The 288,358-nt window shown below is 37.4% G+C and overlaps 7 protein-coding genes across 10 annotated transcripts; 4 read left to right on the forward strand and 3 right to left on the reverse strand.

The window, feature by feature from the left end:
- Window positions 1-14,330: 14,330 nt before the first annotated feature.
- LOC149833202 (proline-rich receptor-like kinase) lies at window positions 14,331-14,867 on the forward strand. The gene has a single exon (XM_090013384.1). It carries the CDS (start codon window positions 14,331-14,333, stop codon window positions 14,865-14,867), a length of 537 nt encoding a protein of 178 aa, XP_089869510.1.
- A 14,365-nt stretch (window positions 14,868-29,232) lies between these two features.
- LOC149833203 (serine/threonine-protein kinase AFC2-like) lies at window positions 29,233-34,586 on the reverse strand. Of its 2 annotated transcripts, XM_090014980.1 has the most exons (12): window positions 34,265-34,586; window positions 32,508-32,700; window positions 31,633-31,659; window positions 31,364-31,517; window positions 31,197-31,245; window positions 30,986-31,100; window positions 30,622-30,713; window positions 30,360-30,519; window positions 30,215-30,279; window positions 30,024-30,121; window positions 29,822-29,927; window positions 29,233-29,716 (listed from the first exon to the last, which is right to left on the reverse strand). In XM_090014980.1, exons 1-12 carry the CDS (start codon window positions 34,361-34,363, stop codon window positions 29,570-29,572), a joined length of 1,305 nt encoding a protein of 434 aa, XP_089871106.1. In that variant the 5' UTR covers window positions 34,364-34,586; the 3' UTR covers window positions 29,233-29,569. The 2 variants fall into 2 exon arrangements, with proteins under 2 accessions (XP_089871106.1, XP_089871107.1); XM_090014981.1 differs by lacking the exon at window positions 32,508-32,700 and having other exon boundaries at window positions 34,265-34,370.
- Window positions 34,587-39,596: 5,010 nt separating this feature from the next.
- LOC149833204 (coatomer subunit epsilon-1-like) lies at window positions 39,597-66,331 on the reverse strand. The gene is made up of 7 exons (XM_090012743.1): window positions 66,044-66,331; window positions 65,850-65,939; window positions 50,002-50,153; window positions 41,970-42,105; window positions 40,461-40,616; window positions 40,268-40,347; window positions 39,597-39,921 (listed from the first exon to the last, which is right to left on the reverse strand). The coding sequence occupies exons 1-7, from the start codon at window positions 66,203-66,205 to the stop codon at window positions 39,828-39,830; spliced, it is 870 nt and encodes a 289-aa protein (XP_089868869.1). The 5' UTR covers window positions 66,206-66,331; the 3' UTR covers window positions 39,597-39,827.
- A 26,375-nt stretch (window positions 66,332-92,706) lies between these two features.
- Window positions 92,707-161,972, forward strand: LOC149833205 (sphere organelles protein-like protein). 2 transcript variants are annotated; one of them, XM_090014982.1, is made up of 15 exons: window positions 92,707-93,009; window positions 96,440-96,504; window positions 98,642-98,911; window positions 114,116-114,263; window positions 114,383-114,432; window positions 118,547-118,607; window positions 120,705-120,782; window positions 120,993-121,143; window positions 149,465-149,505; window positions 150,856-151,044; window positions 154,968-155,039; window positions 155,126-155,278; window positions 155,344-155,497; window positions 161,233-161,457; window positions 161,543-161,972. In XM_090014982.1, exons 1-14 carry the CDS (start codon window positions 92,812-92,814, stop codon window positions 161,424-161,426), a joined length of 1,824 nt encoding a protein of 607 aa, XP_089871108.1. In that variant the 5' UTR covers window positions 92,707-92,811; the 3' UTR covers window positions 161,427-161,457; window positions 161,543-161,972. The 2 variants fall into 2 exon arrangements, with proteins under 2 accessions (XP_089871108.1, XP_089871109.1); XM_090014983.1 differs by having other exon boundaries at window positions 150,859-151,044; window positions 161,233-161,660.
- Window positions 161,973-163,407: 1,435 nt separating this feature from the next.
- On the reverse strand, window positions 163,408-175,345 carry LOC149833206 (protein-tyrosine-phosphatase MKP1-like). Its single transcript, XM_090014984.1, has 2 exons — window positions 172,363-175,345; window positions 163,408-163,881 (listed from the first exon to the last, which is right to left on the reverse strand). The coding sequence occupies exons 1-2, from the start codon at window positions 174,931-174,933 to the stop codon at window positions 163,765-163,767; spliced, it is 2,688 nt and encodes an 895-aa protein (XP_089871110.1). The 5' UTR covers window positions 174,934-175,345; the 3' UTR covers window positions 163,408-163,764.
- A 28,396-nt stretch (window positions 175,346-203,741) lies between these two features.
- On the forward strand, window positions 203,742-209,868 carry LOC149833207 (putative methyltransferase PMT9). Of its 2 annotated transcripts, XM_090012744.1 has the most exons (7): window positions 203,742-204,132; window positions 204,329-204,493; window positions 204,861-205,043; window positions 205,222-205,816; window positions 207,660-207,772; window positions 207,885-208,105; window positions 209,180-209,868. In XM_090012744.1, exons 1-7 carry the CDS (start codon window positions 203,860-203,862, stop codon window positions 209,481-209,483), a joined length of 1,854 nt encoding a protein of 617 aa, XP_089868870.1. In that variant the 5' UTR covers window positions 203,742-203,859; the 3' UTR covers window positions 209,484-209,868. The 2 variants fall into 2 exon arrangements, with proteins under 2 accessions (XP_089868870.1, XP_089868871.1); XM_090012745.1 differs by lacking the exon at window positions 204,329-204,493.
- Window positions 209,869-211,540: 1,672 nt separating this feature from the next.
- LOC149833208 (GDP-L-fucose synthase 1-like) lies at window positions 211,541-213,370 on the forward strand. The gene is made up of 2 exons (XM_090012746.1): window positions 211,541-211,719; window positions 212,199-213,370. The coding sequence occupies exons 1-2, from the start codon at window positions 211,692-211,694 to the stop codon at window positions 213,140-213,142; spliced, it is 972 nt and encodes a 323-aa protein (XP_089868872.1). The 5' UTR covers window positions 211,541-211,691; the 3' UTR covers window positions 213,143-213,370.
- The last annotated feature ends 74,988 nt before the right edge of the window (window positions 213,371-288,358 follow it).

Here is a 288,358-nt window from a genome sequence, read left to right on the forward strand (position 1 = left end):
TAAGTCAGATCTAGAATTGATCTGAATCAAAATTTGTCCTTGATTGCTTTTTTTTACATGTACTACATGTATTTCAAATCTGGTTCAACCTTAACTCATCAAATCTAATTCATATCCACTATTTACATTTTATATTCAAATTCAGATCTATCAAGATCCATTTAAATCCAATCCGTTTGCAACCTAGCTAGCTCTTGGATTGAAATCCTCATCCAGGGCTACCCCTCAACTTGGTTGTCATATAGACTTCCTATATCAAAGGGCCCTAGGCAGTCTTATTTTCACAAACCATGCATGGCTTCATATATTAATCGGACCCTTCGGCCCGACCCAAATTCTAATAGGACTTTTTTTTTCACCAAACCCTAACCCTATAGGGTTTGGTATGGGTTGGGTCCAGGTCAAACCAGACCCATTAACACCCCTAGTCAAATCCCATTGAGTGGGTCCCTTGCTTGGACAGTAAACCTCGGATGAGGACCTTGGCCCACAAAGGACCCCTACTAGGGTTTGTCACAGGTGAGATGCCAACAAGAAGAGACCAGTCCGGGGGATGAACCGGAAGAGCTCGGACAATCACGTCCCATTCTAGCCATGTGAGTGGACAGTGATGGGCTAGACCCAAGGCGCGCACTTATCATGAACAGTGACACAATTTTGGACACATTGAGAAAGCACAATTACATGGACAACGGATCAGGTGATATGCCAAATCACCGATCCACAATATTTTGGCATCATCACCGTTCAATACATTTGACACCGCCGCCCAGGCTCTCCATAATGCAAAAGAGCTAATGGGTTGGATCAGGTGATATTGAAAATTACCATTGATAGTGATTTTCAAGAATTCTGCACCGGATGCCAAATCTCTCAAAATTCTTTATGACCCAATTAGCATCAACATTAGGGATGGCAATGGGTGGGGTTGGTGGGTTGGCGGGTCAGCATACATCAACACGAACCCGACCCGTTTATTAAACAGGTCGGTTGTGGCAAACACAAACCCGACCCGTTTATTAAACGGGTAACCCGACACAACCCGGTTAACCCGTTTAATAAACGGGTTGGGTCGGGTTGGGGGGTTAGCGGGTGGGTCGGGGTTGGGTAAACGGGTTGACGAGCGGGTTGGCCGGTCTAGTTCGGGTAAACGGGTTGACCCACCCGCCTAACCCGTTTATTAAACGGGTCAGCCGGGTTGGCGGGTTGGCATACCCCTAACACGAACCCGACCCGTTTAATAAACGGGTTAGGCAGGTCGACCCGTTTATGACACGAACCCGTTTAAGCCAAACCCGACCCGTTTATTAAACGGGTAACCCGACACAACCCGGTTAACCCGTTTAATAAACGGGTTGGGTCGGGTTGGGGTGTTAGCGGGTGGGTCGGGGTTGGGTAAACGGGTTGACGAGCGGGTTGGCCGGTCTGGTTTGGGTAAACGGGTTGACCCACCCGCCTAACCCGTTTATTAAACGGGTCAGCCGGGTTGGCAGGTTGGCGGGTTGGCATACCCCTAACACGAACCCGACCCGTTTAATAAACGGGTTAGGCAGGTCGACCCGTTTATGACACGAACCCGTTTAAGCCAAACCCGACCCCGCCTAAGAGGCAGGTTGGCGGGTCGTGTCAGGTTTTGCCACCCCTAATCAACATATACCGTTGATCATTTGAATGGATGGTGAGGATGTCAAAACATGGATGCACCTGTTCCGCACATTGGCTGGCCTCTAGTTTATTAAACCCTTGAAGTCTCTCTCTCTCTCTGCAAGCGGGATATCATCGGTGGATTTCAAACTTGTGATGTCTGGTTAATTTGGTGACACCCACAAGTTGGGTTGTAAATAGTGGTAACCATATAATGAAGTAAAAATGGCTTTCATGATGAAAATGCAATGCAAACCGTTCATGTCAAAGTTGTTGTAGTGTGGATACTTTTTTTTACTTGAATATAAATTCTTAATTTTTGCAGATCCAATTTCACGGTAAGTTTTAACGGGTCAGCTTCTTTCTTATAAGGTGGGATTCAGGAGCTATATAGCTCACAAATTTTTAAAAGGTAATTTTATAATTTTACCCTAGACTCTTTGCTATATCCATAAAGACTAATCTGACTCAATCTAAAATTTGTAGACTCCTATGTCACAGGGATTCAGCTAGCAGGGTGCCGCACCCGCATCGATGCAACTCGACGCGGGTGCGGCACCGGGTGCGGTCAACTCGACCCTGAGTGCGTTGACCACACCAGGGTCATTTTTGTTCATTTTTTTTATTTTTTTTTAAATTTTTTTGCCCTATGAAATGGGCTGCATAATTTAAAAAAAAATCTTTAGGGGGGCGCTGCCCCCGACCCCCGCCCACTGACCGCGTAGCGAGACCCGCGCCGGGGGAGTCCCAGGACCCCCTTTCTGCAAGGGCAAAAACAATGAATCATGCTCAACAACTCATGACTTTCATCTTGAACAACCATATAAGATAAAAAAATAGTAAAAAGTAAGTTGGGCATAAATGTCATGGACATTAACAGCTACCATACATTCTTATATATAAACTATATATGATATATATTTATATTTTTGCCCTTGCCGCACCCCCGCACCCAGGTTTTTTGGAAGTGTTGAATCCCCGCACCCGCACCCATGTGACATAGGTAGACTCCTGTTTAAGAAGGCAAACTTGTAGACAATTCTTGTTGAACCACAAAAAATCTTTGTTCTGTGTGACTGTTTTTCTCTTTTTACTTTTTTATACTTGTTTTTTCAATCCATTGGTAGGTCAAAGCATCGTTCCAGCAAAACTGACAAAGGTAACTCTTGAAAAATCTACTTTTAAATTCTATGATCCAAAACACAAACAAAGGCTCCAAACACCTGGCTAGGTGAGTTGGCTTAACGCGTTCAAGTTGAAGGTAACATTGCCACAGTCAATGTAGACATCCAAACCAATGTCAGTATCGGCATCAACCTGAAGCTGTTTGGCCGACAATTCATTCTGAATCGGCTAAAAAAAGAAAATTTTAAATTGATGTCAATCAAAACGTGACACGTGTTAAAACCATTATAATAATATAAAATTTTATTTTTAAGCATTTTTTACATTTATTTAAAAATAGATCGTATCTGTTTTCTGCCAATATGATAAAGTATCGGTCAATACAGGCCGATATGCACCGATACTGACAACATTGATACAAACCATAATGACGGTTTTTCTCCGTTATAAAAAAAAAGTCAAAATTTTCCTAGTTATTCTGGTGACGACAAAGCTTCAAATCTATACATTGATCCATTACTAAACAACCCTTTTCTTGATTGTGGAAGAAATTATTTGCTTTTCATAAACCAAAAAAAAAAAAAAAACATACCATAATACATAGCCCATTGGATACAATTTATTTCACCCAACAATAGGAAATTTCAACACTTTATAGGCATCTTCCTTTCGAAAGCCTGATCAAACCAGACGTATATATGAAAACCATGCAAAAACATAAATCTACGCACTATAAACAGAAGACTCTTCTAAGGAATAAACTCGTCTTGCTCCTCTTGGTTGCCCTGCTTGTAGTAGTTGTTGGACTGATAATAGCCATTCTCATTGCCGTATCTGTTCTCACCACCATAGCCGCCGTATCTGTTCTGACCACCATAGCCTCCATACCTGTTCTGACCACCATATCCTTCATATCTGTTCTGAACACCCTTGAAGTTGTAGGAGGGGTACTCAAATCCAGAACCAGAAGTTCCTTTCTGATAAGGGAAACCATTCTGCAAGCCTTCCTTCTTCGGGTCATAGAAGTACTTGCCATTCTCTAGGACCCTGGTGTCACTCATACCATAGCCAGAGAAGCCAGAAGTGGGCTCCTTGTTGGCATACTCATTGGTGACTGTCTTGAAGGAACTGTAATCAATGGGAGTTGCTTGGTTTTCAGGATCATTGGTGGGTATGGTGGTGGTGGTGGTGGTTGTGGGAGGTAATTGGTTGGGTTCATGGCTGTAGAGACCATGACCATTCTGGTTTTCTGAAAGGGAGGGGGTTTCCCTGAAGGTAGAAGGTGGGTTGTTCTCCTTGAAGGCAGACAATGGGATGAAGTCGGGGGTGTTCTCCTTGAAGGCAGACAATGGGGTGAATTCCTGTTGTTGTTCTTCTTCTTCACCACCAACTTGGTTTGGTTGCTCGTAGGGTGTTGTCTTGCTGAAGAACCGGCTCTCTCTTGCATGAACTTGAAAGGAAGAGGCAATGAGGAGGACGCATAGGAGGAAGAAGTGGCTGTGAGAGGAGGCCATGGCTGAGACTTTGAGAACTCTAAATTGTGAGAACTGAGCAGGCTTCTTGGGTGTTGTTTGGCAAAGCTCACTAGTGTTGCATATATAGGGTTGGGGAGCCTTGGGTATCTCTCTCTCTCTCTAAAAACCGGACACTGCAAAGATGTTGCATTTGTGACCCTCTTGACGTCAGGAAGTAATCAAAAGCGAATTGAGTTTTTGCCTAAAATATGTGGAGGGTAGTTGCCAAATTATATTTAAGAAACCAAGGGAGAATAATAACACCAACTAATTCAAAACAAAATTTACATTACACCATGTTTTTATTTTTTACACTAAAATTGGAATATCCCAACTTATCCCACTTCTCATTACAAGTAATGGTGCAACCTAAGCCCACAAGGGCTCGTTTCATCTGGTTGGGGCGACTTGTCAATGTCACCAAGTTGACAGAATGTCACAAGTTCGAAACCCACGGATGACATTCCTCCTTTTCCATAAGTTCGAAGTTGGGTATACACACCTGTGGGCAGGGGGACTTCAAGGGTTTTAACAACCGGAAGCCAGCCAATTGTGTGGATTGGTGATGGGCTTTTTTCTCAGATTAAAAAAAAAAAAGAGGTGCAACCTAAAAAACACCCTCAACGGTAAAAGTTTTTTTTTCACAGTTTACATTTGTAGTAAACCTATCAAGTAAGAAAGGATTGGTGATTATAGTAGTTATCAGTGAAAAAAGGAAAACCATTATCATGCATGGGATCATAGTGAAAGAGGAATGTCCTGCTAATGATGCGTGGATTGCGGTGGTGGGGTTGCTTGGAATCTTGACAATTATGGCAGTGTGAAAAGAAACATGGGGAATTGAGTAAATGAAGAAAATTAAACACCATAAAGAATGGAGTTCGGTAAAACACTAAGACCAACAATACCGAACACAGACTGATCCAACGACTTTTGTACCCATTTGGTAACTAAGGCGTGATAAGCGGCTAGAGTCATGGTGACCCACTGGTCTGATTGCGTGTACTGGAAGAGATTTCAATGTTATCATTATGGTGTGTATCAGCCGATACTTACAGTATCTGCATAAAATCTCTACACTCTTGAATCGGTTATTTTTAATAAATATAAAGAAATATTAAAATTACCAACTGGGGGCTCGGCATGGTTGGTAGGAGCTGTCAGTGCACGCCTCCTTGTGGTGAGACATTGCAGGTTCAAACCCCAGTGGTATATTGAATAATAATTAATTGGTTGGGGTTTGCCTAATCACAGCTTGTCTTTAAAAACAATACTAAAAAATAATTTTTAATATTATTTTAATAGTTTTAACACATGCTACGTTATGATTAATATATAATAATTTATTATTATTTTTGAGCTGATACAAAACCGTTCATTGGGTGTCTCATATCGGCTCGATACAGCTGAATCGGTGGTCAAACGATTCAGGGCCGGATCCGATACTGACAACATTGGAAGAGATGACCTAATTAATATGGCATTGCACGGCACCTGTCTGCAGAGACCCATGGATGACTCTTACCCGCATTTGTGGTTAGATTTGTATCGGTTAATTTGGATCTAGTGCACATAAGCTAGTCCTAGTATGATAACTAGTGGACATGTTTGCAGTACATGTAATAATGTTTGGCATTCTTGTAACCAACAGCTTCACCAACCCCACCATGTGTAGAAACAATGCAACCGTTATCATACATGGCCCGTTTGTTTCACGGGTGAACACTGGTTTCCCACGTGAAACCGACCATTTTCCCACGGGTTGTGAAACAAATAAGCCCCTCAACCGTCTGGTGGGCCCTGCCTTTTCTTTCCCGCAGGTAGTGCTGGGAAATAGGGATGGCAGTGGACCGGGGGAAAGTGGAGCCCTGCCCCGCCTCGCCCCGTTTGGACTGGACCGGGGATGAAGGGTATGAAACGGGGATGGAGGCGAGGACGAAGGTTAAAATCCATCCCCGTCCGGGGGTGGAGGCGGGGATGGGCGTGCACTTTTCCCTGCCCCGCCTCATCCCCGCCCTGACCACTTTTCCCTGCCCCGCCCTGCCTCATCCCCGTTTGAACCGGGGATGGAGGACATGAAACGGGGATGAAGGCGGGGATGGAGGATAAGATCCATTCCCCGTCGGGGATGGAGGCGGGGGTGGAGGATAAAATCTTGAGGCGGGTCGGGGGTGGAGACCTTGTCCCCCGCCCCGCCCCACTGCCATCCTTATTGGGAAACAAGCCGAGCCAGGCTTGGGTCATGTTGGGCTCGTAAAGAGCTGGTTTAAACTCGTAGAACAGGCTCGGCAAACTTAATATGAACAATAGGTACTGAAGCTTGTTTGGTAGTAATAAATATATTTTACATTATTCTTTTTGTAATCCTATTTCTTCCAACTCTAAAACAAACTTTTTTTTCTATAAACAAGCCAGAGCTCCAACTCGGCTCATTTAACTCGGACTCATTATGAGCTAGAACTAGGCTTGGCTTACCACAAGAATGAGCTTACCGGTTCCCCCAGGTGCGATTCTGGTTTCAGGCCCTTAAGCCAGTGCCCGTGGAGACAACGAGAAGCTTCAACACTTCAAGCTCGTTTACCAGCCCTACCGGCAGGACAATCGGGGATCAAAACCTGACTCTTTGCTATGGATGTAGTTGCCCAATTGACACGCCTGAAGGAATCCATGTTGAATTTATTGGGTTCCAAGCTAACATGTTAGGGTCCTAGTAGCATTCTGGATGCACTAGTATGGCCATAAATGAATGTTAAGGCATTTGAATCTAAGACTGGAGCATCTCAAATCCTCTCTTTTTTGATAGGCAAGCTGGGGTTGGGCAGATCCCACCAGTTATATATCATACCATTGGGATTTGAACTTGCAGCGTCCCAACACATGCTGACGGTGCACTAACAGCTCCTACCAAACAAGAAGAGACCCCGGTTGGTATCTCAAACCCTCTTATCTATAAAACAACCTCCCCCTCCACAAATCCCAACTCTTCTCACCCCCAATCACCAATTATATCTAATGGGCAATGGGATTGCACACTTTTAGTATGCTGCTGTACCGGATCACTCATCATCTTTGAGAAATGGGTCCCAACAGTAGATGGTAGTGGGTGATAAGTACAGTAGCACACTTAAAGTGTGCAATCACATTGCACCTGATCTCAATTCCCCAAACAAATGGATTCCCACATCCTCAACGCTCACCCTTTCTCCCTTCAAATCAGGAATCTCATATCCTCAAAAAAGAGAACTAAGATAGACTGTTTGGGAGAGCTTGAATTTTGGCGTGGGACCCATACTACACCGTTGTTGCCCATGGCATTAATGGCAGTGGACCGGCAGAAAACCAGACCTTCCCCCACCTCGTCCTATTCGAACAGGAGATGAATGACATGAAACGAGGATGGCGGCGAGGGATGGAGGTCAATATCAAAACCCGTGCGGGGATGGAGGCGAGGATGAACTTACGCTTTACCTCGCCCCATCCCAGATCCTTCTTTAGCGATGGCAGTGGATCGAGGGGAAACGAGGCCCCGCACTACCTCGCCCGGTTTAGACCGGAGATGGAGGACATGAAACAAGTCAGTTTGGGAAGGCAATTGGGCATTGGGTCAGTCGATGCATTGTTTGCAATCGAGAAATTTCTTTTTGATGAACAATCATTCTCCATGATCAACATTAAAAAAAAAGTTGTTACAAGTGAAAGTGGTGGTGAACTGATGATTGAAAGTGAAGATTGTTGATGGGTATGAATATATAATTCATAGAGCTGGTAAACTATCAAGCCTAAAATAGGGTGTTCAAGCTGGGTTTGTTCTTGTGGAGGCAAGCCCGAGCTAAATCAGTCTAGCTTAAGCTGGCTCATTTACAAAGAAATACATTTTTCAATGCTGAAACTAATAGAATTGGACTCTAAACCCATTGAGCTCAAGCTGGCTTATTTAGAAACTAAATGCATTAATTCAGAGTTGTAAGTAGTAGACTTTGAACTCTAGGCTTATTACTTCAAGCTAAACACTTCTAAATCTACAATCTATGATGTAAAATATATGGACGATATTATTAGTTAATGAGCCTATAAAAATCTGAACCTAACCAAAAACTCATTGTTCATGTTCAGCTAAAGTATTAATGAGCTCTTTATGAGCCGAGCCACACGGGGTTCATATCATTTTGTAGCGCCATATATGATATGAATTGAGTGAACTTTTATGCCAGCCCATCTCTTTTGCTTTTCTTTTATATTGAGTGAACTATTTCAATTTTGCTTAGATCTTTTCCTGTTTGCCATGCTCAAATCCTAAGCACCCCGTAGTACTATTCCAAGTTTGCTTTGCTTTGCTGCTGTCATGGTCTGTTTACTCAAACCATAATCACCCAGCAGGTTTTCAAGATTCATGCATGATGACAACTTGGAAGCGTTTGCTTTAGTTCTTTCACTAAATCAGTTTAGTTTTCTTTATCATATTTATAAATGGTTGCCTACAAGGTTATGGTATGTATCACAAGCTTTACACATAGCTTTTAACCTGCCAATCTATGTGTCAGAACCATTTTCACCTCTTTGATATCAAACTAACATGTTTTTCCATAAAATCATGGCATAATCCCTGTTGAAAACGAATCTGAAATGATCTAGGACATCTAGGTTTTGTAGCTCTAGGCATCACGCTAGCTAATCAATTCTCACAAGTTCTCCTACTTCATTTCTAGTTTTTCCTAAATCTAGGTGTTTGGTTTAGTTTATATATTGTATTGCATATGATTTTAAAAGGATTACAGAATAGCATCATATATTGTTAACACCAATTCATTGAAAGTTGTGTCACAAAGACACGCCATTTTGGTATTGTATCGCTGGTCACACCATTGGACAAGCTATGACACCCTGATATGGACATGGATTTGTACAGCTATTACTTTAATAATTTCAATCAGTTTTCATACTTTTTAATAATATTTCAATAAATATGTATTTAAATATGAAACTATCAAAAATAGTTTTTGTTGATTAATAAATAAATAAAAATCCATGTCCTTATGTCCAAATTTTTGAAAGAAATTTTGAACTTGTGAGTTGAACCTCCATCGTATGTTAGGACATACCAGTATTTTTGTGACATGGCTTGAGAGTTGTGGCAACTGTTGATTTTAGGCTTGTACACTTCCTTTCTCACGCTCCAAGTTTTCTTTTACAGCTTTGTACTTTGAGCCTTTGAGGCATGGTTTTGCACTAATGTCATTTATCAGAAAAAATTGTTTAAGTAACAGTGTGTTGTATATATGCCATTTATCAAGTTTGACAGTAAAATATTTGTTCTCAAATGAATGCTTACCTGGTTATGTGATTAGGTTTTGAAATATATTTTTATAAATGTACCTATGTTTTTTAAATGAATGCTTATGTATCTATATGATTAGATTTTTTGTGATTTGTTATCCTATAATTAATTTGGTATTAAATTTGATATGTCGGTCTTAGTAGGTTACATGTGTTATTTTAAGATTCATAAACACTACAAAATATCTTCATCACAATTAAAGAAGGAAGATTGTGTGTTGCCAGAAAGTCCTAATTGATTGGAGGACCCAGGGCTAGACCCAAAAATTAATATAAGTGTAATTGAACATCTACCTATTGAAGAGTTGACAAAGCATCTATAGTCACAAATGAAGTATAACGTAAGTTCATGTATTATTGCTTTGTTTTCTGCTTTTGTATTTTTCTCTCTCTTCAAAACGAGTTCAAAAATGTATATGGCCCTTGTTTATATTTCATAACTGTGTATTATCTTAACTTCATGATCTTGTTGTTGTCGTTCATTTGATATATATTCAGTTTATGAATCGGTTCTTCATAATATATGTTAAATTTAATATTATTTTTGTATGATTCAATTTTGTACAGTGTAGTCTAATCTAATATTGTTTGCATGAAATTAACAAATATCGACATATTCACGACGAAGACGTTAATTCCCTAAGATTCGGTTCACCACCCTCCATCCAAATCATCCAACTCTGATCAGGTCTGAATTTCATAGCTATCTTCATAGAGGTTCAACAATTAAGAGAAAAAAATAGAACAACAACAATAAACAATTAGACAAAAAAATGAGCAAAAGAGAGAAGCAAATAGACAAAAAATGGAGCGAGTGAGAGAGAGAATCAACTAGGAAGCTTAGAGAAGAGATGCAGTCCTTCATTGATATGCAAAGACGCAATTTTTGAACTCTTTGCTTATATGAGAAGTGTATATGTTTTTATTTCTAAACTCTTTACTACAATTGCTATAATTAATTTTTTTTATATGAATATTAAAAGTGTATATGTTTATTGTAGGCTTGGAGATGATGAAATGGAGTGTAGTGGGTTTGTATTTAAAATGTGTTTGTTGCAGGCTTGAAGAGGATGTAGGAGATTGTATTTTTGAAGTGTATGTTTATTTTTAAAGTATATTTGAAGTTTTTGTTTAATGTATGTTTGAAGTGTATATCAATAGTTTGAAATGTTCAATGTTTGAGGATGTATGTTTGAAATGAATGTTTGAGGATATATATTTGATGTTGAATGTTTGAGGATGTAGTGAGTTTGTATTTGAAGTGTATTTATTGTAAGCTTAGAGAGGATGTAAGGGGGTTTATATTTTTAAAGTGTATTTAAGGTTTTTGTTTAATTTTTGTTGAATGAATGTATGAGTGTAGCTGAGATGCGGATGCTTAGATGGATGTGTGGAAATACAATAAAAGATAAGATTCGGAACGAAGAGATACGTAAGAAGGTAGGTGTTGCACCCATTGAAAATAAGATGAGAGAGAATCGTTTACGGTGGTTTGGACATATTCGGCGAAGGCCTAATGATGCTCCAGTTAGAAGGTTGGAGAAATGGGAAAATATATTAGTTAAAAGAGGTCGGGGTAGGCCTAGGAAGACTTGGATGGAGATGATAGGAAAGGATATGAATGCTTTGAACCTCACCGAGGACATGGCGTTGGATAGAAATGATTGGAGGAAAAGGATTCATGTGGAAGACCCAAAATGAATTTCTTTTTTGGTTCATATCGCTGACCCCAATTGTTTTGGGATGAAGGCGTAGTTGTTGTTGTTGTTGTATGTTTCAGTTCTTAATTTTAATATATTTGAAGTGTATGTATTTGAATGTAAAAAAATTTTAAATTAAATTTTAGTTTTCAATTTGCAGGTTTATAGCTTATAACGGTGACATTTCTATCTTGCCATTATAGGTGAGATCCCTCTCTTACTGTTGTAGGCAAGATTCCTGTCTTGTCGCTATAGTTAGCCAATAACGATGAGTTAATTCTCCTTGTTATAGTCTATAATAATAAGTTAATGCTCATCATTATAGGCTATAATGTGAGACATGAATGTTATAACATATAGGTAGCCTACAACGATTAGACCTCTTGCTAGCTGTTATAGGGTATCTCACTGTTAAAACAACCTCATTGTTATAGGATGTCTCGCTACTATTAGTTTTTTTATTCTAATGAGATTCTTCATTGGTATCGGTTCATCCTTTAACAACGATCTATAAATGTCATAGTTATTGGTCAATAAAGGCCATTTTTTTACCATGACTTATTCTCGCCGTTATAAGCTAATAGCAGCATCAAATAGAAAAATAGTGGTGAGAGAAATGGCTGCTATTAACCCTCAATTGTAGTGATTGTTTTTTGTTTTTCCTCAAGGCAACTTTTCTCAAACTTTCTAGAGGGAATTAATCATCCAAAATCTAGATTAACCAAATTTCCATATGAACCTTCTATTGTTTTGAAAGCGCATGAAGGAAGCAGGCACTTAAATTCCTATTTCTTGATCTTCTTATCTTTTTCAGCTCGATCGAGGGAAAACCACCCATTACCGACCGCAAATTGGCAGTCCTTGATTGATAAAACTCTTGAGGTTACCCCTGCATATTAAACAGTACATCCAGCCTCAATCTCAAGGTTGAACTTGTGATATCCCCTCGACTTTGTGATTTTCACAAATTGCCTTGCCAGATGAGCGACTAGGGCTACTTCTTGAGCTCTTTGTATCCACAAAAGTACTCAAGATTACATGGATTCCCACGATTTGTTTGCCCTTGGTTGCTAACATTCTACTTCTCTTTTTCAAGTAATGTCTTTCTTAAAACTTTTTCTTGGTCATGTTCTCTTAATTTCTCATCCTCTTCTTCTTCTTCTTTATTATTATTATTATTATTATTATTATTATTATTATTATTATTATTATTATATGTATTGTTGTTCCAAATGATTCCATCCTCAAAAGCCACATGCAACAGTGTAATGCTGATGTGGCATCACACCTTAGTCATACATTAGTGCTGGGCCTTCTTGGTGACAATCTGGATGTTGGAAAATAATTTTTTTTTTTAACCATAGAAAAACCTGCTCTTTAATGCACTTAATCTCATTGTTGTAAAACCCAAGATCCCCCTCATCCACCACGCCCAACTTCCATCAATTTTCTAGAACTGACACTCTTTAAGTTGGGAGTCATGTTCCAGAATCGGGCTCGAATACTTTTTAAAGTACTCGGGTCACACAAAACAGAAAATCGATGTGCTTGCAGCAATTTTTCACGCAGCGTGTGGCCCAAGTACTTTGCAAAGTGTCTTTCATGATATGAAACACCATACCTTAATATCATAGATCTGAGAGGCACGGTTGTGTGTTCGGGGCAGAACACTTATATAAGAACGAGGGCAGTAGACTGGGCCCCCACTTTAATATGGGGCTCCCCATATTTATAGGTAGGGGCAGCCACAACGTGGGCCCCCTTAGTTGGGCAGAATGCTTTTATAAGTGTCACTTATATAAGCGTTCAATCTCCAACACTGGATCTGCTCACTAGATCTGATCACCAAATGCAAAACTAACACTTGGATCATGTTTGGCATATCATATTAATTATGTTCTCACGTTAATGTTTTGGGCTGACACCACCTTAAGATTGATTCTTATGGTACGACTAAACATGTGAATTTAGCAAATAAACTATGTGAAACACATCTATATGGTTAGAACTTAGATCTAACATTTGATGGCTAAAAAACCAGGAGTAGGGTCCGGGTATGGTGATAAATAATATGACCCAATTAACACCTGGATCCGGACCCAAAAGGCTTGATTAATACATAGACCCGAGTATAGTTTGTGAAATTTTATACCAGACCCGGACCCGAGTTCCGATTAAGACGTCATTTTTCAATGTAAAAATGATAAAAATATGGTTTTATCAGGTATGGTCCGGATCTCGTTCATGTAGTTCTTATCGGGTGCGGGTATGATTTTTCTTATAGTAGACCTTATTACACCCAGGTCCGGCCCAGATACTATACCCGAAAAATCTGGTCCAAACCTGGTTCTACCTGGGTCCAAACTGAACCCGACCCGCTGACACCCCAAACCAGGAGTAAACCACCATATGGTGTCATGGTCCAAAACCATAATAAATTTTGTTTTATATGTGTGTTTGCGCGCGCCAGAGAGAGAGAGAGCATCCAATTGCAATGACCCAAATCATTTTTTTGGGTTTCATTCCTTATACGTGCAAATGGTGGAACCACAGATGATGGAGCTGTAATGTCTTAACCTAGGGGTTTCAGACTCCAATCCCACCAAGGGCTATCCTTTGAAACGTTGTTTTCTCCATCCATTATTTCAAATTCTTTCATTTTGTTGTTATCCCCTTTGTATCAATGGTTTTTTGCCTTTATTGAAGACATCTTATTCATATGCATCCTTACCAAGAAAGCGATTGGAACAAATACTTTGCTCTCAGTGAAATCAATTGAAACTTAACGTAAACAAAACCCCAAGTTTGATTCCTTCTGCTTCTCACTCTTTCATCATACTCTTTCATCATGCAATACCTCAAGAATGAATAAGGGAAAAAAGAGAAGAAAAAGAACCACAAGACAATGGAAAAAGAGAAAGAAAAAAAGACAGAGCCTGAGACTCTCCCTCTTGAAATGAGAAGAGACCCCTTACTCCCTCACCCAGGCCGGACCGGTTTCTTCATTTGGCTAATGGCCATAATCTGTGCGATCATCGGGCTAATTATCATCCTAATCGGAATTGCAGTGCTGGTCATCTACCTCGCATACCGCCCAACCGTTCCACGACTTGACCTCCCTTCAGCGACTCTCAATGCCCTCTACATCGACACAGGCTCCCTCCTCAATGCCGATCTCACCTTCCTGATAAACTTCACCAACCATAACTCAAAGGTGCATGTCACGTTCCAATTCCTGTCGTTCGACCTCTACTTCGGGTCAACACTCATCGCGACACGAGCGGCCGATCCGTTCACCATGGAAAGTGGCGAGTCGGTCCTACAGAACATAGAGTTTGTCACAAGTGAAGTCCACCTTAAACCAGATGATGCGAAGGAGCTACAAAAGCAGGTAGTTGACAACAAGGTCAAGTTGGAGATTGATGGTTCTTTCAAGACTGGGTTTAAGTTGGGAAGGCTAAAGCGTATTTACCGTTGGACATACTCAAAATGTAAGTTGGTGTTTTCAGACCCTCCCAGTGGTGTGCTTGTTTCTCACAGCTGTGGCTAGTGAAGGTTGAGAGTGTATATGGCTAATTTGCAGTGAATAGGTTTACTTCTACGAGATAGGGAGGCCAGAATGATGTACTCTAGTCCCCCACATAAGATTGATCATATTTTTTTTTCTTTTTTCCTTTTTGTTACTGACAAAATTGAGTTAGTTTCCATGCCCACCAACGCTTATTGATAGTGAATAAGAATAAATATGAGGAAATTATGCATGCACACAAAAGCAATCTACCAAGAATATTAATCCCATTGTGGTCATGCATTGTTGTGCCATGTTCTTCTATTATTTTGATAGTCTAAAGAAAAATAAGAGGAAAGAAAAAACCATCACCAACCACACATTGGCTCGCCTCTGGTTGGTAAAACCCTTGAGGTCCCCCATGCCCACTAGGGAGTATACCTAGCTTCAACCATGCATAAGGGATGCCACAAGTGGGTTTTGAACATGTGACATCCGATCAACTTGGTGACATTCATAATTTTTTTGTTCATATTTAACCTGCCTATTGAAAATTTTGCTTAATTTAGTAGGTCAGGCAACTCAGATTGAACGACTGAGCTCGGAGCCATGCGCAAACGCGCTCTGTAATAGTTGCTTAACTTAGGATCAAGTCCTCGATGCAATGAGAAATCATGCAACTATGCTCCTAGAAAACAATTGAGCTTTCGCCTACTCGTGAAAATTTGGTCTACTATCTACACTATGTGAGAACGATCACTTGGACACGAACTACCTTGAACAACCTCTTGACTTGGAACGAATGATCTAGGTTTAAAATGGTTATGGATCTTGGGTTTATATATAGATATAGATCTAAACTGTAAGTGGGTATGGATCAGAACAGTAACTGAATCAGAATAGGAATTAGATCGAGATCTTAGTAATGGATGAAAAAATCAACTAGATTTGGATAGCAGATGGATGTAGATCCGAATAGCAACCCAATTTGGATATGAACTACAACTGGATTTGAATATCAAGATTAGATCCAAATTAAAACCGAATCTAGATCCAAATTGCAACTCTGAAACCAAAGAGAAGTGAGAGAGAGAAAGAGAGCAAAGCAGAGCTCATAGGAGAGGGAGCACTTAAAAAAAGGAGGGGAGGAGACATATGAGGATGAGAGAAATGGAGTTTATATAGGCCCCAACCTAAGGCCACCCATAACAGTCATAAAGAGTCATTAAAAGGTCAAAATGACCAACTATAAATGGGTCATCGCTGGCCAAAACGGCCACCCATAAAAGCCCAAATGGTTGGCTAAAGTGGGTGCCCAAATAAGGTTCAAAATGATCCTGAAAAGGTCAAGTTTGACCTTGATCGAGTCAAAAAATTCAACAGCCAACAAGTCAAGGTTAGGAGACAACTACTAGACCGTTTTGGACTATAAATGTTTATAAAAGTGTTGAACTTGGTCCAAACAAATCTGAATAAGAACCAGAAAGATTCAAAGAGAATTAATGTTGGGTTAAAGTCAATTGGTCAATGGTTGATTTTAGACTTAGATATTAGGCTCAAGGTCTAAATCCAAGGTCAAAGGTTAAAAGTCAAGAAGAATAAGTGGTGCACAAGCTCAAGATCTAATGCCCTTCAGGGCCTTGCACTTTTAAGGCACCACCCCTCTATATAAGGACAAGAGTTTTCCCAAAAACCTTCATTGTGTGACTAAAATTTTATAGATAATGCATTACCCACAAACTTAAGAAAATTTGAAAAATAGAAGAAATACATAAAAATAGTTTTCAGCTAAAATTCAACAGTACTTTACGTTGATCAAAACTATAGAAAATGACTCAAGAAGTTATTCATGAAGATTCAATGCATAAGTTAAGGTATTTTTTGGGTTTGAACCTCCCCATTAATGTTACTTAATCTAAGTCAGTATGGGATCTCAATAGCGTTAACTTTGAATTGAGAATCCTAATTAACTTTTCAGACACCGTAACACACATTTTTACTTCAAGTGATCATAGTGTGTCTACCAATGCATAGAAGTCGTACATTAAGGGTCATATGTTGTATCTCAAATTTAAGATTCAATGCATAGAAGTGTTTTAGAGACAAAGTCTCAGTCCCATAGAAGGCGACCCCTACCTTCACACTTACATCGGTAAGTCTATCAAGGGTGTAAACTTGTTTAAAAAAAAATCATCCATAAGGCTTATGTATCTTATTAAGAGTTCAATTCAAACTCAACTTCCGTATAAAGGTTTCGAGCACTTGCCATCAAGAATGAAAAAATTATAAAGTATTCAATCTGATCACTCATAGACTTGTTATTCATATTGAATCACTCATCATGGTTTAACCCTTATCATGTGATTGAGTTTTCATATAATTGCTTTTATAGACTTTAACTACATTCTCTTTGATGTCTTAAATACAATATCTTGAGAAAGTCTATTTGTCAACGAATTCACTAAGTTTTGACAAGATTTCACATATTCAATTGAGATTACTTCTTTCTTAAGTAAACTATTCACATAATTATGCTTTAAACTGATATGTCTAAATTTTTTACCATAAATATTACTTTTTACTTTGTATGTAGTTGTTTAACTATCGCAACGCATAGCAATCGAAAGTACTGGCTTATCTCCTAATGATATCTCTATTAAGAGATTCATTAGCTATTTAGCTTTCATACTAGATGATGTTAGTGCTATCAACTCTCTTTTTATTGTAGAATAGGTTATCACAGTTTATTTCTTAGATCCTCAAGCAATTGCTTCAAATCGAAAGATAAATATCCAGCCACTTGTGAATAACAACTCATTGGAATCAAAATTTCAGTTTGCATTATTATACCCTTCAAGTACAACAGTTCCCTTTCATATAATATTTTATATTCTAGAGTTTCTCTCAAGTACTTTAGGACTTGGTATATTGCATCTCAATACTCTTCTCCTGAGTTACTAGTATATCAGCTCAACTTGCTTATGTTTAAAGCTATGTCTGGTCTAGTTTTATTTATAGCATACATGAGACTGTCAATAATACTTGCATACTCCAATTGGGATATGCATCTTTCAGTGTTAGTCGATAGCTTAATACTAGGATCAATCGAAATAATAGCAGGCTTAGAATCACAATAATTATATTTTCTTAATATAGTGAGATTGAGTCAATGCATAACAATTGTCTAATCAGTTTAATATCAAGTATGACATCAGCTAAACTCGTTTTTTCATGTCAAATTTAGATGAAAGAAAATTTTTAATATTATTTATACATTCTATATTATTACTCATGATTAGCATATCATCGACGTAGAGACAAATAATTTCAACATGACTATTTTTTGCTTTGCTATATATGTATTTATCAAAGTCATGAATTCTAAAACCATATAAAATGATTACTTTTTCAAATTTCCCATGACACTGTTTAGGTGATTATTTTAGACTATACAATGACCTTAACAGTTTGCAAACTTTCTTTTCTTGATCGGGTGTTATGTAACCTTCTAGTTCCATATAAATTTCTTCTTCTAAAATGCCATTAAAAAAATAGTTTTGACATCTATTTGATGAATTTCAAAATTATAAATTAATGTCATAACCATAGTTCTAATAAATGCAATCCTACTTATAGGAACCTAGGTGTCAAAATAATCAAATGTGGGTTTTATTTGAAACCTTTAGCTACAAGTCTAGCTTTAAATTTTTTAATAGAGCCATCATTTCAAAGTTTTCTTTTGAAAATCTATTTGCATCTCAAAGGTTTAAAACCAGTGAGTAAATCAATCAAAATCAAAGCTTATTTTTTTATGATAGAATCTAATTCACTTTCTATGGCCTTTTTCTAAGAATGAGCAGTAGGAGAGGTCGTAGCTTTCGAAAAAGAAACAGGGTCTCTATCTATCATATAAAGATGAAAATTATGACCAGAATCTTTTGATTTTCTTGATCTTTTACTTCTTGGAATTTCAATATTTTCGAGCTCACAAATCTTTTTCCTTGGATTATTTTGATTAACTTTTGGAGCTTCAAGTGATTTTAAAGTTAAATCTTCTCTAAATTCGGCTTTGATAAATTCTAAAATCATTTTGGTTTCAATATCCATAAACTTATATATCTTACTATTTTGAGAATATCTAATAAAAACACATGTTCGGATTTTTTAACCTTGTTTGGTTAATTTTGGTTCAGTAAGCTTTACATAAGCAATACAACCATAAACTTTTAAATGACTTAAATTTATTTTTCTACATTTTCAAAGTTCATATAGTGTAGTGTTTGACCTAAAATATGAAACTCTATTTAGAATATAACATGAATTAAGCAATGCATCACACCACATATTATAATCTATACCAGAACTAATAAACATTGAATTAATCATGTCAATTAGAGTCATATTTTTACATTCAGCTATATCATTATGTTAAGTAGTATATGGATATTTTGAATATATATTTTATAAATTTTACAAAAATCAATAAACTCATTTAAAAGATATCCATCACCTTTATCATATCTAAAAGACTTTATTTTGCAATGATGAAAGTTTTCAACATCTGCTATAAAAATCTTAAATTTTTCAAATGATTCATCTTTTGTTTTCACGAGATAGACATCAACATATTTTGTGAAATCATCAATAAAGGTTATAAAATAATTATTATCCCCATAAGTTACTATTTTTTGAATCACATACAGCACTGTGTATTGAATCTAATAATTTATAAGTTCTTTAAACACTTTGAAATGACTTTTTCGCAAACTTTGCTTTAATACAAACATCATATTTTTAAAGATGTTCTGTTTTGCATTTAAGAATAAGTCATAAGTTACCCATGCTTCTCAAATATTTATAATTTGCATGTCCTAATCTAGCATACCAAAAATCATGAGTCAAGCATATAAACAAAAGCGGAATCACTTTGTTCATCAAATTGAGCTTGAACAACCCATTGGTGGCATAGTCCTTGCTCACAAACTTATGGTTCTTCGACAGTATAATACTGTCAGATTCTATTACAACTTTGAAACCATAAGTTGTAAGCAGATAGGTAGATACAAGATTTTTCGTGCTGATGAGTACATAATACACATTTTGAAGGGTTAAACATTTTTTATAAGTGAAGTGAAGTTTCACACTCTCTTTTTCTTAAACTTTAGTTTCATGTTTATCTCTCATATAAATCATATTGTATTATCCCATGATTTCATATGTTTTGAACATACTTTTATCATTACACGAATGGACCGTCAATCCAGAATCCACATACCACCATTTATCTGAATTAATCATAAATATCTCACTGACTACAGTTACTAAGTCATCATCAGGTTTATTAGATTTATTGTCATGAAATTCTTTCCTATGTCAGCATTCTCTCGCATAGTAACCCAGTTTTCCACAAGTATAGCAAGAAACGATTTCTCTTTTTAGCATCGTATATGGATTTTTTGCTCTTGTTCTTAAGTCTGTGTTTGAACTTTGGTTTTCGTTCAACCATGTTTACCTTATCACAAACTTCTTTTACTTCATATTTCTTATCTCAAGATTGAGCTTCTTCCTCGATTCTAAAATGTTGAAGAAGTTTTTCTAAGGTAAACTCTCTGTTTTTATGTTTCAATTTATTTTTATAATCTTTTCAAGATGAGAAAAATCTACCAATGATTGTAGCCACCAGAAATGATTCATCAAGATTCACACACTCATACTTGATCTGATTAGCTAAGATCTATATCACATGGGCTTGAGGTAGCAGTAGCTTATTATCGAAGAATTTGAAATTCATATACTTATTAACTAAAAACTTATGATTTTCTACACCCTTCATTTTTTTTGCTTGCTTTTAAGGGCTTCACACAACTTTTTTTGCAGTGTTGACTTCTAAGTAGATGTCGAACAGGGTGTCAAAGAGTGCATTAAATATGTGTCTGTGATACACAAAGTCATCTTGCTTCCACTTTAGTCTCTTGCGGTTTTCCGCAATGGTTTCATCCTCCCATCTCTTGCAATCATAAGGAAGATAAGAACCTTGTATTGTCATCATTTAAAATTGGTGTTAGCAAACTAGGACAACTTGGGCAGCTCCTAGTTTTCAACCTTCACAGTTGTCATTTTGCATAACTATCACTTGAAAATTATTAAAAATGTTGCTTAATTTAGTGGGTCAAGCATCTGAGATTGAACCAGAGAGCTTGAAGGCACGCATAAATGTTTGTCTTTCAAGCAATAGTTGCCCTACTTAGGATCAAGTCCTCAATGCAATGGGTACTTGCACACCTATGCTCACAGGATACAATCGAGCTTTCACCTACTCGCAAAAATTCAGTTCATGCCCTGCACTGGGTGAGACCGATCCCCTCGACACGAACTACCTTGAACATCCTCTTAACTTGGAAGGAACGATTTAGGTTCAAAATGGTTAGGGATTCTGAGTTCATATAAGAGTATAGATCCAAACTGCAAGTGGGTATGAATTCGAACAATACCCAAATCTAGATAGCAATTGAATTAGGGTCATAGTAATGCATCATAACATCAACTGGATTTAGATAGCAGATGGATCTAGTTTTGAATAGCAACTAGATATGTATCTAAACTACAATTGAATTTAGATCTCAAGATTGGATCTGAATTGGTACCAAATCTGGATTCGAACTGCAACTCTGAAACCAAAGATGAGAGAGAGAGAGCTCGGGAGAGAGGAAGAGAGGGCACTTGAGAGAGAGGGGAGATGAGAGAATTGAGTATAAGAGAAATGGGAGAGGGTTGGGGTTTATATAGGCTCCATCCCAAAGCTACCCATAAAAGTCATAAAGGACCTTTAAGAGGCCAAAAACAATGGGTCATCACATGCCAAAACGATCAGCCATAAAAGCTTAAATGGTGGGCTAAGTTAGGCGCCCAAAAAATATCGAAAATGATCTTGAAAGGGTTAAATTCAACCTTGACAGAGTCAAAAAAGTCAATGATCAACAAGTCAAGGATAAAGGGGCAGCTACTAGACTATTTTGAATCATAAATGCCTATGGAAAACCATTGGGCTTGATCCAAACGGATCTAGATAAGAACCAGAAAGATCTAAGGAGGATTAATGTTGGGTTAAAGTCAATTAATGTGTTGGTTAACGATCGATTTTAGACTTGGGGATTAGATCAATCCAAAATAATAAAAAGATAAGTCAATGACCAAACTCAAAACCCAAGTCCCAAGTTTTAAATCCAAAGTCAAAGGTCAAAAGTCAAGGGTCAAGGTGAAGATCAAGATTCAAGATCCAAGGTCCAAGAATACATGATGAACAAACCCAAGATCTAACGTTCTTTAGGGCCTTGCCCTTTAAGGCACCACTCCTCTATATAAGCACAAGAGTTTTCTAAAAAACCTTCAATGTGGGACTAAACTTTTGTAGATAACCCATTACCTACAAACTTTGAGAAATTTGAAAAAAACTACATTTAAATGACAGTAACCTTGTTTTAGGCCATTGCAAGTTCGAATCCCAATGTTATGGTTGTATACCTGGTAGGAGTTTGACTAACACCAGCTTTCTTTGCCAAAAAAATTTTATGGATTTGACGATCATCCAATATCTAGTGCATAAACTATTTGTAAGTGACCCTCGATCTATTTAGACACAAGTTTGAGAAGACGAAACAACTAGAGAGATTCATTTTTGGTTAATAGCCATGGGTCTCTACACCTCAGACAACTTGAATGGCCCAAAGAAATTTAAACCTAAACCTTAGGTAGGGACCTTTGCACTTATTCAAATTCTTGACTTTGAAAGAATGATCTAGGTTTGAAATGGTTATGGATCCAAGGTTTAGATATGGGTATAGATCCAAAATGCAATTGGGTATGAATCCAAACAATACCCGAAACTGGATAGCAATTGAATCAGGATCTTAGTAATGGATCAAAAGATCTAATAGATTTAAAGAGCAAATGGATCTAGATCTGAATAGCAACTGAATCTAAATCCGAAATATAACTTAATTTGGATATCAAAATTTGATCCCAACTAAAATTAGACCTGAATCCAAACTGCAACTCCAAAACCAAAGACGAGAGTGAGGGAGAGAGAGAAGAACAAAGCTCATGAAAGAGGGAAAGAACACTTAAGAGAGAGAGGAAAGCTACGAAAGTTGAAGATGAGATAAATGGAAGAGGGTTGGGGTTTATATAGACCCCAACCCGATGCCACTCATAAAGGTTATAAAAAGGTCATAAAGGGCCTTTAAGAGGCCAAAATCGTCAACTATAAATGAGTCATGACGGGCCAAAATGACCAGTCATAAAAGCCCAAACAGCTGGCTAAGGTGAGCACTCAAACAAGGTCGAATACGATCCTAAAAGGGTCAAGTTTGACCTTGATCAAGTTAAAAAGGTCATACAAATATTAGATCTATCCCAAATATTAAAAAGATAAGTCAAAACCCAAAGCCCAATGTCCAAATCTAAATTCAAAGTCAAAGGTTAAGGGTCAAGATCAAGAATCAAGGTCTAAGAACAAATGATGCATAAACCCAAGATCCAATGCCTTTGAAAGCCTTACCTTTAAAACACAACCCCTACAAGAGTTTTCCCAAAAACCTTCAAGGACTAAACTTTTGTAGAGAACAACCCATTACCCACAAACTAAAGAAAAATTGAAAAATAAAGAGAATACATAGGGACAATCCCCAAGCCTCGCCTAGGAGACACGGTTGCCTTATCAGTGTAGGAAAACATTAGGGCCCTATGCTTGCTTCTGATTACGCAATGGGTTACCGTTGCAGGAGTCAAACCTGCACTAACAGCCAAAGTATGCTCTAACTACACTAACCCCTTGACCTTACCATATGAGCAGAGCCCTGATGGGCATGTCCAAGAATGTCATGGAAGCCCCAATTTGTGTTTCCATTGTCTTACTAAATCCAATTTTAAATTGAAGTAACCTTGTTTTAGGCCATTGCAAGTTTGAATCCCAATGTTATGGCTGTATAAATGGTAAGAGTCTAACTACATCAGCTTTCTTTGTAAAAAAAAACTGTGGATCCGACGATCACCCAATATCAAGTGCATAAACTATTTGTAATTGCATCGATCTATTTAGACACAAGTTTGAGTAGATGAGACAGCTAGAGAGATTCGTTTTTGGTTAATAGTCCTGTGTCTCTACAACTTGGACAACTTGAATCTCCCAAAGAAATTTAAATGTAAACCACAGATAAGGACATTTGCTTTTATTCGGACTCTCGACATAAAGAAGCTAAAACGCTTTACCATTAGACTACATAGCCTTTACTTTTCCTTTCTAAGGCCCCATATTTGGCGCCCCATATTGTGGATGAACATATGTAGAAGTTAGTTCTGGGGATGACAGTTTAGAAATTCATCTCCAGATAAAGAAGTTAGAAAATTGTAACTTGAAAGAACTTTTAAACATTAATGGCGTGTTTGGAGCATTAGTTAAGGCCTTCTGAAGCATTATTTTTGTAGTAAAGGACCAACTTATCCTCGGCCTTCTAAATTGGGTCGGGTATAGGTTAAACACACCCAGCCCAACCTGAACCCAATTGAAGGTGGGTCCAGCCAACATGAACCCAACTGGAGGTGGGTAGGATCTTGGTCTGGTATACATTAAACCCACCCAGCCAAACCTGAACCCAACTGACGGTGGGTCGGGTCGGGTCGGGTCATAGGTCGGGCCAACCTGAACCCAACTTGAGGTGGGTCTGATCATGAGTCGAGCCAACCTGAACAACCTTTGGATTTTGTGTTTTCGACATAAAAACATTATTTTTTGAGATGTCAAAAACAAACACATTCTACCTGGGTTGGAACACAAAAAACAACCATTATGATATATAGGTAATGGATCAGGTCATATTTGAAACTGGGTTGACCTGTACCCATGAAAAACCAAAACCAGTACCAGCGTCAACACAGGTACAGCAGCCCTAAAAGAGTACCCATGTTACATAGTTGCAGGTAATAGTCTCGTTTCAAGAGTTCCTTCTCTAAACACAGTGGTAACTGAACAAATTATATAAGATCAAACGTTGGATTTTCAACTGTTAGAAGCCTTCGAAATCATGAATCATTCTGTAAAATCATATTTCAGTTTAGAAGCACTTCAAATTCATGAATCATTCTGCATAACCATATCTCAATGAAGAAGCAAAAAATAAACTAAGCAATCAGCAAATTCCAACACAGAATCATCGAACACGTTGCAAATGCAGAAAATTCCAAAATAACAACCATGAGCTCATTCTGAAAACAGAACTTTTTAAAGAAGACAAACATTGAGCAATAATGCAACAGGTAGAATGTGTGTTTTTTCCACATAAAAACAGGTAGAATGACAAAAAATTGCAGACAAAATGTGTTCGATGAAATAGTACAGCAAACTCACATTAAAAGGATGCATTGCCATATCATTTGTTGCTAGTTAAGGCATTGTCATTATGCAGCACTCACATTAAGACAATTGTGAGCTTCTACTTATCAAAGCTTATAAAAAATCAACAATACTTCAGCTATATTTTAACGATTTTGAAATACAACAAAATATGCCATGAGAAGAGTGTTGAGAATGACGATACCTTGTACAAGGGCCTATATTTTAATATCTAAATCATCATATTATTTTTAATTAAAAAATATCAGAAAAAAAGTGACTGCCAAAAAACTCATGTTACATAGCTCAGCAGTGAATTACAGAGATGGAAAGCAAATAACTGAGGATAGCCCACATTCAACAATCAATTACAAAGCTCAGCAGTGAATTACAGATATGGAAAGCAAATAACAGAGGATAGCCCACATTCAACAGTCAAATAAACTAAGCTCTCAGCATCCAAGCCTTCATTTTCTACAATCTCAGAAAGTACCGAATGCTTACACAGCCAGTGATCACTTTAGCATTCACAAAGAAGCTATATAAACAAATCAGCACATAATAGAGAAGAGATATTCACAATTCAAGCAACGAAATTTGCACACAGAATGTGTTTGATGAAATAGTACAGCAGACTGACATTAAAAGGATGCATTGCCATATCATTTGTTGCTAGTTAAGGCAATGTCATTATGCAGCACTCACATTAAGACAATCATATTGTTTTAAATTAAAAAATATCAGAAAAAAAGTATGCCAAAACACTCGTGTTACATAGCTCAGCAATGAATTACAGAGATGAAAAGCAAATAACAGAGGATAGCCCACATTCAACAGTCATTTTAATAAACCAGTACATTAGCAAAGGAAGCAAGGGATGAATGTGGTATCCATGGATGTGCAAGAGAGAGAGAGGTTATAAGTCCAAACATTTCCAAGAATCAAAGAATTTAACATTTACATCAATCAAAGACCATGGTAGGCGACTCAAAAGTGAAAATTACTGGCAGCATTAGACTCTATCATCCGAAGTCCAGCAATGATTTCAAATAAGAAGCTTCAAAGATGTTATAATGACCCATACCTTATTACATTTAATAATGGGGGAAAAGTATATGATGATAGAGTGGACAGGTAAGGCATGCATAATCATATGGTCAATAGTTTTTCCTCCTTTTTACAGGCTGAGGACTGGCATTGGTCGACATACCAAGGAATTAAAAACTTTTTATAGCAATTCATAATAAGATATTATATGACAAGTGATCAACTAATACAAAGGTGATCCTACAAATACACAAACAGGTCAAATTGAGCTAAAATCAGTCTGGATCCAAGCACTGATGGCATTGATGATCACTTGTCATATATGATGATAGAGTGGACAGGTAAGGCATGCATAATCATATGGTCAATAGTTTTTCCTCCTTTTTCCAGGCTGAGGACTGGCATTGGTCGACATACCAAGGAGTTAAAAACTTTTTATAGAAATTCATAATAAGATATTATATGACAAGTGATCAACTAATACAAATGTGATCGTACAAATACACAAACAGGTCAAATTGGGCATCAATCAGTCTGGATCCAAGCACTGATGGCATTGATGGTGTGGAGCCTTGTCAAGAGATGTTCAAGTTTAGCCATTTCTTGAGTTGAACATATAACTCCAGTTTGTTCAGAAATACACATTGCAAATGTTCATGCTTTTCTCTTTCAGAGATACTGAAAAGTCTCTCAAAACTGCAGACAGAGCAGGGAAAAGGTTGGGTCATGGCAATACAATTTTCTGGACATTTGAAGCCTATCAAGCAATAAACAAGAAAAAAAGAAAAGGTGTTGCCTATCCAGCTCATTTAAAGCGACACAATTGGCACAATGGATATAGCTTGTTCACTTACTGACAATGGACATTTCTTCTGAAAATTAATGGCAAAAGAATAGCATTTTGGCAATTCATTACCCATATAAACAGGTTGATTTCTTCCATGTCATGCTATTTAGCAGCTTGTAGAGTTAGCTGCTTTTAAATTTCAAAGAAATGTAGGATTCACGTTGTATGTTGTAACCATTTCTAAAATTTGAAAACTATTAAATTAGTAAAAACATGAACCATATCAGGTGGCTATTTTTGAAGGATAACATATAAACAAGGAAAATGACATCATGCTACTTCAGCAGATAGAAGAATGAAACATATATACAAGATGAACAAAACCATCCAAAAAGAATAATAAATAACTGTAGTAGTCACTTAACTGAGAGGAAAAAAAAGCATAATCAATAACCCTCACTGATCTGATCGCCCATGTTAAGACCAACAACCTTGATGACACCATCTGTTGAAGACATTCATCTGATGGAAATTCTTGCTACTGTTCACTCTGTCTAGCGTCAATGCAATGGTTGCTGGACGGAACCCTTTGGGGAGGTGGCCTCTGTCCGAGTGGCTCTACATTCTGTTGGTCGTTGCTGATGGGGAAGGTTAAAACCAACAGCTATCTGAAGAGTTGTGGGTACCAGCTCACTAGCAAGTGCAGGATGTGTAAACTAGAAGAGGAAACCCAGACCACCTCTTTCGTGATTGTGCTTTCATGAGATTCGTGAATTTCAAGACATGGGGGGGCCTGGGACTAGTTGGGCGTGATCATACCCCATTGAAAGATTAGTTGATCATATCCCATTGTTGGCTCGAGACCATTTAGCCAAAAGAATGCCACCAAACCCTAATCCACACCATGATGCATCCACCTCTGAAACCCTAACACTAGAAAGCGAAGCATGACGCATTCACCTCTGACACCTAACCCTAAAAAGTGAAACACGACGCATCCACCCCTGAAACTCTAAAAAAATACAAATAATCCCAAATACATGGAAACCCCTCAAATAACTCCATTCTCACCCAATTTTCTTAAGAAAAACATAAACCAAAATGGTGAATCGCAGTCAACCAAACCAGCAGTCAAAATAGAGAGTACCTGAGCGTCTTGCACCACAGTCAACGATGAATCGCAGTCGAGCGACTTGCAAGAAAAGCGGATGGTGAATCACAATCAAGAGTCACGAAGGCAACCTAATACGTTTTGGTATTTATGTAGATGCCAAAACGTAATTTTGTGGCTTTTGCAGGGCTATTCTCTCTCCCTGCTCTTTCCGAAGAGCTTTTCCCCATGACCAGATCATGAAAGGGGCATTTTTTATGCCCCTTTGATGATATATGGTCATGGGGCAATAAAAATAATCTATAGTATGAAATATAAGGGGATAGAATTTTGTATGTGTCATGTTTAAAATATTTGGGTAAAAAATAGAGTTATCTAGGGTATATTTATAATCTGGGTTTAAAGTGAAATTTTTTACCCAAATATTTTTAGACATGACACGTAAAAAATTCTATCCCCCTTGTATTACATACTATAGTTTATTTTTATTGCCCCATGACCAGATCATCAAAGGGGCATTCCGCAAACAGGCCTTAAGAAGGGGCGCCAAACACGTCCTTACTCAAAGTTGGATACCACCTCTTTGATTGTTGAATGTAATTTACTTTGATGATCACATTCTACAGGTTGCTCACCCTTCATCTATACTCCTTACTAGTCCTTCATGGATTAGATTAGAAAAGAGTTATCAGGTGAAAGGCACATCTAACGATAAGATGCCGGTCATCCATGAAACGAACAGCAACCCAAACACCAACATTTTTCCTTGTTTTTCAGCCGTTTATTTTTGGTGCTTTAGATGTCCATCAAGAAGATGAACGGCTACGAAATTTTTTGATAACCACCTGAGACATGAACAATCTAACCATGGCCGTCTGGGCGTTCAACGCGTGGATTAACGGCATCCAAAGCCAGAGGGGACTCTGACCTAACCCAAGACAAAACAATCCAAACCATGGTGTTCTGACCTGAACCTCTCACATAAGAAACATACAGTCACAGTTTTTGCCAACCACAATATAATAAAAAAAACCCACCACAAACATGACACATTGCAAAACTGGAACCCAAGGGAGAAAAGAAAACCGATTCGCAAAATCTGTATAATTCGATAACACAAGGACCTGCATTGGCGACACGCCCACAAGGACAAATCAATAACACAAAGTAGCAGGCAACCGGGGTATCGGATTCACATGGCGGTAGTAAGTATACTGTATTACATTTTCCAAGTAGAAACAAGTCACCCAACGCAGTCCAGGAAAGAGCTCGACACGGCTCTGCTATACAGTTAATGCGAAGTCCGAGGCAAGGACCAGAGCCTCCAAGCATCGATTACGGACTTCAGGCCCGCCCAATGCCCCTTTCTTGCATCAATCACGACCACCAGTTAGTTAGCTTCACTTGGATTTTTATAACCTTCTTTGCTCCCTGCTGAAGAAGGGATGCCTTAGGGCTTCAGGAGCTGTGAGCCGATCCGCAGGGTCGTATTTAAGAAGGCCCTGCAAGAGGTCGATCAAGTCCCCAGCTGAATGGTCCACGTGAAGCATTATAAGGTTCTGCAGTTGAACACATAAATAAACATAAATAAATGATGCAGTAAAACAACCACCACATCACTGACGACCTTGAATTTACAAGTAGAGGAAGAAAAGAATGAATACCTGTAGCCGAGGTAGCTTTGAGACCGCTTTGATGCTTTCTCTTGAGGTTGCACCTTCCGGCCAGTCCAACCTCGTGCCTCGCCTCACATACTTCTCAGCATGACGGCTGCAACACAACCACCAACCAAAGCCTCAACAAACGAAAGGGGAGGAACCAAAGAGAAAGAAACATGTAAACCCACGAAATGGAAAAGATCTTAACTCTACTTTCTTCAAAATATGCTGCGGAAATGGACCCAGCACCCTCTCCATCATTGCCAAATGCTCCAAATTCTCATGGGTCTGAAACAAAGCTTCGCCCTGCACAGCAACAACCAACAAGATTAATTTGGCCTATGCGGTACCAAACCGCCCAAAATCAGAGTTGAAATTTCAAGGGGAGCAGCAGCTTACAGAGCAGAGCTCCACAAGAATACACCCAACGCTCCAGATATCACAAGGGTAGCTCCATCCCGTCCCTAGAAAACATTGAACATAATTGAGTGACAGTAGATGAATAGGAAACAGCATTGGCGTCAGATAAAAATCCATTGCATACCCAGAATAACCTCTGGCGCACGGTAATGTCGTGTAGATACAACATAGTTATGGTCTTGATGATCATAGGTGGTGCTACCAAAATCAATCACCTTTATTGCACTTGACTTCGGCAACCGCTTGAAGTATGACCCATCCTTGGGAGATCGAGATGATGATCCCTGCAAAGCATTTTTACAATAACTAGGTCGACCTTGCACAAACAACCAAAGGGAAATAACATAAGAAACAATCACTGGCCAGCAACAAGTGTCAAAGGGCACCTTATAGTCTGGAACTTTGACGTAATCGGAAGAAACAAATAGTATGTTTTCAGGCTTCAGATCGGTATGTATAAGGCACAAATCATGCATAACTGCAGAGAGAAAAAACACAACAAAACGATCAATCCCGAACCAAATCAATACACACACCCTTACCACTAGCCAATTGAGCATAACCATTTTCAATGAACATAAACCACACACAATTGATCAAGATCGTTGATTTTAAGTCACAAATACCATGTTTGTGTACCCAAATAAAACAGAACCTCAAACCCTCGCTAATGATGAAAGGCATGCATGCAGAGTAGTTAAGCCTTCAATGCTAAATATAAAAGAAGATGGTGGAAGCAAGGCTACACACATGCTACACATTCCAACAGTTGTCTGCCAAGCTCGCGAACTAGGTCAATGGGAAATGAGCGATAATTGTTTTTCCGTAGAAAATCATATAAGCTTGGCCCAAGCTTCTCAAATACCTGTTAAAACCATTTAAATCCACCCACAAATCTTAACACCCAAAATTTTGGGATATTGGGTAATCAACAATCAGACAAATACCATCAAATACTTACAATACAGATATGATTACGATAGTCAAACCAGTTCCGTATTTGCACACAACTGCAAAGAATAAACCAGCTTATACAAACTTTACCTTAAATTATTTTGAGGCAAGAATGAATATAAAAGGCAGGATTGAGAGTTTCTACAAAAGTAGACAAAAAGCAAAGGCACTTACAGGCCACCATTCCTATCCTGCTTTGCAAGCTTTTGTAGCACATCGATTTCAATCATAGCAGCCTCCCTGTACTTCTTGATTCCACGGACAATCTTAACAGCAACCATTTCTTTTGTTTCTCGGTCCCAACATTCCAAAACTTGGCCAAATGTGCCTGAAAATAGTGTCAAAGAAAGAGCATAAAATTGATACACAAATACACCCAAAGAATCAATACGATCCAAAAAGATTAGAAGGTGCAAAGTAAAAATATCATATGCATTACTAACCTTCACCCATCTTGCTGTGGATCCTATCTGCAGAACATTAAAAACATAAATGTTAGATAACATCAACAAACCAAAGACAGCACAGACAATTATAGATCAGCTAATGTGAAGCTCGCATTACAACAATATGGCAAGACAATCAACAGAACATGAAATATCAAATGCCCTTTGACTTTGGAATTTTTGGTGCAAAATAGAAACCACAAAAATTCAATTGGGTAACAGCTAAAACAGTTTCCAATGTTGTAAGAAAGTAAAAATGACGCCATGCAAGAAAAGACCACATGGAGTCATGTATGACTGTGACACTGACTCCTCCAGGACCATGGACAAACCAACTATATCAGAAACCACATTTGCCCTAAAGTGTGCATAAGTTTACATTCTCGAAGGGAAAATGGTTCACCTTGACGGACCTTGAAAATGGTTTATAAAAGAATATGTACTAAAATTATGAATATAGAAGAAAAAATGTTGAAAAAAAAAGTATTGTATATTTCTTGATAGAATCTTTTCACCTTGACCAACCTTAAAATAACAAAGAGAATGGCTCACCAAAAAAAGTTTAGAATGATATAGAACAAAGGAAAAAATTTGAAAAGAAAATATAGCATTAGGGTTGCACACATGTAATAGTTAAGGCCACCCAACCAACAAGCAAAAAGAAACTTTAGAAATCAAATAGAAGACCAACCAGGGGGAAACTGTCACAAAGACAAACCAAATATCAAGCTATGGCCTCATAAAAGCTAATTAATAAAAACCAAATCAGGCATTGACAAGGCCTTGTAACCAATCAACCAAGAGAACATACAAAAATGGCTAACAATCGTGCAAATGAAAGGGATACAGCAATGGTGATTAGGTGTATTTACAGCGAGAAGTTAAATTTTCCCCAAGCGCAAACATGTAATGCCCATCCTTGTCATCATCTCGCCAAGGGGGGGAACCATTTCGAGCTACGCCCTTGAGATACATAGATGAATAAGTATGGTCTGAGGGTGCCCTTGACGATGAAAAGCTCGTTCCATGCCCAACTTCTTGCCCACAAAATATTCCAGGCTGAGCCTACACACAGCCATCCATTCATTTTTTCGCTCAACAAATAAAAGCATAATCCTTTCCCCTTCACCCACTTTCATCAGTTTCATACTAACTACAGCATTTCATTATGGTAAACATTAAAAACAGCCCGAACAGAAAAAAAAAGAAACTTACAGCCAAAAGAGAACTTACTTCCACCTTCCAAAAAAAACTAGATGAACAGATTAAACAGACAGATTTCAATAAAAAATTTAACTAGAACAAGGTATATCAGTAGCATAAATCTCAATGTAAACAGTAACAGCAAGCCTGCAGTAAGCGCTGCTACCATACGTGCACATCACTAGAACCTATTCATCCTGTAGGGAACTGTACCACAGCACACGACACATTCTGCCATGAAAACATGTTCCCCAGTCCTCAGACTCCCACTGAAACCACATATACATAATTCGTGCAAGTTGATCTGGGATCGACTGGGAGTCACCGACGACCACATTCAAGGACCAATCCAAGAATAGGGTTTCTGCAAACCTGACTAATATTGTTTGTTTTATTATTTTCCTATTTCATCTATAAGAATTACCGCCAGACCTTAAAACAAATACCATCGACTGAGTAAAAAATCCAAATCTACCTAACCAAAGCAAACCCATCATGCTCTAAGGTTCTTCTTGGAATTGCAAAACAGAAAAAAGAAGATATAAACGGACACATATCCCTAGAACATAACATATCAAAAACCACGAACATGTTCATCCAACAAATAGACATATGGCGGTTTTATCTACGAGAAGGTAAGAGAGATCCGGCAAGAAATTTCACAAAGTTAGAACAAAAGACAACCCTGGACCAAAAAGGAATATCAAGCTGTAGATCCGCACAATCGACGAGCAAGAGGAGAGGAAAATAGGCATAAACAAACGCAAATAAACACCAAAACAACACAAACGAAGGATACGGCTAGAGATCTAAAAATACAAAGCAAGATCCGGTAAAAAAATGAGTCACTAGAACATGAGGACTAGAAATATGAGAACTACCATGTGAATCGCGATTTTCATGGATTTTTTAATCATTTCTCTTAAATCTAACTGTACCGGTTCCATCTACATGATTGATTTTACAAGGACCAGCACTTGAATCACCCGATTATGATGCATAAACATGTTATTTAAGGCTTACAAATCAACGGTCCATAGTCTTCATATAAAATTCGTATTTTTTCATCAAAAAATACACGATCCAACAGCTGATTCCAATCAAATTTACCATGACGAACACACCTGCATGGTTGGATTTGCAAATAAGGTAGTTCTCATATATATAATCATATTCAAGTGACTCAAAGAAAGGACTCACTGTTTCGGTAATAGATTTTAACAAATTTCATCCAACGCAAAGAAACCATAGAATAATGAAAACCGAGGTTGCAGCCACGGATCCGAAAACCCAACACAGACTGGATGAAGAAGTAACAAGAATAACCCCAAATATTGATAAAGACCTTAAAAAAACCCTATCAAATCCCTTATAATCAACGGGAAAAGGAAAAGAGATAGAGAGAGAGATCAGATAAGAAGGGCACCTTAGGAACCTGAGTAACGTCCCATCCTAACCTTGGCCTCTTCCTGGGGCGCCTATCCATGTGCGTGTGAGGAAACTCCGTAATGCATTCCATCTCCATCCTGACTTCCGTTTGCTTTATCTCTTCCTTTCTGTTGTTTCCTGGAGAAGGAAAAAGAACGAGAGAAGAAGACGAAGAGACCCTAGATCAAGATCCAGAGAGAAGAAGACGAAGAGAAAACCCTAGATCAGGTACGAAGGAGAACAGGGAGAAAAAACGATCGAAGAAGAAGACGATGATGAAACCCTAGATCGGACGAAGGAGAAGGAGCGAGAGAACGATGGGGAGGAAAAAGAAGACGACGAAACCCTAAAAAGGAATCGTGAGGCGGTAGTTGGCTGCTTATCTGTACCTGAGTAAATTACCAAAACACACCTGTACTTTTCATCTTGGCCGAAAATATTCATACCCTTTTCTAAAACGAGAGAATCGCCGGGTTGCGTGGGTCGAGGGCATCTCTGTCTTTGACTTTAAAGAAACGTATTTTCGAGTCTTTTTCCGAGGACATTGCGGAAACCCTAGCTTTGACGAAACTCCTAACCAAGGGTTGCGTAATTAACCTGTGTTTTAACTATGGTTGGGTTTGCGTGGGTTAACAGCAACAAACGCCACCGCCCACTATAGTTAGGGGCAAAATTGGATTTTAAGTTATTTTATTTATTTTGAATTGAGGACATAATTCTGAAGAAAGTAAGCTTTAGAGTTTTAAGCAACTTTAAGGAAACAAAATATTTGAAGAAATTTGCACGTTTTGAGACATACAATGACCAAAATATCCTTCAAAGGGTTTAAACCAAAGAATATTCCTCTACGTTTGGACTAGGAAGAGTTTTTATGACATGGGCACGCGCCCATATACGCTTGAGTGGGCTTAGATCATGCTTACCGTCCACCTGTCTTTTGAACGATGTGATGTACGGTCAAACCCTACCGAAAGTGGCGGATCATGACGTGGAATCAACTTTTCCGTGGAATCAGGAATCTATATCACAGGAATACGGTTAAAAGAACACGAGATAAGCATTTTGAGGACACGGCACGATTCGTATGTTCGTGAGTAGGGATGGCAATGGACCGGGTGAAACGAGCCCCGCCATGCCTCACCCCGTTTGGACAGAGGATGAAGGACATGAAACCCCGATCCTGACCTTGCCCGACCCTGCCCCGTCCCCAATCCTTCTAAGAGATGGCAATGGACCGAGTGGAAACGGGCCCCGCCCTGCTTCGCCTTCGTTGGGATTAGAGATGGAGGACATGAAACGAGGATGGAGGCGAGAGTGGAGGTTAAAATCCAAACCCGAGCGAGAATGGAGGTTCATATTTTGAGACGGGGTGGGGTAGAGACCTTGTCCCCCGCCCCTATTCACTGCCATCCCTATTCCTAAGGTGTCAATGGGTCGTGTTTGGTTCGGACCCAGGTGGAATTAGGGAGCCAATTTTTTACCCTGATTCCATACCTGGGCCGATAAAAACTACATGAACCAGACCCATCCAGAGTGGTAAAAGAATTTTGTTTTTATCATTTTTACATTGGAAAATCACGGGTCTTAATCAAAACTCAAGTCGGGCCTGAGTCTGGTATAAAAATTTACAAACTATACCTTAATCTATGTGTTAATCAGACCTTCAGATCCGAACACTAATCTTAATCAGGTCTCCTTATTTATCACTATGCCCGGACCCTATAAGGTTTGGTCCTAGTGGGGTCCAGGTAAACCAGACCCTTTGACACCCCTATATTCCCATGGCATAAATAAGAATCTAGATCTCAAAATACATAGGAGATGACTTAAACGATTGCAATAAATGCTCTAGGGCTCCGTTTGAAAACTGGTAGTGGATGGAGATTAGCCATTTGAAAATGTGGAGAGAACCTCAGCCCCATCCCAAATCCATAAACACCAATCCCAGCTACTAGTTACCAAATGTCCACCACCAAGGTACTTTGACCAAGTTTTTACCAATTATATTAAGGGCCTGTTTGGAATCTCGGCGTTGGGATGGGCGTTTATGCATTTGGTGTTCGGGCGGCAAAATCTTGGTCAAAGGCCTATGGTGGTCCCATTTGGAATCTCGACGGGTATATGCATTTGGGATGGGAAGTAAAGCCCTTTCTCCTTTGTATTTACACTAAAGGATGGATTTGGCAGCTACCAAAGCATCTTCCACTTCCTAAAATGCATAAACTCAATCAAGTTGTTCCAGTTGAGTTGGTAGCTTGACAGGCTGAATAAGCCAAAGGCCATGCTATCATCAAGCTCAAGATCCACAAGAGTTTGATTTATTCTTGCACAATTTTTGCGAATAGTTCCTTGTGTGATCTCCTCCTTCAGCTAATCATGTTTCATATCAAGAAATCCACCACCATCGTAAAGGGATTTGTATTATAGACGAGTGGCACATGTCCACTAAGACTTGCTGCACCAAGTTGGTAACTTGTTGAAGGTTGGCTTTTAGACTGGTGGATGCAGACTCTATTAAAATTTTAGGGTCTAACTAGTTCTGATTTATGAGAAATGAAATCGAGATCAAGGGAGTTAGAATAAGGGACAAGACTGGACTGGACTGGGTTTCAGGTCTGGCCAAGTTTAGTAGGAAATTTATATCTTGCCACTACTGTGAGTTAAAATCCTGATTTCTGGCAAGATGGCTTAGGATACGTAGGGGGAGCTTTGGTTAAAATCTTAGGGGCAGATGAGTCTGAGTTAGGAGATATGAAGTTTACAAGATGGTTATGATTCTATAATTATCAGCAGGGTAAAAATCTAGGCCAAGTGCTAGGTTCAATGGTTTGGGGAGTGGGCTAAAGGTGGTTTAGGCATAAGACAGGGTTAACTTACCTAGGTTGTTCAGGTCCAAACCACAGCTTGGTCAAGGTCTGGAGGTCCGCAGAGCAGCAAATTCGCCAAGGTGAGTGCAATACCACACGTTCTTGGGACTTGGCTACAACCTAGTTCAATAAGTTGATTGACCTATTGGAGGTCTGAAATCTAATGATTTAGAGTCATAAAGCATAAAAGATATGAGGGCTTAAAGGCCAAAGGGGAAGAAGTGAGGGTCTAAGGGCCAAGAGAGAAGAGAAAGAGAGAGAGGGAGACTACAACTTTGATAAGATTTCTAGACGTCCCTTGAGAGAGAGAAGCATTCAACTTTGATAAGATTTCTATTATTTTCTTAAAAGGGCTACAAGGGCTTTTTTTATAAGCACATGAGACGCTATTGACACCTCTCACAAGTTACATGACCCGAAATGCTAAAAACAAGTAAACCTAAGCTAGAAAATAGATAACACGTACTTAGAAGCCAAGCCTATTCTAAGGAAAGCCTCACTAAGGATAGATAACACCTAGTAAACCCTTGCTATCACCTTCATTAGTATAACCCATCTTTAGGTAACACCTTTAGGGTTAGCCCAAGGCATCTTCATGTTCATCTAGGTCTTCTTGAATATGGGAGGCCGACCTCCCATAGGTGAGCCCTACATATTTTTCATAACCCCAAAGTGGACAAGTCGCCCCTTCAATTGGACCCCACCCAAGTCATTTGAATCTTGGGGCAGCTTGGGTGGATCGGTCCAATTGGGTCTCCCTTAGTGGGTTCAGATACGGGTCAGAATTGATACATATCATATTCAAACTTAGGGGTTGCAAAATCTGATCCGACCCGCCAACCCGCTTCTTAGTCGGGTTAGGGTTTGGCTTAAACGGGTTCGTGTCGTAAACGGGTCGACCCGCCTAACCCGTTTATTAAATAGGTTGTGTTCGTGTTAGGGGTATGCCAACCCGCCAACCCATTTAATAAACGGGTTAGGCGGGCAGATCAACCCGTTTACACAAACCCGTCAACCCGCAACCTGTTTATATATATATATATATATATATATATATATATATATATATATATATATATTAACTTATCTAACCCTAACTCCTAACTTTACACTTTAGTCACCCACCTAACTCCTTCCTACCCAGCCGCAGCCGAGAGCCCGAGACCTCTTCTCTCCACCTCATTGCCATCACAGCACAGGTGCACACCACCACCCTCTTCTCTCCTCCCTCTTGTTCCTCCTCTTGGTTTGGCACCCAAGTAAAGCAATCCCAACGTTTTGTCTCTCCCGTTGAAGGCACCTCATTTTTTGATAAATGGGTCATGTTTCGGGTTACCCGTTTAATAAATGGGTCATGTTCATGTTTGCCACATCCGACCTGTTTAATAAACGGGTCGTGTTCGTGTTGAAGTATTCTGACCCACCAACCCGCCCGATTGCCACCCCTATTCAAACTTATTAAAATAACCTAAAATAACCTTAAAGCGAATGGTACTTTTAGAATTGCATGGCTTCTTTTTGAGCATTACAAGTCTTTTGAACTTCAAGTAAATTACATAGTCACACCTTTTTCACAAGAAAAAAAAAACAACTTTTTGAATTCTTCAAATTTTACTTTTGACCTTAAAAAATAACCATATGTTTTAAAAAACATCACTTTTTAAGAGTATTTTAATTGTTTTAATATTGTTAAATTAATGTAATGTTAAACTAACCCATATATATATATATATATATATATATATATATATATATATTACTTAAGATGGAAGAGGGGCAATGGTGTGCCAAAATAGTTGGCTTTAAAAACATTTTAAAAATAAAATGAAAGTTTTATTTGGTCGTGTCATTTGTAAATTCTAAATTTATTGTCCTAATGCCCCCATCACGCGCGCGCGCGCGCGAGAGAGAGAGAGATTCTGTTATGCCAAGAATAAAGTGGTCACGTAGTTGGTTTCTTTTTATGCATGCTATTGGGAGGCTTCTTTGGATTTATTTTTCACCATTGAACATGATAAAAAATCTATTACAAATAAGCCATCTTAACCCTAGCTTGTCTAGCTTAGTCTCTCGTTTACCAGCCCTGACTCGCACGCATTTTAATCATCGATTGCAGAAGACGGGAAACATTAGAATCCCATCGTTCGTGCAGGAAGATAAGTTGCGATAAATTTCACAGGAAAGCTTTTTCACCTGTGAATGTATGGGCCCTCCCAGGCCATTTTCCCATGATAGAACGTCACATATTTAGAATTGTGAGTAAGGTTTTCACCAAAGCAAAATCACTAACTTTCTCACTACTTATCAGGGCGTGGCTTGGCTGCAAAAGTGCCCTTATTCACCAGTTGACCAGAGAACATCAATGACTATAGTAACTTCATATGCCAGAGCAAGCCCCATATAGAATAGAAAAATGAATTAAGAAACAGGTCTATTATCATAAAATACCACAAAAAAACAGCATAAAAAGAAGCTTTTCTCATTCTAAGATACAAGGCCTTCATACTCATGCTACATTACTCAGCTCAAATTTTTCATGAGAGACCTAGTCATAAACAAACCAGAACAAAACGATCATTTACCGAGAAATAGAAAATGGGCTACTGACACAATGACCAATTTTTTTCTGATGATGCGGTGCTGCTCCAACCACAATTAGTGGAGTATTTCAGACAAGGCAACACAGAAACTTCATCATACTGCAGCCTGAAGAGCTCTGTCAAAATTCTCCTCGGCAGCAGAGGCCCGTTTGATGAGCATATGATCAGGGTGCGACACCCTCAGCTGGCTGTCGAAACAGAAAAAGAATAATAGTAAATGAAATTAGAACTAGGCTATTTCCAGTTGCAAATACTTCCAAGAAATTACAGTCACTAGCTGCACCGAGCTACATGTTAAGCATCAATGGCGCATGCTGTGCATGAGGTTTTCTTGAAGCTTCTTGGTTCATCAAATTACATAAATTCTTCTTCTTTTGTTTGATGCGGTTTTCACTTCTATGTTTGCATTTGTCATCCAACAGGAATGCCGCATACCAGGCTAGCCGATTATTTGCACCATGTGAAGTTGGCCTAAAATCTGTCAAGCTTTTACGGAAACAATGAGAACAAAAATTGCAGAATTTTTTGGCTCACCTAAGATATCGTGATGAGGGTTTCCCAAGATGAAGACAGCACACAACAAGGTTAGCTAGAGTTTCTGCATCATTGGCATCCTGAACCAACCACAAAAAACTTTCAAGATGAAGCTGACACAGAGATCTAATGAATTGTACCAGAAATGCTATGCAAATAATGGGAAGCCGTGCACATAAAATCTTAAACAAACCTTGTTCAGAGCTTCAAGTAAAAGTTGTTCAGCTTCACTAAAACGTCCCATGTGCACAAGACAGACAGCTTTTCCATTCAAGATTAAGCTGGTCAGTTGATTCTTCTCCGAAAAATCCTCATAAATCAGATATGCTTCCTGTATCTTAGAACCCCCCTGAAGCCACACAACATTGATAAGAAGTTAAAAGGCCCCAGCTCAAGGATTTGAAGTGGAACCCTCCCATTCAAAGTCAATGAGTAGGCAATAATAAGAACAAAAAACCAAATTCAACTCGAATCAGTTAAAGCAGAGTAAGACAAGCCACCTTAGTTGGACTTCTCAAATCCAAGATCTAATTTGTTTCAGATTTTTGGATCAAGGGTACAATTCAGTCCACCTTTCAAGTAAAAAACACACAATCAAGAACGCATTGGTAACCCCATTAGTCAGGGGCTCTTTTGGGGAGAGTTAAAAAGAAATTAGTGGATTTTACAAGGATTTTTAATTAAAAATCAAGAAATTAGGAATTGAACGGATTTTTTTTAGGAAAAGGAATTTTTTTATTAAAAACAAAAATAAGAGCAGTGACAAGGAGTCACCCCTCAGAAAGAATAGTGATACAAAATTTGGAATTAAACTTTCAAGAAAATAGCATGCAATTATCATGATGTTGAAATTGAGTTTTTTGTTTTTATCATGATATGTTGGAGTTCTTTTCATTGCTAAAAACTCTAAAAAAGCAACAATTAAAAAAGAAAAAGTCCGAGAGTCTGTCACATGGATACGGCTGCGGATATGGGTAGATGCACATGAGCCAAGCTCGAGCCGAACCGAGCGTAGACCATAATTCATAAAAAAAAAAGTTGTTTACATAAAGGGGTCAAGATTGATCCCTTCAACCTTTGCAAAACTGGCAAAAGGACTCACCACTAGGGTAGGGCCCTTTTCTGTTAAAACGCCTCCAGAAAACATATTCATCATCAATCACTGGATTGTCAACAATAAAAGCTTTGGTTGGCGAAGGGATTCGAACCAGCCACCTTCTGACAAAAGGACTGCTACCCTAACCATTAAAGCAATGACAACTACTGTGCTATATTGGAAATAAAAAATCTACATATGACTTATATGAGCCTGATCGAGCTTTTCAAGCTGAAACGAGTTCAGTTATTTGATCAAGCTCAGCTCATTTATCTAGGCCAAACCTGGTCTTGTGTTCAAGCTCGGCTCATTTATATTAGAGGACAAACTCGACTGGAGCTAAAACGAGCTGAGCTCGGGCTAGATCAGCTCATTGTGCACCCCTAGATATGGGAATACGGCCAATTTTATGAAACTTCTAATATGCCTTGTATATAAAGGGATATGAAATGGCAGTCAAAATGGAGTATCCGTGTGACATCGAGAGTTGACACCAAAGACCAAGTCAGTGAGAACCTTATTCAACACCACCACCTTCTGCCAATAAAAACTTGACAGAGCAGAAAGATAAAACATTTAAGTTTTGAAAGAATCTAAAGATTTTACCACAGCTAAATTTAACCATGCACTAGCAAGCTGTGTGAGCGTATGATCTTCATCAATCTGTTGCATGATCTTCAATTGTTTCTCAGCATAGTCAGACCTGTGCATCTTAAGGTACAACTGAACATTCAAAGCATGCCTGTAAAACAACAGCCTGGTTCAAATTGATGGACCACAAATACCTTAAAAACAGGACTTTGAAGAGCACAACATTAGGAAAATCTTCCATAACAATTATTCTTGCGACAATTAAAACAACAAAATTTCAAAAGAATGTTAGAAATGGACATCAAAGAGACTTGGATGAAATAACTGCACTTGCTTAGTAATGATGCTTATGCAATAGTAATGGACATATAAATGCCATTTTAACATATTTAACCTCCTAAATTTTGGAGTGATAACATAAACCTGGTTGATTTAGTCAATTTTGCAAACAAACAGACTCATCATCAACATATTTAGCCTCCTAATTTTGGAATGATAACATAAACATGGTTGATTTAGTCAAATTTACAGATGAAACATACTATATCATCAGATTCTCAGGTCATAAGGGGAATTATAAAAAGAGCTCAAACTTCAAATGAACATAAAGGACAGAATACTTTGGAAAAGAGAAATTCAAAAAAATCATCAATAACCAGGTCAAATATGGTCTAGATAGAAATATAGTGAAAAATTCAAGGCCATATATCCATCAAGCCCAAGAGCGGAACCATTATCGCTCTCTAGAGTTGAAGCCTTATTATCAACGACCACATGTCAATGCAGATTTCTGGAATTCATTCAATATGTAATTAAGCAGTGGTACAGCGATCAGAATAGAGCATTAGAGCCAGACTCAGTATCAAGCTGACATCAAACAGAGCTTTTTTGGAATTCTTGGGATCGATAAAAGAGCAAAAGCGACCTCCCAAGAACATGCCAGAACTTTACACGTTGTAGCAGAGGCAGCTTCTGTTTTTTTTTTACGCACAACAGCTCAAACAGGAAATCATTTTCCATTGGTGATTTTCAGCAATAACATATGCAGAAGAACCAAGATTTGAAGTCCTTTTTTTTCAAAAAAATGTCATTAAGAGTCTAAGACTGCAATAATGAAAGAAAAAGAAACCCTTTTCTCCTCTTTTGGAAAGTAAATGAGTTTTTCTTCTAGTTGTCAAGCTGCTATAAATTTATACTACCATTAAGAAAACCCTTGCCTAAGATAGAGCAAATCTACCAATACCTCCATCACATTCCACCAGGAACCTTGTATGATTGTAAACATAGCAAACACATTCAACCTGTTGTTAGTCAGATGCTAAGTTTCTCATCTTGTAAATCAAAGGTACCATCGTAAAAGGCATAAATGAACTGAATTAGACTTAGAAACAATAAAAATTAATGACGGTCTAGTATGCCAAATAAATCAAAGGTTGTGATCAAGAGCCATTACAATTTTTTTCCTTTTAGGATATATATAGGGAAGGGGGAAAACCACTGAAGGTAAATAGGTTGACCCATGCCCTTCTCCCAGTGTCCATCAGCATAAAACCCCAGGTCCCCCTTTCCCATGAAGGAGTACACCCAGCTTCTGCCTTGTGGCAAAAGATGCACATCTAAGGTTTCAAACAATTGTGATGGGCTTTAGCTGCTCTCTAGCCAAATGAGCAAAGACCACGTGGGCAAGTTGTAATGAAATATGCGGATATACAAGACGAGGGCCTCTAAGGGCTTACAAGATTATAAACACAAAATGCACATGCACAAGTTCAACTAAGAGACAATACAAGACCACAAAGGCACAACACAAACACTAAGTGCATTCAAGACACCAAAAAACTGAAGAGAGGAACACAAGAATGTAAAAAATATTCATCTTATTGAGCATAAATGCCTAAGTGAAGCATTAGTTACAAGAAGGGGGATTACCCCCTTTATATAGGCAAAGGAGAGCATTTAGAGCCTTTGGGACCAAACAGACTTCGAGACTGCCCCGGCAGGCCCAACGGCTATAAATATAATTGTTGGGGAGGTCCCAACAACTATAAGAGCTAAGGACAATAATGCCCTTAGCTCAAATAAATAAAAAAGAAAGACTAAAGTGCCACAAATGGGCATAACCTATTACAATCCTGTGAAATAACAAAAATACCCCTAATGGCTATTTACCTATATATATATATATATATATATATATATATATATATATATATATATATATATATATATATATATAGTTGAAACCATAAAAAACTGAAAATTGTGGTAGCAAGTTCCTTTTACGACCCATGATCAAAACATCTGTCTCTTATAGAATGAAATAAAATATGATGGTCAGAAATAGGAGCTATGACACATAGGTACGTAAAACACAGTTGTGGACTAGCCACAGAGATATTATTGTAATGAAGTGGATCGAATCCGATGAATATGCAAGAACACACACCTCAATCAAGTGGGAACACTTGATTGAATAATCACACCACCCACACAAGGGTCAAATGAGAAAGTATATTGCACAGAAAACTCTCTTGAAAAAGAGATGAAATAATACAAAGGCCATGAGGCCTATTTATAATACAAGAGGCTAAAGGGGACAGCCAATATGGTTGTTGGGCTGCTCCCAACGGTCATATTTATGACGGTTGGGAGCAGCTCCAACAGCTATATTGGAGTTGGCCCAACAGTAAAAAAGCTGAAAAAGGTTGTCAGTCCCTAATGGGCTGACGCCTATTATAGAGAAAAGACCAAAATACCCTTGTTGGGTATTTCGGTTACAATATATATATATATATATATATATATATATATATATATATATATATATATATATATATATATATATATTAACACCCCCCCTCAAACTCATGGTGGAACAACCGAGAGTTTGTCAAGTAAGAAGTGAAATCTTGGAGACGGAAGCGCTTTGGAGAAGAAGTTTGTTAATTGATATTCAGACGGAACATAGGGCAATGTAATGGTCTTTCTCAGGAATTCTTCACGAACGTAGTGGCAATCCATCTCAATGTGTTTTGTTTTCTCATGAAATGTATGATTGTTTGCAATGTATACAGCGCTCTTGTTGTCATAACATAATCTTGAAGGTCCTGCAATATGAACCCCCAAGTCTTCAAGAAGTTGTCTTAGCCACACTAACTCAGACGTAGTTGTTGCCATGACACGATACTCAGTTTCATTGGAGGGCAGTGACACATTCTGATGTTTTTTGCATCGCTATGAAATTAGGGAGTCACCTACAAATACATATAAACCAGTGGTTGAGCGTCTATCATTGGCATCCCCTCCCCAATCAGAATCAGAATATGCAATGACTTCTAGTGAGGAGGATAAAAACAAGCCAAGATTAATATATTTTTTAATATATCTAACAATTCTCATTACAACGCTCATATGCACTGTAGTGGGAGCATGCTGAAATTGACTAGTAGAATGAATAGCATGAAATATATCAAGACGGGTAACAGAAAGATAAGACAAAGCTTCAATCATTTGTCTGTAGGGCGTTGGATCTTGCAAGGGCTATCCATCATCTTTCTTCATTTTGGCATTTATGACTTCCGAAGTATCGACCAATTTTTCATCTGAGAGTCATGATCTTTCAATGATCTCTGTTGCGTATTTAGTTTGTGACAAGAAATAACCACGATGTGAGTAAACAACTTCTATTCCAAGAAAGTATCGTAAAAAACCAAGATCTGTCATATCAAAGTTGGCTTTAACCACATCTTTGATATAGTTAACTCCTTGCTTATCATCTCCTGTGATTATCATATCATCTACGTAAAGAAGTAGGATCACCATTCCTGCATTAGAAGACTTAACAAACAATGAAGTGTCAGTAAAGTAATATTTAAAATGAAGTTGTGTCATCACATTATTAAACCTATCATACCAAGCTTTGAGGACTTGTTTTAATCCATATAAGGCCTTACGTAACCGAAGAGTTTTCTCATGTGCTAAAGCCAAGCCTGGTGGAGGATCCATGTACACCTCTTCATCCATATTACCATTTAAAAATGCATTTTTAACATTCATTTGAAATATAGGTCATTTCCTAATCAATGTTACAGCAACGAGAGTTCTAACAGTAGTCATTCGAGCAACTGGGGCAAATGTCTCATCATAGTCTATCACATATTCTTGATTGTATCCTTTGGCCACTAACCTAGCTTTATATTTTTCTAATGTTTCATCGTACTTGGTTTTTACCTTGTATACCCATCTGCATCCTATAGTTTTTCTTCCTTTAGGTAATGTTTGGATTTCTCAAATTTTTGTTCTTTCTAATGCTTCTAACTCATTGTTCATGGCCTTAACCCATTCTTGATGATGTTTAGCCTCATTGTATGATTGAAGTTCAAAATACGAGTGAATGACCATTAGACATGATCTATACCTTGGTTCAAAGAAATCATATGATACAAATCACTAGGAGCTTTTGAAATTCTTATAGATTTTCTAAGGCTAGAAGAATCTTCTTCTTGATTCTGAGAGTATCTTTTTAAGGCACATGGTGCGTGACTTTCGGTACGTCGAGTATAGGTTTGTAAATTATTGTGAGATAGGTCTGTATCATCAAGATTTCTTCTTACATTCTCATTTGCCTCATGCATATCTTCACTTTCATGAATATTTTCACACTTATCATTGACTAGATCAAAGATGAACGAATAATCACAACTCTCTTGGATTTTTTCTTTGCTAAAACCATTTTCATTTTCAAGGAATATAACATTTCGAGAAGCATACAATTTGTTTCTTTCAATGTCATAACACCTATATCATTTTTTATTTTCGGCATAGCCTAAAAACACACAAGGAATTGCTTTAGGAGAGAGTTTATCATTCTTGTTAGTAAGAACAAAACACTTGCACCCGAAACCCTCAACCTTTTATAATCAGGATACATTTTACAAAGTTTTTCAATAGGGAAGACATTTTCAATAATTTTTTAAGGCATTTTATTTATCAAATAGACCGCCGTAAGGGCGGCTTCTTCCCAAAAATCTTTTGGAACATTTGTAGATATTAGAAGTGTTCTAGTGGTCTAAATAATGTGTTTGCGCTTCCTTTCGGGAAGTTCATTTTGTTGAGGAATGTATGAACATGATTTTTGATGAACAATCTCATTTAGGTCAAGATAATTTTCAAACTCTTTTGACACAAATTCTCCCCCGGAATCAGTTCTAAAGATTTGAATATTGGTTTTAAATTGATTCTTTATATCACTATGAAATCTTTTAAAACAATCAAATACTTTCGATTTGTGTTTTAGAAAGAATATCCAAGATTGTCTACTATAATCGTCTACAAACACAACATAATAGGAAACACCTCCTTTGGACACAACCGGAGTCGGTCCCCATACATCTGAATGCACTAATTCAAATGGATTCTTAGTTATAAGGTGTCTTGGTTCAAAAGGTAAAGAATTCATTTTACCAAGAATGCAATCTTCACATACAAATTTTTTTTCTTTACAATTTGAAAGAAATGGAAACAATTGTAATTTGGTCACACTAAGGTGTCCTAGTCTTTTGTGCCAAATTTTTATATCTTTCTTTTTCACAAAATTACAAAAAAGTTATTTTGGTAATTCAAGAATGTACATGACATAGAGATCTCCTCTTCTATGGCCTCGCCCAATCGGCTTCCCGAACTGGAGATCTTGTATTAAACAATCATTAGATGAAAAAATTGTTTTGTAACCATAATCTGCAATTTGATAAATCGATAAAAGATTTAAATTTATTTTTGGTACTACTCTAATGTTTGGTATGTGAAAGATAGGTGTTTTTTGATAAATACCAAAACTTTTAATTTTCAAAAATGTGTCATCGGCAGTTGAAACACAAGAATTATTTGGATTAAACTTGAATTCGGTCAATATGTACTCATTAGGAGTCATATGAAATAAAGCACCGGAGTCTAGGATCCAAGAGGTCTTACCATGGTTGTCACTTGTAGATATGGCCGCTCCCGAATAAGAAGTAGCTTGAGCTTTAAGCATAGGTTATAGTGCCTCCATTAGTTGAGCTAAAGAGAGCGAGCCGATGCATTTAGAGTCGTCCATTTCACTCCTTTCAACCGAAGTCACTCTTTTGTCTTCTTTATAATCCTCCTTTTTTTTGGAACAAAAAGATTTGATGTGTTCCGGTTCATAACAATGATAACAAATAATTTTTTCACCTTTTTTAAAATCATGATAACCCCTTTTTTCAAAGTTGTTGGGATTTCTACCATTCTCATTTCTTAAAAAATGAAGTGGTTTATAGCTCTTGGTATGATTTTCAGGCTTTGACATAGCAAGCACGGATTCTTCATCTTTAGAAGTGGATGACTTTTTCAATCTATTTTCTTTCATCGTTAATTCTTCAAGAGTTTCAACTATGGAAGAGACTCTTCCTCTATAAAGAAGAGCGGATTTAGTTCCTTCAAATTCGAGCCTAAGCCCATTTATGAATTGATAAAAATGCTCCGCTTTGATTTGATTTTCGCGGAGTTCAATATCTTGTGGGCAATGCCACTTTGGTTCAAGAAGAGTCAATTCATCCCAAAGGAGAGAAAGTGCATTATAGTATTCTCTTGTGCTCATCTCTTCTTTAGTCATGGTCCTTACTTTGTTTTGGATGTTACATATATGTGTGATATCCTTAAGACTATACATGTCTTTAAGGTATTTTCATACATCAATAGCGAAGTCAAACTTCGTCAAACTTCATCAAACTAGAACACTTGTGGATGTCCACACTATTGATGAGTCATCCAATAATTTTGGAAAGACCCATCCTTCATTCCTTCTATCTTTTCTCATAGTCGAAAACGGCTTTAGCCATTTTCTCTCCTTGAAGCGCAACTTCTTTTTCATTCTCAATTTTTGTAAGAATGAGTTTAGGCACTTTTTCGGTGCCGTCAACCAATCCCCAAAGTCCCTTTTCCCATATTTTATGGTTTACTATGGATGCCCACATCACATAGTTTGTGTCATTTAGGCGTATGAGAATGGGGACTATTACCTCCCTCTCATTCTCCATTTACAACAAGTGGATAGAGAGAGAAAGAAAAAGAATGAGAGAACGAGGAAGAAAATACAAGACTTTTTTTTCGAAGTGATTAGCTTCCCGATGCAACAATTCGTGATTTGTTGTATTTTGCCAAGCTCACGATCCTCCTCTTGATATTGTCATGATCTTCTCTAAAACGGCTTTTGGAACACCCAAGCTCTGATACCATGTAATGAAGTAGATCGAATCCGATGAATATGCAAGAACACACACCTCAATAAGTGGGAACACTTGATTGAATAATCACACCACCTACACATGGGTCAAATGAGAAAGTATATTGCATAGAAAACTCTCTTGAAAAAAAGATGAAATAATACAAAGGCCATGAGGCCCATTTATAATACAAGAGGCTAAAGGGGCCAGCCAATATGGTTGTTGGGCTGCTCCCAACGGTCATATTTATGACGGTTGGGAGCAGCTCCAACAGCTATATTGGAGCTGGCCCAACAGTAAAAAACAAAAAGTAAAAAAGGTGAAAAAGGTTGTCAGCCCCTAATGGGCTGATGCCTATTACAAAAAAAAGACCGAAATACCCTTGCTGGGTATTTCGGTTACAATATATATATATATTTTAACAATTATAACACTCATAATTTCATAGGTGAATGTGCCACCCATTATTAGAGGCGAAAGGCAACTCCAATGAAAAATAGGCAAACACCATCCAATTTTCATTTGTCTAATGTCTACAATCTGAGCACATTTGGCTTTGCTTAACGCAGCTCTGCATTGAATGTGATTATGTAGCTGCCAAAAGCAAGGGTCAACAGCGAAATAAATTGACTGACATTCCACACAGCACTAAGGGTAAGGGACACATGCATTCAACACCATTGAGACAGAAGACCTCTAGCTAGAATAATTCAATTTTGAAATATAATAATTTGTTGGAATATCAAAAACAGTTAAATAATTGGTGGTTCTGCAGAGGAAGTAAAAAAAAAATAAGGGTGACTAACAGATCCATAGTGCCTCCGGAGTTGGTATGCTTCAAGGCCTCATTGTAGTCTTGCTCATGCATGTATATAATTCCAGCAATTAATCGTAGAACAGGGTTGTTTCCTATGGCAGAATCATTTAACCACTCTCGGAGGTTTGAAATTGCACTTTCCTGCAGATATTAAAACAGTAATTAGTATTAAAAAATGAAATCCAGAAAAAGGAGAAAAAGAAATCTGAATCTAAAATAGGGAATTACATGGAAGTGACAAAGGCACACCCCAACAATCACTAAGGCTCTGTTTGGGAGCCAGCAGCTGAGGATGCATCTGTGAAATCCATAACTACTCCAGGAATTATGGATTTAACATTTTCTCACTTGCATGTTTGGGAGTACAAGGGATTTACCACATTGTTTCGGATATCTAAAGAACAATCGTGGATTTGGTATTTGCATCCAAAACTGTCATCTCCAAAACAATGCCACATATTTTGACTTTAGAAAACTCTTAGCATTCTTACGGTGTAATGTTTCTGTTGAACCCCAAACTTTATACTTATACATTGCATAAGTATTAATTAACTGAAATAAATAAGCATGATTTTCAAGCAATAAGACAAGTGCCGTCTGCAATCATAAGATGTGAATAAGAAACAACAAACCAGAGAGCAAAATAAAATTCTGTTTCGTATTCAAAAAGGAAAACAGAAAACAAAAACAGTAGATCTGCAGTGTATCCATTTCCCATTAAGAAACACTGTAATACACAAATATGCAAACGTAAGTAATCAACAAATATTTGTCTAAAAAAAATACATATCTGAAAAAAAAAATGTAAGTGTATGAGTTCCTCTTACCCCTCAAAACAGAACACGTGATGTTTGCCACAAAAAATTGGATTTTCATAGAAAAATGCCCCAAAAATACAAAATAAAATATTAAAAAAGGATTTTTACAAGATAGCCAAATACAGATAATACAACAAAATAACCCCAAGAAAGAAGAATGATGCAATAGATGTGATGCAGCAGATGTGCATCGAGATTTTACCTGCAATCTATTGCCTTATTTTGTCTCAAAGGCAGGGTAAGAGAGGCACAGACCAGACGCTCCTTCTCAAGCCACCGCCTGAGAGAGAGAGAGAGATGCGTTAGGGTTTTCCTGGAAGAGTCAAAGTCGGTAAGTGAGGAATTAATCTGGGTAGTTAAGAGGTTCATTGGAAAATCGACTGAAGCACTGGAATACCATCGGAGATGGGCATGAGGGTGGATGTTGATAATCACCACCTCTCATAGGAGCCAGCCAGTTTGAGGATTTGGAGTCGTCAGTCAGCTCCTACCTCAATGCCCTTTATTCCTGTTTTTTCATGCTCCCAAACAACTATTGAGGTTGTGGATTCGGATTCCGCATCTCCGCTCTGGTTACCTCTGACGGTGGGGTCCCAAACAGAGCCTAAATACAGCCATATGATCCTCCCTCAATCCTCATGATTTGATGATTCTCAAGGGATCTAAGTGCTGTAAGTTTACGGTCATGTTTTCACATATGTAAATTAAAGTCCTCATTTTCTCATAATTTACCTAGCAAGGCAATGAGTCTCCATACAGTAAAGCAAAGAACACTGCACTCTGTTTTTTTATTCATATAATTACTAAGATTTTTTTCCATGTCCTCTTTTTCCTTACCTAACCCAGCAGAGGGGAAGGTCCCACTTGGAAACTGTTTTCTACTGGGAAGCCTTCCTCCTATGGTTTACCAGTGACCACTACTTATTTTGTTCCCAGCCACCATCACAAACTTATTATTACTTTTCTGTCAATCATATATGTTTTTCCTTTACTTAAAACTAAAGAAAGAAATATGATAATTGAAGCAGGGAAAAAATATATGAATAAATTACCATTCAGAAAAGGAAAGGATAGCCAAAAAAGGGAAGCACCCATTCAGTCCAACCCCAATGTTGATAGCTGATATCATTACAAGTACACAGAGAAAGAAGTTAAGCTCGAATAAGGCATAATGAGGACTCTCTCTCTCTCAATTACTCCAGAAGATATTTTCCACCTTCCTACTGCTTCATCGACAGTTAATTTTTCCTGAGAATATAATTAAAGCCAAGAGGATGGGCAGGAGTGGCAACAGGAGCATCATTACTATGGAATGTAGATGGTTCCCATAAAAAATACATAGGACATGTTTAGGAAGCTAAGTTCACTTTCATAAGTGAAACTCAAAGCATTCATGTGGATCACCTTCCATATTTCTTTTGCAACAAGGATAACAGGAATCGTCCACTTTATCATGTTTCTTTTTTGAAATAATGGATGGCTTAAAAAACAGTGGTTTTGATTGGATTCAGAAATTATCATAAGTTCATTTTTTAATATTTTGTATTCCCAAGGTAATACACTTCTGGATTTGATGTGGAACTGTCTCAACCCCAGTTGAAGCCAACCCAAGGCTAAATTCAAGAAAAAATTTGACAAACTGAAAAAAAAATTACAAAACAATTTTCATGCATGCAGAAACAAGGGGAAGGGCTTGCTCTCCTTCCACTAGCCCTCCGTCAAACAAGAACTTATTCCCTTCCACATTTTTGTGAAGAACTAACTTGACCTGATAAAGACATGACCAAAATATTAAGAACAAGATGATCTTTAGGAGTAGGATGCCCAGCCCTAGTTTCCTTAACCAAGACCAGTCGGGTGAAAAAACAACAAAGGCAGGTAGGCAGAGCAATGAAGGATCAGGGGGAAGGAAGGTGCCCAGTTGTTAACTTTCACAAGGAAAGAGATTCAGAAAAATCAAATTACGAAGGTTTTTATGTCTTTTTAACTCCCATAGTTTTCTGGTGACAAGGATCTAGTTATGCCATTGACTTGGGGAAAGGGGACCAAAAGTTTTGAATAGGTTTAATAAAATATTCACTCTCCTAGAATGGTGAGTTTAGATTAATGCAATTGGGTGGAATTGGAATCTGATTCCATGAAAATGCTTCCAATAAAAACAGGGGAAAGCATAATTTTGACAGAAATCGTTCCCCGCTCTACCCAATGTCACGAATCCAAACACACCTGGAAGTGAATTATCTTGCTTCTTACAAACATGCCCATAAGGAGCAATAAAGTGGTACACAAATAAGAGTGAAAATTACCATTTGACTGCATTATATGAACATTGTTTTTTGTTATTTCATTCAGCTCATACCATCCAGATTTAAACTTCCAATTCATATTCCTGATCTCATTAACATGTGTATGCATCTTTGCATGTTTAAACAATGCTCTATATTACTTTTTTAGGTTCCTCTTGTTGGAGAATCTGCAGTTGGGAAATTCCAAGATGGATGCTATTGAGTGAAATTCAAGATCAACAAAGAATGCTTGGAAGCATACATCCACATGCTATCTTTAAAGTGACAATTGCACAGCTAGGATAGAATCCTTGCTGAAAAAGAGGCAACTGGAACTTCGCTCCCAAGACACAACTATGTCATGCCTACTTGTGCAATAATGAATATTGTTACACTAAGAAGGGCACTTAATGCAACACACAAACTTTGAGCAACCTTACATACAAACTAAAAAGGATAGAAAATGTAAGATCCGTGTTTTTCAAAAAAAAAAAAAAAAAATTGGATCCAACCGGATCCGGGTCACACACACACACACACATGTATTTCTATTTAAACCCCCAGGGGGGTGTTCCTTTTCAAAAACAGCGAGGACCGACCATGAGCTCCCCCTCTCGCCTGAGTTTCTCTCTCCCCGACCCCGATACCCTCTCCTCCCTCTCGGTCTCCCTCTCTCCCCGATTGTTCCCCCTCTCTTCCCGACGCTGGTGACACCCAGCCGGCATCCTCCCACATGCTCAAACCCCTGAATCCCATCGCCTCCCTCCTCGACTCGTCGGAACCCCCTACCCATGTGCCTCGTCTTTTTCCCACAGACTCTCGTCTGTCTCTCTCGCTCGTCGGTGCGACACCGGCCCTTTCGTCGGAGCAGGTACGCTCCTGCATTTTCCCCTTTCTCCTTGCTTCTCGGTTGACAGGCCCCTCCCTGTTCATCGTTTCAGCAAGGGAGAGGCGCCTGCTCCCTTGAGCAGGGGAAGGACACCCCCTCCCTACTCTCTCTCGCTCTCTATCTTTCAGCAGTGGGAGGGATGCCCCCTTGTGAACACCCCAAATTTTTCAAAGTTTTGTAAAAATAACCCTTTTGCCCCTAACCCCGTTTTCTGAGAAAATCAAACCAGTTTCAAAGCTCATTCTTCAGATTGTCTGAATTAAATTCCATATTGGTATATTTAAGGTTAATTTCGGATCCGAATCCACGACTTTGAATCCATAATTCCTCAAAAAAAACCAGATCTAAACCCATTTCTGAAGAAATTTTCTCAAGATAGCTTTTAAAATTCTCAGAAAAAATTCCTTTTGTAAATATTTTTACAAAAACACAAAAAAAATAGTTTTAAAATCTTTAACTTCTCGTAAAGCTTTAGGATTATTCTAAAAATACAAAAAATTGAAAAATAACATGAAAAAAAAATGGAAAAATTGCAAGAAAAGCAAATGACTCTCAAGGTTTTAGGAAGCCTCTTGCTGAAAACCTCAATTTTGAACTATTTTCCAAAAATTTCTTTTAAGAGGAACCTCTTTTAGGAAATAGCACAAAAAGCTAACGGAATCCTCCCGCACGTCTTCATCTCCCCTCTCCACCGTCCGATCTGCAACAAACCCCCATTCTCCCCCTTTCATCTTCAACAAACAGCTTCTCGAATTTTCCTTCTTCTTTTTAAAGAGGGCATCTCTCTTCTTCCTGGGACAGCCATCATCCGGCATCGACTTCCATCCATTGCAAACAACATCCCTTAGTGTTTTCCATTCCCCATTTTCTTTGTGGTGGCGCATATCATACATCTTTCGGCGATCGCCCTCTTCCCCGAACCATCTCCTTTACTTCAGGAGCAGAAGACCTCCGTAATAGAAGAGGAGAGCGTGACTCCCTCCTTCGGAACCTCTACAGAATTAAGAATTTCGCCCCTTTCTTCAAGGCATCTCCTCAATAGTAGTCAAAAGGGGGTTAAACCACAATAATCAGAGGTAAGTGCACCCCCCCTTTTCTTATCTCTTTGCATCGTTTATTTCCACTACCTCTTATTAATCACTTTTTTTTTTCTTCAAATCTTTTGACGCATCCCTGAGAGAGTTGGGTCGCCTATAGCGATGCCAACCCCTCTCTTATGCAACAATAATGGAGCGGTCATGCTCAAACATTTTTTTTTCTTTTCTCATGTTCTTCTTATGTCTTTCCTTTCTTGTTTACTCATGCTGGGAATTTTTGGACTCAGATTGTAAGATCTGACAGGGTTCGTCCGAATCCCGGTCCGAATTTCCCACTGAGTTGCTCTCTTGTTTTAATTTCCTGTTGAAATTTAGATCCTCTGCGTGATCTCTGCTATGATGTCCAATTCCTTACATCCGTTAGTCAGGGTAGTTTGATTTTTAGGGATGTTGCTAGATATTGCTTAAAACCGATATTCCTCATGATCGGTGCTCGTAATTTTTGCTTTATAACTTTTATTTTTTTTCTTCTTTCTGTTCTTCTGTAACTATCACTATCCGTCATTAGTTCTGGTTTCTGAATTTTATTCCATGTGATATTTCCAGCATCCCCTTTAATTCACACCTGGTTATCCTATCATCGGTATAAGCTTGCATTTCATTAAATGGGTTTATGTATCCGTTAAGTCATGGTAGTCACAATTGAAAGTTCAGCAGGATCTTTGATTCTGGAGGTTGAGGGTGTTTGCTTGATTTTTGATATTGATCCCCAATTTCGTTGGATTATTGCATAATATCAAGCTCCCTTTGTTTCCATCCCTTGATCATTTTGAGCATTTTTAGTATAGCAGTATCATTTCCACTATTCTGTAATTTAAAGGCATATTCTCCTGGTTTTATCCTAATTGCTTGTCTGATGATATGTTTTTGAAGATATCTTAATCGTATTATGCCACATTGTATGTTATAACCCTTGCTTCAACTCATCGAGTATCCATCGCATGTTTCCTGCATGCTCCTTACATTATATTTTCTTCAGCCTATTTCACTACATCTGCTAATGTACTATGCTTCCCGGCGTTTGGCTTCAGGCAGGGTATACTGTTATGGGTATTAGTCCTAAAAAAAAAATACAAACAAACATCCTGGCTAATATTAGAGATCATTTTAGGAGTTTCATCGTTTAATTTTAGAGAATCTCAAAATGTTCGGTCCAGATAGAAAATAGATGGAAAATAAAATAATGTAGAGATCATTCCGAGATGTAGCTTTAAATTCAGGAACGGAGGTGAAAAGGCCATCGTATCCACCTTCTGGCCTAAAGCATTGCTATCCAGGTTTGCGTAAGATTCATTAAATTTAAGAAATACAGAGGGAGATTTATCGATGCTAATGTATTTTCTGGTTGTTAGTTCCATCACCCTTCAGTTGATACTTTGGTTGCTATAGGTAAGGTGACATGTCATATTTACATCTCAACAGTCGGTGACATATCCAAAAGTTTACAGACTTTATAAATGATACTGGCTGCTTGGTGGTCTTTCCATTAGCATTTTCAGAACCGTGTGGCTCTTGCTTTATTTGTCATTTTCAGAACCGTGTGGTTTCTCTTGTTACTCTTGTTTTGGGTTATTGTGATTGAGCAGAAGATCGGAAGGAATTCAAACTGGATATTAATTACAACAACCTGGAGTTTGAAGATGTCGTGAAGTTGTAACAGATACTTCTCAATTATATTACAGCTTTCAGCAATTCAGTGCAGTGATCGGAATGCATACCCCTGTTAGTTCAAGAGGAGCGTGAATTATGGGGATAAGCTGAACCCTCTTTCATCCCAGCAAATCCTTATTAGGGATTCAAGGTTTTCTAAAATCCAATATGTCTATGGTGCCTAAATACTCAAGGTTATACATGAGCACTGCTTTTCTGCATCTACAGCAACTCCCTGAGTTGTTGTAGCCTTGTATCCACTACACATAGCCCACATCATATAACATTTCCCATCTCAGTCATATGCTTTCATTTTGGTGTCTGCACCTCAGGCTGTCAAAATTGCTCCAACTTCACATATAGATGCTGTCCATCTCAGAGTGGTCTTCCCTTAGTGCATATTTTGTCAGACCGAATATCGGTATGAATAATACTCTGAATATCCTGCAAAAGGGCGCTATGTAATTCTAGTCCTGTCACCATGTCATTAGTCAGTTCACCCATAGATCCACACATACTCTGCACCATCTATTTTACTTGGTACACTCGGCTATGTGTAAACCCAGCATATACCACATTCATTCTACTGCTCCAGGGCATTGCTTTTTCCACTACCTTCGCACTTCATCATCTATGCTTACAACATTACCACCACTATCTCCATGTTTTTACACCTCTTTCATAAATATCTCACAGCATAGCACTTACCATCTGTTCATCATATAGCATTGCCTGTCTGCAGTTTATTCCTCACACTGTTGAACCATCAGCTGTGTTTCTCCACTCAACATCCACCTGCTGAAGGTGTATCTTCTGTAAATATTCCATCATGAGGTAGACACCCCTTTCATAGTGCGCCATCCCAGTAACATCCATGTTGTTATTTCAGCACCCCCATATCATTCACTATATTAATCCTTCACATTCACTATCCCAGTTATGTACCTATATATGCATATATATTCACATATATACCTATATGTATATAGATATACATACATGGGCATGTATATATGAATATCTTGACATGTGAGTATTCTTTTACCATTAAATGTGCAATTTTCCCTCTCTTCTCACGCTAACCAAGCTGTTTTGCAGGAAACTTGTAAAAGATATCATTATTTGGGGTTGTACATTTGATTTTATCCATTGTAATAGTTAGGTTGGAATAAGAATTTACATTTCTTGCTTTAGGTAGAATGAATGGGCATTATAGAATACCATGAATTGTTTATTCCATGCATTTTTCCTTTATTTCTCAAAATCCCCACAATGGTGAAACACGAATGGCACGTGCACCACTTCGTAAGAGGTAAGTTAATTCTAAGTTGACGATTTACATCAACGGCCATAGTCGGGGTGTGAACAAAACTTAGAATTCTTATCTTTTACGAAATAACATCGGATCCACACTGGATCCACTTTCAAAATCCATCATATTTTCTCAAAATATTTTTTTTTTCTTCTTTTATCAGAATTTAACCTAGGATTAACTCAAAATATATACCAATGGCCATAGTCAGGGTATATTGAGGGTTAATTTCATTTTAAATTCTATAAAAGCACCAAAAAGATATTTTATCCTTCATTTGAATTTAGATATGACTATTATATAATACACTCAATGACCATAGTCAGGGGTGTATTATATCATTAGTCTTATTTAAATTCATTTAAAGAATGAAATATGATTTTTCAAACCCAATTTCAACTTATTCAAATTCATTCATCATATAGGATAGAATTACATCATATTTTCAAAATTTCCTTTTCAAAATTCCAAGTGATTCTTCTTATCCAAATTCTATATCATTTCAAGATTCAAAATTTCAATTTCAAAGTCCAATTTGACTTTGAAATTCCAAAATCATTTTATATTCAAACTTCAAATTTCCAAAATCAATTCAAAAATTCAATTTCAAAGTTCAATTCAACTTTGAAGTTACCTTCTGATGTCAAAATCGAAATTCATCCCCTTATCTTCAATCAAGGTTTGGATTCAAATCTCAAGTTTAAATTTGGGTTTCTAAAACCCATATCCGTCTTTAAAGGTCCTATTTGGACTTTTCATAAACCAAATCCAAAATCAAATCCTAATCTCAACTTGGATCCAGATTTCCAAGTATAAATTCCATTCCACTTTGGGTTTCCCATCACCATTTAGGATCCAAATCCTTATCCCATTTTGGATTTCCCATCACAAATCCAAATTCTATCCAAATTCTTATTACACTTTTTTTGGATCTCCAATTATAGATCCAGATTTCTTTTAGGATCCAGATCCTCATTCTATCATTGGATCTCAGATTCAGATCCAAATTCCAATTCTTAGGATCCAGAAACCAATTCTGCATTGGATCTCAGACTTCAGATCCAAATCCATTCTAGGATCCAGAATCCAATTCTACTTTGGGTCTCAGACTTCAGATCCAATTCCATCTTGGGATCAAGAGTCCAACCCTATCTTGGATCTCAGATTTCGGATCAAAATACCATCTTGGATTCCAAACCTTGGATCCAATTCCATTCAAAATTCTGAAATCCAAATTTCACTTTAATTCCAACTCTTAAAATCAATTCCATTTTCATTCCAGATTTCAAACCAAGTTCTCATTTCAGATCCTAAATTCAAAACTCGAACTTTGAGCTCTATTCAGAATCCAGATCTTGGATTCGGATTACATCTTGAAATTCCAAATCAATTCCATTTCCCAAATTTTATTCGGATTTCCCAATTCTATCTTTTCCTTCTAATTCAGTTCCATTTTTCATTTCTATTCTGATTCAAAGTCCATTTATAAACTTTGAAAATTTCCTTTCTTCTCTTTTTATCTCAAAACTTCAAAAATCACTTTCCAAAATCCAGATTTATTTTCCCGAGCTCTTGATTATTCTAAAAACTTAGAACTTTAATCTTAAGTTCTAAGTTAGAAAAACATTTCTTCACTTTATCAGATTCACTTGGAAATTCTTCAAAACATTTTCAAAAAGAGCATACATCTTTGCATATTGCACAAGCATGATTCATTGTGCATTTAGACTTAGGACAAATTCTTAGCAAAGCAAAAGGCATAAAATTCGACACTTGGTTCGATTACCCCTGGTAAAGGCGCCAGGAACGGTCGAACCTCGTACCGACGAGCGGATCCCGTCTCCTAGTTTTCCCGCAAATATTTCAAAAACGGAGGCGAGTTATTTCAAAAAAATTCAAAATTAAGGTCAAGTGAAAACCCGCAAAAAAAATTCCTCTTTTCTCTTTTCTTTCTTTTCTCTTCTCTCTTTCTTTTCTTTCTTTATTTTACTCCCTTCAAAAAGGAGGAAAATAAAGGTTAGAAAAGGGAAGGAGAAGGAAGAGAAAGAAACCACGAGAGGAAAAATTTTGCGATGATCACACCCCTCCCTGCTCTTTCTCTCTCTCTGCTCTCGTTTTTGCAAAGGAGGGGCATCGCCCCCTCCCTGCCTTCTTTTCCCAGCAAGAGGGCAACACCCTCCTACCCTCCCTCTTCTGTCGAGCCCAGCTCAGCAGGAGGCAGCCCTGATGGAGCCACCCCCGACTCCTTCTCTCTCTCTCGTCTGCTGAAGACGAGAGCAACCAGCTCCCACCTCCACCCAGACGCAGCGGCACCACAAGGTGTCTCCCCTTGCATGAGGGGGAGCAGCTCCCTGATGCCCCCTTTCATGAAGGGAGGCACCTCCCCATTGTGTCACCTTACACCAGTCGGCGACCACCAAGGGCCCCACATCCCTTCTACCTTCTTCTTCCCCTCTTGCCCAGGAACTGAGACAGCTTGGCTCGGCTCCTTTCCATCTTGGGCAGCAGAACCGAGCCAAGCTCGGTTGTGGCCTGCTTAGTTGTGGGCTGGCCAGTTTCGATTCAAGCATGCTAGAGTCGGGGCACCCAGGGTCTCATTTTGGGCCAGGGCTTGGCTTGTTTTCAGAGAGATTGAGTCCAGCTCGGTCTGATATCCGAGTCGGCTCGGCCCTCTAGCTCTGTTAGACCCTTAGATCTTTTTTAGCCTAGCTCAGTTCGGTCGGCTCGAACTAAGTTCCGATTCGACCTCTGCGACGCAAACGTTGCTTTCTTCGTTAAATTTAATGGTTGCATTGTTTCTTTCGCAGTACGACAAAATACTTTTAGTGCACCCCGTCGGCGCAAGAGACATGGCACGGGCAACAAGACATAAGCCTTTAAAGACCTACGCTCGGAATTGTCAGCAAATCGCCGATCTCCAAGGTAGGGAAAAGTTGCACAAAGGACAATGGATGAACAAATCTTAAAACATGTGAATTAAATATATATATATATATGCGCATTTAATTCAAGGACACAGTTTTGTGATCCCTGTCATTTTTCTTTTATGTCATTTACTTTGTCGTCGTGCTTTTACATGCAAGCTACTGCTTACGCATTTAATTCAAGGACACAGTTTTGCGATTCTTGTCATCTTTCTTTTATTTCACTTACTTTGCCTCCGCAATATCACGTGCACAAACTATTGGTTACGCGTTTAATTCAAGGACGCAGTTTTACGATCTTTGTCCTCTTTCCTTTATGTTATTTACTTTGTCATCACGCTTTAGTGCATAGGCTACTGCTTACGCATTTATTTAGCTAAGGTACGGTTTCGTAGCTCGTGCACTGCTTACGCATTTATTTAGCCAATGTGTGGTTTCGTACCTCGTGCACTGCTTACGCACTTATTTAGCTCGATGTGTTGTTTCATACATCGAGACTTGCTTTATACATTGTCGTCGCGCTGCAATGTGCACAGGCTTGCATTGTAATATATGTATCATTTTTACATAAATACAACCTGGTAGGACAATAAAGAGTGTATCCTATCCTACCTTATCCATACTCACTCTTTTTCAAAGGACATGGGTTTGCGCATGGACGTTAGAGTTTTTAAGAAAAATGATTCCTTTCAAAAATCCAGCTTTCCAAATGCGTAGTTTTGCAAAGCAAAGCCTCCACGCTTATAGGTTGCGAAATTGCAACTAAGCTTTCTCAAGTGGGTGCATTTGGGAGAAATGTTTTACAACTTCGGTTTGAGATTCCGATATGACCCGGATATCCCCGGTTGGGGCATGGGAATGTTTTTGGACAGAGTTTCTACTGAGCAATCCATACCCCCCTTTTTTTGTAAGCAGTATCGCGAGACATATGCAACATGTTGATACTACGATAACTGAATGAGAGATTTGTGGCAATCTCGTATCGTGCAAATTGCACAACGTTATAAAAATAGTTGAAAAGACCAAATCATGTCAAACCAGAGTTACCGAAAGCTTCTTAGGTAGGTGGGAAGCTCACTTCCCAGAAACTCGCTTCGAAAGCACAATACTCCTTGCTTTCAAAACTTCATGGGAAGCTCGATTCCTCCACGCTTTTTCTATGCTTCTCATAGACATGATCTATGCATACTATATACTTCTCACGTTTCTTTTCATCTTTTCATGTATTTTCTCTCACACTTTCACTCACTTTCCATGTACTTTCTTTAAATTGGTAACCATCATTGTTAGATTTTAACAAAAATTAAACTCTTTTACTGAAAAACCATGAAATATAAGAATGATCAATTTTATTGTAGTTTTTATTTGTTTCTTATTTGATTCCATATTGCTTTATTTTTTATTCATATTTCGCTTTTAAATTGAAACTTCGCTTCCTGCTTCGTATAAATTTTAAAATGCCTCGCTTCCGCTTTCCGTATCGTTTCTCGCTTATGTTTCCTAGTTTGGCAACCTTGTATCAAACTAAACTAAATAGTTGCATCGTTTCTTTTACGAAACATTTTGTTGGGGTTTCTTTTAAGAAATTGTTACCCCTCTCATCGTAGTTGTACTTTTTGACATGCACGGCATGTTTGAACTACGATGATTAGATGAGAGGTTAGTGTAACCTCAAAGCGTACGAATGGCACATTGTGGAAATCACATAATGGTGATGATTCGCCTTCACTAGTAAGATGCTCGAGTTGGTTTGAAAGACTAGAGCATGTCAAGTTAAACTAAATTGGTTACATCGTTTCTTTTACGAAAACGATGGAGTTGGGGTTTCTTTTGATAAATCAATACCCCTCTTATCGTAGCCGTACTTTTAGACAAACACGGCATGTTACTACTACGATCATTGGATGAGAGGTTTGGGGCAACCTCAAAGCGTGCAAATGGCACATTGTTGAAATCACATAATGGTGATGGTCTCCGCCACAGGCAAGATGCTCGAGCTAGTTTGAAAGACCAGAGCATGTATAATGGGTCTTTAGTTAAATAAAACATGACGCACTCATTCGCCCCGCTATTTTTCCATCAAGAGGATGGATAATATAAAAACTCTGATGGACAAGTTGCTAACAACCACCCCTCGGACAAATGACTTGGTGTCCTTAGTCATCGGAGTTAGGGGATGGGACTATAAAAAATTATCCTAGGTGATAGATCTCATTGACTTCTGCAGAAGTTGGATGCATCCCTTGCTACGTATGTCTTTGGGAAATTCTCTCTTAGTCACTGGCCGTCCCCTTAGGAGCGGACTCAGCTAGCTACCCGGGGTATCGAAAATACATGACATAATAAACCCCTGGATTAATCTCAGTTGTTTCTACGTTTCACGTCTATGCATACCCGCAGGACAGCTAATATCAAAACAAAGTTATCATGTTTACTTTACTTATTTTGACTTGCATACCGTGAAAAGAACAACGTATATATTAGTTTGAGTTATGAATTATGCTAATTATGCTCATTTTACTCACTCTTCGGAGACATCTAATAATATAGGAACGATACAAAAACAATATTTGTATGCTCATTTCTGCATATTCTGAATTACATATCATATATGAAATAAAGCATGTGTTAGTTTTATTCTAAATTGTTATACTTGTGCACCTAACAATTTTTCATGAAACTAACTCGTCTTATGGGTACAGGTGGTGATTAGGTCGGTACGACAAGCGATGGCAGGATGACGTGATGGTATCAAGATGAGAGACTATTTCCCTGACGTTTTGCTCCTGGGGACATTTCTATAATTTTGCATAAAGGGTTTTCTTGAAAATTCCTCTTTTATATAAACTTTAAATTATTTAAAACTATATTTTTTAATCTATTTGGTTTTGAATGTACGGAGTTTCAAATCCGTTGTGTAAGAAAAAGGTTTCAAAAGTAATGTGCCCAAGGTATGTTGACTTGTTATTTCAAAAATACCATTTTCCGCTGAATTGCTATTTAAAACTCTGATAAATGAATGTTTACAAGGTTTTCAAAATTTTCCTAAAAAGTTACAAGTCCAGGATTTTGGGAGTGTTACAAAAAAGCTAGAGAAAAAAAAGAAGATAATAATAGCCTCAGAAGTTCTCCAAGGGGTACATGACTCAGGTATATATAGACCTTGGTCAAATGGTCCAAAATAAATGCCCAACAATTATGTTGATGGCTAACCAAAAAAAGGTCAACAGTCAAAGATAAATATTGAACTGCTATAAAAGTAGCCTTCAACAGCTATAAGGACGTTGGGCTAGCTGTTTAACCAGTTGGTGCGGTCAACATAACACCATTTGATTGGTCATTAAACCACAAAACATTTAGGTTTTAATAGTAGTATAAAGAAGGTCAAAGCACTCGCGAAGTTCCTTTGCATAAATTATGGTACCTAATCAGCCATCATGTGTTCATTCTAAAATCTAAACTGTTCAATGAGGATATATATATATACTATAATTGTGTAGCACTTGAAAAAACTTTTGAGTCTACTGTTATCTCATTTCATCTTTTTGTTTTCTATCCTTTCTTTGCATCTTGATTTGTGAGGTTACTTAAGGTGGTCATGTTGGTGTAGGCGATATATATATATATATATATATATATATATATATATATATATATATATATATATATATATATATATATAGTGTGTGTGTGTGTGTGTAGCACTTGAAAAAACATTCAAGATTACTATTATCTCATTTCATCTTTTTATTTTCTAGTCTTTCTTTGCATTTTTATTTGTGAGGTTACTTAAAGTGGTCATGTTGGTGTAGACGCCCTCCTTAGTGAAAAAAGGAGTCGATTATTGCATCAATAGATGTAGCTTAGTTGAATCCTGAAAGAAAAGTTGCAATCAACCTTTTTCATCAAGGATTTTGTCCTAGCGAGGCAACTGCTGCTTTAAAAATGGCATAAGCATGTGTACCGCCAAGTATTCCTGGTTGTAATTGTGAATGCCACTCATTGTTGTCCATCTTGTAAATTTCCCGCTACATATTTTTGGACATATTAGTCTTATCGTGCATCTTAACAAAACTTCCCCTTAATCTAGCATTGTTGTGCCTCATAAAAGTCCTTGAACTTATGTCATAAACACATGCATCTTTCCCTCAGTGGGAGTTTCCACACAAATTCGTCTCTGGTATCCGTTGACTGTTCACAACCACAGCATCTCGATGAAATTCCCACCAACTCATATTAAGCATACATGCAATATCTAAACCTTTATCGTAACCATTTAACACTGCTTGTAGAGATTACCGTAAACGGATATCAGTATGTAGAGTCCTCTACATTGCAAACAGAAACCTGACTTAACATAACAATGAATTGCATGTCTTTGAATTATAACCTATAGTTACACGTAACCTATCTACAATAAACGGAAATATAATAAATTTCTCCTCAGACAATTAAATTCATGCTCTACTGCATCAAGAAACAGACAGAACCTCTCTAAAAGAAATTGACAGCTTGAAACTAGAATGCCACTTGCAAGTTACAACATAACAGGTCAAATTCTGTTTCAGATCCATAAACCTCATCAAAACATCTCGCTGTGCGTTGATTTCACACGGCATTTCAAGCAGATCTTAAAAACAAGCCATCCGATTCAAATTTCCCGAAGAGAACATCTCATCCAGCATGAAAAATAACCGATCTAGACCAGCATCACCTCAATTTCCTAGCGAACGTAATAGAATGGGAACAGAAAGAAACATTTCCCAGCAATTCAGATCTTCGTGGATCAAAACGAAAACAGCAGATACTAAACGCATCAAATACCAAAATCTCCCCAAGAGAACCGTACATCCAATGAATACCTTGTGTTGCGGCCCGGACAGATAGATCGCCAAGAGCTTCACCGCCTGGAGCGCTGTCGGCGCAGAATCATCGATCTCGTCGATCACCAACTGTACACCGAAAAAGTTCAACCAAAAAAGAAAAGGAGAATCAATTCGAGAACGACATGAGCAGATCTCAACGGCGGAAGAGAGCGCGAAACAAATCAACGAACCCTGAGTTTGCCTTGGGCAATGTAGGATCTGTAAACGATGCAATCCCTCTCGACGGCCTCCTCCTGAGAGAGGCCAGGCAGATCGCAACTGTTGATGGCCGCCTGGTACGCTCCGAAGTAGAAGCTGTTCCTCGGGGAGAAGAGATGGTCCGGAGTCGACATCTCCGCTGGAACGACGAAGACGACGGCGGCTCTTCTGAAAATTTAGGGCGAAATTAGGGCAAGAAACGCCGGATCAGTTTGCTTCGATCGGAAAGTCGTCGGAAGCAGCGAGATGAACAATGAACAAAATGGGAAGGCCAATGGGGGCAGCATAAATCTCTGCTCGTCGTTCTCTTGATAATTACCAACATACCCTTTGTCCGCGTCAGTCAGTCTCCGTAATATGAACCAAAGGAACCGGACAAAATGTTTTCTGCGCGTTTTTTTGTATCCAACGGTCCAACCCACCCAAGCACACGAGCCTCAGTTACTGTCAAAGACAGTAAGTACGGTAGGCAGAGCCAGCGCGAGTAAGCTGATGATCAATGTTGTCAGACTCGGAATAAGACCTGTGTCGTTTGGCCAACAATTCTCAAGTGAATAGGCCAATACCGATTCTCAAGTGAATCGTTCTGATTCGGGAAAAAATAATTTAAAAATATTACGTGTCAAGCAGACAGCAGACGTGACACATGTTAAAGCTATTGAAATAATATTAAAAATAATTTTAAGATATTTTATATTTATTAAAAATAGCTGATTCAGGTTAGTGTCGTATCAGGTCCGTAAGCACCACTACCGACGACACTGCTTATGATTCTAAGGTGGTTTCTTAGACTAAAATAAAATTAAAAAAAACTCTAAAAACTCCATCACCAGTCCCACATCCGTTGGCCTATGATTGGTAAAAAACTTTGAGGCATATCCGAAAGTACACTTAGCTTCAACCTTGCATCAAGGAATGTCATTTCTGAGCAGGGTGGTTTGTGTTCTCCCCCGATCATTAGCCACAATGCATGTTCGGGGGTCTCAATGAGCGCCACATATATAAGCACATGGGGCTCATATTTTTGTGTGTGTTTGCATCACTTAGCATCGAAGTCTGATGCAGTTGCAAAGACTTAAGTACCCTTTCTTGCTATTCTCGCCAAGAAATGACGGTTCGAAAAATAACAAAAATGTCCTCTATTAAAAAAAAAGAAAATGATGATTCAAGAAAAGAACAAAAAAGTCCTTCATTAAGAAAGTCGAGGATGATGTTAACTCTTCAAAGTCCAAACGTTTTGTTTTTGCCCTAAGCAGTAAACTTTTGCACCATCCGCTGTAACAGGAGCTCTCTTTGACGACGCAAACTTTGCCACCGGAGTAGCAACCTTTGCCGACGTCTTGAGTTGAGGTTCTCGACTTGGTTTTTAGCTTGTGTTACAACACATTGTCGTATTCTCGTTCCTGCCTTGTGTTACAAAACATTATCGGGTTCACGATCGACCGGTTCAGTCATTGGTGGGCGTCATAAGAGCATTTGTCGGACATCTCTTTTTACATTCTTCTCTTCTTTTTTGTTGTCGTTAGGCATTATGGAAGAAAGCAATGACACGCAAACATTCCAACAAGTGTCATTAAGGCGTCGTGAGTACATTTTCATGTCATCATGCTATTGTTGAAGAACGTATGTCATCGTGAGTGCCATTAAAGCATTGTTTTGTTATTGCAGGTAGATCTTGTCCTTTCGATGGTTGGAAACTTAACGATATTTGTAAGATGTTGAGACCTGTTGACAAGAATGCTTGGTTACAGATACAAGAAAGTGTCTCTACCCCATCTGGTATCCTTTATTCACTCAGTATATGCAATGTATCACAAATTGCAGTTGTAGCAACATACTATCGATTTGTGAGATATTATTTTGTTTGTTAATATCATTTTTTAAGCTATTATGCTGAATTTTCTTATCGATTTGTAATATATTTGGTGATATGTATATGGATTTGTAAGATATTATGTGTTTTATGGTGTCGATTTGTAAGCTATTATGCTGAATTGCCGTATCGATTTGTAATATATTATGCGATATGTATATCGATTTGTAAGATATTATGTGTTTTCTAGTATCGATCTGTAAGATATTTGTAGAAAGACTTTTAAAACATGTGCGTGCATAAATACATTGTTACGCGCTTGTGGTGGCGATTTTCGTATTCAAATCGCTGCTCATTTAGCGATTTATATTGAAATCGCTTCACAGCATCGTAGACATGATTAAATCGTTATCATCAACACACATATACGATAAATCATTTCCTTTATTGGCATGGTAAGTAACAACTCGATGCATAGTATAAGCAAATAACAAATCATTGTTGCTTTTATATTGTGATTCATTCAATCATTTATTCGACTTGCTTAACCTTATCGGTATTCGTTGTTATATGCATCATGAATAAATCATAGTAAATGTATGGGCTTGCTAACGCAAATTGATATCTTGCTTATAACAGTGGTAAGTTTATCATCTTGTTATAATGAAGATGATCAATCTCAATCATATGAAAGATATGGAGATGTGAACATTTGTACTAATGGTGCACCTGAAGAAGTGAACATGTGCACTAATGATGCACATAATAACAAGTGTGCAGGCATTGGATTCACTATTAACTTGAATGTTCCAGCAGAAGAAATATAATTCGATAATGAGGTAGACGATCGTGACAGTACACTTGACAAAGGTGCAGACACTAAGAATGTACATGATAGTACACCTGACTTTGTTCCCGTAGAAGGAATGCAGTTTAATAATGAGGATGCTGCATATAAATTTTACAATGATTATGCCTTAAAACTTGGCTTCAGTGTTAGAAGGTATTCTTGGTCAAAAAATGCACAGGGTGTCATGGTGAGAAAGACCTATGTTTGTTCTAATGAAGGTTGGAAGAAGCCAAGTGGAAATCCAACAAGGAGCATGTCAGAATCAATATGTGGATGTCCAGCGAGAATGGTGTTAAGAAGACTTCTGAATGAAAAATATGTAGTTTGTACTTTAATCACTGATCATAACCATGATTTATCTGTTTCATTTATGACTCATATGTTAAGGTCACATTGTAAAGTAATTGAAGCGCATGCTGCAATTGCTGAAATAGCCGATAGCGTCGACATTGTACCAATAAAGACATACAATTTGTTCTCGCACATAAATGATGGTCGCAAGAATGTGTCATACACACCTATGAATATATGAAACCACTTGAGAAGGAAGATGAGAGATGATATGAAGAATGAAAAAATATGTTATTTGGTTGATTACTTACAAAAAAAATCAAACATTGACCCTTGTTTTTTTAGTGCAATGCAACTAGATGAAGATGGATATGCTATGAATATGTTTTGGGCAGATTCAAAGTCAATAATAAATTATGAATGCTTCAATAATATACCTAATTTTTATACGACAGTGAAGATTAATACTGAACAATGGCCATTTGCGCAGTTTGTCGGAGTGAACCATCACTCACATAGTTGAATATTAGGCGATGTTTTTTTTATGACCAGACCAAGGAAAGCTTTGAGTGGTTGATTAGAGTATTTACACAGTTAATTAATGGAAAGTTGCCTGAAGTTGTACTTACAGATGATGATCACGCAATTGCGGCTACAATGTCTCATGTGTGTCTAGATGCACATCATCGCCTATGTTTGTGGCATATCTTTCAAAATACAACAAACAACATAGGACACATATTTAATCAGAAGGCAGAGTTTGACAAAAAAATTACAAGTTGTGTAATTAAGAGCGTAGACGAGGTCATCTTTATGTCTAATTGGAAAGAAATGATTCAGATATACGACCTTGAAGATTGTCTGTGGTTACAAAATTTATATGCAGAAGAAGAGAAGTGGGCATTGGCATATGAAAGACAATGCTTTTGTGCAGGTATGATAAGCACATAAAGAGCTGAATCTATGCATGCCACACTAAAGAAAACCTTGTATTAATGTTTAATAATATTTCACTTCATGCAACATTATAAACTATTTATAGACGGTCTTAGACAGAATGAGCTTGAACAAGATGTAAAATGCTTTAATACACGCCCTGTAATTTGGACATGAAAATATTGATGCGACTTGCAGATCTGTATACACTAATTATATTTAAATGGATTAAGAAGAAGATTATACATGTCACGAATTGCAACATAGAAGAACGCGTGCAAACCGAGAATATGTACAAATATCATATTGTATAGGAGGGCGAAGAGCATCAAAAAATGTAAGAAGCACATGTCACGTATAATGTTAACAACGAAATAGTTGAATGTATGTGCAAAAAATATGAATTTAAAGATATTGTATGTCGTCATGCATTAAAGGCACTTAGTCAAGAGAAGATACGAGAAATACCTGAGTCATATTTAATGCGAAGATGGAAGAGACAAGCAAATATTGAACTGTTGGATACAAATAATGTCAGTCAACCTGGTGTTGGTGAGAAATGTCACACATCCTCCTGTTACCAACAACTGTATAGGTCATTTATGCATGTTGCAGATTTGGTATCGAAAAGTGAAGAAGCCTATGTATGCATGAGAAAAGCGTCAAGGGAGTTACTTGAAAACGTGTAGTTAATTCATCGTCAATCTGTTACAGCTCACGAAGACCACTCAAAGAAAATGACAGCAAACAACGGATGTAAAAATCATGTTTTCTTTAACACTCCTAAGAAGTTGCACTGAAGCGTAAACATCATCTTAAACAAGTCAGGAGTGAACATTATAGATTATGATAGAAAAATTCACCTAGCGAAGGGTATCAAAAGAAAAATCAGCCTATGATCGCAGTCGTCGGAGAATAAAGGGTGGAATAGAATTGGTTCGCAAGAAAATGTCTAAGAAATAACCAAACTTTAAGAAAAAACAACCAAACCCTTCACATAAGCAGGTATGTAAGACATTATATTGCTTCACATGTAAATTGCATTACATGAAGCAATATCTAACTTGTGTAATTTCCAACATGCAGCAATACCCTACATACGTAATTTATAACATGCAGCAATACCCTACAGTCGTAATTTTCAACATTGTAACCTTCAATCCTCCAAACCAGTTTTTTTGGAACGATAGTTTCAGTTTCATAAGTCGTTTGGTATATAATCAATGTTGGGAGGTTGTTTGCATTTCTTGTGAAACTTAATGTAGTGTCTTATATTGTTTTGTTTCATGACAGAGTCAAATCAATTTGAAAGTGAGTTATAGAATGCAGGAATCACATGTAAATTCTATTTAAGTCTTACCATAAAGTTAGTTGCCATGCCTTTTTGCATGACCCAATTTCCATATTGTCGGATTTGTTCGAAGTTTAACCAATTAAGAGGTGAATATGCTTATATACTAGATGGTCTTATTAAAAAAGAGTTTTTGGATGAAGCCATTTTCATGAATCGTGAGCCAAAAAAATAGATTTGTTAATATTTTTGTGGATCACCGTTTATGAAAATGGCTTCATCCAAAAAGCTATAGAACAAAGGAATAGCATGTGAACTCAGTTTAATAATATATCTTTCACATGTATAAATCCTTGTAATATGTATCAATTACATGTATAAATCATAGTTAGTGAAAAATATGAAAACGGGTTTGAAAATCGGGTATTGTATGTGAACTCAATGTTTATACAATTAGTGAAAATCGTTGTCTCATCTAGCCTTCACATATACAAATCGTTATATATAAACTCTATCATCCATATTGTATGGGAGGGCCTCTACAATATCCAGTATTATTCAAGAATAATTCATTCACAAACAAAGCCACACGTTATACAAACTTAGTAAAGAACAAATCGAGAATAATTCAACGTTAAAATCAATGTAACTTTATAAATATAAATCGATTTCGTTCACAAAGACTAACAAAGACATATCATTGTCACGGTAACTTCATAAATACAAATCGATTTCCTAGTCCTAGGACTAACTAAGATATATCATTGTCGTGATAACTTTAAAACTACAAATCAATGTCATTTACAATCATAATTATTTATGAAAAAAAAACTAGTCTTTTTTACCTAACCACAATGGTTTGGCTTAGATAAAATACATGACCATCATTATCAAAAAAGCAGATATCATCAGCAGTAGGTAATTAATGGGACATCTAATTGTATAAAAAAATAGATATTTTGTGTTTGTCTATGTGAACGACATTGATATGTAATATAGCGATCTACTCATAACATTTTGCAATTGTTACTTAATTGGATTTGTACTTTACTAAGACTATACATCTTGTCGATGCCTATACACGTGCGTAAAACCCTGCAAAATGTAAAACCCTAATATAGATCTATATATAAAACCCTACCCGACCTGACCCGACCCGTTGTATAGGTCTAAAACCCTAATCTATTTAACCTCTCTTCCTCTTTTTTTTTTTGCGGCAGCGCAACTTCTTCTTCTTCTTCTTTTTTCTCCTTTGCCTTCTTCTTCTTCTTCCTTGTATTTTTCTATCTTCTTTGTTCTTATGTATTCCTTCTACTTGTGCTTGATAGATGGGGTTTGGATGCTGATAACGTAGTTGTTTCACGTCGTGAGGAAAGAATTGTATAATCTTTGATGATGATTATGGTGGTTATATGCATGATAGACAGGGAGGTGATTCAGATGTCCATCTATTTGATCTATTCCTACTGTCGGACCCTACATTGTTCGCAAACCATACTTCACAGTTGAAAAAATATTTGCCTAATCTTCGATATACTTCATGACAAATACGTAAAAGCAATTTATAATGTAGCCCCTCTGATCCTTCAAGGGAATGATTCCTCACCTTTGAAGCTTATTGTCAAGAGCGCACCAATGCTAGAGTCTCTAAGAATCGACCTCAGTCCGAGAAAAACGGTGCAGTGGGCTGCCATTACTAATGAGCTTGTTTGCTTGGAGAGATTGTATCCTTGTTATCATCGCAAATTTTTTTCCTCCCTTGCGAGAGACAAACGAATTCCGCGAGTCAAACTCGACCAAAGTTTTGAAAATTGTTTTGAAAATTTACTCGCCTCCGTTTTGAAAATTTGTGGGAAAATTCCATGGAATGGGATCCGTCTGTCGGTACGAGGTTCAACCGTTCCTAGCGCCTTTACCAGGGGTAATTGAACCAAGGATCAATTACGTGCTTTAACTTGACTCAAATATCTAAATTATGCTCTATTTTTCCTAGAATGCACAGAGAATCAGGCTTGTGCTATGGAATTTTGAAAATAATGCAAGTTTGAGAAAATATGATGTTTGCTTTGGAAAATTGAAATGCATTTAGAAAAGGACTGGAAAATGCTTGAAAATGGAATTCCTGGGAAAATCATTGAATTTTATTGGAAATCAGAAATTTGCATTGGAAAGTGATTTCTCAGGAAAATTTGAACTTTAGAAAATCGATTTTGAAATTTGGAATTGCTTTTCTGAGAAAATAGATTTGAGAATTCTGAGAAAATCAAGAAATTCATTGGAAAATGACTTTTGAAATGGAAAATGAATTCTCAAGAAAACTGGAAAATATGAGAAAATAAATTTCTAAAAACTTGGGATTTTGAAATTTGAGAATTTGAAAACATAGGAAAATCTTGATTTGAACTTGGGAAATGCTTTGAAATGTCATTTGAAAACTTAGGATTTTGAGAAAATCAGATCCTGAGAAAGACTTGGAAATTCTTGAGAAAATTGAATTTTCTGAAATTGAAATTGGAAAATGAGTTTGAAATAATGCAATTTGAATGATATGAATGAATGAATATGAATTTGAAAAGGGAATTTCATTGAGGAATTGGGAAATCCTTTTAAAACTTTGAAAAATGCAGTGCATTTTGAAGTTAGCCTAAGTGTGTAGGCTGAATGTGGCTAATACGAAGATCATAAATCTTGGTTTTCTTCGTATTCTGACTATGGCCATAAATACGAATCCCACCGAGTTTATAAACTCCATAAAAGCTTGTGCACGTGCCATTCGTGTAAACCATAGTGAATTTGAAACAAATATGCATGAATCATACATCACATATTAAAATTTGCATAAATTAAACTATATGCAATGCAACCCTATTCTAAGCAGAAATGTAACTCTTATTCCAAATTATTACATTTGATGTTACATTGAATTGAAATAAAATAAGAAAATAAAATCTTCTTCTTGAATATTCCTGCAAAACTAGAAAACAAGGTTAGCACAATTCTGAATTTATCCGAAAATATGGGAAATTATCGGATATTATTCAGATATAAACCCAAAATCATACCCCCTTTGATATAAACATGATGAATAATGAATAAATTTCGAAAATAAACTTGAAAATTCGAAATTGGGGTCAAAATGACCAAAATACCCCTGATGACCTTGAAATCAGGGTTTTCTGAAAGAATTTTTGTAAATTTTGTAAATTTGAAAATAAAATGAAATAAATCAAACATAATATGATGAAATATGATGATATGCATGAAATTTTGGGAGAATTAGAAATTGAAATTTCGAAATTTAGGTCAAAATGACCAAAATACCCCCAATAACAAGACTATGGCATTGAAACTAGGGTTTTCTGAAATAAATTTTGCAAAATTGAAAAATATGAAATGCAAAGGAGATTAAAATTAACCCTAATATGATTCTACATGCTTATGTACATGATAAAAACCCTAAAATGGCGAAAATATCATAAAATATCGAATTTAACCTGATTTTCGCTTGATTTTCGCTTCTGAATTTAAAGATAAACTAACACATGGAGCAAATGAACTTGGAATTAAACCAAATTTGGCATGGACACCTAAAATAACCCTAAAAATAGAATGGAGCTCGAAAATCTATTTTTTTTGTATTTTTAAATATGGAAATTCAAATAAAAACCCTAAATTTCATGATTTTTGCCTAAAATATTGATTCTAAAGGGGATTTAGGATATCAAACTTCCATAAAAATTTACCAAATTTTATGGGATGACAGATGACAGTAAGGCAAGGATTTTTGCCTTTTACACTTTCTGTTTTTGACCTATGATCGGAGCTGTGCCACTCCGGCAAGTCGGATCGGAATCCGACGACTCTAGGAAATGAAGGAAACAGACAGGTTTCGGTAGAAAATGTGGTAACAATGGCAGACAGATGGGAAAATGGCTGAAATTGTGGGAAAATGTCTCTGACAAACATAGGAAGATTTTATATTTTGACACTATTGAGATTCGGGTTACGGTTTGGAAAAGGGAATGCTGTTATCAGAGATCTAAATCTCTGGAATTTCTGGACATTGGAATCTGTTAGACAGAAAGAGAAAATCCGGGAAAATTAATGAAACAGATTCAAAAATTCTCAATTTTTGGGAAATGTCAGTAAATTATGTTAGGAACAACTTTCATGTTGAAAGTTTTTGCAGACGGGCTACAGATTTGGCGGACTTGATGCATTAGGGTCTGTCTATACCCTGACAAAGGAAAATCAAGATTTTCCTATGGAGCTGGGAAATCCGATTTTTGACAGAGGTCAAAATTAATTAGAAAAACTTAAAAATTTCCAGATCATTAGTATATTCAATCATAAATCCAATGTGATTTTTGGAGAACAATCCGGATCTCCCACGAGGGTGGTGTCAGAGGTTCTTGTCTGCTAAAGCAGAAATTGGAATTTCTGAGAAGTCCAAAACCCAAATTAGGATTTTGCTTTGTTCATGGGGTTACAAAACTTGAATGAAGCCATTTTTTTTTACAGGAAAGTAAGAACATATAAATCTAACAATATTAAAATTTCAAAAATTTATTGATGGAATGTTAAACAAGAAATGATGACTGGACTGAATGCTTAATATTCAAACCTATAGACTCTAGTCAAAGCACTAACAAAATATGCTATATGAATAAAACATTAATTCAAATAACAAAATGAACTTAAATGCAATGTAAAAACTATATGGGAAAAGATAAAACGAAAATGTAAAGAGGCATAAAGTATTTCATTGATTTTGGCTATTGAGAGGAGGGACTTGATCCATTTGCCGGACATATCCCTTCCTCTATGCAGCCCACAATCATGAGAAGCCCATGAAGTTCTAAAAAAAAAAAAAACCAATAGAGCATATGCAGGCTTACCTTAGATTGGTTTGGATCAGCTGGAGGTCTTGCTGCTATGGTGAAGGTGATGAAGGCTGAACCTTAGCCATATGATTGTGGTGTTGAAGTGGTGGCTGGATCGGTTGAAGGGGAGGCAGCTGCTAAAGGAAGGTTGCCGCCATGCGTGGAGGTTGGTGCTGGTGGTTGGAACCGATGGAGGAAGCTGCTGCAAGGTGGCTGCCAATGGTGGAAGTGAAGCAAGGAGATGGCTGGAAGAGATGAAGCAAAGATGGCTGCAGCCAAAGGAGAGAGAGAGAGAGAAAGAGAGAGAGAGAGAGAGAGATGGGGGCAGCCGTATGGCTCCCCTCTTTTCCTTTTTTTTTTTGGTTTTCTTAACTTAGGGAAGATTATATCTTTCCCTAAGTTCTTAGCTTTAATTAGGGAAGGAAAGGGAAACAGCCTTTACGTGAATGGCTGGGCAAGAGGGAGGAAGGAAGGGAGAAAGGAAAGAAAGGGAAGAAAGAAGAAAAAGAGAAGGAAGAAAAAGAAAAAGAAAAGGAAAGAAAGAAAAGGAGGGAAAAAGATAAAGGGAAAGAAAAACATGGGGAAAAAAAATGGAAAGTGGGGCTGGAGGTTTGGGTGACCACCTTGTGGGTCCCACCTTAGGAAGAATAACATAATAAAATAAATAAATAAATAAAATAAAATAAAACAAACAACAAAAAAATAAAGAAAAAGATAATTTTTTCTTTTCTTTTCTTATAAATTAAAACAAGAGAATACAAATGGATGGGCCATCTCAGAGCGGGTCCAAATTTTGATTTTGAAATTCATTTTCATGATTAGAGGGGTAAAATAGTCTTTTCAAAAAGTTTCCAAACGAAACAAGCTATTTTTGGCAGTTTTTGAAACGAGCTCGGATTTTGAAGTTCAATACCTCATTGCGAAGCAAATCCAGTGTAGAATTTGAAAATTTGATTTTGAAAGAAATCCAGATTGTTTTTTTTTGAGAAAATATTTCCAAACGAAACGAGCTATTTTTGGCAGTTTTTGAAACGATCGCGAATTTTGAAGTTTAATAGCTCGTTGCGAAGCAAATTCAGTGTAGAATTCAAAAATTTGAGTTTGAAATAAATCCTGATTATTTCTCGTGAGAAAATATTTCCAAATTTAGACTCCCGGGGATAAAAATGTTAATTTTGGAAACCCGGGGTTTGAAATTGATTTCTGAAAGCTTTTAAAACTCGATCTGGATTGAAATTTATAAAACTGGAGTTCTGGACTTCGAAAATGAAATGAAATGTGATGAAATGCTGAGAAATGATATGAAATGATGAGAAATGACATGAAATGTTATGCGAAATGCTAACCTTGAATAAAGAATTTTGGATGTCACACCCCGATTGACACTTGTACCAGTTTAAAAAGCATTAAAATTGATAAAATTTGCAAAATAGCTCAAGAAATGGTTTTCGGGACTCTACTGGGTCAGAGTGACACTGAAAATTGAAGTTCGAGCTGGATTGAACTGAGATGAGCTAGATTGAGCTGAGTTTTAGAGTTTCAGAACTCAAATGAACTGACTAGGCACTGACTCAACTGACCTTTTCGACTGAATTTTCAAGAAAAGCTGCCATTTTTAGAGAAATGGTACGGAATGATCACTGGAGTGAAGTGAATTATGAACTTGAGCTGAAACAAAGGTCATTAATACTGAGGTGAACTAAAATCGAGGCTCAAACACTAGCTCAACTGACTAAACTTGGCTCAATTTCAGCTAGAAGAGCTAAAATGGACCAAAATGGGCTCCTAGACACTTGGAAATGGTTTTGTACTGAAACTGGAGTGTTTGAACTTCTGGTGAGCTCAAGTTAGACTCTGGGAAACATGACTGACTGGGAATGACAGACTCGGAGACAATTGGTTTGAATTCAAGTGAGAAATGAGCTCATTTTTGAAGAAATGATCCCATTTTGGCAGGAATGGTCAGAAATGAAAATGGTCTGTTCATTGTGAGCTCATATGAGCTTGAGATGACTGATATTCTAACTGTCTTGAACTGACCAATGAGCTTGGTTGACTCCGACTGACTGGGGTCCGGGATGACCTAGGGGTAAAATGGTAATTTTCCTAGTGAAAATGGGTAAAATGGTGATTTTTTGAAACTGACTCGAGGTTTGACTCCTACATTGACCTAACAAGGTTGGCACTGCACGAGGGGGGTTGTTTGAGAATGGATGTGGAAAATTTGGGGTGTTTACAATCCTCAGCATAGAAGGGCGCGACGATGAACAATACTGATATTTTAGAGATCTCTTATGTAAAAATTTGAGTCTATAAAAGATAGATATGCGTTCGACGGAATTATCCTCCCATAAATATTATAACTAAATACTAATATTTTTTCTATATGAATGTTGTTGTAAATCATGTGAATTTGTAGTTATGAAGTTACGATGAGAACGATATGTCTTTGGTTGTATTTGCGAACGAAATTGATTTGTATTTAAGAATTTAACTTGTTTTGTATCGTTGAAGTAAAACCCAAAATCCTTAAACCCTCAACCCCAATCGCCCGTAAAAGCGATTATGAGATTTCGTTGACATTGCCCGTAAACGCAAATCGCGGTAGCACATAGGCTTCATACGTCATTGTGTAAATTATGATGGTACTTATGGTTCACTTAGACAAAGCTCATTGTCTTAAAGACATACTTCATTGTGTAAACCGCGATGGTATAACGATTTACACAATGACGTCTATGTCAGTCACAACTCGATAAAAATTGTTCTGCGCATGAGTAAAATTCATAGTAAAAGTGCACTGTCAATGCTTGTGCAAATCATGATTGTCGTTTATGACTGTTTATGCAAATCGTTTAAGCCTTATATAAACGCTTGTTCAATTTTAATTTACGAAGGCCGATCATTACAACTATTTATTCAGTGTCATTTGTGTGCTACACTGATTAAAATAGATGTATACACTTATAGAAAGTCACTTTATACAACGCTAACTGCTTTTACGATTTTCAATTACGAAGGTCGAATATAACAACGATTTGCTTTTATTATATAGCAGTCCAACTTATTTGTCGTGTTTAGTGAAATTGAAATTTTATTTATTTCAACCTAGATTTATTTACATAATTTGTATACATAGTCTTACAAAAAAATTTATACAAAATTTGGTTGTACAGTCTATAAAATCTGTTAAAAGTCTATGTACATCATATTACTCCTTGGGGGGTCGCGTCGTTTGTTGCCTTCTAGGTATTCTTGTCGGGCGAGTTTTTTCTCTTTTATAATTAGAAACTCCATCAATTTTTTGCATAGTTTGTGCGAAATCTAGACATATCTACAAGCAACAAAAATGTAATGTGACACCAATATATACATTGAGTCCCCAATAATAGAGGGTAATAAACAACATACATCGTGGAAATCAAGTTCTCGTATATTGTATATTGTTTCAATATACTTCATTACAAATATGCCATAATCGATGCCATTATTTTGTAAAGGAGCATCGTGTGCTGAGCGAAAGATCCACTCATCAATGTCGACAACCAAAGCATCTTTGACAAATCCCACATGTGGTTAATGCAGAAAAAAGTAAATTCTTGGCCACCGTACAAGATACGATATCCTTATAGATGAAAAACTTACGAAGTGCAAAATGTCATGACGTACACCACTGTGTAACTCCAATGAATTGTAGCATCATAGTTGTTTTTCATGTGAATTCATCAGGTATAAGACCCAATGGGCTTCAGTTTGTTAGAGTGTTGGAATCAATATTTGCAAATCGATAGGACAAATCGTGTTAGAATTGTTATGCCTAAACCTTGCACAAGAGGTTTGTCCACTTGCCTTTTTACTTGACCAAAAGTCTCTACAATGATCATCGTTACCCCAGTATGGTAGTCCATTTTGAAATCCAATGGAGTATGGCAATCGACGGATGATACTTTGTTGAACGAAATAATGATAATAGTAATGTTAAAACATGAAGCAACAAGAGTAAATAAAAAAACATAAAAAAACATAAAATAGAACCGATATACCATGAAATAAGGGTTGACGATGCGTCTAGTATTGGTTATTGCATTTCTTTGAATATACTTGATGAAATTGGATATAGTCTGTTTGCAATAAATCTGAATTTGTTAACATACATACCCATGGCATACGTAAATATTAGATTGATAGTGATTTCATACGTACAAAATTACTAATAGTGTTTCATTTTGCATGTTCGTTTTGCATCCGTTTGATGTTATCTTGAAGGTCTTTGTTGAGTTTTCGGGCACCGCCTTTTGTGGTTGTTCCACTGACAGTAGAATAATATTTAAGAAACGATATTGAAATTCTCTTATACAGTACACAACACAAATCCCATAAATATCATAAAAGAGATAAATTTTGACGAAAATCGACACGATGTTTAGATAATATACGCCTGATTTGCCATCGCTGATCGTGTAGTTGTTGTCTTCTCCTTCCTCGATATCGATACCCCCTTTGCGATGAAGTAGATTATATGTTCGATTCACGAATACATCGTTTATAAAAGAAATGTCAGTTTGTCTGTTCCTTGTTCACGAAGCAAAGCTTAGCCACACCAACCAGAACTTGTGCGACGTGTCATTCGTATATAAAGAAAATGTCATTTCACGGACCGCCAGTTTTAAAAAAAGATTTAATGCCAATTTTCAAAAAGCGCAAGCAAATAAATTGCATTGTGCATTAATTAAATTAAATAATGTCATTTCATCTAGCTTTTAAAAAACTAATCAACGCGATAGGACGTATCAGTCAAACCACAATAACACGTCTTGTGTGGAATTGTTTTTCAAACTCTTTTTTAACTTTTATATGTCATTGTGTAAATCACGATAAGAAAATCGTTAACTTAGTCAAAGCTCGTCAAAATAAATCGCAATAGGACAAATCCTTGCAGCAAAATCGATTTGCAACTATGACTTAAATCGGCATGAAGTTGTAATTGTGATACGATATATCGTTCGCATAGACAAAGCTCATCACCCTAAACACTAAACCCAAATAATTAAACCAAAAACCCAAAAAACCTAAAACACAAAGCTCATTAAATCGCGATATTATATATCGCTATCGTTTACAAATACAAACAAAGATATATCGTTGTCGCAGTAGCTTCTTAAAACCTAAAACCCTATAGTCTATACACTAAACCCTAAACCCTAAACCCTAATCCCAAAACCCTAAATCCTAAACCCTACACCCGAAACCCTATACCCTAAACCCTACTATATAAACCCTAAACAGTAAACCCTACTACCTAAACACTACATTCATACTATCTAAACCATAAACCTTACATCCTAAACCCTGCACCCTAAATCCTAAACCGTAAACACTGAACCGTGCTACCTAAACCCTAAATCCTAAACCCTAAACCGCTTATGAAAGTCTTTGCATGAGTACAAAATGATATAAAAGTGCATGATCAATGTTTGTGCAAATCGTTTCAGCCGTTTATGAAGGTTTGTGCAAATCTTTTCAGACTTATATAAATGCTTGTTCGATTTAAATTTATGAAGGCCGAATATTATACTGATTTGTTCATCGTATACATCGCTAATCCCTTTTGCAATTTTCATTTACAAAAAGAGAACATTACAACAATTTGTTCACATAGACAAACTTCGCAAAAAGCAAATCACGATAGGACAAATACTATTTGCAAAATAACGTCTATGTCGGAGCCAACATACGCATGGTATAATGAGGCATAATGCCTTCTTTTAGAAACCACACTAATGGCCTGAAATACTTCAGATTTCTCTAATTGTAAGTAAAGATACATGCACAGAAAAGTAGTCATCTATAGAGGTGACAAATAAGAGTCCAACTTATTCGCATGTTTAGTAAAATTGAAATTTTATTTCAACCTAGAGAGATTTACATAATTTGTATACATTCTTACAAAATTTGGTATACAGAGTCTATACACAACGCTAATCGCTTATAGGATTTTCATTTATGAAGGTTGAACATTACAAGCCTTTGTTCACTATACACAATGGTAATCACTTTACGTTTTTTATTTACGGAGGGTGAGCATTATAACGATTTCTGAACAATACACATGTCTAATCGCTTATAGGATTTTCATTTACGAAGGGCGAACATTACAAGGCTTTGTTCACTGTACACAACGATAATCGCTTTATGATTTTCATTTACGGAGGGTGAGCATTACAATACTTTTTGAACAGTACACAACTCTAATCGCTTTTATGATTTTTATTTTGGAAGGGCGAACATTACAAGGTTTTGTTCACTATATACAACGGTAATCGCTTTACGATTCTCATTTACGAAGGGTGAGCATTATAACGCTTTTTGAACAATACACATCTCTAATCGCTTATAGGATTTTTATTTAAGAAGGGCAAACATTACAAGCCTTTGTTCACTTTACACAACGGTAATCGCTTTACGAGTTTCATTTACGGAGGGTGAGCATTACAACGCTTTTTGAACAATACACATCTCTAATCTCTTATAGGATTTTCATTTGCGAAAGGCGAACATTACAAGCCTTTGTTCACTATACATAACGATAATTGCTTTATAATTTTCATTTACGGAGGGTGAGCATTACAATACTTTTTGAACAATACACAACTTTAATCGCTTTTATGATTTTCATTAACGAAGGGCAAACATTACAAGGCTTTGTTCATCGTATACATCGCTAATCCCTTTTGCAATTTTTATTTACAAAAGAAGAACATTACAACGATTTGTTTACATAGACAAACTTCACAAAAAGCAAATCATGATAGGACAAATACTATTTGCAAAATGATGTCTATGTCAGAGACAACATATGCATGGTATAACGAGGCATAATGCCTTCTTTTTTTAGAAACCACACTAATGACCTCAAAGACTTCAGATTTCTCGAATTGTAAGTAGAGATACATGTACAAAGAGTAGATGTCTATAGAGGTGATAAATAAGAGTCCAACTTATTTGCGTGTTTACTAGAATTAATTTTTTTTAACCCTTAGAGATTTACATAATTTATACACAGTCGTACACAATTTGTATACAAAATTTGGTATATTCAGTCTACAAAATCTGTTAGAAATCTATATACATCATATTAATGCTAGGGGGGGGGGGTCACGTCGTTCGTTGCCTTGTAAGTACTCTTGTTGGATGATTCTTTTTCTCTTCCGCATTTAGAAACTTAGTCAATTTTTTGCATAGTTCGATGCAGAATCTTGATATATCATCCTGCAACAAAAATGTAATGTGACACCAATATATAAATTGAGTTCCCCAATAACAGAGGATAATAAAGAGTATACAATGTCGAAATCAGGTTCTCGGTCATTATATATTGCTTTAATATACTTCATTATGAATATGCCATAATCGATGCCATTACTTTGTAAATGATCATGGTTTGCACAAAGCAAGCTCCACTCATCAATGTTGACACTCAAAACATCTTTTAAGAATCTCTCCTGTGGTTAATGCAAAATATAGTAAAATCTAGGCCACCGTAAAAGATACAATACACTTATATACAGAAACTTACCAAATGCATAATGTCACGTTGTACATCAGTGTGAAAGTCCAATGAGTTGTATCACCATAGTTGTTTTTCTCATAAATGCATCACGTATAAGACTCAATACTCAACAGTTTGCCAAAGTGAAGGAATCAATATCTATGAATCGATACAATATATTAGAAATTGATAGACAAATCGTGTTAGGAATGTTAGGCCTAAACCTTGGACAAGAGGTTTGTTCACTTACAACGTCACTTGACCAAAAGTCTCTGCAGTGATCATCACTACCCAACATGGTAGTGCATCTTGAAATCCAATGGTGTATGGCTTTCGAAGGACGTAAGTCTGTCGAACGAAAGAGTGATAATAGTAAGGTTAAAACACAAAGCAACAAGAGTAAATAAAAAAATAAAATAAACAAATAAGAGTACCAATATACCATGAAATAAGGGGTGATGATGCGTCTAGTATTACTTGTTGCGTTGCTTTTAATATACATGACAAAATCAGTTATAGTTTGTTTGCAATAAATATGAACTTGTTAACATACATACCCATGGCATACGTAAATATATAACTGATAGTGGTTTCATACATACAAAATTATTGATAGTGTTTCCTTCTACAAATTCATCTTGCTGCCGACTGATGTTCTGTTGGAGCTTTTTGTAGCGTTTTTGCCCACCTTTTTTCGAGGATGTTCCACTGACATGAGCAGAATATTCAGTAAACAATATTGAAATTGCTTTCTATAGTATACAACACAAATCAAATATATGACATAAAAGAGGTAAATGTTGTAGAAACAAGTCACGAGGTTTAGAAAATATACGTATGAATCGCCATCGTTGGTCATGTAGTTGTGGTCATCTCCTTCGTCGTCATCATTGGCTGTCTAGTTGTCATTGTCTTCTTAATTGACATCGTTGGCTGTGTAGTTGTCATCGACTCCTTTTCTCGATATGGATACCTTCTTTGCGACGAAGCAGATTATGTGTTCATTTCATGAACATGTTATTCTAAACGAATCAATGGTTCGTCTGTTCCTTAATCACGAAGCAAAGCGAAGCGACACCCTCCTAAACATGTGCGATGTATCATTCATATATAAAAGGAACATCGTTTTACCTACCGCCATTTTAAAAAATCATGCATAAATTAATTGCATTGCACATTAATTAAATAAAAAAACAACATTTCATTCGACTTTTACAAAACTAATCAATTACGTGATATGACGTATCAGTCTAAACATCGTGTTGATTTGTTTATTATTTTCTTTTTTGCCATCTATGAATCAATCATTGTGTAAATCGCGATAGGACATATCGTTCACATTGACAAAGCTCGTAACAGCAAATCGCAATAGGATGAATATTGTTAAATTATGAAACTTAAAGTATTGTGGTTGTAAGTCGGTTTGTATTTATTAAGTTACCCAGATTTGTATTTATTAAATTACTTAGATTTGTAGTCTGAACGTCTCAATTTGTGTGATGGGTTTAGGTGGGGGAGTGACCTGACCTAACCCATTGTCCAGGTCTAAAACCCTAATCTATTTAACCTCTCTTCCTCTTTCTTTTCTGCGGCAAAACAACTTCTTCTTCTTTTTTCTCTTACGCTTTCGTCTTATTTTTCCTTATATTTTTTTTTCTTATTTGTTCTTCTGTGTTCCTTCTACCTTTGCTTGATGGATGGTGTTTGATGCTAATACCGTAGTTGTTTCATGCTGTGCGAAAAGATCTGTATAATCTTTGATGATGATTATAATGGTTATCTTTTGTGGATATATCGATATATTCATGACATACAATTGTGATGTATTTATCGTGAAGTATATTGAAGCTTACGCAAAATATAATGACCATAATCATCCTCAATCTTTGTTGCCACACATGAGCAAGTACAAATATTCTGCATGATAGACAGGTGGTTGTTGATGACCATCTATTTGATCTATTCCTATTGTCAGACTCTCAATCGTTCGCAAACCGTACTTTTCAGTTGAAAAAATATTTGTCTAATCTTCGATATACTTCATGACAAATATGTTAGTCGTGTTGGTTGCATCTTCTCTACCTGTTGAGATCCATACCTTTATCTGATGCCAATATACATCGTGACAAAAATCTTGCAAACAAATAAGGACCTTCATTGGTAGATAGATTTGCCTTCAATCGTTCCCAATGACTACCGAAGGCCACTGAGTAAACTTAAAGTGTTGATGTTGATGATGATGTTTGTTTTGAAGCAAATCACTATTTGAATATGAGTTGATGTTGTTGTTGATGTTTGCTTTCTTTGATGATGATGATGGTCATGTATTATATCTAAGTCAAACCATTGGTCACAATGTATTGTAACTAAATACTCATGTAAATGAATGTGGTTATAATGTACCGTTAAAATTATTTATAATAACGAGTGCTAAATATCTTACGACTGTTAGTAAGAATGCTAACGATTACAACGATGTACACTAATGAAAGTTAAATGCTAAAGCGATAATGACTTGTACTAAAGAATACAAATTTCTGCAACGATCATTACTTATGAATACAAACGATTACAACAATTTACAGTACTGGAAGTCAAATGCTAAAATCATAACGATATATACTAAGGAATACAAAATCCTGCAAGGATCATTACTTAAGAATGTAAATGATTACTATAATTTATAGTAGTGAAAGTTAAATGCTTAAGCGATAACGATTTGTATTAAGAAATACAAAATTCTACAACGATCATTACTTATGAATGCAAACGATTATAATGATTTCCAATACTGAAAGTTAAATGCTAAAGCCATAACGACATCTTATAAGGAATACAAAATCCTGCAAAGATCATTACTTAAGAATGCAAATGATTACTACGATTTACAATACTTAAAGTTAAATGCTGAAGCGATAACGATTTATACTAAGTATTACAAAATTCTGCAGCGATCATTGCTTATGAATGCAAACGATTACAACGATTTACAGTACTGAAGGTTAAATGCTAAAGCCATAACGATATGTACTAAGGAATACAAAATCCTGCAAAGATCATTACTTAAGAAGGCAAATGATTACTACGATTTACAATATTGAAAGTTAAATGTGTAAGCGATAACGGTTTGTACTAAGGAATACAAAATCCTGTAATGATCAGTAATTAAGAATAAAAACGATTACAACGATTTACAATACTAAAAGATAAATGCTAAAGAGATAACGATTTATATTAACGAAGACAAAATCTTGCAACGATGATTACTTAAGAATGTTAAACATTTAAATAATTTATACTACTGAATGATAAATGCTGAAACGATTATAAATGATTTTAAACCATTTACCTCGTCTAATTTTAGACCATATAAAATGAACTTAGTAATATCTTGCTTTACATTAATTCTAGACCACCAGTCGATCTTTGGAAAACCACAAATCGTAGGGCCACACTAAGGCCGCAACACTACAATATGCTCCTACGGTTAGGTCTACAAAATAAATATATTAGTAAGACTATAACCTTCAATACTTTTTTTTTTCTACTTTTCGATTTTTATCAATCATTGTGTAATTCGCGATAAGACAAATCGTTCTATATGTATTATATATGAATCATTATACCAAATATTGTCCTAGAGCGATATATACAATAACATCTGTATCAGTCAAGTGAACTTGATTTGTTTTTTACTAAGTCTAAACATCGTGTCGATTTATTTATTTTTTCTTGTCCATCATTTTCGAATGTCATTGTGTAAATCGCGATGGAACGTATCATTTTCTAGGACAAAGCTCACGAAGAAAAATCACAATAGGATATTCAAACAAATTTGGCTCGATTATTTGATGGGTTTAGGTGAGATGGTTGTACAGATCGTGATAGAACACCTTTTATAACAAATAAATCGCGATCGCTTATATACAACTGATTGCAAGCCAATCGTGATCTCTTATAAAAAATAAATGCGATCACTTTTATGTATGAAGGCCGAACATTACAACAATTTGTTCAGTAGAACTTATGTGTTACAATTATTAAAAAAATAATTAAATAATTACAGAATGTCATGCTATAAAAAATAATTATACAATTGTAACAAAGAATTATAGAATTACAATAAATAATTATCGGGATAAAAATAATCGTTATCGTTTATTTAGTGGCACTTGATGACTCATATGGACTATGACATACAAATCGTCTCTTTCTTTTTCTTGGTGGACTATATATCCTTGGTAGCCTTTTGGTTCCTTCGATCTTATTATAAACACTGATCATCATCTCTACCAGTGACTGCATTTGTCTTCTCAAATTGCTCACCTCCTTCCGCAAGTCTTTATTATTCCTCTTCAACATCTCGAAACTTGTGTTGGAGACTACGTTCTCTTTTGTGAGTTGTGTTTGCTCCTCATCGTGTATTGTTACTGAGATAATCATTGTTATAGACGGAGGGAGACAATGGACATGTTTTCTATGCTGAGATGCGACATGATGGGGGACATGAGAGAGGCATGGGTTCCCAATATTCTCAATCTCCATATTTCAACTCATGGGTTCCCAATACTTTTGGAAATAGTCAAGATCATATTGTCGTTCTTTATAATCATATGCTATGACACAAACACCTCTTTTGTTCCAGCTATACAATTATTCTCTGTAGCGTTCGTGCCAATTCACTTTTCTAGCCCCATCGCTATTCGTCTTCCTTCTAACTTCTACAGGCTTCTTTAAGATAAACTGTCCCAAGCCAGATTGTAGGAGAACTCGACTATCATGCTACAGCTCGGCTTCATAATTGCTAAATAGCCAAATATCGCGGTCAGACAGACTCGCACTCTCAGCAACAAGCTCTTGATCCTCGTCCTCCCCATCTCCATGCGGTCTCCACACTACTTATACATTGAATATTATGGTTTAGGTATAGACGATTATTCATGCTAATGAATGCTAAATATTAAAATTATTTATAATAATAAATGCTAAATATATTACAATGACTGTACTAAGAATGCAAACGATTACTACGATTTACAGTACTAAAAGATAAATGCTAAAGCGATAACAATTTATACTAACGAATACAAAATCCTGCAGCGATGATTACTTAAAAATGCTAAACATTTCAATGATTTATACTACTGAATGATAAATGTTGAACCGATTGTAAATTATTCTAAATCATTTACCTCATTTAGTTGCAGACCATCTAAAATGAACTTAGCATTATCCTCATTGATATTTATTCTAGCTCACCAACAAATCTTTATAAAATCACAAATTGCAGGGCCACATTGAGAACACAACGAGACAATATGCTCATATGCCCAAGCCCACAAAAATAATATATTAGTAAGACTACAACTTTCAACGAGCTTAGTCTACAGGTACTAAATATATAGTAAACAAATACTTGAACAAATTGCCAAAACCCCCTGACAATTTTCATACCCTTACTCGCACAGTAAAGTTAATTGTACAAGTGTGCGAGCATAACAACACCCCATGCATAGTTGTCGACTTCATCTAAGTCTTCCAAGAATTGCAGCCACAAGTAACTTATTCTTGAACCAGAACAATCAGAAAATAAAGTAAGACCAAAAAAATAAAGAAGGAAGTCGCGCAACTCTTGGCCAGCTCTTTAATATGCATATGTAGTGGACCGACCTTCACATTTATTATGAAAAGAAAAAACTTTCATCGATGTGGAATTAGTTTCACCAGAAATACATTGACTCTAGTCGTTCATTCCTAAAAGGCAGTGCACTTTTTTCTTGTGTTATACCTTGAATCTCGTAATAGGACAACACTGTCATGACACTTAAGGCCAATAATTTGTGCAACATCTTCTACGGTCATGGTGATCTCAAAAGAGTCAAACTGGAATGCGTTCGTCTGATGATTCCACTTATTTACCAAGTGGGTCATGGTGTTTCAGCACGTTTCAAAATAACGATGGTCGAGAAGGCTGCCAAAGTGCATATTTCGTAATTGATCCTTTTGATATTCATTCAACTGTCCATACCACGACAGAACTATAGGCCACTGCCACCGCCCTCCGAGCTTTTCACCTGGTGCTCTACTTCTCTTATGACCTTCCTATAATAAAAAATAGCATATTATTCGTATTAATTGTAAACTAGTCTCATTAGTACTTCTACACCTCGCTGTAGACAATAATCGCTATAATTAATAATTGTTGCACACACACTATCACAGTAATCGCTATACATAGCAATAAATATCAAAATAATCGATATACATAGTAATAACTATCACAATAAATCATTCACAGTAATCGTTATACATTAATCGTTATCACAGTAATCGCTATACATAGTAATCACTATCACAGTAATACATATCATAGTAAATCATGACAGACAAGATCAATTTACGTACCTTGGTCATAATTTTTTTCTCTTCATCCATCCTCTACCTTTCTTGTTGCTCTGTCACCTCTCACTGCTTTTCTACTTCTTTCGTCCTTTGCTCCATCGCCTCCCTCCTTTGCTTTTCAATTTCTTTTTTTCTTTCCCTTTCCTTCTCTTCCTCATCCTGCTTTTTTCTTTCTCTTCCTCCTCCTGCTTATTCCTTTCTCTTTCCTTATCTTCCTCATCCTCCTTCTCCTTTCTTTGCCTTTCCTTATCTTCCTCATCCTCCTTCATTTGCCTTTCCTTCTCTTACTCGTCCTCCTCTTTCATTTGCCATTCCTTCTCTTCCTCATCCTTATGTTTCTTCCTTTGTCTCTCATCTTTCATCTTCATCATTTGCCTTTCCTTCTCTTCTTCCTCATTTTTCTTCTTTAATTGTCTTTCCTTCTCTTCCTTATTATTTTTTGGCCTTTCCCTCTCGTTCGCATCCTTCTTTATTTGCCTTGTCCTTATTTGCTTTTCAAAATATTTCTGCTTCATCAATTGCCTTTCCTTCTCTTCCTCCTACTTATTCTTCTTCAATTGCCTTTCCCTCTCCTCTTCCTCCTCCTTATTCTTTTTTTGCCTTTCGCTCTTATTCTTTTTTTGTCTTTCATTCTCCTCCTCCTTATTCTTCCTTTGCCTTTCCTTCTCCTTTGCCTTCTTCCTTTGTCTTTGCTTTTCGTTCTTCTCCTCTTTCTTCCTTTGCTTTTCCTTATCTTTGTCGTCTTTCTTTTTTTTCATCTTTAGTTCTTTCGCATTCCTCATTTGGTCTTCAGCCTCAATATTTAATGGATAATCCTCCGTATAATACAATTTCAACATTTTGTCCCTGTCCTTATCATTCTCAATCTTCATTATATTTTGGTACCTTTCATAACGCTCATATAGATAGGACTGACGTGTAACTTCTCTAATATTCATCCCATAGAACGAAGAGGGATTTCTTGTTTGAGGAGCTTTAGACATTGCTAACTTGCATAATACATAAATTTAACCGCATCATTATATGTTACAACTGCCTCCCCAAGTATATAATAATACAAATTATCTCATTCATTACACAATCACCAACATTACAAATCATCACAATATTTGACTTCATATGTAAACATCATTGTAAGATTTAGCAAGCTTAAGTACAAATCGAGGTAACTTCATAAATACACATCACTAGTACTTTAAATATATAAATCATTACTGGTTCAAACTTATAAATCGTTGTATAGATCGCAACCTTCATAAGTACATATCGTTGTAATGTTTGGCTTCATACATATACATTATTGTACGATTTATCAAACTTAAGTACAAATCATGGTAGTTTCATTAAATCATTACTGTTTCAAACGTATAAATCGTTGCTGCATCGAACGTACAAATCGTTGTAGAATATAACCTTCGTAAGTACACATCATTAAAATGTTTGGCCTTCATAAGAACAAATCATGCTAACTGTTTTTCGATGCCCAGAAGGTGGATATGTACAAATCGATTTGTTTCAGGTTGAAATTAGGTTTTATTTAGCTTGAATAATACAACCGGTTGTAAGATTTAACATTTATATTTATAAATCGATTTGTTTGCATAACAAAACCTTGGTAATCCGACAATGGAGGAGAAACACCCAGAAGGTAGGCACAACCGATGGTGGCAACAATGCTGTCATTGCGCAGACGATAGTAAAGGATGCTCCAACGGCAACAGACGACGAAAAAGGGTGCTCCGACGACAGCAGACAACGGGAAAGGGTGCTCCGACGACAGCAGACAACGGGAAAGGGTGCTCCGACGTCAGCAGAAGACGGTACAACTGCTACTCCAGTGTCAGGAGACGACGACAAAGTTTGTGTCATTAAAGGAAGCTCCTGTTACAACAGATGATGCAAAAATTTACTGCTTAGGGCGAAAACGGGACGTTTGTACTATAAAGAGTTAGCATCATTTTCGAATCGGCGTTTCACTTTTCTAGATGGAGGATCTCGAACCATCGTTTTCCTTTTTTTGAATGGAGGACACTTTTGTCATCTTCCTGAACCGTCGTTTCATGGCAAGAATGGCGGGAAATAGTACTTATGTCTTTGCAATCACACCCGATTACAATGCTAAGTGATGTAGACACACACGGGGATACGAGCCCCATGAGCTTATATAAGTGGCGCTCATTAGGACCCCCAAAGACGCACTATGACTAACGGTCGTCTTCGGGGGGGAGGGACATATAACCTGCTTCCCTATTTCTGGGCTTAGAACTTGTGTGATCTTACCAATTTGGTGACATTCACAAGTTTGCGTATAAAATATATGTAAAATATATTTATTATTATCAGAGAGGCTCCGTTTGTTGGGCCAAAGCATAATGTCACCTTGTGTTGGGATGTTGCAAGTTCGAATCCCAAATGGTCCGTTTGTATAACTGGTAGGAGCCTCCCTTAGAACAGGGAGGACACCTATTTTAAAAAAAAGCGCGCTCCATTCATGAGTCTTAGGATGTGCACGGACAGGACAGTACACGACTCACCGTCCTTGTCCTCCTCTGTCCGTGAACCAAACGCAAGCTTTACAAATAGTGTTGATGAAATTATACATTCGATTCATACCGTTCGCGGACTCTCTGTGTGGCCATCGGTAGGGTTTTAGCGCCCGCGGAGCGTTGACAGAGGTTGGATTGAGCGAAGCTCGCGCGGGAGGGACGAGACGAAGGAGGGAGCGATGGAAGAGAGGGCGACGCGGATCCGCGTGGCGTTCAAGGGCCGGGGTCTGCTGAGCAAGGCGCAGAGGTCGGAGGGTCTGAGGCGTTGCTGGCTGCTCCTGAACCCCAACACCGTCACCACCATCTCCGACCTCTCCCTTCACATTCTCCGCGCATTCGACCTCGAAGACGCCTGCCCTAACGGCCTCATCCTCTCGGTACCAACCCATCCGCGTTCCTCATCCTCCACCGACTCTTCTTCTTCTTCTTCTTCTTCTTTTCATCGGTTCGAATAGCGTTCCTCATCCTCCACATACTGCCCTAACGGCCTCAGAGTTCCGTATGGATATGAATGCGTTTTCTGACCAGTGATAAGAATGCTGAGATTCGGCGACAGTGCGTCGATGGGAGATTGATTTGTATCCTTGTTTGCTATGATTTCTTCTTTTCATTGAGCGTGAATGTAGTTTCAATATTCTTGCCATTTGGGAGTAGCCGAGAAAGCCAGTAATGTCGCGAGTTATACAACATTGTGTGCGATGATTAGGCTGTTTCTCCTCCATTCATCACAATGGTTATGGTTATGTTTTTTTTCTGATTTGAATTTTTACGAGGTTTGATTTCGTTCCGCCATTTGTTCGACATCTCTTTGTGATATAGGGAGTGACACTCACTTTTGAAAGTCGATTTGCTCTGTGAATTGACGTTATTCCAAGTTAATCTAAAAAATATGAAAATAAGGTGATTTGTACTCAATACTTCCATGCCTTAAGTAGCACCAAATTCTAACTATACATACACATGGCTTAATGTTTGCTACCCTCGTGGGTGAGGAACCCCCTAGTGAAAAACTGTAATATTTTTATTTTTTTGATGTTTTTTGCACAATATACATGTTTGGGTAGTAGAAATCGGTGATTGGATCAATGTTATTCCAACCTGTATGTAAGATTCTGTGGAGCGTGAAAAATCAACAGCCTACAATGTACCAAATTTTCAACCCTCATAAAATTGTATTTCTTTATTGAAGAAATACGATCCAAGAGTCAATTCTTACTATTTTGACCATGTTCCTGGAGTTAGATTTGGTCAAAACAACCTTCCACTATGAGTTCCAACAAGGGGGTTCCTTACCCACGAAGGTACCATCTCTCTCTCTCTCTCTCTCTCTCTCTATATATATATATATATATATATATATATATATATATATATATATATATATATATATATATATATATATAGAGAGAGAGAGAGAGAGAGAGAGAGAGAGAGAGAGAGAGAGAGAGAGAGAGAGAGAGTAGGTGGTAGCTGCCTACCACTTTTATAGCCTACTGCCAGCCTAAAGGGATTTGGAAGGATTTTTTCTAAAATCTGACCATACAAATGTGATCTACATGCTTGATTTTATAGGAATCGTCTCTTGGGTCGTTCGATTCCGACATACAATTAGGTTTTTATAAGATTTAAAAATCAATAGTATAGAATTTTAAAAAATATTCAAAGCCTAAAAAAGCACCTTTTTTATCAAAAAAATATGATCCAAGTGTCATTTCCTAGCAAATATTTGCACAAAAAACCCGAATACCCCTATTCACTGGTTGTAGGTTGGCGGTAGGCTCAAAGAGTGGTAGGCAGCTACCACTTTTCACATATATATATATATATATATATATATATATATATATATATATATATATATATATATAGTGATAGGTGTCTGACTGACCACATATGTGCTTGACCGAATGGATGCACACATGATGGACGCTCAACAAGCGTTCATGTAAAAAAGAGCCTTTAGCGGTGCTTTCAAAGCGCCACTAAAGGTCTAATTTCTGCCCAGACCTTTAGTAGCGCTTCAAAACACTGCTAAAAGGTCTTTTAAACACGAACACTCACTGAGCTGTGTCCATTTTGGTCAGGCACTTATGTAGTCAAAAGCCCTGACTAGGCACCGACTAGTCCGCCTAGTCGGTCTAGGCGTAAGTAAAACACTTAGGCTTTACAATTCCTAGGTGGGTACCGTAAAAGGTACAAATTTTACTGACTAGGCACCAACCACCAACTGAGGCACTTAGTCGGCGACTAAGCTGCTTCCGCCTAGACACAAGAGCAGTTTAGTCATTTATTATTCTTTTATATATTTTGGTATTTATATATATGTGATTGTGTTTATGTGATTTGTTCTATGAAATCATGAAAACATGCTTAGTTATTATATTTATATATATGTGTGTGTGCTACTTTGCTTTTGGGATTTTTTTGTGAAACATTGAAAGCATGCACAATTAATTTTAATTGATTATGCTTTTTATATATGTATGTGTTACTTTGTTTTTGATGAATTTTTCTATAAAAGCCTAAAAGCATGTTTAGTGTTATGAATTATGTAATATGTTATTTATATATGTATGTGTTATTGTGCTTCTGTGAAAGGTTGAAAGCATATTTTGTTAATTATACTGAATATGTTATGAATAATTTAATATATATATATATATATATATATTATATAATTTGTGTGTATACAATTATATATATGTGTATTCTGGTTATGTGTATTAGTATATTTTATGAAAGCATGTGTAATTTTGTACTTGTGTAATGAAAACATCTTATTAGTAAAAAAATAAAACATATTTTTTATGTATATTTTGTGTACCTTTTTATATTTTAATTGGGGTACCGAATAGTCCCACTTATTCCTTGACTAGTTTTTTTAGGGGTCTACCTACTAGGCACCGCCTAGCGCTTTTGTCTACATAAGGTTAGGCACCTATCACTCACTATATATATATATATATATATATATATATATATATAGAGAGAGAGAGAGAGAGAGAGAGAGAGAGAGAGAGAGAGAGAGAGAGAGAGAGAGTAATGCTACGGTGCTCTAGGAGTACCTACCCCGACATACTAGAAATCATGCTTGTAGGTTGTGTCTTCTCAATTAAACCTTATGGATGTACTCAACATAGTTTATTATATATATATATATATATATATATATATATATATATATATATATATATATATATATATATATATATATATATATATATATATATATATATATATATATATGAATGAAACTGGAGTGTCTGGCGTACTAACATGACTGGAGTCACCATATGTTGACTGATATAGCATGGCCCGCTCTATTTTAATAATATGTGATATGCAAGAGAATGCAGCATGCTGTAGCAGTCATGGTAAACAATGTCTCAGGTTTCGGTATCAATTTTAAGAATATCTGCATATAATTTAATATATAAAATGCTAAAAACAAAATAAATATAATATGATAGCCAACACTGTCATTGAATGTTTTCAAAGGTTTATTAATCTAATAATCATTAGCCTGGTCAACAAACTAAATTGGCTGGTCTAGTTATGAACTTTTGGCTTTGTATTAGCATCTTGCATCCTCAGATATTGATGTGCATGGTACATCAGCATGTATTTTTCTATAATATTTTTGTTTGGCTTTTATATATGGTGTTGTCATGATTTTGAGTCTTTTGACCTACGTGTATTTGTTTTATGTTCCATCCTATAGAACTCATCAATCTCAATAGTGTTTTGTTTAATTTTGATCCATTATACTGTTTTTTCATATTTGAACTGTGTGTGTTTTTATTGCAGATTGATGGTTTTGTATTACCATTTTTTGAGTCAGTTTGCATTCTGAGGGATGGTGATATGATCAGGTCGGTTTCTTTCTTTGTGTGCTTTTACCTTGCAATAATTTTTTCATGCAACTAGTAGTATCTACAGACGATTGTAGTCTGCTTGGAACAGCTTGTAAATGTAAAAATAATGCAATTTATGAGCAAAATCTAATCAATTTTCAATAGTTGAAGTGACTTTTCATTATGGAGTCAACCCAAAACTAATATAGCATTATCTTTAGATTCTTTACAACCCTCTTTTTAAAATATCACTTTTCTAAATGGTTCTTTGGCAAACGTAGAAGTATGACAAATTGAATATATGCTAGCATTTCCTAAAGCTGTATATGTGTGTCGAGATAACATTAGCAATTTGATTATGAGAATTATTATTAGCAATAATTTCAGACCTTGCAAATAGTTTGCTGTCCTGATTGAAAATTATAGTGATTTTAACATTTATCTGCTCAATAGATCTCAAATTTTATTTTTTCCTTGGAATAGGAAGAATGTTTTTTGGTATGAAACAAGCTTTATAGTTGAAGTTGCATTTGGCTTGTGAAAACACCAAGAACCAGAAACCTTACGTAATAGTAATTGATGTGTATGCCATCCAGGCATCTCAAAGCACCAACGTTCTCAGATGCTTAGTTAGGAACATGGTCTATGAGTAGGTTCGCGAAAATTGACTTGTTGGAGTGTTTTGTAGACATTAGCCTAGTATTTTCAACAGCAAATAATACAAATGTTGCCTCCCATTTGGTCCTAGTGCCCCAACCGTAGAATCTATGATCATGGACTAGGTTCACAAAAGTTAGTAGCCTTGCATGTGCAGAGTTGACCTTTTCTATTTTTCTCCTTCCCTTTTTTCCATAGCATGCTACTAATAGATGCAGTTGATTTGTTTTGCTTTTGATGTGCTTTGCAACATTATTTTTCCATGAAGGATGGGAAACCATCCTCCGGATCAAAGACCTAGTCGCGCTGGCTAAGCCTGCCATACTTACGATCACTATCTTGATGGGTGTAAACCCGTGATGCATCCCTTGCCACCATGGAGTCGCTAAGCTTTGACTGAGCAAGGGCTTATCCCTTGCCCTCATTAATACATAAGGCTGATACTCATGGGACTGAAACCCTATCCACCCGCGTAGTGGCCAAGTCCCCCTCCACTGCATCAAACCCCTTGTGGCTCACATTATTTTAACTTATTGAATGTAAGTTATTCTCCTTTTTATGCTGCCACCGCTCCATCATTAATGGGGTACTTTCATATAAGGGGTCTGGCATGCTTTTTGGGCATGCCTCTTGAAATTTGTCAAACAAAAAAAGGAAATGTCATCACCTCTATGAATCCAGTGCTAGTCTGTGGATCTGGATATCTCATTTGTGCTGTTGCCTGTATCTCAGCCAATTCCCTTTCTTATCGTATGTTACCAGGAGATTCTATATGGTCCTTGCTGAACCTATAACACCTTATAAGTCCATATTTTATTAGTAATGCACATTTTTCTTTGTTTCAAAACAATTTTCTGGTTTCTTTGTGCTGTAAATATGCAAAACATAGTTTAGTAGTGTTTCACGTTTTTCGGCTCAGGTTTAGCTAACTTTTCTTTAATTATGAATTAGAAGAGCAATTAAGTATGGTTTCTAAAAGATCCATCTCCACATTCCTTTACACTGTGCCATTCTTTTAAAAGTTCTCATTCTGTTACCTTGTAGTTAGGTTGGTTGAATATCAATATTTGGTGAATGTTAGCTGTGCTTTTGCCATTAGAATTAAACAAGTGATTCTTGGATATATTTTTATTTATATTTTTCAATATTCTCAATTAGGTACGTGAATCTGCCTTTTCAGACAGCACGTTAAGCAATGTTTAATTGCCTTTCATGAACACATGAATTTTTTTCATAGTACTGTTTGATTGTATTGCAATATATTGTATCTACTTATGTTCAGCCTTCTTTTTTTCTTAAATTATTTTTTCTTTCTTTTATTTACAATAGGTGCTTGAATCTTGCCTTTTCAGACGACCAATGATTCACTAATTAATATTTGAATGCTTTTCATAACAGATGCACTTTGTTAGTGGTTATTGTTGGATTATATTGCAATATCTTATATCTACTCATGTTCAGCTTTCTTTTTTCTTATATATATATTTTTGTTTGACAGGGTGAGCAGGAAGGATGATCTTTCATTGGCGGTTGTAGAAGCTGAAAATGAGATAAAGCAAATTGATGGCTCTCAGATTGTTGAAAAGCAGCCTTTGCTCTCGGGTGTGAAGCTTCTGGCATATGATGAATTTGAAAAGGAGGCTGGAGGATACCAGAGTGAATATGGAAGTGAATCTGATCATGATGGGGATGATTTGCACTCTGAAAGACCGATGGTAGATGTAGTTGTGAAGAAAAGGAAAAATCCAAATGAAAAGCAAGAATCAAGGTGCTATATCTTCTTTTACTGTATCACATGCTTTAATTACAACTTGTCTGCATGATCTGGATTTCCAAATGATGATCATTTTCATATTTGGGATGAATGTATTGACTGCCTAGTTACAAAACTCAGACTACTAACCTATCTTTCCTCTTAATCAACAAACGTCTTGCTTCTTGAAGTGAAAAATAATTGCATCTGGCTTTATCATTGTCGTTGTTGTCAACCTTATCTTTGGGATTTCTTTTTCCTTTTTCAACCTTGAATCTGGTCCCTTTGAGTAAACAGAAAGATTTTCATTTTATCCCTTGTGCCTCTTTCGTGTTCTTTGAGTTACTTTTTCTTCGTCGTGGTATTCTGAAATTCATCTTGTTTGTTAGGCTGTAGTACCAGCAGAGATAAGATGCATTATGTTTAATCCAAGGTTGTAAGTATCGTATCGTTACCCGTATTGGTCGTGCTCAAAATAAGATATGTATCGTATCGTAAAAACCATAATTTTTAATAAAAAAATTTCAAAATTTCAAAAAAACTATGAAAATCAGAAAAACCAGCAGAAATTATAAAAAAATCACAATGCATGAAACAATGATGAATTATACAAAATACAACCATAAAATCACATATGAAACATTGATGTCTCTATGCGCTGCATAAGACATCATCAAACATCAACTATTTCACAAGAACAATGCAAAATATTAAATATCTTGCAATTAAAAACATGTCACAAAACTCATACTTTCATATTACATAAATAAAAATATTATGGCAATAGTTGCACTCGATTTTCAATCGGTTTTCACTCGTTACTTGAGTGCCTCATTGCCATGTCAGATCATCTGATGTCATCTTTGTTGAAGGAGTGTGGAGCTTGATTTCTACGAGTGCGTATCGTATCGATAATCCTCATAGTAACGATATGTACGATATGGTACGATATGTACAACATTGGTTTAATCTATTTGATCTATTTATTTTTGTTGCATTATCGGTTCACCCAGGATATTTGTTTGACAAGCATGATGGCTTAGGTCATGAACATGAGGTTTTATGGACTTGAATAATTCATTCTATATTTCCTTTTAGCATGAACAATGATACTATTTATCAGAGCAAAGAAAATAAGAGATAGGAAGACGAAGGGTACTGAAGATAGATTTTCATTAGCTTAAAGAATGAGAGGTTACAATATGATAAAGGGGGCGACCCCCACCCTCTAACAATCAAATAGAATTTGGGCACTTTTGGACTCCATACTTTGACTATACCACTACTATTATGCTGAAGTACAAAGTTTCCCTTATAAATACAAATATGTACATATGACACAACTATATGCATATCTCAATAGTCCCCCTCAAACTTGACATGATGGTAACTAAATCAATCCAAGTTTGGAGAGGAATGTTCTAAAATGTCTTGGTGGAAGACTCCTTGTGAATACATCTGTAATTTTCTCTTTAAAGATCACATGCTCGACAAAGATAATTTCATCTTCATATGCACGCCTAGTAAAGTGACAATCAATCTCAATATGCTCTGTTCTCTCATGAGACTGGATTCTTTACAATGTGAATTACACTCATGTTGTAACAATACAAGGAAATATTTTCATGTGTAGGTATTCCAAACTCTCTTAGCAACCATCTAATCCATATGAGTTCCACTGTAACTTGGGCCATGACCCTATATTCTGACTCAGTTGTAGATAAAACCACTCTCAGTTGTTTCCGGCTGAGATCAATGAGCTTCCAAGAAACACAGAAATCCGACGTAGTGAGCCTATCTAGAGTGAATCTTCCAAAGTCAGCATCACAATAGGCTCGAAGCTTACATAAGTTGGATGAAGAGAAAAACATACCATACGACATAGTGTCTCTGAGTTATGTAATAATCCTAACCACAACAACAAGATACACTAACCTTGATGAGCTCATAAACTGACTCACTGCATGAACCGCATAAGAGATGTCATGCCTTGTTATAGTTAAGTATATCAAGCTTTCAACCAATTGCTTATACACAACAAGATCATCTAATTCTTCTCCATTTGATGCTCTTACTTTCATGTTAGCTCCCATAGGAGAGTTTACTCTCTTAGTATGATCTGCTAGCTTTGCTTTTGATACCAAATCAATTGCATATTTGTGTTGAGCTAAGTTCACCCCTCGCCTTGAGTAAGCTACCTCAAGACCCAAAAAGTATTTTAGAATCCCCAAATCCTTCATCTCAAATACTTTAGCCAACTTCCTCTTAGTGTTTTGAATCCTTTATACATCACCTGTGATAATCATATCATCTACATACAGAGTATGCCTTCCTTGATTTGATGATAATACAAATAAGGTTGGATCATGGTGATTTTGCTTAAAACCTAATGACCTGACAATTGAACTGAACTTCTCAAACCAAGCTCGTAGAGCTTGCTTGAGACGATATAATGCTCTCTTCAATTTTCACTCTTCTTTCAGGATCATAATATCTTTATGGAAGCTCTATATATACTTCTTCATCTAAATCCTTATTCAAGAAGACATTCTTGTTAGACAGGGCAGATATCGTGCATTTGTATTTGTATCTAAGTTTGGATCCGGATCCGGATCCGGATCCAAACTACTTTTGTGTAACATGTCCAGCCAATATTGGGGCATACTTGTAAATACCTGTAACCTATTAGGGTTACTTGTAAAGTACCTTGTATTAGGTTTTGTTATATAAATTAAAAGGTAGAGATCACGATTCCCATTCTCTTTCTTCTCTACAGTTTCCTGATCGTTGATTCTGGAGAAAACTTTCATGGTATCAGAGCGAGTCTGATCCGAAGGTGTGTCCCTAAGAGATCTTATTCCCTTTTCTGTCTCCCTTCTAACCTTTTGCTGTTCTACGTTTTTCATTCTGTTCTTCATCTTCAATATTCTGTTTCCAAGCATTTCTTGCTCTCTAGATTCTCGTTCTTATTAATCTTTTCTTTCAGACCAAATACACAAATCAGATCAGCCATCTGGTTTGCGTCAAATCAGGTTCAGATCTTTCTCCTTTTTTTGAAATCAGTTTCAGGACAACCCTTCTATTCCAAATCAGTTTCGTGACATCTTTGGTATCAGATTTGCGTCAAACTGATTTGGGTCGAGTTATTTTCACACAAATCAGTTTCACGACAAACCCAAACCAGTTTCACGATATTTCTTTTCAGTTTTGCGTTAAATTCATTCTCGTTGTTCATCGGATCTGTGTGATAGATCTGACACCTCATAGTATTTCCCAGATCGATGCATTAAATCTGACTATTGGTTAGAGTCAGTCTGCAGACTTGATTTCACCTGTTCTTCTCTGTTTTCATTATTGCTGTGTGCAATCTAAAAAAAAAATAGATATAATCTTCATTTTGGTCACTTCTTTGATGCAATCAAAATAGATCTGTGTATCAGACCTAACTTTTCTCATTCACGTTGAATATTCGAGCTCTCTCCTAAAAAAAAAGGACGAGGCTTATTTGTTGCATCTTGGTCTGAGACCATTTTACATACTGATTGCACACGTCAATTTTTTTTTTAAAGTCATGGATTCTTCTTCCCATTCATTTCTCTCATCTAATTTCCTTGGTCAACTCATTTCTGAAAAGCTTACCAATTCCAATTTTTTGATTTGGAAAAGACAAATTCTTCCATTCATTAAAAGCCAAGGTCTCTCTGGACATCTAAATGGATCAATCTCAGCTCCTCCAGAATTTGTTATACAAGAAACTAGGATGGAAATGAGGATGATTTTATCCAACAAATTCCAAATCCCCAATACGAGATTTGGATGAAGCGTGATCGAGCTGCAGTTGCCTTTATTATTTCTACTATCTCTCAAGAAGTATTGGTGGGAATTCCAGACGAGTGTTCAGCAAAGGAATTGTGGGACAGGCTGGTCAAGACATACTCTCAAATATCAGAGGCTAGAATTTCTTTTCTTCAGCGTGAATTTCAACTATTGACTAAGGGCTCCATGTCCGTCATGGGGTATTTGAACAAAGTTAAGAGTATCAGTGATCAACTAACCATTGTAGGGTATGAAGTGACAGATAAAAACAAAGTCAGGCAAACCTTGAATGGCTTGGGACCGGAATTTCATGTTCTTTCGACTTCATTGCTATGTCTACCCGACTTACCGTCATTTGATGACTTGTAAGCAAAACTACTTCAATATGAGATGACTTTGAAGGGGATGTCACATGAGACTGGTGGACAGGTTCTTGCTACTGGGATTTCTTTTGGTCAGGGACGTGGGGATAGTAATTTTGGAGGTGGCAGAGGACGAGGACGAGGTACTCCAGCGGGGCATGGGTTACTCCCTACTCCGAATGTTACATCAATTTATAATGTAAAAAATGTGCCAACATGTTATCTCTGTAACAAGCGAGGTCACATCAAAGCCAATTGTTGGCACAATCCACAAAACAAAGGAAAGTTCCAAAAGGCTGACAGCTCGTCAGGACGAAAAGATAACTCTTCAAAGTTTGGTGGGGATGTGAAAGAGCTTCTCTTGGCCACGTTGTCTGATCTTGATCTGAAGCGTGATGATAAAGGAGTGTGGTACATTGATTCAGGGGCAACTACTCATGTAAGAGGTAATGCAGGTAAATTCTCTAATTTAATCACCTATTTTGGAAAAAGTAATATTGTCACTGGAGATGGGTCACACCATCCCATCACTTACATTGGAAATGTTTCTATTCCCTTGTCTAAATCCCCACTTCATCTTTCCAATGTCCTGCATGCTCCAGATATTAAGAAAAATATAGTTTTCGTTTCTAAGCTTGCTGATCATACCAATTCTTCCATTGAATTTACTCCGTCTTTTGTTTATGTCAAGGATCTACAAACGAAGAAGACGTTCGCTAGAGGGGAACGCTGTGAAAATATGTATGTCTTCCAGGAGGATCCTTCTACTTGTGTCCGACCTACCTTGAAGTCTCCTTAATCTATGTCGTCAAAGAGTATTCGTGTGTTTAGTTTGCAATCTTCAAATAAATGTAATAAGCCTGATTTTTGGCATTCTCGTCTTGGTCATTGTGGTAGAGTCTTTGTTGAACGACTGGTATCTAATGAAATTATTCCTGAATCTAGATTGATTCCTAGATCAGATGATAAAATATGTTCTAGTTGTCAACTGTGTAAGAGTCATGTTCTTCCTTTCCATTCAATAAATGAAAGAGCTTCAAGGCCTTTTGAAATCGTCTGTTCTGATGTGTGGGGACCGACCCCTGATTCCTCTAATTCTGGCAGCAGATACTATGTTATTTTCATCGATAATTTCTCTCGTTTCACCTGGATATACTTCATGAAGAATAAATCGGAAATCTTCTCTATTTTCCGTTGTTTTCATGCGTTTATTAAAACTCATTTTTCTTGTAATATTTTACATTTCCAATGTGATGGTGGGGGGGAATACTCCTCGGGAATTTATCAATTACCTCAAAGATAGTGGAATAAATCGTAGAGCATCTTGTCCGCATACACCTCAACAAAATGGAGTTGCAGAACGGAAACACCGTCACATTGTGGAGAGTGCTATGAGCATGATGCACGGAAGTCGTGTTCCCATAGGATTATGGGCAGAGGCTTTTCATTCTGCTGTTTACATCATTAATTGTCTGCCCATGAAGATTTTAGAAAATAAATCACCTTATTTCACTTTATTTGGAAAGCATCTTAATTATGATGAACTAAATTTTTTTGGCTGTATGTGTTATGTTCATATTGACTCTTCTCTGCGAAATAAGTTTCAGGCTAAGGCATCAAAGTGCAGATTTGTTGGATATGCAAATCACCATAAAGGGTACAAATGTTATGATCCTGACAACAGGCGAATCAAGATATCTAGAAATGTAGTTTTTGATGAAAATGATTTTGGAGATAGAGAATGTGTTTCTGCCCAAACCAATATGAACGCTTTTTTCTATGATCCATGGCTTAGTGCAGAGCTTTTTCCTGAAACAAGCAATGCGTGTTCTTCCTCCTGTGCTCCAGGGATATCCTGTCAAGATGGAAACAACAGAATACAGGAACTTGAAATAGACAATCCTCCAAAGATTGATAAGTTTGCTGGGCAAGTTTATAGGAGAAGAGAAAGGTCCCTTTTGACCCCAAATAATATTGAAGAAGGAGCTCTTACGTCTTATCCACCTAATGACACCGCTACTTCTCCAATTCCGAATACCGTAGCATTCCCGATCCGACGATCAGAAAGAGCCGACATCCTATTGAAATGTGAGTTAGTTATGAGAATTTCACCATGTATTTTCAGTTATTTTTGTCTCAGATTGAAAAAGAGACCGAGCCTAGACATTTTCATCAAGCTATTAACTCCAAGAAATGGATTCAGGCCATGAATGAAGAGATGGAAGCTTTATACCAATGTCAAACATGGACAGTTGTCCCTCGACCTTCAGGTAAGAATGTTGTTGTGTCACGATGGGTTTAGAAGATCAAATACAAACCGGATGGGAGTGTTGAGCGATACAAAGCTCGTCTCGTAGCAAAGGGATTCACCCAAGAATTTGGACAGGATTATGATGAAACCTTTAGTCCAGTCGTGAAAATGGGCACAATTCACATTGTTCTTTCATTGGCTGTAGATTATGGTTGGAGAATAAGCCAGCTAGATGTGAAGAATGCTTTTCTTCATGGGGATTTGAAGGAAGAAGTATACATGAAACAACCGCCAGGGTACACAGAAGGAGATTCAAAGGAGTATGTTTGCAGATTAAATTGAGCCCTCTATGGCCTGAAACAAGCGTCTCGATCTTTGTTTGAGAGTTTCTCCCTAGAAATTCAAAGACATGGTTTTTATCGATTGCAATTGGATCATTCTCTTTTTATTCATCGAAGTAAGGAGTCTACTACCTTCTTATTGATATATGTCGATGATATAATTATTACAGGAAGTAGTGAGAACCATGTTCAAGAGACTAAAAATCTTCTGAGCCAAAGATTCAAAATGAAGGACCTTGGAAATCTTCGGTACTTTCTTGGAGTAGAGGTGGATAATCAAGAAAATAAGCTTACTTTGACCCAACATAAATACACTCTCGATTTGTTAGAAAAGGCTGGAATGAAGGATTGCAAACCTCTTGCTACTCCTAGTGCGCTTAACCAGAAATTAAGTACGCAAGACGGAGACTTGTATCATGATTCCACCAAATATCAGAGTTTAGTGGGAATGCTTCAATATCTCACGTTTACCAGGCTTGATATCACATATTTAGTCAATCAAGTTTCTCAATTCATGCATGAGCCAAGAACAGGACACATGGATGCAGTAAAAAGGATACTGAGATACTTGAAGAGTATTGTTAGCGATGAACTTTTGTACACTAAAAGCAGAACCATAAGTACTGCTCATGACATCATTGCTTATTTAGATGCAGACTGGGCCGGAGATCCTGATGATCGGAAGTTAGTTTCAGGATACGGGGTTTTCATTAGTGCCAATCTTGTTTCCTGGAGTAGTAGAAAACAAAAGACAGTGGCTAGATCTAGCACGAAAGCCGAATACAGGGCGATGACTGCTGCTACGGCAGAAGTAACATGGACTAGACATTTGTTAACAGAATTAAAGAAACCGATTGCTAGTTGCTTTCTCCTTTGTGACAACCAAAGTGCTATTCAAATATCTCTTAATCCTATTCATCACAGCAAGACCAAACACATTGAAATTGATCAACATTTTATCAGGCAGAAGATTGAGGAAAAAGAGATTGAGCCCCATTATGTTAGAACAGAAGACCAAGTGGCTGATTTGTTCACTAAGGGACTCACAAAGTGTCGTTTTTGGTTCCTAAAGAGCAAGTTGTCTGTGATTCAAAATCATGCACAACTTGAGGGAGACTGTTAGACAGGGCAAATATCGTGCATTTGTATTTGTATCTAAGTTTGGATCCAGATCTAGATCCGGATCCAAACTACTTTTGTGTAACATGTCCAACCAATATTGGGGCATACCTGTAAATACCTGTAACCTATTAGGGTTACTTGTAAAGTACCTTGTATTAGGTTTTGTTATATAAATTAAAAGGTAGAGATCACGATTTTTCCATAAGGGAAAATCGTGAATAGTTGCAGCCCATTCTCTTTCTTCTCTACAGTTTCTTGATTGTTGATTCTGGAGAAAACTTTCAATTCTTCACATCTAACTGCCACAAACTCCAAGACTTAAGAGTTGCCACAACAAACACGATTCTAATGGATGTCATGTGTGCCACAGGAGAAAATGTTTCTGCATAATTTATGCTATACTGTTGACTATGTCACATGGGTGCGGGTGCAGGGGTGCGACACTTTCAAAAAACCTCGACGCGGGGGTTCGACAAAAATATAAAAAATTATATATATATATATATATATATATATATATATATAAAGTCCAAAAGTTGGACATAAATGACCCTGGGTGCGTTGACTGTACCCAGGGTCAGGTTGATCGCATCGGGTGTGGGTGCGACATGGGTGCAGCACCTAGTTGGAGAATCCCTGTGACATATAGGGCAAATAAAATTTTTTTGGCAATTTTTTTTAAGTTCGAAAATTGGACCAAAATGACCTTGGGTGCATTGACCGCACCCAGGGTCGGGTTGACTGCACCCGGTGCCGCACCCACACCTGCGTCGCGTCGACTGCTGACTATATCCCTTGGCTACTAATCTAGCTTTATATCTTTCAATGAGCTCATTTGCATTGGTCTTTATTCTGTAGACCCATTTACAACCCACTATATTCTTACCTGAAGGTAGTCTCACAAGCTCACATTTTTTCTAATGCACTTAATTCTTTAGCCGTTGCCCTTTGCCATTCTTTTTTGGAAGCTGCCAGTGCAAAAGAATTGGACTCAACATAGGAATGAAAATATATTCTCCCCCTGAATCCAAAGAGTGTCTTGAGTCTTGACCTTAGAAGGGAATTGTGTTTCAACCATTGCACAAAAGTTTCTGAAAATTTCAAAAGATTAATTTCTGTTTTTGATAAAATAAATTCAATTGTATCTTGTACAATTATCAATAAAGGTGATAAAGTATGATGAAACACCTTTAGATAAAACTGGTGAGGGACCCCACACATCCAAATATACAAGATCAAGAGCCCTATCAGACTCTACCGCTTTAGACCCAAAACTTGCAAGTTGCAACTCTCACATTATTTAACATGATCAGAAACAAACACTTTGAACTCTCTAAGACTATATGAAGACACAAGACATTGAAGCCTAGAACTAGAGATATGGCCAAGTCGTTGATGCCATAGCATGGAATCATCCAAAATTCCTGCTCTCAGACTGACTTGTGGTCCCTTTTGTAATCCTATATCCAGCCAATCTAGGTCTCTTTTCCTATGGCTAATCCCAATTTTCCTCCTTGATAGCTGATCCTGCACAACATAGTCAAGAGGAGAAAAGATGACATTACAAATTTTTTGATCAATTGGCCAATGGAGATGAGATTCATAGCAAGAGATGGTATATGACTAACTTCTAAAACATTCAATTGACTCCCTGGATAAGAAATAGGAGTAACAGACCCAACCTTAAAAATGAGCCTAGAAGAGCCATCTGTAGTAAGAATAGAACTGCTACATGGGAAACTGTTGGTTAAGATAGATTATTGAGCAGTCATATGGCATGATGCCCATGAATCTATTAGCCAATCAGAAGAACTATCACAGATACCTGCAAAGGCAGTACCAGAGGAAGAAGGGGAAACAGAGCTTTGAGATACAATGGTTGACGAGGCTAAGAGTTGTTGGATCTCCTGTTGAATGCACTTAAGAGCCTGAGTCTGCCCACCTGACAAGGTCTGTGGAGTGCACTCATGATAGGAGAAGGTAACTTAGCACCGCTGACTACGTGTGCCTCCTTGGGCTTCATATCTTCTTCATTAAAGGTGGTTAGAAAGGCTCTTGTTCTCTTCATGTGTCCAAGCTCCTTGCAGTAATGGCATCTAATTGAGCTCGTATCTCCTCTGAAGTCTCCAGACCTGCTACCACCTCTACCTCCTCCTCTACCACCTTGTTACCTAACAATGGCAAGTGCAGTCACTTTAGGGGGTCGAATACCAAGAGATTTGTTCTTGGTTTCCTCTGCCATTATGATGCAGCAGAAACAAATCACAACTTTACGTTAATGGGGACCCCACGTTGACGTAGTGAAAATAGATCACAACTTTAGGGAGGAAGAAAAACACGACACTGTGATGCAGAGTCGACTAGCACGTTGGCCTCGACAGATGAGGGCACGACCCCACGGGTGTTGGTTTGAAGATCACGGTTCCCACGTTGAACAATGCACAGACGCAGTCAAATGAAAACCACCCAAACGATGGTGGGTAGCTTTATTTTCTTTATTGCAAGGGAAATCAGCAAACACAGGAGCGCTGGCCGTGTGTTGTGGGCTGAACTTAAAACACGACCCAAGTCGTGCCACGAACCAGTGCAAATAAACAATGAAAAGGGGCACCCAAGCAATGAACGATACTTTATTCCTTATTTTCAATGGGAATCAGCGAGACAATGCATAACTCAGACTAACAGGAACTGACTAATAAATAATGATCCCTAAGCAACAAGGGAATCAAAGGGAGCAGTAAAAGGAAAACAAGACAGGCACTGCTGCACCGTGTCTACGTTTGACATAAAAGAAATAAAAAAAAGAAGAAAACAGAACAAGCAAAGACTTAATGGCAAAAATATAAATGCAAAACAGGAAGAATCAAGGAAAATGACAAAGGAAAAGAAACTGCTGAAAAGGAAAATGCTGCTGCAATCTTTTTAATTACCTCTCCTTCACGAAACCCTAGGCAGCCTATTTAAAGGGTTTTGGCTGGATCCAGGTCTCGGGTCCGGACCCAGACCCGAGACGAACTATGTGTGCTGTTGGATCTGGGCGCTTGGGATGTTCTGGGCCTGCTCTGCATCATTCTCCCTAGGTTGGGAAGAAGTCGGCTCTGACGACTGATCTTCCCCACAGTAAGCATATAGAGCAGACACACCAAAGATAGGCACCTCCATTTAAAATTGTGATCTGCTCCTGACTCTGCAAGCGTACCAATGACCACTTCAACCCAGAAGTTGCTACCTTCCTCATCCCGGAAAGTTCTTGATGATGGCTTGATGTAAATTCCTTCATGATTATACCGTGAGGCGACATTATTCCTCCCCTGATTGATGGAGGTCCAAACCTTCAAAGGATAGTCAGGAGATGAAGTTGAAAAGCAAAAAACATTGTCGTTCATGGTTGTAACAACAAGGTCAAGGTCATATTCACCATCAACATTATCTCTGACATGAATACGATAAGGAAACAGACGAACTTGAGATCCATCTTTTCCACTAAGAACAAAGATGGACCCTGATACTGTTGGAACCACAACGTCTGTCCTCCCATCTCCATTAACATTACCTATTGTAGGGCTCGAGGGCAAGGTGGTGGCATGGATGGGCTGTCGGTGCACCGACTGGACTGCTTCCGCGATGAGAGGGTTCACGCAGGTCACTGTTGATTCAAGTTGAAGGGGGGGTACCAGATGGGGAGAATTGTCGCAACCTGCATCCCTGTGCAGAGTTTCTTCAACAGCCTCACGTCGCGATGTTTGTTGGAGCGTCACCGGGGCTGGATTGACGACGATAGTATCAACAGGGTGGATCGTGCGCGCACCTAGTTGATTCAACGACACTGTGTGCGCATCCACCTTGGATTCAAGCGCACCCAACCGTGCTTCGACCCTATCCATGCGCTTTGACAGACCGGCTACCTCTTTTTCTAGGCATAGCATATCTTCCTGCATCTCCGTCAACTTGTTGAGTAGCCGCTTCAGGATCTCCTCTCGCGCCTTTCCGCTCATAGGACCGTTCCTCACTTCTTGCGTCCTGTCGTTGACGAAGGAGGAGGGGCTGGGCTCTGATACCATTTGATGCAGCAGAAACAAATCACAACTTTACGTTAATGGGGACCCCACGTTGACGTAGTGAAAATAGATCACAACTTTAGGGAGGAAGAAAAACACGACATTGTGATGCAGAGTCGACTAGCACGTTGGCCTCTAGCAACTCCAACAACGGTCCACCGCAATCCAACATCACACATAGTTCGTCTCGGGTCTGGGTCCGGACCCGAGACCTGGATCCAGCCAAAACCCTTTAAATAGGCTGCCTAGGGTTTCGTGAAGGAGAGGTAATTAAAAAGATTGCAGCAGCATTTTCCTTTTCAGCAGTTCCTTTTCCTTTGTCATTTTCCTTGATTCTTCCTGTTTTGCATTTATATTTTTGCCATTAAGTCTTTGCTTGTTCTGTTTTCTTCTTTTTTTTATTTCTTTTCTGTCAGACGTAGACACGGTGCAGCAGTGCCTGTCTTGTTTTCCTTTTACTGTTCCCTTTGATTCCCTTGTTGCTTAGGGATCATTATTTATTAGTCAGTTCCTGTTAGTCTGAGTTATGCATTGTCTCGCTGATTCCCATTGAAAATAAGGAATAAAGTATCGTTCATTGCTTGGGTGCCCCTTTTCATTGTTTATTTGCACTGGTTCGTGGCACGACTTGGGTCGTGTTTTCAGTTCAGCCCACAACACACGGCCAGCGCTCCTGTGTTTGCTGATTTCCCTTGCAATAAAGAAAATAAAGCTACCCACCATCGTTTGGGTGGTTTTCATTTGACTGCGTCTGTGCATTGTTCAACGTGGGAACCGTGATCTTCAAACCAACACCTGTGGGGTCGTGCCCTCATCTGTCGAGGCCAACGTGCTAGTCGACTCTGCATCACAGTGTCGTGTTTTTCTTCCTCCCTAAAGTTGTGATCTATTTTCACTACGTCAACGTGGGGTCCCCATTAACGTAAAGCTGTGATTTGTTTCTGCTGCATCACATTAGCTCACCTAAAGTCTGTGCCAGAATGGGAAGAGAAACTCGATGGAAAATCCCATTACGTGCACTATCGAACAATGCGTAGAGCCATTAATAAGTCTATAACCAGTTATTGGTCCTTAGCTTACATTTCACATTTGGAAGCATGAGAGTGAACATCCCATAACTGCTGAAATTTTGCAAAGAAATTTTGTATTGATTCATCCTCTCGTCTCAAGGTTGTGAGATCCTGAGACAAGTGGTACCTACGTGCCCAATTGGATTGCTCATATACTTGCTAAGTAGTCCCAACACTCTTTTGCTTCTTCAAATTTCACTATACTTAGAGTAATATTTTGTTCTACTGAACTCAACAACCATGACTTCACCTTAGCATTGTCCTTATCCCACTCATCAAATCCCATCTCATAATCTTCATCATCACTTTACGGTCTCCTTTTTGACCCATCTAGGTAGTCGTCATACCCAAGCCTGTTAACCAAAAACCTCACATATTCAGTCAAATAAGAGTAATTATTTTCATCCATTTTGATTGGGATAATATGAACTGAATCCTTCTTCTCCATATTCTACCAAAAACCCTCAACTACAATATAAATCTGCACAAAACACATTATCATAGCAAAGCAATGCCAGCAAGACAAGAAAGCAACTGCCAATAGTCCTCAAAGCAGTAAAGAAACACCTTGCCACTATGCTGCACTAGCAAAGTCGATATCCAAACACAAGTAAAGCTGTTATGAGTCCTCAATCAGGTCTGCTTATGAGAACCAAATGCATTCAAAGCTATGTCACATAGGTGCAGGTGCGGATGCGTGTGCGGATACGAGTGTGGATGCGGTGATGTGGCACTTTAAAAAAACTTTGGTGCGAGGGTGCGGGGAGGGTATATATATAATTTTTAAAAGTTTTAAGTTAGCACTACGTGTATGTGTGTGCATTTATGTATATATATATATAATATGGATAAAACTGGACTTGGTTAAGGTTAACTGAATCTATTTTTGGACAGAAATGGACCTCAGTGTGGTTGACTTCACCTGACACAAAGGAAGCTGTGTCCAAGCATCGCACCTGCATATGCGGTGCCCTGTTAGAAGAGTCTGTGTTACATAGATACAAAGTCACTCAAAATACAAGACATGATAACGTAACTCAAACTTCATAGTATATTCCAGTCGATGCACAATACTTTATCAAAATGACTTGCCGCCTGATAGAAGACACCCAAAATACTGATAGAACTCAGAAAATGCATCAAGATTTCACCCGAAAACGATTTACTAGCATTCTAATATAAAAAACGACCCTGATGCATCAAAGACATTAAAAACAACCCATTGATTAAGGCAATCAGACAAAGGAAATCTGACCCCAAATTACTGCCACTTTCAGAAATTCCAGAAAAAAATGCATAACAAATCGAATACACCTCTGATTACTTCGATTCTTGATTCAAAATGACTAAAATCATTACTACTTGAATCAATCGACACTGTCCATACTGACCCAGATGACATTGGCACCCTTGCACAAGAGGCCCAATATCGCCCTTGATGCTCACCAGAATGAAACCCCTTTTTTTTGTCAAAATCATCCTTCAATCTCTTATTTGCAAGGCTCTGATACCATATCAGAGCAAAGAAAAAAAGAAGAAATAGGAAGACAAAGGGTACTGAAGAGAGATTTTCATTAGCTTAAAGAATGAGAAGTTACAATATGATAAAGGGGTCGCCCCCCCCTACCAACAAGCAAATAAAATTTGGACACTTTTGGACTCCATACTTTGACTATACCACTACTATTATGCTAAAGTGCAAAGATGCCCTTATAAATACAAATATGTACATATGACAACAATATGCATATCTCAACACTATTGTGTAGCTCGGAAGTTACTGTATAGTGCAAAATTTCTCCATTGCATATCAGAGGTATCAGCTTTGAAGGATCAGTTGCAAACAGTTCCTAGGTTTGCTGATTTGCTCCATGCCATTCAAGACTGAGATTTCCTTGTCAGCATGCGTGCTAAATTATTTTGAAACTTTATCTAATCTATTGGTCCAGAATTTTAGATGTATCATGTATTCTTTTTATCAGTGAAAAGGAAGAAAGGGACTTCATCTATTTTGTCAAACATGTAGAAATAGCCCGTCACTATTTTATGGATTCCTTTGTGCTAACATGAGATAAATCTGTTTCTTTCCTTGTACATTATGTCAAATTGGTGTGCCAGACTTTGCTGTTCATAGGTGAAAGAGTATCTTTCGTTATTTCATATATAAAAGCATCATTATGTATTTTTTTGGTACTGCAGGAGGAAGAAAGCTAGAATGACTGAAAAGACTGATAGGGATGGAAATATGGCTGACGAGGAGAACAAAAATGACATGTGCAATAAGCGAGACCCTTCAGTGAAATGGCCCACTTCTGTTGGAAGATCTGCTAACAAGAATGAAGAGGAGGTTTGCCTTGCCTTTAAATGTCCATGTCAGCATTCAGGAAAATAATATGGATTTGGTGCATTAAATGGTTGTGGTCAACCTCAATAAAGCACAGTGTTTTTTTCCTGCCTACATTTCAGGCGATGGAAGTTCATCCTTCTCACAATACAAAGAATGAATGCTTAGAAAGGTATTAAAAAACAATAATTATTCTGTTTGGTTTGTTTAATGCATCTTTCTATTAACTGCTAACATTTTTTTGCATCTTGAGATATCTTTTACATATTTTTGTCTGGCGTTTCAACAGATAAAATTGTTGAATTCTTCTTTGTATGCCATGATGTTCTTTTATTTAGCACCATCTGTTTCTCTCATAAGGTCTGTTTGCGATAACAAAGACCTGTAATTCTGAACCTCATTCTGTCTGGGCTGTCTGACACAGGATTTTGGTTGTTTCGGAAATCAAAACCTGTTATAAATCAAATTCTTGAATCATGACTACCAATATGGGAGTGCTTTAGAACCGATACTCCTTGGTGGGAGTATCTGTTTTATGCTCGAACAGGTCTAGCAACCCAAATGAGCTCGAATATAGGAGAGGTATGCAAGAGGGGCTGTTGCATCATCTCTGGTGACTGCATTAGAATTTTTATTTTTCTGTTGGAACCTATTAAAGAGGGTGTCGGTTTCACTCTCTAGGTTACCCACAGACTTGGTATGGCTTCATCAAAATAAGGGTATGCCATGCCTAGTTTGAAAGCCAGCACAGAGCCTCACAAGGGTCCTCAAAAAAATCATTGATAGATGCTGCTATGGAGGGCTCTTTGGTTGATAGATGCTGTTGAGGTGCACTCTTTACCTATCATAGACTAGCATGTTTTCTGGATTACAGTTCGAAAATGGGACCAATAGAAATCTTGGGGATCATGAACTCGGTCACGTTTCATAGTGATGTAAAATATTGGGCCTTATGGTCTTGGTGACCTTTTGCTTGATACCAAACATGCCTTAAGGTGAAGACCTTTTGCGTTTGACCTTTGTGTGAGATTTTGGGTGCATAATGATGGGTCTTCTGACTTTATTTTCTGTTAGCTGTTTGAGAGATGGTGATTGACATGGAGATGCCAACTCCAACTGGAATCCTAAAAGGATTCTAAACAGCTGATGTATTTCAAATCCCAAGGCTCCCAAGATCTGGATTTGGCAAATCTAAGATTTGACATTTGACTGCTATATCAGCTCCAAACAGAGCCTAAATCTGAGCTCCTGGGATAAGATTTGCTGGGGGTGCCATCATTTGTCCATTCTCCTATGTAGTCCAATTAGACACTGGATAAGATAAACTTTAATGTTTATCTTCTAAAACATTGAATGCATGAGAAACAGTTTCCTCCTTGAAGTGCTGATTCAACAAATATTGTATATGTTACCCATGGTCATTGGTTTCCTTTAATTATGAAGCAACCAAAGGATTTGGCCTTTAGATCCACCCTCAACTATCGTTGTTTTATGCAGTCTGTTGTTCATCAAGGTTCCATGATGCTTGAAAGCATGATTTGGCTGAAAATCTTTGTTATCTCTTCTATTGCAAATAAATGCATTCACTTCTCAATGAACTGATTCCATTGATCTTGCTCATGAGTTTTGACTGGGTTAGAGAATTCATCAGGTAGTGGTTGCAATTTGGCTCATCATATATCAGAACAATGCATGAAAGTCTAAGTTTTATCCTTGGGAAGGGGTATAGGGAAAATGTGCTGAAAAATGGGAAGAGGTGGAAAGGTCTCCGATCCTAAGGTAACCAACTTTTGGATCTGCAGTTACTTGCATTGAAGATCCTTCTGCAAATGGCTGTTTTAGTTGATGCACAACTTCCAAATAGGGCTGGGAAACAAGCCGAGCTGCTTGTGGCTCAGCTCATGTTTGGCTCATATTCGTAAAATAGGCTCGGCAAGCTAAATATGAAAAATAGACATTCAGCTCGGCTTGACTCGACTCATATAAGCTCATTAGATAATGAGAAATTTATTTTAAATATATCTTACATATTTTCTTTTTGTAATTCTATTTCTTCCAGCTCTAGAATAATGTATTTTTTCTTTAAACAATCCAGCTCAAACTTGGCTTTGTTTAACTTGGACTGTTTATGAGCTCGATCTCGGCTTGGCCGTCACAAGAATGAGCCAAGCTTGAACACTTCAAGCTCAGCTCGTTTACCAGCCCTAGTTCCAAAGCCTTTGAAGTGTCCTGAGTTTGGTCCTACCACAAGGGCAACCATTAGATCATACTACTTTTGATAAGACTTAAAGAGACTGCCATCTCTTGATTTTGTTGGCCTATCATTTGATTTTTATGGCTTGTTTAAGTACCCGGAATCGTACAATACACAATTCTTCCACATCAATCAGCAAAATGACACCTATCTACAAAATGAAAACAACTTATTATTCGACAGAATGTTCTGGATAATTCTTGCAATTTTGTGATCAACTTTCTTTGGAATGCAAAAATATTTAGAAGATGGGTGAACTTTGGACACTGAGTTTAGGTGTGGAACTCATTCTGCATAAGTATATACTTTTAAGAGGAACTTCTATGGGCTTCTTCTTTCTTTCCTTCCATTTTGATGATACCAGGGGCTTTAAATAAAGGCAAACCAGGAAAAGCTGGATGGTAGGTTAGCTTTTACAAAATTAGAGATCTAAATAAAAGAGATCTCGTTATCTTCAACAAAATGAAGGAGACCAAGCTGCACTTAATGGCATTTAAAGCTTCATAGGGCTTCAAAAAGTTAGTGTAGTAGACCATGTTCATCAAATTTGAAACAAGCTCCAGAGAGAAAAGGTCATCATTGTATAAAAGTAAGTTGGAGGAGTGGGGGTGAATTCTTGGAAGAGAACCCTCACTCACCAGTCCTACTTGTGTTGGTTTCCTTAGAATATGGCATAGAGTTTCCCTCACCAAGTTAAATAGGAAAGAGCAAGAGGATTGTCTAATTTGAAGTAGTAACTTAAGAGAGGATTTCCTTGTCAAAATCCACCAACCAGCTGAAAGGAATGTCTCCATATTTCCATTGATGGAGATGCCCATGAAGAATATGTAACTTTGCGTCTGAATCCATTTTTAACACATTTTTCTCTGGTGACTGGAAGGAACCTGCAATCTATCTTATGAATTTTTTTATCCAGGTTGGCTTTTAGTTTTTCCACTGTCTTCTTGGTAGTTGAATGAATTGATTGGTAAGCAACCACCATATCCTCCATTTTATTTTTTACAATTTGCTTGCACTAGTTGCTTTTTGAGGAACCCTTTTCAGTCTGAGGGGTCATTAGCTGTGGCTTCCCATAACCATCAAATCCATGTGATGTTCTACCACAAAAGATGCTTATTTGTCGACATCAGTTATTTTCTAGGCTTTTAAGTCTAGAGACAAGGAATTTAGCTATAACTTTCTACACACAGAGTGAAATTAATGTTAGCCTCTGCATGATAGAGTATGACACTTCTTCAAAGTGAAGAGAATAAGGGAGGGGAGCGTATTCTTCTATCTTAGATCCATTAGAATTGAAACTCATCAAATATAGTCAGGGCTTCTTCGAAAGTTCTTAAATATTTTTAAGAACTGTAAACTCATGAATATCACCTCTTTAATTTTTTGATCCAGGTAAGGACTCAAAAGAGATTCACAGGAGATCAGCAAATGGATGAAAGACAAACGTTGTTAGGATCTCATAGAGGTCCTTATGACCCTCACCTGTAACTGGACCTTTATGAACCTCTAAAATATCTTTCAGGTCATGACCAATGCTGCTATATCTTTGCCATTGGTATGAATGACCATGCCAGAGTACTTCTGTTTATCTATTTAAGCTTGTTAAGTTCAATTTACAACCAGTGGATCTGAGTTTGGAACTCTCAACAACATGGCTTCAATCTATTGCGATTTTTGTAACTTGTAAGATGCTGCACTGTAGTGACAATGAAGCACCTTCATGTTAACATCAGTACAGTTGCCACTGTAATCTTTTACTATTTTAGCATCTCTCAAAATAGGGTTACATTGTTATTACTCTTCATAATTTTCTTTTTCCCATCACTATGCTGTTCTTCCTTTGTACTCCAGTGACTTCTCATTGCTATTAAATTACTTTTTAGTTAAATTTTCTTATTCTAAATAAAAACTGTTTGAGCATCTGATCTTTTTGACATTGAAAATTAACATCCCATTTTTCTAATATAATATATTAAAACTTATTTCATCTACATTGTGTGCTTATCAAATTCTTTTTTTGAGTTTACTCTAGACATGATAGTAGTGGAGAAGGGCAGCATGGAATTTTCAGTGTACCAGATGGTGCAAGGAAGGTATACTACTAACCTTATTTTGTTCTATTCATTTTTTCTTCTTTCTTTGTTTTATTTCAAGGGCTTCAATATAAATGAACTTACATCAAATAAGCCTGCAAAGTTTTGAGCTTTCTCATCTTAATGAATGTCAGTTGATCTAGCAATTTACTGTGGGAGCATTATGGTCTTTCTGACATTTACTTGCTTTGAATTGTTTCTGTTAAGGAACACACTTGCCACTGGGGCATTTTATTCTTTGCAAGTCATAAAGTTTTAATTAATTATGTAATTGTACTTTGTCTTCATTATGTAATGTAGCTAATTAGGGGCGTATGTACTATGGTATGGCTTGTATTTTGATGTAAAATGATAGCCTATTGTATTATACCCTGATTAGAATTGTTATGGAAGTGTTGCAAATACAATACAATAGGGGCCACCCACGCGATCGAGGATTGGTGTTCACAGTTTTTTTCTCTTTCCTGCTGCTCTTCTACTTTGCTTTTTTAGTGTGCTAGAGGTCCATCTCTGTGGATTTTCATGGTATCAGAGTTTTGGATACCTTCCTTGAGGATATAAGTTCTGATTTTCCCCATTTGTTTTTCATAGTTGGCAAACTCAGCAAGTAAACTTGTGACTCAGTGGAGTAGCCTTGTGTCAACCCTTAACCAAGTCAATAAATCAGCATGACTCGGTTAAGGACAAAACTCATCCGAGTCAGCCAAGTCTCATCTACTTTTTTTTAACGTAATGATTACACACACACACACACACATATATATATATATATATATATATATATATATATATATATATATATATATATATATATATATATATATATATATATATATGGAGAGAGAGTAACATTTGGTAATGGCACCATTATGTACCAATGCTTCTGGATCTCCATGGTGCAGGTTGTTTTGTTCCAATCCTACCTCATGGATGGATTCAATATGTTCAAAGTAGTGGAAACCGGCTTTTGGACCATGTTTTTTCGATGAAAAAACATGATTTTATGACCTGGGAAAGTATCACACATTGTAGGCCGTTGATTTCTGAAAACTTATAAAAACCTACCCATGTTTTGTAATTGAACGATCTAAGAGCTGCCCCCCGCAAAGAAAACATGTAGATCACATCTGCAAGGTTAGTTTCATGAAAACAACCAAAAAAATGAAAAAAAAGAGGCGTTTGTACCTCATGTTGCCATTCCCAAATGTTTTATGAGAAGTACATATTTCAAATGAGCTATTTTGTATTTATAAACTGTATGTGTATAATTTATTTTTAATATATTAAAAAGAAACCATGACTTGCTTGCGTTGCTGAGTCAGGTGTGGCCAATCTGAGTTACTGAGTTTCAAGAATGCCAACCATGGCTTTTTTTTAAGTCACAGTGGGGTTAAACCTTCTGAGTTTCATTTTTCTTTTTAACAGGTTCAAGCCTAAGTATTTTTTTAGCTAATTTGAATTTGCTCTCTCTCTCTCTCTCGTGTGCACACACAGACAGAATATGTGGATTTGATTTATCTGATTACTCTAAACACAAAAAGGAACGAGAGATGCCCTTAAGAGTCTTGGACTATCATATATGCACACAATGGTACATTACGCATACAATAGACTATATTAGGTACCACCATGGTACAAACAAAGGATGCTTTCATCCTGCAGTTATGACATAAAGTTTGAAGTGATACAACATAGGACACCGTAAACAAGAATGGGGCTCGTAAAGTTACAGAAAGAATGGTTTTGTGAGTGAAGCCTAAAGAATCATAAAGATTGATTTTACCTAAGATTTTCAGCAGAATTCTTACCACAAAAAATGTTTAAGTCACATTCTTCTCCATGGCTCTTGATTAAAATAGTTAGTGGCTTTCTTTTTCATCCATAAATATGTTTTTTCTATTTGGTGAACTGCCTCAGATCTTTACCATCTGCATCTGAACTAACATAAGCATCCTGTCAGGTCATACAAAATTAAATTTTTGATGATTATATTGCTGATTTTATTTCCTTGGTTAGATTTTACAGTTTATGTTATATTGTTTGCCATTTATGTGTTCTTGTCTAAGATGTCCTAATCTATCCTTAAACTTTTATCAGTTGCCTAGCAGAAGTGCTCGTCGCAAGAAGGCCAAAAGGCAGTGGCTACGGAAAATGGTTAGTGCTAAATGTGCAGAGGTAATACATGTAATGAGATTAATGAAAGTCCATCTGAATATCATCCATTTTTTCTTTGCAAGTTAAAACAAACCTTTTTCATTTACATGGATAAATATTATTTCACAATCCTGCATTGTCATTGTACCTTGTCAGAATCATTCAAAGCTTTGACTTATTGATAATTTATGGTATGTTAGTTATTTTTTATTGTCTTTGTTGTCTTTTCAGCCAATTAAGGACCATTTACCTGATATGGAAGTTCAAACGAAACCCTCAGAACAGGAATATGATGATCAGCAGAATGATGTGGATGACGATGGTGAAGTTGTGCCTGTAATTGTTAAGCCTGGGCATATTCGATTTGAACCTATTGGTAGAGGTATTCTGTTTCAGTTTTCTTCTGTCAAGTGTAGCATATTTTCATACTTTTCACATGGTTTGCTATACTCTTGGCCTCTTAAATTTGGCTTCACATGCACCTAAGCATACACCTACAGCCATCGAGTATATCCAGGTCTCTCTCTCAAATCAACTTATGGATACTGATTAGTGCCATTTAAATCATGAAGCCTAAGACATACAGTTCCATCCTCGTGCATCCACTTCTATATATTACTCTGTAGTGACTGGCCTTTAATTTTGGGAATATGAACTAGGAGTCTAGGACATTTCCACATGTTTGGAAGACATTTGCAGTGTATCTGATATTTTGACTATTGGGTGACACCAATGTTTTCTTTTGTGTTCTTCGTTGACTGTGATGAGCACCCTGGAAACTCAGAGACATCAACCTTTTGTGACCTGATAGATCATTTTATCATCTCATCTATCAGCAGCATGTAGTCTACCAATTTTTTGTTGTGGTTAACATTGATTCTTCCGTATTCAATGATATGGAAGTCTCAGCTGTAACAACCTGAGAAATGTCAGAAACCAGTCTTTATCTCCACATGGACATGGATAAGTTAAAAAAAAACCCACATGGAAACTGTTTGACAAATGACAACCTCATTATAACAGTATGTTGGTTTTAAATTTTCAATTGACATACCATTAAAATAATTAGATGATGTATCTGTTGTATGACTTTTACATGTGGGGGCTATGTCATAGGGATTCGGCCAACAGGGTGTCGCACCCGCATCGACGCGACTTGGGTGCGGGTGCAGCACCCGGTGCGGTCAAGCCTACCCTAGACCGCACCCAGGGTCATATAATTTTCCAGACCTGGACTAAAAAAAAAACGATGAAAGGGGCTGGGCGGGGGATTAGGGCAAAAAACCAATCTCGATGCCTCCCCTTCTCCTCTCCTACTTCTCTTCTCCTCCAACAGACTCCTCTCCTTCGACCCGAGCTCTCCTCTCCTCCTCTCGCGACTGGAAGGTATATTTCTCTCTCTCTCTCTCTCTCTCTCAGAACCCAGCCCTGCGCTGTTGAACCCAGTCCTGCTGGGCTGGGTTCGGCTCCCAGCATCCTGGGTTGTTGAACCCAGCTTGTTAGGCTGGGTTCGGCTCCCAATACCGTGGGTTGTCGAACCCAGCCCTTCTCTGTCGAACCAGATATGAATTTTATTTCAATATAATATTTTTTTGTTTTAAGGACGAAAATGATGGTTAAAGAGAAATAACTCGCAAATAAAGAGAAAGAAATTGCGTCATCCTCATCCCCACATGTAAGTTCTCTTGCTAGTAGTGGTATTGGTAGTGTTGATTATAGTTTGTTGGCCCCCATCATGTAATGATGTGGGGTCACTTGGGGCACGTATGAATATGCTTGAAAAAGTTGGAGGAGGGGGTGAAAATAAGAGATTTCGATGCAAGCTTTGTGAGAGAGATTATGTTGGGTCTTACACAAGAGTTAAAGCTCGTTTGTTTAAGATATCAGAACATGACATTTCAGGATGCAAAAGAGTTGATGAAACAATGCGAAGATAGGATAAAAAAATACAGGATGAATAATGAGAAGCGGAAGACAATGAGTGATTCTTGTGCACTCAGTGTACCATTTTTAAGTCACCAAAAAGATGCTAAAAAAGGTGGATATAAGAGGTACATGAAAAGGAATGATACAAGCATCATTCAATACATATGGAAGGGAGAAGATAGATAGAAAAGTAGGGAGGTACTTTTATTCTAGTTCACTTCCATTTAATGCAGATAAAAATCTTTATTGGAAGGATTTAATTAATTCACTGACAAATTGTAACTTAAGTGATTATGTACTTCCAAACTCAGAAAAACTACGAACGACAATTCTTGCAGAAGAGAGGGCAAATGTTGAGAGATTGCTAGAGATTAAGAATTTTTTATGAGAACAAAATGGAGTTTCTATTATTTTTGATGGGTGAACAAATATTCAAAGGCGTCCACTAATTAATTTCGTTGCTTCTTCGCTTAGTTGCCTAGTATTCTTGAAAGCAGTTGATGTATCTGGGCAATATAAAAATGTTGAGTATTTGAAATGATTGTTTATAGATCTAATAAAAGAAGTGAGTGATTACAAAGTAGTGCAAATCATCGTAGACAACGCTCTAGTTTGTAAAAGTGCAACATTGAGTTTGGAGAGTAAGGATCCTCATATTTTTTGAACTCCCTGTATAGCACACAACTTGAATCTGACCCTCAAAAACATCTACAACCCCAAAGAAGAAGAAAATTCACTAGCATAATGCTCTATATTTATGGATTGAGGAATTAGAAAAAAATGTTAAAATCATTAAAAATTTTGTTGTCAACTACCATCATGCTAATGCCATATTTAATAGACATTCTAATTTGAAATTGTTGAAGGTTGTTGAAACATGTTTTGCGTCCATCATTTTAGTGATGAAAAAAATCAAGGAAGTCAAGAATGCTTTGATGAACATGGTGACTGATGAAAATTTGATATTCTATCGTGCTGATGATATTGTTAATGCCCAAGAAATTAAGAAATTCATTATTGATGATGAGTTTTGGGATAGAGTTGTATACTTCCTTGAGTTTACGCAACCTATTTAGAAAATGCTGAGAAGTTGACAAGGATGAGCTCATGCATCACAAAGTTTATGAAATCTTGGATAATATGATTGAGAAAATGCAAGTTGTAGTTTTCAAGCATGAGAAAAATCTTACAGTGAATAATTCATAATTTTTTAATCATATATATTCAATTTTAGTTAGAAGATGGGATAAGAGAAACACTCATTTGCATTGTATGACACATTCTCTCAATCCCAAATATTATGCAAAAAAGTGGCAGGAAGGTGGTGTTGGTCGTGTCCCTCCAAATTTAGACCCAGAGCCATCAAGTCATAGAAATATGTGTATGACAAAACTTTATCGATAATTACATATTCTAAATCAAGTCACACAAGAGTTTGAAAAATTTTCATCTTCGAGGTTATATGGACATGCATTAATAGCGAGAGAGGAGGTGAATATAGATCCTATCACATGGTGGTCAACATAAGGATCAGAAACATCTATTCTTTAACGTCTTGCATTGAGATTGTTATCCCAGTCTGCTAGTTCATCTTATTGTGAAAATTGAAGCACATATGCTCAAATCCATAACATGAAGAGAAACAAACTCACTAGCAAGCGTGCATAGAATTTAGTCTATGTTCATTCCAATCTTCGATTACTTTCATAGACCAAAAAGAAATACAAGTACTAATTGTTCTCTTAGTGATTTGACTATTTCTTAGTTTCTTTATTTAAATATGTAAGTATTTAACATTTTTAAATTGAGTTTGTAATGCAGACAAGGATCATCCAAATTTTGAGATGTAATCCTAGAGGTGTGTGACTTAGAGGGAGAGCACAATTTCAACATTATAAATATGGACTTATTTGAGTCTACTCTTCTCTCTTATAATGAATTTGATGATGAAGCAAAAAATTATTAGGATCATTACCTTTTCATCTTATATATTGTGTAGGATATACTTTTTGTTTGTAATTATGCATTGTTTGCTTCTTTTATTAGTATAATTTACTTCTTTTTTGCTTTACTTGTTTGATCATCAATTCATCATACATGCAATAAATCAAATTAACAATCTATAATTCTATTATTCATCAATAAAAACTAACACTACAATTAAATCAACCTAAATATATTATGGAAACACTCAAACAAGTAAAGCAGAAAAGAAGTAAATTATACTAATAAAAGAAGTAAATAATGCATAGTTATATACCAAAAGTATATCCTACACAATGTATATAACGATGAGGTAATGATCATAATAATTTTTTGCTTCATCATCAAATTCATCATAAGAGAGAAGAGTAGACTCAAATAAGTTCATATTTATAATGTTGAAATCATGCTCTCCCTCTAAGTCATACACCTCTAGTATTACATCTCAAAATTTGGATGATCTTTGTCTGTATTACACCCAATTTAAAAATGTTAAATACTTGCATATTTAAATGAAGAAACTAAGAAATAGTCAAATAACTAAGAGAACAATTAATACTTGTATTTTTTATTGGTTCGTGAAAGTAATCGAAGATTGGAATGAACATAGACTAAATTCTCTGTACGCTTGCTAGTGAGTTTGTTTCTCTTCATGTTGTGGATTTGAGCATATGTGCTTCAATTTCTTTTACAATAGACTGAGATAACAATCTCAATGCAAGACGTTGAAGAAGAGATGTTTCTGATCCTTATGTTGACCACCATGTGATAAGATCTATATTCTCCTCCTCTCTCGCTATTAATGCATGTCCATATAACCTCGAAGACGAAAATTTTTCAAACTCTTGTGTGACTTGATTTATAATATGTGATTTTCGATAAAGTCTTGTCATATACATATTTCTATGCCTTGATGGCTCTGAGTCTAAATTTGGAGGGACATGATCAACACCACCTTCCTGCCACTTCTTTGCATAATATTTGAGATTGAGAGAATGTGTCATACAATGCAAATGAGTGTTTCTCTTATTCCATCTTCTGTAATGCCCCGAAATTTTAACCCAAATTTTGAGGATTTTTTTTTTTATAACAGCGGATGCAAGTAATACTATAAGGTTAAACCTTCCGGAACATTACAGTGGAGAGCAAGCCAACTCATTTATTTCATTCCAATATTGATGAAAATTAACATCAGAGTTTTAAATGGCACGAGCAAATAAATTACAATGAACCCAAATGATCCCGGAAACAGTAAATCCAAAACCTCGATCGAAGCTTCATCCCGCAGTTGCTCATAAACTCTATTCTTCACCTGAAAAACGATAAATTGATAGGAATTAGACTAAAACTGTCTAAGTAGGAATTATTGTAATTTTTCTTGCAGGTATATCATATGTCAAGTAGGTGATGTGGGTGCCGTGTGTGATTTTCAGCATATACAAGAGTAAGTAAAGATTTACGCTACGACCGTCAACAATTTATCAGAAGCTAACTGACAGGTAACATCATTTAAATATCTCAAAACCACAGATCCAATTGAATGCTAAAAGTAAATGACCACATTTCAAAAATAACTATGTATGGGTACAATTGTAAATCTGTCACTACCTACTCAGATGTGATACCTAAGATAATCTAATTCAAATGTTTATCTTTAATTATCCTGCGGGTACACGCGGGTCAAGACAACCATTTCAGAAAAAAACATTCGGGGGTATATTATTCAAAGGTATTTTATTAACCTGAACGTTCAAACTAAAACTGAAATCCCAAGGAAGCGGCCAGTGACCGAGAGAACCTCTCAAAGGTCAAAACCAAAACAGGATGCATCCCTAACTTCTGCAGAAGAACATAGAGCTATCATCTAGGACACATTTGGTAGTTTGGATCCTCTAAGTCCGAGGACTCGTGACCAACGAGTCACTTTAACTCGAAACAATTAAACACATGTCCCCGGAGTTTTGTACCACCTACCCTCTCGAAGGTAAGCCCGAATATGAGTAGGTTAATCTTTTCATTTATTTAAATTACCTAAAGTACATGGGCATTTTCCCAAACTACCTCCTACTATCATAGTAGTAGGTCCCCAACCTTAGTCCTTTTACCAAGGCTTACACATTCCAATTTTCTTTCCATATTGATTGCAGAAACCCACTCATAGTGCTCCGGTGCTTTTAAACCAGTCACACACGAATGCTCCAGTGCCTTTAAACCAGTCAGGCCACAGAATTTAAATTTAAGTTTCTCATCAGTATTATGGTTATTACTCAGAGTGCTTCGGTACCTTTAAACCGGTAAGCACCGATGCCCCGGTACCTTTAAACCAGTCGAGCAAAAGTTAATATTTATGTGGGTATTAACCTCTTAAACTTGAGAGCCATGGTGAAACCTTCAAGTACCAGGCTTGGCGATTCACCTGCCAGCATTAAACCATAACAATTACACATAAGGGAAAATTATCCTTATTCATCCATCATTACCATGGTTCACTCAAACTAGAAGAGTGGTTAAAACTTTCTTTGACATGAATCATCATTAACTTAGCTCCGCCCTTTATAAAGATCAATGGAGATATAAAATTTAATAAAATGATAATTGCCACATTCACAAACCCACTATTGATAATTCATTAATACTAGATTAAAATTTTCATGCATACTGTTTACAAAATGTTAAAGGCGAAGCAAACATCTCATAAATATCTTGAAATGTTTACAATTTGTCGAAACTAACATACGCTGTCTTTATATACAACATGCAAAAACATAACATTTTGATCTATATCACAATACATGCACATCTAGTACATTATGTAAGATCCATGGCCCATTAAAGCAGCTAGGTATATCCTACCATGCAAACTCCAACATTGGTAGTTTTCTAGTTTCAGGATTCAGAGTACTTTGTTTATTGATTTGGTTGTTATATTTCATCATCCTCAGCCAAATTTGAGAAGAGCCTTTGACCTATGCACACATATGTTTGCTTATGTATATTCTTGCTTGATCGTTTGAGTCTATGAATCTGTGCATAAATTTTCAGCTTAGAGATCTCAAATATTGTACTATCTCATTAAAATATGAATCTTAAGTATGTTACAGTGAAACCGCACATCAACAAACAGACCTAAAGAAGCATTCCTGCTCTGTGTTTTCCTTTGCAACTGAGAAGGAATAAGCCATAGCGTAATGGAAGAAAATCATGATTTCATGAAAGTCGACAAACATAATTTCTGTTTTGCATCAACACAACATAAGATAATCAATATGCTGCCTTTTGACCACATGGTGCTGCTACAACCAAGAAAGTAATAATAATAACTAATTCGAACAAAATTCGATGTTCCTACAGGAAAATCGACATCCAACATAAATTTCATTTTATGATAAACGGTAAGATGGCTGATGGAGACACTAAGACCCAAAATTTCACATTTTAACCAATGTTATAAATATGACTGATTACCCATATTGGATCCAAAGAGCTTGAAACATGAGTAAAATTTGATAAGCACAACCTACATTCATATAAAGTTATAGACCTACTAAGTCGGATTACCTGCTCATGCCCAGCAAAATTTCCTCCCTTTCCCCCTTTTTTTTTTTGATTTGGGTCCATAGCAGCCGAAACCCCTAAATCTGCCGATTTGGGGTTTACGGAAGCCATTAAAACCTTTCCCATGATTTGGGGATTTACAACACCCCACACCTCAAGCTCAAACCCACAACACACCATAGAAGAAAAACAACAGTAAGATCCTACTTCTGACGAGCTTGGTGGCTGCTACAGTGATCTCAGTAGCGCCGTGCGCCGTTCATCCCTGGTTGTGCAATGACTGCGATGGAACCGGTTTCGGTGGCCTTGCAGTCGCGCACGAAAACGAGAGAGAGAACAAAGATGGGATACAAAAAGAGGAGAGACGAGCGACAGAGGGAAGGGAGAAACAAAGGCAGAGGGAGATGAGAGACGTAGTGGGAGGAAGAGGAAAACATGAGGGCCTTTGTAGAAGGGTGCCCGAAAAGGGAGGGCCGTTACCCTCACCTGCGGCAGCTGCGCATCCCCCTCCTTTGCCCTTTGCGATTTCCCCTTACGGGGGTTAGGGTTCACTCTGAACCCTAACTTCGTTTTATCGGGCAACCCGTATCAGGTTGCCTTATATTACATTTTTTTTCTTACTGTATATACGCGGGGCGCAACCCCGGGTCTGGGTCCAAGACCGAGACCCGGGATCCAACCATGAGTTGGATCCGAGGTTCACTAGCAGCGTGAATCCACGGATTCGCCTAGAATTTGGATCTGCAGGTTGGATCCATATGGATCCAACCATTAAGGTATATTTAATATATTTGCTATTATATCTCTATTATTATTATTATTATTGTTTCTTTCCTTATATATATTATACGTACATTTATATATGGATCCCTTATGGATCTTGGATCTGAAACGCGGATTCCAGCCCCAAACTCAGAAAATTACGTATAAATTAACAAAAATTTAAGGATATAGGCCCTAACTAGATTTCTTTGGACCCAAATACATTATCATGGATCTCAACCACTTATTATGGGTCCAAGATCCATTTAAATCATAAAACCCTCTTAAGAAATACAGATCTATGGATCCAAAATTTCTTCATACTAGGATTTGGACCCATGGATCCAAATTACACTATCGTGGATTCCACGTACTTTATAATGGATCCAAATAAATTTTAATTGGTTCCCTACCCTTTTTCCCTCTCCGATGTCCGGGATCCAAAAAGAGATATTGTGGGTCTAAACTTCGCATAAGCTACTACGGATCCCATGAAAGTGTTATAGATCCGATATAGAAATTTTTCTCATAAAAATCCGGTTTCAACATCGTTGATCAACTCCATTCGTCCTCGATTCAATATCCAATATGACCTTGATATGGAGGATGCAATATCAGAGATCTGATCCATTTGCCTAAAATCCCTTATTGATTATCCAATTAAAATGTTCGTGATCCGATCTCTAAGATCCAAATACAACAACAAACAACAACAACTACGCCTTCATCCCAAAACAATTGGGGTCAGCGATATGAACCAAAAAAGAAATTCATTTAGGGTCTTCCACATGAATCCTTTTCCTCCAATCATTTCTATCCAATGCCATGTCCTCGGTGAGGTTCAAAGCATTCATATCCTTTCCTATCATCTCCATCCAAGTCTTCCTAGGCCTACCCCGACCTCTTTTAACTAATATATTTTCCCATTTCTCCAACCTTCTAACTGGAGCATCATTAGGCCTTCGCCGAATATGTCCAAACCACCGTAAACGATTCTCTCGCATCTTATTTTCAAATAGAATATCGAAAATCCAAACATGATATTATGAATCCGATGTTGAAGATCCAAATAAAATATCCGATATCCGATATCCGAATAAAAATATCCTTGTACCAGTTCAAGGACATAAATTTCAAGTTTATTTATCGGATAAAATTCACGGGTACTAAAATTGAATGTATATGATTAAAAAATTCTGAATTATTCACCGCAAGATTTTTCCCTCATGCTTGAAAACTATAACTTGCATTTTCTCAATCATATTATCCCAGATTTCATAAACTTTGTGATGCATGGGCTCATCCTTTTCAACTTCTCTTAGCGTTTCTCAAATAGGTTGCGTAAACTCAAGGAAGTATATGACTCTATCTCCAAACTCATCATTAATAATGAATTTCTTAATTTATTGAGCCTTAACAACGCCATCATCATGATAGAATGTCCAATTCTCATCTGTCACCATCAGTGTCGTGAAAAGCGTTGAGGCGCAGCGAGGCGCTCCACCAAAATCTGAGGCGAGGCGTAAGCCTCGAGGCGCAAAGCGTAAGCCTCAACAATTTTTTTTATTAAAACTTAAAAAAAACTATAAAAATTATCTAACATTATAAATAAATAAAAAATGCTTTATTGATAAAGCAACAACCAACGAAAAATAAAAAATCTCAAATAAATACGGAAAAAAATATGAGATTAACATGTAAAAGTAATATTAATGCAATAACTTGATCTATGTAAGTATCTAAGAAATAAAATATGAGCAATCATTCAATAAAAAATTAACATTAACAACAAAATGCATATTAGCACTGACAACATCATGTCATAATTAGAAAATGCATGTTAACATTAACAACCAAATTTTAATATATTTATCCAAAACTCTTTAAAATGAAAGTGTTAACATTCATAATTACAACTCAAAGACCCAAAAAACATATAAATGGCCATAGCTCTATAATATGAATTAGGGCTTAGACTCTTCTTGTGTTTCGTCATCATCAATATCTAAGTCTTCAATGTCATTATCTGAGGAATCCATATAAATAGGTTCTCTTTCATCTTCATTCTCTGACTTTTCATCGTCTGCACTTTCTTCCTCCACGTGCTCGATGACTTCTTTTGCTTTTCTTTTTCCTTCAATAAAAAATCATGTATTAAATACTTATGTTATGTAATTAAAAAAATACACTTATATTTATAACAAGGTAAAAGAAATATAGCTTTACCTCGATCTCTTGAAGACCTCTCTTGCCTAGAACCACTTTGTAAATCATGAGGTGAAGTGACCTTTTCAATAGGCACATGCTCAATGGCATTTATGTCGAAGTTTGGATCCAACCATGAATCCTCCAACCAATTGGGATCACTAGGCAACACTGGATCTTCCTTCTCCACAATCCACTCATCGTCTGAGTCTATATGATCTAGACATATAGGGTCTTTGGTAGCCCTCCTCATATTTCTCTCTATTAATTTCATATTGTACATTACAAAAACCAATGCATTCATCTTCTCTTGTTCAAGTCTATTCCTTCGTTTTGTATATACCTATAATTTCAAATCATTGATAATAAATTATAAGATAATTAAACTTATAAAAATGCATTTCAAAAATAAAATACAAAGTCACAAACCAATGAGAAAGTACTCCAATTCCTCTCACAGCCCGGTGCACTGCACGTCAAACTTAGAATTCGAATTGCAAAATTCATCAACTCAGGATTTTCGTGTCCAAATGAACTCCACCAATCAGCTGCATTCAAATAAAACAATAAAAAATAATAAAAACATTAAGAATGTCATAATTAATAAAAACATAAAAAAAAATATTGACAAATAACAACATAATTGCAAACTTACCAGGACTTTTTAATTTTCTTGTTGTAACAACTGCCTCTCTACCAAACAACCCCTTTGCCTTTTTAAATGCATCGATTTGTGTTGTAATTTTCAATCGAATATTTGCATCAGAAACCAATTTTGCAACACAATCATAAATGCCACTCATCACTTCTCCACCTGGGTTGAAGTTGTCAGCATAATGAAAATGTGGATTTAAATAGTAGGCAGCTGCATGCAAAGGCTTATGAAGTTGCAAGTGCCATCGTCTATCAATGATATCCCAAATAGGTTTATATTTTCTTTCAACTTTGTCAAGGTTTGAAGCAATTTCTTCCTTTGCTCTATCCATTGCCTCATACAAAAATCTCATAGCAGGTTCATCTGCATCAACTAATCGCAACACTTTCACAAGAGACAGTGTAGCTTTAATTGCATATGATATGGCAGCCCAAAACTTATGATCATTAAGAACAATATAAGAAATGTTTTTAGCATCAGATTTCTTATAATAATTAGATGATCTAAAATTTGAAGATAAGAATATCGACTTTAACTCTTTTTTATAACATCCAATACTATGAAGTGTGAGATAGGCTATGGCAAAACGAGTGACGGCAGGACATAGATCTTTCTTCTTTGTAAACTTTTTCATTAAATTTAATACCCATGCATGACTATAAATGTATCTTGTAATTTTTTTGCCTTTTCCACTGTATCTTTAAAAAATGATATATTTCCAATATCTTCTAACATAGGATCCAAACAATGTGCTGCACATGGTGTCCAAAAACATGTTTTCCCTGCTGTTAACATATTCTCAGCTGCCACATAATTTGGTGCATTATCTGTAATGAATTGCACCATATTACTTTTACCGACTTCTTTAACAACTTCTTCAAACAACTTCTTCAAACAACTTACACAAATTTGCACCAGTTTTTTCCATGTCGCTTATGTCAACAGACTTCAAAAATACTGTTCCAGATGAGTTGTTCACAAGAAATTTAATTAAGTTTCTTCCTTTTCCATCTTTCCAACCATCTGCCATAATGCTGTAACCAACCTTTGGCTATTCCTTTTTGAACTCTTTTAAAATTTCGTGAGTACAATCAACCTCGTCCTTCAAAATCCACGTTCTGATCTCGTGATAAGAAGGTGGTTTGAACCCTCGCCCATAATTTGCAATAGCTTCTACCATTGCACCAAAATATGGACTGTTGCAAAGATTAAATGATAAGGCATTTGCATAAAAAAATCTACCAATGACACGACATACATTTTTTCTTTCATCCCTTTTGAAAGCAGTGTTTATTGTGGTTTGTCGTGTTTCTTTATTCACAAAGAGGTCCATAGGACCACCTGTGCTTGTTTTTGCATCACTACATGATCCACTAGTTTCTTTATTCACATTATCGTCGGTTGATGATCCAAAATAAACACTTCTCCCGATATCCAACTTGTTTTGTTGTTCCTCTTGTTTCTTTTGCTTCTGATCCTTTAGATGATTCTGAAAAAATCTCTTCACATCAGGTGAAACTGTTTCACACATGCTTACACCATGTTTTGTGCCAGCTAAGTGATGTTTTAACCTATAGATGCCTCCCGTACTCTGTTTATGAGAGTAATTGCAAATTACATGTCCTACGAGTTTGGGATCTTTAGTGGGATTTGGAAATTTAACTCCATGATCCCATCCTACATCTCTTCCCATCGTTCAACTGCAAAAATACAATAAGAATCTATATATATATATTGAAAACTAATGAAAACACAAACAAACGAAGTCAGTGAGAACTAGAAAATTGTTAGTTTAATTTTTTTTTTATTTAGGAACCAATTTGAATTACTTGCCACTAAAAAGAGCACACACGTGCAAAGATCAAATTCCTTCATAGCATGCAACCATACATGACACACACAGTCACATACACACAGATTTTATAAAATCAATGGCTTCCGAAGGACAAATTAAAATGTAAAAAATAGCATCAAGAAAAGAAGTAAGAAGAAAGAAAGAACCCATGGAAAAACTAAAAAGGGGAGACATAAAGTATTTATCTCCCATCTAAATTCAATATAAAAATCAGCTTAAAGGATCAGTGGGAGTAACAGTCCAACATGAATCAACATATTTAAATAATAAAACAGAGTAACAGAATGCAAACTTGAAACAGAGTAACAGTATGCTGATCAAGTTTCCTACAAATAAGCAAACTGATGTCTGTTTATTTGTTCTCTTACCATCATTGGAAGGAAACCTAGATGTCGGGTTAGGATCTTACTTCAAGAAGTCAGTCATTTTAAAGAGCATATTTCTTCCTGCAGTAACTTCTGTTGCTTCTTTTTATGTTCCCATAGTTTTTGATATTTCAATGATTAATGTGCTTTGATAAATTTAATGGCTTAAATAACCATGATTAAAAGTGTGTATTAGGATATTTAATTAATTTCAAAATTTCGTGTTTATTTTTTATCCCTATTCTAAATCCATGTTAATTTGGTTTGTATACTCAGTGATCTTTTCCCACTTGTGCTGTCAAGCATAAATTTCAATATTTGTGTACTGCAGGACTATACAAAAGTACACAGATTTTAGGCACTGCAATGTTAATTTTGTGTGTGTGTATGTGTCTGTGATATTTGTTGTATTCTCTTAGTTTTAGAACTCTACGAGTTGCTCTTTATATGGCCGAGGCTTTAGACTATTGTAGTAGTGAAGGTCATCCATTGTATCATGATCTCAATGCATACAGAGTTCTCTTTGATCAGGTAATAATGTATGCTTGTCTCAAGTGCAGCAAGAATCCTGTATTAGAAAAGTTTGCTGGTCCCATTTAGTCTGAGTTGTTTAATTGAGAGAAGATGCCCTTCTCTCAACTGGAAGAGGCTGGAAATAGCTGGAAATTTTGGACTTTGTTTATAGCTTGCAGAGTCCCTGTACAACATCATTGATTTGTTCGCAATTTTTTTCTCTAGGAGAAGTGAATTTTAAAATCTCCCTAAGAATTTCTTGAGACCAGTGGAGCATGCACAGGTGCACAGACAGCTTCACGACTTGCTCACAATATTTTCCAGGAGAAATGAATTTTATCCCTAAATACTATCCTGTCAAGAATTTCCTGAGAACATTAGTGGGACATGCACACACATGCACACACACACATGCACGCACACATGGCTGTGGCTGTGTTTCAGCTTATATTCTTATTTGTACTTGCAGGATGGTGATCCAAGACTTTCTTGCTTTGGTCTTATGAAAAACAGCAGAGATGAAAAGAGTTATAGCACGAACCTTGCTTATACACTGCCAAAATATTTACGAACTGGTAGCTGATTTCTTGGCATGGGGCTGTCTAATTGCTAGTTGCTTGCCAACATTTTTCTCAGAATTTATAATTGTTTCCGTAATGCTGGCTAGTGGCTACCATCATTATGTTGGCATATCGTAGATTTTTTTGTGAGAGACGAGAGAGAGACAACGTACCTATTTTCTGGGCTCAACCACGAGAGAGAGCCTGCGTGTGAACGACGAGAGAGAGAAGCTGCGTGATACACACAGTCACATACATGAGAGACGAGAGAGTGTACAAGCATGTGAGAGACGGGACGAGAGAGAGTACAGGCATGTGAGAGAGAACATACCTATTTTCTGGGCTCAACCACGAGAGAGAGCCTGCGTGTGAACGACGAGAGAGAGAGAGAAGCTGCGTGAGAGAGAGAAACAGAAAGCAAAAATAAAACCCTAATTAAGGTCGGACGCTCTTTGTTTATACCCCAATTTTTAGTCAAATCTGGGCTTTGACCCTAATTTGACCACCAGCAGTAAAGGCGTATACACCTCATTTTGAGGCATGCCTCGCCTCGAGGCGTGCGCCTCAAGGCGTATGAGGCGCAACGCCTTAGAGTTTTTGCGTTTTATTCATGCGCCTCAAGGTATAAAGCCCCTCGTCTTGAGGCAAGGCACACTTTTTGCGCCTTGAGGCATGTTTTTAATAACACTGGTCACCATGTTAACCAAAGCATTTTTGACTTCTTTAATTCTTTTTCACCATCATAATGATAGACACAAAACGTGTTTCAATCATAATGCCTATTAAATATGGCATTAACATGCTGGTAGTTGACAACAAAAGTCTTAATGCTTTTGACATTTTTTTAATTCCTCAATTCATAAACATAAAGCATATGTTGATGAATTTTCTTCTTCTTTTGGGTTGCAGATGCTCTTTAAGGTTAGATTCAAGCTGTGTGCTATACAGGGAGTCCAAAAAATATGAGGATACCCACTCTCCAAACTCAATGCTGCACTTTCACAAACCGGAGCGTTGTCCGTGATGATTTGCATTACTTTTTGATCACTTATTTCTTTTATTACTTTTATAAACAATTTCTTCAAATACATAACATTTTTATATTGCTCAGATGCATCAACTGCTTTCAATAATACTGGGCGACTAAGCGAAGAAGCAATGAAATTAATCAATAGACACTTTTGAATATCTGTCCACCCATCAGATACAATGAACACTCCATTTTGTTCTCACAAAAATTTCTTAATCGCTAGCAATCTCTTAACATTTGCCCTCTCTTCTGCAAGAATTGTCGTTCATAGTTTTTCTTAGTTTGGAGGTACATAACTACTCAAGTTACAATTTGCTAGTGAAATAAGTAAATCATTACAATAAAGATTTCTAGCTGCATTAAATGAATGTGAATTAGCATAAAAGTACCTTCCTACTTTTCTATCTATCTCCTCCCTTTTTCATGTGTTGAATGATGCTTGTATCGTTCATCTTCTTATGCCTCCTATATCCATTTGTTTTTTTAGCATATTTTTGGTGGCTTAAAAAGGGTATACTGATTGCATAAGAATTACTGATTGTCTTCATCTTCTCATTATGTATCTTGTATTTTTTTGTGTTTGACTTCGCATTGCTTCATCAACTCTTTTGCATCCTGAAATGCTATGTCCTGACATCTCCAACAAATGAGCTTTAACTCTTATGTAAGACCCAACATAATTTCTCTCACAAAGCTTGCATCAAAATCTCTTATTTCCACCACCTTCTCCAGCTTTTTCAAGCTTATCCACATGTGATCAAAGTGACCCCCTATCATCACATGATGCAACTAACAAACTAGAATTAACACTATCACTACCATTACTAGCAACAAAACTTACATGTATGGATGATGATGATGCAATTCCTTTCCCTTTGTTTGCGAGTCCTTTCCCTTTATCCGTAATTTTTGTTCTTAACACAAATACTATTAAAATAAAATTTCTATCAGGTTCGATAGAGCTGAAGGGCTAGGTTCGACAACCCAGGGTTGGGAGCCGAACCCAGCCTAACAAAGCTGGGTTCGAGATAGCCGAACCCAATCATGAAGGTCTGTGTTCGACAACCCAGGGCTTGGAGCTAAATCCAGCCTAACAGGGCTGGTTTCGACAACGCTTGGTTGGGAGCTGAACCCAGCCCAGCAAGGCTGGGAGTTGAACCCCGAGAGAGAGAGAGAGAGAGAGAGAGAGAGAGAGAGAGAGAGAGAGAGAGAGAGAGAGAGAGAGAGAGAGAGATCTTGCAGTCGGAGGAGGATGAGAGGAGAGCTCGGATCGACAACCGTCGTCCCTCGGAGGAGAGGAAGCGTCAAGAGTGCAGCTGCCATCCATCGGAGGAGAAGAGGAGTGGGATAGGAGAAGGGGGGAGGCGTCGGGGTCGGGGTCGGGGGGAGGGAGATTTGCCCTAATTCCTTCCCAACCCTCTTTCATCATTTTTAAGTTATGGACAGGTACGCACCCAGGGTTGGCTTGACAGCACTGGGTGCCGCACCCGCACCCGAGTCAAATCGCGTCGACGTGGGTGCAGCACCCTATTGGCTGAATCCCTGTGACATAGACTGTGGCATATATCTATTGCTAAATCAGAATGGAATGAGTTTCATGCTATAGTCGAGGATTAGCAGATATGGTCAATCGTGCTATTAAGCTTTTTGGATAATTTTACTAGCTACTAAATTGAAATATCAATCCTTGAAAAAGTTCATTTTGTGCCCCTTTTCCTTTCTGATGGTATTATTTTATTGTGGTATGTTTACTGTGACATGCAGTAGCTTTCTTCTTATTATCTCATGTTTGTTTCTACCTCATGCTGGATGAACTCTAATTTGTTAAAAAGTTTGAGGAAGCCTTAACAAATGATATTTCCACCATTTACTATAGGAAACATGGATTTTTCTGCATCTTACTTGTACTCCATGGTTGACAGCTTCATTGTTAAATGGAGGCTATTTTACTGGCTCTGCTCTGACGAGTGGCACCTGCCTCTTCATATCCAAGCCACCTTAGTTTTCTCCTTGGTGCTGAATTATTTTTAATTCAGTGCAGACAACTTGTTTGCATTGATCCTTCCAAGAAACAATTGAGCCTAAAGTGCAAAAAAAAAGATCGACTCTGGCTTATGATTTTTTTTGCTATAGGCAAGTCCAAAAATGGCATGTCATTTATATGCTGATAACAGTAGATTGATCTGATAGAACTCATAAGTGATGGTCACCTTGGAAGATGCTGCTTAAAGAACATGATTAGTCAATTTTCTCGATTAGTAATAATGTGGAGGAGGCAGAGGAGATCTATGTCTGCATCTTGCTTCTCTGTTTGAGTACCCACGGTTTCCATCATGTAAAGCATTAAAGGCAAACCAACAGTTTCTCATAATGTGCATTGGTTTGTATATGGGTGATCACCATTTCATCAAGGATGAAGTTACCTTGGTAAGAGCTCTGCAAAGGGGAAAAATGAATGTTTCTTACTGCCTTTAGGTTGCAAAGGATCTATGTGTTAAAATATATGGTTATCATATATATATTATGCTCTTTTGTAATATATATCTATACATATATGTATATATTTATGTCTTTTGTAATGCCCACTAGAGCAATTTAGTCTTTCTGTTCTCATGTAAATAAACATGTCCACTAGGACATTTTCGTATTTCCTTTATTTTTTTCTTATTCTTTTGATTAAGGGATAAAAGGGTCCTCCCTTAAGAGTCGTTAGGACCCTCCCCAACGGTCATAAATATAGGATCCCTCCCGTGGTCCCCATGAGGTGTTTAAATAGGGGCCTTTGCCCCCTTCATTCCTAATGCTTTCTTAAGCATTTTGATATATTATTTATCATATTTTTAACTCTCTCTCTCTCTCTCTCACATTGTGTGTGTGTGTGTGTGGTGCCTAGCCCTTTGTGGTTTATTGTATTTTGTACATTAGTGGCTTATTGTTCAAGTGTTTATGTATTTTCTGTAGTTACTTTGTGACATTGTTCTCTACACTAGTGTTTCATTACATGGTATCAGAGCCCCTTGGTATTTTAGTACTCTTGGGACTCACTCTTGTATTGTTTTTTATGTGCTTGTGTTTTGCACATTTGTTCGTTTCTTCTCTCCTCTATTTCTTCCATAATGGCCGATAAAGATGCTTGATCTTTCATTCAAATTGAATGGGACCAATTATAGAACGTGGGCGGCCGCTATAGAAAATAACCTCAAAGTTAAGAAACTTTTGGGATGTGTATGTGGCACGGTTTCAGAACCTCAACTAAAGTCCACCAAGAAGGAAGAAAATGAAGAAAAAGCCAATGCCATTCAAGAATACCAATTTAAAGTTAAGATTAGGAAAGTGAGCATGCCAAAATATTGGCATGGTTGATGAATAATGTGAATCTCAAAATTTGTGATAAGCTAGTCAAATTTAAGAAGGCAAATAAAGCATGATTCTTCATGAAAGATATGTATACTCAAAGAGACCTTGCTAGACATTTCTTTTTGCAAGAAAAAGTGAGAGAAACCAAGGGGATATGAGTATTAGAGATTACTATAGTACTTTATCCTCTCTATGGGATGAACTTGCGCTCCCTGAACTTCAATGAGGACGAAGTGATATTGCCACGAGACAAGAGAGAGAGAGAGAGAGAGAGAGAGAGAGAGAGAGAGAGAGAGAGAGAGAGAGATTTTAAGTTTATTCTTGAGCTTCGACCCAAATTTAAGGAACTAAGGGGATCCTTACTTTATAGGGCCTCAACTCCTCTTACTGAAATTCTTGCCGGTCTATGCCAAGAAGAAACTCAATTGGCTCTTAGAAAGGATGTTGACGAAGTTCATGCGGTATCCAAACCAGAGAATAACATGAGGACATACAAACCTCTTCGCTTTTGAAAAAATAATTATAACAACAATGGTGGAGGATTTTTGTAATAAATCAGGTCACCTTAGACACGATTGTCCTAAGCTTAAGAAAATGATGGCTTCCATTGGAGATAATTCAAATAAAGAACCAAAAAGGGATGGAAACATCAAGGGATCCATTGCTCAACTTACAGAAGCATTTCAACAATTTGTGAGAAAGATTTGATACCTTCTACTTCTAGTGTCACGGTTTCATCAACTCCCGGTATGTCGTCTTAGATTCTTGATTCGGGTGTTTTCTTTCATATGACACCAAATGCATCTCTTTTATCTGAATCAAGCACCATCTCTTTTAAATCTTTTGTTTCTACGACCGATGTTACATCCTTAGATATTAAAGGAATAGGAAATCTTGAAAAGACTTTAAACAATGACAAAGAATTTTATGTTCCAAAAATTAGAATTATTCTAAAACTTAAATCTTTTTTCAGTTTCTCAAATATTCGATTTTGGTTGTAGTGTCTTTTTTTCATCTTCAAATTGCTATGTGTAGGATCTCCGGTCCGGGAAGCGGATTGGACAAGGCCATAGAAGAGGAGATTTATATTATATGAATTTTTTGTCATTACCATGTAAATCTTTTTGCAATCATGTTCAAACTAAGGATGCTTCCACTTGACACAAAAGGCTTGGTCATCTTAGTCTTTCTAAGTTTTATCTCTTTCATTTTTTAGAGAAATTTTGTAATGAAAAGAAATTTACATGCAATAATTGTTTTTTTGGAAAAATGCATTCTCTTCCCTTTAAACATAGCAACTTTATTTCGAAAAGACCTTTTGAGTTGGTGCATTCAGATGTATGAGGATCGACACCCGTCATGTCTAAAGGAGGACAATCATATTATGTTGTATTTATTGATGATTTCACTAGATATACTTAGGTTTACTTTCTTAAATACAAATCTGATGTTTTTTCTATTTTTAAAGAATTTCATATCCTTATTCAAAATCAATTTCAAAATAATATAGCTATCTTTAGATCCGATTTCGGAGGAAAATACATGTCAAATAAATTCTAAAATTATCTTAAACAAAATGACATTGTTCATCAAAGATCTTGTCCCAAAACTCCCCAACAAAATGGTCTTGCCGAAAGAAACCCTAGGCATCTTATTGAAACCACAATAAGTCTTCTTATTTCTAAAAATATTCCAAAGAATTTTTGGGCCGAAGCCGCTCTTTTTGCAATATATCTTATAAATAGGATGCCATCCTCATCTTTAAAAAATGTTTTTTCCTTTGAAAAATTATTCAAAATGTCTCCGAATTTCAAAAGATTGCGATTTTTTTGTTGCAAATACTTTGTTCTTTTTCAAGGACCAGACAAACTTTCACTAAAAGCTCTTGAATGTGCTTTTATTGGCTATGGTGAAAATAAAAAAAGATATAGGTGTCATGATATTAAAAATAACTTTATATTTCAAGAAATGTGATTTTTCTTTGGACCAAAATGGATTTGAACATAAAAAACCCAAGGAAGATGTTGATTATTCTTTTTTATTTGACTTATTACCTAGAATGAGACTAAAATTTCTAATGATACAATTTGTGATAATGAAATTGTTTGTGATAACGAGTCTCATCAAAATGATGAGTCCCTTAATGAGAATTCTAATGATATTTATGTGTATACTTGACGTGAGAGAAATTAGCATCAAAATGCTTTTGACATATATTCACAAAATCTTTATTTAAATGACCAAGTAGAGGAATCCTTACCTAGACGATCCGCTAGAAATAATAGACCTCAAAAATTTGTGTCATATGATTCCTTTTCCTCAATTTATAGAACTTGTCTAATGATGATCCACTCCCATTATGCGCCTTCAAACTAAGCTAATCAATATTCACATTAGGTGGATGCCATGAAACTAGAATTAGAAGCACTCAACAAAATTAACACTTGAAAAATGGTAAGTCTCTCTTTTGAAAAAAAGGCTATTGGGTGTAGATGAGTTTATAAAATAAAAATTAAAAGTGATGGGTCACTAGAAAGATATAAAGCTAGGTTAGTTGCTAAGAGGTATGCACAAGAATTTGAAATTGATTTTGAGGAAACTTTTATTCTGGTTGTTAGGATGACTAGTGTAAGAACTTTAATAGCCTTAGCATCTATCAATCAATGACCTATCTATCAATTAGATGTCAAAAATGCTTTTTTAAATGAAGATCTTTATGAAGAAGTTTATATAGATCTTCTATCAGAACTTGAGATAGAGAAAGGGAAAACCCCTTAAACTTAATAAAGCTCTTTATGGTCTTAAACAAACTTCAAAAGCTTGGTATGACCGTTTTAGCAAAGTTGTTCTTGATAGTGAATTTACTTCTTTTTATACTGACACTACTCTTTTTTGTTAAGAATACAGGGAACTACATAACTATCTTGTTGTTGTATGTTGATGATATGATTATCACTGAAATGATAAAAGGGGCACTGAATCTATTAAAAATGTTCTTAAAAATAATTTTGATATGTTTGACCTTGAATTTATATTGTATTTTTTAGGAATTGAAGTTGCATACTCTCCTAGAGCATATGTTCTTTCTCAAATAAAGCTTGCATCATATATTATTGCTAAGTCTGGATTAACTGACGAAAAGAAGGTGGAGACTGCATAAGTCATAAATGCTAAGATGAGAGCCAATGGTGAAACTCCTTTAGAACATCCCACTCTAATTGAATCACCAACATATTTATCTATTATCAGGCTAGACATTGCTTATGCCGTTCACAGTGTAAGTCAGTATCAAAATGCTCCTACTACTATTCACATGATTGCTATCATGAAAATTATCAGATATCTAAAAGAAACAATAGCAAAAGGACTATTCTTATCTTCTTCTTCGGCTCCAAATTTAATTGCTTATATTGACTCTTATTGGGGTGGTAACCTCAATAATCGTATTTCTACCACAAGTTATTGTATTTTTTTTGAAAAATCGTTATTGTATTTTTTTTGAAAAATCATTAATTTCTTGGAGATGTAAGAAACAACGAAATGTGTCACTATCTTCCACTGAAGCTGAGTACAGAGCGAGACCACACTACAACTGAACTTGTCGGTTAAAAAGTTTGCTCAAAGATATGAGAGTCATCATCTCTATTCCTTCAAAGCTATGTTGGGACCAGTGTTATTAAAAACGCGCCTCAAGGCGCAAAAAGCGCGCCTCGCCTCAAGGCGAGGGGCTTTGTGCCTTGAGGCGCAGGCATAAGGCGCAAAAGCCCTGAGGCGCACGCCTCATACGCCTTGAGGCGTACGCCTCAGAGCGAGGCGCGCCTCAAGGTGAGGCGTACGCGCCTCAAGGTGAGGCTTTTAATAACACTGGTTTTGTCCTATTGAATTTTCTCTCCAACTTTTTCTAACTTTTATGCAGTGGGAGTCCAACTCAAACACCAATCTTTTGCAAGTTGTATGAAAACAGTAAACCCCCTTATGAAATTAAGAACTAAGTGGGTAATTAACTTTATCCTATGTCATTAGCAAATTATACTCTCCAACAGCTAGCATATGCCATCTGAATCTCTCTCTATATAATCCATAGATACATGCCTATCGAAGAAGGAAATTATATAATTGATTTTCATGCCCACTTTTCCCCTTCAATAAAGTGATCACTTATATGTTCATCATATCCACATTCACCTTTTTACACAGAATTAATACCAGGATTCTCTTATCGATCTATTATTATCTCCACTCCAAAGTGCTCCCTGTGGTGTGTCTGTTCATATGTGCTTTGTGAGAATCTTTGTATAGGTTTAATCGTTCAACTTTAATTAGTTTGTCCTGGAATTTACTATTCAAGTCATAAGCAATAAGTTAGATTCACTTTTAGTAAGATTAGAAGTGCAGTAGACTATTATACAAGAATTTAAAGATGGGCCAACAATAGGCCAATTTGCTGCTCAGACTTAAATCTTATTCTACAAAAATAATGGATATATAGGTATATATATAGAAACATCATCCCTAGGATTAGTTAAATAACTAGATCTTAGAAAAGGGTGTCACGTTAATGAAAGTGTCACGGTTGTTTCACTGCAGTTTATACAACTGTAACAGTTGAACTGTTCTTGCTTTCTCAATAGCATCCACACTGGGAGTGTTGTATTTTGCACGCTGTCTCATAAAAAGATGCAAATCACAGTTGGATCAGTAAAGAGAACCATAGTTTCACTGGTTACTTAGCTTATAGAAACGTAGTTTTCAACACATAATTTGACAAGTATAACTAATTCAGGAATCAAATCCAATAGTCTAACTTCAAGCACATGGTATAGGTTTGGGAATATATAGGATTCTGGGTAATTGTATTGGTTCGCTTCTTATGCCATAAAAAAATATCAGATCTCTTTTCATGTTGGGGATCCCTCTCATGTCTTCTTTACCCTTTTACTTTACTTTATTTAGAGTTTCCATTCATTGGCCAGAACACTGTGTGCACATGCAAACAAACTTATTTTATGGCATAATAATGTAAATGCTCTTGATACTAAGTATTTAATCAATTTTATCAATCTTTAATTATTCCACAATACAATAACTAAGTTGTTTGTGGCTAAATTTACTTCTACTGCCATGGTTTGATGTTAGGTGTATGATATACTGTCATGGTTTGATGTTTGGTTTTATACGTTAATCTCATATTTTTTAGAATAATCTCATATATTTTAATTTCTTTTAGTTAATCTCATATATTTTCCAGTTATGTAATCAATTTTTTAGTTACTTTTATATGTTAATCTCATATTTTTTAGAATAATCTCATATATTTTAACTTTTATAGGTTAATCCCATATATTTTAACTTTTGTAGGCTAATCTCATATATTTTTTAGTTATGTAATCAGGTTTTAGTTACTTTTATATGTTAATCTTATATTTTTTAGTACTTATTTGACATTTTCTATTTCTTATTGGTTGTCAATTTCATCAATAACGCATTTCTTTATTTATTTGTATTTTTAGATATTTTTTTATAATTTTTTAAAAGTTTTCAAAAATTTTTTTTGAGGCTTACGCTTTACGCCTCAAGGCTTACGCCTCGCCTCGGTTTTTGGTTGAGCGCCTCGCTACGCCTCAACGCTTTTCACAACACTGGTTGGGACAAAAAAAATGCAATCTACATTGCCAACAATCATACATTCTATGAACGAACAAAGCACATCGAGATAGACTGTCATTATGTTCGAGATGAATTTTTGCGGGGCACTATTCAACTATCATATGTCACTTCTTGCAGATTTTTTTACCAAAGTAGTCATCCCCTCAGTTCTCCTTTCTTCTAAGCAAACTTTCGGTGATCTCACCATTAGTTTAAGGAAGGGTGTTAAAATATATGGTTATTATATATATTATGTTCTTTTGTAATATATATATATATATATATATATATATATATATATATATATATATATATTTCTTTATGTCTTTTGTAATGCCTACTAGGGGCAATTTAGTCTTTTTGTTTTCATGTAAATAAAAATGTCCACTAGGGACATTTTTTTATTTTTTCATTTGATTAAGGGATAAAAGGGTGATCCCTTAGGAGTCGTTGGAACCCTCCCCAATGGTCATAAATATGACTGTTGGGGGGCTCCCAATGACTCTTTTGGGAGCCCCCCCTTGGTCCCCATGAGGTGTATAAATAGGGGCCTTTGCCCATTTCTAATGCTTTCTTAAGATTTTAATATATTATTTGTTATATTTTTAACTCTCTCTCTCATATTGTGTGTGTGTGGTGCCTAGCCCTTTGGGGCTTATTGTATTTTGCCCAATAGTGGCTTCTTGTTCAAGTGTTTGTGCATGCTTTGTAGTCTTCTTTGCACTAGTGTTTCTATCACGGGCTTACTTTTTTCGATAAGCCAGTGTGGTGCGTGGTCGTTTCTTACCGCTGCAAGACTATCTATCGCTCTGTCACGGGCATAGAATGCTTCGCAAACCTGCAACGCGCCAAGCTGCCCAAGTTGGCCAGCCTAATAGCCAAAGGCCGCATACTAACACATTTTCATGTGCTGAATCATTTTTATTGGACCTGCGCACCACCTCGTGCGCAACTGCCTAGCGGAAGCTGATCAAGCGCGTTTCCAAATGCGTATTCCATGTAGTCCATGCCGCTTAGTGCATAACCGTCCCATACCAGCTATCACTTTCGAAAGAGGCACAAACTTTGCCTTAGCCTTGTGTGCTATGAAACGTATTACAGCTCCATGCGTACAACATAGAAAAACCTCGCCACTAAAGGAACAAGACTTTGCAACCCTCAGTCCGAAGACCAGTTGATGATTGAACACCATAGCGAAGAGTACCACCCATACTCATTCGTCGGCGCCTAGGCATTCACTTGCCTAGCTCCGACTCACCGTACTCGGTTGGAACCACCTAAGGTGATTCCTGAGGGAATTAGCCCTAACCCACACACACTCTCGTGCGTCCAACCGCTACGCGTGAGACACTCTTGCAAGCCGAGAGGTTCTTAACCAAATCTCCAGAGGCAACATCCTCTGATCCGTTGGCATTGCTTAACCGAACAACACTCTACGTCTGTGTTGTCACACAACGACGCACTAACGACGATACCGATTCCCTATCGCATGCCGTGCTACCACCGCACGTCACCGATCAAGCAAACACATACTGCGCGTTCCTACACTCGATGCATTTTCCACTCAGTAGAACTCCGCACTGTACATGCCCCATTCTGAAAGATCGGCCGGGTTCATTCTCCCCACCCAAAACCATTGTCGTCCTCAACAATGCTGGTGCAGGTAAGAACACAGTCTTCACTGATATGCCAGTTTTCCTTTGTACTTATCTTTGGTTTACTCTTTTTCTTCAGCCTACTCAACTTGTTATGGTTTACATCCACCATCACCACAACCTTTAACACATCTCCGATCACTAAGTCATCGATTTTCTGCTTTATCAATATCGAGCATTCTCTGCTTGCGAGACCCCAGTGCAGTCTCAAATATAAACGGGTCATCCTTGCCCGCACGACAAACTTGTCGTCTTCATGCTCATGGCTGGGTGCCTTCCAACCCCAGCAAGGGCAAATCCAAGCCCTTTGTGGTCCTCATAGAGAAAGATGACTACCAACGCGTGTCGCAAGGATATCAACTCCCTTGAGCACAAACTTGCGGTTTTTCAATGGTTCAAACTAGTCCTCAAGTGGGATACGCCTTTTTACGTATCACCCCAATGCAGTCCTTCAAAGTGTCTTCCTGGGCACTCGTTCTCACAAGGGCACTTTGCTCTAATGCTGCACTTCCCTCCTGAAGTCAGCACACTATACTCTCTCTCAGAGTCAGCAAAACGTTCTCGCAGGAACCAACAAGCCACAAACAACAATTTTTTCTACATGCGTAATCCATAGAAGATCTGCCAACTCAACAGACCAAAACAACGAGCCTTGTGCTCAATGTGGGCATTCCGCTAACCCACAATCTTGTGAGAATATTTAGAAGTTTAATTGAGTCTCCCATCCTCAAAGGTGCAAATCCATACAGTCGAATCCAACGTGCATTCTCTGCATGCACAAGACAAACGTCACGCTCCACCTGTGAGCCTAACACACAACTGGTAGAAATCTTTGACTTATCTACGTTTCCTTAGTCAACTGAACAATAACCTTACACTTCTGCTTATCATTGACAAGATGTCCTATACCATCCTGCTAACATCTTGCTTCTGTGCTCGGCCAACCACACTTCAGCTGCCCAAAATTACGTAACTAAGATAAACCATCATTGTCCTTTACAGTGTCACATACAATGAAGAACAAGGTCTCCGTGAATCTTTTTGCTCTGATGCCAATTTATCACATGCTTACTTTTTTGATAAGTCAGTGCGACACGACGGTCCTTCCTTACCGTCGCAAGCCTATCTATCGCTCTGTCACGGGTATAGAATGCTTCGATTTAATTAAGGCTTGAGAGTCTCAAGCTTCTCTCTTTTATTCAATATATTCGTATTACATGCATTTGTGCATGTTTGCATTATTTTACGCTTTTTGCGTATTTATTCAAGTGTGCTTTGAGTGCCTTTGTGCACATCTTTTGTGAAGTACTAGTGCTTGTATGCGTATTGTCTCTTCGTAGACATTTTTACAAATATGATACGAATTGTCCCCATCGTCAAGCTGCCTAAGTTGGCCAACCTAATGGCCAAAGGCCGCATACCAACACATTTCCATGTGCTGAATCATTTTCATTGACTCTGCCCACCACCCCGTGCGCAGCTGCTTAGCGGAAGCTGATCAAGCGTATTTCCAAATGCGCATTCCATGTATTCCATGCCGCTTAGTGCATAGCCGTCCCATACCAGCTATCACTTTCGAAAGAGGCACAAACTTTGCCTTAGCCTTGCTTGCCATGAAGCGTATTACAACTCCATGCGCACAACATAGCAAAACATCGCCACTGAAGGAACAAAACCTTGTGGCCCCCAGTCCGAAGACCAGTTGATGATTGGACACCATAGCGAAGAGCACCACCCATACTCATTTGCCGGCGCCTAAGCATTCACTCGCCTAGCTCCGAGTCACCATACTTGGTTGGAACCACCTAAGATGTTTCCTGGGAGAATTAGCCCTAACCCACATGCACCCCCGTGCGTCCAATCGCTACACATGGGATACTCTTGCAAGCCGAGAGGTCCGTAACTAAATCTCCAAGGGCAACATCCTCTGATCCGCTGGCACTGCTTAACCGAAGAATGCTCCACGTCTGTGTCGCTACACAACGACGCACTAACGATGATACCGATGCCCTATTGCTTGCCATGCTACCACCACACGTCACCGATCAAGCGAACACATACCACACGTTCCTACACTCGATGCATTTTCCCTCAGTAGAGCTCCGCACTGCACATGCCCCATTCTGAAAGATCGGCTCGGGACAATTTCATTACAGTATGTAAATCCCATCAATTAGGATTCTTGTTGCATTGCCTTTTCCAAGTGTACAACACATGGCCTTAGTTATATTTGTAATAGAAGAAATGGTGATGGTCGGCTAGCATACTTGCTTAGTTGTTCCATCTTCATTATGCACATGCATCTTTTGTGATTCCTGTGTACAGGTTGTGAAATTTTTGTTTAGACAAGAAATTAAGGTTTTATCATTTATAAGTTGGTCTATAGCAATCCTTGACATCTGTTGTGGCTCTCTTAAACTGTTTATATGTTTTCTTTTAAAATTTGAGTCATGTCTTGTAATTGATAGTCTGCCTAGTCTGACCTTGTGGTTGAGCTAAATGTTGTGCTGTTAATGCAAGGTTGAAGTGGAATTTGTAATCCCTTTTGGATCTTTTGATCTCTACCACTCATTTGGAATTTGTGTTGCATATCATTATGTAATCTATTTCATGATTTTGGAATGTTTGTCTTGTAGTGAATGCGGAGCAAGATAATGGGAGACATGAAGAGCCAGTGGTATGTTTACATGCTGTTGTTTTTTCTTTTCCTGTGTATGGTAGGTTCATTAAATGTTTGTGGATTGTGCTTGTATCCTTCACTTGAAAAGTTATCTGAAGGAAACAATTCTGGGGAGTCTGGGCTTCTTCACAACTAAAAAAACTTCCAAGCAGTGAAATATATTTCCTTTTCTGATAAAATTTTCTAAAATTCACTAAAAGGCCCTAACAAATAATAATTAAACTCAAGAATCTATAGCTCTTCTTTGTCTTCTTCATTCATTTGTCTCATCCATTGCATCTTATTTGTAACCCTTCTGGCTGGCTGGAAAATGGTTGGCCAGTTCAAAAAACAAAAACAAAACGGCCAGCCACCACCACTGCTGAAAATAAAATAAAAAAAGTGTTTTCTGGTCAGTCACTTCCAGCCGGTTCACCCCCAGTTTACAAGGAGAGAGAGAGAGAGAGAGAGAGAGAGAGAGAGAGAGAGAGAGAGAGAGAGAGAGAGAGAGAGAGAGAGAGAGAGAAAACCTGGCTTGTGACCAGGTTTTGGTGTGTCACCCAAACACACCAAAACCTGGGTCTTGAGTATAAAACTCAGTTTACACTCAATACCCAGTTTATAACTGAGTTTTGGGTGTCATCCAAACGGTACCTTAGCAATTAAAAAACATAGCACACAAAATGGACACACACAACATTTAGCATTGTTACACCTCCACATCTTATGATATGGCTAGATGCAACATGACATATTTCCTTTTCCAGCAGTGTACTCCGAGAAAAAGAGCAGTGTACTCTTATCCATGATTTACAACAATGCTGATACCTTGCTCTTCGAATGTCTGGCGTTCTATTTCTAACCATTGCCCATGTTACAGCTGTTTGGCTGTTTGGCTTAATGGGCTCACTAAAGAACAAGATTTGGAAAGTTCCTTGGATATTTCATAAATTCTGCCTTCTAGTACAATGAGTTTCTTCCGAAATTTCAAGTTTGGTTTTAATTGGATTGTTTTTTAAATCCAATTAAAACGTCCCAAATGCAAGATGGTAGAAGTTTCTGTTTTTACTGGAAAAACAAACCCATGGATAGGTAGGTTTATGCCTGTCAACCTACAATTTTATTCGGCTGAAAGAGCCACCACTATTAATTTTAACCAGCATGAGTGGGGGATGCCAGGAGAGAGATCAAGTGTTGTCAACTGTCAGACCACGGTGTGAAATACTGATCAGTCACTGAGAGTTCATGAAGTTAGTCCTATAATGTACTCATATGCATGGCACACGGCTATATAGTTATATTTTATTTTTCTTCGTTTTTCATTTTGTTCATTTTCATCTTTAGTGGTTCTGTTGTTCAATGCAATAGGAGATTATTAAGTGGAATGGAACTACTTGCAAGAGAAAGGGTCAGAAATGGGGAAAGGAGAAGAGTTCTGTGCACAAAGTAAATGATGCCACATTGTCTACGAAGAAAGATTTGATCGATGATGAGGAACAGGTGGCGAATGAACCTGTTGATTTTGAAAAACTTGCACCCTTAACTGGGCTGCCAGAGGTTTGGTTCTCCATTTGTGTTATGACCTTAATATTTTCACATTTTCTTGGTGAATGCTTAAGGGAGGCACTTTATTCTAGTCTCCATAGATGCGCTGTAGCACTTGTATCTTTGGCTTTTAATCCTTATGAATCATTAGAGTCAATGGACAAGAAAGATGATCTACCCATCTAGCACTCCTTTTTATAGTCTACTTTTAATATAGATTTGCAGGATTCACTTTTGTATTGATAAACATCTCTCCTATAATGCTTTACTAACTTGTCTCTATCCTACCAGCCAGTTTCGCTAGTGATAGCTTCATCAACTTCATCATCTTATTGAATAGTAAAGTTTAAGCAACAAAGTTTTTGCATTGTTGTATTACAAGCCTTCTATATCAACCATGACATCTTTGTCACGGTGGATCAAGTAAACTTATTTTGAGAGAGATTATTTGTGGAGGTTTTCTCTAACATTTTTTTAGTAAGATTATTGAATATTTTTGCAAGAACATAGTTTGCCATGGCTAAACTTTGGTAAATTTCCATGGCTTGAGTTATTGGTCTACAAAATGAACCCTAACTTAGGCCCATCTATAACCCATGTATCTAAAAGACCATAGATCCATATCAAGCATAGTTAATATTGCTTCATTGAAAGCAACAATTACCTTACCAAATCAATGCAACAATAAAATCGACTAGATTAGTAATCAGATGGACAATGTCAAAAAAATATAAAATCACTACACTGGATGTGTCACCTGGCTTATTACGAAGTACTGAAGTAGCAAGTGGTGCCCACTACATTGGATATTTGTCATGTGCTATGTACTATGTAGCCTTCTGTTTAAGCTTGCACTATATATGTTTCATTCTTTCTAGTCTTTTTCCTAAGATATTTCTTGCCTTCTTATGGTTGTCTTTAGTTTGATTAGCATGTATTTTATCATTCCTAAAAAATATATACAATGAGATTTCATCTTGAATAGAGAATGTCACTTCGTTTAAGATCAATGAAAACAAGTATGGGCTTAAAATTGATCCTCAATGTAGCCCAACTTTAATTAAGAATACAGGTGTCTCTTCATACCTGGTCTTCATAGCAGTTTTAGCCCTAGCACCCATGTCTTAAATAATTTCAGCATAACTAGGTGGGATCCCTTTCTTTTTTAATAGTGACAAAATTAGTAACCTTTATTTTCCATCATAGGCTTTTTGAAGATCATTAGAAACCATATGCAATGTAGTGCAACTTTATTTGAGAACAAAAGTATCTTCTCTTGAATAGTATTCATAGCAATTTAGACTATCATCCATATCTTAAATAATTTCAACATAACTATATGGGATCCCTTTCTTATTTAATAGTGACAAAATTAATAGCCTTGATGCACGGGCTTTTTGAAGATCTTTAGAAACCATATGGAAATTCCCTTTTTTCTTTGAACTTTTCAGTGACTATTAGAATTTAGAAAAAATAAGAAAATAAAATTACTGAATAATTAAAAGAGCAAGTGGAAAACCTTAAGAATAAGAGTTACCTTGCAATGCAAAAAAGACCAAAAATTTGAAGAAATCAGTAACTATGGATACATTTGCCATCTTTTATTTTAAAATTCAATAAAATTTGCATTTATACAAAATTAGGAAATGCTAAAATAATATGAAGCCGTGAGTTTGCATGTACCTTGGATGAGCTCAACAATGAAGAAAAGGAATTATAATATTGGCATCCTTCATGAGTTAATGCTGAGAACACTCTTTTGTGACTAATTGGTCTATTACTGAGGAGGTTTTTTATTACAAATGTTCTAATCAGCTAGAGTTGAAGAATAGATCAGTATAAAACTGTTCTTGGTGCATGCTAATTTTATTCAATTTAGGATGAATTTGGTGAAAGCTCCAAATTTGCTGCTTCATGAAAATCAGCCTGGTTTTAGTAGTGTGTGCCACTTGTCATGTGGTATTGATTTAGAGGTATAATGGTTTAATCTATTAGTCAAAAGCGCTAGGCAGTGTGTAGTCGGTGGACCCCTAAAAAGACTAGTCAGAGACTAGGCGGACTAGTCGGTACCTTAATTAAAAAATTATAAAAATATAAAGAAATATGCAAATGATTGCTAAAATTAGTAACAAGCATGTATGCAACATAAAATCAATCAACAATAAGCAAAAGATAAAAAAACAAAACATGTTGATCATTATAAAACCTGCCCAAATATTAAAAACAATTGAATAAGCAAAGCAAACAACTATTAACAAATACCAAATAATTTTAAAAAAATCTAAATTCTTAAAATGAAGTGCTAAAACTAACATCAAATATGTATCCAACATAAAATTAATCAACAACAAATTCACGAAGCATAAGATATTGCTATCGTCAAGTGATCTTAACCGAATATCCGATAAAATTGGATTCTTAATTGAGTTAAGCATTTTTTTAGTATGATATATATTTTTTCCTTTTCATGATGAGAAAACCCTCACCAAGGATCAGATCGCTTAATGGGCCCACCCCTCTATGAGGTAAAACTCTAGATGATGACACAATCACTCTTCCTTACGTGCCCCCATCCGAGCAATTGAAAATGGTGTTTTTTCACAAGAAAAAAAATATTTTTTGGCCATGTAAAAAATCTCATTTTTTGATGCCATTATTTTTCTTATCTAAAAATAAGGACAATGCAAGGGGGGAGAGAGAGAGAGAGAAAGGAGAAGAAGAAGATGAGGAGGAGGAAGGGGGAGAGAAGAAGAGACGGGGGAAAGGGGAGAGACAGAGAGAGAAGCAGAAGAAGAGGAGGCAAAGGAGAGAGAGAGAGAGAGAGAGAGAGAGAGAGAGAGAGAGAGAGAGAGAGAGAGAGAGAGAGAGAGAGAGAGAGTAGAAGCTGAGGAAGGGGGGAGAGAAGAAGAAGAAGAAGAGGCGGTGGAAGGGCGAGAGAAGAAGGGGAGAGAAGCATACCTAGAGGCGGAGGGCGATGACATAGGGAGGGCGAGCCTGAGAGAGAGAGAGAGAGAGAGAGAGAGAGAGAGAGAGAGAGAGAGAGAGAGAGAGAGAGAGAGAGAGAGTTTATGATCCTCCCCTCCCCCTCCCGTGTTTTCGTATAAAAAAAGTTTCTTTCCATCGCGCCTAGGCGAGGGAAAGTTAGACGCCTAGTCGGAAAAAAGGACCTTTTTTAAAAAACCTAGGAATCTGGCTGATTCTTAGGTTTCCTGACGCCTAGCCCAACTAGGTGCCTAGTTGGCACTTTTGACTACATAGGGTTTAATTTGCCTAAGAGTACCTAATCTGTAATGATTTTTGCAACATTTGCTAACAATGACGTTGGCTTGAAGATGTTGGAAATCTTGGGATGTATAATATGTTTCTTACCGAACACATTTGCCTAACCATCAGTAGGTGCAAGGTAACTTCTAGTCAGGTGGGTAACAATGCAGCTGTATGTCAATCCTGTTAAAAGAATGAAAAACATTGAGTTAGAATGCCACTCTGTACTTTAAACAAAGGAAGGTGTTTAGTTCTTCATAGTTCATACACAAAGTTGCAAATTTCAATTGGCATACACCTTTAAGAAATCCGTAGAGAAAACTTGGTTCATAGAGATCAATAAAAAGTCAGTGATGTTGGATGTATCTTCCTCGACATATGTGGGTTTTTGAAGAGTAGTATCTTATTTTCCTTTGTATTGACTGAACATACATCTAACCTTAACATAGATATTAGTGTTTAGAAATTTTTCCTTGTTCAAGGAATGATTGTTTTGCTTGGTGTAGGGGAATGCAGATGTGGGCACTTGATTTTGTTCTCTGTTTTCTCTCTTTCTCCAATTTTCTTCTCCATTTTTCATTCTTTTTAATGCTAGCAGGCAATCATTATGCCATAAACTGACAGCTAGGTGACACAACTAATGGTGTGTTTTAATGTTCTGTTTAATGTAGGAAGGTGATGTTATTGCATATCAATTGGTAGAATTGTCCTCTTCATGGTGTCCTGAGCTCTCTCCTTTTCGGGTATATTCCTATTAGCAAGTTATTTATTTATATGAATCGGATACACTGTATCTGCTGGAATATTTCATACTTATTTTTCAATATAGGTTGGAAAATTGTCATCTTACAACTCAGAGTCCAGGATAGTTACATTAGTACCTGTTCCGGATTATCCTCTTACCTTTCATCATAAGCAAGAGGAAAGCACAGAGGAATACTCAACAAATACATCCCTTTATAAAGAAGATGGCTCACTGGAGGTAGTTAATTTCGTTATGCATTTCAGTTGTGTATTTTGCATTTTTAACACGTGTTTCTGTACCAGATAGAATTTTCATCACTGATTGATGTCCGTATCCTTAACCGTGAGAAAGGAAATCAATTACCAGTATTGACCACTGATAGGATGAATGATGGGGTTTCAGTGGCAAAGTCCAATTCCAATTCTACAGATGAACAGATCCAAGCGTCAATACAAGGTTCCTGCAGCAATCTGAAATAATTGTTTTCTGTTCTTAATTGATTAAGCTTGAACTAAGTTCTTTTGAATAAAGTAATGTATCAAGTCTTCAAAAGTAGACATGGATAATTAGCTTTTTTGTAGGATCCTTGATAGAACTTCTTTCAATGTAATGATTCTAAGACGTTCTTTTGTTGATGATTTTCTATCCAGGCATAGCAGTCTTCAACATTTTGTATATGGTCTGTACTTTACAGTTTACATTTTAGGAGCCATCACCAGAGATGATTAGACATTGAGTTTGTTATGCTGGATGCACTACTGTGATCAATATTTTTGTTGTTTTTTTCCAGTTTATAGTCTATGTAGATCCTCCTGAAGCAGTAAAATGCATGGTATGCTTATTCTTTCAGTACCATCTGCAAGACTTTGTCACTTTGTCTTATCCTTACCCTAATCTAAGGTGCTAGAATGATTGAAAACTTTTATATGACCACACAAACTCCTGGATCCTTAGTTCCTTACCCAATCTCACACGAACTCATATTTTTTCCTTGAAAAAGAAAATATTTGCCCTTTGACTCTGGCCATTATGAGGGACAGGGAGGCTAATTGATCAAGAAGTGTCATGGTAGGGCTTCATTGAAAAGGCTTCCTTCTTATCATGCTTCTAGTTTCTATCATTCTCCTCCCTACATAATCTCCAAACTACCTATTCTGTCACGATATCATTCCATTCTTCTAGCACACCCAATGTTGGATTCGTCTTTAATATTATATCACAAACTCCATTGCCCAAGTAGTAGTCTGCTACCATGGCATCCTTGTCTGCTCAAGTAGTAGATGGCTATTGGCAAGAAATCACTGTGCTAAAGGTCTTTCATTTATCTATATGACCAAAATCTGTTTTTTCCACCATTATCAATCTTGGTTGCAGCCTTAAAAACCTTAACCCAATTATTTCAAAATGCCAGGTCCATCATGCCTTTGCAGATAAGTTCTAATTGTTGGGTAAACCTTTAACCGCATATTTTTCCTTTAGGACTAATGAACACGTTATATCTTCTTTAAAGAGCAGCCAACACCATTTCATCAGAAGTGCCTTATTCATGAGAACTAATGCTTGGACCCCCAACCTCATTTTGAAAACATACTTGGTTTTAGTAGACTGAACACTACACTTGTTGATGATGAGCATTCCATGAAAAAGATGATAGGATCCTCGGTATCTTATACTTTCCTTAGGAAGTGTAGCTAAAAGAGGAAGTAAGAAGGAATACTTGATAACATGTGCTCAGTGTTGTTAAAAGTGCGCCTTGAGGCGCAAAAGGCACGCCTCGCCTTGAGGTGAGGCCCTCTGCAGGGTAAGGCGTGAAGAAGAAGAATAAGAAGAAGAAATTTTGAGGCTTACGCTTTACTCCTCGAGGCTTACGCCTCGCCTCAGTTTTTGGTCGAGCGCCTCACTACGCCTCAACGTTTTTCACAACATTGCATGTTCTTGATGACAATTACCTTCCCTGCTAGTGAAAGATATTATGCTGACCAGGTCAGAATTCTCATGTGCCTTTTGTCTTCCTAGGCTGACCAGTGAGCCCTAGAGATGCATTATATTTATGAATGGTCATCCTGAGATATTTCATCGGTCAAGCTCCAAGGGGAGTTGATGCAACTTGTTCACATCAATCATTTCTGGTTTATTTAAAAAGTAACAAAATTGCACTTACACACGCTCATTGATAGCTAGACTTAATGCATTGTTTGATATTTTTAGGATCACCCACATTTTGTGACAGCTCCGCCTCATCGAATATATCTACAGATTTGAATGTGTTAATGGTGGGATACTTGATAGATTGATACCATCAAGATGCACATGCACACACACATGGAGTACTTAATTGATACTGTTGATACATGCACACACACATGGAGTACTTAATTGATACTGTTGATACATGCACACATAAAGTTATGCATTTTTTACGGTTGTCTTGGTGCAACATACCAATTGGCAGTCAATTATTGACATGTATGACATTTTTCTAATTAGGTATTTTGTTATAGCATAGGTTTTATGTACTAGAAGATTTTATTTTGTCATCCATACCAGCATCAGACCAAAAGCATGTCTAGCACACATTTCTTTTCATTTTGCTATATTGCTCCAAAATTGGATGTTGAGCATGAAACCATACTATTGACTTTGCAATCTGTCATAATATGCATCTTTTCCTTGTCTCGACAGAATACTTTTATGGCGCACAGGCAAGAGGCAATAATTGATTACATGTTTACACCGTTGGTTTCCTTGTTGCTTTATTTTGTTGTATGAGGTGGGACCAAAACCTTCTTTTAACAAGTGACCCATAAAGGTCCACCTTAGTGGCACTTTTTTTATGATCCACATCCTGGTCTTTGTTGGCAGAAGTTTTAGCACATTGAGAGGTGGTACCATTCTTTTAATACCAACAATGTACCATTTACTTAGTTGTCCCGTTCAACAAATATGCAATTCCATGAGGGATATTTAGGTAGCTGATCAAAATATCTACTGAGAAATTATTTTACTTAGTTGTCCCGTTCAACAAATATGCAATACCATGAGGGATATTAGGTAGCTGATCAAAATATGTACTGAAAAAGATTAATCTGTTAGCCAAAAGGGGCCAATTTTGGCTGCCTGCCTCTAATTTTCCTCATAACTTGTCTGATTTTACAAAAGGTGGTGGCTCTTGAAACTTTACTACCCATGGGAATATGTCAACAACAAACAACAACAACAACAACTACGCCTTCATCCCAAAATAATTGGGGTCGGCGATATGAACCAAAAAAGAATCATTTTGGGTCTTCCACATGAATCCTTCTCCAATCATTTCTATCCAATGCCATGTCCTCGGTGAGGTTCAAAGCATTCATATCCTTTCCTATCACCTCCATCCATGTCTTCCTAGGCCTACCCCGACCTCTTTTAACTAATATATTTTCCCAATTCTCCATCCTTCTTACTGGAGCATCATTAGGCCTTCGCCGAATATGTCCAAACCACCGTAAACGATTCTCATTTTATTTTCAATGGGTGCAACGCCTACCTTCTTACGTATCTCCTCGTTCCGAATCTTATCTTTTATTGTATTTCCACACATCCATCTCAGCATACGCATCTCAGCTACACTCATTTTTTGAATATGATGTCTCTTGGCAGCCCAACATTCCGTACCATATAGTAAAGCGGGCCTAATAGTCGTCCTATAAAACTTTTCCTTCAACCGCAATGGCATTCTACGATCGCACAACACTCCAGTTGCACTTTTCCATTTCATCCACCCAACCTTTATCCTATGATTTACATCTCCATCAATTTCTCCATACTTTTGAATGATAGATCCCAAATATTTGAAACAATCATCCACCGGTATTTCTTGCTCACCAAGCTTCACTACACTCCCATCACTACTTCGTTGCTTACTAAGCCGACATTCCATGTATTCTGTCTTACTCTTACTCAACTTAAAACCTCTTGCTTCCAATGTCTGTCTCCATAATTCTAACTTAGCATTAACACGAACTCTAGACTCATCAATCAAAACAATATCATCAGCAAACAACATACACCATGGCACATTTTCTTGAATTGATCTTGTAAGCTCATCCATCACTATAGCAAATAGGAAAGGGCTTAAAGCAGATCCTTGATGTAACCCAACCGTTATAGGAAAATTGGTTGTTACCCCTCCACAAGTGCGGACATTGGTTACTACTCCTTCATACATATCTTTAATTATACTAATGTACTTAAGAGAAACACCTTTCTTCAACATTGTCCACCAGAGAACGTCCCTAGGTACTCTATCGTATGCCTTCTCCAAATCAATAAAAACCATATGCAAATCTTTGCTCCTCTCTCTATTTCTCTCAATAAGTTGTCTAAGAAGATAATGTATAGCTTCCATAGTTGATCTGCCAGGCATAAAACCAAATTGATTCTCCGATATCATGACAACCTTCCTCAACCTAGACTCAATCACCCTCTCCCAAAGTTTCATAGTATGACTCATGAGTTTTATACCACGATAGTTTGTGCAATCTTGTATATCACCTTTATTCTTATATAGAGGCACCAAAGTACTCTTCCTCCACTCATTAGGCATCTTATTTGTCCGCCAAATCTTGTTAAAAAGATTTGTTAACCATTCTAAACCTTTCTCTCCCAAGCATTTCCAAGCCTCGATAGGTATACCATCTGGGCCAACTGCCCTTCTTGATTTCATTTTCTTCAAAGCCTCTACAATTTCTTTCTTTTGAATCTTGCGCATGAAGTCACGATTCATCTCATGAAAAGGAATGGACAAGTCTCCAAGATCCTGACCATGCCTTTCATTAAATAGCTTATCAAAATAATCTTTCCATCTCTCCTTAATCTCCTCATCTTTGACTAAAACCCTTTGCGTTTCATCTTTGATACATCTAACCATACCGAGATCCCTCGATTTCCTATCTCTCATCTTTGCAAGCCTATAAATATCCTTCTCGCCCTCTTTGATATCCAACTTATCATAAACCTCCTTATATACCTTATCCCTCGCGTTCCGAACTACTTTTTTAGCTTCCTTCTTTGCTGTCATATACTTCTCCAAATTCTCATTATCACGACTCTTACTTAGATTTCTCTAACACTCTCTTTTAACCTTAATAGCTAATTTAACATCCTCGTTCCACCACGATGTATCCTTACCTAGCGGTGCACCGCCTTTAGACTCACCTAATACCTCCTTAGCCACCTTTCTCATACCACCCATGGGAATATGTCCTAAACACAAATGAGAGGCCCATCAGATGGAAAAAGAGAGATAAGAAGTCATGATTCTTGGTCTCATCTGCAGATCTCCATCGATCTAAATCTTGAGAAGTATGTGATGCATTATATGACAGATTTCTGTAAAATCTTCAATCATCAACTTCAAAATTGTAAAGAAACGTATTTTACCAAAGATACCTTTTTTGTTCAAATAATAACATTGCTTATAGAGTTTGAGTGGTATCTTATGAATGTGAGAGTCAAGCAAGAAGTGGATCTGAGTCTCATAGAAGTTTAGGTGCATCAACCAGCAAGATGCGACTCTAAGTCGCCAAGTTGTATGGATTCATGGTCCTTGTGGATCATGCACTGTATTGGGGCTATGCAACTCTATGCTTTTTATGTGCATGCACATACATAATCTTTTTGTAGGAGTTGGAAGGGGCAGTGAATGAGGAATAGACTGCTCCTAATCATGTGAAAAAGAAAGAATAGTATGACTTGCCACTTTTTATCGGACAGGAATTAGAGTATTGACCAAACAGCATAGATAGATGAATGTGGTCATGCTTGCATGTGTGTGCACTCTTGTCCATGTCACCATGTCAACCAGAACAGATGTTCTGTCATTGCTCTCTCTGGGTATCAAAATATGCATCAAAAATCAGATTTCCTCCTTTATAACAGATTAGCAGATCAATTTTCTGTTTTGCTGTAAAATGATTTATTTTCAAGTCCAGTTAAGGCTAGATCTTGTTTACTCAGCATGTCTCATTTCTTCCATTGCACATATTGGTATAGTTTCAGGTGAATGTACATGTTTTGAGTTCCCTCATTTAGGAACATAAATGCCACAGGCAGCGTGCTATTTTACAGTATGCTTTCATGCAGAAAATTCTTATCTCACTGTTAAGTTGCTGATAACCACCCGTTTCTCTGTTTTCCTACTTACATAGCAAATGGAGGACAGACGACATCCTGGGATGAAATTGCTCGGGCCTTGGATGAGAAGAAGGCAAAATTGTGGAAGCAAGTAGACGTTGGTACAAAAAAGGAAAATGCAGCCAAAGGTTCAGGGTCCTATAAGGGCTTGAGAGGAAGCGCATTAGGCCTCACTGTTGCCCTCCTGAGAGCACAGAACGCCATTTGAAGGATATGCTTTTGGATTATATGAATCCTGTGTAAGTATCTTTGTCACATTAATTTTGTAACAGCTTATTTACTTCCCTACTGTAACTTACATGTTGATTGTGTTCGTCAATTCAGGTTTCAAAGCTTGAATTCTCTTCAAAGTGAATTTTGACTGATCTTGACAGCGCTGTGCTTTGTGATGGCATACAATGTGCTAGGAGACATTCCTTTAACCAATTTGATGAAATTTTGTATACAGCTAAGAGAAAGCTGTAAGCAGCTGTGGTTTTGATCACAACTTTTATCGTCCACAACATAACCAATGTTTTAAATTGAGCAAGTTTGCTTGATTGCGGTTGCCTATGACAATGGAACTCAGGACTATCCATAACAAGACTGCAAAATACATGTGAAATGTATAAAAAAGAAATTAATGAGGAAGACTTGTATGCAGGAGGTACCACGAACAAGAATGACGTGTTGTTTTTACCTATTATTGATAAATTTTAGTTAAAATAGATAGACACCGGTTCCTTTTTGAAGTGCTTTTTTTTTTCTGTTTTTATATTTCAATCTAAAGTTCCCAAGCCCATCTCTCTCTCTCTCTCTCTCTCTCTCTCTCTCTTACAGGACTACCACGAACCACCTCCCCAACCATATTCAGGCGATACAGGTTACTCATCCTGGAACACCTATACTCATCATGGCATAAACCATGCCTAGATATCTTAAAGACCGGTTTTCCCCAAAAAGTTGATTTGATATGACAGGATACCGAATTTAGGGGGGAATGGGAATATACACCTCTGGATGACCGAAGAACGGAAGGAGATGCTGGTATAATATGGGTCTCCCCCACCAGCGTGATCAGAAAAATGTAAAGGGATCAGATGTTGCTAGCGGTGTAAGTCAGTGGGGTTTGACCAGGACCCAACCCATTTCAAACCCTATAGGGTTAGGGTCAGGGTTTGGTGATAAATAAAATTTGCTGATTATAATATATTAATATATGGAGCCAAGTATGGTTTGTAAAATTTCATACGAGACCTGAACCTGACCCCAGTTTCAACTAAGATCCGCAAATTTTCAAAGTAAAAAAGATAAAAAAGCATTTTATCGGATATGGTCTGGTTCTGGTTCATGTAATCTTTACAGGATCTGGGCATGGTTTCTCTTATGGTGGGTCAGATTGAACCGGAGCCTGGACCCAGTACTATTATCTCAAATTAGGTTTGGGTCTGGTTTCACCTGGAACCGAACCAAACCCTACCAGTTGACACCCTAAATCTAGCCAATACATATCTGACTAACGGGATGTTGGCCAAATGGATTTGAATTCTGATTTGGGTTCAGATGCTGAGAAGCCCATACGAAACCTGCGTTTTTAGATGTAAACTGATTCAAATGTGTCAAATCAGGATATTCATCAGACTCGGTATCCGAAAATCATAACTGTATCCTCATCCGATTCCAAACGAATACGGTAATAGAGCATGATAACGGTTTCTGTTACATTTTGGTTTCTCTTTTTGTTGTCTTTTGCCCCGTAATCTAGAGCCAGTGTTTGAGCATCCCACTCTCATTGTATGAGAAAGCAGAATTTAATGGAAATTAAAAGGAAAATAATGAACATAATAAATAAAATGTGCCAAGGATTCAAAATTACAATATCGTCTTGGAATCATGTATAAGAGATGCTGTATCAGGTTTTAACTCCATGATTGAAGGAAGAGGAAGCCTCGGATGAAATGCGGATGCAACAGATTTTCAAATTCCATCGATTTCAACGTAAGTTGGTTGATAAAGAAAAGAACAACTATGCAAGGTTATTGGCCAACATGGGCTTATTGAGGGAAAATCGCACCTGGAAGGATAAGCCACCTAACTGGCTTACAAATCCCAGCAGCTTGTAATGTTCGTTTTTGAGTTCTTAATACTTGTATTACCTGGTTGGGGTCTGCCTAACCCCTGCTTACTATAAAAAAAAAGGATTCAGTATGTGCTTCAGTGAGCGTTTTACATTCTTATTGTACTATCGAACAATATCAAACATTATATCAACGCAACACCTTTGGCGTTGGTTGCACCTGTGATTTTACTGCACATGTGAGGACAGCAGAAGCGAAGGGCTGATCTTCCCTTTCTTCACTTCTTTAACTGTTACCTTTATGATCCTTTTTCCATCAAATTCAAAAGTTTCTTTGGACTGCCCGTGCTGTACATACAAAAGATTCCGTTCAGGGACTTACATGGCGAAGCAGATCTGATTCAGTGAAAACAGATTACTGTTGATAAATGGCTTGGCCTTGCAGATCTGCTACACGAAAGAACCAAAAGATGACCAAATGTCACATCTGTTACTTGACCAGTTTATCGCTAGCGGCTTCACTTTGGCAGCTATCCCTCATGTGGTATGATGAAATAGACTTGAGATGGTCTAGAAATTCTTCTGGCTCATTTTCCTCTCTGACTATCTGTTCATACAGGAATAAATATCTTAGTAAGTTCAGTAACACAAGGGGAATAAAGTGAGAGCAAAACAATTCAAATAGATTAGATCGGCAACAAAGTTCTATTGGACACTCATCTAGCAAGTTGAAAGTGAAGGCTTGTGTTTCAAGGATTCTGATTTGAAGTTTCATCTTCCTAACGCTCTATTTTTTTTTTGATGAGGGGCCTGCCTAGGAACAGGGCCCCCACTGCCCCCCTCCCCCAATAAATACCCAACCTTGAAGCGAGAAATGTAACAGAAACTAAGGCATGTTTGATAGCACTGAAAACAAGTCGGTGGGGGTATTTTATCTTCTTTTTTTTTCAACAAAGAAAGCTGGGGTTAGGCAGACCCCAACCAGTTATACAACTATACCATTTGGGATTAGAACTTGCAACATCCCATCACAAGGTGTCCTGTTTGGCATGGCCCCCCCTGGCACTATCAAACACTCCAAAGAAACACCCCACACCAGGCACATTTGAGGAGCAGGACCCCCAGCGGTCTGACTTTTTCTCTGCAGAGAAAAAGTTGGCTTCTGGTTTTTATTTCATGTTGTCAAATGCACCCTAAAGGAAGAGTTCATAGCTTTGGGAAAAACTAAATAGTGGGACTCCTAAACAACCATCCCCTTGACCACATTGCTTGGCAATCCTGGAAAATGAATTCCGACAGACAAGATTCATAGTAGGATGAAGAATTTCGAATGTTCAAAACCAAATGTCTAGCCTACACTACTAAATGAGGTTTCATCAAATTCCATGACACCGAACGGTTGAGGTAAAAGGAAATAATGGTTAGCCAGGAAAATGAAGAATCCTGTGAGCTCCATGCACTTCAGATCTAGACTGCATATGATATCTATAGAGTTTCTAATATTCCAACCAAACCTAGTGGACAAGCGTACCTTTAACCCCATAAAATATTGGCATTAAAAATACTTAAAGCCAAGAATGAGCAAACAAGCTCCTAGCGTACCCTAGTTGATTCATTACCCTGTGGATTGTGTCAATCCTGCAACTAACCTATTGCTGCCACTGAAAAAATAATGTTCAACAATCTAAATGCATGAACTGCATTGTAAGTTTACAACTAGAAGTCTTGTGTTGTCAAAGTGATTATAGATTTGAATTTAGTCTTCTAAGAGAATCGTATAATCTTTTGATTCTTGATGATTGGAAAAACAAGAAAATTTGGAATTCTCTAACTGGACACGACCAAGAGTCACCCAATATGGTTCCAAACACAGGGCCAATTCCATAAAGCCAGGTCCAATAAGATTGAATTTGGTGTTATTAAAATTTAACCTTGTACTTATGTATGAAATAGACAGATAGGCAGTCACTAGGCATGTGGAGAGAGAGAGAGAGAGAGAGAGAGAGAGAGAGAGAGAGAGCATTAATAAGCTATGTTATGCCTACACCAATAGAACAAAACATGACACATATACGATAATCTATAACATGAAAGAAGCAAATGTGGACCATGTGACTCAGGTCTTGGTGGTGGACTATGATATGACTACACAGTGAGCCTTGAACAAATAATTTCTTCAAGTTTTAAAGAAAAAGAAAGAAATGACTCCTAACGATCAAATGCACAGCTACTACAACTGGGAAAAAAACTGCCATAACCATAGACTTGTAAATATGAACTAAACAAAACTACTTAACAAGAAAAGACAACAATTAAGAGTATCAAATAGGAGAGTTTAGGCATGATGTTAAAATCAAAATTATCCAGTTCTGTTGTGTCCAAATAAAGACGAAAAGGAAACTTGAAAAGGAAAATTGATGTGATACCTTCACATCTCAGCCATCTTACCACTAGCTAATCATTAAAACATTAAGAGAGCAAGGGAAAAGTCCATATAAATCACAAAATATTAAAACCAACTACTTATTCTACAATTCTTAGTGGAACAGACAAAAACATATAATTTACAAGCTTGAATCTAGCTTCAAAGACATTCTTGAGCTCCCATTCACAATCTAAAAAGTATCCAAAAAGAGAAAAAGGTCATAAAAAAAAATCTCGGTGAAAATTCAAATTATAGTGTCAGCATGGGCTTGCAGAGAGATGTAAATGGGTTGAAATTCCAGCTAGGCCATGTGCAGATTCTGTTAGATCTAAGGTCAAACATGAACACCTATTTTTCACTTGGATCAACACAGTTCCAAGCCATATGAATGAATAGAGCTTCAACAACTGCCATCTAGTTCCAAGTCAACCCACTTGCCATCCAAGCCATACGCAAGTCAACATGTCCAAGCAAGATCAAAGTTGGAGCTACTCTAGTCATTAATTCACTAACGAGGCTATGATCAGGTTAGACTCACAGATGTCCATCATAAACCAGAATTGATTGACAAGATCCAACTTATACGTATGTCAGCCTACTTGTTCTAACACAGATCCAATTCATAAGGGCCTACTGAAACCATTTAGTTATTCTTGGATTTAACATTAAGATAGAAATGAGCCCATTTAGTTTTCCTACCTTACAAGTTAAGATTACAACAACAACAACTACGCCTTCATCCCAAAACAATTGGGGTCGGCGATATGAACCAAAAAAGGAAATCATTCTGGGTCTTCCACATGAATCCTTCTCCTCCAATCATTTCTATCCAATGCCATGTTCTCGGTGAGGTTCAAAGCATTCATATCCTTTCCTATCACCTCCATCCATGTCTTCCTAGGCCTACCCCGACCTTTTTTAACTAATATATTTTCCCATTTTTCCATCCTTCTAATTGGAAAATCATTAGCCCTTCGCCGAATATGTCCAAACCACCGTAAACGAGTCTCTCTCATCTTATTTTCAATGGGTGCAACGCCTACCTTCTTACGTATCTCCTCGTTACGAATCTTAGCTTTTATTGTATTTCCACACATCCATCTCAGCATACGCATCTCAGCTACACTCATTTTTTGAATATGATGTCTCTTGGCAGCCCAACATTCCGTACCATATAGTAAAGCGGGCCTAATCGTCGTCCTATAAAACTTTCCCTTCAACCGCAATGACATTCTACGATCGCACAACACTCCAGTTGCACTCTTCCATTTCATCAACCCAACCTTTATCCTATGATTTACATCTCCACCAATTTCTCCATACTTTTGAATGATAGATCTCAAATATTTGAAACAATCATCCACCGGTATTTCTTGCTCACCAAGCTTCACTACATTCCCATCACTACTTCGTTGCTTACTAAACCGACATTCCATGTATTCTGTCTTACTCTTACTCAACTTAAAACCTCTTGCTTCCGATGTTTGTCTCCATAATTCTAACTTAGCATTAACCCCAACTCTAGACTCATCAATCAAAACAATATCATCAACAAACAACATACACCACGACACATTTTCTTGAATTGATCTCGTAAGCTCATCCATCACTATAGCAAATAGGAAAGGGCTTAAAGCAGATCCTTGATGTAACCCAACCATTATAGGAAAATTGGTTGTCACCCCTCCACAAGTGCGGACATTGGTTACTACTCCTTCATACATATCTTTAATTATACTAATGTACTTGAGAGAAACACCTTTCTTCAACATTGTCCACCAGAGAACGTCCCTAGGTACTCTATCGTATGCCTTCTCCAAATCAATAAAAACCATATGCAAATCTTTGTTCCTCTCTCTATTTTTCTCAATCTTAACCATATGCAAGTTAAGATTCATTCCTAAAAATACAAAACAAACCTCAAATTAAAGTCCTTTATTTTGATATTCTTTCAAATCCGCACTTCGCAAGCCTATGACAACTAAATGCTCCTCAGGATATAACAGCTCTTTGGGTTTTATCAAACCCCTTCGTGATACCGAGTATTCAACACAAGTTTGTATCCATTCCTTTTTTGTAACATTACGCATTCGATTAGAGATCATGGTCAACATTTAAAATCCATTATAACTGGTCCTTCCACAATTCTGTCCAATAAGAGAGGAAATATGTAGCATTCTAAAAAAAAAGATGTGATTTATGACATATTTGATTCAGTCATTATAGGCATCCTCAGAAAAGATAGCCACTAGATAAAACTTTGTTAGTTTGGTTGGGTCTAAGGAATTGACACAATCACATTGATTCAATTACAAAAGCATCTTCAGCTGTGCTCAAGTACCTAATTGGGCATTTAGAAATGAATCAAACAAGAATTCAAGAGTATAGATACACAATGCTATTCATTGGATACAAACGGCCCTAGTGGGTTGTCAAGTGTAATTGTAATAAAGAGCTTTTCGCTCCCTATATTTTCTCCAAATGAAAAAGGAAATCAATGGTTAGCTTGGTCTGACTAAGAAAGGGATAAGAATGGAGTTAACTCCAAAGTCATAGAGCAATCACGTGAAAAGGGACCACCTCATTTCTTCCCTTTTCATGGCCAAATACTTCCATGAATGCCTCTAATTAGAAGAGCATAGATCTTTAAATGCATGTTATACATTGATCATTTGGCAATAGATGAACCATTAGATTGTTCAATTCAGCTATCCCTTTGCCCCATTGCATTAAAACAGATTCGTGACCCCCACTTTTTAAAATATAAGAAAAGTGTCAGAAAGACTGCACGAGGGTTTCCTCCTCAGGAGTTAATATTTCCTGTGGGTCATGATGTGGCTCAAGATGGCTGGTGTCTTCTTGTCCCCTGGCAAACACATCTAGTGAAGATCCAGATATTAGCCTGTATTAAGATCAAATGATGAAGGTGGTTTATGATGTAGCTTGTTTCATTGAATATTTTCTTCCATGATGCGATGCAAGGAGCCCTAAGTATGATGTATAGCAAGATCAACGTGTGAAGCCTCAATTGTGAAAGCAAGAACCACAAATAGATTCATGCTTATCTTATGTTTCCGAGAAATTTTATCACAAGTTCATATAGTTTACTAATGGGCATAACTTGGCATCCGAGCTTGAAATTAATTGATCTTTGATCCATTGGAAAGGTAGTCTCCTGAGCTACCTTTATTCTATTCGTGACGAACAGATTATGCCATTGCCAGCCTCTGTCCAATGAGCAAAATTTCTTGATGGCTTTTACCTTAAGACTCTTTTTATTGCCTTTGTGCTTGGTGGCTCAGAAGCACCATTCTTTCTTCTTTCTACCACCAGTATATACCCTACTTCTAATTATTCAACCCTAAACCTTATTTCACTTTTTCAATGACCTAAACATTAACTTATACAAATTGGTCAGAAACTTCAGGCATGGACTTTGTTAAGTATGAGATCATATATGGCAAATTCCAAAGAATTTCAAGGGTAACCTCCATATCACTGTATTAATTTGTGTCAGGTTAGTTTATCTTGAGTTTTAACATAATTAAAACCTAGCGCAATGAAAAGATGGGTCTGGATCTCAGAACCCGGACCCAATCCTTCTGTGTTTTAGTGTTTTATTTAACACATGCTCATTAATGTCATTAATGGCATGCTGTAATTTCCATCCCTTATGTAAAAGGTATTTTTGTACCCTAATCAAACTGTATGTGTATATATCTAATGAAGAGAAAACGCAGACCCTATTCTTTGGGTTTCTGCACCCACCGACTTTTCTCTCCCCCTCTACTCCTCTTCCTCTTGTGACTAACAATGAATTACCATTTCTAACATGGTGATATCTAGAAATGTTGTGTTTGATGAATCAAATTTTGGTCATAATGCTGACACTCTTCCTGAAATTGAAATTTATCATCCTTGGTTGAACTCAGATCTCTTTTCTAGTATTGATGGTGTTTGTTCTTCAGACTGTAATCAAAGAGATGAGGGAAATGTGTCCACTGGAGTGCAAAAAAATCAGGAAAATGTGATCTCTGAACCGTCATTGGCCCCCGACAGGTATAAAAGCATTGTTTACTCTCGACGTGAGAATGAGACTCTAATAAGGAATTGAATTCTCCTTCTGTTTCCATTCAATCTCATGTTCACAGAAAGTCTACCCGTCCTCGACACCCTATTGATAGGTGGGTTAGTTATGAGAACTTCACAATGGATTTTCAAGTCTTCTTAACCTCTTTGAGCAAGGAAGATCAACCGACCAGGTTTTATCAAGCAATAAATTCTAAAAGATGGATTGAAGCTATGAATGAAGAAATGTAGGCTCTTTATGAGTGTGGCACTTGGAATATTATTCCCAGACCACATAATCAAAATGTGGTTGATTCAAAGTGGGTATATAAGATAAAGTACAAGCCGGATGGTACTATCGAACGATACAAAGCTAGACTGGTTGCCAAAGGCTTCACACAGGAGCAAGGACTAGATTATGATGAGACCTTCAGTCCAGTCGTGAAAATGGCCACTATCCGCATTATATTATCATTGGTTGTTAAATGCAATTTCTCCATGGAACTCTGAAAGAGGAAGTATACATGGAACAACCCACTGGGTTTGACGAAGGGAATTCCAAAGAATACGTGTGCAGGTTAAAGAGAGCTATATATGGTCTGAAGCAGGCATCTCAATCTTGGTTTGACAGTTTCTCTCTTGAAGTAAAAAAATATGGTTTTAGTCGGTCTCTTCTTGACCATTTTCTTTTCATATTCAAATGCAAAGATATAGTTACCCTGTTATTGATATATGTTGATGACATTATCATCAGAGGTAACTCTGATGAACATACTGAACAGGTCAAAGAAACTTTGAATCATAGATTTAAGATGAAAGATCTTGGTAAACTGCGATACTTCCTTGGAGCAGAAGTTAACAGGACTCCTGAAGGCATGACACTTACTCAACACAAGTATACTATTGATGTTCTTAGCAAAGCAGGTATGATAGATTGCAAACCTCTAAGCACACCCAGTGTACTTCATCAGAAACTCAGCTCCCAAGATGGAGATTTGTACGCGGACCCTACAAAATATCACAGAGTAGTAGGAATGCTTCAATATCTTACCTTCACTCGGCCTGACATTGTCTATTCGGTCAATCAGGTATCTCAGTTCATGCATGAACCGCATATTGGATATGGAAGCCGTTAAACGCATTCTTCGATATTTAAAGGGAACTATTGGAGATGGTCTCCTGTACAGAAAGAGTATGTATGGCCATCAAGCATGAACTTCTTACTTACACAGATGCAGATTGAGCAGAAGATCCAGATGAGCGTAGATCAGTCTCAGGATACTGTGTTTTCATTGGCCTAAATATTGTCTCATGGAGTAGTAGGAAACAAAAGGCCATAGCCAAGTCGAGCACAGAAGCAGAATATAGATCAATGGCAGCTGCAACAACCGAAGTAACATGGATCCGGCATCTGTTAGCAGAAGTAGGAGAATTGATTTCTAAAAGCATTCTCTTGTGTGACAATCAAAGTGCTATCAACATGTCATTCAATCCTATTTACCACAGTCGTGCCAAGCATATTGAAATTGATCAATATTTTGTAAGGCAGAAGGCCGAAGAAAAGAAAATTGAACCAGAATACGTTTGGACTACTGATCAAGTTGCTGACTTGTTTACAAAAGGACTTGTCAAAGACAGATTTTGGATGTTAAAAGGCAAGTTGTTCATGGTTTAAAACCATGTACAACTTGAGGGAGGGTGAAAAGATGGGTCTGGATCTCAGAACCCGAACCCAATCCCTTTGTGTTTTAGTGTTTTATTTAACACATGATCATTAATGTCATTAATGGCATATTGTAATTTCCATCCCTTATGTAAAGGGTATTTTTGTACCCTAATCAAACTGTATGTGTATATATCTAATGAAGAGAAAACGTACACCCTATTCTTTGGGTTTCTGCAGCCACCGACTTCTCTCTCTCCCTCTACTCCTCTTCCTCTTGTGACTAAGAGTGGATTACCATTTCTAACACGCAATTTGGCCCATAGACCCATTTGAATCAAAATCTTCTCCACAAATTTTCAAAGACACAAACTTGGAATGATCGGGGTGGGGGGAGGGTTGGAGGTGCAATGATTGTTAGTCTTTGATTTTGCATGCTCTTCTTGTTCAGAGGTAATATCTTTGGATGAAGCATACATAGAACACATTCATAAGGACAAGTTTTGAAAAGGATGAGACCGGAGGGGGTGGTGGCGTAAAAAACTGTGAATACTCGTTTGCAGTTGAGGATATGCAACAGATATAGAAATAAGGCTGTCAGTCGCAGATCTTGGATAAATTTTAAAGAATGAAAGGAAAGACATGATGTTAAAATATCAAAATGAACAATGATAGTCATCATCATCATCTTATTTACTCCCCACTACAGTTATTTTGAAAAAGATAAAAGAAAATAAGAAAATAAGGACAATGTTTGAATAAAAAGAAAAGGGGACATCTAAACTCAATGACATATTAAAGTAGGGAGAAGAGAAGTATATTACAACTCTCAGGGCCTTCAGTCTCAGAGATGATAAGAAGAATAGAATCATAATGATAAAAGATACTGTTTCAGGACCAAAAGAATAACAAGTTGCAAAAACCAAAAATACCTGTATATGGATGTCATCCGGCAGCCCCATTTGCTTGAGAAATTCACTACCAAGTCTCTCCCAATATATCTCTCCATCAGTGCTTGTGTTATCCTTGCCATCCACTCTATAACAGCTATCAACCTCAACATTGTGCCCGACCCAGACATATAAAACCTCATGCTTTTCCTGCTCTAAGGCCGGAACTGGCAAAAGGAAAACTGAACTGGAGTCTAGAGTGCCAATACCATGCACTTCAACTCTTCGTAAATCAGGCCACTGGAATAAGAATAACTTAGTTAGATCTGACGGCAGTTTTTGAGGGACATTAGAAACTGGAAAACCTTGGCCTTTCACCAGTGCAACAGTTACACTAGGATTACTACTTCTATCCGAAATACTTGATTTCAGATTAAAGTCTCTGTTGATCAAGTTCTCAATGTGTTTCTCATGAATAACATTAACTTCCACTCCGCTATCCATATCTGTGGCATCCAACGGATATCCTTTTATACTTGAGCTGTCCAGATCTTCAGACACAATCATGCTGTGACTGCTTTCGCTTGCTTTCAATTCGTCTGAAAGGGGTAGAGAAACGGACCGTGACCTCATTGTAGAAACATGAGAATGATGATGAGCCAGTGAAAGGAACTTCAAAGATGGTGACATACTTCCCCTGCGCTCAGCAAGAGATAAAGGGTGCCCTTGAGTTGGGGAAGAAACTATCTTTGGTGCAGGCTCCACCGGTTTCATAACTGGAAATGGCTTATCAAAGGGTGCAGTTGGAGATGGTGATCGAGAAGACATGAACGTAAAATCAGACCATCTAGATGCAGCAGGGGAAGGTGTAGATGAACTAGAAAAGTCTGATGGTGAAAATGACGGTGAAGGTGAAGGTGAAGGTGATAAGGAAGTGGAATTGAAGCTGGTATAGGAATCAGAAGTGAATGATGCAGGTGACAATGTAGGAGAAGATGGAGGCCATGAAGGATCAGAAGCAGGAAGAAGACCACCCTCCTTGCAAGAATCCGAATCTCTGTTCAGTGGGCTCTCAACAGGAGGAACATCACAATCTGTCATCCTGGATGCTACCACCAGCTCTTTCACACTGCCACTGCTGCACTTCTGCCTAAGTATACCCCACCCATTTTCCCTTGCTGGAAGTTTAGTATCAGAACCCACTGGGGGCGCAACGCCTCCTGAAAGCGCCTTCTGAAAGATCTCGTAGTCGACATCATATGCTTGAACCCTCTTGTTGCCAACTCCAAGCTTAATTGCCAATGACACCTGATCCTTTGCAGCTCCCTTAGGCTCAAGAGCATCAACTTCATCTTTTTTCTTTCTTGCACTGCCAGCATCTTCCATAGGTAGAGGAGCTCTGGACAGGGCATCCCAAAATTCTTGCATCTCTCGACCTTCTTCGACCATAATCACCGGACCTTGTGCTCGTTCGTATCGAACGACTTGAAATGCCGCTGCATTCGCAACGTTTGCCATCACAGGGTCGCATTCCTTGCCGATCCATACATAAATTGCCGAAGGAACATGTACAACAAACGCCCCTCTGGAGTCTAGAGCCATAGCACCAGGCTGATTCAGAGACTTGGGAACCAGATGAAGTGGGTCATAAGGTGAGTGAGGAGCCATCCTGTGCATTCTGAGCACCGAGCTCGGACTAAGCGGGGCAGCATGAACCCTCTTCTGGCACTGCAGCAACTGGCAAGTAAACCCCACATTCGGATTCGTCGTCCCCCGAGCGGATTTCACATACTGGTATGCTTCCTCGAAGCTCCTGCCGTCCCTCCACATGAGGTAGGCGATCACCAGCGACGTAGAACGCGAAACTCCCTGGCAACAATGGACCAGCACCCTCCCTCCCTGCTCCCTCACATTTTCGAAGTAATCAAAGACATCATAAAGGATGCTGGTGATGTCCTCAGAGGGACTATCCTGCAACCACAGAGTCTTGTACATAAGATCGTTCTTAAAATACTCTGGACAAACGAAACCAACGCAATTCAGGACATGGGTGATCCCATTCCGCTTCAGAATCTCTCGATTCTTCGCGACTGCGTCGCTGCCCAAGTAGATATGTTCGGCAATCCTGGTGCATTCCTTGTCGAAGAAGGCGATCTTGTCCTTCTTGAGCTGAAATTCCTTCCGCTCCGAGCCCGGCCGAGGAGAATTGAGGTCGAGATTCAGGCCAGCCATGTTGTGGGACCTCAGATCCGCGCGGGGAGTAGGGGGATGGGGCCACTCGCCCAAATCGTCCGACCCAGCCTTCGGCCATTCCTCGACGCTCCTCCGCGAGATGGAGAGGGGTTGCAGGGGCGGAAGCGCGGACCGCGCCTTGGAGCAGTGGTGGGAAGAGCGAGGGGTCAGTAGAGCTGGGAGACCGACGGAGAAGGGCGACTTGCTCGTCTCGGCAGCGGCGGCGAAAGTGGAGCTCGGCTGCGAATCGTCGCCGCGACGATCGGAGCTCGAAGACGCGGAGTGCGACGACCATGAAGCTGATCTCCAATAGGTTTTCCTCTGCAGCCCTGATGACATACCGTCTCTCCGGGAGCTCTCATCTCCATCTCCCTCAACCATGGTAACCGATCATTCAATCCCTCTGCATCAGGAATCCCTCCGACCACCCACTAATGAACTGTTGGGGAGGCGCCGAAAACAGGGAGGAAGCATTTTCCCAACCTGAATCGGTCCAAGAGGAAACAAAAGGAGGCACACGGCAACTGTGAGTGAGCAACAAGTCCAGCACGAAATCCTTGACCTTTTACCCCCACAATTTGAACACAGCAAGCAAGAAGTGACAAAAAAAAGCAAACAAAAGATGACCCAGTAAACCCTAGACAAGGATCCAGCAGAGCACGAGAATCTGGGGTCAATGGTTCAATGAACATCCGGCTTTCAATGGATGAATCTTAAACAACGAGCCATGATAAACTTTCAAACCCTCAGAACAAAGACCAACTTCCTTCACCCTCTCCCCCACCTCCCACCAAATAAACAGCCACCAAAAGAAGACAAGCATAAAACAAAGACCATATCTTAGAGAGAGAAAAATAAATGGTGGGTTTTGTGAAGGGAGATGAAGATGGTGAGTGAGAAGAGAGGATGGTGGGTGGGAAGGAGTCAGTAAGAGCCGTGATTGGGGACTAGGCAACTATGGTTGGCCTCTTGTTTTCCGATGGTGGTGGGTAGAGAGAGAGAGAGAGAGAGAGAGAGACGGGTCAAGGCCGTCAACCTCATCGGTGATGAGTGATGACATGGGATTCACGTGAACTATCTTTAATATTTTTCTGACCCTTTCTCTTTCTTCAAGAGAGGCAAAGAGAGAAATGAACTTGGGGAGCCTTCTTGTGGAAAGAGTGGGACCCACCATGGGGGGCCTGGCCCCACCCTCTCCCTGTGACCAACGCCCTTGACTAGCAGTGGCAGTACTTAACAGTGGTCCATGGATATGGTTTTTTTTTTCTTCATAAAACCGAAGATATACTGTGTACTGCTTCTTTTTCATTGGGCCACATACAAACGGGTCGGTTCACAATCGATCCAAAAATAAGAAAGATCCAGAGCATGGCATGCCATGTAGGGGATTTGATGGACTGCTTATTTGATTATGGTAAATAGCTGATCAAGATCTGGATTTGGTAAGAGCTGTTTTTACTCCAAAAACCCACTTGGATTTATGTTTTATAGTAATGTCTTCGTTCGACCTCAGTTTAACCCGTTTAATCTCTCTCTCTCTCTCTCTCTCTCTCTAGGATTAATACAGATGTTTTATATAGCGGGCTGGTGCAGTGAGTAAGCCAAAGGTTTTTGACTTGAAAGGACAGCACAGTATTCGTATATTTTATGTTTTTGAATTATATATATAAGAGTAATGATTTATTATATACAAACTCCTTTGGATCTTCATGGTGCAGGTTTCCGGTTGATCCAATTGGACCTTAGAAATGGATTGTGGGGATTGGCATTTGAATCGTTTTTTTTTTTAAAATACGATTTCATAACCTGCAAAAGTGGCAGACATTATATAGTTCGTTGATTTGTGAAGCCTTGTGAAAATATACCTACTTGTCATAATCGGACAATCTAAGAGCTAATCCCCACTAACAAAAACATGTATTTTACATCGTATTTTTTAAATGAAATAAAAGAGGCATTGAATCTAACAACTGACTAGCAAGTATAAACCCTAGAGATTGGTAGCTGTTCAATCCATAGGTGCTCAACCCTAGCTGAAGCGCTGACCTTTCATCGTGCGAGTGATGGACGGTCAGTCAGCGTGCAAAAACTAAAAACAAGCATGCAAAAACACAAAATTCGGCAAAAACAGCCCTTTAGTGGCGCTTGAAAATGCCACTAAAAGCACAAAAATAGAATGTTGTGCGTGTCCCCACTTTCAAAGCGCCACTAAAGGGTAAAAATGCAAAAAAAAAAAAATCATATGTTGCACTTTTTTGCTTATTTTTGCATGCTGGCCATCCATCACACACACAATGGATAGTCAGCATGATTGAGTGCAGGTTGAACACCTGTGGATTAAGCAGCTACCAATATATATATATATATATATATATATATATATATATATATATATATATATATATATATATATATATATATATATAGAGAGAGAGAGAGAGAGAGAGAGAGAGAAAATTGGTTCCTTCTATTAATCTATATGATATAGAATATGCAGAATTCATATGTTTTAGGCCATGTTTGGCAAATTTGACCTTACAGTCACATGTTTCATTTATTAAGAATAGACTTTGGATCATGTTTTTTCAACGAAAAAATATGATTTTATGAGTTTCAATTTATGAAAATTTTGAGACATTGATTTGTGAAGCCTTATAAAAAAATTCTATTAGCACGTCATAATCAAATGATTCAAAAGCCTATCTTTACTAAACATGCTATCAAGTTAGATTCCAAAATAATGAATTAAAAACTTAAAAATTTAGAACGTTAGCACCCAACTCCTATTAAGCATCTTTATGCTCAAATATGCTAAAAATGTATATTTTAAAGAGGCAAAAAAATAATGGTTACATTGTACTAAAACTTCATAATAAAATGTTCATATTTTTACATCAAAACAATTTAAAATGAAGCTTGTTTTTTAATAAAGAAGTAACGATAAACACATCTAATGATTCACATCAAGCATAAAAACACATGAAACTATGTTTTTTTAAAGGTTTTAAAGGTGACCTAACTAAAAAGGAGGCGATAATATATATATATATATATATATATATATATATATATATATATAATTTAACATTAAACTAGTTGTGTTTAACATTATATAAATTTAGTTTTATGAAAATGACTACAACATTCTTAAATAATGGCATTTTTAAAATACAATGTTACTTTTTTAGGCATTATAGGTCTTTTAAACTTAGAGGAAATTAAAAAGTCAAACACCTTTCCAAAAAAGTAACTTTATTAAGCTATCAAAGTTTCATTTTTAACCTCAAAATGTAACCTTGCATTTTTTAAAATGCAATTATTTAAAAGTGTTTTAGTCATTTCATAAGGTTAAATTCATCTAATGTTAAACCCAACTAGTTTAATGTTAGATTAACCCATTATATATATATATATATATATATATATATATATATATATATATATACTTCTATGGTGGCTACACACTATTTACAAAGATCTAAGCTCTAAATGCTAAAGCTCACTTTTGGTTCATTTTTAACATATTTTATTTACTATTTTCATGTGTTAGAATTGACTGAAATATACTATTTCTAAATCGCTCTTATTTATATGAATTGTGAGGCATTGATTTTCATTTTCTTATAAATCGAAACTTATGATGTATTAGACATGATAAAAGCTTATAATATATTAACTATACCATGCTAAATACTTTTGTACGGTTAAATCTATCGTTTGATGTTTAGATCCATGCAGACAATGGTGTGAACCACCATATGGTATCATGGTTCAAAACAACTATATGTTTGTACTTTGGAAGATAAGAACAAGTGGGTGGACCACAAAATGGTCCACCATAGCTCCAACTATATGATCCATCCACTTGTTCTTATCTTTAAAAATTGTAAGTAGGTATTTTTCGACAAATCTAGTCATACAAATATAATATCCATGATTGAAAACTTAGAAATAAACATTTGGATCAAACTTTTTTGACGTATACATAGGATTTTATAATGTAGAAAATTTCAAAAAATTTAGAACCATTGATTTTTAGATTCTTATAAATTTCTACTTACACATTTAAAAAAATGATTTAAGAGTCTAGTTGTTTCAACCATGAAAATCATGTGTTTAGTTTTGTTGAAATATATGTTTACAAATGATTTTTGAAGGTGAATAACAGGTGAGTGGACCATTTAATGGGAGGATCATTTAAAGGAAGAGTATTTGATGTTCTTTTAAGCACGAAACCCCCTAGTTGGAGCTCATTGGGGATATTGCTTTGACCCAATTTGATTTCATGGGTGTATACAGAATGGTCAAAATAGTAAGAATTGATTGTTAGATTATATTTTTCCAATGTAAAATATATGATTTTTTGAAGGTTGAAAATTTGTTACATTTTTTTCAACGTTTAAAATTTTTTAAATACACATTGGGAAAACATGATCCAAGGGTGAATTTCTATTGAACCATGCAACTAGATCACATAGGAAGTGTTAAATGTGCAAAAATAAAAAAATACAAATTTTCACTAGTAGTTTTCTTACCCATGAGGGTATCAAACATTATCTCATATGGATGTTTGTACAAGCGTGTATTTATATGTCATATACTTATAATTATTAGGGAAATCATAAGTGCAAGTTGTATCCTCAATTTGACCCCATATGCACATCTAATATAGTTTTTTTGCTAGGGATGACCTTAGGTCATAATTTTTGACGTGCAAATATTTTGTTTTGTTTATTAAATTTTGGTGCATTGTGGGCCGTTGAATTTTAAAGCCCTTAAAGATATTCTTACATGATGCCAACGCATTATCCAAAACCTATTTTCTATTGAACAAAGTATCTAGATCAGATCTGTAAAGTTAGATCTGCAAAAAAAAAATTGAAAATAAAAAATAAAAAATAAAAAATGGTGCTCTATTATATGTTATGTAGTCCATACACACACATACACATATTTGCCACAATTGATTGTAATTCCTGACGTTTTTTTATGATATTGTACTTACAGTCTAATTTTTTTATTTTTTATTTTTTGAAAGGCAAGCAGGGGTTAGGCAGACCCCTACCAGATACTATTAAGCCCCACGTGGTAGAGGGATTCGAACATAGGCCTTCAGTTTGGCACAGGACCCCCTCTTACCACATGGGATACGACCTCCCTCGGTGGTACTTACAGTCTAGTTATGGACTCAATCTAACCGCATAGATGTGTTCAACATGATCAATTTATCGGGTTTTATGTTTGTCATTGTTGATTTTTGCATTGCCAGAAAAGACCTGTATAAGTATCAGATTTAGACAATAAAAAAAGCTGATTCCTACTAAACAGAGTATGTAGATAAAGTCTATGAAGTCAGATTTAATAAAAAGAATAAAATTGTGAAAACAATCGGTTTTGTTAAATCGACTGTGGCAAATATCTATATATATATATATATATATATATATATATATATATATAATTAATTATGCAATACTTAGATACTTATATACATGTCCTTATACCCTGTTTTTTGCAGTTCCCATCGCATATCTGTAAATTTTAAAAATTATAATTAAAAGGGACAATATGTACCCAAAAGCTAAAATTTGAGGGGACAATATCTTCTAAAACTTCACAATTTTTTTAAAGGGAACAAAGGCAATGCAAAATTCAGAATTTTATCTTTATTTATTTTTTTTGGGGATTGGGGGTTGTGGCTTATAGTTCGCCAGGGCTGGGTTTGTGTTCAAGCTCGACTCAGTCTCATGGCAAGCTGAGGCAAGTTTGAACTCATAATGAGCCCGAGCTAAACAAATTGAACTCTTAGCTCTGATCATATATGTTTATAGAAGAATAGAATTACAAAAAAAAAAAAAGAGCTTGAAGCACTAAAAAATTATCTGTAAACCTGTTGCATGCAGACTAAATCTTCAATCATCTTCTCTATATATTAACATTATATGATGTGAAATGTTTTTTAAAATATATTTATTATCACTTAACGAGCTTATATGATCAGAGCTAAGACAAACACCTATTCTTCATGTTGGGCTTGTTGAGCCCATTTTACGAGTTTGAATGAGCTCTTTTGGCGCGGCCAGTGGGCCGCTGCCATGTATATTAATAATGCTGTTATATTCTGTGTATATCATAAAATCTGTACAACTGGCAGCAGGAAAATGAATCGATACTCAGAACTTTCATTTTAACTGGGTAAAGATATGACTGTTTGACTCAATCTTAGGTGTGAAAAAAATCATCAGCTTCAATGATACCAATATTTTCTTAATGAGGTGGCTTAAATTATTGCATCACGTTCTAAACTGTCTTGGTGCACAAGTGGTCAAAAGCTCATGCCAAAAATACCTCAAAAGTTGGTAAATTTTAACTCTTAGTAGTTGGTGTCACGGGCCTATTTCCTTCAATGGGCCAGAGCGACACGACGGTCCTTTCTCACCGCTGCAAGCCTACTCGTCAGCTCGCTTGCCGGTCGCAGAAGCTTGTAATCAGAGTGCAAGAGAGCAAAAGAGAATAGAGGGAGAGAAATTGTAATCACAAGAAGCAATCACAACGAGGGTGAACAAAAGAAAGCTCAACGCATTTACTTCATTCACAATTTTGCCCGCAGGCTATTACAGTTCAAGTATACGGGCTGCCCCTTCGGGGTATTGATTCACCTGAACCGGGCAGCTTACATCAGACTCAACAAAAGCAAAACAGACTCTAAGCGCAACTGTACACTGTAAGTCGCAAGGGAACAGTTGGATCCATGCGAAAAAAAGTTTTTTTTACTTAGAGAAACCGTTCTAGGTGAAGAGACCTACCCGTGCTGGCTCAGCCTGCCGTACTACGGTCTATGTCCATGTCAACGTAAAACTTTGAAGACGTAGGAGGGCGACATCCATGGGATTTGAACCTAGACTGCTGGTCAAATAGTCTAGGCTCCATCCCACTAAGCCAAATCCCTTGGGGTCTATGAAAGAAAAATGACTTGCCAAACTATCAAGCGGAGAAACAAGATCAAAATCTCTCATCATGGGGCTAACTTTAGAGCTCAAACATGCCTGAGATGCTCATGATTATCTTAAGTTTGGTTCAACTTGGTGCATATTTTATACCATATTAATTTTATTATATTTTATAGGAGGAATGATAATCTTTTATTTTTTAGTAGAATAAAACCAATGAGAATCAAATTGACCTATTTGTTCATATCCAGACTTGGATTTATCAGGCTGGGTTTGAATGGGATATATCGCATATATTAAAATAACCATACAAAACTGCATCTCTAAACTAAGATTGGAAGTTGCAATGAAACTAATTAAACTCCCCCAACTACTTGCACTTTATAAGGATAAGAGTAATGGGCCTTTCAAATGCCAGACTCAGTAGGTCTCTTATCTTGCCAGGACAATGATCCTAAGTAAGGCAGGTAGAGCCAGCGCGGTTAAGTCTATGATCATGCGAAGCAAGTTATATGTTCTTCCCGAAGACGCACTATTTGCTACAGTGCGTGTTCGGGGGTCCCAATGAGCAACATGTATGTAAGCATGTGCGACTCTTATCCCCATGTTTGTCAGCATCAGTTAGCATCGGAGTCCGGTGCGGTTGCAAAGACTTAAGTACCCTTTCAGCCATTAGTGCTATAAAACAATGATTCTAGAAAAGGAGCGGTTCCAAAGACTTAAGTACCCCTGAAATGATTATTTAAGACTCAATCCCTGCACTGCAGGATTATCCGAGAAAGAAATCCCCCTTGAAGGCCATGAACATCAACCCTCTCTTTCCCCCTTCTCTTTCTATCTCTGTGCATATCCAGTAGATGATCATACACTGCTCCATCAAGCATCGATTGTCCTGCACACTGACTGTAGCATTTTTCAACTTGATGAGTTGTGGAGCCTGATTCAGAGTTTTTGCCCTTACAGGAAGGGGGGTCTAGGGGCTCCCCTCGACACAGGTCCCGCTGCGCGTTCAGTGGGCGGGGGTCCAGGGGGGCCGCCCCTGACGAGGGGGGGTCTCTGGGGGGCAATGCTCCCCAAAAGATTTTTTTTTGGCCTTGTATAAATTCTTTTTTTTCTTTCCCTCTTGTAACTATCGAAAAAGAGCAATAAAGTTTTTCTTCTGGGCGGCCATGGTTTTTTACTCCCTCTTGGATTTGAGGGAAGGTTTTTCCACATAAATTTGTGTGTCGTGTTTTGTTTGATTATTCTTGTTTATTGTTTTCTTCGATTGTTTCATGCTCGCAGTTTTCGTAACACCCTTTCCTGTCATTTGTGTTATGAAACAACAATTTTAGAAAAGGACAATTTTTTTTGCTACACGATTTACAAAAAATGCATTGTAATTTATCTTTTTTTTTGCAACGCAATTTAGCGATTTACGAACATCGCATAGCAATTTGCAGTTTTTTTTTTCGCTATGCGATTTTCGTAAATCGCTACTTGATTTAACGATTTTTTTTGCTATATAATTTTCGTAAATTGCTACTCGATTTAGCGATTTTCTATTTTTTCCCGCTACTCGATTTTCGTAAATCGCTACTCAATTTAGCGATTTTTCATTTTTTTTCGCTATGCGATTTTCGTAAATCTTTACTCGATTTAGCGATTTTTCATTTTTTTTTGCTACGCGATTTTCATAAATCACTACTGTGTGTAAATCGTAAATCGCGATGCCGAACTCCGCCCCCTTGAGCACGATTTTCGTCGTGATCAGGCTGTAGTTGCTAGCCGTCCTGATGGCAGTCTTGAGGTTCGTGATGGGAAAGTCGGAGATGTACGTGCCATCCCGTCGTTGGCGGGGAGGTGGGTCTTGTCGGAGAACATGATGTCGGATATCGAGATGAGGACTTCATGGTGCCAGAACCCGACATATGCCTGTCAAGACTTGAGGGTGCGAACGCTCGTGTTGAGCAGCATCATCGGATCGCTGACTCTTTGCCTCCCTTAATTTCTTCTCGAGAGAGAGAGAGGGAGAGAGACAAAGAGAGTTTTACAGTGTTTCACGGAGAAGGAAGAAGAAAAAGATAACGACAAAAAGTTCAAACGGAAAAGAAAGAGAGAGCGCTTCAGGTTCGTTTCTCTGTTTGGACTTTGAAGAGTTAACATCATCCTCGACTTTCTTGATGAAGAACATTTTTGTCCTTTTCTCGAACCGTCGTTTTTCTTTTCTTGAATGAAGAATATTTTTGTCATTTTCTTGAATCGTCATTTCATGACAAGAATAGCAAGAAAAGGTACTTAAGTCTTTGCAACTGCATCAGACTCCGATGCTAAGTGATGCTGACACACAGGAATACAAGCCTCACGTGGTTTTATATGTGGCGCTCATTCGGACCGCCGAACATGCACCTATAGCAAACAATAATTCTTGGGGCCGGGCAGAAAGAACACACAACATCCTCCCATGATCATGGGGGGTTGGTCTTTCCTCGTAAATATCAAAAAGAAAAATGTCAGGCGCTGCAATGCCTTTGGGGCCCTGGTCCCTCTCCTACATCTTCGTTTTTTTTTTTTTGCCGGGTTGATGATATATGATAGGGCACGGACTCAGCTCAATCTCTGTTTGGCACAGGCCTGCAGTTTCCAAGTAGGTGCTGCTTATGTGGATCAGAAGAAGAATCGGGTTACCATCTGTTTTTGGGGTTGTTATTTCCAAAAAATTCTGTTAACTTGATGGGGGCAAATTGGCCATTGAACCAGGGAAACAGTCATGGGAAACTGATCTTAGAGGACTCATCATGGTTGCCCTCTCTAAGAAAAGGTCGCTCATTTGGCGCAATTGGATAATGACGACTTGGTGGTTCATATGGAATGAACGGAAGAAGTCTTATCATGTCAACTCGTTCACACGCCCATTCTTTTTAGAGGAAGTAAACTCAATTTTATTAATTAAGTAGAAAGAACTCAACCAGTTTTACAAGTAGATCGGGGCAGCCAATCCAACCCGAATCTTGGGTCGGCCACTTGAGGTTGATCATCAGAAAGAATAAGAGCAAGTGGTGCAGATGGAGGTTTAGCTCGGGCCTTGAAACACAAGGAAGCCGGGAAGCCCTTGTTAATAAGCATGTCCCTTGCGAAAGATTCTTTATGCATCGAAATGCAGAGCTGCCCCAAAAAGCTAAAAAACAGGGTCTTAAAGAGAGTACAAAACATAGGAAGGCAAGACCTTCGATGTGGGAGAAAGCCTCCGAGACCACACAGTACCCACCGAGAATGGGTCAGCCCCAATCTCCCCAAAGGCAAGGTAGAAGCAAGCTACCGAGAATTCACCTGTGGGAGAGTGAGACTGTAACGCCTCAAAAATTGTACCCAAATTTGTTGGTAAATTTTTTTTTTTTTTTTTTTGAAATAATAAGCACAACCAAAATAATTTAAATGAAATTGAGCATCTTGGGCGAGTTACCGATGTTAGCCTCCAAACATGACATCGATTAAAATAAATAAAATAAGAGGTTCATCACATAAAGATTTAAAAAAGTTACTACACTAAATTTCTTCAAATGAACAATAAAATGTTTAAATAAATAAACAATGGTCAGGACCCCAGAGATTGTGTAAATCATGAGTCTTGCATTAAGAACATCTCACAACAACTCCTGCAATCATTCAATACCTGTAGATTTTTGTCAAAATGTTAGTCAGACTATACTAGTCTCTGTAGGAAAATTTGTCCCAAAGAATACAAATAATGTACCAGATATATAAGAGCATGCTTAAACCTTCATTAATATCATAAACATAACATATCTCAAAGTGTGTCACAAGACTAATCATAGTACATTCACATAATTCAATGGGTAAAATAAATTGCATTCCAGTCATCATTTATGTTTCATAATTAACCCCTACGGGTAAGCATAGTTCAATTACGGGAAGATAAATGAGATCATTCAGGGTTTTGTTATGTTTGAGTGTTTTATACTAAATGACTATCTTGAAACGGATTCCTAAAGGGGTAGTGTAACGACTCAGAGAACTTTCCTAAAGTCTGAAATTTCAGAATGCATCCAATTTCTACAAAAGTTTTTGGATATACCCACCTAAGATTTAATTTTAGTAGTCCAGGTCCCTTAACTCTTGCAGGCGGAGGACCGTTGAGCTATTGCCGCTCGTAACATAATAAAGAACATTGTATGTTTCAATAACAACCGCTCACCAAGTTTGTACCATCTACCCTCTTCAAGGTAGCACAGAGACCAGATGAGCATCAGTCTTATTAATTTAGTGTTTATGACATTATTATACCTGAGTTATTGGGCAACTAGGGCTTCGAGAGCCCATGTACTGTACTAGGGTACAAAATGCGCCTGTCATTATGGCAAGAACACCAACTATACTAGTGTGGTAGTCAATACATTATTTTATGGTATATTATGATCAATCATCGTGGTGTTGAAACACCGACGAGGTCCAAAAAATAAGCCCCGACACAAAACTGATCGAGCCTTAATTTATATTTATGTTCATGCACTTATTCCTTAATACTGTCTTGGGTGTACATTGAGTACCTCGTTGGTCCAATTCAACCACAAACCCAACTCGTGGGTAATCACACCGGTGCACTCGAGATACCATTATAACATAGTATTGGCATGACCCACAAATAGATTCCAAGTGTTCGTGTGGCACTATCAAGGTTCTACTGAACCCGCTATGAGTTTTTGCACAATCATTAACCATGCAAATGTCCACTACTATAGAAATTATCAAACACAAGCTTTCATGTTCGGGACTATGGTCACATGTGAAACAAATATATTTTTATGTGAAACACAATTGCATATAACATATGACATATTTTTGCAAAGTTGAGGGAGGAGATATAAATCTTTTCAAGCACAAGCGATAAAAATTGTAGCTTATGCGATAACACTTTTATTCACACATGAAATGATGAGTAGAACCATAAAGAATCCTACTTTCATTGCAATTTCAATAAGGAACAATTATTTATATCCATTTAACAAAAGTAAATGATATCTTCATGAAATGTAAACATTTGATTTTATATGTGCATATGTATTCTCGTGTATACATATGTATATGTCTTTCGCACACACATATATCTTTTACATATATATACATCTTACCTGTTTTTTTTTTTTTTGAATAAAACAGTCTTCCAATTTGGATACGCGGGCTGGTTCTGTTGAACCCAGCTTGATGCACCTGCGGCTGACTACCCTGCTCAACACAGCGGGTTGCAACTGCTGTGCTCAGCAGGGTGCAACACCCTGCTGTTCACAAAGGGAGAAAGAGATGGTTGGCTGGGGGTGGTAGCATCCCCCCCGGTCAACAAATAAATTTTTTTTTGGCTGCAGCAGTCATTATGACTGCCATAACGTGCCCGAAAACCAGTAGGCTAGGGGTCGAGCAGAACCCAGCTTGCCATGTTTGGCATGCTGCCGCGAGCAGCAGCAGCGCCCAGCAGGGTGCTAGGCATCCTGTTGCCGCGTGCTGCGCTCGGGTGCAAGTAGCGCAGACACTGGCCAGGTCCGGTCAGGTCTGACAGACATGACCTAGGGAATTGGCGTGGAGGAAAGGGGCTGGGTTGCACAGGCCCAGTCTAATCCCCGCACATGTATGTATATCAAGTAAATAAATAAATTATATATATATATATATATATATATATATTTCAAATGTGCCGTGTGTGCGCATATGTGATCACATGTTTTTCCAGCATTAATCTGAAACCATCAGAATTTTCTTGCATTGAAATTCGATAAAATAATTGTTGGCCGACATGAAATCAACTCGTTGGATCTGATACTTACCGAAGAAATTAGATTAAACGCATGCCTTGACAATATTGTATTTTGAAAAAATCTTCATATCTCGAATTAGGTTAAATCAATAACAGCTATATATATATATATATATATATATATATATATATATATATATATATATATATATATATATATATATATATATATATATTTATTGTAAAAAGATAAAGAGTTGCATTGTTTTAACTTTGAATGCACTTAATGAAAGTATGTATTGCTAGAACATTTTGATTTAAGAGAGCCCATAACTGACGTGCAACATAACCCTCATGAAATCACAGGCATATGTAACAAATACTCATACGTGAATCAGATTTTCTTAGTTGCATCGCATATGAACACATTTATATATACGTAGAACTAAAAATCTAAAACCTAAAGGAATAGATTAATTAAAAAGTCAAACCATCGAATCTAGAATGATCAGTCACGAATCACAACACAGTCAGATTTCAGACTATCATACTGGATGAATAGATTTGATATAAAAATCTGTTTCTTTGAATCCATACTTCGTTGCATATAGGGATGTAGGTTCAACATGGTTTTTATATGCTGGTCCATCGTCTACAAACAATGGTACAAGAACCCTTCCTTGATGAAGCTTGAGAAAAGTCACATAAATGAACAATAGTGCAACATAAACGTGTGCACTCTTCACAAACACCAAACGGTGCAACTCCTTTAACGAAGGTTCTTTACTCCAACTGTGTGAGAGAGATGAGAGGGAAGAGAGAGAGAGAGTTGAGCGAGAGAATCCATCAGGTGAAGGAGAGAGTCATTGAGTGACATATGGAAACAGGGAGTGAGAAATAAGGTAAGATGGTGAGAGGGCTGGGCGTGAGCTGCCTGCCTTGCCTGGCTCTCCACCATATAGAAAGATGAGAGGGATGCCCCCTCCTTTCCATATGGTTCAAACAAAAAACAAGGTAAGTATTCAATCTTTTTCTTAATTTTTTTTTTTCAGATTTCTTCCTTTCCTAACTGCCTTACTTTCTTTTGACTTTTTTTATTTATTTCTTTATTTATTCACTTTCATATATAGAGAAGAGGGTATCGATCCATTCTTCTTCTTTCTATTATATATTCAAAATACCTAAGGTGGATTTTCATTTAAGTAGGAGGGGCGACCCTTACTTGCCTATATATATATATATATAAATAGTTTTGCTAACAGTGCCCAAAGTGGAGCCCAAACCTGCACCCAATCCGCTAACGTGCTCAAAGTGGAGCCTGAACCTGAGAATCTACAAGAGGAAGTCCCAAGTATGAAGTCAGTTTTTCTAACCGACACCCGAATATATGAGAGGCCTCGGCAGTTGGAAGGAGATCAGTATTGAAGATGAAGACTTCACCCTTTTCTTCATTGAAGTGAAGGCCCCAAATAAAACCAAACACCTTAAGGATACACATTCTTATTGACGCCTTCTCCATTGCAGGTTCCGATCGTTGGATTGGTTGTGAACTTTGTACTCTTCTAATCTCTATCTCTTCGACTGGTTGGTCATTGACCTATCTTCGATGACCTTTACTGTATGATTGTCAATTGACGGTTCTAATAAAAAGTTACTTCTTTATCCAAAAGAAAAAGTTTAACCTCTTTATTTTATCCAGACCGGAATTTATCAGACTAGGTTTGACTGGGTTATATCACAATAAAATAATCATATAAAACTATACAACTCAAAATTTAATTTAAAGACGCAATGAAACTAATTAAACTCCCCCACCTCATATAAGAAAAAAAAGAAAAGAAACACGCTACCTAGCTCTAGGGGTGGCAAAACCTGACACGACCTGCCAACCCGACCCGCCAACCCGCCTCTTAAGTGGATTCGGGTTTGGAAAAAACAAACCTGTTTAATAAACAGGTCGACCCGCCTAACCCGTTTATTAAACGGGTCGGGTTTGTGTTAGGGGGGGTATGCCAACCCGCCAACCCGGCTGAGCCGTTTATAAACGGTTAGGCGGGTGGGTCAACACGACAACCCACCAACCCGACTCGCCAACCTGCCAACTTTAAATCCTAGTTTTGGGTTGCATAGTTTTATAATCTTGATGGGATGTAGCTCAGTCAAACCCAGCTTGACAAGGAACATGCCAAAATAAAAGGAGCAAGTTAACGATATCTTACCAATAGATTATCAAGTCATTAAGAAATTAAGGTTTACCGATCTGCCTTTTATACTTGCTTGAAAATTACATTATAAAATGAGAGTAGGTTTTCTTAGTTCACGTTTAAGTCAAGTATCGTTCGGCTTCAACAAATATGGGCAATAATATTGGAAGTCAAGCACTTGGTGATACATTGGGCTCTTGCGCCGATGCCAACTCAATTCATTTTCTTTTTTGGATAATCCAAGCTAAAAAAACTTTCAATCACCGACTGCACATTGGACGGCCTCCGGTTGGTAAAACCCTTGAGGTCCCCTTGCCTGGGAGTATACCTAGCTTCAACCTTGCAGCAAGGGATACTAATGGGTTTCGAACCTGTGACATCCCCTTAACTTGGTGACATTCACAAGTCACCCCTACCAGTCAAGCAGAGCCCCTGTGGGCTATGCCAACTCAATTCATGAATCAAAAGATAAAGGAGGTAGTATTACATTTATGGTGATACATATTATGTTATATGGTGAGCAAATCCTGATACCTTCTCCATACGCATAAATCTTGAGATTTTCGAGCATTACACCTACCTTTGATGGTTTTGTATGATCTAAATTTTTAGGATGATTTTTTTTTTTAAATGGTAGATTGTAACATCCCAACTTTTTTAAGCATTAAAAATAGATATATTTTGAGTTATTTGTGAGCATCTCGAGTTATGAATATCCTATATGCGATAAATATTAGTTTCTCAAGATTTTGGATTGGCCCCATTTGGATTCAGAGGCATAATCATCAATTTTAAAAAAGATGATGGGCTTTTTGGGCAAAAGACATGCCTGATACTCCTAACAAAGAGTTAGGGTATCATTGTCCTAGGGATAAAGAAGAAATTTCTGAAATAGATATTGGTTTTATAAGTAATGGTAGTCTTGTAATTAGGTCTGCAAAAATAGGCAAAATGGGTATTACACTCCAGAATTTGTAACTTGTGAAATTTAGAAAAAATACAATTTTTTGATAATCAATCATTTTTCAGAGTTAAAACAATAGTTCAATGAAAATTGTAGTTTGAAATGACCAAATTAGTAGCTTTGGGCGGATTATGGGCAACATTTTCAACAAATGAATTGGATCCCCAAATGTCTTGGATTTGTAGCCGCATTACCTCACATCCATTAAAAACCATGAAGATTCAAAACAAAGATTTATATAGAATTAAAGTTATACAAAAGTCTTTATACAAAATGACAAAAATATGTTCAGAAGCGAACAATAGAGAAAATGAATTATTGATATCAATGCGTCATTGCCTGCAACATCAGTCTACTTGTCACCTAGATCCCATAAAACGGGTCAGACTCATAAAAGCCTAATAGGTACAATGAAGTTAGATAATAGAACAAGATTAATACCAGTATTTATCATGCTTCAAATAAAACATTAGATCATGTGCAAATGAACAATCTGCGAATTTGTATAAGTGGGGTATCGTATCTATTTTGAATAAGTACTATGCACATCACATCGTTGTTAACTATCTATATGTGGGTACTCACAGGAAGAAATCATAGAAACAACTGAGATCATTCAAGAATTTATTATTTTATGTAAATTGGTAACCCGAATGACTAGCTGAGTCTGATCCATATAGGGATGGTTTAGAGACCAAGAGAGAATTCTCCAGAGGCAGAAATAAATGGGGGATGGTTTAGAGACCGAGAGAGAATTCTTCAGAGGCAGAAATAAATGGGTGATACACCCTAACTTCTACAAAAGTTGTGGAATCTACCACTTAAGATAATAATTGGTAGCCTTGTCCTCTAACTTCGATGATCAGGGACGTCGAGTTATTGTTATTCGAGGAGCATGATTGCTAATAACATGTCCATCATAGTTTATACCTCCTATCCTCTCTCTTGATAGAACTCAAAGATGAATGGGTGTGTCATGTCTTCATTCATCAAACAACTCATTCTCCATGCTTTGGTCTTTTAAACCAAATCGAGCATCTTGCTTGTGAAGGCGATCCATGTATTTGTGCATTATTTTTCTATAATATCGAAAATTATCGCACAAAGAGGTTGTTGTAAACCTCAATTTATTCATTGATATACAAGCATGTCTCTCATGTCTTATAGTATTAATACGATGAACAAAAACTGAGGTTTAAAAAAAAATCAACTAGAAAGTTTAAAAATTCATGATTTTCTGAACCTCAGATCGGAGGCATATTCGGATCATTCTCGGATGCCAAATAAGAAGACTTAACGTATGTACGACCAAAGTCTATGTAGTTAGAGTCTCGTGTTTGTTAGTTCAAAGAGAAGACTCAGTTGCGAATATCTGAATCATGATAATCTCATATTTTTTAAAGTTTGAACTAGGTAGGAACAATGTTTCGAAGAACACTCCAACCTTTGGAAGATGTCTAATGCATACATTCATAAAATCTTTAATGCATGCAAGCACGGGGGTCTTAATTTGTTTGCCAGATAGGCAACACAAATGGATGTTAAATGTCTCACACATGCGGGGATAAAACACTTTGTTTTATTTTGCGAAACATCAGAGGCATGCAAGCTGAAAATATCACATGTGACCCCTTTTGAAATTGATTTAAAGCCGAAGTGCATAAAGCTGCAAACTTTAAATAAATGTTTGCATAATTTAAAGTAAGCAGGAGTACACAAAAATGCACAACCTAAATAAATTATACTTATATATGTATATATACATACACATATAACAAAGCAGTGTTTACCAATAGGTCATCATAAATAAAGCAAAAATACATAAAATTACGTACTTGAAATAAATGCACGTGTAATTTAAATAAAGCAATATGCAAGATTGCGTACTTTGAATAATTGTATATGTATATATAATTGCATGTATAACAAAGCATCTTACGTTAAAAGACCATCATAAATAAAGCAAAAGTATGCAAAAATACGCACTTGAAATAAGTGCATACGTAATTTAGATTATATATATATATATTTATTTATTTATATATATTTGACGTATATTTCAACTACCATCATCGCATGTGTTTTTTTCTTACCTCGAAGATAGTTCGAAAGTTTAACGATTCTAAGCGAAGGTGCTAGCTTGCTTGTGCCTCAGTATTCATGCCAGAGGTACAAAGTCTCATTAGTTATACCGATTTGAACTGCTCAAAAGGTTTTTATCTAACTGCATAAAGAACGAAGTTATAAATTTATCTCTAATGAAGGAGGCGACTATAGCATCATCGAAGTCAAACCCAAACCTAGTTCGAGCCGTTCGGACTGACCCGAGCTCGTGGCGGCTAACCCGAGGTGGCTCGGCTTATGGAACGACTCAAAAATGACTCAGATCCGGTTGTAAAGATAATGCATGGCTTGGCTAGGGTTCAACCAAGTGGGGCTCTATTGAGCTCTAGCAAAGCTTCAAAAATCATCCCAGAAAAAGTTGGATATGGCTCGGGCTTGGCTCGGTTGAGATCAAGCCGAATCACTCAAAAAAAGATGAGAGAGAGAGCTTGGCTCAGCTGAGGCTCAACCGAGCCGGACCCGGTTGGGCTCGAGCCGAGCTGCTCATCAAGGGGGGAGCCATTAGGGCATTTGTTCGAGCTGAGCTCTGTAAAAGAGAATAGAGTCCGGCTCGATTTTGAGGGAATCAAGCTTGACTTTGTTTAGAGCTGGGCGCTACCCCCGCTTTAAAAGGATCCGAGCTGGGCTCGATTTTAACCGAGCTCAGCTCAGTTGGTCTGCCCGTGAGGCAACAACAACAGACTGCTGCTGATGCCGTCGAGAAAAATAGAGAGGGAAGAGAGGCATAGCATTGCAGGAGGCACCACCATGAGGTGGGGCTCCAGGCCTGTTGCACCCTAGGTGGTATGGCAGGTGGCTGGGCTACAACTACCATGGGCACCCGAGGCAGCAGGAGAGAAGGGCGGAGGTGAGTGGTGGCACTCAGCCTCTACCCAGTTGAAACAGAAGGAGGAGAGGGTGCCAGGCACCCTTTCTCTCGGTGAGCAGAGCCACTCCTGCTGGTGGCTTTGGTTTTCCAGTAGATACACTAGAGGGAAGAAGAAGAAGAGCAGGAAGATGGGGAGGAGGGCTCACCTCGACTTGGCATTGATGACGCTTCCCGCAAGTGGCAGTGGTGGCGTATGAAGCCGGGAGAAGGCGAGAGCTGAGGGAGAGAAGTGAGGCAAAAGAGGGAGTGATGGAGAAGAAGAACGAGAGTGAGAGAGGTCGGCGTGAGGGGTTATAAGAAATCGCGAGGGGGAAGTCGGTGAGTGTTGGATCTGGGTTGGATCCGACCCAACTTAAAAGAGAGAGAGTAGGGTGTTTGGACCTTGTTGGATCCAACCCAAGTCCAACGCAAACTAAGAGAGGGGGAGCCGATTTTGAGGTTGGATTGGGTTGAGTGCATCTGGACCCAACTCAATCTCTCTCTCTCTCTCTCTCTATATATATATATATATATATATATATATATATATATATCTCTCTCTCTATATATATATATATATATAGAGAGAGAGAGAGAGAGAGAGAGAGGTTTGCATTTGGATCCTTAAGGTCCAAATCTATTCCAAAAACCTTATTTCTAGGTTTTATGGATGGGATTGAGATTGGATTGGATCCAATTCGGATCCCTTTTCAATTGAATGCAACAATATTTATTTTGGATTTGGTTGGGTCCGGTTGGATCTGTACCTCAAAGTTATTCTATGTGAGACGCATTTTGGGTCTGGTTTGGATCTTGGATCCAATATGACCACATATATAAGTATTGTTTAACAATATATATGTATATATATATATATATAATGATTAGGTCTTTGTATTTTTGAGATTTGATCCATATTTTTGGATCAAATTTTAGACTCGTAATGTTTAACAATATGGATCTCAATTGGATCCAAATTGTTTTGAGATTGGATCCATATAATTGATCCAATTTTTAAGTCTTAAATGTTTTGAGTAATCTGAATCTCTTTAGAGATTCGACTCTGACTTATTCTGAACCCGAACCAGATTCACTAAATGGATCAGAGTCCTTGTTATCGAGCTCTACAAGTTTGGATCCATATTGGATCCGAACATATTTAATTAAGAGATTCAATGAATCCTACGTATATCAAATATATAGTTGGGTCAGGGTTTCATAGGGTTCGATCCATGTGGATCCCCCATTGATATCCAAAACCATAAGGTGTTTTATAAATGAATAACCTTACTAACATCTAAAAGTTCATTGATTACTCATGGTCGATGGTTCTCTCTTAAAAATAGCAAAAACAATCCCTTATCATTTCTGAAAAACCTAAAAAATTTATGGACTTTACATTGGGTATAAGAAAGTTATGAAGGGTATCTTAGTAATTTTGGTAGGATCAACTGTCATTAAATAGGATGGCTCAACCCCCTCCGACTGAGTGTGTTTTAATCCTATATAAGGGTTTTATTAAGGTTAATTTAATAGCTCATTACATATAACCTTACTCCCTCTCACCCAACTTCTTCTTCTCTCTACCATTTTTTTCCTTCACTACCAAACTGCAAACTCATTCACCCTTACTCCCTCTCACTCAATTCCATCTTCTTCTCTTCTCAAACATTGTTGAGATTGTGGCAAGAAGAGGAGTTGGACTAGTTGAATTCACTTTTGGAGGAGCTTTAGTACATTGGAGGAGTTTGATTCCCTTAGAGATTCTTGCAATTTTGGGTTGAATCATATATTGTGTGGCTATTATCTTGTGGTTTGGGCGATTTGAAAGGTATAATGCCCTACTCCCATGATTTCTAGGAAGTATGCATCATGTAGATGTTTTGTATGCATGTATTTTTGAAGAACTATATTAGGAAAAGAGAGATTTTTCAGAAACTTTATGTTTTCGCTTAATATATGGTGTGTTTCTGAAGCTTTACGATGTGTAGTTTTGATCTTCCGTGTAAAAGAATAGAATAATTCGAGCATGAATCTATGCTGAGTTATCATTTTCTAGAGTTTTTTGAACTATTTCTTCTTCTATTCGAACACAAGAGTCGACCCCTGCGAGATAAAGACTCAACCCCTGTTACTACTCCCTTTCGGGTGGCCTTATTTTGAAGCACATGAGTTAACCCGTGCTAAGCAGGAGTCAATTCCCTTTTGTTTTGTTGCTTTAGGCCAGCCCGAGGGTCGACCTTCATGTTTAGAGAGTTGACTCCTGCAGTGTAAGGGTCAACCAAGGTTTCGAGAACCCAAGTACCACTCTGGGGTACACACTAAACCTTCCTGTACGTTCAAATCACTCAGTCCAGTGAACTCGTAACACACTTAAATCAACAAGTGCCAGAAGAATGTCCCATTATGTTTAAATCAATCAGATATTCATTTAAGTTTGTGTGTATGCAGTTATTTAATTTAATAACTTGGGCGTAATCATCGTACCTCGTTGGTCTTTTTCAACTCTTCACTAGTCTTGGGCAACACAAACAAAATCTCACAAATGCTCGTGTGACACCCCAAAAGTTTTGCGAAACCTTATGCTCAACTTTGGGCCTTAGTATGACCTGCAAACATCCATTGAAATGCAACTGATCTGTAATTCATACATTCGATAGGATAGGGTCCGCAAATGAAACCCGTTCATGTCACTTAATTCACGGAGCATTGCATACAATTCAAATATCATAGTTATTAAAATATGTATTTCTCAAACCTTTCGTATATATAAATAATGCATTCATTTGAGCATAAAGAGGGATGGAGCCATGTTTGTGAAAATACACTCACGTGCACATTCTCGCATGAAATAAGGTCAAAATTATCAAATTCTCAATTTTCTTTGGATTACTGTCAACAACAATTATCCAGATGTGTATTTAATAGAACTAATGTGTATTCAAGCATTTATCATTCACACACTACCAAGAAAACATTCACTTAGTATATCCCTCTTTGTGTTCAACACATATTTAATAATCATCTACTATGTATTATTTTCTTTTTGAAACGATTATAAACAAGTCCTTTGCTCTACTTAATCACATAGGAAAATATATATTTATATACCTTCATCATAACCAGGTTACACCAAACTGATGTTTGGTCTGATCATGCACCCATCACGGATGAACAAGGATGCCCCTTTCCGCTCCAAATAAATTCTTTCTTTTTTGTTTCATTTACCTATATTATATACATACATTTTTTTTTCAGGAACTACAGCAGGGCAAGTTGTTGCCGCCAATCAGTTGTTGTTGCTGTAGCCATCAGCAAAGTAGCACAATTAGGTAGAGAAGGGGACTGGGGTCATCCAACCCAGCCTGCTGCTGCTCCCAAAGCAAGCAGCAGCGACTGCCACCCTGCTTAACTCAGCAGACTCAGTGTGAGTTCAACAGAGTGCGCCACCCTAATTGGGCAGTCGACTGGGCGCAGGCTGCCCCAACCGGTCTGACATTTTATTATTTTTAGACCCACTATCAAGGGTGGAATGTTGAAGATGTCCTTAAAATTGGAAGATACTTTCAACAACAATTCCTCACTTTCCACCAAAAAACTTTCAACCCTTATAATCTAAATGGTACTAAAACTAGGTCTACCCCCATTTCTCGGCCACTCAATAGTTTTACGCTTGAAGTTTACCATTTTCCTCCAGAAATAGAACCCTATTCATTTACGTTCAACCCCTTAACTCTACCACCCTAATACTTTATCTCTAAAGTTGGGGACTCTAATCCACCAGGCTCCAATTTGAATAGGAATTTGCTCATTTCATTGATTGCATGCTTATCCGTTCCTGTAAAAGCATCAATTTCCTTTAGTTGTCTAGACCAGAGTTATAGAAAGCTTCTTAGATAGGTGAGAATCACACTTCTCGAAAACTCGCTTTGAAAGCACAATATTCCTCGCTTCTGAAACTTGGTGAGAATCTCAATTCTTTCATGCTTATTCTATGTTTTGCACATGTTTCATCTATTATTTTTCATGTTTTTTATGTGTTTTCTCTCACGCTTCTCACTTACTTCCATGTGCTTTTTCTAAATTGGTAGGCATCATTTTTTATATTTTGTTAAAAATTTAATTCTTACACTAAAAAATCATGAAATTTAAGAATAACCACTTTTATTTTAGTTTTTATTTGTGTTCTATTTCGATTCACATTTCAATTCTTATATTATCTTTTTTTATTCCTCGCGTCTCGTTTCCTATACATTTTTAAATACATTGATTCTCGCTTTCACTTCTCATATCATTTTCCGTGGAACTTCCACTTCTTAGTCCGACAACCTTAGTCTAGACAACAAAAAAATTGACATTGTTAGCCAAATAATGTAGATTAAATATTTTTTTTTTTTGATAAAAAATGCCAATTGAAGGAAGTGGCAATTCTAATATGATGGTGGAAAAAAAAGGACAGTGTCCTTGAGTGCGAAGCAGGTTTTATGTTCCCCCCCCCCCCCCCCCCCCCCCGAACAGGGCATCTCATGCTCGGGGGTCCCAAAAAGCACCACGTATTTAAGCCTGTGTGTCTCGTATCCCCATGTTTGTCAGCATTAATTAACATTAGAGTTTGATGTGATTGCAAAGACTTAAGTACCCTCTCCTCCATTGGTGCAAAAAAAAATAACGATTCTAGAAAAGGAGTGATTGTAAAGACTTAAGTGCCCCGAAGATGATTATTTAAGACCCAGTCTCTGCACTGCAGGATTATCCGAGAAAAAAAATCTCTCCTAGAGGAGGCCATGAACATCAACCCTCTCACTCTCTCTCTCCCTTCTCTTTCTGCTTCTGTGCACATCCAACAGAAGATCCTACATTGCTTCATCAAGCACCGCCTGACCTGCACATTGACTGTTGTGGAGCCTGATTCAGAGTTTTTACCCTTACAGGAGGAGGGTTTGGGGGCTCCTCCCAGCGTGACCCTCTCACTCTTTCTCTCCCTTCTCTTTCCGCCTCTCTGCATATCCAGCAGAAGATCCTACATTGCACCATCAAGCACCGACTGACCTGCACATTGACTGTTGTGGAGCCTGATTCATAGTTTTTATCCTTACAGGAGGAGGGTTTGGGGGCTCCTCCCAGCGTGGGTAGCATCATTCAACTAAATGAGTTGTGGATCCTAATTCAGAGTTTTTACCCTTACAGGAGAGGGGTCTGGGGGCTCCTCCCAACGTGGGTAGCATAATTCAACTTGAAGAGTTGTGGAGCCTGATTCAGAGTTTTTACCCTTACATAAAGAGGGTCTGAGGGCTCCTCCTAACGTGGGTAGCATCATTCAACTTGATGAGTTGTGGAGCTTGATTCAGAGTTTTTGCTCTTATAGGAGGAGGGTTTGGGGGCTCCTCCCAGCGTGGATAGCATCATTCAACTTGATTTGTTGTGGAGCCTGATTCAGAGTTTTTGTTCTTACAAGAGGGGGGTTTGGAGGCTCCTCCCAGCGTGGGTAGCATCGTTCAACTTGATTCATTGTAGAGCCTGATTTAGAGTTTTTTCCATTACAGAAGGGGGGTTTGGAGGTTCGTCCCAGCGTGGGTAGCATCGTTCAACTTGATTCGTTGTAGAGCCTGATTTAGAGTTTTTTCCATTACAGAAGGGGGGTTCGAGGGCTCCCCCCCCCCTCCCCCGACGCGGGTCCCATTGCACGATGTTGTGGATGTCAAGCGAGAATGGTGTTGTGCAACTCAAATAATATAGAATAATAGGGGTCTGGTTTTTAGTTAAAATAGAGAATAAAATGACAATAGAAATCACTGAAAATTTACAGAAATAAAATAGACTCAATAACGAAGACACCATTTTTTACGGATTTGAAATATGACCTCCGGTTAGGGTGATATGACCCTGACAAGTTGGTCCTAATTCAGGTAGCGATTTACAACGATTTGCTTACTGAATAACACTACAAATCGCTATAGTGATTTGCAGAAGACACTACAAATTGCTATAGTGAGATCCAACAACATTATAAATCGTTGTGGGGCTCGTTGGAGACCCAAAAATACTATAAATCGCTATAGTGATTTGCGCCTGTCAATACTACAAATCGATGTTGGAAGGCCGGATAACACTATAACTCGTTGTGGGGCTCGTTGAAGACCCAAAAACACTATAAATTGCTGTAGGAAAGCTCGACAATACTACAAATCGTTGTTGGAAGGCCGGATAACACTATAAATCGTTATGGGGCTCGTTGAAGACCCAAAAATACTATAAATCGTTGTAGGAAGGCCCGACAATACTACAAATCGTTGTTGGAAGACCGAACAACACTATAAATCGTTGTGAGACTCGTTGGAGTCCCAACACTAAAAATCACTGTAGGGAAGTCATTAAAATGAAACAGAAACCCGATTTCTGTTTTTATTTTGACAGAGAAACCAAAAGGGTTTTTGCCCTTTTCGGTTCCACGGTGACCCACGTCGCCAAACGGCGATCGGCGCCAGTTGTTGGCGACCGGCGTCATTCCACTGACGATTGACGTCGCCCCACGGCGACCAACACTGGTGGTGGTCTCAATTCAGACAACAGTCGCCTGCGATGGCGACCGATAAGGGCAAAAGCCCCTTCGATGTCTGAGATGCAGGAAGAGTTGTCGATGAATCAACAATGATGCCGGACAATCAACGACGATGACAAGGCCGTTGTCTCGTTTCTCTGGCGAAAAGCCACCAGCTGAAACCCCAGCCCGACGGCTAAAGTGGAAAACAAAGAAAATGGGGTTTTTAAACCCCTTTCGCCATCTGCCGACCACATCTTCAGGCGAAAGCACACCGACGAGGGTAAACCCCTCTGCAACCCAACGACCACAGGAGATACAGGGATTTACCTCTGCCGGCGATGATCGGCCGGTAACGATTGAACCACATCGCCCCAGGGCGATGATTGGCCGATTACATGCAACCCAGTGTCCACACCCCTCCACCGACGATGCATCCAGCGGCGATCCCAGCGAAGGCAGAACCTCCCTGCAGCCCGACGGCCACAGGTATACAACGATCCTCCTTTCTTTTCTTTTATAAGGACCTGATCTGCCACCCAGGATGTTTGTCGCCTCACGACGACCATCGCCGCATACCGATGGTTGTCGCCCCGCGACGACTTCACCGACGCCCAATGGCGGAGGTTTTTCGTGGATGTGATGCCAAAAAAATGCTGTCGCCCCATGGCGGCAGCGATTGTTTTCTGAATACAGATGAGTCAGGCTCAATCTGTTACAGTCGCCCGACAGCCACAGACGCTACAATACGCCGAAAGGCTTTACACGACCACGCGCAGCTGAATACGTGCATCGTGGGCCCATAACCCAATGTTGGCGAATCTTGTAAAACAAACATTGACAGAAAGCGTACCTAAATTCACCATAGTGCGTGTAGGAAATTCAGCGTTCTCCTCAGTCGGTTGACGCCCACAATGAGCCCAGGCTTTCAGTCGACGGTGAGCAGGACCCTGTTCCACTGTATTCGAATGCGGAACTGAATTTGGTAGGGTAAATGCTATGAATGTCTTATTATCCTCACAACCCTTAACCCATTATGTAATGGGAGATTAGGCAGTTACGTGAATGTGGTTACTCCACATTCATGTAATTCCCACCCACTATCCCCATTACGTGGCCACTAACGTGACCCACTAATGGGTGTCAATCCGGGTCACACTGTAGGTTAGACCCATAACCCATAATGTCCAACAAGGGGATTAAGGTTAAAATCAAAACCTGTGCAAGGATAGAGGCAAGGATGAATTTAAGCTTTTCCCCGCCTTGCCTTGTCCCGATCCCCGCCTTGCCCCACCCTGTCCTGTCCCTTTCCCAATCCTTTTAAGGGATGGCAATAGATCGAGGGGAAATGGCCCCCGCCTCGCCCCTATTTGGACCAGGGATGGAGGACATGAAACAGGGGTGGAGGTTAAAATCCAAACTCATGTAGGGATGGAGGCTCAAATTTTGAGATGAGGAGGGGGTGGAGACCTTGTCCCCCACCCCGGTCTAACATGCTTTTCACCGCCGAGATGGTATCCCATGTGGTAAGCGGGAGTCCTGAAGCTGAAGGCCCATGTTCAAATTTTGATAACTGTACTCTATTCTTATTGTACAAAAAATCTAAAGCTGGACCAGGTCTTTTTTAAAACTAAATATGTGATGTTACTTTTTTTTTTTTGAAACGCTAGCTGGGGTTAGGCAGACCCCCACCAATACCTCTTAAGCCCCATGTGACCGAGGAATTGGAACCTGAGCCTTCAGCTTGGCACAGGACCCTGCTTACCACATGGGCTACCACTTGGGTGGTATATGCAATGTTTTTTTTTTTTTTTTTGAAAGTCATGCTGGGGTTAGGCAGACCCTTATCAGAAAATAGCCACCTCATGTGGCCAGAGGGATTGGATCCTAGGCCTTCAGCTTGACACAGGACCCAGCTTACCACATGGACGTTACTTGCATGAACGAGCTTATCAAGCTTGATACAAATGAGCAAGAGACTCTGCTCGAGCTTGACTCATTTATCTAGACGGGCAAGTTCGAGGCGAGCCTGAGCTAGCTTAGCGTGTTGTTCACGATCATGCTTTCCTTCTGCATGTCCAATTCAAGTTGCTTTAATCGACTGGCCCGGTCATATATCAACTAGGCTCGAACGTGATTCCGATTGGTCGGTCCCAAAAGTAATCCGATTCAGTTCCTCATAAGAATAGCGAGACGGTAGATAAGATCCAATCCTACCTGTTTTCTGGGTTGCATTAATATCTTACACGGATCTGGATAGGGATACGATTCCGGATCATCATTGTTAAGCAACAAAACCGATCCGTTCTTGTCCCCAGCGGACACCGGGACATTCCAGTCCACTTCTACTGTATCAACCGGATACTATAAAAAAAGGAAGTGATTCAGAGTAAATTTACAACAAGCCACCTATCATATAAGCCATTTAAGAAACATGGTTCAATTTTTGAGTATTACATCCAACAACCGACTTTCTTTGTCAGCAATTTAAAAGCTCAAATGAGGTTTCAAATGACATTTTTTTGACCTTTTAATCCAACAATTCATTTTGTTAAGAGAATAAAAAAGAAAAATTCATTTTGGCTATGTATTCATAGTGGTATGGACGGACATATTAATATGGACCATAATTATTAAGAAATGAAATGGATACAACAAGCGACGCGAGAAGTAGAAGCAGATAAGCGAGTGTTACAAAATAGTACAAAACAGGAAGCATAATACAATTGTGAAGCGATTACTTAAGTGCATACAAAATGAAAAGAAAACACATATATAGCAATGCAAAAACAAATAAGAAATGATATTAACACAAGTATAAAATGATATAAAACCAACATGTAAGCTTGTTATAAAAAAAATATTATTTTTTAACATAAAAAACATAGAAAGTAAATAAAGAGAGAGAGAAAAATGACAAAAAAAGAGATGACAACATTAAGAAAGCGAAAGAGAACCGATTTGAAAAACTACAAGGCATCTTGATTTTCAATAAAAGAGAATAAAGTTTTTCATATTTTGAAAGCAGATTTTTTAAAGCTTTTCCTTATTTTGGGGCTTGAGTTTTCGGCTTCTTAAGGGAGCTTCTTTATGTAGCAAGAAGCTTTCGGTAACTATACACTAACATATATAATTATTATTTTAATATTTTTAATAGTTTTTAATATTATTTTAATAGAGTTTATTTAACATTAAACTAGTTGTATTTAACATTAGATGAACTCAATCATATTAAATTGACTAAAATACGTTTAAAGAAATAATATTTTTAAAAATATATAGTTATTCTTTTAGCATTACAAGTCATTTGAACTTCGAGGGAAATGAAAAATCAAACACTTTTAAGAAAAGTAACTGTACTTTTTTACCTCAAAAAGTATCCCTATGTTTTCAAAAATATTATTTTTAAAGGCATTTTAACCATTTTAGTAATGTTAATGTCATTTACTTTTAAATACAACTAGTTTAATGTTAGATTAATCTATTTCAATAAAATGCAGTCTTAATATTAAAATATTCATACATGTCACTCCATCCTATTTTCTAAAAAGCTTCGAACTTACTAATCGAACCTGAAAATCACGTGTCCTTGTGACAGAAAATCTTTGTGATATAGAATAAGGGCATTCAATGAAGCAGTTTGATCAAACAAACAAAGGTTGGCTGAATGATGTTGGAACCAAAGCAGGCGCCTAAGTGTAATTACAAAACATTTTGGAATCTTTTCTGTAAATAGCTGATCAGTCAGGCTGTTTCTGTAAATTACCCAAATATTCAAGATAAAAAGTAAAATTGTCTCCAAAAAATTCCGAGTCTCACGGGAAAGAAGGAAGCGCTAGCCTTCTTTCCTTCTCCTTCCCGACCGAAAATCTCTGGCTCCCTCCCTCGCTCTCTCACTCTCCTCTGCGACGCCGACTTCCTCATAAGCACGAAGATGAACAGCAGCAGCAGCAGCATCAGCAACAGTGGCGGCGGTCTCTCGTACACGAAGCTCTTCATTGCTCTGATCGCTCTCTTGGGCCTCTGCAGCCTCTACTACGGCTCCCTCCTCCTCCCTCGATCCCTCATAAGGGACGAGCCCGATGACGGAGCAGGAGAAGCCACTGATCCCCTCTTCTCCAGATTCTCTCTTTCCACCTCAGACAATCTTGGCGGCGGCGGCGGAGGAGGGGGAGACGTTGGTTCCTACGAGCTCAGAAGCATCCCGGTACGTGATTCGATTGGAGAATTCTCTTACGGTTCTTAGAGTTTTCGTTTGATTGGTTTCAAGGGAGGAGTGTTTCCTTGGTGGTTGATTTTTGGATTGTGTGGTTCTGATTCTAAGTTGGTTTCGGGGGAATTCGATCGAGCTTCGTGGTTTCTTTCTTTCTTGTTAGAGTTTCTTGGTTCTTGATTTTTTGTAGGTTTGCGATGCTAGTCTCTCGGAGTTGATCCCGTGCTCGGATAGGCATCTTATATACCAGATGAAATGGAAGTTCAATTTGAGCTTGATGGAGCATTATGAGCGGCATTGTCCACCCCAAGAACGACGCTACAATTGCTTGATCCCTCCTCCCCGTGGTTACAAGGTCACTAATGATGAAAAAAGAAAAAGAGAAAAGACCCCACAATTTCTTTTTCTTTCTTGGCTTTTGGTGCTCACTTTGTTGTAAATGGTTTCTTTTACTTGATTTTATGGATATCTCCCTCTTTATCTTTTTTTTTTTTTGGGGGGGGGGGGGGGGGGGGGGGGCGATTGGTTCTATGAGTATGTTCTTGGTCTAAGTGTAACTGAGGTGAATTCGTGAAACTTTGGGTAGCTCGTTGAGTTCAGTAAGATTGTTTTGTTTGAAAAATTGAAGGTACCGTATGTTCTTGGTCTAGGTGGATTCGTGAAACTTTGGATTCTTGGTACCTCGTTGAGTTCAGTAAGATTGTTTTGTTTGAAAATTGAAGGTACCCATCAGATGGCCTGCAAGCAGAGACGAAGTTTGGAAGGTGAACATACCGCACACTCACCTTGCGTCCAAGAAATCCGACCAGAATTGGATGGTGGTCAGAGGGGACAAGATAAATTTCCCTGGCGGGGGAACCCATTTTCACTCTGGTGCTGATAAATATATTACTGCTTTGGCTAAGGTTTGCTCATACATCTGCTGCTTCTGTCAGTTATGGATCTTTGTGTCTTTGTCACTGATCCTTCTATGTCTTTATTTTGGTTGGTTTTATTTGTATAAGTTTTTGGTGGTTCTGCTTTTAGAGGCTGTTAATTTGATCTTGAAAGCCTGGTGACTAATTGAGGTCTGTATTGGATTAGATGCTCAGGTTCCCTAATGATAACCTCAACAATGGCGGGAACATTCGGAATGTTATTGATGTCGGCTGTGGGGTTGCAAGTTTCGGGGCGTACCTTCTTCCTCTTGATATAATAGCAATGTCGCTTGCACCTAATGATGCTCATGAGAATCAAATCCAATTTGCTCTGGAAAGGGGAATTCCTGCAACCCTTGGCGTGTTGGCAACTATGAGGCTTCCTTATCCTAGCAGGTCATTTGAGTTGGCTCATTGTTCACGTTGTAGGATTGATTGGCTTCAGAGGGATGGGATTCTGTTGCTAGAGTTGGATAGATTACTGAGGCCAGGGGGCTATTTTGCATACTCTTCTCCAGAAGCCTATGCCAAAGATGAGGAGAACCTTAGGATATGGAATGCTATGAACGATCATCTGAAAAGAATGTGCTGGAGAGTTGCATCCAAGAGAAACCAAACTGTCATCTGGGTGAAGCCAACAAGTAATAGTTGTTACAGAATAAGAGCTCCAGAAACTCTACCACCTTTGTGTGGTTCGGATGTGGATCCAGATGCATCTTGGCACGTACCAATGAAGGCTTGTATCATCCCATACTCAAAGAGTAAGCATCTTCATGTTGTGGTTAGTGACTAAGCATACTATGATATATGTCATATGTGGTTTTTGCGACTTATGCATTTGTCTTTTTCAGTTTTTCATGTTTCTTGCTTCTCGAGAGCTTGCTTAAGCTCTCTTGATATAGTTGAACTATAACTAATATATTTTGACATTTTCTTTCTTATTTTTTGATAATACAAATACTCGGTCATTCAATAAAATGGTATACAACTACTGTAATATCAAACATAACTTGTGGATTTTGTATGTAGAGATATGTGCTGTTGTGATTCTTGTGAAACAAGTAAAATTTGCAATCAACATGCACATGCATATTTTCCTTTTAGGAATTTGTAGCAGTACCTGGTTATTTTTAATATACTGGACATCATATTGTTGTTATTTACATATTTAAGAATTTGAATATCAAACACCTATCTTTTTCTCTCTGACCTGCTTTGCATAAATTTCCTTGTTCTATCTCCCATATCTATAAGTAGTGTTGTTTGTCCAAACTGACAATGCACAACATGGACTTTGTATTTATGTGACTATGTGGTTGTTAAAACCAGTGTTTTAAAACCCGGTGGCTCGTCACTCGGCTCGTCTTTGAGTGACTCGTGACTCGGCCAGGTCATGTTAACTTTATGTTTTATATAAAATATATAAATATATGTATATACCATCTATATTTTATAGTATTTACCAATATATTATATATAATATACATTATATGATATTTTTTATAATATATTTAATATATACTTTTATTAATACATGTATAACCATATTTTTATATATATTATACATAATATTTATATTATATTTCATATAATATATGTAATTATATATAAAATATATTATATATGTATATATATGCATGACTCGCTCCTGACTTGGCGGAGTCAGGCCATGACTTGGCCAAATCAACCCATGACTTGGCCGGGTTTTGTTAAGAACAAGTTCAACAGGTTTTTTGACCCGGTGATTGGGTGATCCGGGCCGAGTCACCAGGTCAACCCGGCGAGTTTTTAAACTATGGTTAAAACTTAAAACTTCAATGTTTTCGGATTCATTGACTGCACTTGAATATGATAGCAACAGGCGGATAGGAATTTTGGTTGCAAACCCTAAAATAGCCATATTGATAAATAAATTTTCAATAATAAATCAATATGGAATTTGCTATCTAAATTGTTTATGAAGGGGGAGGGTTTTGGTCTCTCTCTCTCTCTATATATATATATGTATATATATATATATATTTGAGTGGTTAATACATATCTTAACTAACATTAAAGGCATAATCTCTGTGTTTCGTATGAGTATTGACAGCAGGAGCTTCATGAAAGATGAGCTCCCACATCAGCATCAGGAAGTTATTTTTATTGTTGAACATTCAATATGATTGTATTTTGGTTCAGCTTAGCGCTATACCTTGTCTGTTCTCTTTCTTGTACTGTTTTGTATGTTAAGCCGGAAGGGTTTGAGAGTGAGCCTAGCTTAGGGTGAGGTGTGAATTAGTTCCCAACAGTGAGATCAAGATTATGCATGCAAAATATCACTCCGATGGAAGAATCAAGCAGTTAAGTATTGAAAAGCTGCTGATGTTGTCTAATTCAGATGATCTTGTTGATGTTTTTCTAACATGTGAAAAAAATGACTTTATTTGCTCTATAGTTAGAAATTTCACAATTGAGTAGGTTGTGTGTTTGTGTGTATGTGTGTGTTCATGCATGTAATTTCTTATTGACTATTTGTTTGATAGAATTCTTTTGCATTATGCTGGGGTTTAAGTATACATTTTTTGTTTCCCTGAAATTATTTTGTTTTCTATGGCAACAAAGAGATGCGTTGGGAAAAAGGTAGTGGCTTGGTTCCATGGCCTCAAAGGCTTTCAACATCACCACCTCGCTTAGCAGAGTTAGATATTAGTAGTGAGGGATTTCTTGAAGACATGGTAAATTTTTTTACTATTTTTTATGTTTATGACATATTCAATTCTGTTCTTTGCTTTACCTTTTTCATTAATTTCAAAATTAAGTCAACAAAAAAGACCCTATACAATGCAGGAGATATGGCATTGGAGGGTTATTCAGTATTGGAAGCAGATGAAATCTGAAATAGAGGCGAACACTTTCAGAAATATCATGGACATGAATTCAAATCTGGGAGGTTTTGCTGCTGCCCTTAAAGATAAAGATGTCTGGGTGATGAATGTTGTTCCTGTGAACCGCTCTAGCACATTGAAGATCATTTATGACAGAGGCCTTATCGGAACTGTGCATGACTGGTAAGAATAAATCCATTGTTTGCAGTAAGAGTTACCTGTGTCTTAGTTGGACGCTGAAGAGATTTTTTTTTTGAATTTTCTTTCTACACAAACCATTTATTGTTGCATAGTAATTATTGTGGCAACTTGTTTGCTCTGCATGTCCTAAAAAACTTTCTGCATGTGTGAAATTGGTGTGTCCATGCTTACATACATGTTTGTGTTCATGCTTGTGTGTGTGTGTGCGTGATTAAAAATACAATCTAGTAAAATTGTGCTCCTGTTGCAAATCAAACTGAAAATGAAATATGTATAAATGTGTTTGTTGGTATGTGTGGGTCACTGGATATGCTATGGAACCCTATAATATGGAGGCCACTGGATCGTGACCATATACAGAGACCCAATAACCATGGTTTCCATAACACTTTCCTATGAAAGCTTCGGTAAATATGCCTTTTACTTTGCATCTCTTGAGCTTATTGGTTGGCCCATCCTTTGTTTGTGTCCGGAAAATAGTTTTGTTGGGTGAGCTTCAAGCAGATCTTGGGCTTTCATGGATTGCGGGTTACATAAATATGGTGCACTTTTTCAAGTGAGACTAGTACTTTCCTAAAGAATTCATCAAAATCCTTACCTCTTCTGGAGATGGTGTCATGCATCAGAGTGGCCTATTGATCCATGTCCATTGTGGATGAAGTCCCAGACATGGTACTGACCATGTCAAACCCATGTGTGGTTTTCTTCATAGAAGTGTTGTGTCGCCTTTGGAGTCTCTGTTGATAAGGTGTGTGTGTGTGTGTGGTTGTGGGAATAGATATATTTTCTATTGTCTGTTTGCCAGAAACATAGTGTTTGGATTACTGTTTTAATGCCAGTGATTAGTATATTACCTTTCATTAGAGTCTCTACGCACTAGTGAAGTACTAGGTTCTGTTAACGTGAAGATGGCTTCTACGAGTTTGATCAACCTCATTGCTTCTATGGAGACAATTGATGTAAAGTAATCTTGCGGTTGTGCTTTTTAATGTCAATCTAGCTCAACGAAAGTGTTGTCTATAATCATCTAAAGCTGATTTGCTGCATCTGATTCAGGTGTGAATCATTTTTAACATATCCTCGAACTTATGATCTCCTTCATGCTTGGACTGTATTTTCTGAGATTGAGACTCGGGGATGCAGTATTGTGGATCTGCTTATTGAAATGGATAGAATTCTACGGCCTTCTGGCTTTGTCATCATAAGAGACAAGAAATCTGTTGTGGATTACATCCGGAGGTTTTTGATAGCCTTGGGTTGGGATAGCTGGTTGTCAGAAGTTGAGCCTGGTGTTGATGCTCTGTCGCTACGAGAAGAGAGAGTATTGATCGCTCGAAAGAGAATGTTTGAAGCACATTAATGATCTGGGTAGCACAACCTGTAAAGTAATTCATCTGCATTTCTTTCTCATGAAAAGGATGGAGACTGAGGCTGCTGTGATTTGTCGCCTTCCAGCACCAAGAGTGCTAAACCACAGCTCTGCATTTCAGATTCCAAGGCTATTTTGACTCTTCACAACCTTTTAAATTGCCTGACTGGAAAGGGAGATCTTTGATAGGCGCAGTGCCTTCAAATTTTGTCTAATTTGAGTGTGATCAAGAAGTGTAATGAGGTTCACCGTTTAGTCAGGATGTTGTTACTAAACCATGCTATTGGAAGTGGAGAAATAATGCCCGGACTTATTCTGCATGTGTAAATTCATGTGTAACTGTTGAAATGAGATTCTCTGGCTTTTTTTTTTCTTATATTATCTCCGATTTTCTCTTTAGCCATTTCATTTTGAGATATCAATAGCTGGAAAACACAATTCTCATACCATAATAATATTTGAGCTTAAATGTTGAAATTGTTATATAAGTTATGGATTAAGAAATAGTTGTTTGCTGCATACTTATGAGACTCTATTTTAGCCTCAAATAAAATGAGAGAGAGAGAGAGAGTTCCATGTCATTATGGATGTTTCCATATATATGAATATTCAATCCCAGGCATTAATTCTCTTATATTTCCAATAGATTTGTTTCCAATTTGTTGCTAAGCTCGCTTACCAAATTTTCTTCATGTCTCTAAAAAATCTTTATTAATTAACATACCCTAAAATGAATTCTTAATTAGTTCATTAAATAATGCTTCAACTGCACATTCCATCTTCGATTTTATCAAATGTAAATATTTCCCTTTCATCCATTGTTAATTTGTTTAGCAAACTCAGGATATCAGGAAGAGGTCCATTCTACCCTTAGCTACCTCAGGTCGGATTCTATATTATTTAAATATGAAAAAAACTTAAAATATATTGGTAGGAAATAGAAACGTATTTGCAGCCGGGTTGGTTCCCAGCTGGATCTGATGTGTCCAGACTCCAGACTAGATCTGAATTTGAGGTGCTTGTATCTGGACTGAGTACTGGCGCAGATACCAAGAACCAGACACAATAAAATCTCTATCTTTAGATATTTTAGATGTAAAAATTTCATATCTTGATTAGGTCTTAGGTTGGACTCCGGGTCCCGTTTGTAAACTTTCAAACTCGACTTGGGTCAATATATTACTCGAATCTTGTGAACCTGATCTGATTGGCTAATCAGACCAACTTAGATAGGTTCATATCCTATTACTATTGGGTTGAAACGAGTTGGTTAAGATCTAATCCATTGATAGGCTCAATCTAGACTATTTAGGGCATTACATTATGTACGTCTTGAATTCTTGACCTGCTTCTCGATGAGGGTTTCTTCGTCTTAAAAAAAAATGAAAAAGAAAAACTATTTTCATTAATATTGTGCCTGCCCATTGACTTCACACATTGTTGATTTAATTCTTCCAATGACAGCAGATCATTATTTTAGATCTTGGGTGTATCTTAGGTCGGTATATCGAAACTGAAGCAAGGTCATCATCAAATTTCAAGGTAAACAAAATATTGAATATTAATAAAATTTTTAATAAATTTAAGTATTATTTCAATAAAAAATATTAGTTTTTTATTGATTAAAAATAAAAAAAATTCGTGTCCTCGTGTCCTGTTTTTTCAAAAAATCTGGACTTGCACATCGGATTCGTGTCACGCGTCTTCGTGTCTACGTGTCTTTGTGACATGATTGCCAAGTGGATGTACGGCGGGGATGATGAGAATCAGATGTGCGACCTCAATTGTTGTCTGCCATTTGCGGTAAAGCATATGCCAGCAGAATCTGAGGCAGAGTCTGCTACCGACACACGCCGCACCTCCCTCGTTGATGCTTCTTAGCAGATTATAAATCTATAATAATCAAAAGCGACTCACATGGTATGCTGAGTGCGCGGTACGCTTATAGTCCTTGGGGTGCTTTGGCTTTGATTGCCTCCCGCAAACGTGCCCATCACTCTCCCCTCCCTCTTTCTCTTTGTTCGGTGACAGATCTGCGATCCCAAGGATTTTAAGCTCGAGAAGAAGAAGAATCCTCCGATAATAAATGTAGGGCGGTTCTTTTCTGCTCGATCCACTTCCACCGGGATCGAATCGTCATAAGAGGGGGTTGAGGGTAGCAGAAGACAGACCCTGTCTCTGCAATCGAGTGGTGAAATAATGGGTAGTGGTAGTGTTGATGATGGTGGTAAGACCCCCCTCTCTCTCTCTCTAGAAAAATCACACTTTGTTTTAAGAAACCCACGATTTTCCCCTTGTTTTGGGATTTTGTTGATGATCCAACGATAGAAAAGGTCTGTTTGGTACTTGGGTGTTCTTCATTTTCGATGCTACGATAGTTAGATGCTCTCTCTCTCTCTCTCTCTCTCTCTCTGTTTTGATCTGATGGGTTTTTTCAAATTGAAGTTACGTCAATCTCTAATATATATATATATATATGTGTGTGTGTGTGTGTGTGTGCTTGGAGAGGGGAAAGACCCAAAAATATGAATCTGTTGAATGCGACTTTCAATTTCTGCTTATCTGGAGAGGAAAAGCAATATCTTTTTCATTAAACCGAAATTATGCTTTAGTTTATACCAAATTGGAGCATCTGTGGCTTTATGTTGTAATGAACTATGCAGCTTGAAATTGGGCTGCTCTGATATAAGCTTGTTTTTGTTCCAGTTTCGTTCTTGGATGATAAATCTGCCAAGGTTTTTGTTGCGGGTCACCGGGGTTTAGTGGGCTCGGCTGTTGTGAGGAAACTGCTTGAGTTGGGCTTTCAGAATCTAGTCCTTAGGACCCACAAAGAGTTGGATCTAACCAGGCAATCTGACGTCGAGAGATTTTTCTTTGAGGAGAAGCCCAAGTACGTGATCTTGTCGGCTGCGAAAGTAGGAGGCATCCACGCTAATAACACTTATCCTGCTGATTTCATAGGCATCAATTTGCAGATACAAACCAATGTGATTGATGCAGCTTACAAGAGTGGTGTGAAGAAACTTCTGTTCTTGGGTTCTTCATGCATTTACCCCAAGTTTGCTCTGCAACCGATAACAGAAGATGCATTGCTCACTGGTCCGCTTGAGCCGACCAATGAATGGTATGCGATTGCGAAGATCTCTGGCATAATGATGTGTCAAGCATTCCGCATACAGTACAATTGGGATGCAATATCTGGTATGCCCACCAATCTGTATGGTCCAAATGATAATTTTCACCCCGAGAATTCACATGTTCTACCTGCTCTGATGCGTCGATTTCATGAAGCCAAGGTCAATGGTGCAAAGGAAGTTGTTGTTTGGGGAACTGGTTCACCCCTTCGTGAATTCCTTCATGTTGATGATTTGGCTGATGCAGTTGTGTTCCTTATGGATAAGTATAGCGGGCTAGGTCACTTGAATGTGGGAAGTGGAAAGGAGGTGACCATTAAAGAACTTGCAGAGCTTGTGAAGGAAGTTGTTGGATTTGAAGGAGAGCTTGTGTGGGACACTACAAAGCCAGATGGGACTCCACGAAAACTGATGGATAGTTCAAAATTGGCTGGCCTGGGATGGGTTCCAAAAATTTCTCTGAGGGATGGACTTGTCGACACATACAAGTGGTATTCACAGAAGCTACAAGAATAATGCCTTCTGTTATGTTGACTGAAACCTGGGACATATTATGAGTTCTCAGGCTTGAATAATATGTCCAATATTAAGAACAGTTATTGCTGTTTTCTGTTTAATTTTCCTTTTTTTTTATTTTCGATGAACGCTGTTTTCTGTTTAATTACTGCTGCTTTTTTTTGCTTGTTCATGTAACAGGCATTTTTTGCCAGTATGTATACGTTCAAATCTGAATGCATTTTGTCATTCCGTGAGCATGAGAGTTATTGATTTTCCTCGTGAACTTTCTACCATGACATGCTAAAGATGATTTGCAGTATAAAGGAAACTTCATCACTTAAAACTGATTCAAGTTTTGAAAGTTATTAGGAATGTAAATGGTGATTCCAAGGATCCAGAGATCTCAAGGTGAATAGGATGGAAGGCCACGCGTCGATGCTTGCACCTATTGTCCTTTCCTGTTTTAGTGGTTGATCTCTCTTTCTCTAATCACAATGATTGGCTCCAAGAAATAAGGTCCAGAACATGATATGACATCTTGAAAAGGTCAAACATATGACAATAAAGTTTATATTCAATAATTTTAGGACAATCAAGTTCATTATCTCCCACTAGCTTATTCTCTTCACTGTTGTCTCATTTGTGCTTTTTTCAAAGTCTGTTCTTATTTGACCATTTGGCAGCCTGATGTACTGCAGTAGTAGATGTTGATATTTTGTCTAGTCATTATTGATGCAGATTATATTCGAGCAAAAGACATCTTTAGCTATGGAAGCAATCCTGTTTCATTCTGGAAAAAACCATATGCATCTGATTAGCTAAACTATGTCAGAATTGTTCATTTTTTATGAAAGGATTAGTGTTAAGTGCTGGTTAGGAGCAAGGCATTGGAGTAGTTGGAAATTGAGAGCAGCTGAGGAGGGTTTTTTTGGTAAGAAGACAACAACAACAACAACTACGCCTTCATCCCAAAACAATTGGGGTCGGCGATATGAACCAAAAAAGAAAATCATTCTGGGTCTTCCACATGAATCCATCTCCTCCAATCATTTCTATCCAATGCCATGTCCTCGGTGAGGTTCAAAGCATTCATATCCTTTCATATCATCTCCATCCATGTCTTCCTAGGCCTACCCCAACCTCTTTTAACTAATATATTTCCCATTTCTCCATCTTTCTAACTGGAGCATCATTAGGCCTTCGCCGAATATGTCCAAACCACCGTAAACGATTCTCTCTCATCTTATTTTCAATGGGTGCAACGCCTACCTTCTTACGTATCTCCTCGTTTCGAATCTTATCTTTTATTGTATTTTCACACATCCATCTAAGCATACGCATCTCAGCTACACTCATTCTTTGAATATGATGTTTCTTGGCAGCCCAACATTCCATACCGTATAGTAAAGTGGGCCTAATAGTCATCCTATAAAACTTTTTCTTCAACCGCAATGGCATTCTACGATCGCACAACACTCCAGTTGCACTTTTCCATTTCATCCACCCAACCTTTGTCCTATGATTTACATCTCCATCAATTTCTCCATACTTTTGAATGATATATCCCAAATATTTGAAACAATCATCCACCGGTATTTCTTGCTTACCAAGCTTCACTACACTCTCATCACTACTTCGTTGCTTACTAAACCGACATTCCATATATTTTGTCTTACTCTTACTCAACTTAAAACCTCTTGCTTTCAATGTCTATCTTCATAATTTTAACTTAGCATTAACCCCAGCTCTAGACTCATCAATCAAAACAATATCATCAGCAATACAACACATTTTCTTGAATTGATCTCGTAAGCTCATCCATCACTGTAGCAAATAGGAACGGGTTTAAAGCATATCCTTGATGTAACCCAACCGTTATAGGAAAATTGGTTGTCACCCCTCCAAAAGTGTGGACATTGGTTACTACTCCTACATACATATCTTTAATTATACTAATGTACTTGGGAGAAACACCTTTCTTCATCATTGTCCACCAGAGAACGTCCCTAGGTACTCTATCGTATGTCTTCTCCAAATCAATAAAAACCATATGTAAATCTTTGTTCCTCTCTCTATATCTCTTAATAAGTTGTCTAAGAAGATGTATAGCTTCCATAGTTGATCTTCCAGGCATAAAACCAAATTGATTCTCCGATATCATGACAACCTTCCTAACCTAGAGTCAATCACCCTCTCCCAAAGTTTCACCACGCTAGTTTGTGCAATCTTGTATATCATCCTTATTTTTTGGTAAGAAGGAATCCACAAATTCATGGAGTGGTGGTATTTGTGGGTTCTACATTTTTGGATGAGCTTCTTACATCTAATCGCTATTGTCAAAGCCTCCTTCCCAAACAGAACCCTAGGAGACCTCTTCCTTTCCTTTTTTATCATTATTGTGTTTGCTTTGTTGTGAAGGATCTTGAAGGCTAAATAAACTACTTACTCTTTGTAATACAACTTGCAACTTGCATCCATATGAAATTTCTGCAGATTGTTGTAGCATGTTTTCATGCTTATGGTGGTTATATATGGCTTGCAATTGGGCATATATGTCAGATCTTGGTTGACGTGATACTGTATCTGTTCACCATCCTTTTTGTTAATAGCAAAAACACCTTTGCTTTTTTCATGTGTGGCAGCTTGGCAGTTGGCCTCTCTTGGGCTATATTCTTATCACTGTTTCACTAGTCACTACCTCTATTACCTATTACATTAATTGCAGAAAATTGCATTGACATGTGATCATTGACATGAAGGCTCAAATTGAAGAGATCTTTTATGTTTTGGGTTTCCTGAATGTTCTGTGAATTCTGTTCCTGATTTCTGTTTAGGTCATACTTGGCCTGATTATTGTTGAGATTCTGAATTCTGTGAAAGTTGTCTTTTTTGTTCATAAAATATTACAGATGGATGTTTCTCTGATCTTCCCCTAGTGACATGGGAATATTGTGATACTCTGGCCATTAGCTCCCTAGTTGATGTCATTCCCCTCTACAGCTGGCACTGGGTGATGACTAATGAATAAGGGGCATCCATCAAAGTTTCAGGGTGTAGTACGGGGCTGGAACTGTAGTTTTCATATCAAGAAACTTCTATGGAGGTAGTTCCGAGCTAACTGATGACCTTGGAAAATTGTGCTAGTCATCTGTTAAATTGACCAAGCCATCCAGGTTTATACTGTGAATGCAAAATTAGGCAGTAACATGGAAATTATGCACTAAAATTGCAGGAATATGACTGCTGAGCAGTTCTCCGACATTAGATTCTAAGGTCTTTGAGCCCGGTTGTGATTTAACTGTGCACAGCAACGATTGGTATGAAAATTTGTCCTAGTGCTGTGATTTTCCAACCCTTGTTTGCTGAGGTATTTGAGGTCCAATCAATCTGAACGGAACTGCTTTGGGAGCATCTTTGGATGCTCACTTGCACCCTTAGATGCACAAGTCAGACGATGCCAAGAAACAATTAAAGATCATACAACATCCTGATGAAGATAACACTCTCACACACTGACGCTAATTCATTACTAAGTCTTTGGTTGTGGTAGAATCTGCATCATATCAGTTCTTTCAGAACTTAAAAAGTTAAAATGATTGTCTGGACTGTTGTTCAATGCAAAAGTGATTAAAGGCTGAGGAAAGGTCGTTATTGTTAATCATGAACTTCTTGTTTTTTATACAAACTGAATGTAAACAACTTTATTAAAACATTGATTTGGAACACCCGCACTTTGCTGACTATGCCTGAACTGGTTCGAGTTAGATTGTCATTTCTTGTTGCCATATTGCTAAAACATAAACTCTGAATGGGATACTTCTACCTAAAAACTTTGCGTAAAAACCATTGGCCTATTAACTTCTCTGTAAGTAGATTAATTCGACAATTGAAGATCTTTTCAAGGAGGAGGAATCCAATACCATTCCTTGCTTGCTTAGAGAATATTTTTGTTCCTTGGATAGTTGACGTTCCAGCGCTCTCCGAAAGTACCAGTTATTTTAAGCAGTTTGTTCTAAAGTTTTGTGAACTTCAGGTCAAGTTCAGAGACATGGTCAGCTTATCTGATTTATCAGTATTATGGAGACAAGAATCAACTGACCAGCTTGATATTGAATGGAAAAGTTGTCTGCTGCGTGCATGTGGAGTTTCTTTAGTGATGCTCAATCACTTCTGAAGCCAAACAAGAATTGTTCTAAGATTAATATGTAGATTTTTTCCATTATTCTTGCGTTCTTTTGTTAAAAACCATGTAGGCCCCTATGTCAACCTTGAAAAGAGTTCTATGATCGCTCAGGATGCCAAAATGCAGCGATCCGCTACACTTGAGTAGGGGTGTCAATGAGTCAGGTTTGACCTGTACCCGACCCGTACCAAACCCTATAGGGTCAGGGTTTGGTGATAAACAAGAAGGTCCGATTACAATCCAGGTCGGACTCAAAGGATCTGATTAATAAGCTCGTTTTTTATAAGCTCACATGAAGGAAGATAATTAATGAAAAATTGCAATCACAGGCAATATATATATGTGTGTGTGTCACTTATTGTCTTCAGAACGTACACAATATAATATCATGAAGGAAGATAATTAATGAAAAATGATAACAAGAGAAACTGATGTCATAGACATCCACACAAATGATAAAGCTCTGAAATTGAAATCAGACTTTACAGGTCTTCAATAAAAGGAAGTATATGATAGTAAATTTATGAATATAACACAAATCTAGTCCGACTTTTTGCAAAGTTGCATAATAGGAATTCAAATGCCTCAAGCTGGGATTTTTTCTGCAAGTTGACAAATATTTTTTGGCACAGTCAAGGACCTTGGAGCAAAGCGAAAAGTGTAGGTGGAAAATACATGGAGAATGAAAACATATCGGAAGCCGCCATAGTCTATCCGGATGATACTTGAGTAGATGCGGGTGTTGGCCGTTCTCCTCAGCCTATCAACGCCCATGATGAGCCCAGACTGTCAGGTCGAAAGGTGAGCAGGACCCTTGAACCCAAACGAGAGAGAGCTTCTTTGTTGCACTCATCAAGCAACCATGCCTCTCTATTTATAGTGGGAGGAGAGTGGGGGTTACATGCATGGCATTCATGCATGTGAACACTTCACATGCTCATATTGAATGTGAACCATTCACATTCACGTAACCCCCTCCACTTATGCATACCAATAAGTGTGCCCTGTGTCAAACCAGGTCAGTCACACTTGAACCTGATCCAAAATGTCCAATATTCTCCTACTTGACCCATTAACACAAAAAGACATATAATCGAGGTTTTTTATCGTTATATCAATTCGATTTTCATGTGTGTTCACATGCTATTATGTTTTATAAGAATGAATCATATGAGTCATGGAGATGAACACCTCTATATGAGATGTTATATTTTCATGCACTATAATATTATTCACTTTCAGTGTTTTAGCATGTTAAGATTACATTTATGAATAGGTTGGTCTCTAACTCATTCTATTGGTCCTTTAATATTGTTATTCTACTATTCTCTACCCAAATAAGAGATACTTTATACAGAATCAACAATGCACAAAACCATAGAGAATCGATTTAGTTTCATAAATGTGATCGCATATAACCATAATATATTGTCATACATCAGAAGGAATGAAATAGACTCATCCCTATTACATGTTGAAAGTATAATCCCGGTGCTAGCTCTTTAGTAAGGGGATCTATAGTCATTTCCTTCGTACCGATTATATAAAAACACACTAAATGATTCTCAGACCTTTCATTAACAATAAAGTATTTTAACTTCATGTGTCAACATGTGGTAGAGTTCTTGTTGTTATTCAAGAATGACACAATACCTTCATTATCACAAAAGATCTTCAGTGGTCGCTCAATAGAATCCACAATCCCAAGACCTATAATGAAGTTTCTTATCCAAATGGCCTGAGATGAGGTCTTGTATAAAACAATAAATTCCACCTCAATAGTATGAGTTGCAGTTGTAGACTCTTTCCCACTTCTCCATGATATGACACCACTTGTCAGTAGAAAGATGTATCCAACAATAGACTTTCTATTATCGATACATCCTCTTAAACCTGCATCAGAGTATCGAATAACCTCTAGGTAGTCAACTTTTCTATAGGTCAACATATAGTCCTTCGTTCAATGCAAATAATGCATGACCTTCTTCGCTACCTTCTGGTGTAAGTTTTATGAAATAGATTTTTAAAAAGATATTTTTATATAAAAAAAATAATGTGAAAGCCCGACACCAAATAAATAAAAAACGGCTCGCACGAGTGGTGGAGTCCGGGTCGATCTCAGAGAACGAGAAAAATACTTTGTATTCCACAAAAAAACTAAACTACTCTTTATTGTCTTAAAAAAAATAAAAGAATTAATTAAATAAATAAACTAAGAGTGCGGCCCTCTATAGAGGGCTTAAACAAATAAAAATAATAATAAGTGCCTTATTACAAACCCAATTTAATTGAATCAAATAGAATAAAACCTAAGCTAAAAAGAAAAGAAAAGGTCTTTAGTGCTTTGGGCTTTTAGTCCCTTGCTTGATAGTTCTTGTATCTTCAATTGATTATTGTAAAGGGTACTCTTGAGGGGCTTGAGGGCCTTTTGAAGGGACCTCAGAAGGCTCTCAAGGGGATTGTTTTGGGGCTCACCACACAATCAACCGCTTCCCTGCAAAACACAAACGCAAAACAAGAACAAAACAATGAAAAACTAGACAAAAATTCAATGTTAATTTGAGAAAAAATCATAAAAACAAGAATATAACTATGAAGAACAAACTAACTCAACATGTAACAAACTTGAACAAACTAAACACTAAATGACAAAATAGCAAAACTAACTAACAATCAATCAAGAAACTAATCCATGTAACAAACTAATGACTAACTAATTCTTGAAACACACTAAAACCGTGGATCTAATTGGAATATGCAATAAAACAAACCACTAATTCTCATTCAAGAAACATGGACTTAAAAAGCACAACTAATTTTAATAAGCTAATGAAATCTAATTAAATATAAAATGACTAAGCTAATTTTAATTAACAACAAATGTGACTATAAACAGGCTGTGTAATCTATACAACAACAACAACTATGCCTTCATCCCAAAACAATTGGGGTCGGCGATATGAACCAAAAAAGAAAATCATTCTGGGTCTTCCACATGAATCCTTCTCCTCCAATCATTTCTATCGAATGCAATGTCCTCGGTGAGGTTCAAAGCATTCATATCCTTTCCTATCACCTCCATCCATGTCTTCCTAGGCCTACCCTGACCTCTTTTAACTAATATATTTTCCCATTTCTCCATCCTTCTAAATGGAGCATCATTAGGCCTTCGCCGAATATGTCCAAACCACTGTAAACGATTCTCTCTCATCTTATTTTCAATGGGTGCAATGCCTACCTTCTTACGTATCTCCTCGTTCCGAATCTTATCTTTTATTATATTTCCACACATCCATCTCAGCATATGCATCTCAGCTACACTCATTTTTTGAATATGATGTCTCTTGGCAGCCCAACATTCTATACCATATAGTAAAGCGGGCCTAATAGTCATCCTATAAAACTTTCCCTTCAACCGCAATGGCATTATACGATCGCACAACACTCCAGTTGCACTTTTCCATTTCATCCAGCCAACCTTTAACCTATGATTTACATCTCCATCAATTTCTCCATACTTTTGAATGATAGATCCCAAATATTTGAAACAATCATCCACCGGTATTTCTTGCTCACCAAGCTTCACTACACTCCCATCACTACTTTGTTGCTTACTAAATCAACATTCCATGTATTCTGTCTTACTCTTACTCAACTTAAAACCTCTTGCTTCCAATGTTTGTCTCCATAATTCTAACTTAGCATTAACCCCAACTCTAGACTCATCAATCAAAACAATATCATCAATAAACAACATACACCACGGCACATTTTCTTGAATTGGTCTCGTAAGCTCATCCATCACCATAGCAAATAGGAAAGGGCTTAAAGCAGATCCTTGATGTAACCCAACCGTTATAGGAAAATTGGTTGTCACCCCTCCACAATTGCGGACATTGGTTACTACTCCTTCATACATATCTTTAATTATACTAATGTACTTGAGAGAAACACCTTTCTTCATCATTGTCCACCAGAGAACGTCCCTAGGTACTCTATCGTATGCCTTCTCCAAATCAATAAAAACCATATGCAAATCTTTGTTCCTCTCTCTATTTCTCTCAATAAGTTGTCTAAGAAGATGTATAGCTTCCATAGTTGATCTTCCAGGCATAAAACTAAATTGATTCTCCAATATCATGACAACCTTCCTCAACCTAGACTCAATCACCCTCTCCCAAAGTTGCATAGCATGACTAATGAGTTTTATACCACGATAGTTTGTGCAATCTTGTATATCACCCTTATTCTTATATAAAGGCACCAAAATACTCTTCCTCCACTCATTAGGCATCTTATTTGTCCGCCAAATCTTGTTAAAAAGATTTGTCAACCATTCTAAACCTTTCTCTCCCAAGCATTTCCAAGCCTCGATAGGAATACCATCTGGGCCAACCGCCCTTCTTGATTTCATTTTCTTCAAAGCCTCTGCAATTTCTTTCTTTTGAATCTTGCACATGAAGTCACGATTCATCTCACGAAAAGGAATGAAGAAGTCTCCCAAATCCTGAGCATGACTTTCATTAAATAGCTTATCAAAATAATCTTTCTATCTCTCCTTAATCTCCTCATCTTTGACTAAAACCCTTTGTGTTTCATCTTTGATACATCTAACCATACCCAGATCCCTCGATTTTCTATCTCTCATCTTTGCAAGCCTATAAATATCCTTCTCGCCCTCTTTGGTATCCAACTTGTCATAAGCCTCCTTATATACCTTATCCCTCGCGTTCCGAACTACTTTTTTAGCTTCTTTGTTATCATATACTACTCCGCTTGTGTATAACTGTTTAGTTATGCACTGCCGGTCCCAAGCCTGGATAAAGGGGGAGGGTTGTGATAGGCTTGTGACAGCCAGCATAAAAACTTAGTCATACCCTATGAATATGAACCAATATGAGGTTGTGTAATCTATATAAAAATTTTAATTCTGAATTAACCTAAGACTAACAATTATATTGCTAACTTAACTACTAGAAATAATGGACTAACTACGTTATCTAAAGTAACTATTGGACCATGAATTAAAATAAACAAGACTTGGTAGTTGTGAATCACGCAAGGCAAGAAAATCGAATTTCACTTAAAATTAAAACTAATTACATGAATCAATTAAAGACTAACTAACTAATGCAAACTGTTGATGTGCTGTAAAAAAAATTAAACACCAGAAAAAAAACGGAAATCATGTCCTATTAGTAGATCGGCTGATAGTCGACTCTATAAAAAAAATGGTAATGGCTAAAGCTTGAAACCACTAATTCTGATCTAATGACTTAAATGTAAAATCTGGAATACAACCAATTACTAACTGATCAGAGAAGACTAACATTAAATCTACGTTATTCAGCTAAAAAAATTTATAACGCTAACCTAGTTTTTTTTGTTATCGATTTTTTTATAATCTAATGATTAATCTAACTAACTAAAAAAAACTAATCTAATATTTAATAAAAGCTTAATGGAATGTATTGAACAATAATTGACTAACTTAGAATTAAATTTAAACAAAAAAATATGATCTACTTGATGCCATCTAAAAAGATTAAGAAAAACTATACACGAAACTAAATCGGCTAATAGTAAAAAAAAACTATTTAAGTAATTTAGGAAATACAGAATATTAAAAACATGATGTGGACTAACTATAGCCTAGATCTAACCTAAACTGCATTGAAAATCACTAACACGCCAGAAAATGTATGCTAAACCTAACAATTTGAATAAAATATTATTATCCTATGCGCAAACCATGAAAATCGACTAAACTAAACTATTTTATATTTTTTCTTTTTTATATTTTCAGATACTGAATCTAAAACTAATCTAATCTAAATATGATGAATATGCAATGATAAAAAAACTACATGCAATGATATGCAAAAACGTAAATCTACGAAACTACAGAGAAAATGGAGGAGAAGAAGCAAACCGTACGATCCGCTTCTAATGAAAGGGTTGAGAGAAGAAGGTGGTCTTTCTCGTTGTAATCGAACAAACTTTGCTCTCTCTCCGATAGAGGGGATGAGAAGAACCAACGACGATGAGGTTTAGAAGAAGGAGTGAAAAGCATAAGAAGCAAGAAAAAGGAGGTAGGCAACCAGTACATCGAACAAGGAGAAGAAAGGAAGAATTGGAGGCAGAGAAGAGAGAGAGAGGGGCATAGGCTACAAAGGGAAAAAACATGTGCTTTGGCTAAAAAAATACTATTTATACTAAGAAAATTAGGTTTACACATTTTTTTAGAAAACTCTAATTTATTTTCAAAAATTTCAAAACAGTGCTTCTGAAAAAATGTGTTTCACAAAAATACCTTTCCTAAACCAAATAAAATATGACTTAAACACTTCTAAGTTAATTAGAAAACTAATTAAAAAGTCTTAAACAAAATTAAACATTGAAAAACATAGAAAAGTATTTAAAACATGCGATTTTTCTTTTATTTTTAATTTAAATGCAGTTTCTCAAAAATACCGATAAGACTGGGTTTTTAACACAATTTTTCAATAGATCATGCATAAAATTGAATGAATAAAATACAAAATATATGCATGATCACCTTCCAGTGCTTAATGCCTGGATTAGACTGATATCTACCAAGTGTTCTCACAATAAATGCAATATCTGATTGTGTGCAGGTCTGCATGTATTGCAAACTCCCAACCGTCGAAGCATATAGTACAGTTGTCATATGAACATTTTCATTATCATTCTAAGGACAGTCCTTTATGCTCGATTTATCCCCTTTCACTATAGGTGTCGATCCAAGAAAATAATTCTCCATTACATATTTTTTAAGAACCTTAGGGATATAGGATTTCTGAGAGAGGCCAAGGACACCCTTAGTTCTATCACGACATATCTCAATTTCAAGGACACGTGGCCTCACCTTTGTTTTTTATATCAAAATGAGAGGAAAGAAAATCATTTGTCTCATGTAGCATACTCAAATCATTAGTTGCAAGAAGAATATCATCAACATATAAAACCAAAATTATAAACTTACCCCCACCAGCCTTAGGGTATATACACTAATCAACAATGTTTTTAGTAAATCGAAAGTTCAAAATCACCTAATTGAACTTTTTATACCATTGATGGAAGGTTTGTTTATGTCTATAGATTGATTTCTTTAATTTACAAACTAAATTATTCGAGACATCTACACTGAAACCAAAAGGTTGTTGCATATATACCTCTTCTTCCAGATCCCTATTCAGAAAAATTATTTTTACATCCATTTAATGTAGCTCTAAATCAAAATGAGCTACGAGAGCCATGATTATTCTCAACGATTCCTTAGTGGAGATAGGAGAAAAAATCTTATCATACTCAATGCCCTCCATATGTATAAAATCTTTTACAATGAGCCTAGCCTTATACCTCTCTACTCGCCATTTGGAGTATGTCTTGGTCTTAAACCCACTTACAACCAACAGGTCTTACTCCATCAGATCGAGATACAAGATCTCACACTTGGTTTTTAACCATAGAGTCAAGCTCTTCTTTCATGACATTGATCCAATGTATCAATCTTTCACTTTCAATGGCTTCTGTAAAGGTTGAGGAATCATCATCAATGTCTATGAAATCATTAAACTCTTGTAAACATACCACATAGTTTTGATGGATAGCAGATTTTTTGGTCCTCGTAGACCTCCAAACAGGTATTACAGGTGGTTCAAAATGAACCTTTGTATCCTATTATTATTGTATATCCATATCAACAACTTGTTCTACTTATGATTGATGTTCATTGATCAGATTTTTTCTAGCATCATTCAAAGGGACAATGATTAGAAAAAATGGGTTTTTTTTCTTCGCTGGTATGAAAATTGAATCCTGCAGTTCCTTAAATTCAAATCTTGCTTTATTTGTTTTCAATATCTATAGTGTATGAGATGAACAATAAAACTTAAAACCCTTTGATCTTTCTGAATAATCAATTAAAAATCCATTAGTCCTCCTAAGATCAAGAACTTTTATATGTGGGTTATACAACTTAGCTTCAAGTGGGCATCCCTATATGCGTTTATATGACAAGAAAGATTTTTTACCAGTCCATAGCTCATAGAGAGTTTTTTAAACAACCTTCATAGGAACCTTGTTTAATATGTGTATTATTGTCCCAAGAGCTTTACCACATAAAGTCAATGAAAAGTTTGAGTGATTCAACATTGGTCGAACCATTTTTTTAAGCATACAGTTTCTCCTTTCAGCTACACCATTATGGTAAGCTCTACCAAACTGTAATGAAAAAAGGCGGAAGCACCAATAAAGCATGAGCACTCTTTAAGAGTGACCACAAGAGCCAAGAACACAAACACTAAAGGTGTACACATAAAACTTACAAAAGTAGAAAATGACTTAAAGTCATAAGTTGAATATTATTGAAGAAAGAAAGAGAAGGGTGAAAACCCCATACTATTACAAGTGAGAGCCTCCTCTATTTATAGAAGAGGGGAGCTAAAAAGGAGACCATAAAGGGGGGCTCCCTTCTAGTCGTTGGGAGCCCCAACGGTCATAAATATGATCGTTGGGGCCCCAACGACTAGATGGGTGGGGCCCCTTATGGTCCTACAAAAAGAAAAATAAGAAATAAAAAAGAAAAAGAAAAAAAGGAAAAAAGAAAGAAAAAGGAAAAAATACATGGTAAATTACCAAAACACCCCTATCAGGTTTTTGGTTGTACAGAAAAAGAAAATAAATTATGTATATATACATATATGTATATATATACTTATATATATACGAATGTATATATATAAGTATATGTATATATATATATATATATATTAATATATACATAATTTAACACGCCCCCTCAAACTTTACGGGGAGAAGACCAAAAGTTTGCTAAGAAGAAACATAAAACGTGGAGTTGGGAGCGCCTTGGTGAAGAAGTCAGCCAGTTGATATTCTGAAGTAACATATGGCAATGTGATGGTTCCTTTGAGATATTTGTCTCGAACATAATGGCAATCCATTTCGATATGCTTGGTCCGCTCATGAAAAGTATGATTGCTTGCAATGTATATCACACTTTTGTTATCACAGCAGAGCTTGGTGGGAGTGGAAATGAGGACGCCCATGTCACCATGGAGACTTCAGAGCCATACGATTTCCATAGTTGTCATTGCCATGGCCCGATATTCAGCTTCAGTGGATGATAGTGAGACCTTCTGTTGCTTCTTGCATCTCCACGAAATGAGAGTTTCACCCCAAAAATGCAAAGATCCGTAATTGAGATACGATCATTGGGATTTCCTCCCCAGTCAGCATCAGTAAAAGCAGTTAACTCAAGAGATGAGGAAGAGGATAAGAAGAGTCCCTTGGAGATGGTATTTTTGATGTATCGCACAATTCTCATTACAGCCGCCATATGAACCGAAGTAGGTGCATGCTGAAACTGGCTTGCTGCATGAACCGCATGAGCTATATCTGGACATGTGATGGATAGATAGGTGAGGGATCTAATTAATTGACGGAAGGGGGTTGGATCCTCAAGAAGAACACCATCCTCAAGTCTCAGTTTTGCATTGATAACTTCGGGAGTCTCAACTTTCTTTTCATCAGATATTCCTGATTTGGTACAAATTTCTGCAGCTAATTTCATTTGAGATAGGATGTATCCTCGCACGGAATAAGCCACTTCAATTCCTAAAAAATATCTCAAGTATCCAAGATCAGACATATCAAAAGTTTCTTTTAACATAGACTTTACATCATTTACCCCCTTTTTGTCATTCCCAATGATGATCATATCATCAACATATAGCAGAAGCATAACAATGGAGTCACCTGTCTTCTTAACAAAAAGAGCAGTGTCAGTATAGCAAGAAGTAAATCCTAAATTGATTAATACATTACTAAACTTGTCATACCAAGCTTTAGGAGCTTGCTTAAGTCAATACAAGGCCTTTTTTAATTTTAAAATTTTTCCATTTAGATTCATACCTAGAGGAGGTTCCATATAAACTTATTCAATTAAGTTTTCATTCAAAAAGTCATTTTTGACATCAAGTTGAAAAATTGGCTATTTTTTAACAGAGGCTATAGCAATAAGAGCTCGAACACTAGTCATTCGAGCAACTGGGGCAAAAGTTTCATCATAATCTACCCCATACTCTTGGGCATATCCTTTGGCTACTAACTTAGCCTTATATCTTTCTAATGAACCATCACTCTTAGTTTTTACTTTAAAAACCCATCTACATCCAATGGGTTTCTTGCCCTTTGGTGGATCAATGATTTCCCAAGTTTGTGCCCTTTTAAGAGCATTAAGTTCTAGTTCCATAGCTTCATTCCAATGAGCATATTGTTTAGCATCATTGTAATGAGATGGTTCATGAAAGGAGTGAAGAACAAGTAGACATGCTCGAACGTTTGGAGAAAAAGAATCATAAGATACAAATCTATTTAGTACTTTGGAAATATGATTTGATCTTCTTTTAGAGGTTTCTTCGATCGACTCACTTTGAGAGAATTTTTCAAGGGCACAAGGTGGATTTCTTTCATTCCTTCTAGAGTAGACTTGTATTTGTCTTGAAACATTTTCTTCTAAATTTCGATCATCATTTGAATGTTCAAAATGATCTTCAATGAGAGGTTCACTAGGATCAAAATGATTATCTATGATGTTTTCTTGAGGCAACAAGTCAAATAAAAAGAAATAATCAATATTTTCATTTGGTTGATGCGAAAAACCATTTTCTTCCTCTAGGAATGTGACATCTTTTGAGATATAAAGTTTGTTTTTGAGTATGTCAAAACATCGATAACCTTTTTGTTTTTCGTCATATCCTAAGAAAATACATTCAATAGCCCTAGGAGAAAGTTTATCATTTTTGTGAGTTAGAACAAAGCATTTACATCCAAAAATTCTTAGTCTTTTATAATCGGGAGACATATTGTAAAGTTTTTCAAATGAAGAAAAAAAATTCAAAGAAGATGAAGGGGTTCTATTGATAAGGTATGTTGAGGTTAGAACCGCTTCGACCCAAAAGGATTTTGGAATATTTTTTGAAATTAATAACGTTCTTGTGGTTTCTATTATGTGTCTATGCTTTCTTTCCGCAAGACCATTTTGTTGCGGAGTGTTGGGACAAAAACGTTGATGACAAATTCCATTTTCTTTTAAATAATTTTGAAATTCATTGGACATGTATTCGCCTCCCGAATCGGACCTAAGAATTGATAAGTTTCCTAAAAATTGATTTTTATCCATCGCATGAAATTCTTTAAAGAAGGAGAAAACTTCAGATTTGCGACTTAGGAAGTAAATCCATGTAAATCGAGTGAAGTCATCAATAAAGACCACATAGTACGAAAATCCTCCTTTAGACAAAATAGGGGAAGGTCCCCACACATCGGAATGAACCAGTTCAAAAGGCCGAGTGGTGAAATAACTTCTTTGAAGAAATGGAGTAGCTTTACATTTCCCAAAAATGCAATCTTTACAAGTCATGTGATTGTCTTTACAAGTATTGTTCAAAAAAGGAAAAAGAGACATTTTTACAAAATTTGGATGACCAAGTCTCTCATGCCAAATTCCAATACTTTGTCCTTTACAAGATTGCAATATGACTTAGATGAAAGAGTCAAAAATCCATAAAATAGAGATCACCCCTTCTATGGCCTTGCCCAATTAGCTTCCCTGACTGGAGATCCTGCACGGTGCAATCTTTAGGTGAGAAAGAGACTTGGCATCCATGATCGGTGATTTGGGAAACAGAGAAAATATTTAGATTAATTTTTGGAACGATTCTAACTTTAGGAACGAAAAAGTGTTGAGAATTTTTAAAATCAAGTGTTCCAATACTTTCAATTTTCAAGGATGTTCCATCGGCCGTTGAAACATAAGAGGATATGGGTTCGGAAAAAATATTTGAAAGAGAGTTTTTATGAGATGTCATATGAAAAGAAACACCGGAGTCTAGTATCCACATACCTGGAGGTGATGAAGAATAGGCGATGGCGGCTCCGGATGTTGAAGAAGATGTTGGAGAACTTCAGAGATATGATTAAGAGTTTCTTTGATGTCTCCCTCTTTGGCACTTTCTTCTTCCTTCTTTGGAGAATTTTCTCCAACCGCGGCTAGTTTTCCCTTAAGTTTGGGACAAACCGGTCTAATGTGTCCCGGTTCATTACAATAATGACATATCACTCCCTTTCTAGGCCCATTATTTTTGTTAAAGTGAGGAGGTCTATATGCTTTTACATTTGATCCGGGCCTAGTAACAGCCAAAACTTCATCACTCTTAACGCTTAGGCCAAGTCGAGTTTCTTCTTGGCATATTTCGGCAAGGGCGTCTTCAATGGGTAAGGCTTTACTTCTATGGAGAAGGGATGCCCTAACTTGTTCAAATTCTGGTCGAAGACCATGAAGAAATTGGAAAAAGTGCTCCTTTTCAATTTGTTCCCTTCTCAACTCAATATCTTCCGGAGCCACCCATTTAGGCTCAAGAAGAACAAGTTCATATCCATATCCATTTGTTTCATCCCAAAGAGGGGTTAGAGAGCTAAAGTAGTCCCAGACACTCATATCCATTTGTTTGGTGGAACGGATTTTTTCTTGACAAAAAAATTGTCGAGCAAGATCCTTTTGGGTATACATACCCTTAAGGAAAAACCATGCCTCATTGGCCCTTCTAAATTTGGCAATATTAGCACAATTTTTAAGGTCTACATTGTTCATAAACCATGCCAAAATTTTGGCATGGTTACTCTCCAATCCTCAACTTTAGATTGATGGTCATTGATAGTTTTGATTCGCTCATCGCCATCTAAAGCTTTTTCAACCTCATTTTCGATTTTAGTGAGAACAAGAGAGGGTTCGGGAGTAGTTCCCATAACAAAACACCAAAGTTTCTTACCTCTTAGATGATTTTCCATAGCGGAGGCCCACATAAGATAGTTGGACCCATTAAACTTAAAAGAAAGCTCAACTTTAGAATCACGTTCCATCGGCACCAAATATTCTTCCTTTCTTCAAAAGCTTGAGAAGCACACGTCCCAAGATAACAAAGAGAAGCCCAATCACCAACCGAGCTCTGATACTATGTAATGAAAAAAGGCGGAAGCACCAATAGAGCACGAGCACTCTTTAAGAGTGACCACAAGAGCCAAGAACACAAACACTAAAGGTGTACACACAAAACTCACAAAAGTAGAAAATGACTTAAAGTCATAAGTTGAATATTATTGAAGAAAGAAAGAGAAGGGTGAAAACCCCATACTATTACAAGTGAGAGCCTTCTCTATTTATAAAGGGGAGCTAAAAAGGAGACCATAAAGGGGGGCGCCCTTCTAGTCGTTGGGAGCCCCAACGGTCATAAATATGATCGTTGGGGCCCCTTATGGTCCTACAAAAAGAAAAATAAGAAATAAAAAAGGAAAGGAAAAAAAGGGAAAAAAGAAAGAAAAAGGAAAAATACAAAAAGGAAAAAATACATGGTAAATTACCAAAACACCCCTATCGGGTTTTTGGTTGTACAGAAAAAGAAAATAAATTATGTATATATACATATATGTATATATACATATATGTATATATATACTTATATATATATACGAATGTATATATATATATATAAGTATATGTATATATATATTAATATATACATAATTTAACACAGACATGGTGCATTGAGGTACAATGCCTTGCTCTTTTAGAAACTATGTCAATGACTTCATTTTGTCACATCTCAGTGAAACAATCATAATATTCACCACTTTTATTTGACCTAGCCACTTTAATAACTTCACCGGTCTTTTTCGCTACTTCTTTTTTGAAGTCCTTGAAAACCTAAAAGACTTTAGATTTTTCAAATAATAAGTAGAGATACATATACCGTAAGTAATTGTCTATAAAGGTGACAATATTTTTCACTCATGTAACACAAGGAAAAAGACTCCCAAACATCTATATGCATAATCTCTAATTTTCTATTGTTGTGTTTGGTATCTTTCTTATATGTGCTCGACTGCTTAGCCTTTATGCACTCAACACATGGTTCAATATCTGTGAAATTAAGGGTTCTAAGAATATCTTCTTTCACAAGTCTTTTGACACTCTCTTCAAGATGTGTCATAACCTTCGATGCCAAAGCAAATATGATTGATCATCCTTTAGCCCATGTTTATTATCAATCATTATATTCTTAATGAAGTGAGATTCTTTTTCAACGATACAAACCATCACACACATGCAAAACCTATAATATTTTTAACAATAATAAGCTTAAAGTTTTCAAACTTAAGTAAACCCAAACTTATCAAGTTTTGAAATGGAAATGAGGTTTTAACTATACGATGTAATATAAAAATATCAATCAAATCTAAAATAAATCTAGACTCCAACACAACTCTACAGGTCCTAACGTTCTTGACATGCGAATGCATCTTGTTTCCTGAGAATATGTTTCTTTCATGCTCTGTTGGTTTCCTTTTGTTCAGAAATAACTGCAAAAAGTTGACAATGTGGATCATGGCACCAGAATCAACTCATCAACTATGCAATGAAACATAGATTAAATTGCACTATGAGAAATGAATGACACGTTACCTCTATTTTTTAGTCATTTCTTATGCTTCACGCAGTCCACCTTCTTATGTTCATTCTTCTTGTAGAAGAAACACTTTATAGAAGAACCTTCTGCCTGAGATTTGACTTTCACCTGAGAGTTGAAACTCTCTCCAGAGGTTTTCTTCTTGTTCTTCTTTTTGATAGAACCCTTCTTGGTCTCCAACCTATATTTTTTCTAATAAGAAGCTATATGTGAGCTCAACACCCTGTCACCCTTTAATCTTTCTTTTTCTTCAACACACTTGGTCAAAAGGTCATTAAAGGATCACTCATCATTATGTATGTTGTAAGAGATCTTGAAGGGTTTGTATTCGATAGGCATCGAGGTCAAAATCAGATGTACTAGAAAATAGTCTAAAATGATGAACTTTATGTCATTCAATTGATATGCAATGTTTCTTATTTCCAAAATATGTTGTCGGATGTAACTATCACCAGAATATTTCATAGACACCAATTTAGACATCAGGGTATTAGCCCTAACCTTATTAAAATAGACAAACTAAGCCTCAATGGCTTAAATGAATTCTTTCACTGTCCTGCAGTGAGGGATGACGCATCCAATATTCTTAGTCATTTTTTATTGTAAAAGCAACAGGCTAAGTCTATTTGAGCGCTCTCACTTCTCAGAGGTAGCCTTTTATTCGATTATACTATGCTCTGTAAGAGCAGGAGGTTCGTTAATTCTAATAGCCAAATCTAGGTCAATGTAACCTAGAGTGAATAATAATATTTCTTTCCAATCCAAAAAATTGGATCCGTCTAAGGGGATATTACTAGAACTGTCAATGATCAAAGAACTGATATTGCAAGAATGAAAAGAAAATAACTTATAAATGCTCAAATGAGACTTATGTTGAAAACGTAAAATTGAGACCCTTTATTATTCACCTTTTATGAGACAAGCATAATAGGGTCATTATCGTTCCATTTTGGTGAAAACAACAATACTCAAAACTGCTTCGTCTTCTAAATTCTCAAGGAATTGACTTCAATTGGTGAAAGTAGCAGATCATATAACTAGAGGCAATTCATCAGTATACCTTTGAGTACACACATGCTTCATGGGTTGATATACATACCTACTATTACACCTTGTGTAAATTTGAAACACAATGACCTATCTTTGGGTAGAATCATTATTTCATAAAGTCACACACAATCATAACATTGAATCTTAACATAGTCCAAAAAATCCTTAATCAACATAACTCAGATCACTTTGGTGATTGCATGAGTCGGTTAATTAAGATCTTTTACCGCAAACATATTCATATTATAGAGTATGCCCATGCACACATGATAATGCATGCATATTTATGACAAACTATCATAAAAAATACAAATTCATGTTTCATATCATATGCATAAATAAAATTTGATGAAACACATCACATATGTCATGAATTTAATCATAATCTATGCTTAAATATCATGGATAACTTAAAATAACATAAAATGCATGCACGAGTCATGCAAAAGTCGTCATGCAAAAGTCATGTATCCATGATAATAAATACATATAAAGCATGATAAAATGATAAAAATATGTTTTTACAGGTTGCCTATGCAGGAACCAGTCAAAAAGTACTCTAAACCGGTATAAAACAATCCTAAACCAGTCAACCAAGGCCTAAAACCTATCCTGAAACAACTGAACTGGTTCAAAACATGTACTAAAGCTTATAAACTTCTAAAATTGAATGAGAAAACCCATGTTTATTCACATATTTATGAAAACAGGGTCTTCACAGGAACCAGCGAAAACTGATAGGAACCAGCCAGAAAGGGGTCAGAACCGGTCTCAGAACACTCGTTTCAGTCACAAAACCGATTCAATTTTTTAAAAGGGGTAAATAATGTTTGGACCCAATTTTGGACCTGACCTGATCTGGTTCGGATCTAGATCCATTCAAAAAATGGATCTCGGGTTAGATCCCATGATCCAGACCTGATAAAAAATGAGTTATGGGTTGGATCCCACGATTCAGACCCAATCTGGATCCAAACCTGGTCCAAACAAGATCCTGGGTTGGATCTCACAATCCAAACTGATCCAGATCTGTGTCAGATCCAGATCCTAGACCTGATCCAGATTAAACTGAATACCGGGTCAGATCCAGATCCTGGATCGCATAAGATAGGGTCAGACCTAGACCCACAATCCCAAATGGGTTCGGGTTTAGACCCGACCACATAATCCTCAATGAATCTGCTCGATCCACCCGGAACCAAGAAACAGTTTCGGGTTCAGATCGAGTCCCCGACCCGATCGGGATCCACTGTAGTTGCTACACTAGAATCTAGACGACCATCCTCACCGAACAAATTTTTTTTTTGTTGCAGGCAACCTTTGTCGGCTGCAATCACCACCGACAGCCGGCATCTGCAACCGACAATGATGACCAGTCGACAATGACCAGCCATCGTCGGTCATCGCCGTTCGCCGGCAGCTGCAGCGACAGAGTGCTACCGTGCAGGAACAAGACTTGATTCCCTACAGCCACCATCGCCAGCAGTTGCGGTGGTGAAGGGTTGTAACGGATGGGGTCCCCCCCCCCGCCCCTACTATCCCCCTAGCAGCAGCCACCACCACCAGTGGCCGCCTCTGACAACCAGTCTTGGATGCCGTCAGGGATGGTCGGCTAGCGGCAATGAGCCGTCAGCACCCTGGGCCGACTGCCGGCGGCTGCGGCGGTGGAGGGCTGGGAAAAAATGGGGTTGAACCCCTTCCCAGCTACAACCAAGCAACGACGGCCGACCTCCACTATCGATGGCGAGGGCCAGCCTCCGGTGGCCTGCTACCGACCATCACAGCCATCTGTTGGTTGTGACAGCCAGCATAGTGGCTCACGGGGCGCAATGAATGGCTTGTGAGGCGCCTTTCAGGGGGGGACCAAAAACACGGTAGGGAAGTCAGGATTTCGGCGAGCATCACATGAACGCCGACGCACTCTCATGTGCAGTGGGTGCGAAGGGTGAGCCCAAAACCCAATGTAAGCAGAAAATACATGGGAAATGAAAACATACCGAAAGCTGCCATAGTTGATCCGGGCGATGCTTTCGTAGTTGCTGGTGCTCGGTGCTCTCCTCATCCTATCGACACCCAGCCATTAGGTAGAAAAGGTGAGCAGCCAAATGAGAGAGTGAGAGAGAGCTCCTTGTAATCATGTCTCTATTTATAGTGGAAAGAGAGTGGGAGTTGCATGGCATTTATACATGTGAACGTTTCCCATTCATGTAACCCTCTTTTTACTTGGGAATACCATTAAGTGCAAAGCAGGTTATATGCTCCCCTCCGAACAGGGCAGTTAGCTACATCTCATGATCGGGGTCCCAAAGAGCACCACGTATGTAAGCATGTGCGTCTCGTATCTCATGTTTGTCAGCATTAATTAGCGTTGGAGTTTGATGTGATTGCAAAGACTTAAGTACCCTCTCCTCCATTGGTGCAAAAAAAAATGACGGTTCTTGAAAAGGAGTGGTTGTAAAGACTTAAGTGCTTCGAAGATGATTATTTAAGACCCAGTCTCTGCACTGGAGGATTATCCGAAAAAGAAATCTCCCCTGGAGGAGGCCATGAACATCAACCCTCTTACTCTCTCTCTCTCCCTTCTATTTCTGCTTCTTTGCACATCCATTAGAAGATCATACATTGCTCCATCAAGTACCGACTGACCTGCACATTGACTGTTGTGGAGCCTGATTCAAAGTTTTTACCCTTACAGGAGGAGGGTTTGGGGGCTCATCCCAGCGTGGGTAGCATCATTCAACTCTCACTCTCTCTCTCTCTCTCCCTTCTATTTCTGCTTTTGTGCACATCCATTAGAAGATCATACATTGCTCCATCAAGCACCGACTGACCTGCACATTTACTGTTGTGGAGCTTGATTTAGAGTTTTTACCCTTACAGGAGGAGGGTCTGGGGGCTCCTCTCAGCGTCGGTAGCATCATTCAACTTGAAGAGTTATGGAGTCTGATTTAGAGTTTTTACCCTTACAGAAAGGGGGTCTGAGAGCTCCTCCCAGTGTTGGTAGCATCATTCAACTTGAAGAGTTATGGAGTCTGATTCAGATCTTTTACCCTTACAGAAGAGGGGTCTGAGGGCTCCTCCCAGCGTGTTCATGGCATTTTGCCCTTACAGAAGGGGGTCCGGGAGCTCATCAACCCTCTCTCGCTCTCTCTCCCTTCTATTTCTGCTTCTGTGCACATCCATCAGAAGATCCTACATTGTTCCATCAAGCACCGACTGACCTGCACATTGACTGTTGTGGGTCCTTACTGATGAGTTGCCTCTAAATTTATTCGACTCTGGGTCCTTACTGCACTTGAAGTTGAGTCGTTGTATTTTTTGTTATTCGGTGGGTGGTGAGGCCCTCCTCTACTCTCTCAAGACTCTTAGCTTGGGCAATCTTTCTTTTGATGATTGTGGTTGTAATCATCAAAAGAAAGATTGCTCAAGCTAAGAGTCTTGAGAGAGTAGAGGAGGGCCTCACCACCCACCGAATAACACAAAATACAACGACTCAACTTCAATCATCAGTAAGGACCCACAACAGTCGAATAAATTTAGAGGCAGCTCATCAGTAAGGACCCACAACAGTCAATGTGCAGGTCAGTCGGTGCTTGATGGAGCAATGTAGGATCTTCTGAAGGATGTGCACAGAAGCAGAAATAGAAGGGAGAGAGAGAGAGTTAGAGGGTTGAGATTTCTCCAGTAAGATCCGTAGTCCTTGCTGCTAACTCTTTACATTTGCAGGTTGTTTCTTCAAATGATTATAATAATGACAAATATGCGAAGGAGTTCAGTATCAGTGTTTCTAATGCGCTTGCTACTTGTCCTGCTCGGGTTTTGCCAACTCCTCGTGTGAGTTGTTCCGCAGGTGGTTGTAATGTATCGTTGAAGTTAAAATGGGGAATGAAATGACAATAGATATCGCTGAAAATTTACAGAAATAAATGCCCTCCTTCTAGAAAACTGAATCGTCGGTTTCTCTTCCTCGGACGGACATAAATGCCCTCATTCTAGAAAACTGAATCGTCGGTTCGTGAAAATGACAAAACTGCCCTCCATTGATATCGCGGGAAAACGTTCCGCAGGTGGTTGTAATGTATCGTTGAAGTTAAAATGGGAAATGAAATGACAATAGATATCGCTGAAAATTTACAGAAATAAATGACCTCCTAGAAAACTGAATCGTCGGTTCCTCTTCCTCAGATGGACATAAATGCCCTCCTTCTAGAAAACTGAATCGTCGGTTCGTGAAAATTACAAAACTGCCCTCCATCGATATCGCGGGAAAACGTTCCGCAGGTGGTTGTAATGTATCGTTGAAGTTAAAATGGGGAATGAAATGACAATAGATATCACTAAAAATTTACAGAAATAAATGTCCTCCTTCTAGAAAACTGAATCGTCGGTTCCTCTTCCTCGGACGGACATAAATGCCCTCCTTCTAGAAAACTGAATCGTCGGTTCGTGAAAATGACAAAACTGCCCTCCATCGATATCGCGGGAAAACGTTCCGCAGAGTTTGCGTATGTAGCAAGCGTTATGTTGTATGATACAAATAGTTCAAAAAAATCCTTTTCCGCTCTAAGCACTCTACCAGAGATTCTTTGCTTTCATCTCGAGTTGTCGGAGCATCCTTTCCTTTTTACAAGAGCATCTGTTTCCGTCTTACGCGCAGTCGCAGCATCGTTGCCACCTTCTGTTGCGTATTAGTTGTTACTGTTGCTTACTCTACAGTTGGAATATCCAAATTCCCATCGTTTCAGTGAGTTTCGTGTAAGTTTTCTTTCTTCAATCTGAAGATTGGTTCTTATACAAGGATTTGTATTATGAACCCAAATATTCCGACGATTTCTACTGATGATGATCGTGTATTGTGTTGTGCAGGTTAGCAATGTCTGCGCCTCATCAGATTAGAGATACCCCGTCGTTCTATGGGTTGTCTATTAGAGAAGTGATCCGCCAGTCCCATCTATCTAAAGTTTTTGAAAGATACAAAAATATACTTAAGATTGAGAACGATGAAGACAGGGAAAAAGCCTTAGAATCGTATTTTGCGGAGGATTATCCATCAGATATCGAGGCTGCGGACCAAAGGAAGAACTCTGAAGAACGAAAGATGCAGAACAAGGATGACGAAGAGAAGGCAAAGGCCAGAAATATTGAAGAGAATATAAATAGAAGGTGGAGGATTAACGCACAACAGATGGAAAAGAGGAAAAAGAAGGCGGAGGAGTGGGAAAGGGATTTTAGCAATATGATGGCGGAGGCTCGTAGGAGAAACTTGGAGAGTATAGCAATGCGACATAAGGAGGCGGAGGAGAGGCGAAGGCAAATGGATAAGGAGGAGGAAGAGAAGGAACAGAATATTCCTCAATTTGAGGAAGAAAAGGAAAGGCAAAGGAGGGAGTTGGAGTTCGAGGAAGCTAAGGAAATGCAAAGGCAGCAGAAGGAGAATGAGGAAAAGAAGGAAAGGCAACGGAAGGAGAAGGAGGAGGAGGTAGAGAAGGAAAAAGAAAGGAAGAAGCAGGAGGAAGAATTGCAGGAAAGAAGGAAACAACAACTGCAATAGAAAGAAAGGCGGCGGAAGGAGAATGAGGAAGAAAAGGAAAGGGAAAGGAAGAAGCAGGTGGAAGAACTGCTGCAAAGAAGGAAACAAGAAATCGAGGAGAAAGAAAGGCGGCTGAAGGAGAAGGAGGAGGAAGAAAAGGAAAGGGAGAAGCAGGAGGAAGAGGCGAAAAGGGAGAGACAAAGGAAGCAGAAGGAGGAGGAGATAAAGGAGAGAGAAAGGAAGGAGAAAGAGGAGGATGCGAAAAAGGAGAGAGAAAGGATGCAGGAGGAGAAAAGGGAGAGAGAAAGGAGGGAGAAGGAGGAGGAGAAAAAGCAGAGAGAAAGGAAGCAGAAGGAGGAGGAGGAGAAAAGGGAGAGAGAAAGGAAGGAGAAGGAGGAGGAGAAAAGGGAGAGAGAAAGGAAGGAGAAGGAGGAGGAGGAGAAAAGGGAGAGAGAAAGGAAGGAGAAGGAGGAGGAGAAACGCGAGAGAGAAAGGAATCAGAAGGAGCAGGCGGAAAAGGAGAGAGAAAGGAAGTAGAAGGAGGAGGAGGAGAATAGGGACAGAGAAAGGAAGCAGAAGGAGGATGAGAAAAGGAAGGCGAGAGAAAGGAAGGCGACGGTGGAGCCGGTAGAGATGGAGATTGAAAGCCAGTTCGAGGCAGTGGACCCACCAGAAAGTCCCAGGTTGGAGCGAGAACAGCAGAAAATAGCGACCAAGGTAAATATATTCGTCCTGTCTGCGAAGATTTAATAATATGTTTAGCGATTTTGGTATAGCGATTACTGTGTTAGGTATTGATATTTATAGCGATTACTGCGATAGTATGTCTGCAACTGATATTATTTATAGTGGTTAGTAGAATAGTATTTATAAGTACAAATGGAAGTAATTTATAATTTGTAGGAATAATATGTTATTTTGTGTTACAGGGAGGTCACAGGAGAAGTAGAGCACCAGGTGAAAAGCTCGGAGGTCGCTGTCAATGGCCTGTAGTTCTGTCTTGGTATGGTCATCTGAGTGCATATCAGAAGGACCGACTACGAAATATGCACTTCGGTGGCCTTTTGGACCAACAATATTTTGAAACTTGCTGGAATACCACGACTCACCTGGTAAATAAGTGGAATGATAAGACTAACACATTCCAGTTTGATTCTTTTGAGATCACCATGACTCTAGAAGATGTGGCGAGGATCACTGGCCTTAAGTGCGCTGGCAGTGCTGTCCTATTATGGCATTCAAACTATAACGCAAGGGAAAACTGCATTGCCCTTCTAGGAATGTCGATGGACGAATGAAGTCAATGTATTTCTGGTGGAAGCAATTCCACATCAATGAAGGTCTTAGTTTTCCGTAATAAATGGGAAGGCCACTCCGCTACTTGTGCATCTGAAACAGCTGACCAAGAGTTGCGCGGCTTCCTTCTATATTTTTTTGCTCTTACATTATTTTTTGATTGTTCTGGTTCGAGAATAAGTTCCATGTGGCTGCAGTACCTGACAGACTTAGACGAAGTCGACAACTATGCCTGGGGTGCCGCTATGCTCGCACACCTGTACAGTCATCTCCACCGTGCGAGTAATGGTACAAAAACAGTTGGCGGATTTTGGCCATTTGTTCAGGTATTTGTTGATTACATACTTAGTATTTGTAGACAAATCTCATTGCAGTCTGTGGCGTTGCTAATAATATTTTTTTGTTAGGCCTGGGCGTTGGAACATATTATCTCATTGCGTCCACGGTGTGGCCCTCCGATTTGTGGTTTTCCAAAGATCGGTCGCTGGGCCAGAATAAACGTCGCAGTTTATAATGCTAAGTCCATTTTAGATGGGTTGCAATTAAACGAGGTAAACGTTCTAAAATTGTTTACAATCGCGTCAGCATTTACCATTGAGTATTATAAGTCGTTGTAATGTTCAGCATTCTTAAGTATACATCGCTGCAGAATTGTCTTCCGTAGTGCATATCGTTGTTGCCATATCATGCGTAAAAAAAATTTAATATATTTGTCATTCGTTATTAAAAAGAATTACCAATGTACAGGTTTTGTGGAGACCTTATGGAGATGGGGGCGATGATGAAGACGTTGTTGCGGAGGCTGCCAGATTGTCTGGCCGCGATTTGTGGCTATTCTGCAATTTTGAAGCCGAGATGCAGCAAGGTAGTCGAGTTCTCCTACAATCTGGCTTGGGGCAGTCTATCTCAAATAAGCCTTTGGAGGTGAGAAGGAAGATGAATAATGGTGGGGGCAGGCACGTGAATTGGAGCGATCGGTACAGGGACAAATTATTTAATTGGAACTCAGGTGGTGTCCGTGCCATACCGTATGATCATGAAGGATGACAATTTGATCCCTTCTATTTCGAAAGCTATTGGGAACCAATGCGGCGAAATTGGAAGATTGAGAAAATTGTCAACCCATGCCTCCCAACTGTCCCTTCTCATGTTGTAGCCCAGCCTCTACAACCAAAACATCGCCTCGATCTGGTTAATACGACTAGTCCATCAGTAACAAATCACGAGGAAGACCGAACTCTTGCTCCAAAAGAGAAGACTATCTCTGCCGCAAGGTTCGAACTTATTGAGAGGGAGAATAAGAAATTAAGGACAAAAGTAAGCACTATGGGGACCCAATTGAATGCAGTGGTGGACATGATGACCAGTCTTCTTAGGCAAGGTTTCGCAACGTGGAGGCCACCCAGGATAGACGGTCCACCAATAAAAAGTGAGAGACAAGTCTATGAAATTTCATCAGATTCGTCCAGTGACTCAGAATAAATCCTAGATTTTCTTTTTTATCACGCTATACATTTGTTGTAATTGTATAATGAGTTGCGGTAACATGAAATTCTTTTACTTTTTAATTCTTTATTATTACATCTTTCCGACTTTGGATCTCGGTAATAAATAAACTTTCCTCTATGGGAGGATTAGTAGGTTGATAAGAAGGATGGTTGTCTTCATCTATATTTGCTTTTTTACTAAACTAATTGAGTTCATCATCACTAAAAATATCATCATTTCTAGATAGTAACTTAAACAAGAAAGAGTAATCCATATTCTCTTTATGGGATTCATCCTTCTCAAAACCACTAACGTTATATAAGAAAGTCACATTCCTAGAAACATATAGTTTGTCGTTCTTAACATCATAGCATCTAAATCTTTTTTGAGTTTCAAAATATCCAAGAAATGCATAAGGAATGACTTTTGGTGAGAGTTTGTCATTTTTGTCGGTAAGGACAAAACATTTACATCCAAAGATTCTTAACCTGTTTTAGTCGGGTTCCTTTTGGTATAAAATTTTAAAAGCTGAAGTTTTGTTTAGATTTTTTGAAGAAAAGTGATTTATAAGATAAACGGATGTAAGAGCCGCCTCGGCCCAAAAACTTTTTGGAATGTTTTGAGAAATGAGTAAAGTTCTAGTTGTTTCAATAATATACCTATGTTTTCTTTCAGCTAGACTGTTTTGTTGTGGTGTTTTTGGACAAGATCTATGATGAACTATTCTATGGTTTTCAAGATAGTTTTTAAAATCATTTGAAAGATACTCTCCTCCGGAATCAACTCTAAAGATTTTTAAATTATCATTAAATTGATTTTTAATCATCATATGATATGTCTTAAACGATGCAAAGACTTCATGCTTATGTTTAAGGAAGTATATCCAACAAAATCTTGAATAATCATAAAAAAAATAACATAGTAAGCAAATCCTCCCTTAGACTCTACGAGTGTCTTCGCCTCGAAAGAATAGCGCACCAAGTATTGGCGAAGACAAATACAGCGATTGTTTGCTATCGCTGATTACAGCGATGCAAATAATCAATAGATAAGGAAAGGATTTGTTGTCATCGCTGGATACTTCGTGCTTTGAATCGGAGAGCGATCTGTGACATCGCAGCATAGTGATTTGTGTGTATTGTTTGAATGTCAAATCACACATGGAAAACGTATTTTTGAATATTTAAAACTTAATGAGCGGCATGGAAAGACGTATTTTTGAATACTTCGAACGCAAGCATTTAATTTGGCGGCGGTTATAAAAAAAAGGCGGCGTGTGAAAAGCCGTATTTATATTTTTTTTAAACGCAATCAATTAATTAGCTTCGTGCTTTGAGTCGGAGAGCGATCTGTGGCATCGCAGCATGGTGATTTTTGGGTATTGTTCGAATGTCTAATCACACGTGGATAGCGATATGTGGCATCGCAGCGTAGAACGTTGTTGATTATTGTTGGACTGTCAATCTTAGCGTGATGCGAAGGATTGTTCAAGTGTGCTGCGATGTGTGGCATCGCAGCGTAGGACTGTCAATCACTGTGTTGCGATGCCACAGATCGCTATTCAACGATAACCACAAATCGCCATACACCTCCAGTGAACTTCTTCTCCAGCAAATCTTTCGCGTTCCCGACACCTCCACTTGCCTTTTGAAATCATTATTGTCAGTTCTCTATTTGAAAGCATTAGAACACATATATGCATGATTGAATCACTATGAAGTTTTTTTGACAAACTTAGAACATATATATGCTTGATTAAATCACTATGATTTTTTTTTGACAACCTTAGAAGACATATATGCTTGATTGAATCACTATGATTTTTTTTTTACAACATTAGAACAAATATATGCAAGATTGAATCACTAGAATTTTTTTGACAACCGTAGAACACATATATGCATGATTCAATCACTATAATTTTTTTTTACAAACTTAGAACACATATATGCATAATTAAATCACTATAAATTTTTTTACAGCGGTAAAACACATATATGCATGATTGAATCACTATAATTTTTTTTTTCAAAAGCTTAGAACATATTTATGCATGCTTGAATCACTATTATTTTTTTTTTGACAACCTCAGAACACATATATTCAATATTGAACCACTATGATATTTTTTTGACAGCCTTATAACACTTTTTTGCATGATTGAATCACTATGATTTTTTTTTATGAGAGCCTTAGAATACATATATGCAAGATTGAGTCACTATGAAATTTTTTTGGTAGCCTTAGAACACATATATGCATGATTGAATCACTATGATTTTTTTTGACAACCTTAGAACACATATATTTAATCACAAATATATGCATGATTCAATGTCTAAGATTTTTTTTTGACAGCAATAGAACACATATATGCATGAGTGAATCACTATAATGTTTTTTGACAAGCTTAGAACACATATATGCATGATTGAATCAACATAATTTTTTTATTTATAATTTATGGGTATCCGTTGGAAAATACACATTGAGTAGCCTTTTATTTATAATATATGGATACAACTTTTCACAAGATAACAATAATGATTTCAAAAGGCAAGTGGAGGTGTCGGGAACGCGAAAGATTTGCTGGAGAAGAAGTTCACTGGAGGTGTATGGCGATTTGTGGTTATCGTTGAATAGCGATCTGTGGCATCGCAGCACAGTGATTGACAGTCCTACGCTGCGATGCCACACATCGCAGCACACTTGAACAATCCTTCGCATCACGCTAAGATTGACAGTCCAACAATAATCAACAACGTTCTACGCTGCGATGCCACATATCGCTATCCACGTGTGATTAGACATTCGAACAATACCCAAAAATCACCATGCTGCGATGCCATAGATCGCTCTCCGACTCAAAGCACGAAGCTAATTAATTGATTGCGTTTAAAAAAAATATAAATACGGCTTTTCGCATGCCGCCTTTTTTTGATAACCGCCGCCAAATTAAATGCTTGCGTTCGAAGTATTCAAAAATACGTCTTTCCATGCCGCTCATTAAGTTTTAAATATTCAAAAATACATTTTCCACGTGTGATTTGACATTCGAACAATAACCACAAATCACTATGCTGCGATGCCACAGATCGCTCTCCGACTCAAAGCACGAAGTATCCAGCGATGGCAACAAATCCTTTCCTTATCTATTAATTATTTGCATCGTTGTATTTGTCTTCGCCAATACTTTGTGCGCTATTCTTTCGAGGCGAAGACAAATACAACGATTGCGAAGACAAAGATCTCTGTAATAGTAATTTCAATTGTAATCATTGCATTTTTGGAAAAATGAGAAGCTTGACTTTTGAATAAAGATCTACGTTTACAAACAAATCTTTTGAACTTGTGCACTCGGATTTATGCTGCGATGCCACAGATCGCTCTCCGACTCAAAGCACGAAGTATCCAGCGATGGCAACAAATCCTTTCCTTATCTATTGATTATTTGCATCGCTGTAATCAGCGATGGCAAACAATCGTTGTATTTGTCTTCGCCAATACTTTGTGCGCTATTCTTTCAAGGCGAAGACACCCGTAGTATCTAAGGGAGGATTTGCTTACTATGTTATTTTTTTTATGATTATTCAAGATTTTGTTGGATATACTTCCTTAAACATAAGCATGAAGTCTTTGCATCGTTTAAGACATATCATATGATGATTAAAAATCAATTTAATGATAATTTCAAAAATCTTTAGAGTTGATTCCGGAGGAGAGTATCTTTCAAATGATTTTAAAAACTATCTTGAAAACCATAGAATAGTTCATCATAGATCTTGTCCAAAAACATCATAACAAAACAGTCTAGCTGAAAGAAAACATAGGTATATTATTGAAACAACTAGAACAACTAGAAGCAAAAACCCGCTATCTATCGATTTGAACAAATTCAACCACGAACCGCAAGTCGTCAATGACAAACGACTATAAACTCTCCAAAAATCCGGCATTGTGGAGATCGGGTCATGCAAAGAGGCATGCCAACTAAGTTAATAGCCCACACGAGATTCCTGTGTCCCAAACCTATCTGTCGACTGCATCGTAGCCTGTCATGAAAGAGAAAATATTAGACACTGAATTAAGTTTCACAAGAAATGCCTACCTCCTCGCAACATCGATTACATACCAAAAGCCTTGTAAAACTGTAGCGATCGTTGCTGGAAATCTGGTCGGGAGGAATGTAGGTTTGAACGTTTGCCGGTACTTCTGCAGGGTATTGCTGCATGATGGACATTACACGAGTTAGCTAATTGACAAGCTTCACGCAATGGAGAGCAATATAATGTTTTACATACCTGTTCATTCGAAGGGCTTTGTTGTTTTTTATTACAGGTTGGTTGTTTCTTAGTCCTTTTCTTGCCAACCAATTCTAGTGCACCCTTTGCCCTCCGACGACTGCGATCAGAGGCAGGTTTTCTTTTGATACCCTTTGCTTTATGAATATGTCCATCATAATCAACAACGTTCACTACTGACTTGTTGAAGATAATGTTTACGCTTCGGCGCAACTTCTCAGGAGTGTCAAGCGAGACATGATTTTGACCTACGTTGTTCGATCCCATTATCTTCGGCTGGTATTCATTCGCTGCAAAAGACTTAATGTGAATTAACTCCACGTTTTCAAGTAACTCTGTTGCAGCTTTTCTCGCACATGCATAGCCTTCTTCGCTTCTCGAAGCCAAATCAGCAACATGCATGAATGACCTACACAGTTGTTGGTAACGGGAGGCTATGTGACACTTCTCGTCAACACCAGATTTACTCGCATTGTCCATAACGAGCATTTCAATCTTCGCGCGTCTCGTCCATCTTCGCATTACTTAAGACTCAGGTATTTCTTGTATCTTCTCTTGATTGAGTGCCTTTAATGCATGACAGCATAGGATACCTTTGAATTCATACATTTTGCACGAACATTCTACCCTTCCGTTGTCGACATTGTACGTGACATGCGCTTCTTGCCTTTCTTGATGCTTTTCGCCCTGACAAAAAATATGGTATTTGTGCATATTCTCGGTTTGCACCAGTTCTTCTATTCTGCAATTCATGACATGCAACACCTCTTTCTTGATCCATTCAAATACAGTTAGTGTATACAGAGCTGCAGGTCACATCAATATTTTCATGCCAAAAGTTAGAGGTCGTGTATTGAAGCATTTCACGTCTTGTTCAAGCTCATTCTGTCTTAGACCGTCTACAAATAATTCATATTGTTCCATGAAACGAAACATTGTTAAACATGAATACAGGGTTTTCTTCAGCGTGGCATGCATAGATTCGGCTCTTTGTGTGCTTATCATACCTGCATAAAAGTATTGTCTTCCATATGCCAATGCCCACTTCTCTTTTTCTGCATATAAATTTTGTAACCACAGACAGTCAGCAAGGTCGTATGTCTTAATCATTTTGTCCCAATCTGACTTAAAGGTGACCTCGTCTACGCTACGAAGTACACACCTTGTAAAATGTTTGTCAAACCCTGTATTCTGATTAAATATGTGTCCTATGTTCTTTGCTGCATTTTGAAAGATATGCCACAAACACAGGCGATGATGTGCATCTGGCCACACATGAAGCACTGCAGCCGCAATTGCGTGATCACCATCTGTGAGTACAGTTTCAGGATGCTTCCCGTTCATTGCCTGTGTAAATACTCTGAACAACCACTCAAAGGGTTCCTTGGTCTGGTCATACACAAAAGCACCGCCTAATATACAACTCTATGCGTGATGGTTCACTCCCACAAACTGCGCAAATGGCCATTGTTCAGTGTTAATCTTTACTGTAGTATCAAACACAAGCACATCATTGAAGCATTCATAATCTAATCTATACCTTGAATCTGACCAAAACATATTCACGGCATATCCATCTGCATCCACTTGCATTGCACTAAAGAAACCATGTTCATTGCTTGATTTATTCTGTAAGTAACGAACCAAACAACATATTTCTCTGTTCTTCATGTTATCTGTCCTCTTCCTGCTCAAGTGGTTTCTAAGATCCAAAGGTGTGAATGGCACATTTTCGCGACCACCATCTATGCGGGTAAACAAATTGTATGTCTTCCTTGGTGCAATGCCGGCGCTATCGGCTATTTCAGCCATTGCAGCATGAGCTACAGTTACTTTACGATGTGACCTAAGCATAGGAGTCATAAATGATGCAGATAAATCATGATTATGATCACTAATTAAAGTACGCACGACAAATTTTCCATTCGGATGTCTTCTCAAAACCAATCTCGCCTGACATCCACATCTTGATTCTGGCGTGCTCCTAGTTGGATTTCCCATTGATTTCTTCCAACCTTGCTTGGAACATACATATGTCTTTCTAACCAAGACACCTTGTGCATTTTTTGACCAAGAAAACCTTCTCACACTGAAGCCAACTTTTAAGGCATAATCATTGTAAAATTTATATGCATCTTCTTCGTTATTAAAATGCATTCCTTCTACAGGAACATAGTCAAGTGCAATTCCATGTACATTCTCAGTTCCTACGGTTTTATTAAGTGTACTGACATCAAAATCAGGATCATTATTGAATTGCATTTCTTCTCCTGGAACATTGAAGTCAGGTGTACTTCCGTGTACATTCCCGGTGCATACACTTTTATTATGTGCGCTGTCATGGTAGTCTACCTCATCATTGAATTGCATTTCTTCCACTGGAACATTCAAGTCAATAGTGGGTCTAATGCCTGCACCCTTCTTTTCATGTGCATCGTTAGTGCAGATGTTCAATTCTTCAGTTGGTTCATAAGTATAGATATTCAATTCTCCAGATCTTTCTATTGATTGAGCTACATCGTCTTTATTACAACCTGATGATAAGCTCAATAATGTTTTAAGCAATATATCAATTTGTGTTTGCAGTAACATGGCAAACAAGTCGATATTATCTCACAAAAATGAGAGTCTGTTACTAATACAGCGGTTTGAGATACAATGCATATGATGAGTGAATGTAGGATACCTGATGGGGTAGAGGCCCTTCCTAGCATCTGCAAACAAGCATTCCTGTCAACAGGTCCCAGCGTCTTACAAATATCGATAAGTTTCCAACCTTCGTAAGAACAAGATCTACCTGCAATAACCAAACAAAGCCTTAATGACACACAAGACGACATGCCTTCTTCATCGATAGCATGATGCTGGGAAGCTACTCACGCCGCCTTGATGGAACTGGTTGGAATGTTTGTGCATCATTGCTTTCTTCCTTAATGCCTAACAACAACGACAAATAAAAGAAGACAGTGGAATGTTTTGTAAGCAATATATCAATTTTCGTTAGCAAGCGGCATAGGTTTACTACGATTTAATCAGGATGCATATAAGAACGGATACCACTAGGGTTACGCAAGTCAAAGCAACGATTTAATGAATGAAAGTATCAAAGCAAGTGCGGTTTGATGTTTGCTTGTGCTGAGCATCGACGTGTCGCTTACCATGCCAATAAAATAAACATGTCGTACATGTGTGTTGACGATAACGCTCTCATAATATCCACGAGGCTCTAAAGCGAGTTCAATAGAAGTCGCTGAGAGAGCAACGATATGCATGCGAAAATTGCCCCGCCATGCGTGTCAAGATGTGTTTCTGCACCCAAACGTTTTCAAAGACTGTGTACAAATATCTTACAAATACATATTACAAAACATATAATATCTTACAAAACGATATGTATAGCGATTTGTCAGATATTGAAAATCGATACGGCAGTTCAGTTTTTATAACTTATAACTCGACGATACAAAAACATACTATCTAAAAGGTCGATAAATATATCGCACAATAAATTACAAATCGATAAGGAAGAACTTGAACATAATAGCAAACAAATCGATATTAACTAACAAAAATGTATCTCACAAAAACGAGAGTCTGTTACTAATACAGCGGTTTGAGATACAATGCATATGATGAGTGACTGTAGGATACCTGATGGGGTAGAGGCCCTTCCTAGCATCTGCAAACAAGCGTTCTTGTCAACAGGTCCCAGCGTCTTACAAATATCGATAAGTTTCCAACCTTCGTAATAACAAGATCTACCTGCAATAACCAAACAATGCCTTAATGGCACACAAGACGACATGCCTTCTTCATCGATAGCATGATGAGATGAAAAGCTACTTACTGTGCCTTGATGGCACTGGTTGGAATGTTTGTGAATCATTGCTTTCTTCCATGATGCCTAACGACAGCAGTAATGAAGAGAAGACACTGGAATGTTTTGTAACACTGGAACATTGATAATGGGAGCACTGTTACAGCAGATGGCGCAGGCGAACGTCTCCACTTTAAATGGTTAACATCAAACTTTCTGGAAGGAGGACTTTTTTGTCCTTTTCCCCACCCGTCGTTTCACAACTTTTGAATGGAGGATATTTTTGTCATTTCCTCGAACCGTCATTTCAGGGCAAGAAAAGCAAGTAAGGGTGATTAAGTCTTTGCAACAGCACCAGAGTCCGATGCAAAGTTATGTCAACATACACGGGAATACGAGCCCCATGTGCATGAATACGTGACGCTCATTCGATCCCCCGAACACGGACGTGGGATTCAGTGAATCATCGGGGGCGAACATACACAACCCTCTCCATTAAGTGTGCCTGTGTCAAACCGGGTCACTCACGGTTAGACTCTATCCCAAACATCTAACAAAAAGCACTGTTGGTAACCTTTTGCTTTTGCTATTTTTTGCACTTTATGCCATTGCTTACATCCCGGTGCATTGTCTATATTGAGATGGATGGTCAACAGTAGTGGAGCTGCATCCGTTGTATAAAAAATGGCTTGTTATATATTCTGCCATTGCTTACTACTGCTATTTGTTTCTTAAACCGGTAAGGCTCCATATACCTTTAATTATTTATTTTAAATGATAATCCCAAGCAAACTTTCCATCTTTGTGCAACTACACAAGACTGAATGAAGCGAGCTGATATAACTCAAATCATCAAAAGTATCATCAAAAGTAACATGTTTAATATTCATGCATCATACAGAGTTAATCAACAATCATGGGCGGATGGGCCCTATGCAAAATGATTCCATATGATTAGGGGTGTCAACAGGTCGGGTTTGGTTCGGACCCAGGTGAAACCAGACCTGGTCTCAATTTTCGAGAATGGTATTGGGTCCAGACCCAGGTCTAATCGAACCTACCACAAGAGAAACCATACTAGGATCCGATAATAACTACATAAATCAGACCCTAACCATACCCCATAAAATAATATTTTTTTAATCATTTTTACATTGAAAATTTCCAGGTCTTAATTGGAACTCAGGTCAGGCTCGAGTCTGGTATAAAATTTCACAAACTATACCCGAATTCATGTAGTAATCAAACCTTCGGTTCTGGACCTGGACCTGGACCTGGGTCTTAACCGGGTCTTCTTATTTATCACCGTACACAGACCCTATAGGGTTTGGTATGGGTCAACCCGTTGACAATCCTACATATGATTGGCAAGGCACAAATAAGCAATGAGATAAGGAATCATCAAAATTCGTTTATGTGAGAACCAACCTATACAAAGTTGAGTTACAACAACGCAACAGTGTCAAAGAATAAATAGGATACAACTCAACTCAATGATAACGATAACGCACGTCTCTACCCCAACTCAACTCAAATGGCTCACATCTTTGCATACTTGTTATCAACACCCAAAACTATATAAGCCTCTGGGGTGGGGGAGAGAGAAGGCAAAAGAGAAAGAAAGAGAAGGTTAGATTCTTTTGCTTTTATACTGCTTTCTTAGAATCTTCTGGTTTCTTAACCTTGTGAAAACACACATTCTATCTTTTGAGCTATTTCAGCCCTCTCGACATGGTGAGATTCTTTCAATCCTTCTTGAGATCATATATTGCTCATGTCCTCTTGCCATAGTCATGAACTTATATATAGACATCCATGGAGGATTGTGGTTAACTCTACCATTAGCATGAATAATATCCCTTTAATTCTATAACCCCCTCCATAACTCATGTAAAGTGGGATAAATTCAACTACAAAATCATATTAAATCATATAATTATATTACATAAATTAATCTTAATGAGCCCACCAATTTTGTGACTCTTGCGGAGTTCCATCCATGGCCACACTGAATCTGACACCTTGATCAAACATCAAGTGCTTTGATCGTGGTGTTACCTGCAAGCTTGGAGCAATGGAGAGTGCTGCCAAGAAGAATGACCGATTGATCCAGAGGCTTTCAATCTTTGACGATCTGTTTGTTACTACTACAAGCATGAACGTGGAGAATTACATGAAGAAGCTTTATGAGCGTGCGGATTGCAGTCTCATGCTTCATGGTGCCTTACATCTACATTCATGGTTTCCTTTGCAAGAACAGGAGGATAGCACTCTCTTCCAATTTCCGTAGGTTCATCCTCACTAGCGTTCCGGTCGCTGCCAAATAAATGGATTGCACGTAAGTATAACTATACAATCTCTCAAGTAATTTCTTCCTTTCTGCATATGATACGATGGGTTGCGTCAACACGAACAATTTTGATCTTCCGTTTCTAATCTTCGTGACAAGGTTTTCAGCAAGAGAAACAGACGGGAAACATGACACCTGACTCTGTTTTTGGGCTCATGTGAAACAGAAAATGTGTGTGTGTGTGTATTATTTCTCAACTTTTTTTATACAAAAAGATTTTCATAAGTGAAATGTATTGAAAACGCATAGAAAATGCGCTTCTCATACAAAGCAAATAGGTTTCTCAAGTGATGGAAAACAGGTTTATTGCATAGTCAAAAATGTATTTACTAAGAGTTTCCTAGACAAGTTTCAGAAACACTGGTCTCAAGTTTTGAAAACAGTTTCTCAAGAAAGAGGATTCCCACATGCAAGTGGAGTTTTCAGTAACCCTTCTTGGCACAGTAGTGTTGAAAGTTGGCTATATGCCATGCCATATACCTGCCCGCCACGTGTCCAAGCATTCAGGGTTGGAAAGAGGAGGAAAATGCCTTCCCATTTTGCTTCTTTTTTTTTGTGGAAAAAAAATTGTAAAACACGTTCTCCCTTCTAAATTTTTGTTGTGTTCCGGCAACAGCCGGATCGTAGCGGCCTCTGACAGCATGCTGATGAAGAGCGTGTTCTCACCCAGCATGTGCATAACTTGTTTTCCAAAAAAAAATTTGAACAAGAGATGGGCAAAATGGGGAGGCATTCTCTCCATTTTCCCAATCCTGAATGCTAGGACACGTGCCATGGCATATACGGGCTCCATGGAACCGCACTCTATCAACTTGGTGATGTTTCTAACTTGTCGAGAGGGTGGTGTATGTTCGCCCCCGATGATTCACTGAATCCCACGTCTGTGTTCGGGGCTTTGAATGAGCACCACGTATACAAGCACATGGGGCTCGTATTCCCGTGTATGTTGACATAACTTTGCATCGGACTCTGGTGTTGTTGCAAAGACTTAAGTACCCTTTCTTGCTATTCTTCTCATAAAGTAATGGTTTGAGAAAATGACAAAAATGCCCTTCATTCAAAAAAGAAAAAACAAACAGTTCAAAAAAAGGACAAACATGTCCTCCATCCAGAAAGTCGAGGATGATGTTGACTCTTCAAAGTCTTCTTCTTTTTCTGTTAAAAAAAAAGACAAACATGTCTTCTTCTTCTTTCTCCGTAAAACACTGTAAAACCCTCTCTCTCTAGAGAAGAAATCAAGGGAAACAAAGAGTTCTTCCTGGAGAAGGCCATGAACATCAACCCTCTCACTCTCTCTCTCTTCTCTCTCTACTTCTGTGCACATCCAACAGACGATCCTACATTGCTCCATCGTCATCTTCTTCTTCTTCCTTCTTCGTAAAACACTGTAAAACCCTCTCTCTCTCTAGAGAAGAAATCAAGGGAGGTAAAGGGTTCCTCCTGGAGAAGGCCATGAACACCAACCCTCTCACTCTCTCTCCCTTCTCACTCTACTTATGTGCCTGATTTAGAGTTTTTGCCCTTACAGGAGGGGGGTTCGGGGGTTCATCCCAGCGTGGGTAGCATCATTCAACTAAATGAGTTGTAGATCTTGATTCAGAGTTTTTACCCTTATAGGAGAGGGGTCTGGGGGCTCCTCCCAACGTGGGTAGCATCATTCAACTTGAAGAGTTGTGGAGTCTGATTCAAAGTTTTTACCCATTCATATTTTAAGGCATTAGATCTCATGTTTGAACATCCACGCATGTGCAGTTTGCTTTCATCATGTTCAGTTGCTTTCTAGATTATACTTTGAATTCTTGTGCAGTTTAGATCTATCGATTTGTATGTAACTAGAGCTCATTTTAATCTAAACTTTTTACTGCAACTTCATGCATATGTCTTCATGCTCTCCACCAAAAATCAGATCATTCTGAGTTTGTTTGACCCACTTTAAAAATCGGGATTCAAAACTTGTTATTTTGCACCATCAGGATTTTAGCAGAATCATGACCAACTTGCGGAAGTGATTTCTCCCTAACCAGAGATGATCTTTCCGATCCGTAAAAAGGGTTATTTTGTAAATTGAATCTAGTTTGTTCATACCAAATTTCAGCAATTTCTATGGTGTTTTCGTACCAGTTTTGGGTCAAAAACCATAACCCTGTCACCCTGTGTCATTTTAATGGCTCAGATTTTGATTCATATTGTTTGAATTTTATTTTCCTAATGGAAGATCATTTTTCAATTCTGTAAAACGAGTTCTCTTCGTTTATATGTCTAGTTCATTCCTGTAAACTTTCAGAATTTTTCATGGTCAATTACTATTTTATTTTGATTAAATACCAGAACCTTGTATCCAGATTTTATAAATGTTCTGATTTTGGTCCCAATATCATGACTGTTGTAGCACTTCTTCAACAAATCGTTATTTGATTGGCAATATTCTTTAGCAAATTATTGTTATGATTTTTTTGAGTCTCTAATGAGTCTTTACTATGATTTATAGTATTTTTGGGTCTCCAACGAGCCTCACAATGATTTATAGTGTTGTTCGATCTTTTAACTATGATTTATAGTGCTTTGGGGTCTCCAACGAGCCCTACAACGATTTGTAGTGTTTTTCGGTCTTTTAACTATGATTTATAGTGTTTTCGGGTCTCTAACGAGACCCACAGCGATTTATAGTGTTGTTGGACCTCGCTACAGCGATTTGTAGTGTTTTTCGCTAAACACTACAGCGATTTGTGATACAAATCGCTATCCGAATCAGGACCAACTTGTCAGGGTCATATCTCCCTAACCAGAGATCGGATTTCAAATCCGTAAAAATGGTGTCTTCGTTATGAAGTCTAGTTTATTCCTATAAATTTTCAGCGATTTCTATGGTCATTTGATACCCCATTTGGATCTAAAACCAGACCCCTATCAGTCTGCCTTATTTGAGTGACATATGTTTTTATTTCATTTTGTAAGAGTCATATCTCTCCAACGGAAGATCATTTTTCAAATCCGTAAAAAGGGTTTTCTTCCTCTATGTGTCTAGTTTATATCTGGAAAGTTTTATAACTTTTTATGCTCATTTGATATTTCGAACCTGTTAAAAACTGAGACATGTTATAAAATGTTATAAAACTTAAAAAGTTTGAAACTTCATCTATGTGTCTCAATTTTTAACAGGTTTGAAATATCAAATGAGCATAAAAAGTTCTAAAACTTTCCATATATAAACTAGACACATAGAGTAAGAAAACCCTTTTTACGGATTTGGAAAATGATCTTCCGTTGGGGAGATATGACTCTTACAAAATGAAATAAAAACCTATGTCACTCAAATAAGGCAGACTGATAGGGGTCTGGTTTTAGATTCAAATGGGGTATCAAATAACCATAGAAATCACTGAAAATTTACAGGAATAAACTAGACTTCATAACGAAGCCACCACTTTTTACGGATTTAAAATTCAATCTCTGGTTAGGGAGATATGACCCTGACAAGTTGGTTCTGATTCGGATAACGATTTGTATCACAAATCGCTGTAGTGTTTAGCGATTTGTAGTGTTTCTCGCTAAACACTACAGCGATTTGTGATACAAATCGCTATCCGAATCAGGACCAACTTGTCAGGGTCATATCTCCCTAATTAAAGATCGGATTTCAAATCAGTAAAAAATAGTGTCTTTGTTATAAAGTCTAGTTTATTCCTGTAAATTTTCAGCGATTTCTATGGTCATTTGGTACCCCATTTGGATCTAAAACCAGACCCCTATTAGTCTGTCTTATTTGAGTGACATAGGTTTTTATTTCATTTTGTAAGAGTCATATCTCCCCAACAGAAGATCATTTTTCAAATCTGTAAAAAGGGTTTTCTTCCTCTATGTGTCTAGTTTATATCTGGAAAGTTTTATAACTTTTTATGCTCATTTGATATTTCAAACCTGTTAAAAATCAAGACACATAGAGGAAGTTTCAAACTTTTTAAGTTTTATAACATTTTATAACATGTCTCAGTTTTTAACATGTTCGAAATATCAAATGAGATTAAAAAGTTATAAAACTTTCCAGATATAAACTAGACACATAGTGGAAGAAAACCCTTTTTACGGATTTGAAAAATGATCTTCCGTTGGGGAGATATGACTCTTACAAAATGAAATAAAAACCTATGTCACTCAAATAAGGCAGACTGATAGGGGTCTGGTTTTAGATCCAAAATGGGGTATCAAATGACCATAGAAATCACTGAAAATTTACAGGAATAAACTAGACTTCATAACGAAGACACCACTTTTTACGGATTTGAAATCCGATCTCTGGTTAGGGAGATATGACCCTGACAAGTTGGTCCTGATTCGGACAGCGATTTGTATCACAAATCGCTGTAGTGTTTAGCGAGAAACACTACAAATCGCTATAGCGAGGTCCAACAACACTATAAATCGCTGTGGGTCTCGTTAGAGACCCGAAAACACTATAAATCATAGTTAAAAGACCGAAAAATACTACAAATCGTTGTAGGGCTCGTTGGAGACCCCAAAGCACTATAAATCATAGTTAAAAGATTGAACAACACTATAAATCATTGTGAGGCTCGTTGGAGACCCAAAAATACTACAAATCATAGTAGAGACTCAAAAAAATCATAACAATAATTTGCTGAAGAATATTGTCAATCAAATAACGATTTGTTGAAGAAGTGCTACAACAGTCATGATATGGGGGCCAAAATCAGAACATTTATAAAATCTGGATACAAGGTTCTGGTATTTAATCAAAATAAAATAGTAATTGACCATGAAAAATTCTGAAAGTTTACAGGAATGAACTAGACACATAAACAAAGAGAACTCATTTTACAGAATTGAAAAATGATCTTCTATTAGGAAAATAAAATTCAAACAATATGAATCAAAATCTGAGCCATTAAAATGACACAGGGTGACAGGGTTATGGTTTTTGACCCGAAAATGGTACGAAAACACCATAGAAATCGCTGAAATTTGGTATGAACAAACTAGATTTAATTTAGAAAACAACCCTTTTTACGGATTGGAAAGATCATCTTTGGTTAGGGAGAAATCACTTTCGCATGTTGGTCCTGATTCTGCTAAAATCCTGACGGTGCAAAATAACAGGTTTTGAATCTCGATTTTTAAAGTGGGTCAAACAAACTCAGAATGATCTGATTTTTGGTGGAGAGCATGAAGACATATGCATGAAGTTACAGTAAAAAATTCAAGTTAAAATGAGCTCTGGTTACATACAAATCGATAGATCTAAAATGCACAAGAATTCAAAGAATAATCTAGAAAGCAACTGAACATGATGAAAGCAAACTGTACATGCGTGGATGTTCAAAAATGAGATCTAATGCCTTAAAATATGAATGGATAAAAACTTTGAATCAGACTCCACAACTCTTCAAGTTGAATGATGCTACCCACGCTGGGAGGAGCCCCCAAACCCCCCTTCTGTAAGGGAAAAAACTCTAAATCAGGTTCCACAACTCATCAAGTTGAACGATGCTACAGTTAGTGTGCAGGTCAGTCGGTGTTTGATGGAGAAATGTTGGATCGTTTGTTGGATGTGCACAGAAGTAGAGAGAGAAGGGAGAGAGAGTGAGATGAGGTTTTACCCCTCTCTTGTAAGGGTAAAAACTCTGAATCAGGATCTACAACTCATTTAGTTGAATGATGATACCCACGCTGGGAGGAGCCCCCAAACCCTCCTCCTGTAAGGGTAAAAACTCTGAATCAGGCTTCACAAGATTCAATGTATAGGTCAGTCGGTGTTTGATGGAGCAATGTATGATCTTCTAATGGATGTGCACAGAAGCAGAAATAGAAGGGAGAGAGAGTGTGAGAGGGTTGATGTTCATGGCCTCCTCCAGGGGAGATTTTTTTCTCGGATAATCCTGCAGTGCAGAGACTGGGTCTTAAATAATCATTTTCGGGGCACTTAAGTCTTTACAACCACTCCTTTTCAAGAACCGTCATTTTTTTTTTGCACCAATGGAGGAGAGGGTACTTAAGTCTTTGCAATCTTATCAAACTCCAACGTTAATTAATGCTGACAAACATGGGGATACGAGACACACATGCTTACATACGTGGTGCTCTTTGGGACCCCCGATCATGAGATGTAGCTAACTGCCCTGTTCGGGGGGGGAACATATAACCTGCTTCGTAACTTGTCACCCTGATAAACTCTCTCTCTCTCTCTCTCTCTCTCTCTCTCTCTCTAGGGAGGGCGTTGTTCCATACTTTGACGTGAAGGAGATGTGCGAGCAGGAGATTCATTTCCTTTGGTGGGATCCCCCATTTTTTTGGGTGGGACGTGCCCTCCAAAGGCATTTCATTCATGAGACAATAACCAAACAAGTTTAACATCAATCAATGAAAGCAAGAGCCGCTGTAGTCACAGCCTTATGCTAAAGATCAGTTTCAAAGAGCAGATATGAGCAGGTAATCAAGTTAGTAAGAATTCAAAAACTTTTGTTTTGATTCATCGTGGTTCATTCACAAGAAAATATTCTTTGAACCAATCAATAACATGTTCTCGTTAAACGGGTGTTTAAAGTCCATCATATTTACGACTTGAATATTGGAGATCCAAGGGTTTCAAGATCTCCAAATTAGAAATGCCAAACTCCCTGATTTTGGCCAAAGGCTTTTTGTTTGGGAGCCCCGCATTGAGATGGAAACACCATTTCCATGTGATGTACCGAGGATGGAGTTGCCAAAAACATCCTTAACTGTGCCAAAATGCAGTGTTTTGGCAATACTACTGCTTCCAAACAGCTGAGAGCATGAAAGCACTGGGCAGAAACCACAACACACTTCTGATTCAAGACTCGCAAAGAGAGCCTTAGAAAATGATCTGAAATCAACTTTTAAGAGATTTACAATTCTTGAACTTGATGCCTCTTAAAAAAAACAATGCAGGTGTTCAGGGTGATATATGAGATATGCAAATAAGTTGTGAGTGAATCAGCTGCATTTATCAAATGACAGGTACCATCATCAATGCCAGATATCTGCTTGTGTGTGTAAATCATCCTTGACATCATAGTTGATGAACATATGACGTAGTTATTACAATAACGTGATCATGTGGTATTAGTGCATCTTTTAAGCATCAACTATTACCTCCTACTTGTTAAATTCAAAATTCAAAAATAATCTTGCTTCATGTACATATAAAACCCCACTTTAGTGATTACTTTATATATTTCAAATATATTTCATAAAAAATTCTGCTTTCATTTTGTATTTATCATTTTTTAATAAGTGAAAGCCAACATAAAAAAAAAAGAAAATCATCACTACATACATTACTTCATCATACTGACTAGTGACCCTTCTGATCATCCGAAGCCATGGCCATAACACCTGGTATACAGCATCATTTTTACCTGTTTCTCATCCCTCTACTTTCAACTCAACAATAGTTATATTCCATTATGTTATGCACTGGTAGCAGTAGTCTGAATTTACCAGTTCCCTTTCCGTTTACGTTCAACACAACAATAAATTTTATGATTATTAATTATTATATGTTGGTACTAGTAAAGCATCAAAACTAAGTTGGCACCACATCTTATCTACCACGAACTCTTCCTACTATCCCATCCATTGACTATCTCCATTATTATCACAACTTCACATTAAAATATAACTCCACAGAAAAGCATATGCCAAATTCCACATAAGAACCATAGAGTAGACCACTCTTGGCTGTATTTTTTATGCCTTTTCTGACAGCTAATTAAGGATCTCTCATCAATGAAGACAAATTAAAGAGCAGCAACAAAATTAAGGAAAAAAAAGTGTAAATGCTTAAAGCCTTAGACATAAAGTAACAACAATACAAAATTTGGAGAGAAAAATGAAAAATAAAAAATAAAAATAAAAAAGCAAGCCAGTCAAGCCCATAGCAAATACTGCGTCAACATTGAGCCCTCTGATGCCTTTAATTTCTTGAGACTTTTGTCCTGACAATGTCACATGAATACGGCTATTGATACGATCATTTTTATGAAATGTCCAATATGATTGTCATATAAGAGGATTTAGAATAGGAGTTAAAATTCCGTATGCGTGTGACATAGCCTCTGGATAACAAAAATCTGCCCATAGAAAGTAAAGCATGCACCATCCTGAATCTTTCTTCTTCATGGCTTCACATTTGAGATAAGTCATGGCTTTGTATTTGAAATAAGGGTGGCATCTTTAGCACTATCTCTACCACTACCACTGCCATCACCATCATTGTTACCTAGAGCAGACTGCATTGTCAAGGAAGGAGAAGTGCTTGACGCCAAGATGGCAGCGCCGCTGCTGCTGCTATTGCTCCTGTTGCTGTTGGTGGAGGTGGGGTTGGTAGAATGGCAGGTGGCGGTGGAGATGGCAGAGGCAAGCGAGATGGGCATGAGGCAGAGCCCCTTCCCTTGCAGGTACTGCATGGCCGAGCCCATGTCTTCTTCCATGAGCTTCACTACTTGGTCTTCTGCTACTGCTACTGCTACGTTATCCTGTGTGGATGGCATCATTGCTGTCTGGTCACTGCTAACACTGTTGCTCCTCCTTCCCATTCCAACACTTTTCTGTTTTATTTATTATAATATGAGAAACCAATTAATCTAGTCATCTGGAATAACAATTTCAAGAGAACCACCACCCAAAAAATCAGACCCATGGATGGATGACAAGGAAAAAAATTTATTGACCACCAACCATAGTTGAACACAGAACTACCCTAGTTGCTTAGATGTTGACCTGCAGACACAACATTTAAATGCCACTTCCTTGTTCTTATTGACAAAGAACCCATTAAAAAATGGAGCCGCATTGGGCCCTACCCTGGTGGTAAACTCCGGAAGTGAAATTGGCCTCACAATTGCATTCCTGTTAAATTCACGGGCATGCCCTCTGTTGGCTCGACCTCGCGATATCTAAGGCCTTCAGATTTTCAACCTTCCTTAGAAAGGGAAGGCCTTTCATGGGAAAAAGCATGGATTTTTAAAAAATCCTGTCAGCTGGGCCTTACAATACTTTTGGAAAGAGGTATGGAAGGATTTGCACATGAAAAGTAGTAAGTGGTGGAAAAATTTGTGGCTTACTTGTACCCACACAACTTTCACTGTTATGACTATATGTGTTTCAATCGAGAGATCCTGTCAAACCCCTCTGTACTGTAGCTCAGTACAAGTTGGACCCACAGAGGGGTGGGGTTTATGGTTTGTAAACGATCCGCTCTCATTTCACTCAGGGTCAATAAAGGATGTCAGCTCAGCAATTTCTCATGAAAACTGCACTAAACAAACAAGCCCTTAGAAACAAGAACCTTTCCACTTTCTTATGGGGTCTGCATGCCGCTACCACCAGAGACAACCAGCATTCTAGGTGTTGTAATCGGTGGTTTTCTAACATGGTCTTCAAATACTTTTGGTCAAATCTGACCCTGCAGATGTAATTTAAATGGTCCATTTAGTGAGTATAGGATTTTGAAACGCCCAAACTCGTCCTGTATAGGATTTTCAGCGATTTAAAAAAAAATCACCGATCATAACACCACCAAAATTTTATGATTTATAAAATTTTGTTTTTTTTGTAAAAAAAAAATCAAAAGGATGATTATATCAAAATCGACCGTGTTTCAGATTTTATCAAAACAATTTGCGATAATGAAATCCGAATGTGATTATGATGATAGGGTATGACATTAGGGATGATGGGATCCTGTCTCTAGTAGATGGGTCTCTTTACCAGTCAAGGGCACCTCTAATCTGCTCATATAGTCTTGAAAAGAGAATTTGAAAATCAGAAACGTCTCTTGGGAAAAGTAAACCGGATTAAGTTAAAAAGATCAGAAGATGGTGTTGGTTTCAGGATCTCAATGAAAGAAAACCGAATAAACCAAGTCAAAAAATTTCGCAAGCCCCATGTTTTTCAAGAGAAGCATTTTTTTTACCCTTTAAAAAAAGGATAAAGAAAGCACGAAATAAATAAACTGATCGATTGTTTACCTCAGCAGAGGAAATGTCAGCGACCAATGGAGCAACAGCAGCAGCTCCACCGAGTCTGCTCATGCTTAAGACCTGAAGAAAGAGAGAGGAAGTAAGAAACTGGTGTGGTAGCAGATTTTATATATATATATATATATATATATATATATATATATATATATAGAGAGAGAGAGAGAGAGAGAGAGATTGCCTTGACTTGGAGTTGAAGGAATTTCATGTAATCGATGATTTCGTCTAGCATGGAGGCCTTGTCCGTCTGCATGATATCATTCATTCATGTAACCAACAAAGTCCATTCAAAATCAACATAAATGATTCTGATTTAGGGATGAAAATTTGCAAACTAAACCTTATTAGCATTAGGAACCAGCTCCTGCAGCGCCTTCATCCTTTCTGCAATTCTCTCCCTGCGCAACTGAGACAGGACCAAAACGAACGTCAATGCTCGAATTGAAAAGGAAGCACCAATTTTCTCCATATCCTTATCCTGACTTCAAAGTAAGGCTTAGAGGAAGCAACTTACTCTTTCAGCAATGCTGTGCGGATCAGTAGCTTGACCGCGCCGAGCTCTCACTCTTGTTCTTGCAGGAGCCGTATCACCAGAAGCTAGAGTTTGATTCGTTCCCGGACGCTGTCCTCCATAACTCTATTGAGCAAGATTTATAAAGCTGGAGTTATGTTTTTAAGAGAGAGAGAGAGAGAGAGAGAGAGAGAGAGAGAGAGAGAGAGAGAGAGAGAGAGATAATGGTTTTGTTAGAAAAAATATGTGGACAAAAATTATTATAGAAGTTTTGCTCAATTTGGAGAAAATTCCATAAAGCGAAAATAAAGAACAAGAAATTGAGAGAGAGAGAGAGAGCTCCATGTTAATGGTTTTGTTAGAAAAATATGTGGACAATTTATTATAGAAGTCTTGCTCAATTTGGAAAAAAAATCCACATAGTGAAAATAAAGAACAAGAAATTGAGAGAGAGAGAGGGTTCCATGTTAGAAAAATATGCGGAGAAAATTATTAGAAGTCTTGCTCAATTTGGAAAAAGATTCCATAAAGCGAAAATAAATATGGGAAAAATTCATAGAGAGAGAGAGAGAGACCTGAAAATGTTGTGGGTTGTTGGAAGGAGAGGCCTGAAACCCATTGTAAAGGCGTTGCACAGAAGCAGCACCTTTCATGCTCTGAGCAGACCAGTCTCTGATTCAGCTTTGTTCGAATAAAAGGAGAAAAAGAAGAAGAAACACGAAACACCAAGATAACAAAGAAAGGAAGCGAGCTCTTACAGAATTGAACGAAGCATCGACATCATCTCTCGATCTCTCAACAAGGTGAGACTCCGAAGAGGATTCTTGATGCCCCCGCTGGCAGAGACTCAACGGCAGGGGCAACCCCACACCGCCGACATCGCCGACGAAGCTCGCCGACGACGACCTGCGCAAGTCTCTAGAGCTCAACAGCAGCGAGTGGTCGACCCCCAGATCGGCCGCGTTGAGTTGCACCAAGCCGAGCGGCGGCCTTACCCCAGGGGAGCTCCTCTCTTCGCCGGAAATCTGGTGCTGCCGGAGGCGAGAGGCCAGCACGGTCGACTCCCCATCGTAGTAGGAGGGAGAATACTGCAGGTTCTCCGGGGATGCGTCTTCAGGCTTGCTTATCAGAGGCATGGAGAAGGGCTTGAGAGAGTTGGTGTTGGTGGTGTTGGAGAGGGAATGTGAAAAAGAGGAATCAGAGAGTTCAGCCCATGAAGGGAGGGGGGAAATCATCTGCTCCAAGAAATCGTCTTCAGGCATTTGGTGGTGGTGGTGGTCTAAGCTGTGGCTGTGGTCAGAGGTCGAGTCCGGGACGTGTTCCTGTTGGATGGTGGTGGAGTTCATTTGTGGGGAGTTCAAAGAGGAGGTCATTGGTGCTGCTTCACTGCACTACTGCACAGTGCACACCACATAGAGAGAGAAACGGCATCTTTCCTCTTTTTCTGTAGCAGATTTAAATGGGGCATTTCTGTTACGGTAACTAGAAGAAAAATGGGTTCTTTAAAAACAGTACTAGTCATTTATGCTACTTCGAAAAATGAACCAACTTGTCTTAAGTTTCAGAACTGAAAGATCAAGAATCAACTTTACTAAATCTCCACGTTTGTCGGGGATTTTTCTGAAGAGTAAGATAACACGAAAATTAAATGCATTGGTGGTGATATTAACGTAAAAACAGAGACAGAAGAGGGAAAAAACCATTATGACAAAAAATTTTATTTGCACCTGCATGCATTTTTTTCAGAAATGCAGAGAGAGAGAGAGAGAGAGAGACCTTGTCTTTTTGCTACTCTGCGTCAAGCTTCTTCTGGCATTCCCTAGAGATGGATGAGAGAGAAAGAAATGGACTCGAGGGGACACAACAGATTGCATCTATCTCTATATCATTAAATACCCCACGAGGCTTCCTTTTTATTTAACTCTAAAAATAAGGTATAGATTATTATCTGGTAGGGTGGACCTTTCTGCTAAATGGTTAAACTAGTAAGCTCAATAATAAAAACTGTATTCCCTCTCTCACGTTCTAATTTAAATTCACCGGAATATATATATTTTAAACTAATCCATGCCTGTATTTAAAATTGCACACTAATACACATCCCCATCAATTTTTTTAAACCCTTATCTTCAATCTTACCAGAAGGTTTATCACGCCCATGTATTTTCTTACCGAAGGTCTTCTTAGAAACATTTATGTTTCTTTGAATGGAAGACCTCACAATTGCCAATGAAGAAAAAGTGTAATTTTCTCCTCAAGCTCTTCTTGTTTAAGATTTGCAAAGAATATGATTGTATTGTTGACAAATAGGCTGAATTATGTTTTCTTTACAATTAAACTTTATGACCCTCGTTTTAGATGAATCTCTCGACTCATTCTCCTCTCTTCAATTACTTTCATTTTTGTTATGGTTGAAGCCTGCCTTAGTATAATTATGGTTGTTAGATGGCTTCTTTTGGTTGTTGAGCACCATTTTGGTAGTATAATTAGGGTTATTGGCATGTTGGGTTGTTAATTGCAACTCAGATCCGCTCATCCCCTGTTTCATCCCCATCATCATACCCAAGCTGAGATAGCATTGATGCAGGTTATTTTGATCAAATCTGAACCAGGAGATGGATTCAACATGGTCAATTTCATAGAAATTCAACCTTGGTTTGTTTGTTTGTTTTTTGACAAAAAATAGGATTAAAATCAATAAATTTTGACATTTTTATAGCCGTTGATTTTTGAATTGCTAGAAAACCCTGCACAGGTTTGGATTCTGATGAATCAAATGTCCACATTTACTAAATGGACTACATATATTACATCTATGAGGTCACGAAAACAATTTGTGACAAAGAGAACCCAAGATGAGGTATGCCAATAAGGGTGGCACAAGGAATGAGTGAGACCAAGGGCTGAGCCACATTTGGGTCAGGGTGGGCACTTGCCTGACCCAAAAATCCCAAATAAGGGGTTCACATGAGAGTGGGCAGTGCCCCACCCTGACCCTTTGAAAGTTCGGGTCAAGGTAATGCACCACCCAGACCCCAGTTTTTTACTGTCTCTCTCTCTCTCTCTCTCAAAAGTTTCAGTGTCATCCTTCTAAGAGATCAGGTGGTATCTAAGAAAGGTATTTGAATAGAACATTTTTAGTTTTTTATATTTTTTTGCATAATCTTTTTCTTTTTATTATACATTTGTGCTCACCCTAATTTAGATTCTTGACTTTGCCCCTGTGAAACCCAATAGAAAAATAGATAGTGTCACAAAATTCATAATTTGTTTAATTATTAAACAAAATCTTCAAGACATTATGGAGCTATTTGCCCCAAAGAGGTTTGGCTTAGTGGGATGGGGCCTAGGCCACTAGGTAGGCCGTCAAGGTTCAAATCTCATGAGCATCACCCCTTGTGCAAGCCTAAGTATAGCAACTCCTTAGAGGCAAAGGGGGTAAGTCCAGGGAGTTTTACACTCTCAGGACAGTGATAGCAAGTACGACAGACATAATCAGTTCTCTAATCTTAGGGGCGGTTTCTCCATTAAATAAAAAAAAAACATTATGAAGTTATTTAGTAATGATGATGACTCTAATGATAATGTTGACTGAAAGCAAGTTAATTAATTACTATAAATTAATATATTTGAATTAGATGCTTATGAAGCCACTAGATGTAGCTGCTTTTGCATCCCAAGAAACAACTCACAAGTCCAGCTGAAAGTTGAGACAGTTTACTTTCTAGATACTATAGAAATATTTTTTTTCTAAACAAATTGAAGGTATAGTTTAAGAAACACCCCTTGGGTAGAGGAGAGCACGATGGAGATACTGGAATATTTTTTGGTGTGATAGAAGCTACTGTTTTAGACTAAGGAAATCTCAAAGGCATTAATTTGTAAGACATATATAATTCTCTCCCTCCACCAACATTTAGGGGGTGTTTGCTTGTCACTAAAAACTCCCCTTTCCTGCAAAAACCGATGGACGGGCGTGCATTTTCTCGGAGCCTATAATGCTGAAACAAACATGGGATGGTGGATTTTTATCGGTGGGCATGCCAAAATGCATGCTGAACCCCCCTTTTTTCGTGAAAAGTGTTCTCCTAGGGGGGTCTGATTCTGTTTCCATGAAAGATGTGCTGCGGCTTCCTCTTTAGTGACATGCAAACGCGCCCTTAACGGTACAAGTGGCATGAGTCATGTGACAACACAAATATAAATAACTTCAAAACTCTTGGGGTTAATTATAGATCACTATTTTAGGTCGGATCTAATTCAGATTCATATCAAAATTTGATCAGTTGCAGCTTTCTTACATGTAAGGAGCATGTTTTGGATACGATTTCACCAGATTTAGTAGTCACATATAGTTCGGATCTGGTTTCAATCTTTGATTATCAGATCTTTTCTGAATTCAGATCGAGTGCACAAAATTCAGATTTGGATCAGGCCAGATCTGACCCATTTGCAGTCCTGTTTTTTATCTGCTTCCATTTGTTAAGATAGATGGTACTCACTTTTGACACCATTTCTTGTTTTGGGTGCGACTAGGGAAATATGTCAAACATGGCCAATTCACTACTAAAAATATATCAAACATGGTCACTTGATTTTTTGTTGACGGTTTACCCTTTTGTCGCCTAAAATATTAGACGCCTTGGTCAAACCACTTGTCTAAGTTTTCGCCTAAAAAATCAAAAGCGCCATGTAAGTTGTCGCCTAGAAAATTTAGATGCCAAAGGCAAAAGTGTCAAGTAAACAATAAATTGATCATGTTTGTAATAGCTTTTAGCCTGCCGCTAATAATGATATTTCTAATAAAAGCAAGGGCCATCTACGTAATTGCCCGTTGTTAAAATGGTTGAAGCTGTAAAAGATGGAGCATTATTTGTTTAAATTTTTTTAATGTCTCTAATAGAATGTAAAGCAAAAGATTGACCAAGAACCAATTGATTCCTTTGAGATCAAAGGAGAATATAGCATATGCTATGTTCAAAGTGATTGAACCAAAACTTTCTTTTTTTTATTTGTGGCCTAAGAAGCATGAAAGCATATACTTATCACAGAGCAACACAAAGTCAGCAAGCTCGGGATGAGGCTTGAAAGGCATGCACCATGGTCCATATTATTTTAGGGTGAGGGAAACATAGGGGCGATGAGGTCAGAGCCTATAGTTTTAACAATTGGAGTGGGCTTAAAGTCATTAAAGCAAAGTCATTGCAATGATTGGAATATAAGGAATGTGCCAAGGATTTATCCCATGAGAAGGATGCTGAACTACTGCTCTTTACGTTTACAATTGAAACCTTCCCTAGTTAAGCTCTCTCTCTCTCTCTAGATATATATATATATATATTGCATTAAAATTTTGATGGAATAAAAAATCAACTTTTTTTTATTAAGTTGGTTTCATTTATAACATGGTTTTTACTAAATAAATAATCAATGATAACCGCATCCAAGTTTAACTGAGCAAGAAAACATCTGAAACTATGCTTTTCTAGAAGTGCTTATGCCCTTTATTAGTTAAAAGGGATACATAGGAAATGTTTTTAGACATGACATTATACATCCACGAGATGGGATCAGTGCTGAGTCCATCATCTTTTCTAAAACTTTGTTCATTACGGGTGAGCCATGCTGCATATGACGCGGTGGTGCCTTTGTGATACATGCATTGCTATGTGGAAAGCCCATGCAGATGACTATGGCATGCGGTGGCGTCCCTAGGTAATGCACCACGCTAGTCAGCATATTTTTTTGCACACGATGCATGCAGAGCAGCATAGTTTTGATCTTGTTCATATATATATATATATATGAGGATTGAGAAGGGATCTTAACATGCAGCATTGAGAAAACATACCAAGGAATGGATGAGAAACATCAAACCCACGAGCCACCATGGGATAACATTCAGACTGACGTGGTGCAACCTTCGCGTCACATTTCGAATATTTGACTCACTGATTTTGCTTCCACGTCGAGGGGCAAACGCTATGTTCTGACTAAGTTTAGAAAAACAATTGCGACTTTCTTATTCCATGGGACCTAGCAAAAAAATGGGGTCACAATTAAAAGCACTCTACACACATATATATAAAGAGAGAGAGATTGGTAGCTGCAAAATTCATAGGTATTAAATCCATAGTCAAATGTGATGACCATTCATCGAGCGTGTTGATGGACAGACAGCGCAAAACAAAACAAAATATCACATTTTTAATGAGTTTTTCTGCCAAGGGGGCATTAGCGACGACAAAATTGTATTCGTGCTATGGGAGAAAAAATGAGCATTAGCGGTGACAAAAATCACAGTTAATGACCTTTAGCAGCGGTTTTTTGTCGCTACTAATGCTCGTTTGATCATTAGCGGCAATAAGTTTGTCTCCGCTAATGCCTCTTTAGCGGAAAAAATCATTTTGACGCTATTTTTTTTGTGTGACCATCCATCAACGTGCGTGATGGACAACCAACATGATTGACCACCGATTTAGTACCTAAGCATTTCACATCTACCAATTTTCCTATATATATAATAAGTGTGTATATAGGATTCATGCTAAATATGGCATGGTGCTAAATGAAATATTTTATCAGTTTTTTTGTATTTTTTCAAAATTCTAACCGTACAAATGTAATCTATATGCTTGTTTTTATAGAATTCAGTTCTTAGAAGATTTGATTTTGATGCATGATTAAGTTTATATAAAGGTTAAAAAATCAACAGCCTATAATTTTCATAAAGTTTTGAGACTTCAAATATCATTTTTCCATAAAAAATGCATGATCCAAGTGTCAATTTCTAGTAAATCAATCTTAAACACATCTATACAATTAGAATTCAGGAAAAACACTAACTACATATTGATAGTGCAAAGATAAGTGTATTATAGGGGGTTTGTGATTGGTGACATTCAATTGTCACTACAAGGATGAGAGCCAATAGGGGTGATTTTCTCGTTGCTATTGCTCTATTTCTTGTCACTATTGGCCTATAATGGTGAGATTTCTTGTCGATAAGTCACTGTAAAGAAATGACCTTTGTTGACTAATAACGGTGACTTTTATAAGTCGCTATTAAAGGTGACCCAAGACTAGTGAGATTACTCGTCGGCATTGAGAATATTAATAGTGGTGAGGTAACCTATAATGGTGAGGTTGTTTTAATGGCGAGATACCCTATAATGATAAGATCTTTAGCTTGCAGTTATAAGCTACCTATAGGTTATAACATTCTTGTGTTGTCGTTATAGCCTATAATGATGAACATTAACTCACCGTTGTAGGATATAATAGGAAGAATTAACTTGTCGTTATAGGCTGAGTATAACGATTACACAATAATGTCATCATTATAGGCTAAAAACCTGTAAATTAAAAACTAAAATTTAATTTTAAAATATTTTTTTACATTAAAAACTTCCAACTAAAATATACATTCAACAAAAACTTAAAATACACTTCAAACATACATCCTCAAATTGGGACAGAATAACATTCAACTTCAAACATACATCCTCAAACATTCAACTTCAAACATACATTCAACAAAAACTTCAATTATACTTCAAATATATACTTCAAAAAATAAGCATTCACTTCAAAAATACAAATCTCCCTTCATCTTTTCCAAGCCTTCAACAAAGACACTTCAAATACAAACCCACTACATGATCTTCTCTAACCTGCAACAAACACACTTTAAATATAAACCCACTACATCCTCTCTAAGCCTGCAATAAACATACTTTAAATACAAACCCTTTACACTCCTTATATCATCTCCAAGCCTGCAACAAATATATACACTGTTAATATTCACATAAATCAAAATACAAGTCTGCAACTAATGATTGGTTATCAGTAACTAATGATAATATACAAAATAGAATAAATAAATGTGATAATACAAAGTATCAGTTACTTACAAAGGTGTCTTCTGTCTCACCACATATGAATGTCATGTGATTTGAATGGGTGTGTGTCTCTTTGTAGAACGCACTCGACGTTGGTTCTTGCCTATCTATTTCAATATGTAAATAACAAATTAAAAATATATTAGATCAAACATATTTATTATATGAAAAAAATAAGCTTAAGAAATAAAAAACTTACCCTCGCATGATACCTCTGGAGGTACGAAGATGATCTATTGGTATACCATTTGTTTTGCTCTATTCATCGAATTTTTCTCAGACGCTTGTTGTTAACTAAAGGAATATCAATTAATAGACAAAAATCTAAAAATTTGAATATTTATATACTTATAAATATATATACAATATTCACCATCGAAGAGTATCTGTTGAAAAACTTGCAAATCCCTTTCTACACTTCAGAGTCGACTACCTCGGGAGGATGTTGTTCTGCTACGTCGCGCCCCAGAGGCAATAGAATATTTATCAATCATTCTATGAATCATCTCGGTGTAACAGCATGGAATTTTTGTCGATAGTGTAAGGGGTAATGAATCAATCCTTCTGCAATCAGTCTCCTAATACGCATCGTTGTCTTGTTCTTTGTTTTGTTCAACTAAATATGGTAGAATCTCATACACATTCATTGGTATTATCTTCTGCGAAATATGTATTTTACTATTTATGGCTATATGCATTTCACTATTTATGGGATCTCAAATATATAATACTTCATAGCTTGAGAAGCTAAAATAAAGAGATCATCCTGGTATACTAGGTAAGACATGTTGACACATGTAAAGTATTCATTCTTACGTATATGCCTATTATTAAACCAATCGTATCTAAATGTATACACCTAATTTCATCCTATATATTTATATTCTTTTAGAACACCATAATAGTCTATATTAGGCTTCCCTACATTACCTTCATAGGTAACCATTACTCCATTGTTCTGAGAACTACGGTCTTGACCTCGAGACTGTGTATAAAACCTAATTCCATTCACATCACAAGTTCAATAGGACTGTGATTCACACTCAGGACCTCTTACAAGACTTTATAATTCTAGAGAAGTATCCTCGTGATTCTGTAGAAACTAACTTGCAAACTCCTGAGCATGTTGTATTGTAGCTTTCTGAACATTGTTCTACAAGTTGTGGATTATCTATCTGTATTTTCTTATATATGACTCATATTCGACACAGTTGTCTAGTATATACTGATGAGTTCTAGCACATTCCAAATCTGAAAGTATAATCGGTAAACCACTTTCGGTATCTATGATTAATCCATATTCATAAACAACGACCCCACTATATTCAACAAAAAAATCTTTGATTAGTGGTCGCATTTATGTTTAAAAGTTCAACAAAACAAAAAATTGTTACCATATTTAAAAAGCAAGTTTCACATTCTGAATTGATTTTACAAGTTTACAAGATGCAACAAGATAATCAAATTAATTCAGTCAAAGACCTAGTTTACTATGTAACACTGAAATGAAATGTTTCACTAGCTCTGTACTTTTGCAAATAAGAGTAATGCAAAGCAACTCTACTGCCAATTGAAATTTTTTATGTCAATGAAGCTCAAGCCAATGTCACTTTCAAGTAGTAGATATCTTCCTTATAAGGTTTTCATAGATGTGGAATTCTCATAGGGAAAAATAGAAGAACGGGAGATTGTTAAACGTCCCATTTGGATGGGTTGTTGCAACACTTCACGCTCAACTGAGGTTAGAGATTGAAAGTCCATCCTAACCAAGGACAAAGAAACAAAGTTTACGTCGATAGGTGTTATTTCTGAGCAAGAGCATGCATGTGTGTAATCACTATTCACTACGTCTGACAATGAAAAATGTATTAGAAATTCCATCCTCATCTATGTTGCTTGTAGATTCGAAGGTTCTAGCAAATCAATGCTATCAGAGAATATGTTAGAAATATAACTCACCAGAATATACTTATTATAAACATGGTGATATGTTAACCATATGAAACTCTTAAATATGTTAGAATTCTCAACTTTAGTTAGGACTATTAAGGCCCATATATACTATAAATGACTTTGAATCTGCAGCCTTAGTGATCTGCATATACTAGAAGATGGAGACAGTAAGTTTGTCAAAAAACCAATGAAGCTCGCAATACAATCATGTACCTTATCTTCCCTTTTGTATAGCAGAACCATAGGTTAAAGATTGATAAATTGTGTTAAGCCAAAAAAATTGGGTTTGATTGTTTTTGAAGATTGATTACCCTTTTATGAGAAAAATATATAGTTTCTTTTTATGTTAACTGCTTATGATAGATGGATGATGGATATTCAACTTCTTCTTTATCTTGTTCCCTTTCTCCTCTTTTATTAATAAGAAGCCACCAAGAGAAACTTTTTGCTTGTAAACTTGATCAGTAGCCCTTGAAATACTGCTAGAAATAGAATCCAAGAAACTAACCATGTTATATCTCCATTGAAGTTCCAACTCTTCATCCATCATTTCCAAAGGTGGTTACTAGATCAATTACTTCTAGTTGTTGAATTTTCCATACCATGGCACTTAGTACTATAGACTCGCTTCAAAAAATCCCACATTCATCCATTTGCACTATTCTTATTTGCAGAAGTATAGAGCTAGTGAAACATTTCATATGAGTTGACTCGAGCTGAGTACCTATTGTTCATATTCAGCTTGTGGAGCCTATTTTACAAGCTTGAACGATCTCTTTGCAAGCCAAACAGGAATGGAGCTATGAGTCATAAGTAGCTCAATTTGTTTTTCATCCCTAACTATGTCAAAGACATATGTATTTCAGTTTGGTGGTTTATCCTTCCCAAATTTATCAAAACCAACCATCCAAATGGTTGCCGGATTGAAACCAAGGGAAAAACCTCAAAATTAGCTCCAGAAAATCCAAAAAAAATTGGATAAATCTTTGTTAGATAGAAAAAAAAATAGGGGAAAAGAAAAAGTAGAAGGAAGGGACCTTGTTAACGAAGGAGTAGATGAACTTACAGCTCAGGACGACGTGGTTGAGGAAAATGGTGAAGTTGCCCTTCGACTCTGGGTGCTTCGATATTGCAGAGAGAGAGAGAGAGAGGGAGAGAAATATAAAAAGGGTCCGTCGAACCCATTTTAAATATGACTTTATAATGGTGACATGTCACTATTATATAGTCAAATCATATAATGACGTGATCCAGATCTTGCTGTTATTGATCTATAACAATGAGATTTTATGGCCATTAAATATTGTCGTTAAAGTGTTTCAACAACAATATTTAATGGGAGAGAATCTCATCGTTATATATATGTCTAACGGTGATATAACTCTTATCATTATTGAGTAAAATCGTAAAACCATGAGATTCAGATCTCGTCGTTATTGATCTATAACAGTGAGATTTTTTGCTCATTAAATATAGTCATTAAAGTGTTTTAACGGTAATATTTAACGTTCAGATAATCTCGTCGTTATAAACATATCTTTAACGATAACATCTAGATGTTGCCTTTATAGATATGTCTTTAACAGTGAGATTTGTGCAGGGGCAAGGCATTTAAGGCCCGGTCTAGCTCATCGTTATTCATGAAGCAATAAAAATGAGATTCATGATCATAGTAGAGTAATAACGGCTCTATATTTATGTCATCACTATTACCTATTAATTTGTGGGGACAAAACTCTCACCGTTATTGCTTGATCAATAGCAGCGACTTTTTTCTCGTCGTCACTATTGACCACCATTCTTTAGTGTGCCATATGATATTTTATTAGCAGAGATGCAAGTTCTTGAAAAAGGTCCTAATGTTTATTCCTTCTCACGCCTCCAGCCTAGTTGTTTATTTTAGCACTCGGGTTTTTGTCCCTCATAGATGTGAAATTTTTTGCAAGATCCTCAAATTCTAGGTACAAGTGTTAGTGTTTCAGTATGTTCTAGTCTCAACCTATAATAGATTTGTTAAGGCCAATGTCTAGTAATAAAGGAAATAGCTCAATTAACTATCTGAGTCAGACTCTTGGGGTCACATTAGCATATAGAGTTGGGCATGGTTTATGAAATTTCATAAGATTCATAATGTTTCATTATAAATTAATTAAAATTATAAAAAAAAATATTTTATGGGGTATAGACTTTGTCTTGTTAATGTAACCATTATCAGACTTGTGTATGGCTTTTTTTATGAAAGGTGAACCTTTTCAAGCCTAGAATAACTCACAGGCCCCAAGATCTCAATCAATTAAGAACCAACACAAGTTGGTCAACACTTATGAGTACAAAGTAGAGTTTTCAGAGTTTCATGGCTCATTGAATGTGAAGATATTTTTTGATTGGTTCTAATGTGATGTGGTTCTACTTCAAGTATGATTATGTTATGAAGCATTGCAGGGTTCCATTGGCAACAACACAACTTCAAGGTTCAACTCAGGTGTGGTGGGAAGAGTTGCATAAAGGTTTTGACAATCAAGGTATGAGACAAGTTTAAACATTGGAGGAAATGCAGAGTTTGATGCAAATCAGGTTTGTTCCTTCATTAGAACCTACCCATGACTTTCTTGAAGACTCATATCCAATTAAAGAAGATTTAAATCCGAAGTATCATAATGAGTCCAAATCCATTTTATTAAATCCCCTAAAGCCTATTTTAGTGTATGTTGACTCAATAATAGACAAATCCAATTTAGACTTGCACCAAAGCTTGTTAGATTCAACCCAAAGTGAACTGTCTTATATCTATATCCAAATCCTTGATATCCAAACTTAATTAGGTTCAAACCAATGTGATCTTTTCCTTATCTTACATAATACCCAATATCAATATCCCTATAGCCAAAACCCATTGAATTTAGCATATCACAAATTTCATCAAACCATAACTAATACCCATATCAAAAATTACCCTATACCCAATTTCTCTAAACTATATCCAAACTTTTCCCAAATCCTAAGATGTGTCATGGATCAACATCTGAGCATGGAGTGATGGGTACTTCATATTGGAGTATTCTTGTATTGGATATGTATAATCCATTCAATTCCTTTCTACGTAGAGGCATGATGGATGATTATGGTTTGTTTGAGAATGGTATACCTGGTTTTTTCTACACTTCTCAAAGTGGGTTATGCTTGGTATACCCAATCTGTGGAGCATAACATTGTTCATTATACATGCATGAATTGAACAATAGAGCAAAATTTAAAAAAGTATATGCGAGAACTAGCTTTTAGGGAAAGTCATCTCCAACCTAGAGAGAATAATGCAGGAGCGAGACACTACCGAGTTTATAGGGTTCATTCAGATCCATTTTGATTATTTGGTTTTTTCTAATTATTTAGTTGTGGATCTTATTTTATATCGAATTTATATCAGATCCATACTGGTTCTTGAGTTATGTTTGGATCATAGTTTCAAATTGGATCCATCTTATATCCATATTAGGATCAGGGTTTCTTTATTGTTTATTATAAATATTTATTGTAGAGAGACATGCAGGTAGAGGTGAATGCTTTTTGTTGCTTTTTCTTTAATTTCCTATTATTTTACATACTTTCTTAGTTTTCTAAGTTCATAGATGTGCTAGGGTACCGATTCTTGCAGGGTTCAGTAGTGAACATCTTGTCCACTGCATCAAAATGTTCAGGAGTTCTTTTTCTTGAAACCAAAATTGGATCCCAACATCATAATCCAATGTGGTAAGAAACATGATTTCTATTTCATGAGAATTCACCTGAATCCAAATGCACCCTTAAAGTCGATTTCTTGTCAACTTCCACCACCATGTAGCTTTGTTTTTATGAGCTAATGAAATGTTTTTCTTTATCTCAAAAAAATATAACTAGTTTGATGTTAGATAAGCACATTTTTTTAATGGTTAAAAAGTTGAAAAAAATCATGACCTCACATTGTAATTTCCAAAAAAATTGTATACTTGTTTCCTACATCTATATCAAACTTGCACCACATTTGTATCCATGTCCATGTGACATAGGAAAGGAACGTTGGAAAAATATCTTAAAATATTATTATGTTTATTCTTCTCTTAGAAACATGTAAATTGAACTTGGAATATTTACAATCTACTTGCAAAATTTTCAATATTTATGCTATACTTACTGATGATTGCATAGTTTTATGATTTTGCAACAAAAGAATTTTACTCATCTTGATTTCATAAAACCCATTTTTAAAATCATTTAAAAGATGTAGGATGCATGTTTCAAGTCTTGGTCATCCTTCTTCACGAGAGGGTAAAGTGGAAGCAAGTTCTATCTTTGTAACTCGAAGTCCACTATTAGGAAAATCAAGTTCCAGAATTCAAACTCTTCACGAAATGATATATGCAATTCAGATCAAGAAAATGTCCAAACATTTATATAAGAAATAATAAAAAAGTGAATATAAAATTAAAATAAATGAATAAATAATTGAATGGATCTGAAAATTATCTTTTTTAGACTTTAGGTTTGTTGGTCTTTTACGCACCAACTGATAGGCTTTTTCCAACCAAAGGCCCCTACTGAGGCATGTGTGATGATCTAAGAGCAGTACCTCCACATAGGTATGATAGTTTAGGGAATGGTTCTAGCAATACCTCAGTATAAGCATCTGAGATCGAGATGAAAGAGGGACAAAGTGAGGGCATGGTTAGGATATTTATTCTTTTTTGGATGAGCACTCAAACATTGAGCTCTTAGATGCCTTAGGTTCTAGGGGTCAACCACTATTTGTAGAAGTTAAGGATGGGATATAGGTCAGAGGCACCTTGGATTCAGATCCGACCCAAATAGATATGTGTCCATCCACAAGAAAGAAATAAAAGCTATCACATTGAGATATTTGCATTGGAAATACACGCAAAGAGGTTAAGATATGATAGGGGTAAGGCTTGGGGCCTATCCCTACATTCGGGGTAATGGATGACAAAAACCTTTTGTTGTCCCACACTGGATGGCAAAAACTTTTGTCATCCAAACCAAAAAGGGAAAATCGATAGATTAGGACGGCAAAACTTTTGTCATCTAGACTAGGGGTGTCATCGGGTCAGGTTTGGTTTAGATCCAGGTGGAACCAAACCTGACCCCAATTTTGGGGTATGGTATCGGGGCCAGACTCATGTCTAATCGGACCCACCATAAGAGAAACCATACCCGGACTCAATAAGAATTACATGAACCAAACCCATGCCATACCCAGTAAAATAGTATTTTTATCATTTTTATATTGAAAATTTGCTGGTCTTAATCAAAACTTGGGTCGCGCTCGGGTCTAGTATAAAATTTCATAAACTATACTAGGCTTTGTGTATTAATCGGACCTTCAGGTCTGAACCTGGGTCTTAATCAAGTCTTCTTATTTATCACCATACCCGGACCCTATAGGGTTTGGTACAGATCAAACTGGGTAAACCCGACCCTTTGACACCCCTAGTCTAGACCAGAAAGAGAAAACATTCAAAGGGAGGTCCAGTGATCATATGACAAAATGATTTTGGAAATTTTGAGTTTTTCAAAAAATCTGGGGTTTATACCTACCTTTCAAAGTTTTCATAAATTAATGTGTGAAATAACCTAAGATTTTGAAGATTTTTACCTTAGAACCTGAGAAAATATTTTTTCAAAATATTAGCACTTGGGCATCATAAAAGATTGGGCGTCTATATTAGGCCAATAAAATGATATTGGCTTGTGAAAACTGATAAAATGACAAATTTATGCTCTCTTAGGGCATATTCGAAAGCAAGAAAATAATGAAAAAAGTTAAAGTAGGAAAGAAAAAATTAAAACATTATCATCTATTCCAAATGACAAAAAAATTTTGAAAGGAATTTTTTTCTAAAAACTCTGATTTTTTATAAGAAAAAATCCTCCACTTAAGGGGTGGAAGAATTTGTCCTATCATTTTTTTTTTGCATTATGGCAACTGCTCACCTCAAAGTATCTCACTCTGTCAGTTGCCACTCTGTTGCCTTCCTCCATCTTCATCTCCTCCAATTTCATCTCTCTCTCTCTCTCTCTCTCTCTCTCTCTCTCTCTCTCTCTCTCTCTCTCTGTGTGTGTGTGTGTGTGTGTGTGTATTACATTAAGTCCACCATTTTGCTGTTGTTGCTCATCTTAGGCTTTCTTGTATGGCATGTAGAAAAACTTTTTGTTCTACTTGAAACACCCATTTCTTAGGTATTGGTGGCCCCAACCAAGGAGGAGTCTTTGTAAGGTACCGCCACACTTTATTTGGTGTCACTAGATATAAATGGTTTAAACTCGGGTTGGATACATGCAAATACTATATCTGACTATTGAAACCAAAGTCAGATTAAGGATGGAGAAAAGCTCCTATTGTATTTGAATTTTTACATGTAACTGAATAAAAATATCTATCAAATCCATATATATGTCGAACTCAGTAGCAAAACTCAAAAGTATAACTAAATTTAATTATATTTAGATGTGGTTTTGGGTTACTAAATCCGACTTGAAAGAAGTTGGATTTAGTTGGATATCAGTTAAAACCTAATCCATTGATATCCTCACATGACAAACTAACCCCAGCTATGCCCACCATTCCAGGAAAACTCAATCCATTGATATCCTCATGTGACGACCTAACCCTAGCTATGCCCACCATTCAAGGAAGTGGTTGAAGCAACCCCCAACATACATCATTTTTTTAAGGTGACCACTTTGTCATGTTTTCAATGAGGTCAGTTTTCATGCAAAAAATAGTTGTATTGTACGACAAAATGATGTGTTTTCCTAAAAACCTTGCAATTTGTCAAAATTTGCCTGATAATCAAAACTGCAAGCAGTCAACTTCATTAGGACCTTTTTACCCTTTGCATATGCAAAACTCATAAAGTTTGTACGATATATCACTCCACTTATCAGGTATCGCAAGCTCCTACTTAAAAAGAAGTCTATATGAATGTTTTTGCAGACATCATGAAGTTCGCATAATAATATTTGTGAACATCTTTTTATACCCAAACCTCAAAACTTCGCAAATACCTAAGTCGGCCTACTCCAAATATGCGAATTTCCTAAGAGATCCGTAAATACATATCAATTTGCACAATTTTTTATCATGTGAACCTGCGTAACTTCACATGTGAAATCATATATAAAGTCATTTTTGTTCATTTTGATTACTTTTTTTGTTTGTTTTCTGGAAAGAACTATAACCCTTTTTTCTAGAATCCTAAGCATTTCCCTCTCTCCTTGCGGCAAGTCCCATAAATTTTTTTGTTGTATTTCGACGAGATTGCAGTATCATCCTTCTCATTGACATCCCCAGTTATGTCGAAAGTTGAGTTCCATACAAACAATATATATATATATATATATATATATATATATATATATATATATATATATATATACTTCTGTTTTTTTTAGATATGAGCATTGAATATCCCCATGCGTATTTGTGTTTGGTTGTTGTTGTGAAAGTTTTTTGTATGTTTCTTGTGTTTTATTTAATATTTGCCACTGGATTTACCATTTAGAGTTTACTATGTTTGATATTTTTTTTGAGTTTTTGTGATGTAGCTGATTTATATTTGTTTGCTTGTCCTTTAGTTAATATTCAATGTTTTTTTATTGATGTAATGGAAATAGGGTTTACTCTTCACGATCATTGAATAAGGGTTAAAGAGTTATTGTGGGTAGTTGGTTTTTAGAGTGGTTGTTATAGGTAGTTATGTTAATTCAATATATAAAGTGCATATGGATGGTCTTTTTTCACATGCTATTTTTATTAGATGAATGATATGTTGTGTGGTTGGCGTAGGTAGTTAATGATGAACTCTAAAATAGTTAGAGTACACAACGATAGAACTAATCACCCTACTTAGATATCTATAATCGTCTCCAAAAATAATAGCTATAAGGAATTTATGGATTTGATGTCTCATAAAATCGGATATGTAGAAGAGTCATTGATCCTCCGATACAATTTTTTTTTTTAAACCTAGATAGCCAACATATATGGATGGATGTGTTGAACGATGATGATGTGAAATCGATGTTATTTCATGATGATGTTTACTTAGTTGCTCGCAAAACTAAAGAAGTAGAGAATGTGCATCTATATAAGGCTCCATCTATCAAGCTCAACCCTCTGATAATCATCCAACTATCCTAAACAGTGAACTATATTGACGTTCCAAACATTTAGCTAATGCAATTGCTCAAACATATTAGGGATATAAGTGTTTGACATGCAGGCAATAAAGAATGAACAATTGATGTTGTACATAATCAAAGGATCACTGCAAAGAATGTGAAACCACGTGGGCAATGGATCGCTGCAGAGAATGTGAAACCGTCGAATCCTCTAATATTGAACTATGTACTATGAATATAACATGTTCATTTTTTAATGAATAGAATGAATATATGTATGAGTATATTCATTTTTTAATGACTATAATAAATATATATATATGTATGAACAGGTCTATTTTTTAATAAATGGAATGAATATATATATGACCATGTTTAGTTTGAATGAATTGAATAAAGTTATATCGCACCCTTTAACTAAAAGGTAGATTCACATAATTTTTTTTGTGAACCTCACAAAGTTCGCATAAAATAGACCAATATTTACAATGATGAGAAAATCTGCATAAAATATATGCAAGGATGAGTAAGTTCACAAAATGAAGTTGCTCATACATTGAAATCATTTCATTATTTTGCATTGCATTTATTTCATTCTTTTATAAAATGAAGTTGATCATACATTGCATTCATGCAATTCTTTCACAAAATGAATGAGTAGTAATATATTTCATTCATTATATTCTTTCACAAAATGAAGTCGCTCATACATTGCTTTCATTTCATTCTTTCACAAGAATGTTGTTTCTCACTGCCTCTTTGATGAAAACAAAACAAAGTATATATAGAGGTACCTTCATCTCTTGGGCCTAAAATACAATGTGATTGAATGTTAACTGTGAGATACATCAATTTTGTGTTGATTGATAGGAAATACAATATACCAAATGTGTGAACCTCTTTTTAAGTGAGAGTTTGTGATACCCAATGAGCACACACGAACTTCATCAATTTTGCATATGCAAAGGGTAAAAAGGTCCTAACAAAGTTGGTTATTTGTGGTTTTGGTCATCGGACGGATTCAACAAATTATGGAGTTTTTAGGGAAACATGTCATTTTGTCGTATAGTACGGTCATTTTTTTGTTGCACATGAGATGAAACAAATTGTGATTTGTTCAAATCACATATTCTACCATGTGATTTGGCATACATCATAGTCACTTTAAATGTGATTTCGAATCACATTCCAGGTATGTTTGGTTGCTTGTGGGGTACTGTGCAAATGAGATTCACTTTCTCAATCTTATGAGATTCTAGTTCTCATACAAATGAGATTCACTTTCTAAAATGATTCTCATTTGCAAAAGCAAATGAGATTCACTTTATCATGAGGGTACTTTTTACGTTTGGTTGCTTTTGCAAAAAAAGCAAATGAGATTCACTTTCTAAAGTGTACGAGGAAGTGAATCTCATGTGATCAAACCAAATGAACCCTTAGTTTCTTATTTGCATGATGTTTCAAATCACATGTTTGGTTAGATGTGCAAATAAGATTCATTCCCTTATTTGCATGAGATTTCAAATAACATCTTTGGTTAGTTGTGCAAATGAGATTCATTATCACATTTGCTTGAGATTTCAAATCACATTTGAATGCAACCAAACATAGTCTTGTTCAAATCAGGGTTTTTGCTTGAACATTTTCATGCATTTAATGATATGCATGGGAATGGATTTTGTCCTCAATAATGGAATTATGGACTCAATCTAAGCCAATAGGGTTGTTGGTTCTGTTGACCAACATCTAGTCAATTGAACCATTAAACATTCATGTTGATCATGATCAAAGACTAACTTAAAAGTTGATCAAGGACTGGAATAAGAAGAGAGGAGAAAGTAGATTCTTCTAACATTGATCAAAAGAGAAAAGTATATAAAAGATTAGAAAAAAGAAAAAAACAAACCTTCATTTCCCTAAACCATCAACCATTACATAAAGTCATATGCTTTTAGTAGCACCAAAGTTGGGCATTTTTTGGGAGTATGGATGGAATGTTGTGGACCATAAAAATGACCCTCTTCCTTACTTGGAGAGGCAACCACATGCTAGGTTCTCTATTACATGGACATGCCCAAAAAGATAGGATCCATTTTTTCTGCAGTTTAATTTTTATTAAAGATAATATATAAGAGGGCACACAAGAGTAAATTGAAGTATCCTTGTGACATAGGTCAGGGTCATTCATCAATTATTAAAACACATTCTTTTGGCAAAATTTGCTGCCATTATGGCAAGGCTAAAAAAAATATATAGATACTTTTGACATGAAAATTTTGTTAATTTTTTTCCAAATTTTGGTTTTTCTATGTGAATCTTAATAAAGACTTTGAAAACAAAAAGGGAGCTTCTACACAAGTTTACCTGGATAAATACATTATGTAGTAGTATCTTAAACCCTAATAAAGCTAAAGAAAGGGAGAATCAAGCAGCCCAAGAGGGCTCCAGGATGTCATGAGTTTAAAATTCTGCACTTTACTGCTAGTTTTGTGCCAATGAACTCAATGAGTGTCACACACACCAAAAAAAAGAATAAAGCAATAGCAATGGTATATGGCAAGAATAATAACAACAACCTAAGACAACCACATTAATAAAAATATAAATGCCAATTTCCACATCAATCCACTAATAGTAAATATAGTAGATGGGATTTTATCATCATGAAATGCACCACACATTGTGCATAGGGGTGCCAATGGGTCAGGTTTGACCCAGACCCAACCCGTATCAAACCCTATAAGGTCAAGGTTTGGTGATAAATAAGAAGGTATGATTAGAATCAGGGTTCGACCCGAAGTGTTCGATTAATATATGAAGTCTAGTATGGTTTATGGAATTTTATACCAGACTCGAGTTTCGATTAAGATCCACATTTTTTTAATAAAAAAGGCAAAATTTATTATTTTACCGAGTATAGTTTAGGTTTAGTTCATATAGTCCTTATAGGATTCAGATATGGTTTTTCTTATGATAGACTCAATTAGACCCGAGTTCGGACCCGGTACGATCATCTCAAATCAGTTTTGGGTTTGGTTTCACCTGGATCCAAACCAAATCCAACCCATTGACACCCCTAATTGTGCACGTGTGATTTAAGCATATGTAATCTATAATAGCCAATCAACTCATAATCTATAATAGCCATTCAACTCACATTAAAAAAGACTTGATGGAGGTCATTTTCAATTGGCAGTTATAAACAGGCCGGACTGGATTCAGATGTAGGTATTACTGAATATGACTGAATTTGATATTGCCTAATCAACGAGTTGAATACAGATTCTCATTAAAAAAGGATATATTGAATTTACTTGGAGAAACTGCCTTAGGTGCAAAGACCTAGTAGCATTGGCTTAGCCTACTGTACTTAGGTCGTTTATGTCAACGTAAAACTCTGAGGGCTTACCCCTCGACCCCAAAAAGTTGCCAAGCTTTGACTTATGCAAGGGGTAATGCCCATGGGATTTGAACGTAGACGGTCGTCAAGCAGTTTAGGCCCCATCCCACTACGCCAAACCCCTTAGGTCAAGGATATATTGAACCTTGATTAAATACACTTTTGCATGTAATTGGATTTAAATTCAATTCATATTTGAATTCAAATTTGAACTTAAGATTCTATTGTAACACCCTAATATTTTAACCAGAAAATACATAATTTTTTTTAATTCTAATATATAATTATCCAACAATTTTGCAAACAGATAAGTTTCAACACTCGAATAAGTAACCTTGCAGAACCAATTTTTTTTGTAAAAATTACTATAAATAGATGAATATGTCAGAATAATCTTACAGAGATTATATCAAAACTTCATCATATCTGTGAATTGAAATTCACAGATTGTAGCTGATTTAGGTTCTTAGACAAGCAGGGCTACAAAAAACTTTTAGGTTTTTGGGCCAACTTCTGTGATTTTTAACTTACAGACCGTAACAAATTTATATACCAAATTTTTATTGAAACTTTCTCAATATTTAAACATAAAATTTTTAGCCATATCCATAGTACAGATTAATAGAAATAAAATCGATAATATAATGCATTCAAAATACAAGATGTCCGTCAGGATAGAAATTGTGTTTCAACTTTCGAAGATCCTAACATTTCATCTAAAACTCAAACAAAGCCAAAATTTCTCTTAAAACTTCCTCAATGGGTATAAAACATCTTTTTAAAATTTGAATTTTTTTGCCTAAGTTGTTTGAGCGTACGATAAAGTTCTTGAAAAGTATCGGTGCCCATGAAAAACAAGACATTGTGCCTTTTCATTGAAAGTCATGCATATTTCACATTTTTTATAAAATAAACCATGTAAACATAAGTTTTATGATTCAATTCATCATGATAGATTCAATCTCAATATAAACATGCATCAACAAATTTGCATGTTGTATATAAAATCATTCAATACATAAAATTGAATCTGAAACAACTAATAAACTCAAAATTCTGAAAATTGATTTTCCATATTTAGGGTTTTATTTATTTTATTTTATTAAACATCATAAATATAAATTTTAATATGATTTCAATATGTTGATTATACAAAACACACATTCAATATAATCTAAAAATATAAATAATGCTTTTTATGAACTATAATCAAGAAACAAGTTTTCTAGAAATCTTTTTTGGTAAAATCGTGTTTTGGGGTCCCATAGACCTCCAAAACTATAGATATTGATCCGAACACATGGTTGAGACCGATATCACCTCTAATACACATCTAAAACTATATTATAGTATATGAATATACCCTTGGTGCTATGTACATATGCGCATGTTGAAGGTTCCCTACCTAAAATCATGTAAAATGAAAAATCGCCGGATGTCTAGTATTGATGCAGAGCTTAACCATCAACGTGTTACAACTTTGATGGTTGCAACCTACTAAACATTTCAGAGGTCCTCTCTTAGGTATCAGGGGTTAGGGAAGAAGAATATGGAGTTTTGAGAGGAGAGAGAACTTAGAGAGAGAGATTATCAAATTCATGTGATGGGAGGGGTCTCCTCCCTTCTATTTAATGTTTCTAAAAGAATATCTTTTTATATGGGTTTCCTTCTTCATCCCAAACTCTATCATTTCAGCCTTATAGGTTTCATAATTACATATGTTGGACTTTTTATAAATAAGTATTTAATTAATGAAATAAAAGGAGAGTATCATTTGGCATCCTCGCATGAAATCCTATCTAGGTTTGGTGACAGAGTGATCGTTCGAGAGGCCTACAGGTATGAAGACTCAACCAACTTTGATGTTTAAATAATTGCTTTGATAGCTCTCAAAATGTAGATCATCATGATGGTCTTAGATTTAATCGTACATGCAAGGTTCAACAAAAAAATTTAGTCGATGATGAAAAACGTTAATTTTTTTATTGCAATTTGGCATAAACTTTGACTGATGATAAAACATTCAAATCAACACCAAATTGGGTGTGTAGATAGTCGATTTTGATGCCCTCAAAATGAGAAACGTCAAGGTCAACTTCGATTTAATCAATGAGCTACTGATCGACTAAAGTGCTCACTAGAACTATAATGACAATGTTCAGGGCGTTTCACGCTTGGGTCCCCATTGAGTCCAAATACCATATTAGATCCAATTAAGTTTCAAATGAGTATTTAAACATAGATTAAAATTAAATACTATTTTATATATCTAATACAATTTCAAACCAACATTAAGACTAAATTTTATTCTTATTTATTTAATAATCATAAAAATATCATAAAAAATATCATGTAATACATCTATACTGAATGCTAATCCAATCATTAATTAGATGTTATTTGCTCTACCAAATCCTACTGAATGTAATTGGTTTCTGTCAAACATTTGACCTAAATCATATGGGTTGACATCCCTTTCAAGCACTACCCATGTGTTTGCAATGCAATGAAGATTTAAAGAGGGAATGAATGAAAGACTAGGGGCAAACATGTTATGAAAGATGAAAGATGGTAAGGGTTGCACTATCACAACTAGGGGTCTCTGATTAAGATTTAGCGATTTAGCCTTCAACTTGCCTTCTCTCTCTCTCTCTCTCTCTCTTTCTCTCTCTCTCTCTCTCTCTCTCTCTATATATATATATATATATATATATATATATATATATATATATATATTACAAAATACAAAACCTACTAAATGAAATATGATAGTGGATTTTTTATATTTTTTCAAAATTTTGACCTCGTAGATGTGTTTAGCATGATTGTTTTACTAAAATTAGACACTTAAATCAGAAATTTTGGATGAAAAAATGGTATTTGAAGCCTCAAAAATTTATAAAAAACTTATAGGCTGTTGATTTTTGAAACCTTATAAAAACTCATCCTTGCATCTGAATCAAATATTCCAAGAAGTGGTACCTATTAAAACAAGCCACTTGCCCTTCCTTTAGACCCCCAACACATTTTTCCTAATCTATCATCTTCTATCACCAACCCCCATAGCCCACCTTCTTACCACCGTAAATATGGTCGGAGTTGTACGAACTTACCAGCGTTGTTCTGCTCATATCATGGAATGAGTGATCCCTGTTACAATGTTCTAATACCTATGAAGAAATAGCCTTCATATTCTGTTACATAAACAAAATAAGCTTCTTTGAATGCATTATTATGCCATAAAATCCTCCCAACCTCAGCCTATCACACACCATTTAATCTAATAAACTCATAATTTCTCAAAAATCATGGTTAATTGGGTCAGTGTGAGCTCTCTTTCTTTTTAAAAGAAAAATCGTTTTGTGGGTTTTGCTTTCTTTGCTTGAGAGTAGGGAGGGTGAAGCAGCCACGGCAATCCTTTTTTCATGATCATCGAAGCAGTTGGGCAATGTCTAAAATGTGATGAAGATTGACATCTGGTAAGAATGAGGGCATTCCATGGCTTTTGTTTGAAGGTGAGGAAGAAGGAGATTTTTTTAGGGTTCAAGATGATGGTGAATAAGGTTGAACTCAAACAATGATGTCATTATAGTGCGGCCGATACACATCACATCAGCAGAATTTTGATAAGCTTCAGGCTTGAATCAACTATTTTTAATAAATATAAAAAATACCAAAATCTATTTTTTTAGTATTGTTTTAATAGTTTGAACACATGTCACATTATGATTGAGTAATAAATTTTTTTATTTTTGGGCCGATACCAACAACATTGAACTGAAATGGCAAATGAAGAACAAGAAAGGGCATAAATATATTTGGGCATTTTGAAAAATAAAGATATAAGAACAATTACTAGGATTTTTTAAGAGAACAAGGACTATGTATAAAGACAATATGCTTGAGGGGTTTATAATTTCCAGCAAGGTTAACGATTCAGGCAAAAAAAATTTCTGGGTAGGAGAGGTTGGCAACCGGTGGGAAGAGGATAGATTAGGAAAGGTGCATGGGGTTTAAAGGAGGGGTAAAATTGGTATTATAGATTTATCAAGTAAAAAAAATGTTTTAATGACATAAACACCTAATCTAAAAATTACAAAATGATTCTTTCAGGAACATACAATGCATATATATATATTTATATATAAAATTCAATTTGAATGTCACAATGTGAGTTTTTTTGACACAATCTAACCTCATAGATGTGTTAAGAATGCTAGATTGAGTAGGAATTGACTCTTGGATCATGTTTTTTTATGAAAAAATATTTTTATGAGTAAAAAAAATGGCATCTTCATATCCAATGATTTTTAGATCTTAAAAAAAAACTGTATACATGTGAGATTCCGACGATCCAAAAGCTGGTTCTCACTAAATAAAACATATAGATTACATCTATGGTATTAGATTTGAGAAAAGGAGACCAAACAAGGGGGTTCCACCCATTTGCTAGGTCGAATGCACCTATAATCATTTGTAGCAAATATTAACCCTATATACAAGGAGGTAAATGTTTTGGGTGCAACCTGATACCCAACTTGAATCCGAGTAACATATATAGATGCATTTAATATGGTTTGTTTGTTAAGGATCTGACCTTGAATAATTTTTTCTTGATGTAAGAACTTGATTTTTTAAGTTGTAAAGTTATGGTCCATTATGGGGCTGTTGATTTTTTAAGCCATTGAAAAAA

This window comes from Nuphar pumila, chromosome 7 (assembly GCF_984573655.1).
Source record: "Nuphar pumila chromosome 7, dmNupPumi1.hap1.1, whole genome shotgun sequence".
Taxonomy (NCBI): Eukaryota; Viridiplantae; Streptophyta; class Magnoliopsida; order Nymphaeales; family Nymphaeaceae; genus Nuphar; species Nuphar pumila.

Bases quoted from the DNA above. Each gene is read 5' to 3' on its own strand.
- LOC149833202 (XM_090013384.1), top strand. From the start codon at position 14,331: ATGGCCATAATCTGTGCGATCATCGGGCTAATTATCATCCTAATCGGA.
- LOC149833206 (XM_090014984.1), bottom strand. From the start codon at position 174,933: ATGGTTGAGGGAGATGGAGATGAGAGCTCCCGGAGAGACGGTATGTCA. The intron at 163,882-172,362 runs GTATTTTTGGTT...CTGTATGAACAG, and splicing joins CGGATGACATCCATATACAG to ATAGTCAGAGAGGAAAATGA.
- LOC149833203 (XM_090014980.1), bottom strand. From the start codon at position 34,363: ATGGAGATGGAATGCATTACGGAGTTTCCTCACACGCACATGGATAGG. The intron at 31,660-32,507 runs GTAAATACACCT...AATGTTCTGCAG, and splicing joins GGAAAATTTAACTTCTCGCT to ATAGGATCCACAGCAAGATG. The intron at 29,717-29,821 runs GTATTCATTCTT...GTTCAACTGCAG, and splicing joins CAAAGCTACCTCGGCTACAG to AACCTTATAATGCTTCACGT.
- LOC149833204 (XM_090012743.1), bottom strand. From the start codon at position 66,205: ATGTCGACTCCGGACCATCTCTTCTCCCCGAGGAACAGCTTCTACTTC. The intron at 65,940-66,043 runs GTTCGTTGATTT...TTCGGTGTACAG, and splicing joins TTGCCCAAGGCAAACTCAGG to TTGGTGATCGACGAGATCGA. The intron at 40,617-41,969 runs GTAAAATCTTTA...GTGTGGCTTCAG, and splicing joins CATGGTTAAATTTAGCTGTG to GGGGGTTCTAAGATACAGGA.
- LOC149833208 (XM_090012746.1), top strand. From the start codon at position 211,692: ATGGGTAGTGGTAGTGTTGATGATGGTG. The intron at 211,720-212,198 runs GTAAGACCCCCC...TTTTTGTTCCAG, and splicing joins TGGTAGTGTTGATGATGGTG to TTTCGTTCTTGGATGATAAA.
- LOC149833207 (XM_090012744.1), top strand. From the start codon at position 203,860: ATGAACAGCAGCAGCAGCAGCATCAGCAACAGTGGCGGCGGTCTCTCG. The intron at 204,494-204,860 runs GTCACTAATGAT...TGAAAATTGAAG, and splicing joins CTCCTCCCCGTGGTTACAAG to GTACCCATCAGATGGCCTGC. The intron at 205,044-205,221 runs GTTTGCTCATAC...GTATTGGATTAG, and splicing joins ATATTACTGCTTTGGCTAAG to ATGCTCAGGTTCCCTAATGA.
- LOC149833205 (XM_090014982.1), top strand. From the start codon at position 92,812: ATGGAAGAGAGGGCGACGCGGATCCGCGTGGCGTTCAAGGGCCGGGGT. The intron at 96,505-98,641 runs GTCGGTTTCTTT...TTTGTTTGACAG, and splicing joins AGGGATGGTGATATGATCAG to GGTGAGCAGGAAGGATGATC. The intron at 120,783-120,992 runs GTAATACATGTA...TTGTCTTTTCAG, and splicing joins TTAGTGCTAAATGTGCAGAG to CCAATTAAGGACCATTTACC.